Source organism: Canis lupus, chromosome 12 (genome assembly GCF_003254725.2).
Source record: "Canis lupus dingo isolate Sandy chromosome 12, ASM325472v2, whole genome shotgun sequence".
NCBI classification, from domain to species: Eukaryota; Metazoa; Chordata; class Mammalia; order Carnivora; family Canidae; genus Canis; species Canis lupus.
Window position 1 is genome coordinate 50,520,105 of NC_064254.1, and position 288,358 is coordinate 50,808,462.

Here is a 288,358-nt window from a genome sequence, read left to right on the forward strand (position 1 = left end):
AATCACACACAGTTTATTTAGTGGTGGAGACAGTTTAGACTTAGATTCCCTGTTCCTAATCATCGTGCTACACCATCTTAAATGACTGTATGTTTGACATGAGTCCTATGGGATTGAACCTAGATAGGACACTAGCAAAAATAAGAATATGAATTGATAAATTGGGAGAAAAGAGAGCAAAGCATTTCATGATGAATAGTAAGTCTAATAGAATCAACAGAATGGGAGCAAAGGTAGATAATCCAAGTTCTAGGAAGAACAATGGCTCTGAGTGATGCTGAGATCCAGGGTGTGTTGTACTAGTAGATGAGCTTAAATGAGTGGAAATGGAGGTCACTAATCACTTGATTATCTTAAGACTTTATGAGACCAGGGTGTCCAAAATATAAGTGAGCAGAGCTTCAGGAAACAAATCTAGGAAGACCTCTTTTCCAGGCATGGTATCTCAGAGTTATTGGTGATATGCATGTTACATTATCAATGATGGGGTCTGATCCTCTTGGAGTTTAACTATGGAATATGTTAAATCCCATGTTTTGCTTCTTCTAATTCTACAGCTGTGAGCTAAAAGAAGTTCTAGATGTGAATTCATGGGATTTCCTTTTGAAAAAATCTGCAGAACTTGGTCCCAAACCTTGCATGTGGTCAACATTCGGTTTATATAGGGATAATGGAGATTGTGACTAAAGCAAAGACTCTTTTCTCTCCTGAGGAAAATATTATATCAGGTACCGTCCATTCATTCATACTTTCTTAAGGGATGCTGATGAATAGTTTTCCTAAGGGAAGTCATTTGAGGGACATATTTTCAGTTGAGATGTAATGGATTTGGTTTGAAATTTAACTGTTAATGTTGAAGATCTCAGGGGTAACAGTAGACATCATATGTTCTGGTATTTTATTCAAATGGGACTCCCCTAGAACTTATCATCATGTTGCAGCACTACTTAAAGGCCTGAGCTAGAAAAACCAGAAGTCCTTTCTACTGATCTGAAGTTTCTTTCAATGTTTTCTTGATGAAACAACTGCATTTACCTATAAGTATGGCCTCTGGATTTTGAACAGTGATTAAAGAATGTAGTAAGGATTGGTAAGAGCTATCGTTGAAAAGACATAGCCCTACTGCATTTGAGATTCATTATTCTTTCAAGCTGGGGATGTTCCACTTCAGATACACACATGCACCCACATACCTTCTCCTTGATGAAATTTCTCCTTAAAAACTGACATTTTTCAAAGGCAGACTGCACATCAGGGTACAGATAGGATCCACTGAGATATAAAACATAATTCCTCTCTAAACAGGAGACATTTCTTTAGGTTCTGATTCATTACTGGTTCAGTAAGTTAGGGAAAGAGAAATAAAAAGCAAAAAATGAGCCATATTTTCACATAACAGATAGTCAACTTCCATAGACTTTTGTGTCCTTCCTCAGAGATTTTTTTTTTCCTCTTTGAAACTTTTGCAGATACAGTTTTTAACTGTGCTGTATTAGCCTCGGTGATAACCCAGTGAGGGTCAGTCTACAACTGCCTCTTGGATTACAAGAGAACAGAAGTTAGAGTTGTACGAATAGCATGCAGGGAGTTCAGTGCTTTTGGCTTTGAAGCCTATCTGTCAATTTTTCTTAAAATACACACGTCCATACACTGCCTTCGGTCCTTTCGCTGCCTGATTAATGTGGCTGTGTTCCTCTAAGGCTGACACATGCTGCACTCGCCTTGTTTCTAGCAGCAAAGCCCCTCTGGTGTTGCCCGAATTATACCTGGTTCTTTCCGACAAATTATTGTGATGATTAAGAAAGTTTGATGATATATCATTTTTCGGATTCCAGACCTCCTGTCAGATAATAGAGTCAGAAGTGTGGGGCTGCTACAGTTATCCCATATCAATGCTCTGAGTTCAAATAAAGTGTCAGGATGACTAAGTACAAGGGATTTGTGGAATGCTTTAATGTTGCCTCATTTCAAATCACTTCATAAGCAGCCTAGTAATGAGCTCAATAAATTCTGTTGGAGGAGAGAGAAAAAAAAAAGCCCTGTATTCACTACAGAAAAAGTAGGTTGCTATTTTATAATTAGGCCTCTGGGCTGGTGGGAAGGAGTCTTATTTCCTGTTTGAAATCCACTTTGTTAGCTCTGTGATGTGGAGATGGCTAAATGAGTATGAAATATTATAATTAAGGACATCACAAGCTGTTTATCTTATCAGCAGTGTTTTTCCTTAAAGGCTGCCTCATTGACCACTTGTGTATTATAACCACTTTTTTTCTGTGCTTTGCCAGTTGTAACCAACAGAGGTTTATCTGGCACTGAGGGGAAAAGAGGAGATATGAGCAGCAGCTCAGCAACCAGAAGTTATACGAGAGACCTAAATTGCTTTCATTTTGCCTGGATCGGGCATTCTTTTCATTAGTTGCAATAAGCTGTTTGTTTATGAAAACTTGACTAAACCTGGTGACAAGCATGTTGGCCGGGGCCATGCTATGAGGTGCTATCTTGGATATCCTGCTAAGCGGCATGTTTTTGTTTTGAGGCTAACATAGAAAACCAACCCCATTTTGGAAGATGAGAACTGGTTTTATTACTGATTGGGTGGAAAGCAAGTGGCCAGATCTGTAATCTCCACTGTGATTTGAAAGGCTGTATATTATGATAATCTTTTGACCTGCCAACTTTCTTGTTTTCATTCAATAGTGGGAGGGTGAGTCCTGCTCCCCTGTAATAGACTAAAATGACAATTCTCCCTAGGTTCTGCTGCAAAGGTCTGGAGAGCAGTTATTTGCCTGAGAAGCCATTTGGCTGAGCTGAAAGATCAATTCATATATTCACAATACCTTGCCCTAGTGTTGATTTCTGCAAGGTCCTAGTTCTCAAAAAATACAGTACAAGTCTAGGGTGTTCCTAAGAATGGGCTTAGTATATCTGGACATTCAGTGTTGATTGGCCCTTGGCAAAATGGTGGGCAAGTTGTTGGGTCACAAGATTTCCTTCTGAATTTCATCCACAAACCTGCCTCGATCCTGGAATCTGAAAGTCCTTTCCATATTCATGCTGTCTCTGCAAATTCTCCATCAAAATCCTTGAAAGAAAATACATAACCGACAAGTCTACAAAAGAGTGGCAACTTAGTCACACTAGAAGCATTAAGACAGTCTGATACGGTTTTACATGATACCCAAAGCCACCGCTTATCTTTGTGCTCTTTGTGTCCTGTCCCCAAACATCAATCTAAGGGGTGAATGGAGAATGAAATCCCAGCATCACTCCATTTACCCAGCCCTGCATCTTGGACAGGTTTGGATTTTCCTGGAAGCATGGGTTGCTTTCTATAATTTATTGCCCATGGAGGGTGCCTGTGGCAAATTTGCACAAAAATGTCTCAAAAGGGCAGCCCGGTGGCTCAGCGGTTTAGCGCCGCCTTCAGCCCAGGCAGGGCCTGATCCTGGAGACCCGGGATCGAGTCCCACGTCAGGCTCTTGACATGGAGCCTGCTTCTCCCTCTGCCTCTCTCTCTCTCTCTCATGAATAAATAAATAAAATCTTTTTTTTAGAAAGTCTCAAAAAAGTTAGAGCTGGACGCCATATTATTTCTCCCAAAGAAAAAAGAAATAAATGTGTCATTACAGGATTTCTGTTATCATAGATGTTATTTGAATACTAGGGCTCCTAAAATAATCTCAGATTAATCTCCTGTTTAGGAGCTGACTTTGTGCATTTAATTATTAAACAAATATTTGCATGGATTGTGTGAAATGCCAACACTGAACTATAGCTGTGGTTTTAGAATGGGAATTGATAAACTTTTTTTTTTTTTTTTTTTTTTTTTTTACAAAGTGTCAGACGTTAAACATTTTAGGACTTGTAGGCCACAAGGTGCCTATCACAACTACAATTCATAGTAGCAACCATAAACAATATGTAAGTGAATAGGTATGGCTTTGTTCCAATAGAACTTTATTTATGGATGCTGAAGTTTAAATTTCATGTAATAGTCATATGGCACCATTTAAAAATGTAAAAACGTAATTCTTAGGTCAAGGGCCATATAAAAATCGACTGTGTGGGCTGGATTTGGCCTATGGCCTCTAGTTAGCCAAGTTCTATCTCCCTATTCTAGGGTAGATTTCAAGTAAGGCCTCTTCCATTCCTGGGGCTGGGGCTGGGCTGGGGCTGGGCTGGGGTCAGGGCTCCCATGGTATGAACATTATAACCCCAGTGACATACTTCTAATACTGCTAGGTGATCAAAGAAGAGAATAATAAAGAGATGACATTTCTAAAAGCCTAATTTCTGTTAAGTTTTAAAAATATTGAGCTGTTTTTAGGTATTAAAGCACATTAAATATTACCATTGAAATGCAAGAAGAGATGACTACGAATTGAGAGCTACCCACTCAGGAATCATACTAAGTGCAATACAACTGCTGATTTTTCTTTGGTATCAGCAGAACTCTTTCACTCACTTATTTACTAATTGCTTGAGCAAATACATATTGAGTGCCTACTGTGTGGAGGGTCCATGAGGATGTCAAAATGGAGGAAAGTGCAAATCATGGGGGGGGCATGGATGAACTAAATCTTGAGAGTTTGCAGAAGCAAAGCATTCCAGAGGCGGAGTGGAACAGCTACAGAAGGCTGGGAAACAGCTGCCAACAGATGACCTGGCTTCTGAGTCTGCCCTGTGAGCAAATGTGGCATGTACCCTAGGAGGGGAAGAGGCGGAGCCCCGAGTGACAGCAGAATGTGAAGAGCAGCTCATAGCCACCCACCAAAGCATAGCTTTCAAGTGTGCACATGGGGCTTTTAGCCACAGAAAGCGAGATCTTAGCAGATCGATCTTCTAGGATGAAGGACAGTTATACTTTATATGCATATTTGGCGGTGAACATAGACTCAAATCTTTCTCTCTATCCTCCTGAGATTTCTATATTTTTAACAAATACCTCTTCCCATCTGTAGTTGATTCATTGCTTTTTCCGCTATGCTTGATGCATTCCTTCATTATTTCCAGGACAGCTACTTTGAAGTAACACCCTATCAACACCCCCACGCCATCATTACCACCACCTCACACATAGATAGAATTCCCCGAAAGAGAAATTATAATTGCATCTTGATTTTTGCAATGGCAACATTAATTGAACTGAAAAAGATAAGAATTAATGTGACTTATTAGAGTCATGCGGAATTCTGGCACAATTTCCTCGCAGAAATGAAATGCATCGGGAAGAAAAAATTATGCTGGTTCCAAAGTGCCTAAATATCTGGATGGAACCTGAAACATGAAAAATGAAGTCAACTTCCAGATATTTTGTCTTCTGAATGACAAGCATGTTATATTTACTGATTTAGCTGCCTTAAAACCAACATGAAAATCTATCTAGAATAAGGTAGTGACACAAATGTATTAACTCTGACATTTGTGGAGGTGTTCATATTTCCAAGGTTTTTTTTTTTTTTTCCACATGCTGTATTTTACTAAAACTTCATAACTACCCAGAGCAGTATTACCATCAATTCTGTTTTATAGGTGTAGTGACTTAGGGCTAAGGTGTGAAGGGACCTGCTCCAATATAGGCAGGGGCTTTGATTTCAGTCCATCCAAATCAGACACTCTTCCGGTCATACTGCATTATCTTTATGCCTGAAGAAATTGCACTAAGCTCCCTACGTGAGGGTGGTTAAAGAAACAAAGCAGCATAAGCCACAGTCTTTGATGGATTGCTGTTATTTGCAGTCTTTTGTCGAGAACCTCGCCTCAGTACCCTCACAAACTCTCTGCAACCCTCCACCCCAACATGTGAAAAGCAGGCCAAGATTTTCTACTTTTGCTGCTATCTCCCCTCTGCCAAGAACTTCAGTGATACTCATGCCGTTTCAAGTTTTTGAATATCAGAATGTTCAGCAAAGCCAGTGTCTCCTATAGTATTAGGCAGACCGATCCTTCGCATTTGATGTAATAATTTATCATTATGGGCAGATGTATAATTATTATCATTCTTAATGAGACAGAGATACAAATTTCATGTTTGATGTAGTCCTGCCAAATAATTTAACGCGGTGCGGTTTAAAAAGTGGCATGGGTCATATATTTGGTTAGTGGTCTGTGAGGGAAACTGAAGTCAATCTGGTTGCAGCCCCGGCAGGATGGGGTATCCTACAGCCTTGTGTGAGAGTGTTTATTTTTTCAAAATGGGAAAACATGTTCATGAGAATGTGGTGATGCTTAACTGCTTTCCAAATCTAGAATAAATATTTACCTAGAGAAAATTCTCCAAACATTGAGGTGACTGTCTCCCTCCTGAGCCAAAAAAACACATCACACCATGGGCTGTAGGCTGTTGGGGAAACTCAGCTAACCAGAGTTGGCCCTTTTATGCACCTTCTTGTATCTCTGCTGATACCTCCATATTGACATCCTGCAGGCTCTCTTCCCTCCCTTTCACAGGCTTAGACAAAGAAGATAAAAATCTTCATCAAAACAGGGGCAAATCAGGTCCAGGGAAGATGCAATGTAGGTTTTTTCCCCCCAGTCTTCTCCATTCCCAAATCCTGAATTCCACTCTCTCCTCTGAGAAGTCCAAAAGCTCATGGCTGGTAAAGACATGGAATTAGGTGGCCTACCTTCCTGTGTAAGTGGAGATGTTTTCTGGAACAAGTTGGGCTTTTGTTTGTTAAGTCATCGATTCACTCAACAAGCATCTGTCTACTATAGAGTGGCAGGTGTGCTAAGCACAGGTGTCTCCAGGTAGCACCCCTAACTTGAACAAGCAAAGTTAAACAATGGAGATATGTTAAACAATTAAGATAGAGTATGATGAGAGATGTTCTTGGCACTATTAAACAATATGGGAGGCAAATCCAACCCAGAGGAAGGAGAGTGGGCAAGGATCCTTGGACGAGGCAAAGGCATGCAGTATTAATGAGGGACTTCTGACTGCTGGTCCGCAAAGCCCCTGAACTGTCACTGCCCAAGTCGGTAGAGGGAGCTGTCACTATGGCTGTGCCTCCAGCGCTAGTGCTTTTACGTCTGGGACCCACAGAAGCCACCATCTCTCTCTGATCTAGAAGCTCACGGACACTGGGGTATTGAGTGAGCCTTGGCACCGAATAAAGGCTGCTCTGTGGAACCGGATTGCTGCTCCCACCAATCCTACCACTTTATTCTGTGCTCGCACCTGCTGCAAAGCTGATTTGCTGATTCTGAATGATGACTTCCCACCCCTGCTCACGCTGCCATCTGCTGCCTGTGCCACCATCAGAGAAGCTGTGTGCTGGGATTTCTCCCCAAGGAAAATCACTCTCTGAGTTTTCCAGTAGCTGTTTTCTATTTGGAATCTAGCAGTGTCTGGCCAGTGGAATCTCCTCCTGCTTGAAATCAGGAGAAAACCCAAGGGGTGTGGGAGGGAGGAAGCCTGACTTCTGATCCTGAAGCATTGTCTTTGGACATCATTTGTGTGGTTTGATGCTCCCTTTCCAAGGATAAATTTGTTCTCAACACTGTGTCTTGGTCTTTCATAGAGATGAAACTCTAACAGCTCTGTGAGCCAGTCCTCCAGATCGGTACAGACACAGTGGGAATCTTGTAAAGAACACACTCCAGAATGAAGGTGTCAGAGAAGAAAAAAAACGAGAAAAAATGCAGGACCACAGGGCACAAAATGTTAGCAGGGGAACAGGATCATCCCTCCCTAACTTAACCCTCCCATACCCTAACATTCCAGCTTCCCTGACTCAGTTTCTAGACAACGCTTTGCCCAAAGAGTTGGGAATGGAAACAAAGTGGAATGTCTGGAGGAAACCCATTTCACTCCTTGAGTCACTGTGGAAACTGATGAGAGGCTGCTTTTAGCCATATGAACAGAAAGAAGGGTGCACAAGATTCGGCAAACCGTGCACCTTTCGGGGTAATAAGAAAGAACAAACATGGCTAGCTAAGGGGATTTTTTCCTCAGGAGATTTATTTTTTTTGCTAGGAGAATCTCTGGTCCCCAGTGAAAGTTCAAAATAGTGTGGCATTTAGAAAATTTCTACATTTATCAATAATTTTTAATTTAATGCTAAAAGATGGCTTGTAATTAAAAATCAATGAATGCTTTTTAATAAAATATTTATATATTTTTGTTCCTGATGGTTCCTATTTCCAAATATCTGGAAGCCCTGGCTTGGGTGACTCCTCTCGTTTTAGAATTGATCTCTTTTAGATTCCTCTGAATATTTTAATTCCTCTGGCACATTTTAGATGCACGATAGGTATTTGTCGAATTATATTGAATAAAATTTGGAATTATATCCGTTAACAGCTTAAACCCCTGGACATTTAAGGAAGAGATCATAGTATCTCAGTGATGTTTCAGCTGCTAAATAGGAGCATCCAGCCTGGACACAATTGCTGTCTTTTTATTATTTCTCATTTTGATGCTTTTTATATGCTGTTGGCTATCTAATTAGTACCTCCTGTTGGGAAATATTTTTCTTTAGCATAGTATCTTAATAACCATCGACGTGGCTTACTCAGGGTTTCCTAATGCTCAGCATGACCAGGAATTGTAATGTGGTAAATATCATGTGAGTGAAGTGACTACATTAAAAAAAAAAAAAATCTATCATTGACTGAATTTTTTTTTACCTGTTATTTAGACACATTGATTATATATAGTCTGTCTCCCTTGAGAAATATGATTTCTGATAGATGGTGACATCTTTTCTTTTTTTTTAAGATTACATTTATTTATTCATGAGAGACACAGAGAGAGAAAGGCAGAGACACAGGCAGAGGGAGAAGCAGGCTCCATGCAGGGAGCCCGATGCAGGACTCGATCCTGGGACTCCAGCATCGCACCCTGGGCCGAAGGCAGGCACTAAACCACTGAGCCATCCAGGGAATCTCCTCTTTTCTTAAAGATTAAAATTTGAAACAAAAATAAGACCCTTTAAAAAAATCCATATCTAAATTTGGAAGGCAGGGGTTTTTTCATTTTAAGCCCATTAGTCCATTTTCAGCAGTGCCTTGTTTGATTAAGTTCATTAGCCTAGGTATGCGGGTGAAAGTCATTGTAACTGAATTAATATTGTATAAAACAATTATTGTTTCTTATCAGTTTCTCTTTCAATTTGTTCACCTAGCTGAATATTTCACTATTAAAGAACAAATCCAAACACAGGTTTCATCTTCTTGGGCAGTGTTTAACATGAGAGACTATATATTTTTGGTGTATTTCAAGTTATGGGTTTTTCTTTATTTTTTTACAATATAATTTTTATTTATACAGCCATTATTTGAACAATGTATTGTTATATTTATTTGTTTTATCACCTTCCCTTCACCGTTTGAAGACTTAAAAGCTTCAAAGCAGCTCATAATAGCACACACAATGTTATGTGATGCATACTTCATCACTTGGCAAAGTCATTAAGAATCTGCCAAATTAATTCAATGCTGATAAATTCTGGAAAGATAGTGAATGGCTTTTATATTTGGAAATTTCTGCCATTCGTAATTTTGAGCTTTTGGGTCACCATGCCATTTTTTCCCAGTAGGATAAGAAATCATAGTGGCAGGTAAGAGTTTGCAAATGGCTGATTATAGTCAATTCCTGATTATACTTGGGGGAGTCATTGCTGATTATCTTCTGCAAATCTTGCTTTCAAATTCTATTGACATTCAAACAGAATGGGCTATAAAGTCATTTGTGGTTATTACTCAATACCTTTTGTCTAATTTCCCTTCCCCATGTAGCCTATCACCCAGCAGGAGATCTTTTATGCCAAAACACTTAATTACTTCCCCCAAATCAGTGAAGGTTAAAAACAAGACAAACAAAAACAAAACCGACAGAAAAAAAACAAATATAGCATATTTATAGCCTTTTACCCTGATTCATGATTTATTTTTATCTGTTTGACTTTAGGCTACTTGCAGAACAGAAAGGACTCTGCAGCTGTTTTGAAGGTACAACAAAAATTTAAGATATTACCTCCTATCCTATTCTTAGGGCCCCACCATATTGGGGGTGGCTGGGGGGTGGTTTCTAAGACCACAATTTGAGGAAGAGAGATACTGTGCCTACCACACATGCTCCTAAGCCTTGACGTGTGTGAAGGTGCTGCTGTGTATGTGTGTGTATGTAAAGCTGTGATGCTACAAGGAAGCAAACATTTCTGTGTGTCTGTATGTGTATGAATATGCGAAGTTATATGCATATGTGAAAATAAATAAAAGACAAATAAAATAATGCAATTAAATGCAATCCATGCCCTCTGTGTGCAAATGATGAGGACCCATAACCTTCTATATTCTTACCCACTATCGAATGCTTGTTTTTTTGTAGATCTAGAGTAGATAAAGCCCACTGGATAAATGTAAATCTTTATTTTCCCGTACCAGAATATTTTTCCTCAAATGAATTCTATTTTTTTTCTTTGCAGCTGTGAAGCTTTTCTGGATAAAGTTCTGGGACATCCTCCTGACTCAAAGGTAAGCCTTTTATTTTTAAATGAAACTTTGTACCACCAGCCCCGCTCATTACAAAACCAAAGTGTTCTGTGTTTCTCTCCTTTGCGGTATTACACATCATGAATATCCCATGAATCTTCCTATGAGAGGGGGGAATTTCCCCACTTCTTTGTCACGGCTTTTGCTTGTGGAATTCATTGTTGGTTCGGATGCAGTTATTGCTGCTGACCTCCCCCGCTCCCTGTTTTTAGAAGCCCTGTGCCACCCGTAGAAGGCAATGCTTTAAGTGTGTTTCTACTTCACCTATGAGAAGATCTAATATATTTCATCATTAGACTCCTGTGGAAATATACAATGAAAGTAGGGGATCTGGTTAGTGCTGGAGGCAAAGTACTACTAACTCATCCCAAAAGATTGCTTTTTGATTAAGGGGCTCTTGCTGTAAGGTGCTCAGTCTTTCTTGCAGCTGATATGAGCTGCTATTCTTGGCTATATAACCTAAGTTGAACATTTGATTTTTTTTTTTTAAAGAAACAGCAATTATATTAAGGAGTCCTCATGTGAGATATAATTCCTTGAAAATTTCAAATAGAATTCAATAAGCAGACTCAACATTGTGCCGTAGAGTCAGGCAGAAATTCATAAGAGAGAGAGGGTAGTGGAGAAAGGCAGGGGTGGTGCTGCCCAAAATATTTTGTGGGTGAATGGGATCATGTCAAATTCAATTCAGACTAGAAATCGTCCTTGCTGTAAGAAAATGAAAGGTAGTCAAATGAATAGCTGAGCTTAGAAAACAGGGTAACTTTTTTCTTCCCCTTTCACATAACCTGAAGAGTTAAAATAGCTTGCCCTTAGTCTTATTTTTTAATTTTTAATTTTTTTTTTTTTTTTTTGAGAAGGAGAAGGAAGTGAAAGGGAGTACGGGTAAGCCTAGGACAACTATATAATTTATTGTCCAAAGTGGGACACTTGGAGTTAAAGGAGTTAAAGGTACTCTATTAATAATTACACTGGATAAAAGGTATAAATCGGGGCTCTTGCAGGCAAACAGAGATGTTTGGTGACCCCTGGGAAGTACAATTAATAGGGCTTTATGTCCCTGGTCTTGTAGCCTTGCTGTGACCATGAGCTCACAGTAGAAACATTATTTCTATTGATGGCTTTTTTCCCCAAGGTTTCTGATCATAAACTGTCTGTGGTGTAGGCAATCTCAATTACACTGTGTAGGGGAGGTTTTCTGTTCTTGACATTCTGTTATTAGATTAACACGCATTTTATTGTTTCTTTTGTATATGGGCTTTTCATATTTGGTACAACTGGAATGCGCAAAAAGAGGAAGTATTTAATAGGAGAGCTAAAAAAGAACATCAAAGCCCACTGTTTGAATTATCTCTAACTGTTAGCTATCTTTTGTTCTTCAGAGCCAGTCTATCTATGAATCCTGCCTCTTGTCTTCCTCTAATGATACTGTTTCTCATTTTCACTGAGGGAGAAAGAAGGCAGGAGGAAATTTATTGTGATTGTTTTATAAAAATCCTACCGCTTTTTCCTCTCATAGTAGGGCTTTTTAAAGAATGGAATACACAATTAGTACAAAATCTTGGCCTAACATGATAGCCTTTGATACTTCTCAGGCAAAGTTTGAAACTGAAGGGAACAATTTTAAGCAAGAGCAATTATGTACTAACATTAGGAAAATGTCCTCTTTTTGTTCCATTCATCAGCTCTAAGAGCTTTAGGTGGCAGCTTCCTCTTTGCATTTATTAGAAATAAATTTGCCATGTAAATGACAAGAAAGTTTACTCGAGGAAACTGGAAATCAAACTAAGTTTACTGATTTAAAATATTGTACAGTCAGATTTCTTGCAGGCATTTTAGACACATTATGTTTTCCATAGAACAAGCAGACCAGCCAATAAACCGAAAGTTAGTCATGCCCACCAATTATTAAGAGCTCATTAAATGCTAGACCTTGTATGAAGGCTTTTGCATACTTTACCTCATTTAATCCTTACAGAAATCCTATTATAGGTATAATTTTCACGTAAGAGAAAAAAAGGGATCCCTGGGTGGCTCAGCAGTTTAGTGCCTGCCTTTGGCCCAGGGCGCGATCCTGGAGACCCGGGATCGAGTCCCACATGTCCGGCTCCCTGCATGGAGCCTGCTTCTCCCTCTGCCTGTGTCTCTGCCTCTCTCTCTCTCTCTCTCTGTGTGTGTGACTATCATAAATAAATAAAATTTTAAAAAAAGACTTATTAAAAAATAAGTAAAAAAAAAAGAGAGAGAGATGGAAAAAAAATCAAAACTCAAAGAGGGTAAATTACAGGACCAAATTCACTAAAGCTAGAAAGTAAGAAAATGACTTTCAGATTGAGGTTGTACAAACCTAGTGTAGGTATTTACTACTTATGAGTGAGAGAATTTAGGCAAAACTGTAAAAAAAAAAAAAGCTGAATTTAGCCAAAGTGTGCCTTTTGTAGTTAATTTTCTATTTGTATTCTTGAACACTGAATATATATTTGACACACCAGCATTTTTATACTTTAAAAAATCATTACAGAAGCAAAAGGTACGAGCAATGTTAGCATGCGCCTACATATTTCACTTTCTGCTCCTCCTTCAAACCTTGCTTGGACGTCTTCCTTACACATCATGTCTCCCTGAGAGAAAAAGAATGATATCCCAAGACAAGATGTAGCAGCTCTTAACACTTCTCAGTTCATTCTCTGCTCCTATATGACAATTCACTATTCATCTTTCCAGTCATCTTTTTCCATAAAGATCCTGAGAACACCTCCTCCTTCAAAGACCCATCAGTTGGGTAACTCCCATCAATAAGTGAGTGTTGAATTAAGTTGACTAAACTGAATCACCTCTCTCCAGACCCTAGTCTAGCAATAGGACTTCACCATGTCCTATATTTAATGTCTGTTCTGACTGAAAGGAAACTGGATATCAGAAAGAAAAGAAAATGTCTAATAAATTCCTACATCCCGTTCTAGAAAATAATACAAATGTATTGATGGCACTTGGGGCAATGGCTTTTAAGATGGTGACTTAGTGTGTATTGCAAAAAGGTGTCCCCTCTGATCAGGCTAAATGCAAAATGGTGCTTCCTCAGACGGGATGGGGCTCCAGGGTGTTTTGACCCCTCCCTTCACTCCACGGAAGGGCCAGGACTGAGTCACAGATGCCTTGATGAGCGCTCTCAAGGCCATGGTGTCTTGGAGTGCACTTTTGGGTTTTGTATATTTAGTAGGGAGAAAACAGAAGAAGCCATTTCGTTGGAGATCAAGGGATGTTAATTTGTAAGCCACGTTTCACATTACTTATATTTTGGAGAAAGATAGTGAACAGAATTAATTATAGCATTGCTAATGCTAACAGGATTAACCAATAAAATTTGGCTTCAGTCACATCTGTGGTCAAATCCTGCCTGTGACACTATTTGCTATGTGACTGGAATGTGTTACTTAATTCCTTGGTCTCATTTTACTTGTCTGGATATGGGACGATAAAGTTCAAGCCCCTGTGTTGGAGGGGAGGATCAGATGCATGAAGGTAAGCTTCTGGTGTGAAGAATGCATTCAGGTTCTGTTTGTTGGTGTAGAATCTAATTATGCCTGCTTCTGATTCTTAAAGATGTGCTTATGTCCTTAGCATATCAGCACAATTGAAATAAGTGAAGGAATGAAAAAAGTAGTACTGTATAATAAGATGGCCAAGAAAAAAAAAAAAACGGGCTAAATTGCAGCTTGATAGTGGTAGTCTATGTCACTTTCTGATTTGTATTTTTTTTTTTTGTCTCACAGAAATTGAAGAATGTGAGTACTAATATTTCTTGATGATGAATGTGGTTCATTGCCCTTCATCATGTTGAAGTAGAGATATGTAGGTGGGACGGTATTTCATGTATCAGAATTGAATCAGCATGTCAGTTATACTTAGTCAATAAAAAGAACACTTCTAATAAATAATTTTAATAGGCGTTGCACTTTAAAGCATAAAGTTATTAGAACGTTTGCCAGGCAATCTGTTTTTTATTTGTACAAGTTAAACATATTCATTTGTGATGAGCACTTTATTTGGTTTATGTCACATCTTTCTTACAGAAAAGCCTTGCTTGTGGAGCTAATGACACAACTGAATTACGCGCAGAGTTAAGTGATAGGAAATATTTCTAAAATACTGCCCTATGGAACTGCTAATAAGTTGATGCCTGTTTTCCATTAATACCTGAAAAACAAGTGTAGCCTGTGGCATTTCAAACCAAATTGTATTGATTACAGTATTTCTTCTATTTTATGCAGAAGAGAATTTTTTTTTTCAGTTGTCACACATCTCTGATTAAAAACTGTGCAGACCCATTTCGAGGTGTACAAAATATTGTTAGAAATATCTTCTGGGCATTCTTTTGAAACTAAGAAACGGGGTAATGTAGTGAAACTATTTAAGGCAGATTGTGAAGAATGTGGAATATAAATGGAGATATTCCTAGCTCTGGTGCCTCACTCACACTAGCAGTGCCATCCTTTTTATTAAAATAATGGGGATAAATTTTATGGTCTTGTCCTGTAAGTTTATTAGCATCATTTGCTTATTGCACTGTGATTCTAGTATTTTTCTATAAATACTGTATTACTGTTCCGCATTTGACACTAGAGAAAATGTGGGTTGGATTTTTAATATCAGTGACATTTCTCACCTTCTACACATACATTTTCCTACCTTCGTGGTTCTGATATAACTGGTATGTGAACGCAAGAATAAAAGACAATGTCGGGTTTGCAGGAGATGGAATTAGACTTGCCTGGATGACTGGCCTGCGGATGCAGCGGCGGCTCTGCAGAGCTCGGCTTGCCACTCAGGGAAGCTCCATCATGGGATTACAGTGCTTTTTCAAGCTGTCTGATGAGGGACTTTTAACTCACAACATCTAGGTATTGCAATGCCTTCTTTTCGTCACGGTTGCTAGAAACACATAGCCTTTTGTCAGGCTACAGAATGTTTTAATTCCCAATGCAAATCTGGGTGACATGTTTGTTACGCTAGCGGATATACCTGACAGATCCTATTCTGAGTTTTCCAGGAAAAAACACACGGCAGCACGTTTGTGGGATATCAATCCTTTTATGTGAGCGTAGCATGCCTTTTAGTGATTGAGGAAACCATGTCAAACTGGAGTTGATTTGATATAAAAATAACTTGCAAGTCGTGTTTGTATAATTCCTAGGGTAAGATCATTTTAACAGATCTCGTTGTTAGTTGTAAGAATGGTTTTATGGTTTGGGCGAAGCAGTAAATAATAGCAAAGGCAAATAAAAATAAAGCTTTCATCACACCTTTGTTAACCTAGAGAAATATATTCATTGAGTTTTTGAGTTACTCACACATATGTATACAGACTGTGTAAAGAATTATGGTGTATGCATTCAAATAACCTATAAAACAGAACAATTACATGCACATGTTTCTAAAACCGTAAGTCATGGTTGTTCATAAAAGTATGCTAAGTGTATTTAATATTCAGTGCAAAAATAGATATTAAGAAATCCTTCCTTGAGATTTAAACCCCGTTCTTTACTTATAGTGAAATATGTTGCCTTTAGCCACCCAAACACAGGTTCAAATTCTGGTCACTTGGATGTGAGGAAACTCCTTGAAATGAATTGTTGGTCACAGTGTTTAATAATATTAGAGGGTTGACTCTGGACACAAAGTCTCCAGGTAATAAAGTTCCTCGGGCCCAAAAGCACATTACATTTTAGAGCACATTGCACTATGTCCCAAGAATAGCCATTTCTGTTTTTAGAATTAAAGGAAGGGAAAATATGAGTTAATCTGGTTTTGAAACTTACTATTTTCCCTAGAACTACTACAAAGATTTAAAAATATGTTGTTTCAATTATAAAGTGTTAGTATTTGCGAGGTTTCAGCAGTGCCCCTCCTTTCCTTTTCTATCTGTTACACCCTTCGGTATACTTTTGCTTCATTCTTAGGTAAGGATCTCTGATTGATTGATTGATTGATCGATTGATCTATTTGAGAAAGAGAGAGGGAGCATGTGTGTGGTGGGGGAGGGGTGGAGGGAGAGGGAGAGAAAGAATCCTAAGCAGGCTCCCAGTCCAGAGTGAGGCCAATATGGAGCTCCGTCTCAGGATCCTTAGATGGTGACCTGAGCTGAAAAATAAGTTGGATCCTTCACCGACTGAGCCCCTTAGGCACCTCAAGGGTTTTTATTTTGAGTGTATCATTCTCAATTTGATGCTTATTATATCAAAGTAGGTGGGAATAGATCAGAATTGAGTATCCTTTTAATCTTTTTCATCAAAAATGCAAGAAGTATATTTGGAGCATTTTCATCTTATTTAAATTAATTGTTGTGCTAGTTCAATTAATATGCTTGAATTTCTTTACTCAGCAAAAGTGTGATAAAACATTTAAATTTTTAGGTGCATCCCTGACTGTGTGGCATGTAAAATGGACTTTATCTTGTTTCAATCTATAGGCTACCTGAATTTATTTCTCTCTTAATAAAGGTTTCAGAAAGACTAAGCACCTTGCCTTATTGCTATAGGAGAGAATATTCTTAGAATCTACAACCTTATTGAAAGAGGATGGTGAATTGGCTGGGGATGTTCTGCTTTATTTTGAATATTTTCACTACCTTGTAAGATATTAAAGTCTATTGTATTATTCTATTGAATTATTTGCTATTGTGAAGATTTGGGGAGTCATTGAAGAAATGCCTTTTGAGTTTTTATTTTTTTCTTTCATATTATAAAGTGCCTGCTGGAGGGCTCAGGTATATCTAGGTTAATGTGTTTCTATTTCAGTACCCAAAAAACAAATGTGAGATCTTGGAAGGGTCATATTCACATCCCGGTTGACAATAATTACTTAGGAGTGAGCACCTGCTTAAGAGGTGTAGGCTCTGCGGTAGAGCAAGGGGAATGGGGGGTGGGGGAGGCTTTAAACAAAAACTTTAACTGTAAAAGAAACAAGTTTTCCTCTGGGAAATTATTCAGAGTGCAATACAAGCATATTTTTCTAATTAAATAGATTAGTTTATGCCTTTGGCATTTAAAAGAAAGTCCTTAGATTCATAGCCTCCTGAGTTATAAGTATTTCCCAGGTTAATTCTCTGGAAATTAAATCTGGCCCTATTTCTTGCCATTTTGTTCCTTTTTTTTTTCTTTTTTTCTATTCCCATTTCTCTTTTTCACCTCCAGATAATTTCTTCCTCTCTCTTTTTGATCTGTCCACCTTCTCCTTCCCTTCCTGAACTCTTCCACCTATGGAAACGGGACAAGCACTGACATGCCCCCTCCATCTTTGTCCTCTAATCAGAATGAACTACCACGAGCCTGTGATCCCATTGGGCTCATTTTAGCCCATTTTTATGTATATCCCGTAACAGTCTTCTTCAAATAACAGCTGGTTGCTCACATATCCATCCTTGTGACTGCACTTTGAGAATCTTGAAGGCGAGAGTGCCATTTGCTTTCTTCTATCCTCCAAAGTCACATGTTCTTGAACAGAGTAGACACTCAAGAGAGGTCGAACTGAATGTTTGTGGTTAATCCTTACCAATAAAGAAAGCCCTTATAAAATCTGTGAAGAATCATCTTTTTCTTGATTCATATCCTTCTTCGCTTACTTTATCTTTTTACACCCACCTCCTTGTCTCTTGTTCACTCACCGAGATATCCCTAAGTACTACTGCAGAGAGGAGTAGAGAGACCCACACATTTGGAGTGTGTCTGCTGTGTGTGCGCTGCAGGCGCAGGGGGATTCACTGGGCCCCACAAGAGAGCTGAAGAGGGACCAGGACTGAGAAAGAAATTGTATTGTACTAACAAGCAATCATTGGGAAATCATTTTAAGACTTTGACAATAATTTCCCAGCGGTTGGTTGTCTAGAAAAGGGAAGGAAAAGAGAGAGAAAGAGAAAGTGTTTTATACTGAATACCAAATAATTCCATATGACAATGCAAATCAAGTTTGAATGCCAGAAGCGTAGAAATTAAAGCCCACTCAGCCATTAGGTTGTCTGTCTTGATCAAGAAGGCGTGGAGAGTCGTTCCGTCGGAAAAGCAAAGCAAAGGAAATGTAGAAAAGGAATTTGAAGGTGAGAGGCTTAAAATAAGAACATTTTGCCGTTTGTTCCGAATGAAAGCCCCAGCAAGTCCACAACACGGTGCTAATGTATCACTAAAATGGGATAAAGTAAACAAAATGTTAAATCAAGTCTTGCCATTCAACACAGGGGAAATTATCTTATAAAAAGATTAAAAGAAAAAAGGCATTAGGATCCTAAGTAGCATGGCTTTATGAAATGGATCACTTAGAAGTACGGGTTGTGGCTTCATTCTATCTGACACATTGGCATACATACATAAAACAAATTGCTCTGAGTATTGTAACATGCAATTCCAAGGTCTCCTGCTTTGGGTTTGTGTTTTACATAAGTGGTTTCTATGTTTGTGCCTGTACTGATGGAAATTCATTTATAACCTGCTACGCCGGACTTTTTGACTGTCCTTTTTGATGAACGGCTTTTCAGTTTGTAACTTTTGTTTTTCTGAGGTTTCCATGTCATGAAATGCTTCTTCTAGTGCCGCATATTTTAACAGAAAATTGCATCAAATAAGACAACTGGAGTTGAGTTTAGATTAAAAAAAAACCCAAATCTTTCTATCCCTCCTCCTGTACTTCTTAAACCTTTGGGGGCACTGCCTTAATGGGCACTGGTTTATTTCGCAATATTGCAAAATCTAGGGCCAAAGGAAAATTTACTGAGAAAAATAAATGGAAATTTTCAGCTTTGAAAAAAATAACACAGTTTACTAAGAGATAACCACTGACTAGAGGTGAGAGATTGGCAAGGTGTCAAGGCCAGGGTCAGAGAACCATGTCCAATATTAACTGTCAGACACATTTCAGGAGTGAGGTGGCCAAAAGGAGTCCTTTCCTGGTGTCCTGGTCTTACCACAAGAGGCATGAGACTATGTGGAAAAAAAGAGTCCGAACCCTTTCCTTCTCCACATTGGACATGACAGGTGGAAATTCTAGCTTTTGCAAATGACCTAAACACGTTTTTTCTTCATAGCTGGTTTTATTTATACTTCTCTTCAGTTTATCTCTGAGTGAACTTTGTGGCCTGCCTCTCAGTAAATCTGAAAGACTCAGCTGAAGTCAAAAAGGGTTACCATCAATAGTTCATTTTTGCTTTTGTTTCTTTTGCCTTTGTAGATGTATCTTGTAAGAAGTTACTGTGGCTGAGTTCAAAAAGGGTGTTGCCTGTGTTCTCCTCTAGGATTTTGATGGAATCTTGTCTCACATTTAGATCTTTCACCCATTTTGAGTTTATCTTTGCGTATGGTGCAAGAGAGTTTCATTCTTCTGCATGTGGATGAAGCTTTTGCACAGAAAAGGATACAGTCAACAAAACTAAAAGACAACCTACAGAATGGGAGAAGATATTTGCAAATGACGTATCAGATAAAGGGCTAGTATCCAAGATCTATAAAGAACTTATTAAACCCAACACCATAGAAACAAACAATCCAATCATGAAATGGGCAAAAGACATGAAGAGAAATCTCACAGAGGAAGACATAGACATGGCCAACACGCACATGAGAAAATGCTCTGCATCACTTGCCATCAGGGAAATACAAATCAAAACCACAATGAGATACCACCTCACACCAGTGAGAATGGGGAAAATTAACAAGGCAGGAAACCAAAAATGTTGGAGAGGATATGGAGAAAAGGGAACCCTCTTACACTGTTGGTGGGAATGTGAACTTGTGCAGCCACTCTGGAAAACCGTGTGGAGGTTCCTCAAAGAGTTAAAAATAGACCTGCCCTACGACCCAGCAATTGCACTGTTGGGGATTTACCCCAAAGATACAGATGCAATGAAATGCCGGGACACCTGCCCCCCGATGTTTATAGCAGCAATGTCCACAATAGCCAAAGTGTGGAAGGAGCCTCGGTGCCCATCGAAAGATGAATGGATAAAGAAGATGTGGTTTATGTATACAATGGAATATTACTCAGCTATTAGAAATGACAAATACCCACCATTTGCTTCAACGTGGATGGAACTGGAGGGTATTACGCTGAGTGAAATGAGTCAATCGGAGAAGGACAAACATTATATGGTCTCATTCATTTGGGGAATATAAATAATAGTGAAAGGGAATAGAAGGGAAGGGAGAAGAAATGGGTAGGAAATATCAGAAAGGGAGACAGAACATGAAGACTCCTAACTCTGGGAAACGAACTAGGGGTGGTGGAAGGGGAGGAGGGCGGGGGGGTGGGGGTGAATGGGTGACGGGCACTGGGGGGGGGGCACTTGACGGGATGAGCACTGGGTGTTATTCTGTATGTTGGCAAATTGAACACCAATAAAAAATAAATTTATTATTAAAAAAAAGTGTTACCATCATGGTGGACACTTTTTAAATAGAATGACAAGGCAGCATAACCTCTTCAAAGAGATACATCACTATTTACTTTGCATAAACTTTACTGACAAGCCATTTGCCACCAGTGCAGCACCAGATATCTGTGTACATCAACTGAAGTCGGGTGGGGACAATTCATGCTTCGCTTCTTTCCTACAGCCTTCCCTGGTGGCTGCCCTGTTACATGAGACTTTTTTCTATACTGAGAATCACTGTGATGTATTCTTTTTCTGTAGCACACAATTAATTATAAACAACCATGTACTCTTCATCCAGAGGTTTGCCTTGAAACACTAAGGCAAACCTCTCAGCGCTCATTTATTTGATTCCAGAGGAGAGGTACATATTTGTGTAAAAATCAAGATGGCATTTAATAGGTGAGCAGACATTTGTTGAGCACCTACTATATACCACACCACAAGGTAAGCACTAGGCATGCAAAATCTTCAAAGATGTTGCAGTTTTAGTAGAGAGAACAGATTTATAAATAAAGAAACCACCTGCCACTCTATGTAGTATAGCTAAAAAATACACCCAGTGCTAGAGTTGCCCAGAAATAAGTCAGATGACTTATTACCCTGGACTCAGGAAATGGTACCAGGAAGCGCCCCCTGGAAAATCATATTTCTAAGTTTGCGCTCAAAGAATAATAAGGATATTTGCTCTTGCTGTTTTTTACTTTTTTTTTTTAAGGAGACAGGTAAAGGAAAGACATTCAAGGCATAACCATAGAAGTGTGAAACAGTATATATTTATGTTTAGGAACTAAATGGACTTCTGAATTGCTAAAATATAATTATAGAGAATGGTGTTAATAAGAAGGAAAAAACCCTAGGAGATAAAGCTAAATAAACAAGGCAGAGATGCAGTCACAAAAGGCCTTACATGTCATGCTTGGCACTAGCAGATTAGAATGAAGAAAATCAGTGAAAGCAAGGAGTGACATATGACAGGGAGAAAGAATACAGAAGTAGAAAAATTTTGGAGGTCCTAAAGCCTGGGGCCACTTGGTATCCAAGCAGGTGGCTTTCTAGGACTCAGTGGCTCCTGTAGGCACCACGCTTCCACACCACAGTACAGTGATTGAAATGCAGAGTTACAATCCCAAGTCATCAAGGAAAAGAAAAATTACGTGCAATAAGCTATGTTTATGAAGTCAGGGAAGTGTGTAATAGAGTTTAGAATGCTATCAAACACTGAGTATTAGAAACAGTGTTTTTTTTGGTGCTTAAAGATGTGTTAGTTTATAAATGTATGAATCTTCTTATTCTCTGACAAGACCAACTATATTAGGCATTATTATAATCTATGCTATTTTTTTCATATCCATGTTAGGCTAGTTTTACCTTCTAGAATTTAAGTTCTTTGTTGACAGATAACTCATCTCATACTCCCCTACATCTCTGAAGCCAGTGCTGCAGGTCTCCAATAAATCTTTTAGGGTTATTTCTAGACCATGGCCCAGCACTTTGTCCTACCTTCTGGTTCTTTGCTGACTCATTTATGGCACATCTGAGGATAGTCACTGAAACCTTCTGTGGTTTCTCCTCTAAGAAATAAATCCATTAACTTAAAATGCATATCTTATTTTGCAGAATAATTCGTTTCCCTAAGACATTAACTGGTGGTGGGGAGGATGATATGATATAGGGGAAAAGATTGTCAATTTAGGATCTGGAGAAGCTTGGGTTTGAATACCAGCCACCATTCATTAGTGGAGTGGCCTTAGCCAAGATACAATCTTGATGAGCCTAAGTTTCTCCTTTGTGTAAGCAGACAACAGATAACAAAGACTGTAGAACATTTACAAATAAGAGAAATTATTTCTGTAAAGCACACACACAGTATACTATTTAGCCCAAAGCAGACATTCAATAAATAGTAGTTACTAGTGCTTTAAAGTCATACTTAAAAACATTATGTTTTTAATAACGCATTTAAAAGGTACATTAAATAATTTAGAGAAAGACGAGTGATAAGGAAAGTAATTCACCAAATATAAACCAAAGTAACCCTTTATTATTTTCCTTTTTGCCACTGGAATTTAATGCCATTGGCACTTCACCTTGCCCTTGGTCAATAGTTCCTACAATAACCTGAAACCAGATAATATATACCTTTGGTTTCTTCTTTTTTGTTTGTTGTTTTTTTTTTTTTGCAAAATTTAGATGTTTGAATATGGCAAGCCCGATACAAAGTGAAAGAAGAAAGATGCAGCACTAATAGACCAGCAATTTGAAATATAACACTGGAAAGCAATGGAAAAGTAGGTTTCTTAGAACATGGAAGAGTTGACAGGGGCTTAACGTCCTGCAAGGAAAGACAATGACTGAAAAATCAGTTCTCAGAATATAGATGTTATAACAGCAAACTTATTCTAAACATGTTCCTTGTATTTTTCAATTATACCTGTCACAAATTCAAAATTTCACAATTGCAAACCTTCTCTTTTGTCCCCAAAAGAGATCACAGGACACTTTGTGAGCAAGATTTGTCTCTTTTCTTCTGGTCTCTTCAGCAGAAATGCATGTTTGTGCCTGCATTTCCAGAAGGCTATCGGTGTTTTGTTTTGTTTCGACATTGATGATTAAGAAATGGCAATGACACCTAGGCTCCTTTTTCCTGGTCAAAAAGAGCAAAGTACATATTAGTAGTGACTGCCTATTTTAAATCCCCTTTTTCTTTGTCTGTCGACCTGTCTATAATCATCAGAGTGGAAAATAACTTTGAAAGCTCAAGCTCAGGGGAAAAAAGGAGCTTTCGTGCCTCAGTACGGCAGAAGGACTGGTAGTCAGGAGAGTTGCCTTTTTGAAACCTAAGTTTTACCCAGTGTCTGCAGAGTTCTACAAAATGCACAACCACATGTGTAAATCCCAGATTGGTCTGCTTGACCTGCAGCTTTTCCTGTGAATTTTGTCACATGGATAGCTAGGGAGAGAAGAGGTGGTTGGTCAGTCATTAGTAGAGAGAAGGAGAGGAGAAGAGGGGAGGGCATCAAAGGAGAGGGGTGGGGAGGGAAGGGGAGGAGAAATGTGCTCCAGCCCCAAACGTCTAAAACTGACTTCTGGCCACGTTGGACTTCAGTTTCATTAATGATCTCGATCTGTTTGCCTCCCTCAGCAAATCCACTGTGTATATTTTGGGCATGAGAAATGGTGCTTTCCGTTTGCCCTGGTTTGCTTCTCTTTGGTTTCCCTTCCATGCTGTTCATTCTGTCGGCCGTGCCAGACACTGTGAAAATACCTTAACATTCTTTTCAGGCTTTGAAGACTTTTTTTCTTTTCTTTTCTTTTTTTTTTTTAATGTGTTGAGCTTAATCTTTTCCAGCTTCTTTTCTATTAAGGGTGTAGGAGGGTTCAGTTATTTTTCTTTCTATTTCTTTTCTCCTGCTGCTGCATTTGTAGACACGCTGTCTCGTCGGTCTCCACGATGTGATGTATTATGCATGCCCTTTCTAGTGGGATTGGGGTGGGAAGAGAAACAAAGAGATGGCGAGCTCTGAGAGGTCACATACCCTGAGGAACGCCCACTGATGACAATGCTGGCCGACCGCGCTGGATGATCTCGAGGACCAAGCGGGGGTGGGAGTCAGAAAAAGAACATTTGTTTTCTTTCATCCAGGAGCCTGAATGAAGAGCAATCTTTCTGTTTGTTACAGTGATGGGTAATTTGGAGCACTTCCCTTTGCATGAAGAAATTTGCTATTCTAATCAAAATCTCGTCCCTTTCTACAAACCATTATAAGATACTTATGAAAATAGGCAGATTCAGATTTCCTGTTTGAATCTTTGTCAGCTTTCACTTTTATGCTCATTTGCAGAATCACATAACTATGAAAGGCCAATTAGTTCTAAGTCCCCAGAAAGTGACAGGATAAATTGCTTTCTTCCTAGCAAATCAAGAATAATATTGCGGGTGCAGTGCAAAAGTGTCCACCCAGAGATTTCAGTTCATTTTATCAATCTAATAGAGTGCTTTTGGCCTGTCTTCTGTGACTGGTGCTTCCACTGTATGCTTTTCCGTCCGAGTTCTTAGAGCATACTCCTCTATACTTCCAAAGGTAGGATCAATCCATACATTTGAGCCGTGCCTCGGTCGAGATGCTTAGTGTGGTATACAGCGCTGCCTCTAGTCAATGCTTATTTGAGTTAAATCAAAGAATTCGTAGAATTCTCTTTAGTAATGTTGGCTATCACCAGCTTGATACCCCTTCATGCAGTGTAGCGGGCATTTAATTTTTTTTTTCCACAGAGGGTGGCTGTGATAATGTGACTGTCAATTGCAATCGCTATGCAAATATGATTGGAGACCATAGCATAATTGTAATTTTCAAAATCAAGCTGTCTCAAAAGAGATTCAGCCGATTATGGCTTTTCTGAGATACTGCGCCTCCTGAACGCACATATGTGAAAATTGCTTCCTTTCCCTATATTTCTCTCTGTGGCTTTTCTCCACTTTTTGAACACTTTTATTCCAGGTTGCCCTGAGCCAACTCCACCATGCTGGGGAAGCTCAGGGCACCCAGGGGACAGGGCACAATTTTTCAAGTTGTAAGGGAATTGCTGTTATAGCAGCCATGGATGGTCATGCCCTCTCAGTAACACGTCTGGGAGTCAAGGTAAGTTTGATCCCTGAAGGAGCAGGGCATCTCTCTTGTTTCACACTCTCAGGATTTTCACTGAGAGGACCTTTGCTATTTATTCATTATTGCCGGAAGTAGTATTCTTGGTGCCTTATAAATGAGGGCATAATAGCAAGGGACTTAGAATTAATGTTGAATCATTTTGTTTTCTTAAGTGGCATTTGCTCTTACTGAAAAACAGTGAATTACTAACAGTTTCTTGTTCACATGTGGCACGTATTTTGATATAAATGGATTGTATTCAATCAGTGATGTTATAGTGAGCAGCATATTTATTCACAATAACCAGATAGCTAGGCCACAGCCCATTTATTGTTGTTGTTTTTCAGGGGAATGGATGCAGGATATTTGAGTTTTGTTCTGGATTCCTGTGGAGTTATATACAACATTTATATTAATACCCAATGAGTTTGACATGATTAGTGTCATTACAATGAATTCCAAAGGGATTAATGGTGATTTGCTACTTGTCCGGAACTGTTGCGGTGTGGAGACTGTCATTGTACAATACCAGGGTGGCCCCATTTTGTCAGAACTTTTGGATTAGAGATATTCCATAAAAAACATCTGTAAACTGTTATAAGATTTACATTCTTCCCCCTGTTAGAGATGACATTGCTAACTCTACTGCACTACTGGGGCTCATTTAATCTAGCAGTCATTTCAGCAAGCACTTCATAAAAAACAATTATTGAATTAATTGTGATGTTTCCAGTCCAGTGTTCATTTATGATATCCTCTCCACCTGTAAACTTCTCTCCCAGTTGCCTTGTAGAGGTAAAACTGGATAATTTCACAGCCTATAAAATATGTGTTCTTTTTGTTAATATAAAATCTATGACAAGAACTCTACTGGTAGAGAACGTACAGTTCTAGTGTCATTTTGTCCTGCTCTAGGGAAATAAAACCTTGTCAATTTACCAGGAGAGAAGTTCATTCAAACTCTGTGCCTACCTTTCAGCTGTCCTTCCTTGAAAGGGCTCCTTCACATACCCTCCCACAAAAATTCAAAAATTCACTGAATGTTTTCTTCCTTGAGTTATTTTTAACTACATCAGAAAAGAAAAAAAAAAGAATACTCTGAAGCTTGAACATATTTATAAAAAGGAAAAAAGTGTTTAATCTTCCCCAAATCTCACACATCTTATTTTTTGACTGGAGGTTCTAAGTTGTGTTTTTGTTTGCTTCATTGGTGTTGTTTCCCCAAGCTTCACAAGGTTGAGCTGGGCACCTTCATTTCTAAAGTTTATATTTAAGCAACTTTCTAAGGTGTGTGCTATATAGGGTGATGAAAAGAGCCATGAGGATGGACCAGTCTGGTAAAGAGTTGGAATGTCTGAGGCTGGAACACAATAAGTTGGGGGGGCACAAATAAGGATCTTAAGCCACGAAAGCACCACATTGAGCAACTCAGTATTTTCATATCTGAGTTTTTCTCTTCTGCTGGCAAACCACAGAGCAATCACATGTCAGTGTTGTAGCTACAGTTTCAGATGCCACTTACCCGACTTACCTGATGACTTAAGGTGTGTATTAAGCATCTATTCATCCTAAAGGAACGTGGTGCCTTTATTTAATAGCATGGATTGGGTCTAAATAAATTTTTCCAACGTAGAGACTGTTTCTGAAGTCAAATGATACATATTTAAGGAGGTCTGATGGGAGAAGGTCTGTGCAAACGAATGTGGGAGTTATAAGAACTCCACAGTATGTTCCACTTGAATAGAATTGCATTTGTATTTCACAAAAGTCAGTGGAAATCAATACTCTGAGTAATTTTTTGAAAAAATTCAGTTCACATTACCTTTGAAAAACTAATGACCTAATGGACAGCAACCCTCAGATAATGGGACCCACTGCAACAAAGGAGTAGTGATCACATGAATCTTGGCCAACAACAGTTATGGGATTCTAGTTGGAATCCACAGCCAGTATTCCTACATTGCAGAGGGATAGAAGGAGCAACAAGGGGATGATTCCTGGTGATGTTCGGCTAAAAATAATCACTGCATGATGATTTGGGGAGCAATATTCTGTATCTTCATTGTGGTCATGGTTGTACCAATTTCTATATGTGCTAAAACTCACAGAATTGTCAACTGAAAGCCATCAGTTTTACTATATGCAAAGTTTAAAGTAGGAATAGAAAGAGTTATAGTTAAGTGACAGTTTAGACTAGTTCTGTTACATGTCATAGAAGAGTAAGAAGAGGGACTTGATTGATGGATTAACGCATTAATATAAAAGCTAAAAAAAATCACGTAATAAGATATAGTAGAAACAACAATTATATTTTCAAAAAAAGACATTTAAAATGACTAAAAAAATTCAATGTGTGAAGTTATTTGTAAGGATGCCTTATCAGCTTCTCATGAAAGTTGACTCCCGAGCTAGGCATTCAAACCTCTTATAATATACTCCCAACCAACTTTTCAGGCTGCATCTCCCTCTTCAGACCCCAGTCCACAATTTACCCACAATACGGAAATTTCAAAATTTCTAAACACTGAATGTTCTTCTATTACTCATTGTGTGCGAAGCCTGGTCTGAACTGATGCAAGGCTATTTATGTCTTACGTATGTCACTTCACGTGTTTTATTGTAGAAATACTACTTTGTTTGATTACTAGGTGTTGCCCAGAGCCTATAGGGCATGTTTTAATATATAGTATGTGAAACTGCAGTCTCCTTTTATAATCTGAAAAAATCTGAATTCCAAAACATATGTGACCCCAAGGGTTTCTGATAAAGGATATGGGCTGTGTTTTCAAAAGAAATAATCAGAAGACTATTTCTGAACAAAACAGATGGTACCACCTACTACTTCGGAATGTTTCATGTGTTTATGCTTTAGCCCCTTTGCTAATATTATTACTACCTGCATTCTGGATGTACAGTTTTCTTAACTCTGCGTGTGAAAGTCAAGTTTAAATGCCATTGCCTCTGAGCAGACCACCCCAAGCTGAGCTTGCCAACTATTTCTTTTCTGATTGTAACTGTCTTTCATCTTCTTCTAGATTATAATTTTCATGAGGGCACAGACGACTCTGATTAGACATGAAAGACTAGGATGGTTATTACTGCAGCAAGGCTTTCACAAAAGATGTGGAATTATAACAGAGATTGGGATCAGAAAATCTCTGGAGGAGTGGTTAAGATCATGACCATCTAGACAAGGATAGAGGGCAAAGCTCCTGGTTCAAGGCTACAAATACAATGTTGATTGAAGTTGAGGAATTATCATGGGGCTTGGCAGGAATAGGTTGGCATAAACATGGTAGAGGCACCTATACTAAGAAGACTAGCTGCCATGTATTAACCACTAAGTAAGTACCAGAGCCTGTCAACATATTTTAGAGTCTATTTTATTTTATTTTTTATTTTTATTATTTTTAGAGAGGGAGAAGGGGGGCAGAGGGAGAGGGAAAGAAAGAATCTCAAGTAGGCTTCCACACCCAGTGCAGGACCAGACACAGGGCTCAGTCTCATGACCCTGACTCAGAGATCATGACCTGAGCTGAAATCAAGAGTCAGAAGCTCAACCAGCTGAGCCCTGCAGGGACTGTAAAGTCATCATTTTTTTAATCCTCGAAATTTTGAATAGTTGCTATTATCTCCATTTCCCAGATGAGGGACTAAAGTTTAGCAAGGGTAAGGCCTTGACCAGTATCACTTAACTAGTAAGAAGCAAAGCTACAGTTTGAACTCTGTATCTCTAACACCCTAGTCTTTATTTATAGCCAACTCTGTGACACAGCCTCTTCAATTGGGGCCAATAGAGGTGGTTGGAAATGAGATTTAGATGAGATGAGATAGATACTGGAGTTGGGAACTTGGGACAGGGTTTGGCATGATTTTCAGTGCATGCCATTTTAGCAGTGATGTCTAGTGGCTAATTTTGATCCTACATTTAGGAACACTCAGATTTTCCCTATTAAGCTCTGAAGCATCACCTCTTTCTATATCTTACAGCCTCTTGTCTCTTAGGATGGGTTCTATACCCCTAACTGAGGCAGTAAATACACCCAAGGCTACTCTCTGTATGAAACCATAGAAGAGAAATGAGAAAAGAGGTTAAACCACATATCAAATGGAGACAGAATGCTTCAAAGTCTTGTGATTTTCTCTATGTGTTCTCAGAATATTACCTCTTTTTGAATTCTTGAACTTGACCAGAACCATATCATATTTATTCTTGTTCCCAGTATTGAATAATACAGTGTCTTGATTATGTATAAGGAAATTAATAATTGTTTATGGAATGAATTCCTGCTAATTAGCTGGGACATCTTGATAAGAGCATAGTGTTGTTGACACCTATTTCATGATATCAGGTGGTTTCCTTATGTTCTAGGTTTGGAAGATTTCAGACTAAAGTTTAGCTCTTTATAAATGTTCAAAGAAGAACTAATAAATTTCATATTTCTTTAGTTGGACAAAATGTTGGAAACCACATTAATTTCCCTCAGTATTATTTTATGGTTTCTGTAGCCTGAAGGATTTTTGATGCATTGAATCCAATGGGAGAGCATCCTAATTGTGTCAACAAAAAGCTGCCATTCCATATTCTGTTCAGTTCAGCCTTTCATTCTGAATCCTATCTGTGCAATCAGTAACTTTCACTCGAGGAAAGGAGATTGTAGATGAATTAATGAGAACGGACTTAGCATAGGTCCCCCTCAACAATTTATAGCAAGTAAATTAAAATCACCTGTTGGTCCAGTGTATTAGCATTGCTGGCTCTTTGCTCAAACCCTTCAGGATTAGTTTAAGCTCAGAGGGATAAATAGGCATAAATAAAAATTTATTTTTCCATCTCTTATTCCACAAAGTTATAAAAATAGTTGAGAATTTTTTTTCCTATTATAATAGGAAATTGGCTTTTACTGTTCTTGAGAAGCAGGGAAAAGAAAAACATAAAAGGGTATGAAACTCCTATTACTTCTCCTCTGTAATATGTAGACATATACAAAAATGGGCTGTTCATTATTAATCAGTAAACATTGACAATGGAAATATTTTATTAAGTAACCATATATTTTTTACTCAGTGTTTAGGAGGTTGACTTTGGATGTTATCAGACTTCTACTCCAGGAGCCAGCTAGAGAAAAACCTTGGTTCTCCTCACAGATACACCAACAACTGAGTGAAGATACTTTGGTGATCTCTGAGAAGGGACTTGGGCAGTTGATTCTCCCAGTCTGTTTTTGGAGCACTGAGGACTCTCAGTGCTGCCTGTGGTGATATAATTTATGGTCAGAGCATAGATTTCAAGAATAGAAAATTCTTGAATTGTACCTGTTCCCAGTACAATTTATATGTCAGAAATAGTTTGGAATGTTTGTTAAAAGTACAAATGTTGGCACTTCAATCCACACCTAAACCATCAGAGTCTCCATGATTGAGGCCAGTGAACCTATTTTTAATAAGTTTTATAGGTAATTCTGATGAGTAGCCAAGTTTAAGAGTCAATTGCTAGTCTAGGGCATGATCTATTTATTCTGCAAATAGTTATTAAGTTTCTATGTCTAATGGTCAACTGGAGTATGGTTAGTCAACCAATTTGCATATAACCAAAGGATCATTTGCCTGAGTCTCTAATCTGCCCAAGGATCCTGAGTATTTAATATTTAAATAGAATATACTCAAACCCACAGCTTTCCCATCTTGATAAACCTAATATCCCTTATAGTGTCTTTGAGGATTATGGAGGGAAACATTGCCAGTTTCATTTTCGGTGTGTTGTATGCTTGAGGTGTGCAAAATACACACCAGATTTGGTGATTTGGGGGGAACAAAAATGTAAAGTATCTCATTAATAATGCTTTGTATTAATTATATGTTGAAATGCATATTTTAGATTTGTTGGGTTCAGTAAATAAAATGATTTCATCTGTTTCTTTTTTTAATGTGGCCACTAGAAAATTTAAAATTATATGTGTGCCTAGCATTTTATTTCTGCTGGGTAGCACTGCTCTGTACTTTAGAGGACTGAAGCCACAGGAAATCAGATAGAGCATTCAATTTCTTTTAGTCACTATTTAGAATCTTCCTTCCTCCATCTTCAAAGGATTATTTTTTTTAACCATTTTTTGAGTATCACCTATTTGCCAGGGTACTTTATAAATGCTATTTCTAATTGTCATAACAAGCCTCACACAGATGTTATACTGATTTTCTAGAGGAAAAAATGATTGCTTGCAAAGAGTAACTATACTGCTTAAGAGCTACTAATTATGGTGTATTTACTACATGCCAGGCATTATATGTATTATATGAAAGTATGTACTATGCCAATTTTGCTCATGAGCAGAATGAAGTTTAAAGAGGTCAGGCAGGGACACCTCGGTGGCTCAGCGATTGAGCATCTGCCTTTGGCCCAGGGTGTGATCCTGGAGTCCCAAGATCGAGTCCCACATCAGGCTCCCTGCATGAGGCCTGCTTCTCTCTCTGCCTGTGTCTCTGCCTCTCTGTGTGTCTCTCATGAATAAATAAATAAAATCTTAAAAAAAAAAAAGAGGTCAGGCAATTTGTCCAAGCCCTGTACTAGGCTCCAACTGGGGCTGATTCCAGAGTCCTTACTCCTTCCACCACCTACATTAATAAGCAAGTCTATATTGTTTTCTGAACAGTATTATTGAATAAGCTGCGATACAAGGAGATAAAGTGACTGGCTTTTATTTTATCAAATATGTGGTTATCCTTGGTTAGGCAGTGCTTGAGGTGGAATCATATGCCCCACTTTCACTACTCATCACGTAGCATGTGCCATTGGAGACCCCAAACAACTTTTTTTGCCTTAGCATTCCCCTTGTCTGAAGTAAATTCAGATGAAAGGCTTATTCTGGCCTCACCCTCATCCTTCACCCCAGGGCAGCTGTTGCAGGTGTTCAGCCATTCTGGAACATGGTACCGTTCTGTGCTGGCAATAGCAGCCATAGGGAAAACTGCACCTATTCGTAAACTAGCATGACTAACTAGCATCCTTTAGATGATGAGTAATCCAGAGCCAATTACTTGCACGAGTTATCTACCCTGGGGGCCTCTGGGTAATGGTGGTTTGTGCACCTGTGCTTGAGCTTGCAGAAGGTGAAGACAACAGGAAAGTGGCCTGCCAGCTGATCTGGATAGGCCAGTCAAGGAATCATAAAATTGATCAGTAAAAAAAAAAAAAAAAAAAAAAAAAAAGAAAAAAAAAAAGCCTCTTCAGTGTGGAACCAAGTGTGTGCAGCCTATCATTCCAAAAAAATGTACAGAATACGAAGAGAATGAGTAATAGCACATGTTACATGAATATCTGCCATTAGCTAGCCTTTGTGCCAAATGCTTTACAGGTCTTACCTCTATTCCTCACCGAACCTGAAAACCTAAGTGCTACTATCTGTAGGTGAGGAAAGTAGGATTTGTAGACTGAAGACACCAGAGAGCCTCAGAATGGAGTTTGCAGCCTATTTTGGCCTTGTGGAACTGTTTTTGTTTTTACAATGCAATTGACTTTACCAAAAAGGGAAACTTTGGAGAAGTAGCAATTTTAATGGATGTTTATTGTTTCTATCTTTGCTTTTGGAAGCATAATTCCATGGTTACAATTATCTAAAAGTCAGAGAGCAAGCTACCTGAGTTGCTTTGTGGCTATGAAACAAGCTTCAAAGAAAATCTAGTTTATTTCCCCTTCTGTATTAAATTGTGATATTTATATTTCATGCATCTTAAATGTATAACAAGTGAAAAAATTAAATCTCCGTCCCCCATTCCCACCCACTTTAGTTTTTTTATGCAAGTATATATCCTACTAAAAGGATATTGACTTTTACTAAATTTTTGAGTTTTTAAGTAGGAGGAAATTGGCAAGTCAAAGAAAAACTTGGGGGACACTGTTTAGAATAAAATGCATATAAGGAGTTAAATAATAACATTCCTAAAATAGCATTGATAAGTAGCCACAAGATAAATTGAAGACAGATTGTTACATTTTAAAATAGGAGGCTATTCCACAGATAGCATCAAACTAAGCAACTTTAAAAAATATGAAACTCACAAATGTTGAAATACTGCAGTAAAATTACATTTGGGAATTCAAAATAAATCCTTTGGCAGATAACTAAACCCCAAAAGTGGCAATTACAACATATGAAGAACAAATGTGGGCCTTACTATGTTTTTAATACACCATAAATTAAATTATTTCTAATGTGAGTTGTTTAATACTATAAAATTTGCTTTTCCTAAGGGTTGGAAAATGTAGTTAGCATTGTACACATGTAAATATTATTTACTATAAAGGAGGAGACTTCAGAGCCAAGTTGCTGAGGTTTCTAGAAGGGTTATGTTATATCAGCAGAAATAAAATCTCCATTTATCTGCCACTGCAGAGGCCTGGTTTTGAACCCTTACTCTTATACTTTCTGGCTGAATCATCAGTGACACATCACTTAACCTCTCCGTACCTTAATTTTTTGAAATGAAAAATGGGTATAGTACAACAACCTTATCATCAGTAGGATTAAGTGAAATAACGTAAATGAAACTCCCAACAAACAGTAGAAATGGGAAAATAGGAATATTAGTTTTTCTTTGTTTTTGATCAATTTACGTAGGAAAGTAAATTAATAAGGAAGTTAAATTTTCTAAAATGATCTTCTTATATTTCCTGTTATGAATAAATTCCTGGAGTAATTTAAGATATACAGTCTGATTGGGAATATTCACTATTTAAAAGACTTCTAGAATTTTTCTCCTAAAAGTAATATCTAGGGACATTTAATGTTCTTGCCAACTGATTGTCAAATCAATTATATAGTGGTCTGTATCTGTATAAAAACGCTTCATGGTTTTAACTCGTATTCTTTAATCAATCATGTATTTATAGCTTATTCCATAACTAAATTATAAGCTGCTCAAGGTCAGGGATTTCTCCTGCTATTCTCTTATAAGTGCTTGGTTTACAAGCAAACTCATTAATTATTTCTGCTGGGAGAATAAAAGTAAAGATATGTGTCTTGGACACATGTTTAAAACCCTTTTCTAAAGAAAATCTTTAAATGTTTACTTCTCTTTAATAAATCTCCACTGCTCATGAAATCGAGTACCAGCCTGATTGAAGACCATCTGGAATATGGATCCATAGTGGCCTTTCACACACTCTGTTTCGCAATTCCTATAAACAAGTTCCTATTTGCTTACAGAGAAAACCTCATACTGTTCAAATACTATGTTCCACTACTTCATTCCATTCTTTGCTCAGACTCCTCCTTTTCAGGAAGTATCCTATCCTATTGCTTGCTACCTATTGAAATCCTGTCTCTTTCTTCCAAGCACATCCCAAATTTGGATATTGTCTTCTCTATTTCTATTCTCTGAAACCTTTACCCATTTTGGCTCTATCTTTCCTACAGAACTCATAGATCACAGAAGTCTGTAACAGACCTTAGAGATAATTATTATGCAATTTGCATCCTTAGCTGTCTGCAAACATCTCTGTCATAATGCTTATCAGATGGTATTGAACCTCTTTTCTGGCTTTCCAGTACATCCACTAGTTGAAGGGTTCCTGGATGTCTTCCATTCCTGTATACACATAGCCTCTCAAAGTGCCTGGCAAATAGAAGATACTCAATAAATGACTATGGAGTCAATGAATGTCTCATCTGATTATTGAATAACTCAAAATCAACTTCTTGTAAACATGCCTCACTTAAATAGAATTAAATGTAAAATGTCTCACTCTAGGTGTGTGTGTTTTGTAAAACTGCAAAAAATTCTTTTGTTGTTATTTTTTTTTTGATTCTCTTAAAAAATCAAAGACATTGTAGCTAATTACCCCATAAGCCTACCTTTTTCCCTTAGCAATTTTTGCCCTTGCATCTATCAGTGGGTGCCCCCAAAAAATGTATGTGGGTGAATGGGTGGGAGGAAGCTTACACTTGGAAGAACATCATCAGAAGTAATATAACCAGTCAAAAATCACTACTTATACATGCCTAGGAAAGTAAAATGAAAAGAAGAAAATTCTCTTCTACAGAAACATAAAAAGTATCAGTCCATATACTCTCAATTTTCTAACAATAAAGAGATTCTACTTTGTCATAAGAAAATTGCAAGGCTTTTGTTTTGTTTTAAGAGGCGATTAGCAAGAAGAATCTAGAATACCTGATAGTTGACTGAATATTAGGAGACAATACAGTATACAGAAGAATCTAGAATGAATCTCAGTAATCATCAGTTAACAGATATGTAGATTCCTATTTAATTATGTTTTCAGTTTTAGGTCAGATCTGATAAATAATAGTGAAAGGGAATAGAGGGGAAGGGAGAAGAAATGGGTAGGAAATATCAGAAAGGGAGACAGAACATGGAAGACTCCTAACTCTGGGAAATGAACTAGGGGTGGTGGAAGGGGAGGAGGGCAAGGGGGTGGGGGTGACTAGGTGGCGGGCACTGAGCACTTGACAGGATGAGCACTGGGTGTTATTCTGTATGTTGGCAAATTGAATACCAATAAAAAATAAATTTATTAAATAATAATAAATGATATTCAAATTTGCGGTATTTTATCTGTTTAAGAAGGATTTCATTTTGAATTTCTGTGCAATATTTTATTGATGTGAATTATATTCTTTAGTGATAAGTATTAAAGCAAATTTAATGTTATACAATAGGTATATTTCTGTGTTAAAATATTTTTACAAATAAAATCACTTTAATGTGAATAAGAAAACTAATTCTGGGAAAGAAAACTTATGAAGTATTTTGTAATATTAATAGTGAACACTTTTACTTATCTGTAAAGCAAATTTAGGTTTTCAATTATTGTAATTTACTCCAAAATGAGACTCTAAGTGTGGTAAAATTAGATTCTATTTGAAATTATTTTATTTTGCTGATATAATTCATTATGAAAAGAGGGAGAACATTTCTTACATAATCAACACAATTTCTAAAAGCTGAATTTTCAGTACTGTGGTTAATTTTTTATTCTGTCTTCTGGTAAGTTCTCTGCCTACTACTACCTACTATTGCAATTTCTTGGTTCCTCTTCCCAATATCCACTCTTCTGAACTGTGGTCTAAAATGAAAAGGTATAAATTGTCAATTTCATCATAGAACTTCCATCAACGTTTTTTGAAGAATATAGCTATTGTCATTGTGTCACACAATTGACATGGAAACTAGAAATTAAGGAAAAAAAGACATAGTCCTTGCTTCTTGAAGGAATAAATAAAAATAGACATGATATGTCAGATGGTAAAAATAAGTGCTGCAGTGAAATCAAAAATAGGATGAAAGGTATGAGGCTTGCTGGTGTGGTTGAGGATTGTTTTTTGTGTAGGGAGGGCAAAAAAGCCTCACTGAAAAGGTGACATTTGAGCAGAAACCTGGAAGAAATTAAGGAACAAGCCATGTAGGCATCTGGAGAAAAGAGTTTCACATGAGGGATTAACAAGAGCTCTTGATGCAAGAGCATATTTGGAGGTTCTTGTTCACAGATTTGGAATCAGGGTGTACAGCTGGAGTGGACTGAGTAGAAGAGTGGGAGATGAGATTAGAAAAAGTGAGCCATGTGACCAGAACATGCAGGGTCTGGTTGGCTTATTTAATGACTGACTTTTTGTCATGGTCTCTGAGTATGAGCAGAGAAGGGCCATGATCTGACCCACATTTTACACGAGTTTCTCTGCCTGCTTCTTTCAGAATGGATTGTTTGGGGGAGCAAATATGGAAATAGGGAAAGCAATTAAGAAGCTATTTCAATAATCCTGCTGAGTGAGAGATAATGATGGCTCAGATCAAGGTGATGGAAATAGCAGTAGTAAGAAATATCTGCATACATTTTGAGAGTAGGATCAATAAGATTTGATAAACTAAAGATGAGGAAAATCAGACTCCTCTTTGGCCTGAGAAATTGAAAGAATGGACTTTCCATTTGCTGAGAAGATTAGGAAAGAGGAAAGGCTTGTTTGATGGTGGGGGACAATGATAAGAATTGAGCATTCATTTTTGGATATGTTTAGCTTGAGATTCCAATTAGATTTCCAGCTAGAAATGTCAAGTAAGCAATTAAATATATGGATTGGAGTCTAGAGGGGAGGTCTGAGCTGGAAACATATATTTGAGAGATACCAGTATGAAGATGGACTTAAAGTCATAAAACTAGAACAGATTATTGAGTGACCAGTTGATCAAGAAGTGATAAAAGAATGAAAATTTCAACTGGCTTTCTAATGCTTAGAGGGCAGCCAGGGAGGATGATGTTCTGGCAACCAAGTAAAGAAAGTGTTTCCAAAAAAGGCAACAGTAAGAGAGTGTGCCAAGTGCTGTTGAGTAAGATAAGAATAGAGTATTGATTATTGATTATAGCAGTGGGGATTAATTTTTGACCTTGACAACAGCTACTTTTGTGGAGTGGTAAGAATGATTGGAATGAATTTCAAATCGAAAGGAAGGAGTGTGTTAGAGATGGAGAGTATAAGCAACTCTTTTGAGGAAACTCCTAAAGTGAAGCAGAAAAATGAGAAAGTTAAATGGATATTTTTAGTGGGAGAGATTATTATATGTTTGTTGATGAAAATGATCCTACAGAAAGAGGACCATTGATGAATCTGGAGTGAAAAGAGAATTGTTGGAGTAATGTACTTGAGTAGGCAAGAAGTGAGGTTGTACCATAAAGGAGGAACCAGAGGGTTTGCCTTTGACAAGGTTGTGAGGAGATCATCAACAATAACAAGAGAGAAGACTGAGTGTATGGGTATAAACGCTGATTGTTTGGCAGACATGACAATGGAAAGTTATGAGATTGGAAACAAGGCTATCAGCACAAAGTAAGACCTGAGAGGGAAGTGTTGTAGATTAAGGAGAGAGCTGAACCTCTGTCATCTAGGAGGAAATGAGGTGGAATAGACTAGGGAAATGATTTAGGATTTCTAGGCAGCATTGTGGGCCTGATAATTTGCATCAATAACAGCTTTCTTTTTACCAAAATCCATGTTCTCTTCTCCAGGTTACACAAAGGACATTTTCCAACCTCCTTTAAAATTAAGGGTGGCTTGATGGCTGGAATGTGAGTGAAAGTGAAGAATTCCACTTCCAGGCCCAGCTTCAACAGGCCTCCCATGAGCATTCCATTTTTCCCCCCTTCTGGCTACCAGAATGGAGATAAACCCCAGGATGATCTTAGAAGGCCACAGATTGAAGAGAGCAAAACCTTTATAAGCCTGGAACCCTAAATGGAGAGTAGGCTTGTACCACTGACCTGTTCCCTTGACTAGTATTGATACATGAATGAAAAACCAACTTCTGCTGTGCTTGTGACATTATATATTTGGGGGGTGGGGTAGAGTGGGAAGTAAGTGGTAAGAAGGTTCGTGTCCTAGAGCAGCTAACTAATTGACCTTTATTATGTTTGATTCTTTCACTGTTTCTATGTTTTATTCGATTTTTAAAATTCTTTTCTTTAGCTTCCTTACTGACTAATTTCTAAAACTGCATCAAAAATTTACTGAAAGACTAAATAACTGAAAATGTTGTTGGGATGCCTAGGTGGTTCAGTGGTTGAGTGTCTGCCTTCGGCTCAGGGCATGATCCCGGAATTCTGGGATTGAGTCTCATATCCAGCTCCCTGCAGGGAGCCTGCTTCTCCCTCTGCCTGTGTCTCTGCCTTTCTTGGAGTGTCTCTCATGAATAAATAAGTAAAATCTTTTTGAAAAAATGAAAGAAAATGTTGTAAAAGTGTTTATAAATAAGAACAATGCAAAGAACATATTGCATTTTATTATTTTATATTTTATATGTACTTATATTTTATATATTTGTTTGTTTATATTTATGTTAGTTACCATAATAAAATACTACAAACTGAATGGTTTAAATAGCAGTTTTATTATCTTATAGTTTCAGAGGCTAGAAGTCTGAGATGAGGGTCTCAACAGAGTTGGTTCCTTCTGAGGGCCATGGAAAGAATCTGTTGCATTTCTCTCTGCTTCCAGGGTTTCCTGGCAATCTTTGGCATTCTTTGGCTTACAGACACATCACTCTAATCTCTACTTTTATCTTCACATAGTGTTTTTGTGTTTGTCTCTATATTCAAACTTGTCCATTTTATAAGGATAACAGTCATACTGGATTAGGGCCTATGCTAATGATTTCATCCTAAATTGATTACCTCTCTAAAGATCCTGTCTTCAGATAAGATTGCACTCTAATGTGCTTAGAGTTCCTTTCCAAAGTATACTTTTGGGGGAAACACAATTCAACCCATAATAATGAGAGCCCCATATACAAGGAGATCCAATAGCAGAAGGGAGGGAGCATGGGCTCTTGAATCTCACGGAATTAGGTTGGAATCCCAGCCCTACAACTCCCTCTCCATGTTACTGAATCTCAGGTATTTCAACTCTCTGAGCCACAGCATCTATTTTTGTAAAAGCAGGGTAGGGACAACAACTTTATTAGGTTTTTATAAGGGTTAAACAAAATATTAGGCACTTATTAAGCACTCAGTGGCTATTACTCAGATAATTATTACTCAAATAATTATGATACATCTCACAACAAATAATTGTTATGATCCAAATATGCATTACAACACTCTGCTGTTGCTATGGAAATATTATAAGGTTAAGGAACGATCTTAGTATATCCTCAAAAGAAAATCCAGATAACCTAAGCTATCTTAATTTAATTACTATTAATGTCATTGTTTCAATGTAATCTTGACTATGGGATTCACAATCTCAATGCATCCTTTATTAATTGACACCTGTACTTGAATGCTTGTCCTTAGCTGAGTTTTATTTGATACGAAATGATAGATATACCATGGGATTAGCTACTTACTTCAAAGTCATGTTCTTTCGTGATTTGGGTGTTGAAATGAATCAGTTGTTTGCAGTTGAAAAGCTAATGAACTACTCACAGGACTGAAAAGCTCCCCAAAAGTTTAGGTTTCTGAAAGTGCCTGTGCATCAGAGGGACACACAACCAGTTCTCTTTCAGCTGTCACATTGTCCTTGAAATAGAGTGCTACCAGATTTCACTGTATAAACGCATGATTCTTTGATACTCAACCATTCTCTATTCAATCTCTTCCCAGAACAGTAGCTTTAAAAGCATGTACATTCTTCTCTTTTTTCCTTTTTTTTTTTTTTTTTTTTAATAACTTGTAAGGTTTATTAGTTTTCCCACCAGGATGAACTGAGCAGGAGACAGCTGCTGGCCTAATAGCAGGAACAGCTGGTTGTATTATTTCTTCAGTTACTGCATATACCTGTGTCTGTTCACCTACAACCCAACAAGTTTGATCCTTAGCCACAAATGCTAAATCAGAAACTGAATCAATGGAAAAGCAAAAGAAATGAAAGGAAAAATGAAGTCTCTCAACTTGGAAATGGATGTGGGTAAGAGGAAATGGTGAAGTTTAGAAAGCAATTGTAATATCAAATGAACCAGGATATGATCATCAAGAGAAGCAAACAGAAAAGTGCCAGACAGTTAAAGGCAAACGAGAGTGTTGTCAGACATCTTACACTGCCTTTTGTCCAAGTGGATTAACGCATTGGCATACTATAGCCCCTGGCAGAATTTTTTCCACTTAAATTTTTCACCTGTCACTATACAATTTGTTTCAGAGCTAGCCTTTGGAATTAACTTAAAATGGATTCTGGGGCTTCCAGTAAGGGACAAAAGAGGAAAAAAAAAACCCCAGCTGACATGAAAGTCATCACAAATCATTCACGGCTGTAACTGTACTGCCTATGTCCCTCTTTTCTATTTACCAAGCTGAGTGCTAAGTACATCCATGTCCACTCTACACATTTTCTTTATAAGGACCATAAAACCCTTGTTGAGCTATTAGCACCTGCTACAACTAGGCTTTCATTAAGGAAAATAGATACAGTATCTGGAGATGTCAGTCATAAAACTCCATTCAGAGTACAAACAGTGCTTAAAAACAGCAGAAGGACAGCAAAAAGAGAAGATGGGGTATGGCCATTAGGCTGGAGTTGGAGGGGGAGAAGCAGAAGGGAACTGAAGCAGAAAATTAAATGGTCTGATACTGACTTTGAATAATAGCTCTTGGGTGACCCTGAATCTTACAACTGGAAGTGTGCACATATTAAAATTCTCCAGTTGTGATCAGTTTTCAGTGTGCAAGATATTTCCCCCTCTAAATGTGCTGTTAGGTGAGTGGGAAGAAGCCAGTCATTTAAAAAACTCTTGGACGCTCTGCATCCATTTTACATCCGTGTGAAATCTAGTGATTTCCTCTCCTTTCATTAAGTCCTCCAGAAACATTGGCCCTCATGTGGGTCCTTCACTCATCAGAATCTAATTATTGCCATCCATTTGGGTACTGCTGCCCAGCTCTAGCACTCAGAGATCACCACAGGGGAAATCAGGCCTGTGGAGATATTTGTTAGCACCACCAGATACATCTCCACATAGAGGCTATTGCCCCCCACCCTCCCATCCCCATTTTTATTAACTCTTCTTTTCTTTCAAAACTGCCCACCCTTTTCCATCTTCAGTTATTTTTACCAATGATATGCCACAAAGCAAACTCCATCTTAATTGCTGAACCTTAGTATTTAGGCTTTGATGTCTTACAGTTACCTAATTCCACTAATGGTAGCATTAAGATAAAAGCCCACAGTGACTCTGACTTTTCTAATATTTTAGATGTAGGTATCTTTTGGTTATTATTTTTCTATCTAGAGAAAGACTTTTTTTTCCTGAAATCTGAGGAGAGAAAATATACCTTCATAGAGAAATACAGGTAGAAGGACCCTGAGGTGGATTTTTGCTTTTACCTTTTTGGGGGCAATACAGTCAACACTGTACTATTAACATCTAGTCCAAGTTATTTCTTTATTTTTCTTTATTTTTTAGTACGTTATTTCTTAGGAACTAGAGATGCTATGTGTAAAACAACCAGCTTGAAAAATTGCTTTATTTTAGCAATTTTCAAATATTTATCTCTTCCTGTTTGATTATGCAGAATGCAAAGAAAGTGATATTTTCTGTCTATTGAGGTTTCGATATAAATAAGAAAAGACTAAACAATTCAATTATAATATCCAAAAGAAAAATATATATCTTTTTAACTTCCAAGAAGCCCAACTTATGCCTTTCTACTTCTCCTGTCTTCTTTCCTATGTTAGGTCCAGAACCACTTACCTATATGCCATTCTGTCCTTCACAGACAGAATTCTAGGTCATGGAAATAGTGAATAGGTCTCATAGCCCCTTTACAAGCCCTGGTTCTTTTGTCCCTGAGTGGGTTTAATTAATACCCACGGTATTGGTTTTCTACTGCTGCTGTAACAAATTACCACAAAACTTTAGAAGCTTAAAACAACAAAAATTTATTATCTTACAGATCTGGAGGTTAAAAGTCCAGCATGGGTCTCTCTGGGCTAGAATCCAAGTGTCAGCAGGGTTTGCATTCATTTTTGGAGGCTCTAGGGGAGAATCTGTTTCATTCTTTTTTTTTTTTTTTAACTTCTAGAGACTGTTCACATTCCTTGGTTCATGAACCCCTTTCATTTTCAAAGCCAGCAATGGTCAATCAAGTCTTTATCTGATTCTGACATTTCTGCCTCAGTCTTCCCTAATTAAAGCTGCTTGTGATTACATTGTGTACGCTCAGATAATTCAGTAAAATCTCTATCTGGCCAGCTGATTAGCAAACATAACGCCATCTGCAAACTTATTTTTTCCTTGTCATATTGCATAACATATTTACAAATCCCAAGGATTAAGATGTGGATATTTGGAAGGCCATTGTTCAGCCTACCACACCCACCCTCTTAGAGAGATGAGATTAACTCTTGAGATTATCCTAGAAATTTCCACTTACATGAACCTGAGGACTACTTGAAGTTAACTATTTTTTAAAAAATTATTTTATTTGTTTTATAGAGAAAGAGAGCATGAGCAGGGGAGGGCCAGAGGGAGAAGGAGAGAGAGTAGACCTTCCATTGAAGCCGAGGCTGAATCTCAGGACCCTGAGATCATGACTTGAGTCAAAATCAAGAGTTGGATGCTTAATCGATTGAGCCACCCAGGTGCCCCAAGAAGTTAACTGTTATTCAAAATTTATCTTCAGTGCAATATAAATTTATAAGTAACTCCTGCTTTAGTTTCCTGTTTTTAATGATGTGTCATAATTTTGGATTGGAGAGACTCACTGCAGTATAAAGAAAGGAATATGACCATTGGGATCAAAAAGGCCAGTATTTAAATCCCAACTTCATAACTCATTGACTCTCTGTTTCCTCATTTTTACAATGGGGACAAAGAGGTCTATCTTGAGTGCTGTGAAGAGGATATAATTGATGCAAGCAAAAATATGCGAAGTGTAATATTTGTACAAATAGTGATAGACTGTATAACTCCCATGAGAAGACCTGACCCATGGTAGCTTTGCTCTCCTTAGTGCTCTGTATAAAGAGTGACACTGAAGCATCACCACTTCTGGAGGTCAAATCTGATCAGGGACTCTCTGGACTCATGAAACACAAATTTTGGGTCTGGATTCCTACAAAATCCTAGGGCCAGTTCCAGTCTATGGTCTCAATTGGTCTTGGTGAGATTGTCATGGAGCTCAGATTTGGCTAGTATGGTAAAGTTGTGATTTGCCCCATATTGCATGACAGCTGGTTCAATCCCCAGCAGTGATTTCAGTCAGGGAGCGTTCAGCCCTTTGAAATTGATAATTTGCTGCTCCTACTGATTTCTTTTTCTCTTATCCTCATTTATATTCCACTGTTAAATGTGGCATGGGGACAAATTATTTTGGCTGTGATACCTAGAAGAAGGGCACATATAATGTTGTATTATTCAAATTAATATAGATTATATCATAAAGCATGGAATATATAATTCTATACATGATATGTTATTTAACCCATATTTTAGATACACAAACTGTATACTAGACCAAGGATGATAATAATAATAATAATAATAAGCTATCATATTCTGCTAAAAATAATTGCATACCATGGTAAACAGAATAATGCTCACCAAAAGATGTCCATATCTTAATCTTTGGAACCTACAAATGTCACTTTATGTGGCAAAAGAGAACTAGGTTGCTGATTCAATTGAGGTGTTGGTCAGCTGACCTTGATATGGGGACATATCTTGTGTTAGCTGAGTTATCTTAGGTTAGCTGATTGGGCCCAGTCTGATCCCATAACCCCTTAAACGTGGGAAAAAATGAAATAAGCTGGAAAAAAGGATTCAAATAGATGGTCATGTGAGAGGGACTGGGCCTGTTTTGTTGACTTTCAGAATGATCTTTCATGAGCCCAAGAATAGAGATTCTAGAAGCTGGAAAGGACAATAAAATAGATTATCTCCTAGAGGCTCCAGAAAGGAACAATTCTGACAGTACCTTGATCTTTGCCCAGTGAGATCTGTTTTGGACTTCTAACCTACAGAACTATAAAATAAATCATTTGCATTATTTTAAGCCACTAAATTTGTGACTATTTGTTATAGGAACTATGGAAAACCAATACAGATACTTCATAGATAATTTGTCGTTAAGTAACCTAACCAACTTATTACGTGGTAATAACTTTAAAAATATGTTCCATGTTAATGTCTTATTACATGCTATGCACCCTTTATTTTCTTTAATAATTTTCTTCCAAAATTATATGCTTCATAGATAAGGTTCTCATAAAATCAAACATAACAGATTGAGTGAGGTATGATAGAGGATTTTAAAGGAGATTTCAAAGCAAGTGTATGAAAGTACAGGGCATTGCCATTACATAATCGTTTGCAAAGAATTTTCTTTCAGATGCTATAACAACTGAAACATGACAAACCCATTTGACCAGGACAAATGATGTTCATGTTTTTTAGATGGGGAGGAAAAAAAAATACCAATTTACTTTTACTTATTTTTTTAAAAAGATTTTATTTATTTATTCATGAGAGACACACAGAGAGAGAGGCAGAGATATAGGCGGAGGGAGAAGCAGGCCCCATGCAGGGAGCCCAACGTGGGACTCGATCCCAGGTCTCCAGGATCACACCCTGGGCTGAAGGCAGTACTAAACCGCTGAGCCACCGAGACTGCCCCCAATTTACCTTTAAAAGCCATTTACTGTTTGAATCTACAGCAAACACCTAGAGTGTAAGCTATTAAAATTTTTAAGTTTTAGAACTCTACAAGCTTTCCTGAAAGCCCAGAATACTGCCTCATATGTCCTCCTGTCATTCTGAGGTAGGAAGGTAGTGTTTTCTGATGATTACATCATTTCACTAATCATTCTGACGACTCTGCCAAGTAGACGGAAACTATTTTGGAAAAGTCACGAATCTTTCTCCCACTGAAAAGGCAACGGTGGCAGAACCAGGACTGTATGTATCATTTCAGATGATTGTGGAGGGCTGCCTAGGGTGGAAGGGGAGCGAGTGTCTGCAAGCTCTGAGGCTCACATTTCCTGCTTTCCCTAACTGCAGCATTTCTTCTGTGAAACGCATTCTTTCTCCAAGCCCTCATGTAACAGTCAGATGGTTGTCCCCTTCCCTTTTACTTTCCACTTCAAAAAAGACAAATAAGGACATGGAAGAAACGTAAGTGAGAAATACTTCAAAGTCAGTTTTCTGCTTGTCATGGCCTAAACTCGTCTCTCCACTCCTGAGACAGACTTGCTGGAAGACTGAGGTTTGACTTAACACTTAAGAATGTTCCAGAAGTGTGCTTTGTAGCAATGCCCCTGAAGAAAATGAATGCTTACTCCGTGAGCTGCTGTGAAGCAAGGCAATGCACACAGAGAGGCATCGTTCATCTTCTTCTGGCTCCAGGGGCCTCTCCCACCAGCCTGTTTGACATATAAAATTTCCACCTCACTTGGTGGTAAAGTTGCCTGCTGCTGTCTCCATATAGGGAAAAGTGCCAGAGTTCTGTAAAGGTGACGAAGCTGTTACTTCTGTAAAAGATAGGTGCAGAGAATGGTGTAGGAAGAGGAGACAAAAGGTAAAGTTGGAATGAGTGCAAGATGGGCAAAGAACTGAAATCTTATCTCAAGAGAAGTCATCGTGTAATCTTGTAGATTTTAGGGACAATGCTTTAAAATATTCAATAATTGAGTTACCCCATAACAACCCACTTCCTACAAAAAGACTGTGCTATAATTTCTGTTTGTACACAGACAATATATACAGCTTGCTCTCTGCCTGAGGTGCCCTTCCTCATGTATATACATGTATGAACATTTTTATTCGGTACAATTATTTTTTATCATTATGATCGTTGAACACAGGTTCAGGTGAAAGGCACTTACTGCCCCTGAAATACTGAATGCATAATTTAAAATCCCTCTTTCACAGGATCTTGAAATCTTCAAAGCCCTGTCACCTCTCTGACCACCGTCTGTGAACTAGGGCTACCCATATGGCTGCAGGACAATGCTAGTTTACACCATTAAGACTTGTGTTCGTTTCCTGGATCTGTCACCTCAAGGATATCCCTTTCTCTTCTCTAAATCTTGATTTTTCCCATCTGTAAAAATGGTGGTTATAATTGGCAGGGTTCCTATGAGAATTAAATCAGGTGACACATAGCAAAATGCCTAGCATAATCCCAGGATTTAGATGCTCTCTGCTATGTGAGTTTTACACCTTTCTGCTTTGCTGACATTCTCCTTCTTTGTTACAATTATCTTGTTCTTCCCTTTGTCATCTCTTCTTCATTATCAACCCCACCCTCCCCCAGCCAACAGCATTTCACCTTGTAGCTTGATTTCTGAAGGCCTTGCCAAGCTTAAGCTGGCAGGCTTCTGTGTGACCGGGTAAAGAGCTGTTCCATCTATCGATTGTTCACTTGGGAATAGCTCACATGATGGACACTGCTGTAGTTCTAAATGTGGGTTACCACAGAATCACTTTAGTCTTTGCTTGCCTGTCATTATTTGTGCATAATTGCCTAAAATAGAGAAGCAGCAATAAATAACCAGAAATTTTTACCACTGTGTTTCTGAAAGGACTTGATAGTATCAATGAAAGCACATGATATAAGTCTCAAGAGGATCATATGGAGACCTATTCAGTTATCAAGTTAAATCATGAGTATTTATTGACTGCCTAATGTGTGCTAAAACTCAGAGATAAGGTGACGAGTAAAATGGACACAATCTTAAAATTTAGAGAAGCCTAAAGAGTTTATACCAAAAGATAATGTTGATATATATCTTTCTGTGCTTCAAAAAATTTTTAATTAAAAGATTATTTTTAACTGTAGAATACACATAATATTTACCATTTTAACCAATTTAAGTGTACAATTCAGGGGAAATAAGTACATTTATATTATTGTACAACCATCACTGACATCCATCCCCAGTATTCTCTTCCATCTTGCAAAATTCAAACTTTATACACGTTAAACAATAAATCCCCATCTCCCTCTCCCCTCAGCTGCTGGAAAACACTGTTCTACTTCTTGTCTGTATGAATTTGGCCACTCTAGGTACCCCACATAAGTGGAATCATATAATATTTGCCCTTTGGTAACTTGTTTATTTTGTTTAGCATGATGTCTTTAGGGTTCATCCATGTTGTAACATGTATCACAATTTCTTTACTTTTTAAAGTTGAATAATATTTCACTGTGTGTGTGTGTGTATATATATATATATACATATATATATATAAGAAGAGGAGAGAAAATGTGTATATATACACACACATATTTCACTATGTGTGTGTGTATACACACACACACACACATACATATATTCACATTTTGTTTATTCATTTCCCCATTGATGAAAAGTTGGGTTGCTGCCACTTTTAGCTACGGTGAATGATTTTTCTATGAACATGAATGTGCAAATATCTCTTACACACTCTGCTTTCGGTACCTTTGGGTATACACCTAGAAGTAGGAATGCATATTTATTCTTCATTTAAGTTTTTAAAAGCTGACAAACTCTTTACCGTAGCTGTAGCCCTATCTTACATTCCTTTCAACCTTGCACAAGGATTCCAATTTCTCCATATCCTTGCCAACATTTATTTTATTTTATTTTATTTTATTTTATTTTATTTTATTTTATTTTATTTTATTTATTTTATTTTATTTTATTTATTTTATCTTATTTTCTTATTTTTTTAATAGTAGCCACCCTAATAAGTGTGAGAGGATGTCCAATTGTCATTTTGGTTTCCATTTGCATCATAATTAGTGACATTGAACATCTTTTCATGTGCTCATTGACCATTTGTACATCTTCTTTAGGGAAATATGCATTCAAGTCCTCTGTTTTTTTTTAAATTTTTTATTTATTTATGATAGTCACAGAGAGAGAGAGAGAGACAGAGACACAGGCAGAGAAGGAAGCAGGCTTCATGCACCGGGAGCCAGATGTGGGATTCCATCCCGGATCTCCAGGATCGCGCCCTGGGCCAAAGGCAGGCGCCAAACCGCTGCGCCACCCAGGGATCCCAGTCCTCTGTTTTTTAAAATAGGGTTGGGATTTTGTTGTTGTTGAGTTGTGCTGTTGATATATTTTTAAGATGAAGAGGACAGAATATGATCATTATGAGAATGCCTTTTATATGCTGCTGTTTTAAAAGTTCTAATAATTACAAAAATATTATGGTCCAGATAAATACCACCTAATTCTTTTTTATTTTATCTTTAGTAATATGATTTTAATAGCTAAGTCAAAACTAGGCCATCAGTGGGATTTGCCTCATATTACATACATTATCTGGTCCCAAAAGTTATGGTTTGTCAGAAAGAAGCCATCTGTACCATTCCGTATTCACTCTCTTAGCTTTTTGTAAAGAAGTAAATCCTCTGGAGATAAAATTTCACATGCTTACTCATTGCATTAATGAAAAATAAAGTTCTGAAATGTTTGAGGGTGGATTTAAACTTTTTTTTCTTTCTTTTCTTTCTTTCTTTTTTTTTTTTATTATTTATTGGAAGACTTTAAAATGATGCCAAGGAATAAATTACAGACACAAGATCCTTCAGGCCACTGGGCTACTTTTAACAAATAACACTGTTTAGATGTATTAGTAAACATTATTTTTAATCTTCTATTTTGTGATATGTCAACATAAATTAAACCAAGTTTTCAATGTATCCCAAAGCATATGTCAGACATGTAGATAACATATATTCTAAGACACCATTCTACCTTATATAAATATATTTGATGCTATTTTCTTGCTCACAGTAGAATAAAATGTTAATAATTTGACAAGTCCCGGCAATTTTACTATCCATTTCTTCCTGGTTCTATATAACATTTAGTGAGCACTAAACCCTAAAAGATTCAGGCAATTCAGTTTGAATAACCACTTAAAAGTACATATGCTTACTCAAAATAACTGAGCTACTTGATTCTGCAAAATGAAGTTGAAAAATCCCTGAAGAACAGACTCTTATGAAATAGGAGGTTGCAAACTGACTTTCATTTATATCCCTGGATATTTATTCCAAGAAAATTACATTCACCTGCATATTTCTTTACATAAATATTTTCTATTTTTAAGAAATGGCTAGAAACTCACTCGGGGTAATTCGAGTGCCAATTCGCCTAGATTCTAAGAGATTAACTTTTAGATTCTATTCCATCATTTGGTTAAATTCCATCATTTGTCTGAATTCCTCTCTCAGTTCATATACACATTGTAAAATTAGTTTAAAAATCTTATAGTAAATACTTAATATAAAATAATTTATTTGGATGTACTTAGTATACAATAAAACAATCTATGATAATATATAATGATCAAGTATCCTACTTTCTAAATGCACTGAAACATATTTATTGAATGAATGATATTTTGAACATTGTCTGAGGTGCAGCATAAGCTCTGGTCAACAAGACATAAATGGACCATGTCCTCATGAAGACTGCAGTGGAAAGGAAAGACCATAAGTGAACGAAACGGCAAACAAGCAAAGTACTACACAAATATATTTTGGTAAGTGTCACAAACAATATGCAGAGATGGGGAATAGTGTTGGTGGAGCAAAAATTAGAAAGGACATCTCTGGTTTTCAGCTGAGATGTGAAGAACAAGATAAGAAGGCATCAGACATATGAAACCGTGTGTGTGTGTGTGTGTGTGTGTGTGTGTGTGTGTGTGTGTTGAAGGCAAAAGTTTAGGTAGTTGGTTGTAGTTTTTCAGAGAAAAAGCAAGGAATCAATAGAGAGTCAGATAGGAAAGATACCAAGATAATTCAAACACAGAAGGAAAGGGTAGAAGAAAAGTAATGAAAGGGGAGTTTGAGATGTGGATCATGAAAAGATGAGGCAAATTCATAAGGATTTCACATCTTATCTACTGTTCAGTAGGAAACTACCGACAAATTTAAAGCAGTGCACAGGCGTGATCTGATTTATGTTTTAAAAATGATTATTCTGATTACTGTTTGCAGGCTAGAATAGAAACTAAGTAAGAGTGGGAATTGCAGACAAATATGGATGCCATTTTCCTGGCTTGGCTCAAGGATTTCAGTGGAATTACAGAGAAGAAGAAGAAAAGTCTATTATTCTACTTTCACCTCATCTGGTCGAGTTACATTTTGTTAGTGTTCCTCCAAAACCTAAGTACAAGTTTGACTTTTATTTAGGATATGGAAGGCCACAGAGAATTCCACTTTCTCTCCAATGATGATAAAAAGCCATGTGCAAAATTATTATTTGAACTCATCATAGAGTCAAGGTTGCAAGAGTACCAGGTAACTGGCATTTCATAAAGTCCCTGGGGGAGCAAATCAATCAGCATGATACATCACACCAGTTGTGTGTATGATCATTTCAATAGATGCAGAAAAAGAATTTTACAAAGTACAACATCCATTCATGATAAAAACCCTCAACAAAGTAGGCTTGGAGGGAACATACCTCAACATAATAAAGATCATATATGAAAAACTCATATCTAATATCACCATTATTGGGGAAAAACTAAGAGCTTCTCCCATCAGGTCAGGAATAAGACATGAATGTCCACTCTCAATATTTATATTCAACGTAGTACTGAGAGCCCCAGCCACAGCAATCAGACAATAAAAAGAAACAAAATATATCTGAATAAGTAAGGCAGAAGTACAGCTTTCACTATTTGTAGAAGACATGATACTATATAGGGATCCCTGGGTGGCGCAGCAGTTTGGCGCCTGCCTTTGGCCCAGGGCGTGATCCTGGAGACCCGGGATCGAGTCCCGCGTCGGGCTCCCGGTGCATGGAGCCTGCTTCTCCCTCTGCCTGTGTCTCTGCCTCTCTCTCTCTCTCTCTGTGACTATCATAAATAAATAAATTAAAAAAAAAAAGACATGATACTATATAAAGAAAATGCAAAGACTCCACCAAAAAACTGTGAGAACTTATAAATGGATTCAGTAAAGTCACAGATTACAAAAATCAATGTACACAAATGTGTTGCATTTCTCTACACCAATAATTAAGAAGCAGAAAGAGGAAATAAGGAAAACAATACCATTTACAATTGCACCAAAAATAATAAGATACCTAGGTATAAACCTGAACAGAGAGGTGAAAGACCTATACTCCAAGAACTGTAAAACACTGATGAAAGAAATTGAAGGTAATACAAAGAAATGGAAAAAACATTCCATGTTCATGGATTAGAAGAGCAACTATTGTTAAAATGTCTATACTGTCCAAAGGAATTACATATTTAATATAATCACTATCAAAATGCCAACAGCATTTTTCACAGAAATTGAACAACCAATTCTAAAATTTGTATAGAACCACAAAAAATCTTTGAGGAGAGTAGGACACTCAAGCTTTAGCCTTTGGCAGACCACAGGAGAAAGAGGTGGCAGCCATCCAAGTATGAAGGTCAGAGAAAATAACTGAAATTTAAATGAATTTTAAATGGCTGGGTGTGGGGTCGCATAATAGCTTAACTCTGTGGGAGCTCCAGACATAGGAGAATCTTACTTCTTTACCATTCTTTTCCATGGACCTTCCCCAGATACACATGAGAAGAGCTGAAAACAGAGCAAAGGACATCAGAGAGGACCCTTTGGTAGTACACGTGGTAATACTACCTACTGGTGGTCCAGCACAGGTGCACAGGTGTGAAATCCAACTGTATTCTGGACATTTCTCCTTTAATGAGGAAAAAGCTGTCTGCTGCTGGGTGCAGGATGGGAAACTCTTCTGCTTCCCCTAGTAACACACAAAAAAGGCTGGGTGCTGCTAAGGGAAAGATAAAAGTAGAAGCATCTGCCACTGAAGGTGAAGAAGGAGACCCACTCATGCCCAGGAAATTATAGTTCCACTGCCTGTGGGAGAGAAGGAAAGTTGCTCATGCCAAAGATCCTCATCTACTAAAAGCATTTCAGCATACAGAAGGAGGGCCAAGAATGCTGAAAAGCTTTTTTCCCTGTAGCTCAGGTATACCTGACATGCTTCTGACTGGGGCAAAAGCAGTAGAATTGAAAAGCACCCTCTGGCCATATCATGGCATTTGAACTGAAAAAAAGAGGAAAAGCAGTCTTTGGCTAGAGAAGAGGAGAGAACATGAACAGACACCTTCTTTGTTGTGCAGATATGCAGGGACTGCAGCAAGTAGAGGAACTTCTCTGTCTTAGTCTAACTCCAAGGCCACAACAGTCCATGAGTGGAGGAATTTGACATCTGAGCTGCACTAAACATAGCTATGGTATTAATAAAATCCAGGCTTAATGCCACTATTTACTAGTTTGATTCAAGAACTTGCCCCTTTGTACTCCCTACCTCCTCACCCCAAAATTTACAACCTGAGAGAAGGAAGACATGCACATTTCTGGATGTAAACATTACCCACTTTAGTCTATAGTGTTCTTTTATACAGCATCCAATCAAAAATTCTGAGGCACATCAAAAAGCAAAAAAAAAAAAAAAAAAAAAGAATCAAGCCATTGTCAAGAAACAAAGCAATCAATAGAACCAGACTAAAAGATAGCTCAGATATTATAATATTCAGACAAACTCTAAGATTGTTATAATTAATATTTTAAAGTATATATTGGAAAATATATGCATGAAGAGATGGGAGAATTTTGCAGATAGATGCAAACTATAATTGCCAAATAGAAATGCTAGAAATGAAAAAAATGCAATCTCAGGGATGAGGAATTCTTCCCATGAGTTTAGCTGACTGAACATATGAGAGGGAATAATCAGTAAATTTTAAGATGAAAAAAAGAGTAAAAAAAGGGCATCCAAAAGCCATGGGAAAACAGAAAATTGTATAGTAAAAAGGAAATTGGAGTCACAGAAGGAGAAAAGAGAGAAATCAAGACAAAAGAAATATTAGAAAGAGACAATAGTCAATAATTCACCCAAGTTAATGAAAGACAAAGACTCACAGATCCAAAAAGCTTTGAGGAAAAAAAACATACTCCAGCGAATCCTAGTCAAAATATGTGTGCCCCCCTCCCCCCCCAAAATTATATGTTGAAGTCCTAAACTTCAGTACCCTGGAATGTGACCCTATTTCGTGACAGGGTCTTTGCAGAGGTAATTAGGTTAAAATGAGATATTAGAATGGACACTAATCCAATATGACTCATGTCCTTTTAGAAAGAGAAAATTTGGACACGGGAATGTACAGAGGGAAGTCAATGTGAAAACACAGGGGAAGGCAGCCATCTACAAGCCAAGAAGAAAGGTCTGAAAAAGATCCTTCTCTCAAGGCCCTCAGAACAAACCAACCCTGCTAACATCTTGATCTTGTGCTTCAAGCCTCCAGGACTGTGAGACAACAAATCTCTGCTGTTTAAGCCACCTAGTCTATGTTTCTTTGCTGTGGTAGCCCTAACATACTAATACAGTGTTGAAAACTAAAGATAGAGGTAATCTTGAAGGCAGCTGCTGGAAACGAGATACATCACATAAAAGGAATAAAGAAAAGAATGAGAGTAGATTTCTCATGGATCTTTGCGTGACAGAAAGCAATGGTGTGATATCTGTAAAATTCTAAACAAATAAACAAAACCCTTTCTTTCCAGAATTCTGTATTCAGCAAAAATGTTTCAAAAAGAGAAAGCAGACATTTTCGAAAAAAAAAAAAAAAAAAACATAAGCTGAGAGAATTCATTATCAGCAAACATGTATTACAAGGTATGTTAAAGGAACCTCTTCAGGCAGAAGAAAAATGATGGAGAAAAAAATTTAGATCTGTACAAAAAATAAAGAGCACCTGGAATGGTAAAAGTACATAGAAAAATGAAATTTTTAATTATTTTAAATCTATTTAAAAGGCTTAAAAGGCTGACTAAATAAAAATAGCAGAATTTCAACATCTATAGAAAGAAAATATATGAGATTAAGGATGAAAGGATCAAAATGGAAAGATACTGTTTTAGAATTATTATTTACAGTAACATAATGTTAGTTGAAGGGAAACTAGAATCAATTAGATACATGCTCCTTTCCAGTCTGCTAATATTTGCCCAGTCTATTTTATCTTTATCATTTTATCTTAACAGAATGGCATCTGAAACATAATAGGTGATCAATAAATATTTGTAAAATTAATAAATGAATAATAAAGAAAGCATTTGTATTTACACATCTTCCATTTCCTATTAATTTTATCCAAATAATGCATTTTAAAATAACAGTTTTATTAACATATTTTGTAAGAAAAAAAGACACAGATTGAGACTAAATGTACTTGAAGACCAATTTAAAAACAAGTGTGTGACTCCAGGTTATATACATGAAAAAGAAAAAGGATACTGTTTTATAAATTGGGAAAATACATTAGTTATCAATTTATCACAAAATGGAGCTATAATTAAAAATTCACTTATTAGGAGTGCCTGGGTGGCTCAGTCAGTTAAGCATCTGCTTTTGGCTCAGGTCATGGTCCCAGAGTCCTGGGATGGAGCCCCACATGGAGCTTCACACCGGGCTCCTGGCTCAGCAGGGAGCCTGTTTTTCCCTCTTCCTCTGCCTTTCTCCCTGCATCTGCTTTCTCGCTCATTCTCTCTCTCTCTCTCAAATAAATAAATAAATAAAATCTTTACAAAATTTCCTTATTGGAAACTTTTGGAATATTTGATTCAATTCAACAAATATTTGTGGGCATCTATCTTGGACCTGGAATTGTTCCAGGAATTTGAGATACATCAGTGAAGGAAACAAAGATGCCAGTCTGTTGGAAGCCTATATTCTATCAGGAAAGAGAGAAAAATAACAATAATTAAAGCACACGCTCATGTGCACATATAGCTAGGTGTATATATGTAAGTGTATATATCTACACAAACACATACATGTTAGAAGATAATAAATACTATGAAAAAAATTGGAGGAGAGTTAGGGGAACATGTGTGTAGAGGAGTGCTGGGAGCACTGGTTATGGAACATTGTATTGAAAAGGTACAGGAAGTGGCCATGCCTATGTCTTTTGTTTTGTTTTGTTGTTAAGATTCTATTCATTTATTCATGAGAGACAGAGAGAGAGAGAGAGAGAGAGAGGCAGAGACACAGGCAGAGGGAGAAGCAAGCTCCATGCAAGAAGCCTGACGTGGGACTCGATCCCAAGTCCTCAGGATCACGCCCTGGGCGTGAAGGCAGGCGCTGAACCGCTGAGCTACCCAGGGATGCCCTGGCCATGCCTATGTCTTGTGGAAGAGTGAGCGGTCCCAGTAGAGTGAAATGATCCAGGTATGGCAAAGAGCTGTGCAAATGTCTAAGGCAGCATGTGCCTAAGTCTCGGGGGTGTTTGTGGATTAGGCCAGTCTGGCTGGAGCATTATGAGCAAAGGCAAAAGTAGTAAAAACTGAAGTGGAGAAGAGGAACACAAGTCAGGGGGAGAAAGGAGGAGGAGAGGAGTTGATCATGTGGGACTTTTTAGACTGTTGAAGATCTATAGCTTTTACTTTGATAAAATGGGAGACAATAATTCTTCCCTCTTGTATTCAAGAGGATCACCTAGGGAAGGGCTTCTCCCTGACTGAACACCCAGCAAAGTCATCTGCCCAAACTTTTTTCGGAAGCCTCTGTGATCACCCCAATTCTCTGGACTCAGTATTTCCTCTGGGTATCAGGTATCTCTGGGTTTGCCAGGCACTCACAGGATTCCCACTACATCTTTGCTTTATATATTTATCCAGTATTTTCTTCAATCTCTACATACATCATATATTTCTTTACATATATTATATATTTCTTGAAACATTATATATATATATTATATATATTACATATATATATTATATATATAATGAGTTTGTTATCCTTCTCAGTATAGCTGCCTTGCAGGAAGAACTCAGTGAATGTTTTGTAACTGAATAGAGTCTCTTGACTTTATGGAGATGTCAATCTCCACATTACAAGAGGTAACTCCCCTAGAACAAACAACAAATGTTCCACCTTCTTGAAATATATGCCCACCAAAAAGTGATACTGCACTTCCAGTTTTTGTTTTCTTTTCTGGTATAAGCAAATGTCTTTTGTGTTTTTTTCTGATTATTGAAATTGGAGGGGAAAGGATGAAATATTTTGCCAACCAGGTTCCTTTTAATCACATTGGTTCATGGGCTGCTAAGTCTCACATTCTATATTGGCCTTAGTTCTTCCTTCAGATAAAATACTTGTCTTAAGTAGTTATGCTTTTAGTTAAGATATAATGTAATATTCTGATCCTATGTCTACTATATCTTTCATGTGGAGTTTTAGACGTTTGACTAGTCCACTTTTCCTAATCATATATCTTTTCACAGAGTTTAATATTTTTGTTCTAATGAAAAACTGGTGAAAATCAAGTTACCAACATGATTTGTTGTTCTACTATGGGTACACTGTGTTAGGGAATTCAATTATATGTCAATTCTATGTCTTCATCATAGTTTTTCTTACACAACATCCTATATTTGGAGAGTCATTCATGGCCCATTGGGAAAGGTTAGAACTATAATTAGACCTTTTCTCTAGACACTTGAGCAATGGAATGCATGAAGGTTAGTAACAGCTTCCCATTAATTGCTCCCCGGTGGCTTTACAGTAAAGCCGTTAACTTATGTACTGGAGCTGCTACCCACGGCATCCTTGCACTGACATTTGAAGCAGTGATTAGAATGTCATTGCTTTCCAATACTTCATTGCTATTCAGGGAAGACATTCGATGTCTTTCCCCTCATACTGCAGGGATCACAAATTCAGACACAAAAAAATATCATCTGTTTCTTTATCATCGGAATAGGGCTTTTGAAAGTGGGTTTGTTCTGAATACAGTGTTCACACTGGACTCTGTTCTGCACAGTGTCACTGTCTTGTCTTTCAAACTAATGGGAACAAAGCAGAATCATTCTTTATGTGCAAAGCAGTGCACCCCAAGGGCAAAACATCTATCAGTATGAAAAATAGTCAAGTAACAACCAAGAAATTGTGTTTTGTGGAAGCTCATGGGTTTGATTGTATGTTTGAGCCAGCACACTGCCATGTTAGTTTTCTCAAATCTTTGAACTTAATAGTTTCTTATTCAAATGTCTTTCTTATCATTTATACTGCCTGAATTCAACTATTCAGTTTGTCCTGTCGGTACTTGCCTGTAACTCAACTAAGACTGAGATTTACTGAACTAGAGAGCACAATTATCCTTCTGTCTCAGAAATAAATTACAACTCCAAAGCCCTGCTCTTTCTTCATCCCACTCATTCATTTAAAAAAAAAGAAAAAGAAAGAAAAGAAAATTCTTCACCATGGATAGCAGGAGGATATATTATGTTTTAGTGAAGAATGCAATCTAGCTTCCCTTTTTCTTGCCTTACTCCCTCTTAATGTATGTGCATTAGTGTGTGTGTTTGTGTGTGTATGTAGTACATATATGTGTATGATTTGACTCACTTTATTTAATGCTCTTTGTATTTAAGATTCTATAAAGTGAGATGATCTGATATCATTTCTGTTCTTATCATCAAGGCCATCCTAGACATTTTCTTTATAAAAAAAGAAAAAGACAAAAAAGAGACTTTTTTATACGTGCTGCACCTTAATGTAGATATCTGCTATATTGTATTCTTGTAAAAAAAATTACTTTTCTGCCAGCAGAAGTGGCTGAAGAGTAGCTGCAAAATTGAAATGATCATGATGAAACTCTGTAGAGCAGGGTCAAGGGAAGTTAGAAGGATTATTAAACAGCTGAAAAACCAGACTGAAGGGGAAAGGTCCCAGAAGTGAGATTATTGAGGGCATAGAAGAGAAGTTGGAATGGAGATGATATTTGAGTGTCTGAAAAGTTAGAATTCAAGAATTTTTTTTAAAGTTCACAGTCTTCACTGGCTATAGACATGGAAAATGGGCATGGAGTTCTTAGACTTATATAAAATTTTGCCTATAGGTCAAGATTTAAGGCATTGAAATTTTAAATGTAACTGATGACATTTTGAAGAAAATGTCCCTGTTTAAATTATTTTAGAAACTTGCATCAAAAAAAAAAAAAAAAAAGAAACTTGCATCATGGTTGTTAAAATGAACAAAATTAATTCCTTTAGTCATGAAAGGGTTTTTTTGTTTTGTTTTGTTATGTTTTGGGTGTTTTGTTTTGTTTTGTTTTGTTTTGGCTGTCAGTGTTAGGGATCATGGAAGATAATTGATTTTAGAGCTCCTGGGGACAAAAAAGAGTTGTGGATGGCTCTTACTGGCCTGGAAATTAGGAGATATATGTTGCAAACTACTCCCTTATGAAATAAAGGATGAAGAGGCCTCTCAAAGGGGGGTAAATAGTTGGGTGAAGGGGTCAAGCCTGTCATCTAGGTGTAGATCAAAGGGGATTGATTACTGGGGAAGGCTGGACTATCAGGAAACTAAGGTAAAGGTGAGGGTTCTGAAAATTTTAAAAGATGTGAAATTAAAATGGGCAGAGAATCTAAGGGTCTTAGGAGTCTTGGGGCATTACATTAATCTCTGATCAATGCTCAGAATCTCTGAAAGTGATACATTAGAAAGATGGAGGCTTATGTACAAAAGCACTTTCTTTTTTTTTTTTTTTTTAAGATTTATTTATTTATTCAAGGGGAGGGCAGAGGGAGCAAGAGAGAGAAACTCCTAGCAGAAGAGAGAGAGAGAGAGAAAAAAAAAAACTCCTAGCATCATGCTCCATCTCACAACCCTGAGATCAGGACCTGAGAAGAAACTAAGAGTTGGACGTTCAACTGACTGAGCCACTGAGGCATCCTGCAAAAGTACTTTCTTAAGGAAGAATTCAAAGTGTATTAGATTGACTACAAACTCTTAGAATGAATGTTCCAAAATAAGGACTCAGTGCATGTGTGAAAGCAACGGTCTAGAGATTAGGATACTTCCTGAACTCTTCAGACCCCTTTGATCTTTAGAACTTGAGAGAACAGCTCTTATTTCTTACATGAAAGGATTTATTCTGAAGATAAAAAGATATATAAGAAGTATTTGAGGTTGGATATGAAATGTTAACATTCTTTCATTCATTGTGTATTTATTGAGCACCTTCTCTGAGTGCTGTTCTAGGTGCTTGGGATTTATCAATGAATAAAGAAGACAAAGATCTCTGCCCACCTGGAGCTCATGTTCGAGTATGGGGAGCATAGAGTAATGGATAGGTAAATTGCATAGTATTTAGAACGTTATGAGTGGTATTGAAAACAGAAAAGTCGAGCATGGTGAGAGGGATCAGCAATACCAGGTGGTGGGTCAGTCTGCTGTGTTAAACAGGGTGAGAGTAGGCTTCATGGACAAGGTGCTATCTGAGCAAAGACTTACAGGAGGTGCAGGAGGTTAGTTATATTTATATTTTGGGGAAGAGCATTCCAGACAAAAGAAACAGCTAGCACAGAGGCTTTAAGACAGAAGTCTCTTATTTTATTTTATTTATTTTTATTTTTATTTTATTTTATTTTATTTTATTTTATTTTTTTATTTTATTTTTATTTTATTTTATTATTTTATTTTATTTATTTTTTGGCAGGAATCTGTTTAAAGAATCTCAAGGTAAATGTGGCTGTTGCAAAATGAGCTAAAGAAAAAGAATTGGGAGACAATCCTAGTAATATGGGTACTTTCTCAAATGTTTTGACCCATGCCAATCTTACAGCTATTGAAGCCACATCTCTCTTGGGATTTAGATTTTATTTTCCATCCCACCACCATCCTATGGATATCCTGTGTTTTGATGTGTCTGGGGTTTCAAGTCCCAGAAGGAGCAGTAGGATGAGGCCATATATTCACATCACAAGTCGCAACCCATTCAGTTCCTTCTTTCTCCACCACCTTCTTTTTCCTTCCTTTTTTCCCCCATCACTTTCTTATGCTAGTTTTCCCCCCAATCCAACCCAGAAAGGATATTTTACCTCGTTATGGGACAGATGAAGCTGTAAGTACTTTCTATCTAGTACCTTCTTTAATTTATATTGTTAGAAAGTCTTTGTTTGGTTGGGGTGCCAGCCTCTGGTTCTTGATATTTAAGAGGGAAGTGTCTGGAGTTTATCTCTCTTAAATTTGGCACAGGTAAATAAATGCTTTGGCTCTCACAACCATTGAAACTGAAAATTATTTCAGTTTTTTAATGCTCATTTTGCAATTCAACTTTGAAGTTATAGTCACTCAGCCACGGAATGCTTCAACCTCAATGGGTAGAGGCTTATGAAGCAGCAGGGCAAAACTTAACCAGTTTTCCATAAAACACATTTTTAGCTAAATGTTTTGTTTACTGTCAGTGCTTAACAATTAATATTTGTTGTATTGGAATATATTTCTGAATGCTGCAAGGCAAATTATTTTACATTTAATTTAAGAAAATTGAATATTCCTGCAAAAATAGGAAGTTAAATTGTCATTTTGCTTCCCCACATCATGGTGAGATGGAAAATTTGCAAGGATATAATTCTCTACCCGAGTATAAATGTTTAATAAGTACAAATAATATAGTTTTAAGCTTCTTTTGGTTAAACTACCAATGGTCTATACGTGAGAATATGAGTTGCAAAACAAGTTATTTCTTTCAACCCAATGAAGTGAGGAAAAGAGTATGAGCTGGGGAGAGGGACAGAAAACTGGTTTAAAATTAAACTGGTTTCTCATTAAAATCTATAGATTTCTAGAAAATTGTTACACTAAGTTTCAATTTTATCATTTTTTAAATGAGGCTATAGTATCAATCTTATGTACTATTTGTAGGATTACCTAAGATAATATATTTCAAGGTTCTTTGTGAACATTTTATAATACACTATGCAACAATAGGTTGCCATTATTAATAACAAAAATAATGACCAGGAAGGGTAAAATGTTTTTTAAAAATCTGGTTGGGAATTATGTCATTTTAATGTGAGCTACATGACCTTAGAAATTGTCCCTTTTGAAAGGACTTCAATCCATATTAATTGAGGATCTATTTACTATGTCCTTAGACTCTGAGTTACTTGCCAGCCACACAAAAAATTGTTTTCCCTCTACAGACAAATAGTATTTTTATGCCATAATGACTAAAAGGGAAAGAATGAACAATGTACAATATCCTTGTCTGGAAAAAAATGTTGCTTTATTTGTACTTGAGTTATAGAAATTGTATATCAATAAATAGGAAATAGTAATATAAATTTTTAAAAAATCCTTTATGAAAATCTGATGGCTTTAGTAAAATACATTTGTCTTATTTATTGAATATATAAAGTATTTATAAAATTTATTGAGAATAAGTTGGAACAAGTACTATAAAATAATTGTATTATATATTTCTTGGTTCAAGTTGAGTAACAGTATCATATTGACTTCATGAGTTAAAAAAGAGAAGGGTGTGATGATTAAACTCTGACCTTTGCTTTCAAAAGAAAAGATTGATATAATATTGTGCCTGACTTTACATCCTTTTCCCTACTTTATGTTACAGAATTTCTTTATGACCTTTAATTGTAAAGTTAGATACCAGCTTTGAGAAATATTGTTTTAATAAAATAATTTTAAATGTCATATATAAACCTATTTAATAATGATTATACCTCACCAAATGTGCAAAATTAAAGGCAAAAGTTTACCTCCATCCCATCCCTTGCCAGGATCATTTTCCAGGAGTGGCCATGTTTTTATTATGTGTTTGGCTCTTCTGTTGAATACAGACATAATTCCAAAGTGTTTATGCCTCTATTTCTTTTTTTTAATTGACATATATCATTGTATTCATTTTGTACAGTATGATGTAATGATTTGATATATGCATATATTGGGAAATAGTTCACACAATACATTTAGTTCACATCTATCACCTGACAGTTATAGATTCTTTTTCTTTTGATGAAAACTTTTAAGATATACTCACTGAGCAACTTTCAATATACAGTACATTATTGTTAGTTATAGTTACCATGCTGTATATTATATCCCCAGAATATATTTATCTTATAACTGGAAGTTTGTTCCTTTTAACCACATTCACTCATTTCACCCATCCCCCAGCCCTGCTTCTGGAAACACCAATTTGCTCTCTGTATCTATGAGATCATTGTTTTTGTTTATTTAGTTTCCACATATAAGTGAAATCACACAGTATTTGTCTTTCTCTGTGTGACTTATTTCACTTAGAATAATGCTTCATGTTCCTTTCATGTTGTCAAAAAATAGCAGGATTTCCTTCGTATAGCAGAATAATACCACATGGGGGGGCGGGTATGTGTGCATCATTTTCTTTTTCTGTTCATCCATTAGTGGCTGCTTAACTTGTTTCCATGTCTTGGCTACTGTAAATAACGCCACAATGAACATGGAGGTACAGATATCTTAACTTTATTCTTGATTAATCAAATTTAGATTCTTTGTCTATCTCCCACATCCTTTACTAACTTATCACTAAGATAGTTCCTTAATTAGCCCATTGCTGTTTTTTAAATGGTTCTGGTGGTTATCTTCATAACCCTAACTATGTATTTCAACTTCTATTTCTATATCTACATTAAATAGACATCCCTGGCTCTTGCTGTGTTGAGTACACTGCTGAACTTACCCTCTGTCCATCATTTATCTCTGCCCTGCTTCTGCACCTTTGTCAGCTGCTCTATTCTTTTCTTTTACCTTTACATTTCATTCTCTATAATTAAGCGTCCTATGCTATTGTTGCAATAGTTCTTAATTCTGGCTGCATATTAATCATCTATGGATGTTAAAACAAGTGTTGGTGCCAAGCCTCACCACAGACCAATTAAATCAGGATCTCTGGTGTTAAGCCTATGAATTACTATTTTTCATAAGATACTTAAGCAATTTTAATGTGGCACAAACATTAAGTACTGCATATATATTGGTTAGTCTAAAAATTGAAAACCAATAAACAGCATTTATCATATTACAATTATACAAATATTAAATAGAATACCAAATGTATGTGTGTGATTATACTTTAGAATAGGAAACATATTCCTATTTTATTAATCTTACATGGCACAAATCCTATGTGGCACAGATAGGATTTGTGTCAAGTTAAAATTCAAATGGATTTTGTTCTGCTAAATTTCATCAGTTATATAAAATCTAGTCACAGTATATTATGAGTTATATTTATTTCAAGGTTTATTTTTCACTTGCAGAGTCTCTAATTTTTTCTTTTTCTTATTTATTTATTTATTTATTTATTTATTTATTTATTTATTTATTTATTTATTTTAGAGAGAGAGCATGAACAGGGGGAGGGGCAAAGGGAGAGGGAGAGAGAAAAAGAGAATCTCAAGCAAACTCTGCACTGAGCATAGTGCCCAGCATGGGACTCAATTTCATGACCCTGAGATCATGACCCACGTGGAAACCAAGAATTGAATACTCAACCAACTGAGGCTACACCTACACCCAGGTACTCCTCCTCTAATTCTTTTTCTGTTGATAAAAGAGATACATAATTTGTTACAGTATGAACATTTTCCAAGTTCTAGTCCTACAAACTCTTGAATGTAAATCCACCTACCTGGATTATTTGTGCAATTTTTGTTTTCAGAAAGGATAAATGTGATGTGAACTTTTACTTTTTTCTTTTTCTTTCAGAAATACTTAGAGATTTCTATAGTTTTCTTTATTCAAATGATTTTTCTTTAGAACTTCCTGGAAATTTAATTTTAATAAAATATCCCCACTTAGTCTGTTTCACCCCCCCAACTGGTCTAACACCAACTATATATACTGCAATTCATTTCTAGCATTAACTACCTGGAGTTAGCACAGATTCCATAGGTTAAGGACAGAGTCTTCCACCCTTTTTTTTTTTTTTTATTTTAGACACCAGCCACAACTCTCAGGGTATCCCTATGTCATCCACACATCTGAATAATGGGCTGAGGATTGAGGAGTCTCATGACCCCTTCAAGTTACATAATTTGCCAGCGTGACCCACAGAACTCAGGAAATTGCTGAATTTAGGACTGCAGTTTAGTTGTAAAGGATGCAAATAGTTCAAGGCCTGGAAAGGATCACAGAATTTCTGCACCTTCTTCTTGTGGAATCAGGGCATGTCTCCCCTACTCCCCACCTCCACTGCACAGTGATGTGTTCACCAAAACCAGGAAGCTACACCAAAGCTCTTCATCCAGATTTTATTCTTTTTAAAAGATTTTATTTATTTATTCATAAGAGACACAGAGAGAGAGGCAGAGACATAGGCAGAGGGAGAAGCAACTCCATCTAAGCAGGGAGCCCGAAGTGGGACTCCATCCCAGTTCCCTGGGATCATGCCCTAGGCGGAAGGCAGGCGCTAAACCGCTGAGCCACCCCAGCGTCCGATCGAAGATTTTATTATGTAAGCATGATTGAATCGATCTCCAGCCCTTCTCACCTTCCTACAGATTAGGTAGCTGAGTATCCAGGCCCTCTAAGGAAGTTTTTGGTCTTTCTGGTGGCCACCTCCCATTCTGAAGCTAACTAGACTTAACAGTGAGTCATCTCATTAGCATAACATGTACACTCATCATTTAAGAAATTTCAAGGTCTTTTGATGCACCCTCCCACAACTCAGGACAAAGACCAGACAAATTATTGATTATATCACCTCATTTGCCATGGGGATGAGTGTGAACAGGAGGTAACATGTCTAGAAACAGGAGTGCTGCCTGATTCTGAATAGACAATTCTATTCTACTGTAGCATAATTTATCAGCAGTAAGGAATATAGAGTAAGAAGCTTATTGTCTAATATTTTAACCTCTTATTATTCATTTAAAATTTTCCTAGTGGTCTCTGTAGGCCTAGAGCCCAGATCTACTTCAAAGAGAGGCTCCCTTTTCTTTGCCAAGACTAGGCTTTGAAAATTAGCTGCACAGTTCTGACTTTAGTAGGGAAATTTTTCTGCTAGTTTAACATACACAATTTCTAACAAAAGGGATATAATTTATATATACCTCAACCAGCTAATTATGTTCTTATATTCTATGATATATTGGCAGAATTTTTCTTTGGTATTTGGGCAAAGTGAGGACTATAGATAATAATGCATCCTCAAGACATTTAGATGAATGTATAATCAGATTGTTTTTTCAGACTATTTCAAGGGATGGCACCATTCTATCAGTCTTAAAACAACCTCAACATATAATTATTGTTAGATATTTGGTCTCTTAATTAATTAATTAATTAATTTATTTATTTATTTATTTTTGAGAGAGAGCAAGAGAGTGCACAAGCAAGGGGGGAGAGAAAGAGGGAGAGGGAGAGAAATCCCCAAGCAGACTCTCCCTGAGTGCAGAGCCCGAGGATGCAGGCTCAATCCCAGGACCCTGAGATAGTGACCTGAGCCAAAACCAAGTGAGAGTCAGACACTTAACTGACTGAGCCATCAGGCACCCCATTCTCTTATTTTAAAAAAGAATAAATATGTCCATCATTTTTATGCCTGTGCTGTAGGCTTTCTTTGATGACACCTTCAATGGTGACTTTGGGGACATTTAGTAGTTGTTATGTTTATTATCTAGAGTCCACATATCCTACATTTTTAAAAAGTCAGTTGTGAGGATACAGCAAGTGTGCAGCTAGTCAGAACAATTATTCAGTGCTGCAGGCAATTTGTATATATCTAACTGGAGAGCTGTTATCATAAAACACCTTACTGAATTTGAAAAGGTTAGGGAGTTTTGGGGGGTTATCACACACAGCTTCTTCGTCTTGCCTGAGGTCATGTAATTTGTGTCTATATAGAACAAGGGATAGAATGTAGAGAAAATGGTTCCATGCGCTTGCTGGTTCACAATGGTGGGCATTTGATTTATTTAATCTTTGTACTTTTATTCAGTGGGGAGACATCTTATCAGAGTACTGCCAACCATCTGTGTTTTAGAGGTGTTACAGTATCAGCCTGGGTCGCATTTTCTATATCTCTTTTATAATCTGCCCAGCTTCTGAGAAATTATTGCCATTTCCTTCTTCCTACAATCAAAATGTCAGTGCCTCCCACCAAATAGATTTTGCTCCTTGACTATGAACACGTAGACCTATAAAAAAGCTCATGTGAATCAAGTTTATGGTGACAGAGCATGGCCTAATTTTACATAGAAATACAAAAACCATTTTTTAAATAAATAAAACCAATCTTCTTCATGAGGAAGAGCAGAATGCTTTACTTCATCAACAGATCACTTACTACAACTTTGAGGTAGATATAGAACAATTGCTTTGTACAAAGTAGGAAAATTTCATAAGGAATATCAAACTCTGAACAATGGTGTATGGTTCCTTCAGAGCACTGGTGAATTTCTAAATACTATTTTATTAATTCATTTAGACACATCTCTGCTGCCATTGTTTTCAATATTGTTTCTCTTTATTCTGAATGAAACTTCACCCAGTTCAGAGAAACAGGGCACAGCTTCATGGTTCTCCTGTGCCTCTGCTCAGCCAGCATAGAGCCCTCCCATTGTGGTGAGGCTTGGGAATACCTCCACCATCTTGAAAGAAGATGATTGTGAGAAACTGGCAGTCAATATTCAAACACATTTAGGGCACTTGGAATCCAGTTAGAGTAATTGAAGCTAGGCAATTTAATGAAAAGATTGGATTCAGTCTGTTTGCTTTTTCAGTTATTAAATTTTAGTGAGCCTGATCCTAAGATTCTTTTTTTTTTTTTTTGGAGGAGATGAACGACTGCTTCTTCTTCTGTCATTACCCACAAGGTATTCAAAATGCCAGACATAAAGTCATTCCTGCACTTGATAAGAAGGCATGGATGTGCCTGGCCAGAAGGAAGACGTGATATTCTTATCAAAGTTCTTGACATCACTGTGTCCTTGTAAAACAGGTAAAATGCTTTTATATTTTCAAGTCGGAAACTCACATATAGAAAAAGTTTAAAAGTAGTCATAATCAATGCATATTTCTTTCATTTACTGTAAATTTTTAACTTGAAAACAGTATTTTTAAGTTCTGAGCATAGTGTTATTCTTACTTCTTAATTTTATCTATTAATCTCCAGGTACCTTATGTTGTAAATGTTAATTTTTATGCATAATGTGAATTTAATACCCTGATGTGTGAATTTTTAATGATGTAAGTTAAAGAGTGGCATATTCAGGAGCTGACAAATGTGCACAACTTGTACAGGATAGTACAATGGTACTTCTGAGAATGAGAATCTGATTATGAAAATGAACAAAGAACTCAGAAATAAAAAGAGCAAATTCCCAGGAGCTTACCTCCTATGTAATAAATGTTTTTCATTGGGTGGTGGTTAATCTAGGCATCTTTCTCTTGATCCTGAGCTATGTAGCTACTTTACCCCTGACTTCTAGAGGTGGTTGAGTGTGAAGCAAATCTCTAATCTCAAACCTGTATTTACTCAGGTCCCCAGTACTCCCTTATCCCCACTTAATATATAAACACAGTCAGAGACAATGTAGACTGGTCAAAACTAACTAAACAATTTACAAATTAATGAATTAGTCCATGTTTAAATGTCTAACAAAGTAATTCAAAGAAGTAGGGATCGGTAAAACAAAGGTACACCACTGAACTGGTCACCACTGTGGGCAAATGAGATTCCATCCCACTGGGAAACTCTGAGGAGTCATATAGAGAACATCCTTGAGAGTTGGCAGAGGAGAGAATTTAATATATTCTTTATTGTTCCCATCAGTTAAGAGTTGTCCCAAGAAGTGTCAATGCCCTTACACTTCCAATTTGGTCATGCATCAGAATGGCCAAATGAGTCCACAGCTTCCCATGGTAAAGTAAAAAAAAAGTGGGCCGTAGAATCTTGCTACTCAATGTGTGGTCCACAGCCCTATAGCCTTTGTGTCACTCAGAAGCCTGTTACAATACAGAAACTCAGCCCCACCCCCAGGAATAGTGGACCAGAATTTACTTTTTAACAAGATCTCCAGGTGATTTAATATGCATATAAAAGTTTGAGAGACACTGGCCCCATGCATGTGAGCTGGGGCTCTAGAGGTGTCTGATATTTACAGCCTACAAGGCCACCTATGATCTTATGATCTGTCTCCTCCCTTCCCTGGGCTCTTTGCTTGTAGCTTCTCATGGCAGTAACTGTGCCCCAGCCTTACTAGTCTTTTTCTGGCCTTACAACCTGTCAAGTTCTTCCTTGCTCAAGGGATATATATATATATGAGTAAATATATATATAGTGTATCCTTGTCTACCAGACCTCCCTCTGCCCTTCACAGGCCAACTCTTTTTTTATCCTTTGTCTCAGTTTAAATAACTTTATAGAGGCCTTTTCTGTATAGTCCATGTAAATTAGAGTCTGTACTGTTATTTCCTACCTTAGCAATTGGTTTTAAGTTTTCTCTTCACAGCACAATTTGTAATTTACATTTCTTACCTATTTATTATATAGACCTCACACTAGATTATAAATATTCCCTAAGGGTAGGAACTGTGAATGTGGGTTCTCTATTGCATCCTCAGAGTCCACCCATGTTTTACACATGGAGAACAATGTGTACATTTATTAAATGAATGACCAAAAATTGGAAAAGAAGATAGGCTTTGAACTGAACAGACGCATGTTGAAATTTTGGTATTATTACTAACTCAATGACTAATGAGTAATCTGTACTAGTCCCTTATTATCTTAGGTTTTTCCACCTATAGAATGGAGAAACTATTACACAGACTATATGGAATGACTGTAAATATGAATACCTTTTAGAATTCTGACCCCTCGAGTTGTCTTTGGTGTAGATGATCTTAGAATGTTTTAGTCTGTAGAATGTTTGCCAGCAACATAGGACTAAGCAATTTGATGTTTTGGGCAAACTTCAAATGAGTAATCATGACAAAAAAATTTATCGGTTAAAACCTTTTTTTTTCCAATGACCCATTTTCCAAAATCCATTTCCATATCAATCTTCTACTACCATGGCAACCTATACTCCATTACAGAAACTAGAATATTATGGTTGGAAATAGAAGTGAGTGTGTAAGTAGAAAAATTCCATCCAGTTTGAAGGCCTAATCTGGTGATCTTGTCTTTGTATGAACTCTTGATGTATTTTGGTATATCACAGACATTCCCCCTGGGAGACTCTTCAGTCACATGTCCTGGTCTCTTGGCATCAAGGACATTTGCTAGAGCCATGTATCCTCCCTAATGTTTAACATCAAAAAATTAGACTCCTATCTAAGAAAGGTGAGCTGTGCTTGCTATAATAATTTAACACAACTTGAATCCCAGAAGAAGGGGTTTTGGTTTTTAGAAGACACTGTTCAGGCCCTGCACTGTCCACGCAGACCAAAAACACTGTGTGTGTATATATATATACACACACAGAAAAGAGCATGGAAGATATATATATATATATATATATATATATATATATATATATATATAGTTTAAGGTAGATTTTGTTTTCACTCTGATTTCAGGACTCTGTTATATAAAGTTTCCTTTATAGCCCACTTATACTCTGATTAGGTGTTTCTTTTTCATATTTCATTAATTATACATAATAGCATAGTGACTGGCTCATGAAACATGCTGAAAAAATTTAAAATTATTTACATACACTAAGAGAAATAGTAGTGGAGATAAGGAGAAAGCACAACATGTGCATAGAGAAGTGAGTAGGGATCAGGTCTGCCCTAAGTGAGCAAGAGTTTTGAGAAAGTTTCATGGAAGAGAGGGTATAGAAGTTGGCCATAAGAAACATCTAAGAGTTTGCAGTTGGGAAGAAAACTAAAACTATTTCAGGCTGAGGGAGCAGCAAAGAGCATGTGAGACCACGGCACATTTAGGGATGACTTCAATTCAACCTTCAGTCAGCACTAGAATAAGACAAAGAATGATTAACAAAATCCTTGCCCTTGCCTTGGCAGGGCTCATGGCCCAAGCGATGGCTGCAAAGGGCATTTGCTCTGTGTACATGTTTGGATGTCTTCCTGCAATCAATGCCTAAGTATAGGAGGTGGTGGATACTGGGGGGAGGAAGGATGGATACTTGCATGGACATAGGAAGTAAATGCATCACTTGAGAGGCTATTGTGGTCCAGCTAAGAGAAGTTGGGCTTGCAGTAGAGAACATCTTTTTAAGACATTATCCGTTACTCTCCGCTTTTGATCTTTCTTTTTTCCAAAATAAAAAATAAATTGACCTATATCTTCCTACTTGTTTTTTTTTTTTTTTTTCATGGAAAAGGAGTGGGGGTAAAATATGCATACACTTACACAGCCATAAGATATAATCAGTGCCAAGATTTTCACACTTTACACATGAAATTAATAATTTTATGTCAATTGTCAAAATGATAATATTTGAATACAAATTAAAATGTTTGGAGGATCCCTGGGTGGCTTGGCAGTTTAGCACCTGCCTTCAGCCCAGGGCGTGGTCCTGGGGCCTGGGATTAGGTCCCACATTGGGCTCCCTGCATGGACCCTGCTTCTCCCTCTGCCTATGTCTCTGCCTCTCTCTCTCTCTCTTTCTCTCTCTCTGTGTCTCCCACGAATAAATAAATAAAATCTTTAAAAATAGATAAAATAATTTTAAAAAAATGTTTGCAAATTAACTTGAGACTAGTATTGCCCAGAAATCCTGCTGATTAAAAGTGATTAAAAACATAAAAGCTACTGGACCACACTTTTCATGCTTCATTTCCCCCTGGTTACTAGAGAGTTATAGCTATCTAAGCTAGATTCCTTGCCAGATGAGAGCTTAATATAAATGTGAAGCACTCTCTGAAACAATAGTTAACATGGAGTTACATTTTGATTTGTGTTTACTATATTTATCATAAACTTTTTAAATTAAAAATTTATCACAGTTTCAATAGAGAAGGGGGGATGGACCAGGAGAGATGTTTTCCAAGTTGTCCACATATTATTAACATATTACTCCTTAGGACAGAAAACTCAAACCTCTGACTACATTCACTTACAGTGGCTAATACCTTAACTATGTTGGCTTATCTTCAAATTCAGTGACTCTCTCTGATGCAGCCAGGGCTTTTTGAGTACTTAGACTGTATCCTGCGGAGCAACTCTATGAACTAGCTACTGTCTCCTATTTTGCAGAGAAGAAGACTAACTGACAGATTTAAAACTTGCTTGTAATAATACAAATGATGTTGGAGTGCGAATATGAAAGTCCAGCCCTCTTCCTCTATATTGTTCTGACCTTCAAATCAAGGTCATTAATCACTACCATTTTCTCTGTAAATTGAGCATGCCCAGAAATATTAGGTTGGAGGGAAAAAATGGATAAGTAATCAATGGATAGTTAAAACATTTTGAAATAGTTTTCTGTAAGAGCTTCCACCTTATGTTAAAAGTAAATAATAAATCCATAGATAAAACTACTTGTTTTTACTAATTTGTAGCTGTGAGTTTATACAGGAATTATTTTACTGTAGATTTAACCTCTTAGTGTTATTTAGGGAACATTTCATCTGTTTAACCTTAAGTCATCTGCTGGGATAAAGTTGATAGTAAAGTTTTGAGTCTGATGGTGAGGAAACAGATATTAGTAAAGTATACATTGCATGAAGAAGCAGGATTTTAACCTGAGTCCTGGCCTTGAGAATGTGCTACCTCATGAAATGTGACTTGTTTTTGTGTAAATTACTTCAGTCTTCACTTCTGTCCATCTGGAGTCTTTCATGAATAATATATCTAATTAGATGACATGAAATACAAATAAAATTCTTCTCACTTGTCATGAAAGTTATGTTTGTTATTTGTAATTTTTATTTAAGTAATTTATCAGTGACTGTAAAGCTAATTTTAACATATATTTCTTTTTCTATGGTGGTCCCATTGATAGTTTTACTCATTTAAAAACTGGTACAGCATGGAATTACATTTATCTATTAAAACTGATATAGTCCCTCTGTGTGGAAAAAAATATATATACACACACACACACACACACACACACACACAAATATGTATGCATATGTGTGTATATATTTTTCCTGATGCATGTTCTTTCATTTAATCACTTTTTAAAAAATGTTTTATTTATTTGAGAGCATGCATGCATGAGAGGAGGGAGGAGAAATGGGAGAGGAAGAGGAGGAGGAAGAGAATCTCAAGTAGATCCCCACTGAGCAGGGAGCCCAAGGCAGGGTTCAATCCCAAGATCTCAAGATCATAATCTGAGCTGAAGGCAGATGCTTAACCTACTGAGCTACCCAGGTGTCCCTCCTCAATCACTTTAATGAGAAATGTTTGGTTCCCTCTACATGCTACCACTAGTAACTTCCTGAATATGTTTCTTGTAGTAAGGAGAAGTAGACTTAGAGCTTTCTTGTTTCAATATTTCTCTGTCTTCACAAACTGTTTGTATTTTATGTCCAGAAGAAAGTATAGCTCTTTCCTCTTTGATTTACTTCCTTTCACTACCTCGTTATTGGTATAAGCATAGTTTCCACATTCTCATTTATTAGCATTATAATATCTAAGAGCAAAAGCCCAGTAAAGCTTTGTAGATAGGTAGCTTTTTGTTTTCATATTTATTGAATGTCGCTAGCCCAGTCCCTGAGTCAGCAGGATAGACAGTAGGATTTGTAAAGATGTTAAGCTGTATTTTTTTATTTCAATAAATATCTAGTGAATTTTTACCCTTATGATTAATATACACTATTTTTTGAAGTTTCAAGAAAGTTAAAGTCAGCCTATCAGAGCCTGTTATTTATTGTTTTAGAAATCACTCAGATGCTCAACTGTGCAATGGAGCAGAATTAATTCAGCTAGAAACAGAAAGAAACTGAGCAGTGTTGCAGATAATCTTATGATTTCCATAGGCATAGACTGTTAAACATGACCCTGAAGAGATTTACACTGAGTCTCATTATGGTTCAGGAAGATGTTTGCATTCATACAGATGAGACCTTTAGGGATGCAGTAATAACACCCTGCAGATAGATTCACTATCCATAATTTTTTAGTTTATGTCTTGGTTAGTTTTCAGTTCATAACCAGAAACTCCTGCATAGATGTATAGCTATTTGGACTCACTATTTTCCTCTTAAATTAGGAGATTGAAGTTATCAAATAGTTTGTAAACAAAGGCACCTAATAAAAAAGATGTCATTAGAAATAAATTTGATTGTTTTGCTACCTGAGGTGATGCTAACTTTGAAATAAATTTGAAAAATGATTATTTCTTGTGATTATAAATTACTTAAAATGCAAAATTATTTTAAATGGAAAGATGTTTTAAACTTTTCTGAAAAATATCTGAACTATCAGTGCCATAAAATAACTTTTGAATGATTTATTGGTTCATGATAAAAATGAATAGCCCTTCAATTCTTAAAAACTAATTCACAGTGCTCTAGGTCGAGAGTTAAACTCCAATAGCTATGTCATACTACCTATAAGTGAATATATAAATGAAGATAGCCTTGAGTTTTAAATGCAAGTGGACTGGCTTAGTGTGGTAATAGAACAAAATATACAGGCACAGGAATCCCTCTACGTGGAGAGAGCATTTGAATTGGTGAATGTGAAGAGATATATTTTTCCCCTATGAATAGAAAAGTTCATAGCGTCACAATAGTATAATATTCACTTCTGGTTTTTTATTACATATAGATAGCATATTCCAAAATTAAGAGTTCCTGGAGATCCTTTTTTCAAAGGCAAGTCACATAAGAATATGCTCGATAAAGATTCTTTGAATAAGTGAATGAGCTAACCAGGAAAAAAAATCACTAGATATTAATTCAAATGTATTGACCATATTGAGTAAAGAGTTCTCCTTGTTTACATTATCCATAGTTGTCCCAAAGCCAAGATATCAATGTGGAAATAATATACCCATAATTTCACCAAAACTGTAAATTTTTATATCATAATTATAAGATGCTTTAATGGGACACCTTTGTGGCTCAGTTGGTTAAATGTCTGCCTTCAGTTCCAGTCATGATTCCAGGATCTTGGGATCCAGCCCAACATCGGGCTCCCTGCTGAGCAGGGAACCAGCTTCTCCCTCTCCCTCTGCTGTTCCCCCTGTTTGTGCTCTCTCATAAATAAATAAATAAATAAATAAATAAAATATTTTTTTAGATGCCTTAAAATTTCTGTGTTTGGTGATGTTACTTTTACTCTGAATTCTATTAAGCAGCTTAAAACTTAACTGAATTATACTTTTTTTAGGATACAGCCATTTACTTTATCTTAATACAAAGTGATTTCCCCATGAATATACATAAATATATATTTTTGTTAACATTATAATTATATGTGCAACTTGAGACGTGATTATAGGTTTTTGTTATTTTTTTATCATTGGTCTGTAAGCATTCAAACTCATAATTCAATCATCTTTCCCACTTTTGACTTTCTTTACTCTTTGACAAGTTCACCATAACCAAAATGACCTGTATGACTGCCTTATGCATCTACTTAGGTGTGAATGGTAGTTCTTATCTTCTGCATAGTGGCTCTTCCTTCTTGCTTCATTTTATTTTTCCTTTTCTGGCCATGGTGGCAGAATTTTTTTTTTTTTTTTTTTTGATGTCAACTTAGCAGCTCCATGGGAATTATGTAATTATGTTCTCTTTTTCCACTCTTCCTTCACTCCTCTTCCACTTCTTATATAGGCAGCTTTGGTTTTCCTAGATCCAGGCTCTCTATCTGCTTACACTGCCATTAGGTGTACTCTCTCTCTGAGCGGCTTCACTCTTACCACCTTCTCTAACTGTCTCCTTAATGGACAGTTAAAGCTACTGACTTTCTTTCTCAGTAGGTTGAAGATGCAGCTGAGATGTCACACCATGAAGATGGCATGCAACTGCTTATGTGGAAACCTGGCAAAGTACACAGGCATAAAGAAAATGTGTGAGTTGTTCTTAAACACACAGGATACCACCAACTGTGTGGCAATCTCCTAATATTAAGGATGAGTCAGGTGAACTGGGGTCACAACCTAACTTGGACTTTTTTCCTGGTGGTATGACTCTAGACAAATTACTTAACCTTTCTGAGATTCAATTTCTTACCTATAAACAAGACTAATATTTCCTACCTTTAAAAGTTGTTGTAAGGGTTAAGAGATATCTTAGTGCCTGACACATAGTTAAGTGAAGGGAAATAGACTTCCTGAATAAAATTATATTCTTCATCCAGACAAAACTATTTCCAAATGAGAACAATTAATTATTTTGTTTGAAATGGAAAAAATAATGAGTCGTAGCATGACCCATTCGAGGGTCCTTGTAAAAACAGCTATAATTGAAGTCAGCGGATAGCTGCTTATTTGTCATGTCAAGACTTTTCCAAATAGGAGTAATATTTTCATCTGAAGAGTGACTGCACATTTAAAACACACAATCAGAAAACCAATGCCTGCTTGCAAATCACCTAACGTTAATTTGTCCTTTTTGCATGTGAAAAAGATATTCAAACCTCCGTGCCCTCCCTCCTGTGGTGGGTGCAGTAGATTCACTCCCCAGCTTCATTCCCACTCTTTGCAGCATAATTTTGTGCAGGCCAAAGGCTAAAGTAAGACTCTTTTACAGCTTAGCTTCTGAACACAATCGAGCTTTCACTCAACAGAGGAGCCATGGTGACACGTGAAAGGGAGGTATCAGTGTCAAGAGGCAGAGGCCACACTTCTGTTGCTTCTGCTATTTCTGCTGACAAGTGTTTCTGTGGAGGTTTTTGGTACCAGCCACAGCAGAGGTCTGAAATGCCCATCCTCTAAATCCATGGGTGTCAAGTGGTGGAGACTATGGCGATCACTTGCCTGGCTCTGAGCACACAGAGGGGTGTTGTCTTGGAAGCAGCAGCTATGGTGGCCTTTATGAACCCATCCATGTGAGAATCATGGCAGAGGCAACAGTTCTCTGGCAGGCCCTCTATGATTGTTCTGGGAGTTGTTTCTTGAAGCTTAGTATAGAACCTGTTCCCCTAACACATCCAGTTAGTTTGTAATTGAACCCTGACTAATATGTCACTGAAAGTCAAAAATCATACTACAATACTTTATCCCTAAAGACTTTGTAAATGCTTGAATATATTAGAAATTATAGTCAAGCTTTTTGTTTTTTAATACAGATGCAATTGGCTTTATTTTGATTGGCAAATTATTATGTTCAGAATAATGTTTTCCATTTTGCATGTTTCTCTTTCAATAATAAATTTTAAGATATATTCCGTGGATAGTAAATAATTTGAAGAAAGAATTTTCCCTTTTGAAAAAAAGGTTTACTTTTCACAGTGATTGTTCCTATATCCCTTCAAAGGTAATCAGTATACATATGCATAGGTACTGCGTATATACATAGGAAATAAATACTGTAGCTATATACATATATACATATATAAGAATATGCATTTCTTTTATTTATATAATTGATGTCAAAATTTAAAAGAAAAATTAGCTAAAAAAGAGAAAGGTAATATCATAAAATGTCAATATTGAGGGGGGGTAGTCAAAAGGTAGTTTATCATAAGATCCTGAAAAATTGACTTTCAATTTCAACTTCTCTTTGTATTCTTTGTTTTAATTGCTTAAAATAACTCAAATAACCTCTCTGAGCCTCATTCTTATGTCAAAGAATTGTTGTAAGAATAAATGAGATGACAGATATAAAGTTTATGGCATAGAATGGGTACTTATTAAATGAGTAATAGAAAGTTATAGAGATACACTTTGTCTCTGTTTCTACTGAGACTCAAAATGCTGAGAAAAACAACAATATGGGTACAAGTATCTCTATTTCCCAACATGATAGACACAGCCACTCTTCCTGACATGCTGTATGGTGCTATGAAATGATTTCTCCCAATTTTAATGGCTGTTTCTCTCCCAGGGTATGTAAGGAAGGAAAAGGCAAAAGACTCATGGGGAGCTTAGTGTTCCTTGAGATTGTTGCAAATATCATCAACTGTAAAGTGAAATCTGTTCTTTCCTACCATAGAGAGAGCAATAGGTGGGCATGTGGCTGCAGTGTGTTTCTCAGGCTCTCATGCAAGCTGGTATGACCAATGGAATGGGAACAGAAGAGGTGTGTGATACTTCTAGGCTAGGGCTTTCTAGAGACAGATGTGTACGTACTCTTCCTTTCTCAATATGGATACAGATGATGACGAGGCCTTAGGAACTCATGTGGCTGAAGATGGAAAGAGTCCCTGAATGATCACCTGAAGAGAGCCAGCCACTTTCTAAAGTCCCACCCAGGACTAATATGGGAAAGCTAGATAAACTTCTTTCTTAAGATCCTAAAATTTGGTGTTCCATTTTTTATCATTTTCTAAACTATCCTAATACAGAGTCTAAATTATCTTGGAAAGAGTTGTTATAGTACTATGGCATTTCTTCTTTCCAGCTACTCATGACGGAGGTTAAGGCAATGTACACCACCATCTCAAGCCAAAATAAGGGCTGTGTGAAACAAGTCATTTGGAACATTTGCTTTATGTTCCCTGGAATCTGGACACCTAGAGACACTGGTAACTCCCTAAAACCTAGGGCAGACTACATGGTGACAGAGGAAAGAAGCTGGGAGAGAGGAGAGAGAAATGTGTCAAGTTTCCCGGAAACAAATGTGCACTCCACCAAAGGGAAGCAGCCTGCAGCCATCTTGATAGGGAATCATACCAAAAAGGGATGAAGAGGTGAACAGACCCAGCACTGGGCTGTCTGCTGGAAGCACACAGGCTTTAGAGATAGTGGTCAACGAGATGCTATGTCTCCTGCCTCACAAGGGCTATGTTTAGAGGTCTACACCAGAATGATCTCAGAGGCATTGAACAAAGGCCCAGAGAGAAAAACCAGTTACTTATCTGCTGCCCACAGAGCCCTGAAGCCATGTGCTAACTATACAAGTCAGGTGGTATTTGAGAGTTTTTCTCCCTGGCACTTCCCTCTTCTCTGCAGCTTTGGAAGGGACAAAAGCAGCAGTGGGGAGGGGAGAGTTGAAGAATTCAGACACCAAGTGTGCTTTTCTTGCTCTTTGCAGGATGCACAGCTGAGGCAGGCCCCAGCTGGGGAAAGATAATTTGAATTGTATAATAGATTAAACTGTAATGTTAGATTTGATGAGATTTTTAAATTTTTGAAATTAGATTGTTATTCTTTCTGAAAGAGACCAGAAACCTTTGGGAACTGCTTGAGATTTCATCAGAGGTGGGAAAGAGCAATTCCAAAGAACACTTTTGGAAGGACATACTGTGGAGGAGGATGCCTGCTTTCAACGATCATACAATAGTGTCCAACAAGTTTAATGAACTGATTAAGTAGCTTTTGTCATTGGTTACAGAAAAAAATAATTGTCATTTCAAACTACAATTGCCTGCACTCATTTTTGGCTCTAAAGTAGTGGCACAAAAATTTTCCTGAGGTAGATTACCTTCCTACCTACTCCAGGAATGTTTAGCAAAAATTGTTAACACAATTTTTTTGCTAATGATACAAAGGCAAGGTCCTTACCCTTCACCTAGAGCAAGCCACAAGTGAGCTACACTTATCACTTAAAATTTGTAGTGGCCACATTAATTGGGTCAAATTATCTTAGGAATGTATTTTATTCTATGGAATAATATCAAAAATACTATTATCTCAAAATGTAGCCCACGTAAGAAATTGTTTATGAGCTATTTCGCATCGTTAATACAAAGTCTTTAAAATTTAGTTATGTACTTTGTATTTAAGGCAATCTCACTTTGAACTAGCCACATTTCAAGTGCTCAGTAGCTATTATATTAAAACAGCACAGAATTGGACTCAATTATCTTGTTTTTAAATTTTATCTTTTTTTTTTTTTTTTTTTGAGAGAGAGAGACAGAGCATGCAAGATTTGGGAGGAGGGGCAGAGGGAGAAGGAGAGAGAATCTCACACAGGCTTCTTGCCCAGTGCAGAGTCCAAGGTAGGCCCTTCCCACAACCCTGAGATCATGACCTGAGCCGAAATCAAGAGTCAGATGCTTAACTGACTGAGCCACCCAGGTGTCCCTGGAGTTAATTATCTTTAAATCTGCCTAAGAAATGGGCAGAAATACTGCATGACAAAGAAAGTAGAAAAGAGAGAGGGGAAGGAGAAAGAGTGAGAGTGACAGCAGGAAAATGTTGGCCAAGGTGAAGAGAACAAATAATGTGTAAAAGCAGAAGGATTCAGACCAGTGGCTAGCCCATAGAAAGTGCCTCATAAATGTCTGCCCATGTTACCTGAAACCTCCTTTTGTTGTGACATCAATAAATAAATCAATTGATAGAAAGATAGTTACATGGATCGATGACAGATGGATTTACCATGTAACCATTTTACATCCAACCTGTCTTTTGCTACCTTTGCTCAAAGATCTTCATCTAGTCATACCAGACCCATCATATGTCTGAGAATGTATTGTCTACTAATGTTGGCAAAGAAAATAAATACATTTGATCTGATATAACTTTTGATTAATGAACCCATGCTGTTTTTCAGTGATCATTATTTTGTGTCTAAAAGCTTACATCTTTATAGTAACCAAATACACTAAGTTCATTCAAAATATTTTACACTAGTATCAGGATAAAATATCCTTAAAATCATAAACCTCATAGCTGCTGTAATTTAATTTCTATATTTTATAAATTGTCTTAAATATGAAAGTATAAACTTGACATATAGATGAAACATTGACCATCCACTATTACAGCACTGTGGAATGTCCTTCGCCACAGCTACAGTCAAATGTTCTATTCTTAAAAATATGACAGGTATTCATAGATATTATGTTAGCTGAATATATAATGTATTTGTTTCCTATGACTAATGTAACAAATCGCCACAAACTTGATGGGTTAAGACAAAAGAAATTTATTGTCTAACAGTCCTGGAGTCTGGAAGTCTAAAATGGGTATCCCTGGGCAAAATCAAGATGTTGACAGAGCTGTTCTTCCAAAGGCTCTAGGGAGAATATCTTTCTTGCCTTTTCCAGCTGTAGATTGCTGCCTGCGTTCCTTGACTTGTGACCACATCATTCTAGTCTCTGTCTCTATAGTCACATTGCCTCCTCTTCCTCTGTATATGCTTTGTCATGTTCTGTGTCTGTGTGAAGTCTCCCTATGCCTGTCTTATAAAAACACATATGATTGCAGTAAGTGTCCACCTGGATAATCCAGGAAAATCTCTCTGTATTAATTTCCTAAGGCTGCAGTAATAACTAAATACCATAATGTGGGTGATTTAAACAAAAATTTATTGTCTTTCAGTCCTAGTGGTTAAAACTCTGAGATCAAGGTTCAACAGAGTTTGTTCATTCTGAAGGCTGTGTAGGAGAATCTATCTCATGCCTGTCTCCCCAGCTTCTGGAGGTTTGATGGCAATCCTTGGCATTTGTTGGCTTGTAGTCTCATCACCTTGATCTCTGCCTTCATCTTCTCATGATGTTCCCCTTTTGTACGTGTGTGTCTGTCTCAAACCTTCCCCTTTTATAAGGACACCAGTCCTATTAGATTAGGGGCTTACCCTACTCCAATATGACCTCATTTTAACTAATAGCATGTGCAAAAATCCTATTTCCAAATGAAGTTATATTCTGAGATACCAGGATTAGCACTTCAACATATGAATTTTGATGGGACACAATCCTGTGTAACACTACTTATCCAAAGAGTCTTAATCATATCTGTAAATATCTTTTCTTTCAAATAAGGTAATAGCCACAGGTTTCACAATTAGAATCTGCTATCTTTGTGTGCCCATTATCCTGCCTACTGCAAATAAGTATGGAAGTTTCTTGGGCCAATTTAAAAAAGAAAGGGGAGAAAGAGGAAGACAGAAGAGAAAGGGAATCTGAGTTTTAACAACTTCTTTATCAAGTACTGATTCTCTCTTAAGCACATGATTCACCAAACCATCTCAAATTGCTGCCTCCACTACTTGCCTTAAAGAAGCACAGTATTAGATGCCCCACATTATACCTGGAGCCATGACCACTGTAATGGGGTCAGTTTTCAAGCAAGAGAATCCCACTCAAACCTGATGCTGATCCTGACTCAATTCTGATTATTTCTGAAAGCTTAGCTCTGGGCCAGGTTCTAAGAAGTTTGAGAAGGGTTTCATTCCTTTACATCTATCACATTTTCATCAGAAGGAATCAGGGGGAAGGAAGTGCCCCTTCATGTTTCGTCTGATTCCAGATGTCTTGGGATGGCCTCTGTTTTGTGGCTACCATTCTTATTTCACAAACCAGCTTCTGGGAGAAATCTCTAAGTCCTTGGAATATCCTGCCTGTGAAGAGTATATTTATATGCCTAGGGTCTTCAGCCTTGTGAGGTCATTTATACTTATGATGTGACTTATGGTGAACGTCTCTTTCTGCTTACCTAGGATCTTCGGCCATGCTGTATGATTTTGACCTCCAGGGGGCTAGAGCCTGAGTAGCCAAGGTCAGTGATGTGGGTGCTCTGTGTCTGCATAACTAAACTGAAAAAAAAAAAAAAAAAAAAAAACCTACGGATGCAAGGTTTAGGCAATCTTTCCTCATTGATAATAATTGAAACACATCACACATTATTGTTGGCAGGATTAAGAGCTGTCCATGTGACCCCACTGGGAGGTAGCAACTGGAAGCTCAAGCCTGGTTTCTCCTGGACTCCAAACTATGCACCTTTTTTCTCTGTTGATTTTTTAACTGTATCCTTTCTCTGTAATAAACCATAACCATGAGTCCAAGAGTTTTTCTGAGTTCTGTGAGTACTTCTAGCAACTCACCAAACCTGAAGTGACCTTGGAGACCTTTGAAACATCATTACAAACTGTTTACCATAGTAATACCTTATTATCTTAATACTGCAGGGAATACCTTATTTATTTATTTTAGCTCTCTAAGAATGGGAGAAGCTCATAGAGGTTAGTTAACTTGTGTAGACTCACATAGCAAATGGCAGAGTTGCAAAGCAAATTGGAGGCTAGACTGACTCCAAAGCCATGTTCTCAAGCACTGTTTTATACTCATATGGACCAAATGATGTGCTGACCTACCTTTAATAAAATACATATTCATCTAGATGATCTAAGAATGTTTCCCAATATAAAATAACAACTTCAGGGTAAGTTCAGGGGGTTAAGAAGTAGTATGTGAGCCATTCAAGTTTATATAATAGGAGATAAATAAGTACCCTTTTGATAAGATCCAAATGAGAACTATATCCTTCTTTGTCTCTTCCCTCTGCCTATGAGACTCTAAGATACTCAAGAAATGCTCTGGGAGGATTTTTATTTCCACAGTCATAATTGGGTCTGCTGTTCTAGTATGCATTTTTCTGCATTACATTATCTCTTGTTTTCATGGGCTTGCATGAATTTACTGGAAACTAATTTAGATGGATGTGTATAGTTCATAGAAAGCTGAAGCTATTCATGTTTTTAAAATTGGTGCAAAAAATCACAAAGTTTGACTTCTAATTTCTTATAACCATTTCATTGTCTCCATTTTGTTGCAGTTTCCATGGGTAGGGTTTTAGTAACTCCATTTTCCCCACTACATAATTCAGTAACTTTAATAAACTCATCTACTGGCTGAACACCATGTTAAAAATCCATGCACAATTTCTTCAGAGAAGCACTTTATTACCAGTTTTACTGTAATGCAATATTAATATAAAATTATGACACTTGGACTATGGAGGCACTATTGTGCATTTACAATAATATTTATACAAATAATTAAACTTTCATTTTATTGGATAGAGCATTCTCTACAACAGGATCTTTTGCACAAATTAACTGAAAAAAATTAAAAGAACATATTGGCAATCGTGGTTTCTATCTGGATTTTCTCTGATGGGACTGCAGGAAAATCTAGTTTAAAATATTGCATCTGTCATCTGTACTTCATATCAAGAAATTAATCAAACTGACGGTGGAGAGAGTTTTTTGAATGTTCATTATTTCAGCTATTAATTTTTAAAAGCAGCAAATGTTGCAAGTCAATAGCATCCATAAAAATTGATTTATTGTGCAATTTCCTTCATACTCCTAGAAGCCAAGAGCAGATTCTGTGTATCTAATGCTTTCTATTTCTAAGCCACTCTCTTCACATCCATTTTTTTAAGATAAATTATTTAGATGAAAGAAATGTAATCCTGTTTGAATTCCACTGATTTGAATTCATAGGAACTGACCACATCAAGGAAATGTGAAATTTAGCATGAAAAAGAACTACACACAGAGCAATTACATTGTGAAAAATCACAGAAATGTAATTTATATTAAAAAGTGCAAAAGATGCTTGATCAATTACATTACTTCTGTGATATAGGTAACCTCAGACTATGCTCTGATGGAGTTCTAGAACAGCCAGTACCACTGATCTCATTTATACCACTGATGTCTGAGTTAAGACATAAAATTTCCTTTAGACACAGACCTCACATGTCATCCTGGAATTGTTTACCACTAAATACATTTGCACTTCAATTTCAGAACTGAATCTAGAGTGGGCCAATCTCTGTTTAAATTCTGATCCTGGTTCTGCTCAATATTTATACCTATCTTTTCTTGGACAACAATCCTCTGAGTTGCAGTTATCTTCTCTTCTGTAATACATAGATTACAAAGTTTATTCAATAGGTTTTTTGAAACAATTAAACAAGAATGAATAAGATCATATTTGTAAAAGCATTTATCACAGTACTGTTCATTAAATGTGATTATTTTTCTATCCAGCAATATCCAGGTCTCAAATAATATAATTGGATTATGAAAAATAAATATTCCATAAAATGCCATTTCTGCTAACTGGTATTATTTCCTCTTTAACCAACAATGATTATTATGCTCATAGCTCTGAAAACCCAAAGGAAAATTCATGGCTCTTTAAATAGTCCTTTGTGGTATAAAGTGGTGATATAAAACCTTGATACCAGTCAAACTCAGGGTCCCTTCTGCTTCTCCCATACATTGCCTGCCTCTTATTGCAAAGAATGCTATTCTCCATATCTAAAATCCCCTCCCCTCAGAGTCTGCAAATCAAAATGGTAGCGAGGAATTGAGTGGCAGGGATAGACCCAGCTAAGTCCTGTCATATTGTGTCTGGAGAGAGCTTGCATGTCCAACTGGCTTTACTCTGCTAAGAGACACAAAAGAATAAGCTGGTTTTAAACAAGGGTGAAGTTCCAAACCCCTTCAGACACCACCTGCTGCTTACAACTCCATCTTTATCATGTAGGAAATGTCAGTTACTATCTAGGCAAGGAAAAATCCAATGCATCTTAAACATTTGTTCTCATTTTTTTCATGTATTTTAGATACCAAAAATAATCATTATATCTACTTCTATAAGGATGATCAAGCAGAAAAAAATAACCAAGCATATTAAAAATATATAGCTGCTCAAAAGAGGGAAACCATTTGAGCATTCAGAACATATGTTCACCAATATATCACAACTATTACAGGAAATTAGAGATAATTTTTTAGAGCTAATAGAGATTCTAAATGATGCTCAAGAAAATTTTGTAGTCACAAAAGATGTTGATATGGTGGTACAGTTTTAGAAATTTAGAACAATAATTGCTGAACTAAAAATCTTAATTGTTCTAAGGAGGGAATTTTCAATATCAGTAAAACAAAATTATTACATTAGAAGACTGGAACTTGGATGAAGACAAATAATGATGAAATGGAATTAGAGAAATAGAAGTAATGAAGGATATATCTATATGATCCAATATATGTATAATTTGAATTTTAGGAGGAAGAAATAGAATTTACAGAAGAAAAGCAGTAATAAAATAATAATACAATAAATAATATAATAATATAATACAATAAATTTTTTGAGCTGACCAAAGTCCTGTGTATTAATTTTCTATCTTTTCTAAGACAAAATACTACAAACTTTATGGGTAAAAAACAACAAAAATTCATTACCTTACAGCTCAGTATATTAGTCTGACATAGGTCTCCCTGGGATGAATCAAAATGTCAGCAGGGTTGCATTTCTTTCTAGAGACTCGAGGGGAGCATCTACTTCCTTGTCTTCTCCCATTGTCGAAACTACCACATTCCTTGGCTCATGGTCTCTTCCTTCCCCTTCAATGCTCCAACTATGCACCTCTTTGGCCCAGCATCTCTTGTGATATTTCTTCTGACCACAACTGGGAAAATTAATCTGCTATTAAGGCCCTTTGTGATTAGCTTGGACCCCCTTGGGAAATCCAGAATGATCTCCCCATCTCAAGGTTCTTAATTTAATTCCAGCTCAAAGTCTCTTTTGCCATAAGAGGGTTTATATTCACGGGCTTCAGGAATTAAGATGTGAACATTTTCGGAGGGCCATTGTTCTGCCAGCCACAACCCGTGCATCCATAAGGAAGGAGTTCAGTGAGTGCAGGGCAAAACTAATGAAAAGACACTCATACTTACATGTAACATAAATTACAAGGACAAAGAGAATATTTAACAAGCATCAGATTTTAAGAGCTGGTTATCAATAAAGGAGAGAATAACATTAGCATAAAACCTGTGAAACACTATGATCCAGAAAACTGTCTTAGATTGGTTATGGTGAATAATACAAGATACTATTTCAACGCCCCATATCTCAGTGGCTTAACACAGTGAAATTACTTCTTGCTTATATAAAACTCGACAAGTATTTCTGAGCAAGTGGCTTTCCTTGTACTCATTCAGAAATCTGGGTTCCTCTTTGGGGTTCCACCCTTTTCCAAGTTTTCAGAGACCTCTCCTTTCAGTCAGTATATGGGAAAAGAGAGAGTGGAGAAGCTTGTGAAGTTTTTATGGGACAAACATAAATGTGACGTCTGTTGCTTCCACCTAATGTCCCATTGCACTAATAGCCATGGTTAACTTCCCAGAAAGCTTGTAAAACAATGCCCAGGAGGAACCAAAGTGGGTTTGGATAAAACACAGCTCTGTCAGTGACAGGTGGTACAACTTGCTTTCTTAGGATAAAAAACTGATTTCCCATAATTCTATTTACTGCCCAATTAGCATTCATTTAACTCAAACTCATGCACATATGTTGTTAGATATACAAAAAAATTATTTGTCGTACTATTCATGAACTTTTCCTGAAAAATGACCTCAGGAATCAAATAGTTGAATATAAGAATGTATAACCTATAATCAGAAATCATATATATGATTTAAAAAAAATTCAAATATTTCCTCAGTGTAGGAACTGATAACAAAACATAAATTACTTGGTAATTACAAAATGACCTATGGTAGTGTGACCATCTTCAGAGGGTCATTACACTATGAGGAGTCTGTATGAAAACCTGATTTTATTTCTTAATAGCTGTGTGAACCTGGGCAAGTCACTTAGCCTCCAGGTATCTTTCTCCTTCAAGTAAAAAGAAATAATATTAATTCCTATTTTATAAGATTGCTGTAAGGACTATATTAGGTAAATCATGTAAATAATGACAGCAAACGTTAACAAAGCACAGTCGATGTGTTAAGCACTTTCTACATATCATCTAAGTACTTGGTACATTGCACTATTTTTATCAATTAATATATCAAAGATGAAGTGAATGAAAAATCACAGAGTATCTAGAAATCAAATGTAATGAGAAAATATAGTCATAAGGATATAGCTGAAAAATATATTTATAGATTATATATACCTTAAAATATGTTAATTTATACACTAATTTTTCTCTTCAGAAATGAGTTTTCTGGTATTTAACCAATGCACTGAGCTTTTAGAGTCAATAACCATTCTTTCCATTTTGCAGAAATTGTGTATGGCTATTTTATAAATATTTTCTTAGTAATGTCCTGTTTTTCATAATAGTTTCAATTCTTCTTTTATTTTTTTAATCTTATCATAATTAGTTTTTAGTATCTTTTGGCTTTTCTGTAATCTGAAGTTTGCCCTGTGCTAACTATTCTGTTGGTGGTATGTGCTGATTCTACCTTATAATTTGTTTCTTATATAATTTGCAGCATTTCTCTGTGAGCTCATGATCTTTAGATCTTTACTTTGATGTTGATTTAGTTTTACTGTGGGCACTGAGGTGTGAAAGGATGCTTCAGAGCAGTGTGGAGCTTGTACCACTCCATGAGGGTTTAACGATCCTGCACTAGCTTAAAATCTTAATTTATTTACTTGCAGCCAAATTACAAAAGTGTCCTACATTTAGGCCTTGCAGATGAATTTGATGAAGCTGAAGTTTTGACTTTTTTAAATTTCACCCAAGGCTGTAGACACAGGCAAACTTCCTCATCCTTTCCTTGGCTTCCGAACAGAAGGGAACCTCTTGAACACTCCTGGCTCATACAAATGGATTGGTTTTAGATTCCTGTCTCTCTTCCGATTGGACCGAGGCCACATATTCTGATTCTGTGGATCAGTAGGACCCAGCCTCCAGTCTCTTGGGCATCTATCTATAATTAAAAGCCCTGGATTGGCCAGGTAAGCTGTTTTCAGGCTTATTACACTGACTTTAGCTTTTCTTATTCATGGAACCAGAGACATTCCTTCCTTCGTTCTTTGTTTTTGTTTTTGTTTGTTTTGTTTTGTTTTTAAGATTTTATTTATTTATTCATGACAGAGAGAGAGAGAGGCAGAGACACAGGCAGAGGGAGAAGCAGGCTCCACACAGGGAGCCCGAGGTGGAAATCGATCCCGGGACTCCAGGATCACGCCCTGGGCTGAAGGCAGGCACTAAACCACTGAGCCACCCAGGGTTCCCCTTGTTTTTGTTTTTAACGAAATTTTTTTCCAATCATGTCTTATTTATCATTTAAAAAAATATTTATAGCAGAGAGAAGGGGAGAAGGATCATCTATGTCATTTTAACTTGCCATATTCAGATTCATAGCTCCTGCACTAGAATGAGATAGTTTGACAGTGACAGCAAATTTTAAAAAGGGAAATATTATTTACAGATATATAGGCATCTATTCATTAATAATAATTTAGTTAATGTTACAAGTTATAGAAAATTGTAGTAGAGATACGGTGGAGGATCTTAGTTCTCATGGAGCTAATATGCTAAGAAAAATCCCAAAAAATATAGCAAATTGAAGCCAGTAGGGTATTAAACAAATAATGCATTATAGACACTTGGATTTATTTCTGAAATTTAAAGCTATTAAGATATATCTTAATGAAATAAAAATAATCAATGTATTGGTTGATAGTATGATCATTTTATAATCCTTTCAAATGATGAGACTTTTAATACACATGTATGATAAAAATTCCATGTATACTAAGGTTTTATAGTTATTTAACATAAAACAAGTTTCATTAAGAAACCAAAAGTTTCTGTTATTTTTAAAACTGAAATATAAGAAATATTACTGATGAAATAACACAGCAAAGATATCTGCTATCTCAACATTATTCAGGAAATTCTAGTCTTGCAGTTAGAAAATAATATATCAGTTTTAGAAATTAATATAAAATACCCATATTTATAAATAATTGCCTAATTGAAAAAGGATTTAGTTGAAAAAAGTTTTAAAATATAGAAAATCTTAGTAAGGTGACTATTAAAATATAATTTTAAAAATAAAAAACAGATAATTATCCCAATTACAGTAGCAATTTATAACTTTCCATGGGCTTGAGAGAAGACAACTCTACTAAGGAAGAAAATACAAGATGACTTGAGTTAGTTAAGTGACATCCATCTACCTTGACAAGAAATCTCAATATTTAAAGATGTCAATTCTCTTAATTAACTTATAAATAGTGTGAGAAGTCATCCTCTTAATGAATTTTGGAAAGAACTTGACAAAAATAATTATTAAGTTAATTTCTAAGAGTGAATGGATAAGATTGGCCAATATAATAATGAAAAACCAAAGTAATGATAGTCATGGTGAGAAGGTCTGGCTTTACAAGATATAAAAATGTATATAAATTTCCAGTCATTAAGATGTAGTGTACCTGGAATACAGATAAATGGAATAGAACACCAAATCTAGAAATGAACTCAAGTGTAGATACAGAATATTATAATGATAACCTTTCATATCAGTGGGGGTAGAAAAAATTAATAAATGATGTTTGATAACTGAATAACTAAGTTAGTATTCTGTTTCTTCACCAGGCTATCTCCCAGAAGAATTGAAGACAAATGCCTTTTTTAAATGACTACAAAATTTGAGATGCCTGGTTGGCAGTCAGTTAAGTGTCTAACTCTTCATTTTCTCTGAGTTTGTGATCTCAGGATCCTGAAATCAAGTCCTTGGTTGGGTTTCCCGCCTAGCAGAGTCAGCTTGGATTCTCTCTCCCTCTCCCTCTGGCTCTCCTGCTTGTACTCTCTCTCTCTCTGTCTCTCTAAAATAAATAAATAAGTCTTTTTTTAAAATGACTACAAAATTTTAGGGGTAATGTGTAACTTTTATATAAACTTGGACAGTGAGGTAAAATTTGCCTATTCTACTCTGCTGTCTTTCTCTCATGCATGCATACACATGAAATGGAAAAAATGGAGAGACTGAGTGACATAAAAATAAAACATTGTTCTAGGATACAATATCTGTAAAAAAATTTGACAACAAAATAGAACCAGCATTTGTTATGAAAAACCATTTTGTGTGTGTATGCATATACATATGTATTTCATATACAAATGTATATTATGTCAATTTAAAAATCATATAATAAATTGAGCAAAGATAAGACATGTATTAATCAGGATAGGTAGGCTAGGTCATGTTGAGACAACAAATATAAAACAAGCTGATTGGCTTACAACCATAAAGATTTACTCCTCACTTATGCTTCATGTCCATCATGAGCTAGCTAGAGCTGTTCTCCATCTTGTCTTCCTGATGGGATCCAGGCTAATGGAGCAAACTTTTTCTGGAATCTATTGTTGTAGCAAAGGAAAAGAGTTTCTGAACCACGATCTTACTGTTAAAGCTTCCATTTGGAAGTAACACGTATTATTTCCATTCATATTTCATTGGTCAAAGCAAGTCATATGGCCATCCCTAAATTTCAGAGGATAAGAGTTTATAATCTGCCTATGGGGAGTTACCATATGGAGGGGTACCAAATATGAGTGAACAGTAGTAATTTAATCTGCCACTCCCATTGAGGGAGAAAACCCAATACTCATCCAATTTTAACAATGACCTTAAAATTCAGATCTCTGAGAGCTGCCACACTGTCCCTGTACCAAGTGTGAATTAAGGTGCCTCTTAAACTGGAAACTTGTAAACTAAATACAAATTATATTTCCTGTGTCCTATCATCCCAACATGCACACACTGTTGGAGCAGGAATGGATCACCCCACAGTACAATTCTCTTTGAGAAATGAAACAAAATGGAGGGATATATCAGTCTCCGGTCTGCAGCAAAGCTGAAACTCCACAAGATAGATGTAATTTCCCCTCGTTTGTAGATGAGGAATATTCTTGTATAAACTTTCATCATCTTCCTTAGGAGTACCTACCCACACCATTTTTTCCTATGGTCCTTGTCCCTTTTCTCTGGGAATTTCTTCCTTTTCCCTTTTCCTCCTCTACTATTTCTGAAATGACAACAGAGATTACAGAGAACACTTTTTATTATTATTAATTATTATTATTATTATTATTATTATTATTATTTTATTGTGGCAAGAACTCTTAACATGAAAGCCTTCACCTTAGCAAAAGTTAAGTGTACAAAAGTTAAGTACATTATTATTAATTATTGGTACAATATTGCACAGCAGATGTATAGTACTGTTTCATCTTACTTAACTGAAACTTTTTACCATTTTCTCTATTAAAAATTCCTGATTTCCCTCTCTACTCCCCCAGGCTGTGGTAACCATTATTCCAGTCTTTGATTTTATTTATTTGACTATTTTAGATATCTCATATAAGTGAACTGATTCAGTACTTGTCTTTCTGTCTCTGGCTTATCGTACTTACTTAGCATAATGTCCCTGAAGTCAATGCACGTCAGCACATATTTTAGAGCTACTTCCCTTTTTATAGGCTGAATAGTATTCCCTTGTATGTGTATATCACATTTTCCTTATCCATTCATCTGTTGATGGACATTTGTTTCCACTTCTTAGCTATTGTAAACAGTGCGGCAAAGAACATGGGAGTGCAGATATCTCTTTGAGATCCTGATTTAAATTCCTTTATACCCAGAAGTTGGATTGCTGGATCATATGGTAGCTCTATTTTTAATCTGTTAAGGAGCCTCTACTGTTTTCCTCTACTTGCATTCCCACCAATGGTGTGAAAGGGTTCCAATTTCTCCACATACTTGTCTTAGGTTTGTTTGTTTGTTTTTGTTTAGGTTTTTTGTTAATAGCTATCTTGATAAGCTTGAGGCACTAAATTACTGTGGTTCCAGTTTGAAGTTTCCCGATGCTTAGTGACAATGAGCATTTCTTCATAATGCTCATTGACTATTTCTGTTGACTATTCGTATGTCATCTTCGGAGAAATGTCTATTCAAGTCCTAACAAACCTTACTGGGTTATTAGTTCTTTTGTTATTGTATGAGTTCCTCATATATTTTAGAGATTAGCCCCTTATCAAATATATGGTTTACAAATATTTTCTCCCATTTTATGGGTTCTTTTCATTCTGGTGATTGATTCCTTTGCTGTGCCATACATATTTTCCTTAAGCTTTCTTAATTATTATGTGCAGTAGGGTTATTTTAATTCCCAAACAGGCATAGTCTCATTGAGGGCAGGTCACTGGCAATTTTGATCATTCAGTTCAAAAACATATTCAGCTTCTCATTTATTTTCTTTCAATTAGCATCATGTATAGGATTCACATCCACAATGTTTTCAGTTCTTGACTATATACTTAATCATGGGGAACTTGAATTTACCAGGCTGGGATTTGGGAAAGTCATCCCTCTAGCCTCTTCTACGTGAATTTCCTGGGTGTTAACAACCAATTTAGTTTCAACAATTTTGATTTGCACCTTGCTATGAAGCTGAATTTTAATTATCCTTTGTCACTCAAAGGCTTTCTCAGCTTTTCTTTCCCTAGTTGGTGATGAAAACTAGTTGCATCTAACAACACTGTGATCTCAGTATTTCTAGACCATCTTTTCTCTGTGGCAAGCTGGTAAATTCTTTTAAAAATTCATTTCCTTCTTAAAGTTTCTTGCTAGATGAATCAAATAGTAACCAAGGCATGCTAGTACCATTCTGTTTCCAGGTTCTTCACTAAGTAATGCACTCCCTGGATTCAAAATCTGACTTCCAAGTTAGGAATGTTTCACCATTGCATGACATGGATCGCCATCCATTAGGCTCTGATAATAATTTATTTGCTGACCATTTGCCAGCCCTGAACTAAGTGTCACTTATTTTGTTGTCGTTGTTATTGCTCACTTTTGGGTCAAGTTTTTAAATTATTCACAAAAGTCTAGGTTATGCTAAGAAAACAAGTCACCCAAACTATCACTGACTCACAGCAATAAAATTTTACTTCTCACCACATTACATGATCATTTTATAGTGACAAAGGTTGTTGTTCTCAGGAATAGCTTCTCCCCCAGAACACTTCTCCCCAGGCACAGCTTTTCTTTAAGATATCAGTCTCACGGCAGAAGAAAAGATAAAATCTAAATGAAGAGCTAATTCTTAATATTTCAGTTAAGAGGCATGTTACTTTCACTCCAGTTTCTTTGGCCGAGCAATTTGTGTGGCTACACCTGAGTCCACTGGTGGGGGGATGTATCCCTCTCCAGGGGAGAAGCACCTTAGGGAGGAGAAGCACTGAATATGGGGAAACTATAATCCAAGCTCCCAAAATGGGCAAATCACATGCAAATGCAAATGACTCAAAACATGCAAATGAAAATGACCCAAAATGACCCAAATATAACTTTGAAAGGAACAAAGCCTTACTAGAAATAAAATGTAGTTAAGAACAATATTAGGAACACCTGGGTGACTCAGTGGTTGAGTGTCTGCCTTCGGCTGAGGCCATGATCCCCAGGTCCTGGGATCTTGTCCTGCAACAGGCTCCCTCCAAGGAACCTGCTTCTCCCTCTGCTTATGTCTCTGCGTCTGTATCTCTCATGAAAAAATAATTTTTTTAAAAGAACGATATCAAATGCCACTTTTCATCCGAAAGTTGGGAGATAGCTTTGAAAAATGGTAGTGCCCAGTGTTTAAAAGGTTGTGGGAAAATAGGCACTGTAACATCCTTCTGGGGAATTTATAATGAATAAATTTATACAATTCTCAGGAAAGCATTTGGACAATACTGAAGAATAACCTTTAAAGTGGGCATATTTGTGCCAAAGTTTCCCCGTTTCAGTGATTATCTGAAACAACTATGAGGAGATGCAAAAATATATGCTCATATATAAAAAAGTATTTCATAATAGGATAGTCACAGAAGCATTATTAATATTAATGAAAAATTGGAGACATTTACAATTTTTAACAATAAGATAATTGTTAATTAGAGTATGATTTATTACTAGAATGGACTATAATGCAACCATTAAAATAATATTATATTAATCCCTGGTAGGAATAGATGTGTTTGTTATATGTTAAGTAAAACACTATATTATTCAACAGTATGCATTATGGAAATAGTAAATTATAAAGGCCCAAATACTTTGATTCTGTCTTGATTAAAATTATAGTTGAAACCATATGCCGTAATTTTCAAATGGTGCTTAGTGGAAAATTTTGGCTTTAATAATCTGTTTACATTGTGAGTCTCTGAGAATGCAAAGCAGAGACTTGGCTATTACCCTTTGTTTAGAAAGATAAGGAAGAAGGTTAAAGAATATTTGCATTCCATTACCATAAATATTAAGTTAAATCTATACTTTTCTTGTATCTTGTCATCATAAAGTTGAGTTTCTTTCTGTTTACTAAAAAGGACAAAGGCTTTGTGTAAAATTCATAATTCTACTTTAATAGTTTTTTTCCCCCCCTCCGGAATTGTTGGCTTATAACCTTGAGACAACATGTTTGTTCTATGAAACCACAGTTATAAGACTGTTTATTGTAGAAGACTTCCGTTCACTTGAAGTTGTAAACCAGGTTTGTCCTAAGTGTTCAATTTGCTCACCAACTTTGTGGTAATGAAGCAGATATTATCTTATTGATTTTTATTTAACTAACCAGGGCATAAAAACTGTTAAGTATTTTATTAAGTTAGAAATGTTTTTTAAAGCCCTTTTCCAAAAAAAAAAAAAAAAAAGAAAGAAAGAAAGAAAGAAAGAAAGAAAGAAAGAAAGAAGAAAGAAAGAAAGAAAGAAAGATGAAGGGAGAAGAAATGTAGTTAATTTTAAAATCTAACAGATCTGAGGTGCCTGGGTGACACAGTCATTTAAGTGCCGGACTCCTGATTTCAGCTCTGGTCAAGATCTCAGGGTTGTGAGATCAAGCCGCACTTCTGGCCCCATGCTCAGTGTGGAGTCTGCTCCTTCAGATTCTGTCTCCTTCTGCCCCTCCTTCTGGTGCTCTCTCTCTCTTCAATAAATAAATCTTTTTAAAAATTTATGTAAAATATAATACAAATCTTATTTTACCACAGCATGTATGATTCAATTTATATATTTATATGCATGTATGTGTAAATAACCAATCTTCACTTAACAATAGATCATGAACATATCTCCATGTCAATCATATCCATTCTATCAGTTCTAATAGTAGAATGTTTTAAGTTACATGTGTTAACTAAATTTTAACGCTGTAACTAAGTTATTCTGAGCATGTACACCAAAATGTCAACACAGGTTATATTTGAGGGTTAGAGTATTTGTTTTCTTCTTTTTGCTTATTTATATTCTCTAAAGTTCCTCCCATGAATGTATATTTTGTGCTGTTGATATGAGAAACTAAAAACACACACACAAACAAAACTTTGTACCACTTGTGCTTTCATATCCAGATCAAATACCATTTCTTCCATTCATTAGGCTTTTCTTGATCTCTTCAGTCACAGCAGACGACTCTTCTTCAAACTCTTTTGTTTTGTATCATAGTTATATCTAACTTTTGCTTTTTTTCAAGAAATTCTAATTCATCAGTTCCTTGGGGACAGGCGCTACATTTTGTTTTTCCTTATGATATGCACGACCTTTAGCACAGTCCAGCCCCATCATGGCACTTTTGAATGCATGTCTCACTGGACCAAAAGTGTGCAATCAGATCCTTGCCCAGGTCACCTCCAATTTGTATCAACTGCTTTGCCCAGGACTCCCTGTGACTCCCTGTGGATAAGCAGGGCAGTGTCTCAGCTATTATTATAAAGCAAGCCATATCTCAAACAGCATAAATATTTTACTTGGAAATTAAAAAGCTTTGTCTTGTAAAAAGGTGATTTTTGAAACCTCCTTCCTATAGTCATCTGGAAATGGAATTTAAATGGGGAGAGCATTTGTTTTTCAACTCTCAGTTGATTAAATTTTTCGCTTTGTGATTGCTATCTTAAACCCTCCTTGGCATCAGTTTGGAAGAACAGGGGGCTTGCAGCATCTTTGTTAGACTCTCTCACCTCTTTGTTTTGATCTTAAAACCTATCTGCCTATCTGATATATATTTTTTCTTAAACGAAAGCAGATCTGGCAAGTTTGTATGATATTATAAGAAAGGGATTTTACGTGACTCTGCAGCTTAGAGACACTAAGTGCCGATAAGAATATAAATGCTCTGCTCTCATGTACATGTGTGTTCTCAGCATCTTTTTGCTGAGGGTGATGTTCAAGCCCTTTGGCCCATTGTGCCTGGCATGCAGTCCTCATTATAGCTTGAATAGCGCTCAGCTTGACTTGCAGAATTTATGATGTCTGGAGACAGTCCTTCTTTTAAAAACTCTTTCACTGTCCTTATCTAAACATTTCGTTAAACGGCAATTTGAAGTATTTTCCTTGGTTCTCAGCTGAAATAAGAAAAATATTTTAGGAAGAGTTTTCAAAATACTTAGAAGGGGCACTTAGTGGTGTGCACTTTTTTTTTCTCAAATACTTGGTTACTTTGGGCTTCTTGTTAGTAAGATCACAATATCTCTAAAGCAAAAGCTTATGTTGTATAATGAGACCTTTTAAAAACTATTTATGTACTTTAGACTTAGGCTTTTTGTACAGCCCTTGGGTGGGCATTTGAAGACACCAAAATATACCTGCAGGGGGTTTGTAGATTAAGTAATAAGTGGTAAGCCTCCAACTGAGGCTTTGTGTTTATCATTATCATCTTGGTACAGAAAATATTCAGACTGGTAATGATTCCAGGCTACCTGCTGTGGGGAATTTCAGCCTCAATGTAACATTTAATAAAACATTATCACTAGACTTCAGTGAGACTATGTTGATAAGAACTGCCTTTAGAAGATCTCAGAAGAGTAGGCTATTGAGGTAGAGAATGTAAACCCTAGAAATAATAAAATAAAAACAGGAGTCATAAAAGTAGAGATAAAATTTTACTCAAACTAATAAAAAAACACAGTAAATGAAAAAAAAAAAAAAGAAAAGAAAAAAGAAAAACACATAACATCCCGTCTGAAACCCAAGACTTAAATAGATAAAGGGAGTACATAAATTAAAATCACACACTGCAAGCAAAGCAAGAAATGAATGGGGAGACTATATTAATAGCACAGAACAAACCGAAATCCAATAGCCAGGGGACTGAAATATTGGCTCAGCTACATAATGGTCTAGGTCCTTGGTCTTGGGAAGTTTAGAACGGCATAACTTTTCATTGTGTCAAGTTTCCCACGCTTGGACTTCACTGACTCTGTACTCTATGGTTTTGCCAGCATCAGTCACCTTTACATGATATATATTTCTAGGCTTTTTATTTGGATTCTGTACACGTTGAAAGTTTGGAGTAATTATTACACTGAGGTCTTTGCCCTTAGATTATCCTGAAGTCTCTTCCAGTTGTTGGTTAGTATAATTCAGAGTACTGACCCTAGCTCATAAATCCTGTTGTGAAGAATCATAACTGCCTGAGAAATGCTCTTCTGGGCTGAGTATTTCAGCAGGAAGTTGTTTTGTGGTCTCAATTATGTGTTGGCATTGTTTAGGAATCTTATGCTAATTCAGTGCTTAATACTGTTTTTAAAGGAAAGCTTCCTTCTCCTAGTGCAAATACATCCCCTCTTAATTAACCTTTAGTGCTTCAAGTAAGACACATATCTTTACAATGTTTATGCTCTGCTAGCTATACATTATTAGGGTTGTTTCTAACACTAACAGTGATCTAAGGGGCTTGCTTAGGAAATGCATTAATTCCTATGGGTCATCAAGATATCATTTAGAACATCATTTTTTCTAGGGGACTAAAAGCTGTGCTCTTGACCTTTAAGCCTAAATGTCTGCTAGAGACCTAACCGGCTAACAATGTATCAACAACAAACAATTATTGAATTAATATATTATTTCTTTTAATTCCAAAGTTGACCATTAAATAAAAAGCCCATGGGTCAGCTAATATCCGTTTTCATTTTGTAAGTAGCTTGAATTTCTAAGTCACATTTTATAGAATAAAAGCAAATACCCCCCCCCATACTTGTAAGTGCTAATTACAATTTATAGTCTTAATAAAACAAAAAATCAACCTGTCTAGCACAGGTATAAGCAGAAACAAGAACAATCCGTTTTTCTTCATGTATGATAGCTATTCAGTGCCCCTGGGGTGCTGATGACCATTAGGTATACTTCTATCTGATGTGTTTTTCAAAGGGAGAATGTATTTCTTTCTTACTTGTAGCCTTTACAAAAATTTTAGACATTATTATTTTAAGAATATCTTTTAAAAGAATTTTTTTTTTTTTAGATAAGCCTGAGCATGTCCATGGACCATATTACAATCTGTGCTGAGTTCCTCATATGAATTTTGAGGAGGGAATTTAACTCTCTGAATGTCGTTGGCATACTTACTACATTTTTTCTTGTTTATATAATGAATAAATATTTGTTGAAATACTAGTATGAGTATGAGCCTTTCCTAGCTGATTTGATGATGTCAAATGAGGAAGAAGCAGATTTGAGGGTTAAGGTACAAGAGAAAATATCAATACTCTAACTTGAGTACGAATGAAAATTTAAGTAAAAGTAGAAAGACATCATATTAAATAGAAGACATGAGCAAAGGCAAGAATTGTCTTGATGGATAGACATCATTTTAACCAATCCTAAGGCAGGCATGGGAGGGGATACACACCAGACAGAACAGTTCAAGCAATGAATAGGATGGGTGAATGATGAACAGATAATAGGTGATAACTAGCTAAAAGTAGAGTTAAGAATATTTTGATTAATGTCAATCATTTCATGTATTTTATAATTTTTATAATCACCAGGTCATTAAAAAAGATTTATAAAATATTTGTATACAACTTGTTCAAAGTCATAAAGCTATGATTTGAACCCAGTTCTGAAGGAATCAAAATAAATTTTTTTTCCATTATACTGTCTCTTTTGCACTTCAGTTTCTCTTTGACACTATTTATTTCATCATATCAAGTATTATTTTCCTAAGTTAATAACATGGAAACATAATAGGATCAAGCAATGTTGTTCTCTCTGTGTTGTCTTTTTAAATTACAGTATTTACTCCGTTTCTTTCTTTCTTGCCTCTTTCTTTCTCTCTTTCCTCTCTCTGGAGCTTCTTTTTCCTCCTCCCTCTTTCCCTCTCTCCTTTCCTTCCTTCCTTTCTTCCTCCCTTCCTTCCTTTGTTCTTTTGCTTTTTTCCTTTCTTTCATTAAGCACCAGTTAGGTTTCAGGAACTGTATACATGTAGAAGGAGAATGAGCTGGTAAAGGAAACATTGGAATAATCTGTAGTTTTCAAGCTTAAAAGCTTAGGAGGGAAAATTAAAACTACAAAAAAAAAACTTGAGTTTCCCTTATCGTTCTTTTGCATATTTTAGCTAATCTTAGGCTTAACCCTTTAGTTTAGTTTTATGTCTCTTTATTGTGTGATCCTCTTCTTGTCCTAATGCAAATTATGGTTTATAAAAATAATTTCATCACAGTTCTTTGTGAGCCTACTTTGTTCCTATCTTAATTGAATATATTTTATTCTTAATTGGGATTGTTCCTATTCTTGGCTTTCAGAAAAAAAGAATATATCTATTGTTTTTATGTATCAAAAAATACTATTTAAAATATCTGGTGGAAGATGATATTTTTTCCTTGTTTTCATACCTTCTACTTCAGCAAGCTGTTACCTTTTTTTAAAATATATTCAGAAATAAGCTAAGTTTAGCAGTTCCCTCATATTGTTTTATTCATCTCCTGAGAAATAAAATTTTCAACCAAGTAGATAAAAAATATATATACATGCTCTACTTTTTTTCAGAATTAACCTTTGTCTTAGCTTCGTCTGCCTGGAAATACACTCTGAAGGGAGAATTGCATTGGGAAGTACTCTCTGGAGATATTCTCTTAAGCAAGTGAGTAAAGTAGAACTGCCTCTCTACAATTTGATTGCATCTGAGATTCAGACAATATTCCAGAGGAAATTCCAGAATTTGGATGGCCTTAAAAATGGTCCTGACTAGACAGAAGGCCAGGCCTTTGTCTCCCAGCATCTAATAGTCATAACCCCTGGCTGCACAGGGCAGGGCTTATAGCCCTGGATGAGGAAGTTCCTACCTGCAGAGGGTAAGTGTTAGTGAAGGTTCAACTGTGCACCAGTGGCAGTCGATCTTTCCAGCAGCTGGGAGATGGGTGCAAAGGCCTTGAAGGACTTGGGAGGAGGACCACTGTATGCACTGCAACCTTCAATAGGTCTCCTAAGTGTTTAAGTCACACACACACACACACACACACGCATAATATCTGCATTAAGTTTTCTAATTGATTTTACGTTCATTAGCTTATTGGCCAAGTCCTTTCTAAATGAAAAAAAAAAATCTATGGACTCTCTAACTTACTATGATTTATTTCTTCAAATCTGAATGTTTCAGAAATACTTTCTAAAAACTTTTTCTTACACACAGTGTCTTTTGACCATTGTGGTCTAAATGGCTACTGGGTATGCAACCTAGAGTGTCTGCTAAATGGGCTGAGAACAGGCATCCAGAAACACAGAATAGTCAACTAGCACCAAAAAAGTAGTGACCACTAGCTTGGGAAGAGCAGGGTTAGAAATGTAAGAGCAGCCTCCAGTGGAGGCCTAGAGTTGAGCAAGGGTGAGAAGAGCAAGGATGGAAAGATATTCGATATAGCCAGTGTACAGACTGGGGGAATGGGCTCAACCAACTCCTGCAGAAGCCTTGTAAAGCCTGTGAAAGAAGGAGGACATAAGTCTAAGGAAATGGAAGGCCATTGAAGAAACACACACAGAGTGTGTGTATGCACTGTAATCAGAGTATTTTCTCGAGCTAAGAAGCAGTACTCGTTATTGTTGTTATTCTTATTTTGTCATTTATTTACAATGAAGTATAGGTTGGAAAGGGGAAGATGAGTACTAGATGACAAGTGTTTATACCATAAATCGGGTAACAAACTATATCCCACAAGCCAAATCCAGCCCTCTGCCTGTTTTTGGATGACCCCTAATCTAAGAATAGTTTTTGCATTTTTCAAATTTCAAAAAGAATCCAAAGAAGAAGAGTATTTTGTGATATGAAAATAATGTGAAATTCAAATTTCAGCATTCTTAAATAATGTTCTGTTGGAACACAGCTATGCTTGTTTGCTTACGTATTAGTTCTGACTGCTCTCGCCCTCTAGGCAGAGCTGAGTGGTTGCTACAGAGACTCCATAGCCAGCAAAGCTTCAAATATTTACTATCTGGCCCTTTACAGAAAACATTTGACTTAGATGATGAATTTTCCAGATATTGCTAAGCTTCCCCACATAAAAATCCCTGGATAAAACTTAGAAGCACCTACTCCTGTACTCATAAGATCTGCTCTTAGGCTGAATAGTGAGTTTATTTATTTATTTATTTTTTTAGATACTGAAGTAAAAAGTACAGGGTCGTTCTTACACTCTAGTGGGAGAGGCAGACATTCAACAACGATCTCCACACAAAAATATATATTCTCAAAGAGTTGTAATAGAAGTAGAGGGTGCTGTGATATAGCATAATTTATTTTCTAGTCAAAAGGAAGGCCTCTTTGAGGATGTAACATTTCAGTTAAAGAATGGCATATGAAAGTCTAGGCCAAACTTTTGGGCAGAGGGAAGACCACGTGCAGGCAAACTGGACTGGTCGCTGGGTGTGTTCTAGGAACGTAAAGAAGGTCCATGTGGTGAAAACATAGTGGGTGAGCGAGAGTGGGTAGGGGCTGGATCAGGCAATACTTTGTAGATCAAATGTTAAAGATGTTGAGAATACAACGGCAAGCCTTGGAGGGTTTTGAAAGAGAGACATGATGGGATGTATTTTTTAAAGAACTCTTTGATCTCTTCTTCCTAAAGAGTAGAGAGGCATGGCAATAGCCAGAGGGGATGTGGGGACATGGCAGATGGAAAATGACACAGTGGGCTTTGGCTGCTGAAAGGAAGGGTCTGGTAGACGGGGAGTTGAAGGTGCAGGAAATGGACAACACCTGGTGGATTGAGAACCTGGAGAAGGAATGGAAAAGGCCTTCCTAGAAGTTGGATGTGTGTGATTTCTCTTTGCCACTAGAAGAAAGGGGGGAGAAGGATTGCAGAAGTACGACTCTTAACTGCAAAGTGTATCCCTTGTTCCCGAGTCAGTGCTGCTCAAAAAACTCTCTCTGGCTTTTTTCTAATTAGATCAAAGATCTAAGGAGGACAGTGAGCCACCCATTATTTTCTCATTAATTTTAAGATTTAGCATAGGATCTCTTAAACTTCATCATACATTTTTTTTTTCTCTTCCTCCTTACTCCTCTTTGTCTTTCTTCTCATCTTTGTATTTCCTTCTTTCTTTTTCCTTCCTCCAAAGGACTTCTCTTTATCTTTTGCCTTTACATTCCCTTGCCTTGTTTCAGTCTTCTCCTTGTTCATTCACTGCTCCTCTGTTTCTCCTTTTTCCCATCTTATCTCTCTTTGCCGTCTTCTTCTTCTTCTTCTTCTTCTTCTTCTTCTTCTTCTTCTTCTTCTTCTTTTTAAGATTTTATTTATTTATTCATGAGAGAACAGAGAGAGAGAGAGGCAGAGACATGGGCAGAGGAAGAAGCAGGCCCCATGTAGGGAGCCCAACGTGGGACTCAATCCCAGGACTCCAGGATCACACTCTGGGCTGAAGGCAGGCACTTTAACTGCTGAGCCACCCAGGTGTCCCTCTTTGTCTCCTTCTTTTGGTGACACCGGCCATTCTCATCTCCCATTCTACTTACAGTTCTAGCTCTGAGGCCCCAGAAGAAAACCAAATCCATGTTATAGATGTATATTCTGTATTTATATATGAAAATAGGAAATAGATATATTTACCACCAGTGTCACTGATATAAATGTCTTGATTGTAGGTGGAATTTTGATAACCTCCATTTTAATAAAAACTTCTTTTATATATTTTCATATTTTGTGTTTTTCATCCCTCCTGTCTATTCTCCTCACAAGACATTCAAGGGGTTCTGGATTTCTCATTCCATTTTCATAATGTAATAATAAATTGTTCTTCAATATGTTTATATTCTTTGTGTTTTACATTTGTGACTTCCATGATATAACTTTCCACATGGGAAGAGTGGAGGGCAGCATTAGGCTGAATTTTAAGTTTTCAAATCTACTTAAATCAGCCAAATGGTATTTCCTTTTCAAGTGATGACAAGTTCGAGTTTATTAACTCTGTTGGGATTATCTTTTGTCTCTGAGATTTCCAGAAAGAACTCTTACTACCCTCTTACACCCTAGGTGTTCCTAGGGTTAATGGCAAGTTGTGGTTAGATCTCTGCAAGGGAACCAGGTAGAACTCAAAGCCAGGGTTTACTTTGTGGCCAAATTCAGATAGAAAAGTGGAGATTGGGTGCCTGAGTGGCTCAGTCAGTTAAGGGTCAGGTCACGATCCCAGAGTCCTGGGACTGAGTCCTGTATCTGGCTCCCTGCTCCTTGGGAAGTGTGCTTCTCCCTCTACCTCTCTCTCAGTCTCTCATGAGTAAATAAAATCATTCATATGATTCATAATTCATACAATTCACTCTTCCATTCGTATAATTACTCAATTCTCCCCAGAAGAAGACACACATTTAGAGGGTTGTTGCATCTAGATAAATTTTTATATTAGCTCTGTAATGGCATTTAGATGTAGCAACTTGCCTACACTGAACTAGAGTCTCCAGAATTCCATTTCTAGCATGTTTCTGGGTAGGATGCAGTGTAAGTTGGAGGGCAGTGGTGGCCATGCTTTGGCATAACATAACCCCTTAGTTATTCAGTCAAGCTCTATTCTAAGTGTTCCTCTGAAGGGATTCTGTAGATGTAGTTATAGTCATGCATCAACTATTTTAAGTGAATCAATAGAGAGATTTTCCTTGGTGGGTCTGATTCGTTAGTAGGAAGGCCTTCCCTGAGCCCAGCGACTCCAAACAGCGTTTGAGTCTGTAATGGCTCTTCCTTCCCCTTGGATCTTTCCTCTTTATGGACACCTGTGGTTGACAAGCTTCAGCTTGTGTTCCTCCAGTTTTGGCCTGCTTGAGATTGTTCTTTCCTAATTGCTACCTTGTGGACTTTAGGCTTTGATTAGCCAGTCCCAAATTGCTCATCATTTGTATAAATTGAGATGTATCCTACCAGTTCTCCTTTGCAGGATGAACTGTGACTATACCAGCTCCTACAAACTTTTCTCTTTGGTCCTGGGGCTGAGTATGGCTCCAATGCCAAAATGCTTCTGTAATGGTGAGTACTTTCTCAGGGGTTACCATTTCCCTTCCTGTGTAATTTCCCTAGACTAGATCTCTGCTTGGCCACGTCAGTCTATCGATCATCTAAATCCTGATGCTAAACAGTGTTCTGATGACTTCTCAAAATATACCTCACTCCAACATAAATAGACATACTGTGGGGAGATGTTGCTTAATACCACCAGCAACAAACATGTCTTGGGGGGAATTTCACAGAGCTTCACACATCACAGGGAAATTTCTTTTTTATGATTTGATTATGAAGCAAAATGAGAAAATGATTTCTGCTTTCACAGATTTGGTATCCAAATGGATAATAAATGTTAACATGGAGGTTCCATAAATAGCTGCTTTGGAAGAAACCAAGAGATCTGGTTCAATGGTTAGAAGGTTAAACGTATTTTTCATGTGGCCAAATGGCATTTAAGGAAAATGAATGTAAATAGAGTTTGTCACTTGAAAATAGCTAACCTTTGTTATTTTCCCAAATTCCATTGAATCCCAACCAGATTGACATGTGGGTCATTACTGTTAACCCAAACTGTGCCAAAAGCAATACCATCAAGGCGTATTAAAATTATTCACTTGTTTTTGTGTAACCCTGACTTCATCAAAATGAATCCCGTGCCCTATTCAATTAATATCCTCGTTACCATCCTCAGAAGTGAAGAGTTAAACTCACTGGGGAGCAGTAACGGTAATATGTCCAGAGAGAGATTCATTTGGCCCCAGCTGTCCATTTTATTCTAAGTGCTAAATGCGTTAATATACATAGACTATCATTTACATAGCAAGTGACTATGCCAGATGAATTATTTATTGTGTGACAACTACCTAATACCCAGTGTACTATCAAATGCAGAGCCATTTCTTATTTGACCCTGTATATAAATTTGCATTATAGAATTCATTACCTTCATATATAAGTCACATTGAAGTTTTGTGCAGCTATCTCTCTGAGAAGCTGTAGGTTACCTCTGCTTTGATTTAATTGCCGCTCTCCTTGTATGGCAAGGCAGCCTGCTTTTGGAATGTAAGAATTGCAGGGACCCCAGCCAGGCAGCATGCGAAAAGCCTCTCCTTTGATGCAGAGTAAGGTGAGAGAGAAAGACAAGCCCAAATTTAATTAAAATGTTATGAGAGCTGGAAACCAGCACATGAGACAAAGTAAAGGGGAACAGGGTGTGTGCCTCCTGAAGTGTGTATGCTGCCAGGGATCACCAAGGTAATAAAATTCAAGCTGCTTTCCCCAGGCAGTGGGTGACCCCATCCTCTGCAGAGAGCCGCCTGTTTACATTTGGAAAGAACTGAGAGGAAGTCTTCTTGAATAAAAAATTGCCTCATTTCCAATTTATTCTTTAGTCTCTGGAATGTAATTTAATTCATCTTTGCAGTTTTCATGTGGCTTTGCACACTATTTGTCTCTGGATTATCTTTGCAACCTTTAATAATATGGTTCATCAGGGAGGTTTATGCCTCTGAACATAATAGTGTTAAGATGAGTTCCCTGACCAGGCAGATAGTAAGCTAATTACCCAACTTGTTGGAGAACCGGAAGTGTACGGACTGGAAACTTCTGTATCGAAATGAATGATGGGGAGCCTTACGAGGCCTGAACCGTTAGGTGTCCTCCCCATTAGATTCTTAGTCAGTCACTCAGGGCTCTGCCAAATTGGATGGCCTCAAGATTTGCTTTGCTCGTGAGATTTTCTGTTACTTCCCAATTCCAGCTGGACTGCAAATACTGCAAGAAAATCCTTTCTTATTATTGGCATTTTGGTCCTTCTATTTCCCATCTCACCTGGAAACAGGCAGGGCAGAGGAGTGAGAAAATGAAAAGAACAATGGGAAAGGTAATAGAATTGCACTGAACCCTCCAAGAGATTTGCTTTGAATTCCACATGAAGGTTGAGGCACCTACAGACTTCAACTAAGTCAATTCAGGCATACCTGTCCCTCCAAATGTAATTTCAGACCTGCTTTTTCTGGTGGAAAGCTTTTTGGATATGAGATCCTTTGGAATATCCCTAAGATTACAAAGCTTCATTTGTCTCTTTCATTTGATACCCATGCACCCGCACTGGAAATATTTTTCTTCAGTAAATGAAAATTTGGACTTAAAGATTCATGTTGTAATCTAGTCCCTTCCTCTACAGAGCATGATCTGGGGACAGGCAATATCAGCATCATCTAGGAACTTCTTAGAAATGCCCCATCCCAGACCTATTGCATCAGAATCTGAAATTCAACAAGATCCTCAGTTGTTTGTAAGCACATTAAAGCTCGAACTCTCTGATCTAGCCTGCTGACATTCCAACCATTTACATTTTTTTCCTCCACTGGATCCTTTCTTCAAATGACTCAAGTGAGGTTCAGACAAGGTGGGGGAAGCTGGGCTGATATAGATGTTGAGGGCTCTCGGGCTGTCAAAGTCTCCTACTCCTGCTGCTGGTCTATGGTACCCCAGGGCATCATGGTGCACAGCACCAAAACACCAAGCCAATTTCTGCATTTACTGTGCACTAAGACCGAAGCTATGAGAGGTTAGCTAGCTTCCTTTAGGTCACAGAGCTTGTTAGTGCTAATGCTGGGTCTATAAGCCAGGTGGTCAAACTCCCAGTTCTGTTCTTTCCATACATACCGCCTGGTTCTGACACCCAGGATTTGCAATAAGCCTTTGAACAAAAAAAAAAAAAAAATAAGCTGTGTCTGAGACTGAAGTTATTACCCAGGCTTTGCCACTCCCCGGACAGTGAAAAGCATTTAAACACCTGTCCTTGTTGAAGAGTGAATTAGTGCATTATGTGTTTATAGCTCTGGTAATTGCACCCCATGCATTCAGTTGTCTTTCTAGAACAAATCTGAGGTTGAATGCAAACTTCTAGTTTTGATTATAAATGTTTACTTAAAAGATGGCTCCAAGTCGATGCTGTGGAGCCAATTTGAAGCCACTAAAGACCTCATATGCAGGCTTTTTATCCTCTGGGACTGAAGGATGGAAAGCTTTGAATGGTGTTAAGGACTGAATGTTTGTGCACAACCTCCCACCCCCACCCCAATCCCTATGTTGAAGTCCTAGCCTCCATTGTGATGGGATTCGGAGATGAGGCCTTTGGTAGGTAATTAGGGTTAGATGAGTTTGTGAGGGTGGGGCCCTCAAGATGCGATTAGTGTCCTTATAAGAAGAGAGCCCCAAGATGGCTTCTTTCTTTCCACATCCATACCCAAAGAAGAGTTCATGTGATGATGCAGTGAGATAGCAGTTTCCTACAAGCCAAGAATAGACACCTCAAAATGAAACCTGCCTTGCTGGCACCTTGACTTTGGACATCTCAGCCTCCTGACCTATGACCTATAAACAATAAATTTCCATTGTTTAAACCATCCAGTCTATGGTATTTTGTTAATGACAGCCCAAGCAGACTAATACAGACAACATAGCTTCCATACCCATTTATAAGTGAAATTTGGCCATTCTTGTGAAAATTAGATAATAATGATTGCTCATGATTATTGAGCTCTTACTACATGCCACGTACTACCAGTCACTATACTAGATATTTCTTATATATTATCTATTTTGTCCTCACACTAGTTCTTTAAGATAAATATTACACTGATTTTATGAACTACTTTCTTTAGGGGAGGGAGCAGGTCTCAGACTCTCTTGGTATCTCTAGACTTTAGCATAGCGTTTGGCACATAAATAGGCCTTGAAATGCTGTTATGTACTGAAGGTTATGAGATTTGCCCAAGGTCATGCATTTACAATTTTTCAGATCCAAGGCCATCTTCCCCAAACTTATTGTAGTAGATACAAGAAATGGCCACAGATTCCTCCCATCACTTATGCATGTTCCTTTTCTATTCCTCACATCCAGAGGTGGCATCTATTTTGCCACTCTTGAATTTGGGCTGTCCTGAGACTTGCTCTGACAAACAGAAAGTAGCAGAAGCAACACTTGGGAGTTTTGAGCCTAGGCCTCAACACATAGGCCTCCTGAGAATTCCATGCTTAGGAGTCTGGGCTAATTTCCCCGAAGGTGCAGCAGCTATAATCATCAGTATCAACCAACACCCATGGGAACGAGCCTTTGCTGGACCATGCAACCTACTGGGCCAAGTGCTGCCACACAATTGAGCTCAAATGAGACCAGCAGAAGAATTGCCCAAATGAGCTCAGCCAAAATTTATGACCCATATGATTATAAAACAGGAAATGATTATGTTTTAAGCCATTATTTTCTGTTTGTATGCAATAGAAAACTGATATACCCATATTCCTTCTACTACCTAGATGGTGATAAAGATGATAATGATAACAAGGATAATAATAATACTATATGGTGGTGGTGTAAAATTGTATGCGTAAAACAACATTTTAAGAACTTCACATGTATAATATAATTTAATCAGTTAACCATCCTATGAGGTGGAACTACATTATCTCTACTTTATTGGTGAGAAACCTAAATTCAGCCACTTTTCTGGGTCACATAGGTAGTAGGTGTTGAGGAGGTTACACTCTAGAACCAACACTCTCAACCACTAAGCAATAGCATTTAAAAGGAAGAGCCATGGTGCAATGTGTTATGTAAAAATGGTTGGAATGTATTTATGGAACTGATGGGTTAAAGGAGTGCGATAGGCAGAATAATGATCCCACAAAGTTGTCCATGTCCTAATCTTCAAAACCTGGGACCATGTTATATCACATGACAAAAGAGAATTGAGGTTGCAGGGCGAGTTACGGTTGCAGTATAAGTTTCTTATTGCTGCTATAATAAGTTACCATAAACTTGGTGGCTTCAAACAACAGAAATTAATTATCACACATATCTGAAGGCCAGAGCTCTAAAATCAGTTTCACTGGGTTAAAGCCCAGATGAGGACAGTCTTGAACTTCCGTCAAAGCTTTAAGGGAGAATCTGTTCCTTGCCTCTCCCAGATTCTGGTGGTTGTTAATATTCCTTGGCTTGTGTCTACATCATTAAAATCTCTGCCTCTGTAGTCACCTTGCCTTCTCCTCTATGCATTTTATTTCCTTCCGCTTCTTTTTTAGAAGTACTCATATGAGCCTGTTTTAGAGGCTACTCTGATAATACAGGATAATCTTTCCTTTCATGACAGTTAATTGAATTGTATCCATAAAGTCCTTTTTTTTGTCAAAGATGGTTAACATTTATAAGTTCCAAGGATTAGGATGTGGAAATCTTTTAGGGGGCATTATTTAACCCACCACAGGTGCTAACTGTGAGGTGGGATGAGTTGAGATGGAGAGAGTGTCCTGAATTATCAAGGAGGGCCTAATGCTATCACAGAGGTCCTTAAAAATGAAAGAGGAAGGCAGAAGAGAGTAAGAAGGAGATGTGACTATGGAAGAAAGACACAGAGTTGGAACATTACTGGCTTTGAAGATGGAGGCAAAGAAGTGGATTCCCCTAGAGCCTTCAGAAAAGAATGCAGCCCTGCAGACACCTTGATTTTAGACCAGCGAGACCTATCGAACTGTAAGGTAGTAAATTTGGGTTGTTCTAAGTCACTAAGTTTGTGTAATTTGCTAGAAGGAAGAAGCCAAAATGCTCTGTTTTAAAACTAACCTCTGTTGAGGATTTCCTTTCCATCAGTTACTATGCTAATTTATTTATGAAGATTATTTCATACGATTTTCAGGGAAACAATGAAACAACAAACTTTTGAAGCAATGTCTCTGTTTAATACCTATGAATAGAGTAGCCCCCCACCACTTATCTGAGTTTTCAGTTGTGGCTGTCAACCGCAACACAGAAGCAAAGGATTCCTCTTTCTGACAAATAGTTAGAAGGTCAATAGTAGCCTACCGCTATCACAATGCCAATGTCATTCACCTCATTTCATCTCATCATGTAAGCATTGTATCATCTCACACTATCACAAGAAGAAAGGTAAGTACAGTACAATAAGATATTTTGAGAGAGAGACCACAGTCACATAATCTTTCTTATAGTATATAATGGTCCTGTTTTAATTTTTTTTAATTTTTTTTTTATTTATTTATGATAGTCACAGAGAGAGAGAGAGAGAAAGAGAGAGAGAGAGGCAGAGACATAGGCAGAGGGAGAAGCAGGCTCCATGCACCAGGAGCCCGACATGGGATTCGATCCCGGGTCTCCAGGATCGCGCCCTGGGCCAAAGGCAGGCGCTAAACTGCTGCGCCACCCAGGGCTCCTGGTCCTGTTTTATTATTAATCTCTTACTGGAACTAACTTATAAATTAAACTTTATCATATATATGTGTGTATAGGAAAAAGCATAGTATACATAGTCTTTATTACTATCTGTGGTTTCAGGCATCCACAGGGGGTCTTGGAACGCATCCCCCACAGACATGGGGGGACTACTGTATTAAGGCTTACTTTCTTAAGATACACAGCTCCACAGTAGTGGATCAGGGATTAAACCCATGGGATTCTGACCTGTAAGCCTCATACTCTGTACCTCCATCAGTCACCAGTGATATGTATGTACTTGCAGGTGTGATTCAGGAGTACTTACCAGCATGTTCTTCTCAAGCAAGCATCAGAGAAGCCTGAATGGAGATATCTTTATTTATGGATGAGATTCAATCATAGCTAAGAAGTAAGAATTCTTATAGTCTTAAAGTTAAAGATGACCCAACTTATTTTTTTTTCTCCTATAATTCCTTCTTTTGGCCAGAAGCATGGAAGAGAAAAAGAGTAGAATGGAAGAAAGAAAGAAAAAGGCTAGATACAGAGGAAGGGAGTTTATATTTAAGCTTTTGTTAATTCAAGTTAACTTCAAGCTCCTTTTGAAATATTCCAACTATTCTTTGGAGATGAATTCAAGCATCCAGTTTTCTTGATTCTAATCTCTGCTTTCTTATCAATGCATAGCTGATGTTCATCAAATGGCTATATGCCTACATAAATAAGCTCTAGGAAATTAATTTAATTTTCAGCAGAGAGCCACTTATTTGTCCTTTCAGTTATGGATCTACCTGCATTATTCTGCACCATGACTGAGTTTTGTCCAGATCACTTTTAATTTCGAGACCTGGCTTGAGTACTTTTTTGATAGAAGTTTCCAGACCCAGGCTCTGGGCCTCATTTTTCTGTGCTCTGGCTTCAACATCAGAAACCCCTGAGGCCTGATGTTGCTTGGACACTGACTCCAATTATTTTCTGTGCAAATTGCTTGACCCTTCAGCTTTGATTCTCTCTTTCACAAACTGGGGATATAATCACTTCTTCTCTTATCTCACAAGATTCCTAAGGGAAGCATTAAAGAGCTTTGAATATGAAAAGCACTATATACCTGTGAGGGAGTGTTATGTGTCGGTCATTTTCCATCCAGTTCCCAGATAATATCGGGCACTAAGTTCCCCAGGGAAGCCAGTTAAGATGCAACAATCCTTGGCCAGGTCTGTGGTTTCCTTTGCTGCTTCTGAGATGCCCTGTAGCAGACAGCAAGCATCAGCCATTCCCTCCTGCGTAATTTTTTTTCATGGCTGTTTGCAAGTGAGATCCTAGCAGAATTGCTGAGCCTCTGTGTTAAACTTTTCCCTTCACTTAATCTACTTGAAAAAACCTTGCTGCATACATTTGTCCACATGACTACCCAGAGGACCACTGTGAAAATGCACTCCTGTTCATCTGGCCTGCTCAGGGAAAAAAGAAAAGCAAGTCGTTTTCAGTGCAGTCTGAGTTTGGATGGAGAAGCGATATTTTCAAGATTAAAGTAAACTAGTGTTATAATTACAGTAGTTAAGACATCCTTAAACTGAACATCACTTTTACTCTTCCTGCTGTAGATAAGGACATCATCAGACTTGACAGCTCCTCTCCTAATGCACTTGGTTGAAGCCAATTCATGGTAAAGTGACAACGAAGCATTTAATGGACCTGGGCCTTTTCCTCTCTATCCCAGGATGGGAGAAGCTGAGTATAAATGAGTGAGCACTTATTTCTTTTCCTAGATTCTGAATCCCATTCTGTATCAGTTGACTTGAATTATCTTTAGGTAGTTCCTGTTCCTTGGTTCCTGCCCTCACCCACTCTTTCTACACTGATACGCTTCTTATTTTCAGGACAGAAGAGGACTTTAGTGGCATTTCTTTTACTTTAGGAAGGGGTTGAGCTTATGTCATGGACTCAGTAGACCCTTGGAGTAAGAAAAGAACTTCAGTTTACAAAAGAGAGTTGAGCCCAGGCCCATTCCATAATGTACTCCATAAAGTCACGCATCCAAATAGAGACAGATCTCTGACCAGAGCCTGGGTATCCTGACTTCCATCCCAAGGTTCTGTCCATTGCATACCCAGTAATAAAGTTAGAAGCCAAAAGACCATCAAGGAAGCTAATATGTGTAGTCTAGATCAGACATGCTGGAGGGACAAGTGGTAGCAGTAGACGTGGAGTGGATATGGGATATATTTCGAGGATTAAAACTCTGAGGATTTGCTGATGGACAGAATATGGAATGTGACAAGAAGAGGAATCAAGGGTGACTAAGATTTTTGGTATGAACAACTTGAAGAACAAAGTTGCTATTCAGAAAAGGAAAAAAGTACGGAAGGAGGGGACTTAGGAAGATCAAAATCTGCTTTTGGGTATGGTAAGTTTGAAATACCTATTAGATATCCAAATGGAAAGAGCAAACAGCTGTTTGGATAAACAAATCACGAGATCTAGGGAGAAATCTAAGTTGGATGTATAAATGTGATCATCAGTGGGGTATGGCAAGACTCTGGCTATGAACAAAATGGTATCACCTATGAAATGAGTATGGATAGATAAGAGAAGAGCTCTTGAAGACTAAACATCCTCTTGCATGTTGATGTTTAGAAACTGAAGCATGGAGAAGGATTGATGAAAACTGAGAAGGGGTGGCCAGAAGAGTTCCACCATTTTCTTTCGCTTTAGCTCTGTCTCACTAAATGATGTGTCCTATCACTGCTGATCCCCAAACTGTAGCTCATTGCCAAAATCTCAAAGGCATCACTGTTACTGCAGGAAGGACTGGGACACTTCCAAGGCTGATGTTGCTGCCACTGTTCTTGCCAGTTCCGAGCTGGCACCAAGCTACGGAAGCTTCAGCTCTTTGATGTCCAACAGGCACTAGAGAAACCTCTCTTTGGTTTTAATGTTGCTTATTGGAGATTCCTTAAGAAGGGATTTGGGCAGGTATCTGGAAGCCAGTCAGTGTAAATGGATAGCCTAGCTCATTGTCCTTGACCTGAATGCATATATTTCAAATACTTTTCAGTTCTAAATCCTATAGTGATCACAGCTTAGATGCAAGCAGAAATACCAGCCAAATTTTAAAGCGATTTTTTTTTTTTAACACTGAGAGGCAGCTCTTGCAATCATGAAAAATCTGAGCTTTAGCACTATAGAAGCTTGGTTTCAGATTCCATCCTAGCAAGAGCTAGAAAGCTCACAGAGGGAGACAGTATAGTGTTCATACCCTTTCCAGTTACTCTCTGCAAGTGTAGGGAAAGCTTCTGTTATGTACCTTTTGAGGTGTTGCAGTAAAGGAAACAATTTAGTCCAAAAACAGCTTATTGCATTTGTGTAACTGATTATTGAAAGACATGCTATGGTAATGTGCAGTGCACACATATACAACTTGTTAAAGAAGGACTGCTTCTCTAATTTTCTTCATTCTGGATATCAGAACTTTGATTTTAATAGTCCAGTAGGATACAACCAAGTGTGGAATCTCAAACTAACAAAACCTGGAAAGATTCTTTCGTTGAGAACTTTCTAAAGACTTTCTTGACTACAGTGTGAATAAGGCCTCATTCCATGATATCAAGGGCTCTGATAGACACTGCCAGGTTTGTTTCTGGCTTTGGTGCCCTTACTCTTAATCTCTGGTAAGTCTAAAGCTTTTCTTGTCAACTCCAGGAGGGATATAATGTTGTACTTAACTTGAATACTCTTAACTTGATTATTCTTTGAAGTCTCTCCAGTAGCCATGCTCTCCCCGAGGAATCAGATCTCTTTTGGGTTCTCTAGAAACTTTGAGGAAAGGAAGAGGTACTCAGTTATTCTGATTAGAAAAATCTTTTCTAACTTGTCACAAGAATTAAATGTGGCTTTTCAGGCTATTTCAGGGGTCAGAGCATTAAACGTCTCTGAGGCAATAGTAGCTCTTGCTATTTCTGTTTAATCCCTCCATTTCTAATATCACAATGGCTCACATTATGACCATTGCTAGCCAGAAATGGCAGATGGGTTGAGAGAAACTGACAATATAGGCTATTCAAATAGCATGCTCATGTTCTGCATTGGAATGGGCAAACATTCATTTTCTACTTCCCCTTCGTATTTCTTATCTTGATGAATAATAGCACAATGGTCCATCTAACAATTGCAGCCAGACTCCATGTCTCTCTCCTGACTTCATTTTCTACATCACACTAGGTTCAGATAGTCCTAATATCTCTTGAATTCACCCTCTCTTATCTCCAGCCCAAAGTACCCAATTTCAGGCTCTTATTATTTCCTATCTGAACAATTGCTGCAGCTTTGTATTGGTTTTAAATTACTTCCAGTTACACCCTGTGAAATTCATGCTAAGTGTTTCTAGAAGGGAGCTATTAAAAAACAAAACAAAATAAACTTGGAATATCCTTCACCCATTCCAAACTTTCTTAGGTTTCCTCAAAATACAACAGTACGTTTCTAAATGTGAGCTTTGGGCCTCCTACAGCAGAATCATTGTTAAAGACGTACATCCTACAATTTGGAATCTGTTCTTATAACAAGCTTCCCAGGTGATTCATATGCACTCAAATCACTTCAGAAATACTGATTTAAATGATAAAGTCCTCCATGTCTATAAAATCATGTAAAATCTTGCTTATGTCTGCAGCATTTTGTCATCCCATGCAACAACACCTGTGTTACCCTCTCCTCATATTGAGCTACTCGTAGGTCTGAGAACGTGGTCATTGGTTAGGAAAAGTCTTCATTTAGATCCAGTAAAGGACTGGCATTTTGGAGCGATTCAAACTTCTTGGTAGTTTACCAGTTTCAGCTAGTTAGAACAGGTTACTTTTTCAACACAACTACTGACAATTTTACATTATGTTCATGGTTTGCATCATATTTATTTTCAATAGCACAATTCTAGCATATACTAAAGTTGAACATAGGCATATGTTATGCCCAGCAATTCCATTCCTTGGTGTATATGCAATAGGGCCTACATATATTCAACCAAAGGCATATCCTAAAATGTTCATAGCAGCACTATCCTAAATAGTAAAGAACCAGGCCTGTGATTTCTTGGGATCTCTATCATCTACAGAGGTCAAAACCATACAATTAGTCTTTTTTGAATGCATAACTGAATAGCTGTTGCCAGTCTATCTCTGTGGATTGTCATGGTGGAGATGGGGGATGGACCTTAAAGTAGGGGTATTTTTGTACTATGGGAAGATATTCCAGTAGCTATGTCCTTTAGAGTCAGGAAATAAATGCTTATAATGGCAACAATGCATTAAACAGACTCCCTACCCAAAATGTCCCTTTCTTTTTCCCAAATTATTTTTTTTTACTATAATTACATCCTTGCATATGTATTTTGACCTACTTTTCTAGTGTCTCTTCCTAGTAAATTCCTAGGATTGGGATAATAGAGAATGCACGTTTTATATTTTGGTATCTGTTTGCAATCAGAGACATGCCTTTGAGCTTACAGCAGCTTCTGTAAAGCACACAAGGCACTAACACTACCTCTCCAGGGAATCCCCAGTCTCTTGGCAATGTGCTACGTAGCAGCTCAGCACTTCACCAGGCCCAACCAGCTTCCCAGCATTCATATCCTATGTCCTAGGGGTGAGAAGACCAGCCAGAAAATGCACAGTGCTTGTGTCTGGGAAAGCCCCAAGTTTCTGAATTGCTAATAAAATAATAATACCTTGTCATGAAGAGACTTTGCAAAATCTGGACATAAGGATAGAGAATACTTAGGATAACTTATTACAAAGTTGTATTAAACCTGCTCAGACTGAGACGACAGAGTGAGGCTGGCCAGAGCAGTATTTTCCTAGAGCTAGACAGTCCCATGGTTCCCATTATCCCCCACTGAGCTCCCTTTTGCAGCCCAAGGGAAAGACCAATCCCATATTCCTAAACACTTGCTACCCATTAAGAGATTCTTTTCAGACTATAGAGATTTATTGTTTTATTCTGGCACCTTCTGTCTTCTGGGGAACTCCTTCAAACCTTGTGATCCTAGTTGGATCTGTCATTCCCCTGGATTCAGGGATACATTTGTGACTCATGGTGGTGATGGTGTCAGTAATGGACTTGAGACCCAAACTAAGCCAAGTAGAATTCCTCTAAATGCCCCTCTCAGAGCACAATAGACTGGAGGGACAGGATGAATTGGATGCAGACGATGCTGAAACAAGTTGTGAGGAGACAGACAGAGACAGACAGAAAGACTCTTGGTGTCTTGAGCCCTGGTTTCCAAGCATTTCTGAGTTGAGCTCTTCATGCTCTTTTTATAAACTAGCATGCAGTACTGATATCAGCTAGCTGCTTAACCTCTCAATGTCTCAGTGGCTTATGAGGTCCAATATGAACTGGCCTTTCCTAAATCCTCAGTCGGCCTCATTTTGTGCTACTTGCCTTCTTATCCACTTCTCTGTAGTGTTAGCCTTCTTTCAGCTTCCTAAAATCACCGACTCAGGCCCAACCTAGTGTCTTTGCACCAACTATTCCCACTGCCTTTTTCTCCATTGTCACCTGAGCCTTGCATGGATGGTCTTCCTTCCTTCTTTCCTTCCTTCCCTCCTTTATTTCTTTTTGCAGAATTGAGTGACTTCCCTAAAGACCACTCAATTTAAAATAGCTACCCCATCATTTTGTATCATATCACCTTTAAAAATTGATTGCATAGTGCTTAACAACATCTAATAGTATTTACTTATTGTTTAGTTTGTATATAGTCTCATGTTTCCCCACTTGACCATGAGCTCCATGAATATAGTTTCCAGCACAGAATGAGCACCCAGTGGATACTTGTTGAATGAAAGAGCAGTAATAATAATGGAACCACTCACTATTTACTTTAGCTTATTATTTGCCAGATGCTGCTCTAGACATATTATGGGTTAATACATTAAATCTTTGCAACAGTCCTATATGAGATTAATACTTTTACTATCCCCACTTTACAGATGATGAAACTATACTCCAGAGAATTTGAAACCCTCCCAGAACAATGCTTTGAGCAAAACACACATTTTGGAAGTATTTTTAATATTTTGTGTGTTGATCAATGGAGGGGAAGATAAGTGAATAAACAGGAGAAAGAAAAGTGAAGAAAACCTAGAGTTTCTCTGATGCTTTGAATATTCGAAAAACAATGATGAGCTCTAATAGGAATATAAAGGAGAAGAAAGATGGACACAGAAAATTAGTTTCCTAAAGCCATCATCACAGAATACCACAAACTGGGTAGCTTAAATAATTGACTTTTTTTTTTTTTTTTTTTTTCTTACAGCTCTGGAGGTTGAAGTCTGAGACTAGGGCATTGGTGTGTTTGGTGTCTTCTGAGGCCTCTCTCTTTGGCTTGCAGATGGCCACCTTCTAGCTATGTCTTCACATGGTCATCCTTCAATCTGTGTGGTCAGTGTGCTAATCTCCTATCTGTAGAGGACACCCATCATAGTGGATTGTGCTGCCCATAAATCACCTCATTTTACTTTGATTGCTTCTTTAAATATCCTATCTCCAAATATAGTCACATTCTGAGTTACTGGGGTTTGGGACTTCAACATATGAATTTTGAAACAACACAATTCAGTCCAGAATAGAGAAAAAAAAAAAGAGGAAATAAGTAAAGTGTGAAAATGAGTAAAGGTAAATGGAATCAAAGAGAGGCTGAAGGCTAGGGCATAGAGGTTAAGGTATAAAAGAAATTCCTGCATAGCTAGAACATATTATATAGGAAACAAAAGCTAAGAAAAAGAAGCCAACAAAGAAATAATAAAATGTATCAATGTGTTCAGTAAGCAAAATAAAAGAAGTTGAATAGTTTCCTTTTTTTTTTTAAGATTTTACTTTAAAAATATTGAATAAATATTCATGAGAGACAGATTTTACTTATTTATTCATAAGAGACATGTATTTATTTGTGTCTTTATTAAAAGAGACACAGGAAGAGGGAGAAGCAAGCTCCATGCAGGGAGCCCAACGTGGGACTTGATCCCGGGTCTCTGGGATCATGCCCTGGGCGGAAGGCAGGCGCTAAACCGCTGAGCCACCCAGGAATCCCTGAATAGTTTCCAAAGATGAAATAGAACACATAAAAGGTTAACACAGAAAAAATAAAGCACATGAGGGATAGTGATGTAAAAATGGTTTAAGAGAAGGAAAAGAACGAAAAACAAAACAAAACAAATAGGAATCCAGCTCTACAACACACTGGATTTACCATGGATTTTTTTTTTCTGTTTTGTCAAATGACCTGTCAGTTTGAAAGCTTGAATAGTGCAATGCATGATTTCTATGACTAAAGACTTTACTGATTTGAAATATTATAAGAAGACAGTGCTGATATTGGAAATATGGAGATAGAGTAAGGAATACTTTCCTATATGACAGTACTGATCTGTGTCATAAGAGAAAGTATATCAGCGGCATTTTATAAAGCTTCGGGGGGCTTTAAAAAGCAAAGAAATTGAGATTGAGTTAGCCGGAATCCGACAGCAGGTTTAACAGGAGATACTGTTCTGCTGCTACTCTCACCAAGGGAGTTCAATTTCAACAGTGCTAATCTTTCCACAGTGGTGTAAGTTTAAATTTTGTGCCCCTAAGGAAAAATTTCCAAAGTAATTCCCATTGAACTTGCCTCCCAGAAATCCTTACTTTGTGCACTATCCAGGTACCACACATGCCTCTTCAGCAGCAACTGAACCTCTCTCTCCACTCCCTGACATCCGTTTGACATTTCAGATGCTGCATTCTCTTTTTTCCAATAGGGTTAAGTAAAGGTTCTATTGTTTTATAAAGCTTCTGGCATGGGATTTTTAAGGGCAAATTATTATTATTTTTTTTCATTCTTATGTCAATGTAATTTTGCCTTCCTTATTTTCTAGCTCCTGATATTGCAAATTAATATAATGCTTTCAAATATAACTCTGGGTTTTCTTTATTTTAACTATACTGAAACACATCAATATAAACATTTTTATTTTGTGTTTTCTTCCATAATTAACTTTCTTTCTTGGCTAGCCATGTAAAAATAGTGTAACAAATTAACAGTCCTTGAATAAAAGAATAATAATTTACAATATAATTTTTTCATTTATTTAAAAGTGAGACTAGATTTGTTCTAGTTCCAAATTAGGTTGGGAATTTGGAATGTCATGTATTTATTGTATATACTACTGTTTCTTTAATTTGGAGCTTCTGGATTACCTGTATCAGGATCACTTGGGGTGCTCTGATAAATGGAGATTTCGGGTAATGACTCCATTTCTATTGAACCAAGATCTCAGAGGTGGGTCCTATGAAACCACAATAAAATAATTTTCCCAGGTGACCCTCATTTTTATTAAATTTTGAGAACTACTGGCATATACTTTAAATACAAGAACTAAAATTCAGTCCCAATAAATCACCCTACTCAGGTATCAAACACTGTATTATCATTTGTTGTACATGCTAATTTCATATATATTTAAAAAATTTGTTTCCTTAAAATTCCCTTGAAATGATTTTCAACTTAACATTTATCTCATGAACATTTGGAAAACTTTTTATTTTTCCTTTTCACTTTACAGACTTTACTATAACAAGTTACCTAATGAACTGAAGTTCAAAGTTTGCTTGAACACAGAGAAGCAAAAAGCACTTTGTGTCTGACTGTGGTCTTGACTGAAACAGAGGTTGATTAAGGCAGAGAACCTTGGTGTATTAGATGGGAGGACTCAGGTCATTGTTCCATTACACATAGCCTCCAAAGTCCATATAAATCTTTTCCTCAAAACTTTGCAATGTTAGGGAAACATAATTAAAAATAATATCTCCCTTGAGGCGCTTGAGTGGTTCAGTCTTTTAAGGGTCTGACTCTTGATTTTGGCTCAAGTCATGATCTTAGAGGTCAGGATGAGTTAGGGACAAACAGCTAGGCAGGGCTAGGTAGGGGGCTGCAGAAGTAGGCTCCCCAAAATCCCAAAAATGCTGAGTGTAAGGAAACTAGAGATAAGGGAAGAAGCCTGACCACCCCACCCTAAGGTGTGGGTGTGGAGGGTGTCTTGTTATAACAGCTACTTGTAACCAACAAAAAAAATCATCAGACTCTGTAAAGGAAATATGCCATTAAAGATGTTATCACTAGTCCTTACTCAATGGTGATATCAATGATTATGTTAAAAGGATTTAGATTCTCTGATTAGGCGCTCCATAAAAGACCAACCCTACAAGACCTTAGTGGCAACACTGTCGGGACCCCTTTCATCATCAGTTTCATCATCTGAGAGCTTTCTCTGTATCTTTACTTAATAAACTTCTATCCCTTTACTCACTCTCTAATGTTGGCGAGTTTGATTCTTCGACTCAGTGAAACAAGAACCAAGCTCTCGCATATCAATGAGATGGAGCCCCGCATCAGGCTCCACGCCCAGCCAGGAATCTGTTTGAGAGTCTCTCCCACTCTTTCTCCCTGTGTCCCTCTCCTCTCTCTCATTCTCTAAAATAAATAAATAAATCTTTAAAAAAAAATCTTCCTTCAACTTTGAAATCGTCTTTACAAAAGTATTAGACAAAAATTACAAAATGACATGAATTTTTATTTTTAAAAATTACTTTTCTGGGATCCCTGGGTGGAGCAGTGGTTTGGCGCCTGCCTTTGGCCCAGGGTGCGATTCTGGAGACCCGGGATCCAGTCCCGCGTCTGGATCCAGGGGCATGGAGCCTGCTTCTCCTTCTGCCTGTGTCTCTGCCTCTCTCTCATCTCTCTCTGTGTGACTATCATAAATAAGTAAATTTAAAAAATTTTTTAAAAATTACTTTTCATTATCATTTTAGTTATGATATTTTAAATTCACTTTCATTATTGAGTAAGCTTTAAATCAGAATGTGATGCAAATCACAGGCAATCACTAAGAGATTGCCAAGACAGAAAGAAATCTCATCCTCTTATTCAGACAGAGTAATTTCTTTGTCCATTTTTTTAACAGGGAGAATTTTTGTTTTTAATTTGTATTTGTCCTTGCGTTAACAATTGCTTTTAGGTGTCAATTCTTAATTAAGTTGATGAAACTGACACACTATCAGACAAAAGCTTTTTGAGCTGCCTTTGCACATGTATCATTAAGTTTACTATTTCCAAATGTTTTCCCTTATTTCCCCCAGGAACAAAAGTCTATGTTTACAGGACAAGTAGGTGGGGTCATTGACAGTCACTTAGTAGTGATAAACCCGGCACTCAAGGGAACAATTAAATTCATAAACTTGCTTCCAAATTCTACATGTCATTTAGAAATAGAAATACATATTATTGACGTTCAGTTATATGTAGAAATGCACATTATGGAAGTTCTGTTGGTTCATGACTCTTAGTCACTGGTTTTGAACTCAAAACTGGATCAAGGAAATTCATTTTAAGAATGCGTGTTCAATACTGAGACAGCTATAAGCATTTGCTAGGAGATTCTGTTCAGGAAAGGGCACTCACAAACTTGGCACTTTATTTGAACGGCGCTCCTGTGGACATACCTGGGGCCATCTGGAGCATCTTTCATGGTGATGCTTGAATCCTTCGCCTTCTAAGGAAGCAGTTACTAGTACAAGTGATATTCCCACTGCATTCCTTTGGTTTTCTGATAAATATGCATCACATTATTTTCTCACTCCACTCCAATTTCTATCTCTTTGAAAAATGAGCAATATGAACTGGTTGGGGCCAGAGGGGAATGCTCCCAATTTAGCAAATAGCAGTGGGATAAGATGGGGCCCCATTTGACTCAAGATGTTTACTCTTAAAGGGTTGGTTCCCAAGGAGTTGGAGAGATAGTTCTTGGGCTTCAGTCAAAGAAAAGAATAACACAGCTGCCCTCAGCAAGGGGGAATTCCAGCATAATGGATTGGCAATGGAAACAGTTTAAACCAATATAAATATAATAGCCACCCACTGAGAGGCAATTTACACGCACCAGGCCTGCCTTGCAGTGGTGTGCTTGGCCAGTTAATTCATCCAGGAGTATTTTATGAGGCTTGATACATGGACAATGGGTGGGAGGAAATAGTAGAGGGAAGAGGCCTCACCAAATGGCACACTAAACCCACAAACTCCTGCTTCAGAGGCACTCCTACTTTTTGCTCCACAAAAGGAATAGCATTTCTCCTGGCTCCTTTCAGAAGTGATTTTTTTTAAAGTGACAAGCTGGCGCGGCTTTTAGTCCTGATTGTGCTCCTAAATGCCTAAGTGGCTCTAGATATACTACTTCCCTACTCCGAAGCAGTGAAGATAAGGGGTTAAATTAGTCATTTAAGAAGAGCTATAAGACCTGGACTCTGAAACTAGGTTCTCCGGCTGCCCTTCCAAGAACTTCTCCTGGGGGGCTGTGTGACCCTGGGCAAGTTTCTTAACCTCTCAGCCTTACTGTGATCATCCATAAAAAAGGAATGATAATACTTTTCTCACATGCTTCTTACAAGTGTTAAAGGAGATATCTATGTAAAAGTACCTTCATCATGCCAAGCCCAAGATGAGTGCTCATTAACTCTAAACCCTCATCATCAGAGACTTCTAGATCTCCTCCTACTCTTAACATCTATGATTTTTATAATGTTTTGTCATTTCTATTTATAGTCAAGTTTTAATGCCTAAGGGAAATTCTCTTTAGGAAGGCTATTAATAATTATATTTTTTGACTTTATATTTCCAGGAAAAAAAAATTTATTTCATGCCTTTGATTCTAAGTCACTTACCATTGATTTAGAAGATCTCCTTTTTTCCCATTATGAATTCCATCCAATTTGCCCTGGATTTGTTTACACCTCTGCTTATCTTTCAGAGACTTCCTGAGCAGTAGTCCTGTTCCACTCAAGAGTGATGGTGCAAGTTTCTAAACGTTTGGGGAGGGGATCCCTGGGTGGCGCAGCGGTTTGGCACCTGCCTTTGGCCCAGGGCACGGTCCGGGAGACCCTGGATCGAATCCCACGTCAGGCTCCCGGTGCATGGAGCCTGCTTGTGTCTCTGCCTCTCTCTCTCTCTGTGTGACTATAATAAATAAATAAATAATTAAAAAAAAAAAAAAAGTGTTTGGGGAGTATTCTCCAGGACAGTTCTGTGAGTGGATCTACATGAATCAGGCACTTGAAAAGAAATATGTCTCATTAGACTTAAAAATTTCTCTACCTAAACTACTGCTTAATCAGTTAATAAGTAAAGAGAAATGAGCATAAAGCATTTTTACAATTGTCATCTGCATCACAATGTATGGGGGAAAATGAGAAAGTAGATGCAGGAAACTTGATCTCACATATGTAAGAGGAACATACACATGATTTCTTTTGCTTCACAGAATCAAATGAGATAGGTGCATTACTGTCTGTGGCATGGGACATGCTGCAAAACTGAAAAGGGTATACATTTTTATAAGTGATATAAACTCGTTAATGTAGGAATGGCTTAGGGGCAGATGGGGCTTGGCAGGGAAAGATAAGGGCTTCCAGGAGTCTATGGGCTCCCATAAACCCTCTGAGTCAGGCTCCTACCCATCCAAGAAAACAGAGCTAAGACAGTAAAAACAGAAAAAATAAAAAAAATAATAAACCTGGCTCCCTAGCTCCAAAATGTTAGGGAGTATTTCCCTTTAATGCCTACTAAGTAATTACAGAAATCCCAGATGCAGAGAAATGTTATGGAGGAGATATTAACCAGAGAGGAGGGAACACCTTGTTTGTGCTCATGGTATTTACAAAGAAACATGTTGTTTGTTACAAGTCCACCATGTTTGTTCTACATATAGACATGATATTTACCAATCTGCCCTGATATTGATAAGAAATTTACCAAGTTCCCTGGTCAGTTTCCTATAAAAGACAGACCATAAATGCCCTCAGTGGCAACCCTGTCCAGACCCCTCTCACTTTTGAGAGCTTTCTCTTTATCTCTGCTTAATAAATTTCTATCGCTTTTCTCACTGTTGTCCAAGAGATATGTTTTTCAACCCCATGAGACAAAAACCAAGCTCTCCCATATCGTCGCCGTATATTCCAGTAGTTCATTTTTTAAGTTTTCAATAATGAAAAAAAAGTTTACTTCATTTTTATTTATAAAATAAGAAAAAAGTAAACTTTGTAAAACTGTTCTAAATTACTATGTTCATAAGAAAATATTACTAGCATGAAATCCTGACAGCACATATTTCTAGTGTCCCTTATTACAGATTTTCACTTTTGTAAACATAGTGATGCTAGGTTAGGCTTAGTGAAACCTAATTTCTTTTTTTTAAAAAGGCCATTTTGGTTGTGGTGTTAGCCATTTAGTAATCAGAGCATAAAGAATGCTATTTATTTACCTGTGTTAAACATTTTTGTGGAGTCTAATGATTACCTCAGAGCTCTGATCATCTTTTTGGAGAGTGACTGGTTAAGTTTAAATAAACTTCCACCATGTAATTTATTCTTTATGTTTGCATGAAAGTGGCATGCAATGAGAGAAATTATAATGTATGTTAAACACCACTTTTACAGATGTAGATTTTCAGTTAATGAGAATTTGCAACTAAATAGCATTCTTGACTCTGTGATTGGTAATAACTGCCTGTTATTCAGGGACAGCCCCTCATCCATCTGCAAATAATATACCTGATATTTCTAGAGATGAGCAGAAAACATGAAGGTACTCCAAGACTTTGTTTATGAGTCATAGTCTGATTCTCCACAATGTTCACATCCGTATTTGTTAGGGGGCACTGGGCCAAATTTTCGTTTCAGCACGGTGAGCAGAGGAAGGATTCCTCTCTGAAAACATGTATGCTTGTGTGTATGTTTCTGTGGGGAGATGGACAGGAGTCACATACCCTGAAATTTAGAGCTTTTTGTCCTGTTAAGCCAATGAATTCCTGAAGCTTAAAAAGATTTTAGTTTCCTTTGGCTTTACAATTTAAAAACAAGAAAAGCAATACTTTTTTTATGTTGAATTCAGACAAATTATGTCAAATGTTTATAGGATGTATTTGAACAGTAAAGTGTTTTCAAGTGACCCAGTTGAGACGATCATAACCTTTCAAAAATTTTGTAATATTTTAAGGACTGACCAATTAAAATGATTGGTTACTAAAGAAATTTCTGACCAAGTAGCCAAATTATTAATTAGAATAACACTGTCATGAATTTGGAGAGAATATGAGCAGATTCATTTATATAGTTTTAGCTTATGCAAGATAAATTTAAGTGTAATTTTTCACATTTTCTGGTTTCCACTTTATCCACTAAATTCCATGCTCTTCTACTCACTAAAATTTTTGCTTGTTTAGGCTAACAGTCTGTAAAGCTGTATTCATCCTGTGTCAATACATTATTATGGAGATCTAGGTTTGGACACTATTACTCAGTGGACACTGTTACTCAGAATCGTCTCATAGACATTTGGAGAGAAACATAATCCTCTCTTTAAAGCCAGGCTAATCTGGGTAATAGAAATAAAGAGGTTAAAAGTGGTCTAGATGTGACATGACTACACTATTTACCATCATCTTGGTAACTGACAAATGATTGACAGCAACACTTGACAATGACATGATTTCCCTAATCTGTTGATAAGAGATGAAAGGGGTAATTTTGAATAAAAAAGGCTTTCTGGGTTTCCAAAACCTGCATTCTAGGACTAGTCAGAAAATCCTGTTATTTGCAACTTTTATTAAAAGAAAATTTACAAGATACTGAGGTGAGAAATTATTAAGTCTTGGGAGGTGTTTTAAATAATTTTATCTTCATTTTTTCACTTTGCATTCTTTATAATTTACTCTTTAAAAAATAATTTTAATTCTAAAAAAAAATAATGCAAATAAAAATGTAAAATGATCAGAAATTTTCCAAAAGGAGCAAGAAAATCAAACAGATGTCAAGAGGCCCTTGGTATTAGTGAATTACTATAGTTGGACCCTCAAAATGGCTATAAGTTTTCTAGCAGGAAAGGCAAAAAGATAAACACATTGGTTTACACATTTTCTTTTCTCTTTTCTGACAGAAGAAAATAAACATTTGTCTGTGGAAACGAACTTTTTCCTGGGACTAAATTTTAGGAGAATTTATCATGTGGTTCCTTGTAGAAGAGGTGCTGAATAGCATAATAGACAATGTCTTCAAGAAACAAAAATACTGTTCAAATGGACAGTTCTGGTATTGATTCACTTTGCAGGCTGAAACATAACATTAAATTGTACTCAGTGAAAGCCTTTCTGTGGGGGATAAGAGGAAATGGCCAAGGTATTCCACTTTCTGATGATTAAACTTGATAGTGAGGATAGCACTTGGAGACTGGGAGAAGGGGTAGTTAACATACCCATTATACTGCCTCCAACATCATACGTCTTATGAGAGCCTTTGGTCTGTGTTGGGTGACAGTTAACTCATGACTAAATTCTCAGAGTGCAGATAGTCTGTGTTGTGTGCTAAAGTTAAAAACTTACAGTTAAGAAGGAAAAGTGGTTACTGAATTGAGAAAGTTTAAGAGAGAAACTTATATTCTTGTCCAGACAGAAGGTCACCTCGATTCATCTTCGGTTGTAGGAATAGGGTTACCTAAAAGTGGTGCCAATCTTTCAGAAAGAAGAGTGTTTTATCTTGTAAAGCATTTCAAAGCAGTTTTGACTGAACCTCTGTGTTCAGTGCTGCATTGCAAAGACAAGATGAGTTTGAGATAAAACGTATTTATGGCAAATGTTATTAAAAACTCTAGTCCATTGGGGGGTGAAAAGTCTTTCCATGGTCCTTGCATGATGTCTGATTTTAAGCAAATTATTCACATAAATGATGGAGGGTATTAATCCAACTTTAGAATTTATGCTACTGATACTGAGCATCAAAGCAACATGGACAAGGAGATGATGTCTTTGGAGTCAGAGAAACTGTGAATCCTGAATCTATTTCTTGTTTTTTTTCTGAATGTATGCAATTTCATCTCTCTAAATGTGAGCTTTTTTTAATTTAAGATTTATTTATTTATTCATGAGAGAGAGAGAGAGAGAGAAAGAGAGAGAGAGAAGTAGAGACACCGGCAGAGGGAGAAGCAGGCTCCATGCAGGGAGCCCGATGTGGGACTTGATCCTGGGACTCGATCCTGGGAATCCAGGACCATGCCCTGGGCCAAAAGCAGGAGCTAAACTGATGAGCCACCCAGGGATCCCCCTAAATGTAAGCTTTTTTAAAACGAAAAATGCACACAGAGTAGGTTTGAAGTATAAAATGTAGAAAGATGTATAGAGTTTGCGCATATTCAATAATGTCTATTTCCCACATCCCACATCTCATTTGGCAAGTACCAGTTAACTAACTGGCTTCTAAAGACTAAGATAGTAAGGCTGAGAAAATAAGACATCAGCACAGCTTGTTATACTGCTTGCCATTCAACATAGCCATTTCCTCTCCCCACTCTACCCCTCCAATATGCTAGTTGTGGATTGGAAAGACTCACTCAAAAGTCTTATTTTTATCATAAGGTATGTGCTGAAATCATGGAAAAAACCAGTGTTTCTCAAAATGTGGATCCTAAATCAACTACCTAAGAATCACTGATATGTTTATCATATACCTTGTCGCTAAGTCCATCCTAGGGATTTTAAATCTCTGGTTACCAGGAACCTGCATCTTTAAGCAAATGCTCTAGCGTTTGAGAATATCTGAAGTTAGCTGTGAAATGTCTAAATCCCAACTCCAGGGAGTAAACTGTACAGAGCAACATCTTTAATAATCCTAATCTCTTCCCTGCCATTATAACAACTCACATCCCATAATATACAGTGGAGAACATTATCAAGAAATAGATTATATCTGCAGATATCCTCTTCAAGCTTGATGTAGAAGATTGTGTTTTCCAGACTTTGCTTTGCAATATACCTCATCCACATACTCTTAACAATACAGTATCATTAGAGATAGGGTCTATGTGCCTTCCCCCTTGAATCTGAGTGGGACTGTTACTACAGCAGAAATAATTCTGTGTGACTTCTGAGGCTATCAAAAAGGTATTATTGTTTCCACCACTTCCTCTTGGAATGGCTGTCCTTGGAACCTAGCCACTACATTATGAGGAAGCGCTTAGAAAAGCCATCTATAGGTACCCTCACCACAGCCCCAGGTAAAGTTCCAGTTGACTAGCCATGAAGATGAATGGGCCTTCATTTGCTTCCAGCCCCTAGGTCTTCAAGCCAACTGAGATGACACTAAGTAAAGTATGTGAAGAAAATAAGTTCCAGATCTATGAACAAAATAAATGCTGCCATTGTTTGAAGCCAATGCTAAGATTTGAGATAGTTTGTTATGCATTGATGGATAAAAGGGATAGCAAAATTGTGGGTTTTTGTTTTTAGGAGTTCCCACTGGTGATGCTCCTTTCCTTTTGTGGACATGGGTATATTCTGATCTTCAGTCAGTTTATCAAATTGGTATGTGAAATTTCAACTGTAAGTTTGAGATTTTGTAAGGATTGAATTGGGCAAATGACATTACATGGCTCCACTACAGTCAATATATAAAGGTGGCTAACTATATACCTCATTCATCAAAGGAAATTGTTAAATTATGTAAAATAAAAGGGAGTATGGGATTGAATCCCACTAGCCAAAGGTTAGGGAACTAGGTCAAAGACTTGAAAAAAAGTAATATCTGAATAAATGTAAGAGGAATGAAAGATAAATTGGTGAGAACAGATCAAGAAAAGCTGAATCCAGTTCCAGTTGAGAGGCTCTCTTTTTAAACCTTCCCCTCATCCCCCCAAAAAGCAAAGCATTTGTCTAAGGCCTGGAGAAATCCATAACTGGATCCAATATTCTCTGCTCTTCAGGATCTTACATTCCAGTGGAAGAGATATATAGGCATAAGCATACATACATCTAAGAGAGTTCATATATATGGAGGTCATAATATAGGCATGAGCATGGGGAAGAAAGATTCATGCCAACAATACAGATCAGTATTACAAAGTTTAGGTGAGATCTGACAAGGAGATATTTTGTGAAGAGGGAAGAATATGCCATTGAAAGTATTTCCAAGTTGATAAATAGAGGAAAGGCAAAAGGATGCAGGTCATTCTTAATGAATATTTATCAATTGTAATCTAGAATGGGTTGGCCAATTAGTCAAAGAACTGTAGGAAAAGTTCAAGGTGTCAACTGACTTAAATGTTTTTTTGTTTTTTGTTTTTTGTTTTTGATGGGGAAGTCAAAAATTTAGAAGGTAGATGAAGGGAATATAATTTGCTTTAATGATAATAACCAAGCTTGGATTAGAAAGTATTGAACTGTGGATTAGAAAGTATTGAAGCAGAAAAACCTGTTAAGAAACTCTTGCAATAGTTAAGTCAATAAGAACTTAATTAGAGCAGTGGCCAGCAAAGGAAATGCAAGTAATAAACTAGATGCAAAAGATATTAAGAAGGGAGATCTAATGGGGTATGATGATTGATGGCTAGTCAGGGTTCAGTTTGTGGGAAAAGAAGGAATAGATAGATGATAATGGCACCATTAACAGAAAAGATCTATTTGTTGAGTGTCCTTCTTTGTGTATGTGGGTGGATGGCCTGTGTGTTATCTCCCACTCTATCTTTCCAGCTGCTTGAGGGTAGCATCCCTCAGTGCCTAGTACATTATGATAGGAATTGCTCAGTAAATCGTTGTTGAATTTGATTTAAATGGTGAAGAAGTGGGGGGCAGGGCGCCTGGGTGGCTCAGTCAGTTGAGCAACTGACTCTTGATTTTGGCTAGGGTCCTGATCTCAGGATCCTGAGATTAAGTGCAGGAGGGCTCTGAACTCAGTGGGGAGCCTGCCTGAGATATTCTTTCTCTGCTCCTCCCCATCTCCCAACCCCCCACTCCCCCTCTTAAAAAAAAAAAAAGAAGAAAGAAAGAAAGAAAGAAAGAAAGAAAGAAAAGAAAGAAAGAAAGAACGAAAGAAAGAAAGAAAGAAAGAAAGAAAGAAAGAAAGAAAGAAAGAAAGAAAGAAAGAAAAAGAAAGAAAGTTTAAGTGGTGAAGAAGAAGAAGGAAGAAGGACACTAACACTTATGGAAAAACTGAGTGATATACCTGAAGTTTATGTGCTAGGAGCTTTACACATATATGAAAAGTAATCTTTCCAACAATGCTATGAAGTAAGAATGATTATCCCTGCCTTATAGGTGCTGAAACTAAAGTACAAGCAGATTATGTATATTAATGTATCTATTAAGTAGTTAATAATTGGCAGAGTTGGCAATGGCATCCCTATTTATCTGACTGCATAGATTATGTTTTTTCTTCCCTCGTGCTAAGACTCTTCTGCAAAATGATCCATTGCTGGTCATTTTCCAACATCTGTTCCGTGCAGGGCCACACACATACAAATTGAATGTTAAAGATTAAGAGTAACTTGGATTTAACATCATCACTATCTCTCTAATCATTAAGATACCTATTGTGTTCCCTCTTGGTGGGTGGCACTAGGGCAGACAGAGCATTTCATAGATTTCAGATCACTTCCATGTGCATTTGATTTTCAACCAGGCCTATAAAAGATTTCACTGTCACTCTGAAAATTGATACACAGTGGAATACATACCAAATCTTACAAAATATATTAACCTAATATTTGAGAAAGTTAGAGACTCTCCAAAAGAATTTACATCCAAAACAAGTTACTTAATACAGTAAATGAACTTTTCCACAACAAAGGGGCAGCATTGCATTTGCTTAAATTTGTGTAAATAATAGAAAAATATATATTACTTTATAAATATCAAAAGGAAAAGTATAACACTAAAATCACATAACTTGGGTGTTTAGAATTATAAATATATCTGTTCTGTCATAAAATGTCATGTCTCAAAATATGCTGGGTATATACTATGTGGACAAAATATTGGAAGACAGGTTTAGAAGGAAGTAGAGAAAACAAAATAAAATTCAAACAAACTACCAAACGATAGTGCTACTGATTGTGGAAGATCATCCCACACTTGATCTCTTTCAAAAGACATTTAGATGATTTTTTATATGTAGATTTTGTATAAAACAGTGCATGTCTCATGTTTCTGGAATCCCTCTGTGTCTTGGACTAGCAGAAAGTATTATCTTTATGATTTTCTCAGGTCAAAAAAATTACAGAAAGCATTATAGACAGTTTACTTATTTAGTTAAAGCCATAGTGTGTCTGGAAGGTGTACCTTCAGCATATTCTAAATGGACTTAGAATCCCAGATATGTAATACCCTCTGGGTAAAATCAGATGACCTATATGCTGAGAAATGGAGCATAACAATTCAATATTGCTTTCTCATATCAGTCTTTACATTTCTTTATTGAAGCTTTGACATTATTTTTTATAATCCAGTCAGTGATGACAATACATCAAAAATATTTCCCCTGAGGTATATGTTTTATATGTATACAACCTTATTTTTGACCTGAAAGTCCAAAATCTTCCACACTAGTCCATAAAAGATGCCTTATTTATGGATGGATTTATACAGGTCTATAAAAACATAACCATTGTTTCTACAGTAATAACCAACTTAACACATTTTAGAACACACCATAACAAATATTACTCGGAAATATTTATTAGGCACATGAACATTTAGAGATGCTTCAGTGTAATGTGGTCGTAAATTGTTAGGTTTGTAGTGTTTCACATCTATTATTCTTTCCAAGTTTGATTCTTCAGATTTAAGGAATAAAAAATAGTCTCATTTTAGTTATTATTATTATTATTATTACTAATTTGAGAGAGAGAGAGCAGGTGCATGCAAACAGAGAGGTGGGGAGAGAGAGAGAGAGAGAGAGAGAGAGAGAGAACCCCAAACAGGCTCCTTGCCCAGCATGGAGTCCAACAGTCTCGCCACCCAGAGATCATGATCTGAGCCAAAATCAAGAGCCAGATGCTCAACTGACTGAGCCACCCAGGCACCTCATAATTTTATTGTTTTTATTTTTTTTTAATTTTAAAAAAGATTTTATTTATTTATTCATGAGAGAGAGAGGCAGAGACATAGACAGAGACAGAAGCAGGCTCCACACAGGGAGCTGGATGTAGGACTTGATCTGGGGACTCCAGGATCACACCCTGGGCCGAAGGCAGGCGCTAAACTGCTGAGCCACCCAGGGATCCCAATTTTATTGTTTTTAAAGAGTAACTTTGTCATGACACAACAAATAGGAAGATCTATGTAAAAGCCTAAGACAAAGGGAAGACTATGAATGTGTTAATGCTTCTTTACAGGAAAGGTTGTTTTTGGTTTGAACAATCAATCCTTATCATCTGGAGGAAAATATGAGATATTATTAGCATTTGTTTGGAAATACAAAAATATAAGATTGTATTTTAATTAACATAGTAATTGACTTATTGGGCTCTTTGTATGTTGCAGGAAGTTAGCGTTAATTACTTCACAGTGACCTGCCAGACTAGGCAGGTCTCTGGAGAAGAGACTGTTACCTGGACATGTCCACTATCGGGCCTGACGTCCGAGAAGTAGAGTTGAAATGGGAATCTCCAGGATGTCAACTCTCACTCTTCCAGTTTGCTTTACACAGTGTTGAAATGTTTTGTTTGTTTGTTTTGAAATATTGGATCTTTCTAGAGGATAATGCAATTCTGTTGGCTTTAAGTCTATAATTATTTTGGGAAGGCTGATGCATCACAGCACTTTTATGGTATGTTTTCATATTTCAGGCATTTTAATTATAGATCACATTACCTTTGTATCCAAAGTGGATTTACATGAGAGGAAATATAAACTATGTTACCCTATCTTCTTTTGAGAACATGAAGCTTGCATTATTCAAACACTGTATTTTATTGCTTTAGGAAATATTAAAATTCTTTTTTTTTGTATATTTTTTTATTGGAGTTTGATTTGCCAACATATAGTATAACACCCAGGGCTCATCTAGTCAAGTGCCCCTCTCAGTGCCCATCACCCAGTCACCCCATACCCCCACCCACCTCCCCTTCCACTACCCCTTGTTCGTTTCCTAGTTAGATGTCTCTCATGTTTTGTCACCCTCTCTGATTTTCCCCACTCATTCTCTCTCTTTTACTCTATTTTCACTGACTTTGGAATACATATGAAAATTAGTGTCATATGCAAGCCTAAAAATTATTAGTGATATCTAATTATTATTTACTAAAAAGTGAAAGTTGATAGCCTCTCCAATTTTACTGGATTTAGTCATTTGGGGACTCTAGGTCTTCTTTAAAAAGATCAAAAAACAAAAGTATATACTTTAATACTCCAGGATATTTAATACTCCAGGAAGATAAATTGATATAATGTGAAAGTATTTGTAATTTTTCTATCAGTTGTTTTTCTTTTAGGTGATCTAAATGGAAATTGTGATTTCTTTAACATGTCTTTACTAAAAACTATGAGGTACTTTATTTTCCAGTGTTTTACGATCTTATGAAATTAGTCATAAGATACACACTCGTAAATTTTAAATGTTGGTGAAAAAAGGTTGAAAATCAGAAAAGTAAAAAGAAAGATAGTATATGTACATACATATATATTCACAAATAATATACAGCATATAATATATAGGACATGTTACATCATAAAATACAGAAGAGAGGAGAGGGTCTGCTTCTCAAGGATGGGCTGTCAAAAAGAAGTGAAAAAACAAACAAACAAACAAAAAACTGAAGAAAACCGTGATGGGCCAAAATAAGCAAGCTCACTTTCTTCACCCAGATTTATCTATCACATAAATGAGTGCAAGGTGATGACAAAGAATTTAGAGTTCCCCCTCATTGAAATAGTAGGAAAGTAGAAAGATCTTTATGGTATACTAAAAATAAAATCCAGGAATGAATTGAATTTTAGTGCTATTTTTATATATAATAATGATCTATAAGGGCCTATTTTTATAATATCTTTATGATAAAGAGATTTCCCTAGTTTTCTTACAATTTCTCTTTCCATTCCATTTTATATCAAACAGCCATTTATAGCCATAATTCAAATTCTGCAAATAATAAAACTATTTACTTTTTTCTCTTCTTTGCATCTGAGAAGATTTGGCTTGCTCCCATCTTTTGCTCCTCATTGACAAACTGTCATATTCCTTTTGCTTTCTCTGCAAAGGCCTCATCTTAAAACCTGATCTTAGAGCTTTTTCTACAACTTTTTCTCTTACGAGATTTATCAAAACTTTCTTAAAATGTAACTTGGTACCTGAAGAACTCAGTAAAGTCCTCAGGGCAGCATTTGTGGCAGAAAAACTATATGTCCTATCTTATTATTTTCATTAAGATTATATTCAAAATAAATTTTACATAGTGAGATGAAAGGCAAAATAAATCAGTTTAAATATACTTAATGATAAGAAATGAAATACAATGCTATGGAAGCTCGCTAATTTGTAATAATGAGGTGATCTACTGCAAGTTATTGTATTTTATGGATTAGTAAGAATATGAAAAGTACAGGATGTGAAATTAGAGATATCAAATGTTCTGCATTTATTTTGAAGGGCTATTTCACTATTTCTAATACTTCATAATGCATTGGCAAATGTATATAAAACTCTTGCTTAAATTTGGGGAATTTTCTCAATAGCATTATCTATTGGGTATTTCATTTTTGCTGACAACTGGGTAAGCTGCCAAGATCTTCCTGTGAAAATTTTGAAGATTACCAGATTACTAGAGTTATTGAAGTTCCATGGCGGGTGTTATTTCTTCTTGATAAATTTCACATTGGAGGCTGCTATTTCTCATGTAATGTTTAGAGATTACAAGCAAATCAGCACTCTTCCCTGACTGCCCTATTTATATTCAGCACCCCATAATAAAAGCAATGAATGTATTAATCCAAAATGAAAAAAAAAAATCCCTTTTTTTCACATATGGGACCACAACTTGAGTGAATAGTGTTGACTGTAACTGAGCATGCCTGGAAGGAATGGCTCTGTTTGAGTTAAATAATCAATCTATATAAGCTTTGTATTTTAAAAAGCAATTGACCCTCACTCCCAAACATTGCTGCTCCCTATCACATGGCTTTGTTGATTTTCTCCATCACACATCTCCCTGTCTCTGATTCGAGGCCACACGGGCATGAAACTTTCAGGTTTGATCTATTGCCCTAGACCCTGAGTGGTGCAAGTGTCTCACTGAGATGTACAAGCACTTAATGACCATCTGTCAAATTAAAGGACAGAGTCAGGCCAGCAAACTCAGCATACACACAGTTCACTATAAAACTGCACCTTTCCTTTGCATGTATTATTAGGATTGGGTCTCCACATGACTGAGAGTTTGCTCTCTGTGAGATTGTGTCGGGAAAGTCCTAAACCCCTTTGCCAGCACACAGCAGGCCGTGAAATTATCCTTGTGAATGTACAAGTCTCTGTGCATGCAACTGTTAGGTTAAAAAAAAAAAAAGAAAAAGAAAAAGAAGAATTGATTAGGAAAGGTTTCATTTTTATTACCTCTTAAACATTTCCTCCTCCACACAACCAAGTTAAAAGTATCAGCAAGGGGTGCCTGGGTGGTGCAGTCAGTTAAGCATGAGACTCTTGATTTTGACTCTAGGGCATGATCTCAGGGTTGTGAGATCAAGCCCTTCATTGGGCTCCACTCTGAGTCCTCAGTCTGTTTGAGATTCTTTCTCTGCCCCTCCCCCTGCTCTGTCTCTCTCTTTAAATTAAAAAAAAAAAAAAAAAAGCAAATGGTCTGGAGCTTTGTCTGTGGATGCCAACCTAGAAGAGGAGAGCAGAATTTGGCAAACTATCAGCCACTGGTCAGATGCAGACCATGAACTAAGGATGTTTTTAAAATATCCTTTGAAAAAAAGACCAGACGTGACCCACAAAACCTAAGATATATATTATATTGCCTTTTATAGAAAAAGATTCTGGCCCCTGGGCCAGAGGATAGCTACTTTTATAATATGCACCATCTGATTAAATGATGCCATTTAACATCCAAAGTAAAATGACTGTCAGTAATAATGCATTTTAGTATGTCATAAATAGTTACATACTGTGTAATTAATTATAATCCTAAATTTATTTTATACATGTTGTTCACTGAGTTTTACTTTTTTAGTTTGGATTGGTCTTGGATTCTTAATTTTGACAGTAAGAATAAGAGTCATGAACCAGTATGAAAACCATGACATATTTCATTCTCATTTAAATCAATATTAGAAACAATGTATCTCTCCAGCTTAACATTGTAAACAAGAAAAATGTTATTGTATGTATCATTTATTTAACTTGATTTTTCTTTCCTTAAAAATCAATGTTTATCACAGAAAGATGTATTAGACAAATATTCTAAATGCCATTAAAAACAAGAGGATATTAATAAAACAAATAAATGAGAGAACAAGAGAAAGGGAGATGACAACATGTGATTGGTATTTTTAGTTTAATTTATAACTCATCTTATAATATGAGACTTTCGTAGAGCATAAATTTAAACTAGTTTCCTATAGATTTCCAGAAATGCTGACCAAATGTCTTTGAGCCCTGGAAAACTTCCATTTCAAGAATATATACTTGTCATCTTATGAACTTGAAGGGTTGATTCTACTGTGCCAACAATATATCTTGCTCTAGGTATTTCCAATGAAAAGAAATAGTAGGTCTATATCTTCCAGGCCTAGTTTAGACAAGATTTAAAAGATTGTTTAGATGCTCAAGAATCACTTAATATATAGTGATCAGAGTATATGAAAAGTGGGGAGTTTGAATACACAGTGTACAGTGTTTCTTTATTGCAGAACCTTTGTCAGAAGCTATAGATGTTTAGCTCTACAGGGGTTGGCAGATCTGGCCGTTTATATAAAAAAATGGAGAACAGCCAAGCCAGAAAAGAGTTCTGGAAGCAAGCTAGCCTCATGAGAATTGTTGTTTAGTTAAGCAGGCTTTTCTCAATCCTGAGGACCTCATATTTGCATTACTAATGGCCCTATTTTTAAGGGCATTGGCATTTTAGGTGGATTAAATGACAATTAATGTTTTTCCCTATTTCAGCTGTACAAATTGACCCAGACTAAGTAAAGACCACACCTGTTTTTTCCACATATCAATTTCAAAGTGTTTATATGTGACTGATATTTAAAAGGCAAATGTGTGCCTGGAATAGGAATCTTATACAAGTGATCTTAGCCTTGGATTTCTATCTCTGGCACTTACCAGCTACATACTCTAGCAAGGTACTTGACCATTTTTAGCCTAGTTTCCTAATCTTCAAAATCATTATCATAATACTTACTTCATGGTGTATTAATCAAGTGGGGTAAACATTTACTGAGGGCACATACTGTAAGTCAGGAACTGTTCCAGCCAGTGGATATGGTGGGAAACAAGACAAATCCCTGACTATGTGCAGCTGAGGTCATAGTGCTCGACCACTAATAAACAGATGTGAGATATGAGCAACAGAGCAAGCCTTCCTTTCCTCTGAGACTTGGTATGCTCTTTCTCCTACCTGCCTGTCTCCTATCCTAGTTGGGTTATCTCTGTGATGGCAGGGTCTCTTATTTCATTTATCTCACCCTCATCTTCAGTAAGTAACTACTAAATAGGTAGATTTTTGTTTTTCAATCTACATGGTGACATGATGAATCATCATTCTTGATTTCAGTCAATTCTATGCACACACACACACACACACACACACACACACTCCCAATCTTTGGGAAGGGTCTAGAATTATTGTACCAGTTCCTGAGTCCTAAAGTGCAGAGGACAATGTGACAACCTGAAGACCACAAGTCAATTTTCAGTGACATGAATAGTCACTGCTGCCTTCATGTCTCTTGAGATTATTGTTGATTACTCTAACAATCCCAAAAGGAAGTACTTCCTTCCTCTTTCAAGAAGTGATGAAAGCCCATGTTCTGTCTCTCCCTCTCACACAGCCCTCCCACCACCCCAGGCCTGCTCTACAGAGACTTGGCAACTGACTTTTAAGAGTTTTTCCAGATCTCCCCATCACCACAAAAACTGAATCAAGCTAAACTCAACCTCATTCTCAAATCTAATGTCCCTTCTGCTGTCTATCTGAGTTAATTTCAAAACTGTTTCTACCAAGTTACCTATTCTGGAAAGAAAACTAGAAAACATCCAATGCGTCCTTTTCCTTTACTACCACATTTATTCAGTTTCCTCCCTCAGGGGAATGCTTGAAGTAAGCTTTAGAATGGTTCAGCAACAACACCCCCCTAAGATGGTATATGTTGTCTCTTCACTACTTAAAAAATACCCTCTGCATTCCTGCTGCTTACAAGGTAAAAATAAATAAATAAATAAATAAATAAATAAATAAATAAATAAATAAACAAACAAACAAATAAATAAGAATCAAACTCCCTACTGAGGATTACATAGACATCACAATGAGACTTCAATTTTTTTCTGTAGAGTCTTATGTCAGCTCACCTTCTACCAGTGATTGAGCCACATTTAATCCTCAGGCTCACCATACATGGTTATTTAGTCCAGATCTGTTCTCTCTTTCTCTCTCTCTCTTTTTAAAGATTTTATTTATTTATTCATGAGAGACAGAGAGAGAGGCAGAGACACAGGCAGAGGGAGAAGCAGGCTCCGTGCAGGGAACCTGACATGGGACCCGATCCCGGGTCTCCAGTATCAGGCCCTGGGCTCAAGGCGGCGCTAAAGCACTGAGCCACCCGGGCTGCCCCAGATCCGATCTCTTTGTAGCTCTTTCTAGTTGGTCTTCTTTCACTCTTCCTTTAAAACCCACCTCAGTATTTTCTTCAACTCTCATATTTGCCTACAATAGTCCTGCTCTGAATCTTTTTACTTTTTTTCTGCATCCGTAGCTCTTTATCCATCAGTTTTGTACTGCATTTATATTTATTTTTTATTTTTTTAAAATATTTTTAAGACTTATTTATTTATTCATGATAGATATATAGAGAGAGAGGCAGGGACACAGGAGGAGGGAGAAGCAGGCTCCAGCACCGGGAGCCCGACGTGGGACTCAATCCCGGGTCTCCAGGATCGTGCCCTGGGCCAAAGGCAGGTGCTAAACCGCTGAGCCACCTAGGAATCCCTGCATTTATATTTATTTTGCTCATGTTTGCCTCCCTAGCCAGGTTCAGGTGTCAAACTGAACTTTACTGAGAAAAAGTAAAAAGATCCAGAGCAGGACTATTGTAGGCAAATATGAGAGTTGAAGAAAATACTGAGGTGGGTTTTAAAGGAAGAGTGAAAGAAGACCAACTAGAAAGAGCTACAAAGAGAACAAATCTGGACTAAATAACCATGTATGGTGAGCCTGAGGGCTATTAATTCTGCTCATGTTTCCTTCCTAGCCAGGTTCAGTTAGAGACCTGATAGTGGGTCTTCATCAGTGTACTGCTGACTACTCTACAGCCTGATACATTTTCTTTTTTTTTTGTTTAAGACTTTATTTATTCATAGAGACACACACACACACACAGAGGCAAAGACACAGGCAGAGGAAGATGAAGCCTGACATGGGACTCAGTCTAGGGTCTCCAGGATCACGCCCTGGGCTGCAGATGGCACTAAACCACTGAGCCACCGGGGCTGCCCGAGCCTCATACATTTTCAATCATTTTTGGGGGTATTCTACAATGTATCAGGAAAATCTATGTGGAGTAGGATATTATACTTGAAATATATATTCAACACATCATATGTTCACTTTACATTCTCATTTTCAAACTGTACTCAGGCATTTTACTTTAATTACCCCAAATCCTGAGTGCTTACAGATTCTATTCTACTGGAAGAGAGAGATGTTTTCCAAGATTAGTCCAAGAGATGTTGCAAAATATGAAGGTGTACTACACAGTCTGCTTTAATTAATTTTTCAAAAAGAGTATTTGGATTTGAGTCTAACTTTAAGTCACCTACTATTTCATTCAACACTTATGAGTTTATTCCCAGCTCAGTTTTTGGATATATTTTTGCATGAAGTACAAAACAGATACATCTTCCCAACTTCTTACAACCAATGGCATAGAGAAAGTAGTTAAATTATACTGATTTTTTTAAAAAGTATAATTATTTATTATATATTTTTTCAACTTCTCTAAATTACGGAGAATGATCTTCATCACCAAGGGCAACACAAATATGGCAGAGATATTAAGGACCAATAAACAGAAAAAAAATAGTAAAAGAGTGCTTACAGACTTCCTCTGAATTATCTCCAATTCAGATAAATTAGATTCTACTTGGTTCACCAGATATTTAATAATCACGCTACACCAGACACTGAAACTAGATACAGAAATTTAAAAACATAATACATGATATTTTTAAATAATGCATGATACTTTTAAAAAATTAACCTAGTCCAGAATCCAGGCCTCCTGGAGTCTAACCAAGAACTTTCCAATTCTTCTGAATTCTGTGATGGCTAATCCACACCTTATGAGTTATTTATTCCTTTGCACTGAGTTCTGAACAATCTCTTGAATGGTAAATCTCTGAGGTTTTCTACAACAATTTGGAGATATCATAGCTTGTAGCTACCACCAATAGTTTTGGAGAAATCAGAGGAAAAGGAGGGTTCCTTAGAGATGAAAAGTGATTAAAAATAATCTCATTAAACGAAAATGGATTGAAATATGAATTCTAGGGACACCTGGGTGGCTCAGCCAGCCGTTGAGCTCTGCCTTTGGCTCAGTGCGTGATCTTGGGGTCTGGGATTGAGTCCCAAGTCAGGCTCCTTGTGGGGGGCCTGCTTCTCCCTCTGCCTGTGTCTCTGCCTCTCTCTCACTCTCTGTCTCTCTCATGAATGAATAAATAAAATCTTAAAAAAAAAAAAAAAGAATACGAATTCTAGAGAATGCAGGCTATAAAAATTAGTATTGATTTTTGTTGACATTCTAGAGCAGAGGATGAATTTTTAGGTCTGTGAGGCCTTAGAACACCACATGTGATTGGTAGAAATAGGCACAGATACATTAAGAACAAGTGATGCCTTCCTAAGCCCATTCCCTTTTTTGATTGTATCTTATAGATGTTCGTATTTGGAAATGGATAATTAATGGAGTGGTGCTTACTTGGAGAAAACTTACTGATGAATCAGATAGCCTGGCTATTCTATTCAATAACTGAAAAAAATATGTATGAGAGGAGTGTTTTTTACAGAGTCCTGAAATGTTCAAGAGTTATTTGGAGACTTTCTCAAGTGAGAATAAATAAAATTTAGGACTTTAAAATTACTGAATGAGTGAATAGCATGTTTTTCACATTTTTAGATGACACAAAAGTGGGAAATGTGTCAAATACAATTGATGATAAAATAAAGATGTAAACTGATACCAGTAGACTAAAGTGAGACCTTATAGATAATTGTAAAGCTATGCATTTGGGTTAAGAAACCAATCCCATGAGTTTCTAATAAGAGAAATTTGACAAAACATCTGTTAAAGTGAAAATGACTTACATTTTTCATGGATCCCATAAAATGATGCAGCTGCTAAGGACTTTAATATGATAATATGGGGTGGGGAGGAGCTTTTCCTTTCTTCCCTTCTAGGTTCTTTGGCTGGTCTAATAATTAAATTGACATAAAACAGATTAACAGGAAAAAAACAAATTTAATTTTGTATATATAGGAACTTATAGAAATATGAGACTCAAAGACCAAAGCAGGCAGCTTTTATACCTTTTAGACAAAGAAAACAGAATTTGTGAAGAATTGACAAGACAAAGGGTTTTGGGCTTGGGGTAATAAATTAGCAAAGAAGCAACAAGCTTTGTTTATACAGGCTTTTGGCTCCAGGTCCCCTAATTTTGGTGATAGGGATGTCTTTCTTTTTCCCAGTACAGTGAGGATACCTTTCATATAAGAGATTTATCTCCTGCTTTTATGGGGACTAAGGAAGTAAGCGTGTCCTTGCATTGGCTGCTTCTTAACTTTAATTCAAAACAATCCATACACCAAAATAGCATATTTGGGGCAGGCCACCCTTAGCCCAATCAGTGAACAATGGGATCAAGGTCCCATGCAGGAGTAGTTCGAGCAACTCTTGGAGACTCAATGAAAATTCCAAATACTGTGTGCAGTTGTAACAATATTGCAGAAGAGGCATTATCAAATTGTAGTTGAGGAACTAGAAAGGAAAGAGATTAATCTGTTTCCTGGTATAGAATCAGTATTCAAAAAAAATAATTGCATTTTTAAACTATATAATCATGTGGTTATTTAAAACACATAGTGTTATAAAAGGGAAAAATACTCCATATATTAATTTAAAAGTAATGTTCAAGGTAAACATTGAACACGAGATCTGAAATATGGAATTACAAGATGAATGAATGATTCAGTTTTAAGAGTTTTTAAAAATCTGTTAATACTGTTATTAAAAGGCATTTCCTTCAATAAAGGAAATCCCCAAAGTAATATACTTTTTTCCTATTTATTTGTTTGCTTACTTCTCTTTGTTTACTTTTTGGTTTTGGTTTTGGTTTTGGTTTTATTTATTTTTTAAAAGATTTTATTTATTTGAGACAGAGAGAGAGAGAGAGAGAGAGAGCGCGCACACAGAAGCACGGGAGGGGGTGCAGTGAGTGCAGAAGGACAAACAGGCTCTCTGTTCAGCAAGGAGTCAAACACAGGGCTGATCCCAGGACTCTGAGATCATGACCAGAGCTGAAGGCAGGCACTTAATGACTGAGCCACCCAGGAGCCCCTGTTTTTACTTTTAAGATGGACAGTTTTTCCCTCATGCATTTCCAACTTAACCACAACAGAAAATAGGTGTTTGCAACATTATTACTATTCTTAGAAAACAGAATTTGCTTCCACAATTGCTACAGATTAATCAAGCAATAAGTAGTCAAATAAACCTTTTATTGTCCTTATTATTTTGTTGCCATAGGCACTGAATGCTATCATGTAACAGTCACAATGTAAGCACATAAAAAAAAAAAAAAAGATTTCCCTTTGAATGTAGTGTATATAAAACTTTCAAGGGTAATTTTGCTTACCTTTATACACAAATATAAAAAGTTTATGTATATATATATATATATTTTAAATCATATAATAACTTTGAGTTGATCTTAAAAATATTAAAGTTTCAGGAAAAAATAAAATTTCAAATAATTAAGATAACTAATATAAAATAGATATGAACTGCCCAATGAGGAGAAAGATAGAGATACAGCCGAGAGGCTGAATTTTAATGAGTGTAGTTTTTTATTTAAGAGACTAGATTTCAGGAATTTTAAGCTTTTATGGTTCTGAAAGACTTGTGAAGATAGTTCTAAACCCTACAAATGTAAATAAGTTGAATATTAACACAACTTATATTTTCTATTGAAATTGAAATAGCAACATTTTTAAGAAAAAACAAGGGAAAATCAATCTGCTCAGAATTAAGAGAAACAATCTGAAGGGTTTTTGAGGCGTTACTTTGTCTTCCTGACACCAACAATTTATGATGCCAATTGGATGTCATATAAGTCAATTCAGTTCCAACCCTAACTAGTCTGATTCCACAGGGTTAAGGGCTTCCAATAAGATAACCCTCATATCAGATGCTAGTTGCAAGTATCAGGTCCCCTGGTTTACCCACACTTTTGTCTGAGTTGGCTACAAAGTTGGGGTTTCTACAACCTTCTCCCTTCAGGCTTGATAATTAGTGAAATGGCTCAAAAAGTTTAGGAAAACACTTAACATTTATCCATTTATTATAAAGGATACAGATGAATAGGCAGATGAAGGGGTATAGAAGTGAGGTCTGGAAAGGTTGCAAGTGCAGGAGCTTCTGTCTTTTCTGAGTTGGGGTTTACCACTCTTCTGCCATGTGGAGGCATTCACCTATCCAAAAATTCCCTGAAGCCAGTAATTTAAGGGTTTTTATGGAGGTTTCATTGTGTAGGCAGGATTGATGAAATCATTGGCCATTGAAGATTATTTTAGCCAATCTGTGCTGCTATAACAAATTACCGTAGACTGGATGGCTTCAACAATAAACATCTACTGCTCACAGTTCTAAGGGCTGAGAAGTCTAAGATAAAGGTGTCACCAGATCTGGTGTCTTGCTTCCTGGTTTGCAGTTGGCAATCTTCTTGCTGTGTCCTCACATGATAGAGAGTAAGAGAGAGAAAGCAATTTCCTTAATGTCTCTTTTTATAAGAATACTAATTCCATTCATGAGGGCTCCACCCTCATAACCTAGTTACTCCCAAAGGCCCACCTCCTAATATATCACACTGAGGATTTTGATACATGAATTTGAGTGGGACATGACCACTCAGTCTGTTACTCTGATTAACTCAATCTCTAGCCCCTCTCCCCTCCCAAGAGGTTGAGGTTTAGGGCTGAAAGTTCCAAGCTTCTAATCAAAGCTTTGTTTTTCTGGTGACTAGTCTACATCTTAAAGTTATCTAAGGACTGCCAAGAATCTCTTCATTGAAACAAAAAGTATCTTATCACCCTTATCACTCAGGAAATTCCAAGGGTTCTGGGAGCTCTGTGCCAGGACCAAGGACAAAGATAAAATATCTTTATATGAAATCACAGTTTAGTTTCTTTAAGAAAATGTTATTTTTTAAAAAATTAAGTATCTGTGCATTATTTAAGGATGGAGAAACAAATCAGCATTATTTATTCATTGAATGACAATATATTTTATTCCTCAACTTCTAAAAGATTTTTAAACAATTATGGAAAGTAAAAGAGTCCAAGAGTTTATTTGGAATCATCGTTTAGGTAAAAAATGAAATTTAATATTTTCAATAATGTCAACACCACCAGATATGTGACAGTAGAATCTTTTTTTTTTTTTAATATGACAGTAGAATCTTAAATTTATTTATCTAGAAACCTAATAATAGCAGTTTCTTTAATAGCAATTTCTCCCAAGTCTGCAAGATGGCAGTGTTCTTTTTTTGGAAAATCATTATTTCGGAGATAAATTCTAATAATAACTACAATATGAAATCTTAGTATATGTTAGTTACTGTGTTAACTGCCTCACATGGATTATCTCACTTAATTGTTGTGACACTTCTATGAGAATCTTACTGGGTGAACTGATAATTAGAATCCAATTAATTTGCTTGTGGTCATAGATAGTAAAGTGGTAAAACCAGAAAAAAATGAGTCCACATGAGTAATTTTAATGCGTTGTTCTTAAAAATGCACTTTATTGTCCACTATAATAACACTGTTCCCTCATAAAATTTTAGTACAAGGTGCCAATAATGACATAACTGGTAACAAAATAATAAAGAATAGATCAAATTCTTGGGAAGTTGGATCATTTTCTTAAACACATTACACTGATCGAAGAAAAGAAGATCCTGCCTTACTAGAAGAATGCTGCTTCAACCCTTTACTTACATATTTTGCAGAGCTATAGTATATTCCCGGAAAGATATATATATTCTCATTTACTCTGAATAATGGCACTAACTACACTACATTCTAGCCAAAGTAACCCAGAAAGTAATTTTTAGGAAATGCCATGGGCCCAATACTGATTCAACAGAATGTACAATGGTATGTATGTACCCAAGAATAAGTTGGTCCTTCTTTCTATAGCAGATATGTATAATGCATAGTCCATTGAGTTTATGTATTTATACAGAATTATTAGAGTTTTTTTGGTTGAGTGATCCATAGTGAATAGAGGTGATTTTGGCTAATACGACTACTTTTTTACACAGGAGGTGAGGCTCTGAAGAAATCCAACTGAGCAGAAATCTGTCCAAACAGCCTGGCACATAGATCTTGACTGCCATTGTCTCATTTTTTTTTTTTTTACATTATTTCAGTTGCTAATGATTATTCTCTTCAGAAATATTATAAGAAGAGTAAGAATTAATTTTCTCTTTGGTATCTTGGGAAGCATGATGAACATTCATTTGTTTAGGTGTGGAGTAAGAATGTTGCATTATCAATGCTTTTCACATTATTTGTGTCACCCAGTTTCCAAAGATACATAGCTACTTGAAAGAGTGTCATTCTGAATCCAGAATGTTTTATTGTCTTTAGTTGGAAGCGGCCTCCCTGAAATTTCACTTTGAAGTAAAGACATTTCTAGCTGATACATTCAGAAGATACTATTGCTTTACACATTTTTTAAATGAAAGCTATAGATGTAATATATAGAATTTTTGTGTTTTAATAATATAAATTCTACATATTGAGTAAGATTTTGTCAGTGATGAGAGGAAATGTGGAATTTTGGGGAACAACTTTAATGTCTCAGGAAGTGACAGCATCCTATATTCTGCCAAAAATGTTAATAGCTTTTTCCTTTTTCTAATCATAAGACTAGTACAAACATTGCAAAAACTCAAATAAGAAAGATAGTTTATTTAAAAATCACCCATAATCTTATCACACAGAGAAAGCTGTTGCACTCAGTTCTGTTAAAACATGACATGCACTCTTAAAACTCACAATGCTATAATAAGCTAATTAAGAGTAAATATTGGGGCATCTGGGTGGCTTAGTCAGTTGGGCATCTGTCTTCGATTTGGGGCATGATCCCAGAGTCCTGGGATCAAGCCCCACATTAAGTTCTCTGCTCAGTGGGGAGTCTGCTTCTCTTTCTACCTGCTTTTGCTCTCTCTCTCATTCTCTGTCAAATAAATAAATAAAATCTTTTTAAAAAAGTAAATATATACATTTATAGAAATGGGTCTCAAATACCAACTTCCAGGTACCCTTGCCTCTCCAGGTTCATGTGAGATTGACTTTTGTCCCCCCATTCTTGACTTCTTTGTATCTTTGCTTGCAGTGTGCTGAGGGTTACAGATGGATGTAGAATCAACATGATATACCATCTGAGTGGAACAATTGTATTTCAAAGATTTGGAGAAAGTTTATTTATGTCTAAAACAAAGCATATACTGTATGCTTTGGGTAAAATAGATAAGGTAAATTTACCTTATTTTAAAAAAGATAGATAAAATAGATAAGGTAAATTTACCTTATTTTAAAAAAGAAAACCTTACTTTTCAGAAATATTTTGCCCTTCATGAAGGTTACCATTCATTTTTCCAGATTTTTTGGTGAAATAAATTGGAGAATGAGAGAATACAGCCTTAGGAGTGCTAAATTTCTAGGGCTACTTTATAAGTATTTTTAAGATATTATGCAATTTCTGATCTAAGACTTTGTACCAATTTACTATCCCCCCAGGAGTATGTAGGTATACTCGTTTTTCAAGTCAGGCTGTAATCATGTGAGGATCTTTGGCTGTGGGATTATGTAGCAGAAGAGGTCCAATTCTGTTGGCTTTATAAGGGAAGCTCATTGGAGCTGTTAATTTGATTGGGCATTTAAACCACATTCTCATAGACCTCTTCCGTGTGCAAGTTTGAGCATGCACACACTCTTGCATGCTTTGTGTACATGTTTTTATTTAAAGCAGGTGGTATTGAATCCTACGCATTTACAAATATCAAGTAATTCAAATAAGCTTAGTTAAAAAAAAACTTTCTCTCGGCATTATGTTTTCCCTTTAGCAAAGACAACAGTGAATTTTTGTCCTTCATTTTTATTTATTTTTTTAGTATGTGTTACTTTTAAATGCACATATTTTTATCTGATTCAAAAAACATTTTTCGGTGACATAAGCATTCCTCAGAACGTTCTTTTTAGTAACATCTATGGACGTCATATAGTTCATTTTTGTGAGCCTACAAAAATATCCCATGGCACTGAACTGTATTGGCATTTTCCTTTGCTCTATTCAGCTTGGCTCTGTAACATTTACTTTGTCAATTATAGTCATCTTAGTATTCACAGTCAATTCTATCACTGTGTGACTTTAATTGTATTTCGCTAAATTAAAGAGGCATTATAAAGTTGTTACCCTTTGATTTTTCAGTTTAATTTCATTTTTCTTTAATCTTTGGAGCACACTAGATTATCAATTAGCATAATAAAACAGTCAGTGTGGAATTTAGTAACTATATTGAATATTCTATAAAGTAGACTAGTTTGTACAACGTGAATGTATGCAAGGAGCAGTAAAATGCTTATTATTCTATTACTACACCTTAACAGTATCCCCATATGTGTCTTAAGCTGATAGTATATTGGACAATTACATAGGAAAACATTGTTAATGGGTGAATAATATTAATGCTGTGCACTTTAGTCATATATTTTATCCAAAGACCTTAACGTGCTCCACACATGATAATTAATCAAGTCTTACCACACTACTCCAAGCGAGGTATTATTATCTGCTATTATAATTTAGATAAACTGTAGTTATAGTTAAGAAAGATGAAAGATTAAGTGACTTGTCAAAGATCACATATTAGTTCAGTACCAGAGCAATATAACTCAGATTTCTGACTGCTGCTATTAACATGAAGCACAGCCAGTGTACATATTATCCAATGAGTGTGGCACCGTTCTTTGGAAATCATTTACTATCTGCTAACCTATTAAGAAGTTTGAGGGAACATGAATATAATGGCATCAGATCATGTATTCACACCCGATGCCAAAATTGGAGGCATGTATCTGTAATTTTCTGAAACACAGGGGAAAGGTTAAACATATAAGTTGACACCATTTTTTTTTTCATTAGAAAATGTTGCATTGCCTTTAAAATGGTGTTGCACTCTCTCCTAGTTCTTTGAGACGTAAATGTGAGAACAACGGGAAAGTGAAAGAGGCTTCACTGAGAAACCAATGAGAGTGGAAACAGGGGTATTACCAAAGAAAAGGTTCTAGGATGAGGTCTTTTCACAAGGCAATGGCTCAGATTTCATGATTGCACAGAGGCATTTGCAACAAAGGACACTGTTGATTTCTTTTATGGTCTATCTTTGTAATGAGGGAATGGCAGGACTGATAAGTCTTTTGCTTGCTTTCTCTTTCTTTTTATTTCTCTATATCTATGTTAAACGATTTAAAAAAATTTTTTCTGGCAAAAGTAGTTTTATTTAGTTGTGGTCTTCTGATACTACCTCTTCTTTCCAGGCCAAAGATCCGTTCCAATGTCTGTTTAGCGAGAATCACAGAGAATGATTTGTGCAATTGATTGGTGACATTGAACACAGAATTGATGCTTCATTGTTTCGGGAGCCCTTCCTAGATGAGAGAGAATTGTCAAACAAAATGCAGCATAGTATTTCATCGAGGTGACATTGAATATTGCAGTTGCTAGAACTCAGCTTCTGAAAATCCTGCTTATTTTCTGTTTTTTGACACCAAGCAGTGCCTAACTCCCCCGAATACTATAGAGTGTTTTATATTTGTATTCATGGTAGATGTGCACTAAAACTACCGCAGATAATTTAGGTAATTGGCAAACCACAGGGGCACTTAGTCTGCTCACCTGCCTATTTTAGGTTGGCTCATCATCACTCTAATTGGCAGTGGGTAGTTACTGGTCCATTTGCCATGTATTATGACAAAAGATGCTAATGGGCCCCGGCAGTGGGTGTGTTGTACCTTTGCCCCGCTTCTGGCATGCAGAAAGCAATCCCACTGTTTTTGCATAACAAATAGCGTGGCTGGACATTTTTCCTATATCAAAAAGAGTTTTTTTTTTTCTTTTTTAAAATGACAACTTACCCTGGCAAAGGCCTAATCTCAGAATTGATATGTATCCTTTCTCACAGCCACCATATAGTACATTGTCCCTAAAAACAAGAGTACATCAGTCAAGGTAGGTTTTCATCATTTTCACCACATTTTTATTATCAGAACTCCTCTGAAGCTTGAAATTGAAATCTGTTTCTTTCTTGACATTTTTCTCTATATTGGGCATGTAATTATGGGCCCAAACGAAGTTCAAGAGGAATGGATCAACAAAGCCCACAGCTAAGTACACTAAACTTTGATCTTGAAGGAAAATATGAATTCCAAGGTAGATTTGGACAGCTGTGCTATGAATGCCACAGTGAGCAAATGTGGAATCAGAAGAAATATCCCATGGTTAACTGACATTTTTTTTTTTTTTTACATAAATGCAAGGAACATAAAAACAGAAATTCAGCTCTTCTAGCATAGGGTAGTAGTTCTTAACATTTTGAAGAGAAGAACTTGTTTTAAAAATAATGAAAAAGTGCTCAGTGGATAACAATTATAATTCTACCCCCCTTATTGACCAAAAATACATTATTATCAATTAAATAATTGGAAGAAAATGTTTATTTTATTAATTTCACCAGCAACCATGTATGGAAAAAAATAGTGTAAAGGGAGATGCATTATTCCAAAGACTGTGCTTTGTGTAAATATACAGATTGGCAGACCCATTACAGTAGTCTCATGCCGTATGGTTTGAAAATCACTGATGTAGGCCTTACAGAGAAAGACCTAGCTTATTTAGTTTAGGGTTGTAGTCAAATTGTGGTGATAAACATTCATCAGGCTAAGAAAATGGGTTAATGATATTATGACATTGTGTGGGATGTTTTTGTAGGTGTGTTTACATTAATTTACTAAAAATTAACCTAGAACTAAGGAAAATAATTAATGTTTATTGATTGGGATGCTGTTAGATCATCTTTTATTTCCAACTGTTTGTCAGCTTGAATTAAAGTTACCTGTAGTTATTAACATGAGTTGGTATGCTAAATTTTTAAATAATGTGTTCAAATTTTAGACAACATCATGGAATGGATTCAGAACAAAGACCGCTCTGGCAACATTATCATGCAATGACATTAGTAATTAGATAGAGGATTTTTTAAAAGCCTACACGTTAGGAATGCATGAATTATGCTCTCGTCTACAATTCTATTTTAATCAATTTCCCCGGACATTGTTTTCTGCTTGATTATTCTCTGGGATATACTCAAGCACACTCGTATTTATCTTTTGCTGCTGATGGGGATCATAGTCCATTAGTGTTTGAGAAATAAATAAGGGATGTGGCCCACAGCTTTTTCTTCTCGGTCATGGTTACTTTTATTCATGTCTAGAGTCCAAGCTTCAGGAAGGTTTAATACTTCAGTTGGAAATGGTCCATGAATCTCTATCAAAGATCACTGGTAATAGTCATGTCTTGAGGCTTGTCTGTCATGTGGCTTTCCATCTATATGAATATGGATGGAATATCACATTATAAGCTATACTGTTCCTTGGGGTCTTAAGTATTTCATCAAAGCACTTTGGTAATGGTTATCTCACATCAGGCTGTCTGTGGCTTCTTACCAGCCATCTCTTGTGTGTTCCCTCACAATTGGTATATGTATACTGTTGAACTCTATTCCAGGACTTCAGGATGAGTGGTCCTGGACCATGGTTTCTCAACCTTGCCATTCTTGCACTTGGGATAGAAAATTCTTTGTTGGGGAGGACTGCCCTGAGCAAGACAGGACCTGTGGCCTCTGCCCACTAGATGTCAGTAACACCTTCCTCCCTGGGTTTTGACAACCCAAAATGTTTTATGATGATAAAACTGTCTCTAGTTGAGAACCACTGCCCTAGACTGTCATTTGACATTCAATATGGCCTATGGATAATAACAAAGAAGATATAAGGAAGGTGCATATGTTACTGATAATAGGCCTAAATCATTTAATCAGAGATCAAATAGGACAATACTGTGCCATCAGTGAAATAACCTTGCGGGTTCTGGATGTAGCCACTTCTGCTCAGAGTGCCATGTCAAAAAAAAATAACAAACTTTGATAACTTTTATGTCCCTCTAACTACTCTGCTTGACCAGAAATGCAATATATTCAGTCAGCTAATCCTCAAACACCAAGATAACTGGGCCTTTTCACCCTTAACAAGGTTAACTATGTGATCCCAGCCAATCAGGTATTTCTTACTTTTCTCTCCATTGCTCTTTATTCTTTATACTATAAAAGCTTCCTGCCTTCCATCTCATTTTGCAGTCCTTCTAAAAGATATCATTTGCTCCATGAAATGTTAAATACATTTTTTTTTTACCTAAATTGTCTTTAATCATTTTTTAAGACCACTTTGTAGACCTGAAGTGTGGGGAGGACCACAGTGTCACCTTGTCTCTCTACACATTATCATTCTTTGAAAGGAATAAAAAATGGATAAATAATAAGATATGTATGAGAGAGAGAGAGACTTTCTCGGTATGGTCCCTCTGTAAGTAAATGTGCATAAGCCAAGTTTGGAAATGTTTGGTGCTAATCTGTAAAGTCATGTAGGAACAAATTGCCTGTTCTATGAACTTGAAATTGAAAGAGGTTTGTAAATGTTATCACATTGATTTTTTTTGGCAGAGTTTGACCTTAGTAGGTGTATAGGAATATAGAAATAAACTGTATTTTTTTTTTTTTTTTTTTTTGTCTTTTGAGAAAAAAGAAAAAAAGCTTGGCCTAGTTGAAATAGAAAACTTATTGTTACATGAGTATAATGGGTTTCTCATAGACCTTAGGAAGAAATTGGAATCAGGAGCTGAAAAGCTGTTTGAAGTCCTTGCATATTTGTTTGGGTACTCATTTAACAGATATTTATTGAGCATTTCTGTGCCAGGACTATACCAGTCTCTAAGAATGCAGTAATAGGTAAGACATAAAACGTCTGCCTCCCTACTTCCTGCATTCCTCTTCAGTCTTCTCTTTGTATTGCTGAAAATCAGTTTTATGTGCTTCTCAGTGCATATGCAGAAAAGATGTTCTACCCATATACACATTTTATTTGTCTTCTATATTAGAAACCACTCCCAACTGAGAATATAGTATCCTCTTGCCAACCATAGGATTAAGATGAAGGGCTAGCCAAGTTGGGTTGACTGCTTACACTAGACCTATCAAGTATGCCCAGGGGATAAGTCCCAGGGGACAGATATGTCTAATTAGAGCTTTGCCCCTATGACCACAGGAATGAGGAAGTAAGTTTCCCAGGGAAGGGGGTTGTGAAGATCACCCTCAAAATATCTTGTACCCCAATTAGGAGTGAACTGCTGAGTAATAAAATGCAAATGTGCTCAGTGTAGGAAAATAAGAGGAAATGGGTTCCAGATCATAGGCGGACTGCCCAGTGATCACTCATCCTCATTGACCTAGAAAGTTAAAGAGAGCATATAGAGGTGGGACCAGTATGAATAGATAAGAGTCACAAGAGTTATTTAGTCACTGCCTTACTAGTCCTTTGGAGATTCAGGGACCATTTGGGCCTAAAGCCAGGAGTAAGTATAGATAGTGGCAGCTTTTCATAGTAAATGACCCTGAGGGGGGGAAAAAAAAAGCACAGAAGCCTTTATTATAATGTTCATACAGATCAATCAGCTCTACAGCAGGAGATTATCAAACTATTAAACTATAGATATCACAGGTTGTTCTGGATGCCCATGTGTTAGAGGGTAATGAGAGAGGAAGAGGCTGGGGACACTTCCTCTATGGCCACACAAGCTGCACTTCAGGTCTTAGGGGTCTTTTACCACCACTAGAAACATCTAGTGCAGCCCTGGGACCCCTTGCATTTTGTGACTCTACAATGCATCTTGGGGCCAGTTGACTCTTCCTAGACCTCTCATCTCTGCAACCCGAGGACATGACCAAACTTTAGAGGGGAGGGTTATTAGAATCTTTAAAAGGATAACACATAGTTGAAAACAGTTGATCTTAAGAGTTTTGTATTTAATAGGACCAGGAGTCTCCTACTTCCACCATAATTCATAAGTTCTTGCATTTGGTAGGAATTGTGCCTTGGCCTGGCTTATAATGAAGTGTTGCATTTTCCCCTTTTTCTTATGTATAGATCTTCTCCAGGAACCCAGAGAAAAGAGTGCTTTGCAGAGCATGGCTTGGGTAATCTAAAATTCTACAGTCAAACAATACCAAATGCTATCAAATTCTCATCCAATTCCCAATCCCACTTTGTGTGTGTGTGTGTGTGTGTGTGTGTGTGTGTGTGTGTAATTATGTATTTACTTATGCAGTACAAACTTGAAAAGAAAAGACAACCATGATCTTAGTTTCCTAGGGAAAGAGTAAGAATGATTTCAGAGAAAGACCAACAACTCACCTCCTGTAAATGGCTACCAGAGATGTGTAGTATATGTTCTTTGTTCATAGTATAATGATACTCTTGGGTTTATTTCACATCCAAACATGATTAGTGTTTTCAACTTTATTTTTATGTTTTTAGTGTTTCAACTTTAAAATGATTATGTAGGGATCCCTGGGTGGCGCAGTGGTTTAGCGCCTGCCTTTGGCCCAGGGCGCGATCCTGGAGACCCGGGATCGAATCCCACGTCAGGCTCCCGGTGCATGGAGCCTGCTTCTCCCTCTGCCTGTGTCTCTGCCTCTCTCTCTCTCTCTCTGTGACTATCATAAATAAATAAAAATTAAAAAAAAAATAAAATAAAATGATTATGTAGAACACAATGTTCATCAAAGAACAAGTGATAAAAGTAAGGTAGTTTAAATCTCAACTGTAATTGTAGCAATTGTTTAGGACTTAGATATATTTTTTAGAACATTTTTTTTTTTCTGGAAAGAATATCTTATGACCATAGTGCATGTTCATAATAGAAAAGTAGACTGGCTTTTAGTTGTTTTTACTATTGTTCTCGAATCTCTATGTGCAATGCAGCCCCTTATTTTTTTCTCTCTCTCTACCTCTATACACAATGCAACCTCCCATATATATATCATATGCATGTGTGGGGGTTTTTGTTTATATTTACCAATATACAATATATACAATGTACTTCAGTACATTTTGAATTATATCTGTGCTATATATTATAGTACACCTTTTGTGTGCTCCTCAGTATTTCCTACACAAAATACTACTTCTCATATAATTGTTTTATATGTTGTGATGGTAAATAACATGTGTCTACCACATAGACACATGAACTCAAATTATTGTTACTTAAATCATTCAAAAAGAAAATTGGGATATTTTTAGTATCTCATTCTTTTTCATCACTATACAGTTACAGATCTCAATTAGATTGATTAAAAACTTGCTAAAAAATGCTGAGTTCCAACACTTAAAAAAATGCCATGTAGTGAATCAGACTACAATTTTAATTTTCTTGGCAGAAATGGAGGAAAGCCCTTATTACAAAAATGTTTGGCACTATTGACAAAGCTTGGATCTACTTACACTTAAACACATTTTGTTGATCTGAAAAGTTTGCCTGGGTGCTAAGGTTCTTCATTATGGTAGAACTAAGCATGTGAACATTGTTACATTCTTTGTTGTCTTGTTACACTAGGGATTAAATGACATTTTTAAGCGACTCTAGTTTTCTTTAGTTTATATTACCATATAAGAAAAATCTACAGTGCAAATTGGAAGCTGATATCTGAATACATTTTAATCCTCTCAGATACGTATTGCTTTCTATACCATGGAGACACACACACACACACACACACACACACACACACACATTGCTAAGGACCAAATATTAATACTAGACAAGGCTGAAAAAATGTAAGTTTTCCTAAGGAGAAGAATTCTGAACTATTCAGGATTGAGGTACTTGTGTTGAAATTCCTTTTAAGGTCTATTGAGATATAATTGGTTTAATATGGAAAAGTTAATACATGCAGGTCTAGTAAATGTGGGTTGTACTTATAAAAGGAATATCAGCATGAAGATACTGATCTCCTGTATATATGTGTGTGTGTGTACAATATAGTATAGTATGGTATAAAGTGAATTTGCTATTGATTGACAGAAAGAAGGATTTCATAAACTTTCAGACCGTTAAAATTAATTACTGCTTCAGAGGCCCCTGTGGTTAAACAATGATGGGTGAAACCACAGTCAACATACATCCTGGGGCATTCTAACTGAGTATTATAAAATATTTGTCAAAGGTGAGGTGAGTTAAATTATACTGAGTAAGAATAATCTGTACTTAGTTCTGAGGAAACTGGCTACAGATGCATTTATATCAACACTGTTTTGAAGGCATTGCTTAGAGAGTATATGCAAAGTTGATTGGGAAACAAGGACAGGGTAGGGAAAGGACACACTTAACTATCATTATTTGTCAATTGTTTGTTCACATAATATTGCAGTGTATGGATTTTGCTGAGGATGCAGCTACATTTTAGGTCTGCTCCATCAGCATTTCCTATATACACTTTACCAAGGAGCAATTGAAAATGCATACTCAACTGCGCTGATAGAATACCAGAAGGAGATTTGTATAGTGGACTAGAGCAGACTGTGAAAACTATACAGCAGTAACTCAGTTGCGACAAAAATGGTGAAAACTTGAATGGCATATATATTTAAACATTAGAGCAGAATAGAAGAAAACCCATTAGAAAAAATAAATTCTTATTAAAAAGGGAATGATAACAAGGGAACAGTGAAACCAGTTGGACCAAGATAACCTTCACATATTCTTTAAAAGAGCACAGAATTGGGGTGTCTGGGTGGCTCAATTGATTAAGCATCAGACTCTTGGTTTTGGCTCAGCTCATGATCTCAGGGTAGTGGAATTGAGCCCCCCATCAGGCTCTGTACCGGGCATGGAGTCTTCTTGAGATTCTCTCTTTCTCTCCCTCTGAACTTCCATTCACTTCTATCTAAAAACAAAAAACAAAAACCACAGCATTTCTTAAATTCAGATTATCATGTAATAACAAAAATATTTGAAGCTGCATATCTTAGTTTGTTAGGATGTCCATGACAAAGTACTATAGACCAGGTGCCTTAAACACGATTTATTTTCTCACAGTTCTGTAGGCCAGAAGTCCAAGATCACAAGTCTGAGGTTTGATTTGTGCTGAGACCTCCATTTTGACTTGCAGATATTCTCCTTGTGTCCCTTGCATGGCCTTTTCTCAGTGTCTACATTCCTGGTGTCTCTTCTTCTTTTTATAAGGACATCAGATGCATTGGATTAGGGTCTTAGCCTATGATTTTGTTTCACCTTAACCATCTTCTTAAAAACCCCATCCCCCAATACAGTAACATTCTAAGGTGTTGGAGATTATGGCTTCAACATATGAATGGGTCGGGGTCGGGGGGGGGGGGGGGCACAATTCAGTCTACAACACTGCAATTTTGTTTCATGTATACAGTTTTAAAATAAGAATTAAAAAATCTGCCATTTTCACCTTTTTATCTCTCTCACAATTTGAGAAATTTTGGCATGAATCAATTAACTGATGTTGATATGCTCTATGTTCTCCTATGTCGGGAAAAATTACTACCTTTTTTTTTTTAATAATGGACTAAGTCACAAGTCTTTCTTTCTTTCTTTCTTTCTTTCTTTCTTTCTTTCTTTCTTTCTTTCTTCTTTCTTTTGCTTTTCAAATACGATAATTTCAGTTGCTGTCAATATCTTATCTCTAGCCAGCAGATTTAATGAAAGTAATGTTATCATGCATTTAGAAACATATTTTCTTGCAGAATTAAAAAAAATATTTTAAATACCTGAAAGTATGCCCATTTATTTATGCAAATATGTCATAAGTAAATTATCTTCAGAGCAAAAATAAAATCTTTTACATATTCTGAACTTTGATTTTGATAATAAAAACAATATCAAAATTAAAATTAAAATAAGAAGTTTTGGGGTTATTTAAAAAATACTTTTATGGTATATCACATGATTAGCTTAGCTTAATATTTTTTCTATATGCTCTATATTTATAGTCCTGCATTTTTTTTTCTTTGATAAGAATTAAGACCCTGAATAATTACAAGATGATTCTCAGGAATAATAATAAACTGGAAAAAATTGTCATTCTTTAACCATCTTTTATAAATCTTGGGACAATATCACTGCATATGTCCTGTTTGTTAATTGTTGATTAAAGACATAATATTTAATTAACCACTGAAACCTACTTCTTAGTCTTCTTGGATAAACAGAATTGTTATTGTTAAGGAATTAGTCCTTTTTAAAAAAATATTGCATTCTTTTACCTAAACTACATATTTTAAATATAAGGAGTTCTCTTATGGTAATTTTAAATATCATATCTAATAAAGGATATAATTAAAATTGAATTGCAGAGATAATATAAGTGATGTTTACCTTCATGAACATTATTTCATAAGATAAAGTATTAAAGATCAAATACATTATACTTTTGGGGGACTGAAATTCAGCTGAAAGAATTTGGGACATGAACGTAAGTTGTCATTTTCTGGAATTATTAAGTATAGACATATAACTTTGAATTTCAAATAATATAAATATGCTCTTCTTTCCTTTCTAGTTTTGTTCATGTATTTTCTGGACCTAATATGGAAGTTCATACCAGGATTGAATCTTGAGCAAATTGATTACAAAAATCTGTAAACTCTTTACCCTTTACCTTGCTCTCAGAAACTGCCAAGTAAGAGAAATTAAAAAGATTCTATGAAGTAGTAACCGAATTAGGCCTAAAAGAGGGAAAAAAAGAAAAAAAAAAAAAGAACTGAGGTGTTTACATTTAGGATAATTCTATTCTTAATTTAAGAATATTCCTACAAGGCCTATTTTCTGAAAGGAGAGTAGTAGAATCTAGTGGAATGCACAAAACTCAGAGTTTTAAGGAATAGAATTTATTTTCGAGTTATTATTGACATATCAAAAAACTATGCAAATGCTTTAAATCACCATGGCCTATAGTTTCTGTAACTGTTGGAACAAGAAACAGCTGCCAACAAGTTCAGCCAAGATGGGACTTGTAGTTTAATACATCTATATACTATATTAAACTAGTAGGGTATTCTTATTTTAAAATAATGACTGTACAGCTTTAAGAAGAGCTACAGCTTCCTTTCATCAAAGTGAAGAGAAATGTATTAAAGCCTCCCTTTCTTTCCATTCAAAGAAGGATCTAAAATCACAGAAATGTTTTCAATTCCTATGGGTAAAGCTGACTTTCATAGATTAAAAAAAAATCTTTGGCCAGTTTTAGTGATTTGTAAAAAATTATGCCTTTTCAATTTGACATGTAATAGTATCAAATGCTTCCTGAATAAAAACTTTTTAGGTTAGTAATATAGTATGTTTGGGAATTGTTGATATGGTAGCTCATATGGCATTAACTGCTTTCTAATAGTAATAATAAGGACAAAAATAGTCAATATTTACTTAGTGCTTGCTAGGTATGATGTTAGAAGGCAAAACTCCACGAATTTCTCAGGTTTCTGTACATCTTGTGAGTGAGGCACCAGTTGCCCTGTGTTCTCAACCCTCTTTTCAGGATGATTAATTGTGAACAGCCCCGGAAAGTAGATGGCTTTTCCTCCAGAGGAAAGGACAGCCATATTTACTGCTCATTATATAATATTTGTGTTTTCTAAATTCAGGGTTGCTGTCTTATAAAGCATCCCACTGCAGGTGTCATTCCACACTATTATCTTTGCCCTGTGGGAATTGGGGCTCAAGGAACTGGCACCAAAAATGCTGGTATTATGGCCACTATTATTGCTATGAGTAATGAATGGTCTTTCATCACTAACCTAAGAGTCTTGTCTCTTCTACCAGCATCCACACAAGTATGCCAAACTAACTTGGAAGGGGGGTAAAATATTGGACCCTTGACAGGTTTTGGCTGGAGACACTATATTAAGCACTTAGAAATGTTCTTCTCATTTAACTTTTTAAATAATCCACAAATTTTAGAGATGCAAAAAAGTTCTATTTCTATAGGTCACCTTAGCTTCTATCTCATTTATGTATTTATTTATGTATTTATTTATGTATGTATGTATTTATTATTTATTTATTTATTTATTTATTTATTTATTTATTTATTTGGCATGGAGCTCAACATGAGGCTTGATTTCAAGACCATGAGATCTAGAGTCTGATGCTTAACCACCTGAGCCACCCAGGAGCCTCTACCTTAGCTTCTTTTTTAGTCGCCCACCTCAAATATACCTCAAGAAACAAAGATTAATATCTTGTAGGTTTTCGCAGTTACTTCAGGATTAAATTCATTCATTTAGTGACTTTTCTTTTTCCTCTCACATGATATTTAAGTTTCTGGAAATTTAATGTAACATTATGCTTTGAGGAATGTTGACAGGAGCTGAGGAATGTGGTTACCGAAACTTGACTTCAGTTGTTTATATTTGTCCTTATTGATATCCCCTGAGTGTCCACATTTCCATTTAATTCCAGTGTCTAGTGCATGCCAAATTCCTCTGTGGCATCCCCTTGTCAATCCCCCAGGATACCTTCAGGTCTTTTGATACACACTCTCACTCTCAACTTTTGTTCCCTCCTTGAGTGCACAGAAAACATTGGCTGTTCTCCAAAGCTGTTTTGTGTAGGAGGAGACACTGAGAATACTGCCTCAGGCTCTCTCTACACCTGGCATGTCATGTAGTGTCTTTGTTGTTACTCTAATTTTCTGACTATGGTGACTTGGAGAATTTCTGAGAAAGCATTATCTTTACCTTCCAGTGTTCCAGATGGGAAGCAAGATCTGGTCCAAATCAACGCTTTCATTCTAACATTCTCTAAACCTAGATGGTGGTTGTATCAGCTCTTACAACCTCCTGTTAAGAAAAATGAATCCTTTGTTGAGATGTTGGAGGGTGTTCATAACTCCTTGTCAGGCATTCCAGTTGGTTACAACTGTCTTGTTTTCTTTAGAATATTCATTTTACATTTTAGGTCATGGAAGTTGTATCAAATCTAGGATGAAAAACAAACAAAGAAAAGACTCACCCAAACAAAACCAAACCTGACTCATATCATCATTAATTGCTTCTAAATTCATTATTCATCCCATGAACTTGGATTTTGGTGATCCTTGACCAAAATGTTTTTGACTCTAAACTCTTTCCTTGTCACCTTCATTCTCTGGTGATGTGGGAAGGGAAAGCCCTAACAACCCGCATATGGTATTATAAGGTGGGGAAAGGGTTACCAGGAAAAGGAAATTACTAGATTTGAAAAGAAAGCGTTGATTGTTGGTTGTTATCAATGAGTCACCCTGCTACACTAATGAATGTATTCATACCATTCAGCATCATGTTTTATACTTCTACTACAGTGTGAGCTTTCTGTGGACAGGGGGACATACTAAGCTCTTTATTACCTGACAAGTGGTAACTTGTTTGATAAGGGAGGAGTAATTATTGTTTAATAAGTGAGGAGTAATTATTGCTAAATAATTTTTCATTGACAAATTGATCTTGTCTATTAAGTTCAGATTGTATGTTTATAGTTTGTAGGTCTTTGAAATTTTAACAAGAATGTATTCATGGAAGGCAATAGTAATTTGGTTCCATAAGATGATGGAAATCTCAGGTACTGAATATGCTGGTTTTTTTTTTTTTTTTTTTGAAGATTTTATTTATTTATTCACGAGAGACACAGAGAGAGAGAGGCAGAGACATAGGCAGAGGGAGAAGCAGGCCCCATGCAGGGAGCATGATGTGGGACTCAATCCCAGGACCCCGGGATCACACCCTGAGCCAAAGGCAGACGTTCAACTGCTGAGTCACCCATGCATCCCGGTACTGAATATGCTTATTGAAGGTCCACTTGATAATCAATGTAGATCTTTTTTTTTTTTTAAGAAAGTAATATTTGCTATATGTAATTTGATTATGTTTCAAATTTGTACAGTCATTTGAGGTGCTCGGTATGGGAGAAGCGAAGACATAGATTCTTAAGGCATAAAAATCAAATGCTTGAGTACAATAGATTTTAAACTAAATCTTGTACTTATTTAACTCATAGTCTGATTAAGACAAGATCATTTTTTTTTTTTTTGGCAAGATCATTTATTTTTTAAAGTTTCCAAATAAACATGTCAAGAAATACTGAAGTGGAAAAAATTGTATATTTTCTCACGTGTCTTTATGTAACAAAACACACATAGAAATAAACCTCAGAAACATTTTTCTACTAAAACTTTGTGAGGTAAAGAGTAGTCTTCCTATTTGGACCAAATTCTTTTTTCTTTCATTTGATCCTAAACGGCATCAGGAGAAATAGTTTTTGTATGCTTTGATTTTTCTGAGTATTGGAGAGAGAAGCTACTATATTACAAATTGCCACTATTGTTCAAAGCCATCAGACCAAGCATATAGAAACCTTGATAAGAGCTCTTGAAAGATTCTTTTATAGTGATAACTACAGTGGAGAAGGATGTAGTCCTTGGAAATGAATATAAGGTGTTACAATGGAGTGTTTTGGACTATTTGAAACTCTCTATGACAGTTATGATATTGGACTTAACTCTTTGAGAATCCATCTCTTTGTCATGGTTCACATATGTATTGATTATCTTGGGACATGACACCACACTAATATTGTATTGATTAATATAATCAATAACATTGATTATATTCTAAAACAAAGAAAATACACATAACATTTTTTAAAGAGCTGTTTATAAGCTCCTTAAAACTGTGGAAAGATAGTCTTTCCTTGATTTATTTCCCATCTTAAATGAATATTTATCAGGCTTTTCTATTCTGGAAAGAAACAATAGTTTAAAGAAATAAAATCATCATGAATCTAAGTGTATCTAACAATATATCCTTTCATATAAAATAGATAAAATAGATAAACAATAGACAAAAATATAGATAAAGGAACAAAGAGTAATGTAAGAAGAGGTAGCTAAATTAAAAAAAATTGTATTTGAAGATTTTTAATGCAACTATAACATTTGAAAGATCAAGCAGATAAAAAAGGAGATTTGATTAATATAGTTAGATTTACACATATATCTCTACCAGCATCCTTACTAATAGAAATAACTTTATACATAGCAGAAAATATATTTTATTTTTGAAGTAATGTTGAATCAAGCATTTCTTAGGCCACAAAGAAAGTTGCAATCAGAAAGAAGCACACCTTATAGTCTATGCTTTTTGGCCATAATTTAATAACATTAGAAAATAAATAACACAGAAGTGACAAAATAAAAAAAAATCATTATGTCAAAGAACTATAACTGAGCATTTTGGTAAAAAAGAAAATTATAAAGGAAACAATGGGATAATTGATACTTGAATACCAATGAGAGTATTCTTTTTCAGAATTCGTGAGGCACAACTAAAGCAGTACTTAGAGATAAACATAGCTTTAAATACACAATGGAGAAGAACTAAAACTAATGAGCTAAAATTCAACACAAGACTCTAGAAAAAGAGCAACAGAACAAACTCAAAGAAACAGGAAGTAAGAGAATAAAAATAAGAGTAGAATGCAATGGAAGAAAGAATAAAAATAGCAGCACCTAAATTATACATATTGAAAAAAAAAGGGAATAAAAACTAGGATATAAGAGATAGAAAAAAATATTATGCTTAGCTTTATGAGTTTTAAGCTAAGACAAAGTAGATAAAGTTTTGCAGGGAGAAAGATAACAGTTGATTTTAGTAATAACCCTTAAAGAATATTGAAATATCAAACTGAGCTCCTAAACAACAAAATCTAAAAACAAATAGAAACAAACAAAATCCCCCAAAACCAAGGCATGTGTACTCACAACCCATGCATTTATACAACTGTGCTCTACCAAACTGAAGGAGACAAATAGGTTGCTCCACAAAAAAGCAAGCAAACAAGCAATCTTACTCATTTTCAAGGCTAGTAGGACTTTAGTTTGTAGAGCAAGTGACAGTCCATAAAAAGAAAATTATAGGTCTACTTCACTTTAAACATAGATGCAAAAATCTATGTTAAATATTAGCTAAGTGAATCCAGGAGGCTACATAAAAAATATGTTGTCAAGAAGCACTATTCCACAAATATGAGAACACTCACGATAGAACTATAATTTATCACATTAATATCTTACCAAAGAAATTCAAATGGTTATCTCAATACATACAGCAAAAGCACTTAAAAATATTCAGTACCTCTTAAGGTGCCTAGCCAGCTCAATCTGTAGAGACTTCAACCCTTGATTTTGGGTTGGTGAGTTTGAGGCCCACGTTGGGCATAGAGAGTACTTAAAAAAAAAATCAATATCTCTTTATGATAAATCTACTGGAAAGGAACAGGAGAAAATATCCCGAAATTACCAATTCTAACAAAAAACTAAATTAACATTATACTTAGCAGAAAATTTCACTTTATATCATTCCATTGGAGACCACCAATAATACAGTATTGGGAAAAAAAAATTGGTCATGGGTTTTCTTATACATCATACTGAGTGTGCCAGAACTGCAAGGCCTCGACTGTGTTTTCACTTGGGCTATTTCTCAGGATTGTTGCAGGCTGAAATTCTAACAAGTGAGATAATGCCTTTTGGGAATATATCACAAAGTCCTGCAATGCATCTGGTGTCCCTTCAGACAAAGTGCAGTGCCCTTAACTGTTATAAAAGTGGCAGATTACTAGAAGCAGAGTTCCTTTCCTGTGGAGTGCCCTATTGTATATGGAGGCTGCACCTGGCACCCAATGGGTTCTGGGGCTTGGGGAACTACATGATTATGCTAATACTCTGACTACCGCTATTGTTAGGGATAATAAATTCCTTTGTCTTTGACCCAACAGCTTTGTACCTTTTGTCAGCATCCATGAAACTGTGGCAAGCTAGTTTGTTATCTTGTGTAGCTATTTTGCGTAGCTATTTTGCTGGCAGTTATCTTACTTCTAGCTCTCTGTACTGCAAACTTGGGTAGGGTAAGATTTAGATGCACAAGAATGCCATTGACTAGAATGGCTGTTACTGAACCTAGTATTGGAGATACTGGCAGGAGATGAAAAATGGAAAAGAAATAATAGCTATAAAAGTTAAAAGGTGGGGCAATCCCTGTGGCCCAGAGGTTTAGCGCTGCCTTCGGCCAGGGTGTGATCCTGGAGTCCCAGGATCGAGTCCCACATCAGGCTTCCTGCACAGAGCCTGCTTCTCCCTCTGCCTGTGTCTCTGCCTCTCTCTCTCTCTCTCTCTCTCTTTCTGTGTCTGTCATGAATAAATAAATAAAATCTTTTAAAAAAAAGTTAAAAGGTGTAAAAACAAAAGGGTTATTACTTACAGATGCAAACTATCTACATAGAAAATTCATCAGAATTGATAGTCAACAATTAGGCCCAATAAAATACAGCAAAACTGATAGATTCAAGGTAAACATACAAAAATTAAGAATGCTCTTTTAAACCAAGAATAGACAGCAAGAAAATAAGATAATTAATAAATACATTTATGAAAGAATCAAACTATAAAGTGTTTAAGAAATAACCTAATAAAATAATGCATGCAAACTTTACAGAAAGACTTAACTACTTTAAAGGAAATAAAAAACTAAATACTAAAGGAAACAAATAGGTAATAATTAAATATTAAACAAAATAAAGAAAAAAGAAAGTAAGTAAAAAATACCCAATTATATAAAGACTTAAATTATGTTTATAGATGATATAAATTAAAAATATTTAAAGAAAAAAATTTCTTTCTTTTCTTAGAGAGAGAAGGGGGTGGGGAGAGAGAGAGAGAATCTTAAGTAGGCTCCATGCCCAGATACATGGTTTAATCTCACGACTCTGAGATCATGGCCCCAGGCAAAATCAAGAGTCAGATGCTTAACCTACTGAGCCACCCACATGCTCCATAAAGGTGATTTTTAAAAATTAATCTATAAATGTGATGCCATTTTAATCAACGTTGCAGTAGATATTTTGAGGAAATTAACAAACTGATTTTAAGATTAGTAAAGAAAAATGCATGTTCTTGATTAGTTAAGCACAGGCTACCTAATATTAAGACATAATGGGACGCCTGGGTGGCTTAGTGGTTGAGCGTCTGCCTTCGGCTCAGGGCGTGCTCCAGGAGTTCCAGAATTGAGTCCCACATCCCTGCAGGGAGCCTGCTTCTCCTTCTGCCTATGTCTGCCTCTCTCTCAGTGTCTCTCATGAATAAATAAATAAACTCTTAAAAAAAACAACAACAAAAACAAATATTAAGACATACTACCTAGGCCATTGGGACAAAAAACCCCTTATTTTTAAATGGTAATATTGTTTCAGATCATGGTGACACCAGTAATCATAGAGGAAAAGGTGAACTGTGTTAGATGATGCTGGAGAAACTGACAAATTGTATGGAGAAAAATAAAGTATAATCCCTGCCTGAGACAATAATCAAAAATTTCCATCATTAGTCTTCAAATTAAATACCTAAATGGGAAAAATGATAATATTAACAAAATCGGAGGAAATATACAAGAAAAATCTTTGGTCAAGGGACAGGAAAGAACATGTTAAGCATGACTCTAAAAGCACATATGTAGAAAACGCTAAATAAATCTATTAAAATTAATTGTTCTATTTCTCTAACAAAGGGTATGTACAAAGAATAGATGGATGACAAAAATAGCATCTCATCTCATCTCTAACATTGGTCTAAGCAACCAAAACACCTAAATATCGTACATAATGATTTGTCCAGAGGTAAGCGTCTCTAGATCGGTACAGAAATTCAGCAATGCCACCAAGGCCTCTTTTTTTCCTACAGGTTTCTCATTTGTTTGGCTTTACATCTTTGAGTAGTTACCTGGAGGAGTGAAGGTTGTTGCTGGTATTCTAGACATCACATCATTAGATGGCAAAATTCAGAAAAAAAAAAAAAATATGATGAAGTTGCTCAAACAGGGTCTCATTGCATGCTTCTCTCTCTTCAGGATAATGAAGTATTTCCTAGAAGAGTTTCTTTTGCATCTCATTGATCCCAAGTTTGTCACATGGCCTTTGCTTCAAGGTTACAGGAAAGGTATGTATCTAGCAAAGAGAAATGCGCTTAGGACAATTTACCCCCAGAGTTGAGCTCATTGTCAATTGAAACAAAATTATCAAAGAAAAAAGATGGATGGAGAACTTTGGAGAAGGCAGTTATAACTTCTGCTATGTTGACTGTTGCGAGGATGTGGAGAACTGACACTTATGTGCTAACAGTGAGCAGTAGGCAGCCTGGTACTGACTTTTTAGTACTTAGTGAAATTAAGTCAATATATAACATGTGAGACAGCAATGGACATAAAACTGAAAAACCCTTAGAGGCTTTCATATGTATCAGACCTGACATAGGAAAAACAAAACAAAACAAAACCCAAGGTGGACTAGCAGGTGGAGACTTTGGTTCTAGATAGCTTTTCTGATAGCAGCATGTCATTGAGTGCACTGTTCACCTCTCTGGGCTTTGTTCACTTCATTTGTAAAATGCAACACGTGAGTTATACACACAGTTCTCAGACTACACCCTTAGGGAACATCAAAGTTTCATAAATTGGTTCAGATTTTCTTCTGGTAAAATCTAATTTTGGTGGTTTTTACCTGACAGTTAAATATCTGAACTTTGTTTTCCTCCAATAATTTTAATCTTGGTGACTGCTACTATTTTTCAACTACTGTATGCTGGCAGATGACAAAACAAATACACTATACAAATAATGAAAAAAAATTTGATATAACCTAAAGCAGCTTATTATTTTAATGGAAACATGTGGCCTTGGTTTGTGATATTCATATTCTGGCATGCAATATGGACATAATTTTTTGCTGCTAAAATTATTCCACATTTATGGGAGGCCATTAAACATTTAAGTCTTCTTTGACATTTCATAAAGAACATCCCAAGCATCAAGTGTCTCCCTCTCAACAAGTTGGAGGAATCACTATGGGACTCTTAATAGTTATCTTTACATTCATACATTCATTTGTCTCTATTTTAAATACTATCCTGTGAGAGTGATAATAACATATTTATAGAGTTTCTGACAAGATTGAATAAATAATGAGCACTTACGTTTTGGGTGGAGACATGCTAAAAGTAAATTATTAGTATAGCATCTCAGCTATACTCCTTGATAAAATTATAATTGTTGAAAATTCCTTTTTGAAAATTATAACAAGCCTTTATTACATTTTTAAAAAGCAACCTTTTTAAAATATAAGTGCATGTAACTTTTACAGCTTATCCTAAATAATGTAGAAGTCCAACTTAGAAGATAGTGGAAGGAAATACCATTTTTCTGACAACTCCCCCTCAGAAATAGAATGGCCCACTTTACGCTCTACCACGGTAGTGCTAAGGTTTCAACATTGGGATCTCTTTTCTCTTCTCCCAGGGAACAAGAATACATTACATAGGCAATTTTGGCAACAATTTTATTCTGAAATTCCATGTAGAAGAGCTAATATGTTTGTTTTATCAACTGGGGAATATTTTCTTAAAGTGAAATAGTTATAAAACACACACAAACAAAGGAATGTGGAGCTGCTGCTGGGGTCCTATGAAGTGAATGCAGAGAAAGCAGCTCCACCCCCTTCCCCTTCCACTGCTTTGCCCCTGGACCCTCCCACTGTAAGGAAAGAAATCAAATATAGACAATGTAAGAATTGAGAAAAATCACATCTCTTCCCAAAGAAGTGTTCTCTGAAACAGCTTTTGGGTGGAGGCTATGAAGATGCCTCCCTCCTTTCAAGGCAGGGGCTGACATTGTGGAGGCTGCTGAGTATGAATGTGGGGACATATTGCTCTTTACAGAAAGCCCCGAGCTTAGATACGGAATGGCTCCTGAGATGGTTTCCCCACCACACACATAAAGACAACCACAGACTGGTTTTGCTTAAGCCAATTAGTTGGAAAGCTAAGAGCCCCAATTTCTACCATTTTGAGGATAAAGGAGAAAGAAGGGAAGTTGGGGATACATTGTAGGGGCTCTCTTTTTCATACATTAGAAAAGAAAGGTACATTTTTTCTATAAGAGCCAAAAAACTCTAAGAGAAATTATTTTATTACCTCCAAGATGGAATATTGTAAGGGAGCCTGTGGAATCTTTTTATTGGCTTGGAGTTTATGTTCAAACTTACTCATGAGATGTGATAATAGTCTTTAAAATTCCCCTGGATCATTTGGACTTAAATGTTATAACTATAAAACATTGTTTACTTTTTAATATAGAAAAGAATCATAAAAGGATTCCAATAAATTGCCACATGTAGTTATAGTAGGGAGAGAGGGGAAACTTCATAATGAGAAACACATTAGTCTTTCTTAATTGTAGACTAAATAATTCTGTTGATCTCTCATTTTAATGAATTGATACATTGATAATAACTGACATTAGAGACTTAATGTCAGTTTCAGTGGATGATGAGGAAGTTTCAATGGATGATGCTACTATGCCTTCACTCTCCTGAATTTGAAATTTGAAGATACCGATATGATCCTAAATCCATCATAATAGACTCTGGTTACCCTTTAAACCATAAATAAATTCTCTACTATGCAAAAATGAGGTTTACATCTTAGGCAAGTAACTCCTCAAACAACGAGTGAAGAGCATACACAATATGTCTTTAAAATTACAACTGAGGCTGGGATGCATGGGTGGCTCAGTGGTTAAACATCTGCGTTTGGCTCAGGTTTGATCTCAAGTCATGGGATTGAGTCCCGCATCAGGCTCCTTTCTGGGAGCCTGCTTCTCCCTCTATCTGTGTCTCTGCCTCTCTCTCTCTATGTCTCTCGTGAATAAATAAATTAAATCTTTAAAATAAAATAGTAAAATAAAATAAAATAAAATAAAATACAACTGCCTCATGATTATTAAGAAAAGAAGAATGCTTGTCTATGGGATGTATCTTGTTTGCCCACATAATTATGAATGGTAATGATTAGTAACTCCCTTGTCCTTTGGCACAACTGCATGATCAGAACCTGAAGTCCCAACATGTTGGTGACCAGGTAGGAGCTCACAGCTGGTAGATGGAGGTGTACGTAGTATGCTGGTAGTGCGTAGACCTGGGAGATGGAGGCTTCCCTTCTGCTTGCCTGCCAGGTGGAGAGCCTGTACTCCTCTGACTTCCAGAACACACAGTCCTGTAGAATTGCAGAAGGAAGGGTGTTTGGCAAACAAGCACAGAATGGAGATGAATTTCTGCTAGCGTCTGAGCTTTGTTTTCTGATTCATTTTCCATCTCACAAAAGTAGCTATCTTAATTTGACAAGTGATAAAATCTCTCCTGCAAAACTCTATATTAAATTCTTTCCTCTTCACCATCTCGGGAGACTCCAGTTAGAAAGAAATTGTTTACCTAATCTGAAGATACTGTACCAAAGACAAAACTCCCCTTCTCCTGGATAATACCCTGACAATGTGTTGTTATGTAGCAAATCATGCACCCACCTAGGTGTTTTTAGCAAGTGAGTTAAATTTGAAAAAAAAAATCATTTGTTGCTGTTGCCAAATTAATGTAATGCATTTCTTCTGCTTGTGTTATGATGAAGATTAGTCCTTCTACCAAAGGTCAAAAAAGATGATTATTTGCTTTAAAATATTTTTGACAAACTTAAAATTAAACAATTACCTGTAATATACGAATGTCACTCATTTATTGAGTAGAGATCACTTCATATATGGTTGAACTTTAGTTCTTTTAATTATGAATATGTGCTTCTTGGAGAGGTGGGAATGACCTTTTCCTAACACTTCTAATTTATCCTCTGCCTGGAGGAAAGAAAAATACTTTAGATAAACCATCTGGAAAACTTCTAATTTGTTCTATGAAAAAAATAAACATTCTGCTCAGCAGAAATAACCCAACTGGCAAGAGTCTTCTCTCCATTTGGATTATTTCTTATTTAGCCTTTATTATTGCTGTAAATGGAATGCTTACATCTGAACTCAGCACCACATATAATAAAGAAGACAGCTTCCACTCTGCCCTTTGTAATTTTTAGAGATGGTATAAAGCGAAATGGATATCTGTATGTATGTTACCCAACGTGAAACTAACGACAAATATATGAATTATGTCACTGTTTACTCTTTTGTACTCACAGATTTATTATTTATTTATTTATTTATTTATTTATTTATTTATTTATTTTTAAAGATTTTATTTATTTATTCATGAGAGACAGAGAAAGAGAGAGAGAGAGGCAGAGATACAGGCAGAGGGAGAAGCAGTCTCCATGCAGGGAGCCTGATGTGGGACTCGATCCCAGGTCTCCAGGATCAGCCCTGGGTTGAAGATGGCACTAAACCACTGAGACACCTAGGCTGCCCTGTGCTCACAGATTTTAATATGAAAGTCACCCTGTTTGAGTATATATTAGCGTAAGACAGATTTTTGATGAGGAAACTTCTTGGTGCTAAATGCAATTTAAATTTTAAAAACATTTAAGGAATGTCAAATTTGGCACACAATCAACTATTGGCATTTACTGTATATCTTCTTTGTTACTGGTTCTGTGTAAATGCCTTAAATGGACTAATAGAGTTAATATAGTACCATCCCCGTTTTATAAGTAATAATACATGAGTACAGAGAAATAAACCAATTTGCTAAAGATCATGGGACTAACAAATTTTAGAGGTGATAAATAGCAAAATTCAACCAAGTTAATTAAAAAATCTAATTGGCTTTATTAAATGATGATTCATGAATTGTTCAGCATCCCATCTAACAGTTGAGACCCACTGCAAGGAGTTGTACAAAATGAAAGGTTTGCATAGAAGGAGGGTGGGGCAAAAAAGCTCTTAGTGAAAGAAAAAGATTGTTCCAGTGACAACAGTTTTCTAGGGGGGAAAGTGAGGTATCCTATCATGCAGATTACTTCCTCTTTCTTTGGGGAGTGGAGAAGACCCAGGTGGCAGACTCATTGGCTCAGACTAAAAGGAGGTTGAAACTGCAATTCGTTTATATATTAAACACTGGTTTGGAAATTCTGTCTAAATGACACCATTTGGGGCCTTTTTTTTTTTTGTTATTAAATAGAGCTAGATTTGTACCACAGAACTCTGTTCAGAGACTATTTAACTCATGCAGTACTCTGCCAGAAGCTTTTGTAGAAACAAGATAGCTTTAGGAATAGAAGGGTACGCTTCAGTCAACCAACTCTGTTTTAAATTATACAATTTCAATTTGCAAATACTCTATTTCCGACTTTAGCTACGGTATATGGTCAATGGATATAATGTAAGTGCATGTAAAATGGCATGTATATGTGTGAGTGGTAACTTAGCACCTTTTAAGAAGTAGAAGTAAAATAAATTAAAATGTGATAGCAAGTGGGCAAGAGTCCAGGGGCTGTCGGACCAATACTGGAGTATAAACTGGTTTAAATGGTGGTGGTTTACTGGTGGCATTGTAGTAAAAATCTTGCCCTAACAACCAAACTGTTGGGGTTGAATGGACAGAGCTGCGAGGGAAGACTTCTGTCATTTAAAGACTAGCAGATGAATCCCTTGCTTTCCATCTCCACTGTCACAGCTTATTCTTGTGCTCTGTTATTTCTTTCTGTTTTTAGGTCAAAAGTCTCTTGCTGGGCTTTCTTCCTCTGCTTTCTACATCTCCATTCCTTAATTCATCAATCCCTTCCACACTGCTGCTACAATGAGTTCTATAAAATTCAGATCTGCTTCTCTCATTTTTCTATTTAAAATTCTTCAATTGCTTCCCATTGCCTTCAGGGCAAAACTCAAACTCCTTAGTCTGACATATAAGGCCTTTCATGTGTGATAGCCATAAATATCTAAGTTACAAACTCTGATGAGCAAAAATGTAACTTTCTTTATTTCAAAAACTCAGTTTGATTTTCTGACTCTTGGAACTCAGTCTGCATACTGACAGACAGCTTGATCTAGACATTTTTCCAGGTTGTTCTGTCCAAATCACCCATTTTTCAGCCCATTCAGGTTTGAAATACAATCATAATCAGGTTGTCTGCTATATGTTTTTTTTTTTTTCCCTGACCACTTCTCTTAATGGTATATTTGAGGGTTACAAGGGTGAACTTGGTGGAGGGGACCCCATGTATCAGTTCTAATCTCAATGGGCTCTAGGCTAGTTTCCTTAGGGATACTGATGACATTTCCACCTTGGGTCCCTGGAACTGGTGGCCAAACCTCTTTAGGTCCCAGTTGAAAACCATCTACCCCATGATCTGCTGTGCCACTGTTTTATTCCAGCTGCAGTGACCTATGACAAGTCCCAGAGAATCTTTTTTTTTTTTTCCATAAACTTGGTCGTACTCGGGATATTGAGAAGTTCAATATCCCTGCCCATGTGATTTGAGAGGAGTAGAGACTTTGGCAGGAGTCCCTATTTTTCCTGGACTCATCACCCCACCTCCTACCTTCCCTCATCAAGCCCTCCTGCGAAGGAGTGCATCAGCCTGATAGAGTTCAGGGAGTAAAGAAATACCACTCCCTGCACTCAGCTCCTGCCAAATTATCATATATGAAAAACTAGTAAATAATTTCATCATGTGCCCGCATGGCCCTAAGTTACCTTGGAGTGGAGCAAAGAGGATCCTATAATACATCTAATCCCCCACCCCGCCCCCCACAGCCGCCAACTCTTGAAACATGCTCTCCTCTCAGGTGATAAGACATTCCTGCTCTTGGTGTGTGAACCAGAAAATAATTCTATTTGATGGCAACTTCTTTCAAACCTGTTCCCATTTTATACCCTTGTCGCAATTATTTGAGCTGAGAGGCTAAGAATTTGCTGCATTTGTTCTCTGGGTTGAGCCTAATAATTCCTGTTTGGGTGACTCAGTGTTCATGTTTTGAGTGGGAAATGCTGCTTGGACAGAGCTTAGAGAAGAATTGGTGAAAATCCATGAATGAATATCCTAAATTATTATTCGGTCACACATATTCACCTCCTGCTTACTTTTTCCTGCTGGATCTGTTTCTATTATTCATCTTGTAACACACATACACATACATGTACTTCACCTGTCTAACTTTTATTATATTTTTTAAAAGTATTTTATTTATCTATTTGAGAGAAACCAAGAGAGAGAGAAACAGAGAGAGAGAGAGAGAGAGAGAGTACAAGCCCAGGGGTGGAGGTGGGGGGCAGAGGGAGAAGCAGGCTCCTGAGCCCTGGGGTCATGACCCAAGTGGAAGGCAGATATTTAACAGACTGAGGCACCTAGAGCCCCCTGGCTAACTTTTAACAAACTGCTAATATTCAGCAAAGGGATCATCATACAACCTATGAAATCTGGATGTCTTCTCTGACTGCCCACCTCACAACAGCCTGAGTTTGGTGTCCTTCCTACTGTTTCCTAGCAGTGTGTTTATTTTCACCATGACTCTAAAGCGTTAATATCATTTCTAGTTATTTCTTCACCAGACTATAAAATTTTGCTTTTAAGAACCCTTCTTTCATCTCTAGGTAACCCCACTCCCAAGCCCTAACATTTAACTCAATTACTGGCATTTACTAATTCTTTTTATATGTTGATTGAATGTAAGGACAAATGTCCAGCAAATTAGAATCTAAATAATTCAGAATGCTGTAGGGAAGAGGTCCTCAAATAATTTTTTGTTTGTATACTCACTCTCTAAAAGAATGTTGAAAGTTAACTCCTTGCTGATTTTTAAAGTTGATATTTAAAAATTTTTAGGCTTAGATAATTTCAAAGGGTATATTTGTCAGATTGCACTAAATATTGAGGTTTTTAAATATAACTTGTATTATTTTAGGTGCATGATATGGATACAGATATCATAGTGATCTGATATATTCCACTATTCATTTAACAACACATGAAGAAGTGCTTCTTAAATAATTAGAATTTTTCTATCTTTTCCTTTTTCCTTAAACTTATATTTTAATTCCAAATTCATTCACAGACTTTTATCCTAAAGTAATATCTTTTTATGGTTGCAAATTTTTATGGATCACTTATCATTTGCCTGTGCGTCAAAAAAAAAATGTGATCTGAAAATTGCTTTTATTAGCTTCCTGTGACTATTAACTCTAAGTTTTTTTTAACTCTTATTTGTATTATAACCATTATTAGTGATATATACTTGATCAAAGCAAAATAAATAAGAAATTTTGATAATAAAAGTAAAAAGTAAATTTATTGATAATGCATCTCTTAATGAAAACTATTGGGGCATGGTTTTATGGCACTTCTATTAAAGGAGCTGCAAAATTATTCCTTTGTTTGGCAATCTAGAGGTTTTTGCATCATAGTAAAATGCCAGTTGAGTGAGGGATACACCTTTTATTGAAAACAGGGAGAAATGTGATGTTAAAGAGGAAGTAAGGAAGGAGAACTTGAGGACTGGTCCTTTCTCAAGCAGCCCAGTTTTTGAAAAGAGAGCATATTAAATTTGAGAATCTGGAAATGGGTTTTCTTAAATTAGTTTTGAAGCACCCAATAGAAAATCTTTGGTATATGTGTGCCCGAGTTAAAGTCAAAACACTGATCTAGAAGATACTGGTATTATTCAGTAAATAACAATCTATAGGAGAAGTTTTAATTTATGAAATGTGTTGACTTTTAAATAATGCTAAATAAGTAATTAGGGAACACTTCCCTGTAGATGTTTTGAATAACAGAGTTAATGAATCAAAAGGGATTATTTCATATCAATACATTGATGGATTCCATGCAAAAATGTAACCATATTGTGTAGTGACATAATAATACTTTATTCTCTTGGGTAAGGACATTTTTAGATAACCTATAGTTATTTCTTGCTTGGCAATTTCCTTTGAAAAGATCATTCTGAGATATACTTAAATCTAATTAAATAATAAAGACCTCAGAGCTAGTGGAATTTAATAAATAAGATGCCTAGATTGTGGTTCAAGTTACATATATATGCAAATATTGCATATTAAATAACTTTTTCATTAGAATCTTTTAAATAAGTTGAAAGGAGTTTCTTCTATTTTCAACATTTTTCCTACCCTAAGCAACATGATATTATATGTATATTTATTATTTATTTCCACTAGCTATCACAAATAGGTGAACATGTCATTGCAATACCAGGTTGACTCTTAAGTCTGTGATTGTAAAAATTTAACAAAATATACTCACGTAATGTTACGCATATACTTTATTTATAAAACTTACATATTCCTATGACAGTAATTTAAAAGCTTTTCCAGTCATAGTTGAATGCTTTCTTGCATTATTACTGTTGCTACCTCATTCTCATTCCCTTCCCTACTTGCCCACTTAAGTCACCTCAGGTTTTTTGTTGTTATTTTTGTTCTTTTTTTTTTAATGCCAAGTCTTATGGTGAAATGTCTAGAATCTCCTAGTGCAATATTTTTACAAGGCATGTAGACTTCTCTCAATCTATTATGTATCTTCAGACCCTACCAGAACAACACTGGACCTGGGATTTAGCCTTTGAAAGTAAACGAGAAAGTCAAAGGCCAAAGGCATAAGAAAATTTCATTCCTCATTTTTTTTCTGTAGTTTTTCCTCTAAAGGGCCATCTTATAAGTATTGTGACTCTTGAATGCGTTCATCTATAGGATAGAGCAGACCAACACTTTTGCTACAAACAATACATGTATCAAATTTAAAGGAGATACAAATCCCTGAGGATCTCAGGAGAGATAAGGTGTGAATGAAAAATTTCCCCACAATATTATCTTATCAGGAAATCCTGATGCACAAGAGTGAATCTGCAATCCCCACCCCTCTACAGTGCACAGTAGAGGTGGATCCCTAGCTAAAGCCAAGATCACCCCAGTAGCTTAGAATTGGCCCCTGTTCTCACAGTTGACAGGTAAGAGTTTAGTCAGAGTAGTAAGCATTCCCAAATTCACATTTTGGGGAGTGGGAAGGATGTAAGGAAGGGCACATTTTAAAAATCTCCAGTTGAAGTCCATAAAAAAATATATTTAGTTATAGTATTTCATGTGATTGTCTTCACAAATACTAATGCTATGGCCCCATATTAGTTTATTAGACATTAAGAATGCTTTTGCATGATAGTCTAGTAATTTTTCCTCTATTTTAAATAATTTTTTTCCTAAGAAATATTATATACAAAAAAAGAAATATTATATACATTTTAAAGAGTAGATTTTAAGATTAATTGTAGCGAGAAAATTTATATATTGGTTACTACCTATACATGTACGTATGTACGTATGTGTAATTATGCACATATACATGTATACACATGTATACACACTACATTCATAAATTTAAATTGAAGATGATTTATGAACAGAATGAGGGACATTTGTATTCTCTTAGCAGTGGTACTCAGGCTTCTAATTTGACACTTATTTTCTTTTATACTTTATAGACAACATTTTGCATCTCTGTGTTATTGAGAGCTCTGCCTCTGCCATTAATCACATGATGACTTGGAATCACAGAAAGGATATTCATAAATAATTAAGTTGTAGAAAATTGCTGATTAAGATACAGTCATGCTTCAATTTGTCTGAGAAGAGAGGAGAGTATATAATCTTAATGGGTGGGAGGGGAGACTTCTAGAAAGAACATCAGTGGGAAGGGGTGGCATTGATTGCTGATTGTCCAGTCAAATCTCTCTCTTGTTTCTTTCTGGACATTTAGCTGCCTAGACTCCTTTAAGGCAAATTGTGGTCACTGAAGGTGAGGGAAAGTGAGTTGTGACTTTCGGGTCACTTGCCTAAAAGGAAATCTTTTTCCTTGAACTTTTTCTATTTTCTTTTCTCTTGATTTAGAACAGGGAGGTGCTCACATCCAGCTTCAGCTATGCAAGATGAGGATAGGCCCATAGGGATGCTGGGGCCACAAGGTTAAAGGAACTTGTGTTCCTGAATGATTTTATGGCCTGAAATTCCTACAGATATTCAAGTAAGAGAAAAATATATAATAATAATAATAATTATTATTATTATTATTATTTAAAGTAAGACAACTGGTTTTTTTTGGGGGGGGTTTGTTGGTGTCATTACATTATTTCTATAAAGGGGTTCTGGATGAATCTGTAGTGGAGAATAAAGTCTCAGGTAATGTGACTCAATGTGGCAGATATACCAAAAAGTGGGATATTTCAGAAAGAATATAGATTTAGGAAAAGATAAATAAAAATAGCCCATTAAAGGGTGAAAATTTTTAGAGAAATGTTGAGAGATAGAAGAGTTTGTGGGGATCTTATAAGCAACTTTGTGCCCAAAGTGGAACAAATTAATTTGAGGCCCTAGAGCAGTGCTTCTCAAACTTGAGTGTGTGTCAGTATCATAGGGAGGCTCTGTGAAGACACAGATGGTTGGACCCTAGCTCCAGAGTCTCTGGTTCCATAGGTCTAGGTAGAACCTGAGAATTTGCATTATTAACAAGATCTCTGGTGATGCTGATGCTGTTGGTTGGTTGCGCCACGCCACACTTTCAGAATCATTGCTAGAAAGTCTAAGGAGACCCGGGACGTTGTCCAACTTGACTTGTAGGTAGTTTTTCAGAGAATAATTGACCTACCACTTAATTAACAAAGGAGTTGGCAATCAGACTGGGAAGACTACTCTGATCATGCATTGGATGCTATACATGGGGATGAAAGGAGGTTCATGAGTCTGTGAAAGCCAAGTCTTCAGTAACCTATGCCAAAATGAATTGAAATATGTGAGAGACGATGCATCTGTTATCTATTAATTCTGTTTAGAATTTGACCTTAAATATCCTTTGTATTTATAATAAAAGACTCTTCTTTTCACATAAATGCTAAACAAATGGATGAGCATTCTTAGAGTAAAATCTGTAAAAGAAAAGGGAAATGCCTCTCCATATGGGTCTTTGGAGGAGAAATGACTCTACAAAATTAATTTAAGAACAAAAGGTCTGGAGAGATTGAAGCAGGATGCCTTTTTACCTTTTTAGTTCATGACTTTTATGAACTTTATTATCTATCAAATATAGATTATTTAGGACCTTCTCATAACTAAAAACTGAAAATCATTACTCATGCAGATTCTGAGCTACTGACTTGTTTCATGGGCTGTTTCTGCCAACAAGTCTTAAATTCATATTTCAGCATTCAAAAGATGCCTTTCACTATGCCTTCTTGCTCTAATAATCACATTGCACATGTTGGTCCCTAGAGTATGACATTGCTGCTCTTTGCTACTGTAACAATATTTTTTTAAAGATTATAATAGTAATAATAATAATAATAAATAACCTTTTTTAATGATTCCTGAACATATACCCATGTGGAATATTGGAGGTACTTATTTATAAAATGCTTTCCAAATTCTATTAATTAATTAAAATTCATTAGTACTATAATTCAATGTAAAAAGTAAAAGTTATAATGATGACAGGGACATTTTGATGCCATTAGCTAGTTGCTGTTTTCCTTTATTAGCTTGTGTAGAATATGCTCTTAGACTCAGGCTCAGGAATGTCTAAACTTGCTATAACTCATCTAGGGATTGCTGCCATAAATGCCTTACTTTTTTTGGCAAACATGAAAACTCCAAACATTTTTTTGCACTTATCTTCCATTTAAATTACCCGAAAACTTCTTGCTATGTAAATATTGTCCACTACCCCTGATAGACTGCTCAGAACTGAAAATTAGGCATCATGTATGTTGCATTCATCATGGTATCCCCAGTGCCTTATACCGTACCTAACTCATAGGAGGTCAAACATTTACTGAATGGAAGAAGAATAATTGAATAAAGGTGCTATGAATTGACTAATCTTATGCTATTTACTTAGGCACATACATATTTTTGAGTGTGATTTATGTATGTGTATAAACATACACACATGCTTTCTTGGATAGTGCTATTTCATCCTATGAATCTTGCAGTGTTTTTTTGTTTTTTTTTTTTTTTAAGGATTTTTATTTATTTATTTTGTGTGTGTGAGAGAGAGAGAGAATGTGCGAGCATGAGTTGGGGGAGGGGCAGAGAGACAGGGAGAAGCAGACTTCCACTGAGCAGGGAGCCTGGTACGGGGCTCCATTCCAGGAAACTGGGATCATGACCTGAGCTGAAGGCAGATGCTTAGCCAACTGAGCCATCCAGGCACCCTAAATGTTGCTGTGTTTTAATTGAAATTAGGTATTTCCTTTCCTATTAACATATATACAAGAATCATGATAGTCTTTTAACAGTTCATACCTTCTCTGATGATTTGCCATTGCTAAGTCGTGTTACTTCTTTATATTCAGTGATATATTTAAAAGTTTATATAACCATTAGCTCTTTTAGACACATACACTTGGGACACTTTCTTTTATTTGCAGTGTTTTGCCCCTGCTGAAAGGCTTTTCTGTTTTTCTGTTGGTTTTTGTCCTTGGATGGAACTATTTGGAATATGTCCTTTTGCTTTTTAGTTTTGGTTAAGCAAGAATCTATTCTTTTGTAGTTATTTTCCCCCTTTTTTATTATTTTTTGGTTATAACAATGTTTCAGAAGCTTCTGTTCTTTTTCAAAAACCATTTGATCATGAGGGAATTGGAATGTTACATTTCAAAAAATTGAACACCTCATCCTGAGAAATGAAAAGCTTTGAAATGGAGGTATCCGATGTCCTTGCATTTAGACCAGAGCTCAGTCTGGACTGACATGAAAGCTGAGACATCAAAAGTATACAATTTAGCTGAGTTTTCTCAACCTCATCTTTAAGACACCTAAAATGCAAGCTTTGCTCATCTGCCTCTTTTCAGGTCCAATATCTTGTTCAGTTTCTGAAACATAAGGATCAAGATTGTATGGGAAATTATCAGTTAATTGAGCCATGGTTATTTTAAGATTGGAGGGACAGAGACATAGTAATAAAAATCAGAATACTTTGAATATTTTCAGCTAATTTCCATCTTCAATTAATTTAATTAATCTATATTCCATATACTTTTTTCTCTGAATTATCACATAATCAGTATTTAATATTTTTTTACCCAACATATACCAGACAGTCTCATGGCCTTCTCTTATAGTGTCTAAGGAGCTATTTACGCATCCAACCATTATTACTTTAATTGATAGCAGAAAGTGTATAAAGTTTTATTCAAAAAGTCTAATATACAATGTTTTTACAACTCAGATATTTTTCTTTTGTTTTTGTTATAAGGGTTTTCTAGTATCTACACATGGCTGTATGATCTTCTTTAAAAGTTTTTTTTTTCATTATGTAAGTGATATGCATTCATTGTAAAAATGTGCCTGGTAAACAATATTAATATATTTCAACAAAAATATATTTACATCAATAATCATGTTTTGGGGATGCCTGGGTGGCTCAGTGGTTAAGTGTCTACCTTCAGCTCAGGGCATGATCCTGGAGTTCCGGGATCAAGTCCCACAGCAGGCACCCTGAATGGAGCCTGCTTCTCCCTCTGCCTATGTCTCTCTCTCTCTCTCTCTCTCTATGTCTCTCATGAATAAATAAATAAAATCTTTAAAAAAAAATCATGTTTGTTTTTTTCTCTTTTCCAATCAGAATGGTCACCTTCATGGGTTTTTAAAATCACCTTTTCAGATTTTACCTGTGAATCTTTCTTGATTCTTTTCTGAATATCAGAAATGCTTATTTTTTTTCCCATCACACTAAAGTTAAATCATGCCTGGAAATGACACTTAAGTCCCTGCTTTTATGGGGAGCATCTTTAACCAACCACTTCTTTTGATTTCAAATTGAACATATTATTTATACCACACTTTCTCCACGTTTTAAACAGCAGATATTTTAAAGCAATTACTATCTTCCAAAATTATAAACACTCTCAGGTGATTCCTGTGACTTGCAAGCAAAATAGATACACATAAAACTGCAAAAGCATAGGGTTTATAAAAAATAAGGCCTTTGAATCACATAAAAAATAAAGCATTAGAATCACACAAATGAATTACTTTTGGTGACCTAGAGGTAGAGAATAATACAGATTGATATACTTCAGTAATATTCATTGTATTTGGTGAGTAATTTTGGTGTAATGAGGTGGACTCCAAGCAGAGTGACGATTTTACTGATATGTAAGTGGCAGATATTGTAATTTAGGGTTGCAGGAATACACAAGGGAGTAAAAGCTTTGTGTAGGGTAAGGAGGAGGTACATATGTATATTGATTGTTCCTTAGCTCACTATAGCTTTCCACCCAACCATCAGGCTACACAGAAACAGGAGAAGCTTCCTAGACCTTAGCAGAGAGAGGCTCAGGGATGAGGGCTTAACAGAGCTACCCAAGGCTGTTCAGTGCTGGGAGGTGCTGTTGTTCTGGCATGAACAGCTGAAGTAAAGAAACTTCACTGAAGACTCAGTCCGGTTGGGACTTCAAGAGGGCCAAACCTCAGGGGCAAGGATCATTCCTACAGTATGAAAAGCCATATAGCCTAAGAGGAAGAACCGAACTGAGCTAAAACTTTCCCAAACAAACAATAAAACCAAATCATCTGGGGACCCAGGCTTCTTCCATCCTGTGTCCATTTTGTCTTTAACACTTGGCTTTCAAGGTCTTCACGTTTGTTTGGATTAAGCAGCTGGAAGAAGAAAAATATGAGGATTACACAAGGGAGATCTTTAAGGAATTATGAAATAAATCCACATTATTTGTATTCATATCGTATTACCTAGAACTCAGGCTCATGTTCATGCAAAACACCAAGAGAAACTGGGAAGGGTGATCTGACTATGAGCCAGTAAGAAATGGATTTAAGTTTAGTATGGAATTAGACAATCTCTGACAATCTCTGAGACAACGACTATGCATATTGAAGAGTGGAGCACCCGTTGGCAGTTGGGAAAGAGAGAGAGAGAGAGAGAGAGAGGCTGGAAGGTGTCCATGGCTATGAAAATGAAATTGCCTCTGGATGATCCATCTGACCTCATTCTAGGAGCAAGCACATCCTGCTCAAGCAGAGCTGCTCACCTCTTTCCCTATCACCCTCAGAAAAAGTTACTTCCAAAATTGTATGAAATTCTATTAAGTGATCTCTGGGCGCCAATTTGCTGGCTCCATAAAGTTCATTTGCTCTGAGCCAACATATCAGCTGCTTTGACTTAAGTTTGCCATAGGTACAGATAGATGGAGCTAGAAGTACCTTTGTAGGCCTTCAGTCCCTGCTATAAACAGGAATAGGCCCCACATCTAGAACATTGCCTTTTCTGTAACTACAAGTATGTGCCTAAAGCCCTTACCCATCCAAACACATAATCATTTCTATACAGTTACTCTAGGTACTTAGTGGTCAGATACTTATGGTCAGTTGAGAATGTAGGCTGTTAACTTATGTAAATGATTCAAAATAAATAATTTGCACATCTATGGCAGGTGAATGCAAAGACAACTATTCCAGAAGGCATCCGTGCACAATGGGCTCCTTTGACAGTATCAGTTAAGTTCGTTGCCAAAGAATCTGACACACCTTCTCTCTCTGCTGTACTCTTCCTGGCACAGGAGTGAGGTAGGGGGACGGTAAGCAAGGGGAAGAAAGAATGAAAAATGATCAAGCAGGTGGAAATTAAAACAGTAGAGCAGGCAGGTACAGGGTGCGAACGGCCATTCCAGGTAAACTCAGGAAAATCCTCCTTTGTCTTTTGTTGATGGCAATGATCCCATTTGTGTGGAACACTGGAGTTCATTTAGATTAAGTGTCCTCCAGCTTGGTTCCTAAGCTCTTGAAGATCCTCAGAGCAGAGAACTGAATGATGCCAGGGAGCTTATCCTGAGCTTTGAAGAGATTATCCACCAAGTTCGCTGGCAGGCCTGCAGAAGGTGACCTGCCTGTTATCTCAGAACACTCCACACCGCGGAGATCATCAACACCATTATGGCCCTTACCGCCCGTAAATGCCTTTAAGCAGCTTTAGATAGAAGATATATGGCATGGGCCCGGAGCAGAAAATTTCATCACCACAATTTCTCTGCTGGGCCCTTGTTTAGAAACATTGCTCACATCTTTTGGTTTGACAGGAAAACAGCAGCTGTTTTCTGCTCATGCGGCCATCTGTTCTTTATTGCTTATATTATTAACATTTACAAGGGCTAATTGGTATTTTGAAGTGACTAAGATGATTGATCAAGAAATACCCAACTATGTTTATCATAATGCCTGTTCTAAAACCGCCAAAGGTAGCAGCAGTTACTTAATATCATCTCAACTTAAACTATTACATCGTATGCCTAACCAAATTCTCTCAGTTTTAATAATCAGGGAGTAACATGAAAATACTGACTTTTTTTGTGTGTTTTTTTTTAAAGTTAAATATACTTATCCAAATCATATCAACACCTGTATATCTGCACCATGTTGTTTGCTTACTAGTTTGCTCCCCTGTTATGATTTAAACTCTGGAGCTTAAGAGCCCTGCTTACTTCTCTCTCTTTCTAGAGTAACCACCAATTGTGGCATTTAGTAGTTTTTCAGGAAATGTTTGGTGAAGACTTTCAAATAAGACATGACAGAAACCACATTTTTCATGGCTAATCCTTTTCTGGCACTTACAACATAAGTATAAAGTGCTTATCACAGACTGTATCATTCAATCTTTATAATAACCCTTCTAGGTAGGAGCAGCTATTTTGTTTCTATATACTCCAGTTTATGCTTGGACCAAAGACGTATCTCAATAAATATTTGTTGAATAAACTTTCATAAGAATCCTCTAATGTGGGGCAGCCTGGGTGGCTCAGCGGTTTCGCACCGCCTTCAGCCCAGGGTGTGATCCTGGAGTCCTAGGATCAATTCCCACGTCGGGCTCCCTGCATGGAGCCTGCTTCTCCCTCTGCCTGTGTCTCTGCCTCTCTCTCTCTGTGTCTCTCATGAATAAATAAATAACATCTTTTTTTAAAAAAAAAGAATCCTCTAATATAAAGCACTATGAACATACCCATTCCACTAAGATCACATTGGGCATAGGAAAAATAATTTGTTTGGGGCACCTGAACAGCTCAGTCAGTTAAGCATCTGCCTTCACTGCAGGTTGTGATCTTAAGATCCTGGGATGCAGCCCCCCATTGGACTCCCTGCTCAGTGGGGTGCCTGCTTCTCCCTTTCCCTCTGCTGCTTGCCCTGCTTGTTCTCTCTCTCTCTGTCAAATAAATACATAAAATATTTAAAAAAAGAAAAAGAAAAAGAATTTGTTCAGGATCTGATGCTCCTAAATAGTAGATTCAAGATTTGGACCAAAGTTTATCTGATTACATAGCCCATATGCTTTACTACTTTGATGTGCTGCACCTCGTAGATGGGAAAAAAATACTAGATTTGGAGAGAAAGAAAGACAGAAATGTTAGGGCAAAACAATAATTTTTCTAAAGCATTTATAATCTATATTATAAGAGAATAATGGAATTCATAATCAAGTAAAAAGTAAACAAAGGGTGGTCAGTTGGCAGTGAAATGCATCATAATTACACTCTAGGATATAAGGGAGAACTAATGGAGAAGAAGGTATTAAATTGAACCTTGACTAGAATCAGAGATGTGTAGATATAGGGATAGCCATGCTCAGCTTTGGGTTCACATAGGAAATGTCACAGATGCACAGATTTTTCCTGGTATGATCAGAATAGAGAGAGAGCAGTGAGAGTGGACCTGATGGGAGAATGAAGAAGTTAGCATCAGGTGGATCCACAGAACTGAGGAAATGCCTCAGTTTCTAAGCTAAAAACTTGTTCATTCTATAAACAATTAAAAGATTTTGCAAAGAAAAGAGCAAAAGACATCTGATCTCTGATTTACTAATTCTGTGCGGGCTACCTTGAAGGAAAAGAATTGAGAAGTAGAGTCCATTAAGGAACCACTGCAGAGTGTAAGTAAGAAATGACAAAGATTCAACTAAATGAATAGCTTGAGGATGGAAGTAATGGGATAGTAGAAGCTCTACTGCAGATTATGCGTCAATAGGATTTTAGCAGCAGATGAGTATGGTGCTCAGGGTGAGGAAGTGGGAGGAGAGGAAGAAGTCAGAATGAATTCTGCAGTGTGTTGTGTACTATAAAGCCTTGAGCTATTTCACCAGAATTGATTTAGGACATAATTTCTCATCAGAGGACCATATTGCAACCATAGTAACAATATTTATTTATTATGAAATGCATTTATATTATTATACCTGATTCCAAAGGTTATACGATAACCCATACTAATAAGAATAGGCTTTGTGTTTTCAAAAAGTAAGACAATTATTATTTTCTTGTCAGAAAGGGCAGGCTCAATTTATGTATCTCTTTCTTTTTAAGGAAATTGCATTTTCTTTTTGCTTCTTTACTAATACCAGTTGCCTGATAGCTAGCAAATAAAAATCTGGCATTCCATAATCTGAAAACTATCAATATCCAATGGATAGACTGGGGAAACAATGCAGTTGTAAAGGAGGTGAAAGTCAGTTGTTTCTGGTCAGATAATAAAAAAAGGAATCAAAGGAGAGATACAAGTGTGCTCTGGCATAATGTTTATGAAACTCAGGGTTATGTAATTTTCATAAGTTTTCAATTGTCCGCAGTCTTTCTCTAGGTAGCCCACAAGGAGTGGAAAGCATAGCTTAAAAATTACCCTTCCTAAGGAAAAATAGGATGTAGCCCTAAATTCCTTGATTCCTCTGTTTTAATTTTAAACTAAATTTATGCACTTTAAACTAAATAGTGTGCTAATTATTTACTCATTTGAGCAGAATTTATAAGACAAGTGATTTCTTTTCCTAAAATAAAACTATTTATTCTGATTTTAATAGGTCAACATATTTTAGGTTATCTTCTGCTGAATAAAAACTATTGTCTCTTTCTTTTTTAAAAAAATTAATTTAATTTATTTTTATTTTTTTAAAGATTTTATATATCCATTCATAAGAAACACAGAGAGGAGAGAGAGAGAATGGCAGAGACACAGGCAGAAGGAGAAGCAGGCTCCATGCAGGGAGCCCTATGCGGACCCCATCCCCAGTCTCTAGGATCACGCCCTGGGCTGAAGGTGGCACTAAACCGCTGAGCCACCTGAGCTGCCCTATTGTCTGTTTCTTATTTTGACATTGCAGTTTTAATTTTTATTGTTATTATTATACTATATGTTATGCCCTTTCATCATATGCATATGTATACATACAAATATAATGTAGAACATATATAACACAACACTTACACATGTAACTATACATACATATATAAAATATAATGTGCATGTAGTATATATACACACTCAATGAAATTCATGATTAGAATACTACATCCCAGAAATTTGGCCTAATAGTGGAGGCTCAACCATAGTTTCTTTTCAGATCACTTAAAGCACTTAAGTGAATTTGGGTGAAGAATGGTACAAAATTTATGCTTTTATTAATTTTATCTGGCTGTGGCTTATACTCCGATTCCTATTTTTAAATGTGTATATCTTTAAAACAATATATTTATGTGAAGAGTGGGAAAATTTTTTCCCCAAATTAAAAAAGTACCAAATAAATCTCCACTTCAATCTTAACATGGTTTATTTTGTGCATTTGTTAAAATTTTATCAACCTAGTATATTAACTGCTTGTTTGTTGGTGTCAAAGAGTTATTATACTTACGATAATATCTATAAACCTCCAACCCCAGAACTTAGACTAGTGTGAAAATTGCACTAGAATTAGGATACAAAGTCAACTTAGGAGCTGTCAAAAGTCATATATGGAATATTATCTCACAACAAAGGGATGAGATTCTTTATTGTTTCTGTGAAGCCAATGTACATGTGTGCTCACACAAAAACATTCATTTCTTCATCTTTCCCACACAAAGAAGAATAGTTCATTGGGAGTTGACTACTCACTGGAGAAGAGTTATTTGTTGAAAGTTTTGAGAGTTTTACCTATGAGAAGAATTTATGTAAAGATACATTCACAGTTCTAAGGTTGGTTTTTTTTTGAGTATTGTGTTTACTACACTTTGCAAAAAAATTTTTTTAAAGATATAAAAATAGCTCAAAAGTTAGGGATAATAATTTGTGTGCATTTTTTGCATAAATATTATAATAGTAACCATTATGTACCTTTGGTCATTTCACATAGGATTGAGGGAGTGAAATAAGGGGAATACAACAGTAATATTTTAGTCCTTGGACTTATTTGAAAAGCATTCTTCAGAACCCATATTTTTATTCTAATCATTTACACAGGGTTATGAATTTTTTATTTGCTGAAAATATATGTTCCAAGGGTAGCATTTAAATGGAGACAGTATGAAAACAGAAAATATATCAGTAACTCTAAATTGAGGATGCTTTATGATGTAAAATGTAGAGATGAGATTGCTCATGTTCAGTTAAGCAAAGACAATGAGTGTAATCAGCAACATGTGCTGTGCTGAGCTACCTCTCAAAATAAACTAGAAGCATTTTTTCCATGTGTAATTACTGCTGATAATTAAGTTACATTCAAAGATTCTTCCTGAATTTTATATGGTTTTCAGTAAATAGTAGCCATTCTAAAATTTAAATAAAATTATATGTAATTGAGTTTTTCTTAGATATTAGAGCAAAAAATATGTTGAATTTTAATTTCCAAAAGCTGAGGATTATATCTGGAAAATCTACTCACTCTGTATTTATAACTAATTGTAATGTTGAAATGAAAGATAAAATGGAACTGGAAGCCATCCTTACTATATATTTTTTAAAATATTTTATCTCTTTATTCATGACAGACACAGAGAGAAGGGCAGAGACATAGGCAGAAGGAGAAGCAGGCTCCCCACCAGGAACCTGATGCTGGACTTGATCCCAGGACTCTGGGATCACACCCTGAGCTGAAGGCAGATGCTGGACCACTGAGCCACCCAGGCCTCCCAGAAGCCATCCTTAATATAAACAAATATAAGAAACAGAAAAAAAACCAAAATCCCATTTAACGAGTGGAAAAAGTTAACTAAGTGGCTGCCCAGCAAGAATTGTTTCTTTGCTCTCTTGTCCTCCTTATTTTTGTAGGAAAAGCTTTTATTAAGCACACACAGAAATAGAAATATTAAAACTCTTTTTACATTTCTCATCTGCAGTGTATTTTGACTTTTTTTTTTTTCCTTGTCATGAGGAGAGAACATCCAGTGGAGTAGAAGGATCAACAGATCTGAGAATAGAATTTCTGAGTTTGGATAATGGCTTTGTTCCTTGAAAGTTGTATATTCCTGAAAAAGACATTAATTATTGGATCTCTTTCCTCAGATGTAGGTAGATTAGATAATTTTTAATACTCCTACTAATTGTAAAATTCATTGACATTATAGAGTAATTGTTCTGGAGAACTTAAAGCAAAGAGAAAATACCTGACTTATGAAAGATTTGTAATGCAGGACAGTTTTTTTTTTTAATTTAAATTCAATTAATTAACATAGTGTATTATTAGTTTCAGAGGGAGAATCATTGATTCATCAGTCTTATGTAACACCCAGTGCTTATTACCTCATATGCCCTCCTTAATGTCCATCATCCAGTTACCCCAACCCCCTCCACCCTGCAACCCTCAGTTTGTTTCCTATGATTTTAAGAGTCTCTTATGGTTTGTCTCCCTCTCTGATTTTGTCTGATTTTATTTTTTCCTCTCATCCCCTATGCTCCTCTGTTTTGCTTCTTAAATTCCACAGATGAGTGAAATCATATGATAATTATCTTCCCTTGATTGACTTATTTCGCTTAGCATAATACCCTCTAGTTCCATCCATACCCTCTAGTTGCCATCCAAATGGCAATATTTCTTTTTTCTTTTTCTTTTTTTTTTTTGGTGTTTGAGTAATACTCCATTGTATATGTATATACCACATCTTTTTTATCCATTCATCTGTTGACGGTCATCTGGGCTCTTTCCATAGTTTAGCTACTGGGGACAATGTTGCTCTAAATGTTGGGGTGCAGGTGTCCCTTTAGATCGCTACATTGGTATCTTTGGGGTAAATACCTAGTGTGCAATTACTAGGTCCTAGGATAGCCCTTTTTTCAACTTTCTGAGAAAATTCCATACTGTTTTTCAGACTGGTTTTACCAGTTTGCTTTCCCATCAATAGCGTGAAAGGGTTCTCCTTTCTCCGCAACCCTTGCCAGTATCTGTCCTTTCCTGATTTGTTAATTTTAGCCATTCTGATCAGTGTGAGGTGGTATCTCATTGTAGTTTTGATTTGTATTTTCCTGATGCCAAATGATGTTGAGCATTTTTTTCATGTGTCTGTTGGCCATTTGTATGTCTTCTTTGAAGAAATGTTTATTCATGTCTTCTGCCCATTTCTTGGATTATTTGTTCTTTGGGTGTTGAATTTGATAAATTCTTTATAGATCTTGGATATTAGCCCTTTATCTGATATGTCATTTGCAAATATTTTCTCCCATTCTGTAGGTTGCTTTTTAGTTTTGTTGACTGTTTCCTTTGCTGTGCAAAAGCTTTTTATCTTGTTGAAGTCCCAATAGTTCATTTTTGCTTTTGTTTCCCTTGCCTTTGGAGACAAGTGTCTAGCAAGAAGTTGCTAGAGCCAAGATCAAAGAGGTTCCTGTTTGTGTTCTCCTCTAGGGTTTTGACAGATTTCTGTCTCACATTTAGGTCTTCCATCCATTTTGAGTCTATTTTTGTGTATGGTGTAAAAAAATGGTCCAGCTTCATTCTTTTGGATCAGACTGTCCAATTTTCCCAAAACCATTTGTTGAAGAGACTTTTTTTCCATTGGATTTTCTTTCCTGCTTTACTGAAGATTACTTGACTATAGAGTTGAGGGTCCATTTCTGGGTTTTCTATTCTGTTCCATAGATCTCTGTCTTTTTTGTGCCAAGTACCATACTATTTTGATTATTACAGCTTTGTAAAATAACTTGAAGTCTGGAATTGTGATGCTACCAGCTTTGGTTTTCTTTTTCAACATTCCTTTGGCTATTTGGTGTCTTTTCTGGTTCCATACAAATTTTAGGATTATTTTTTCCAGCTCTGTGAAAATGTTGATAGTATTTTGATAGGGATTGCATTGAATGTATAGATTGCTCCAGGTAGCATAGACATTTCAACAATATTTGTTTTTCCAATCTGTGCACATGGAACATTTTTCCATTTCTTTGTCGTCTTCCTCAATTTCCCTCACGAGTGTTCTATAGTTTTCAGAGTACAGATTCTTTGCCCTTTTAGTTAGGTTTATTCCTAGGTATCTTATGTTTTTTGGTGCAATTGTAAATGGGATCAATTCCTTAATTTCTCTTTCTTTTGTCTCCTTGTTAGTACATAGAAATGCAAGTAATTTCTGTGAACTGATTTTATATCCAACACAGGACTGTTTAAGGGTAAGAAAAACACGTCAAAATTGGCTGCCTAACCACAGGCATGATACAGAATGTGCCAGGAACTTTAAACCAGCCTTCCTGTATTCCCATGTACCCCTTACCACCATGGAGGAAAGTTCAAATGGTATAAAAAAAGACCTCTTCCATCTATAGCCAATTATTTTCAACTAAAATATTTTTCTCAATAAAAATGACTTTACTTCTCTTTTTCTCCTGATTATATAAATCAGTATTTTAACCCAGTCGGATGTAATAAACACTTTGTATAAAAATATTATAATAACCCATTTATTATCCTTAATGAAAGATAACAGCCTACCTACAAACATATATTTAAAAAATAGATATAATATTTTAATGTAATATTCTAAAGTTATGAATATTCTAATATTCTAAATAGAGAAGGAGAAATAAAAGGAAAATATATTAAAATATTCATAAGTAAGAGTTTCTATTTTTTGTCCTTTTTGTAATCCCAAAAGGGATTACAGCTTCAAATATGCACTGTTGTCTGATTGAGAATAGTTTAAATAACATATCTTTTATTTAAATATTATTTAAAAGTTTGGAATTTAACATATGTCTTAAAAGCTAGAAGTCAACTGTGAAACTCTTGGATCCAATGGTCTTTTTCAATGATAGGTTTTAATTACTTTCCCAACTTCTCAAGTAGCTGACCTATTTAAATGGTCTATTTCTTTGATTAATTGTGGTCTTTTGAGCTAGTAAATAACTTTCTCTATTTTTCAAATTATTGGCTATAAAGTTTCATGTTTTATAATGTTTTGCCTCAGTCATCTTTAATCACGTGTCTTTTCATCCTTAATTAAGTTCTGTATATTTTTGCTTTAACTTGTTTTATTCCTTAATCAGACCAGTGCGTTTTACACATTTAATTACTCATTTTAAAGAATGAGCTTTTGTATTATTAATTATTATTATTATCAGTAGTATTTATTTGTTTAAGATTTTTTTTATTCATGAGAGACACACAGGCAAAGACACAGGAAGAGGGAGAAGCAGGTTCCATGTGGGATTCGATCCCAGGACCCCAGAATTACAACCTGAGCCAAAGGCAGACGCTCAACAACTGAGCTACTCAGGCGCCCAGTAGTAGTATTTTTAAAGTGAGTTTAGTTATTACAGACTTTAGAATTGGAGTACCAGGTTTGAATCTTGACTGTTCCACCTCTTGTGCAATTATAGGGAAGATATCATCACTCTGTGTCCAAGTTTTTCTGCTCTCTTCACTTCAAAAGCTTTCTTCCTAAAAGTTTCATGTATCACAAATTATATGAAGTGATTTTTAACACAGGCTAATGCAATTTGCAATGGTGTTTTTTGTTTGTTTGTTTTGTTTTGTTTTTTTACACTTGTTTCAAGATCCTGATAAATCTTGGAATTGTTCCAGGAATGACTCACCTGTAAAAATAATTGTGCTCTTAGGTCTCTTTCATCTACAAAGTCAATAAAAATAAAATAAAAATGCTAGGAAATGTGACCTGATCCAAGAGATACTTTTTATCTTCTGGAAAGCTGCTGTGGACATGCTTTTCCAAGTTGTGCCTGCCTTAATATAAAGGCAATCCTCCATGACTTTGTACATTGCACGGAGGCCTCTGGTGATGATGGTCTTGTGTGGTGCATGTCAAAAGAGACTTCGTGAAAAATTATACAGAATATAACATTTTTATTATTCCTGCAATTGCAGAAAGTTCTATTGGATATTTCTGGTTTTAATATTATGAAATGTCATAATAAGTTGGTCATAATTATTATATATGTTATATAATGTTACATTGCATATACTATTTTTTGCATATACTATTTTATTTAAAATTGTATATATCTACCCTTAAGAGTACTTTATTATCTTGTAATAATGATGACAGGATGTAAAAATGATGACATAATAACAATGACAGGATGATATCATTTAAAACTTTCCAAGAATCAGACCAGTCATTTAGCTTTTTCATAAACTATTTTGTTATAAGGGTAGACCTTATAACCTAAATAAATAAATGGTTAGTGAATTAGAATTTAAGTAATGTTTTAAAAATCATTATGTTAACTCTGCTCTTGGCAGAAGCTGTATGGCAGCTTAGCAGGTCATATGGAGTAGATCTCGTCTGAAGTGTAGTGCTTGTTTTTAAGTAACAGGTGCACATATGAGTTACGGAGGATAAAGATCTTGACTTGTATTCTCCATGGAAGGCTATAGAATGTCTGCATAAATAGAAGAGTAAAACAGCCCAAGAACAAAATCAGGAGTATTTATGTAACACACTGCTGATTTTGTGCTGTATTTTGAAAAGTATTTAATAGAAGGGCCAACAGTTTTAGAAAAGTTTCAGGAAGACAACAAGGATCATCACTGCCAAAAAAAACCTAACTTGACTTGAAAAATTTAGTACCTTTGAGGAGAGTTGCATTCTGATTCGTCTTTCTAATTTAAATATTTTTCAAAATGCACTTCTGGATAAATAAATGAACTCCTGACCTGAGATTTTGTATTGAAAGGCAATATTTTGATAATTTTGACAAAGTTGATGTACAGTTAATATTTATGACAATATTTGGTCAACAGAATAGGAGAGGACATTAATCTTCCTGTTTGCTAAGGCAGTGTTTGGAGAAACTAAATAAGAATATAGAATGATTAGGGCATAGCATGATTTTATGTCTCTTTAAGTGAAAATATTGTCACTATCCACTGTCTATTCAGTGACTTTTAGTCGTAATGCTTAAAGGGTCTCAACGCGTTAGAGCTCTGGGATCTATGGAAAGGCCATACATCTTCTGTCAAGATCAGAGATGCTCAGCATTGGTTTCATATTAGAATTACCCGTGGAGCTTTTAAAACTGCTGTTGCACAGGTCTTACCCACACATATTAAATCAGAAGCTCTAGGGATGAAGCCCATAAAGTGGTAGTTTTACAAAGCTCCCCAGGTGATTCTAATGGGCAGCTAGATTTGAGAACTTCTGACTTAGATTAAAGGGTTTAAAATTTTCTTTTTAGTTTTCAATTTTTTATTAGATATCACACCTCATTCACCAAAAGAGAGACTTTTAAATTTTTAAAATACTTTTAATGTTGCATCTAGTTAGTGGTAAATGTACTTTAAAACAATATATATTAATGTACATTATTTAAAGAAATATAAACTATAATCTAATGTTTATAATCAATGAGAAGCATTTCCTTCTAGACTCAATTATCTGATTTTTCATAGCAATTAATAACAGCTTATGAGCTTCAGTACATCAGACATTTCAGAAAAATCACTGTATTCTGGATTTCATGTCACTACTTTTAGAGAAAGCTTCACCTTGCCCCTAAGCAAGGAATCACAGCTTAAATTTGTCTTTTAACTAATTGCTACTTAAGCCATCTGAATTGAGTTGTCCTTACCCAATTATAATTCAGGTAATGAGAATTGTTGACTCCACAATCCTCTTTTTCCTCACACTCCCCCTTTCCTTAGCATTCCATCTAACTTGGGAGACTATAGGAAATACCTGTCTTTAGCTTCCTGTTACTTCAAGGACTACCGAATCACAAATTTGGGATAAAAATAAATCTAGATCTAGCTACAGATCCAAACCTCCGTGGTTCTCAAATCATAGCTGGTTCTTAGTTTCAGTCAGGTTTTTCTATTTCTTGATTTAATTAACACTTGTTTTAGGGGCACCTGAGTAGCTCAGCTGGCTAAGCATCTGCCTTTGGCTCAGGTCATGATCTCAGGGTCCTGGGATCGAACCCTGCATTGCCCGCCCCCCCACACACACACACACTCAGCAGAATCTGCTTCTCCCTCTCCTTCTGCTGTCCCTCCTGCTTGTGCTCTCTGGCTCCCCACCGCCTTTCTGTCAAATAAATAAATAAAAATATTTTTAAAAATTAATACTTATTTTAAATGGATATCTTTAGCTGAAATTTACATAGTATAATATTCTATGGTTTATACATTGCTTTTTATGTGGATGTTCATTTCATTATCAATGACAACTCTACAAATTAGGTACTATCTTCCATTTTTCAGTTAGAATGGAGTTTAGAGAGACTTTTTTTTTTTCCTTAAATTCTCACAGTTAATAAATGGCAGTGTTGGGAGTTGGATATGGTATTCTGAACCCAAGCCCAGTGATTTTTCTATAATGTCATGCGGTAGATTTTTTTTTTCTTTTGACATCCACAGATATATTCTACAACTTTCTGATTTTTTATGATCAGAAGTCAGAAATCATTCACTGTATATTTAGCTACACAATGGCACAATTTTTCCCCACTGTAAAGGAACCTACTTATCCTTCCTTATGTCTCAATGACTATTGTCTTATATCTTCTGTGTTTATGACACAGGGAATAATTACTACATGTGGAATACTCAAATATGTAAGGCACAATATAGAGAACAAATTAGGATTTGAATTTGGAATCTAAGTACCCATGAAATTCCCTTTGTAGATTAACAGAATTAAAGCAGGCTGAGAATTTCTAAGTTTAAAATCTATTTGCTAAATCCATTATTACTAACTTTAAAAGAATATCAACTGTTTGGGAGGATTTTCTGTTTCATGGAGGGAGTTTTCCCTGCAGCTTTAGATGGGGATGATTTCTTTAGAGAATTCTCATCTTAGAATGACAAAATTCTGTATGACAGTGCTTTCTGATTTATGCTTGGAAGATTTGGAGTTTGGGGAATAGGTGTTGAATTTATTCAAATAAATCCCAACAATCCCAAACATTTTCTGTATGACTTTCTTTCTTCATTATTCCTGAGTTTGAAATCTTTCTCTACTGAGCTTTAGATTTTTATTTCAATTATACACTGATACTGGGTATTTCGCAAGCACCACAAAATCAACTTGCCTCAAACTACAGTACTCTTCTGTCTCTCACTCACTCACCCTTCACCTTAAACAAATGCCACACCTGTACTTGAATTCCTTATCTTGCTGAATTACATCATCATTCACAGGGAATATCCCAACTATGAACCTATCATCCTAATTCCTTCAATGTTTCTACTTTTGAGAATTTCAATTTTCACTTGTTAAGTCTTAACATACCTACCATTGAAATCTCTCTTGAGAAGTATCTTCATTTTAGTGAAAGTCCTGCCCAGGTGTTCCTCTGTGTTCAACCGATGGACAATTGCATCACCTTCATCATTGTCACTCTGCCTCTAGGTCCTCTTCACCTGATTGCAGACTCTACATTACAACTACTGAAACTCTTTTGAGTCCCTTCCCTTGTTATGTCCACAAAAATATTTTCTATTCTTTCAGGATTAAATTCAATATAAAAGTCCCTAACTATCCATTTAATCAATCTGCTCTGATTTCTCCCATTACACAAATTCTATGAACTAGCTCTGAAAGTTTTCCCCTCATTCCTTTCCCTAATGCCCTGATGCAAACTTGTCATAAATGTCACTTTCTCAGTGGGGCTGTCCCTGACCAACTACATGAAAGTAGTCCCCTGATCACTTTCTATCATGTCCGCTTGCTTTAATTATAGGCACTACACTCATAACTAATTTTTCCTTTGTTTGTTCAGTATCTACCCCTTTCTGGAATGAAAACCCTAGACTTTGTATGGTTTGTTTACGACTGTTTCTAGACTATAAATCACTAGTTGAAATATAAATGTCAGTAAGTATTCATTGTGTGAATTTTGTTTTTCAGCTGGGGATACTCTTTCTTCTTTTCCTTGCGGGGACATCTTCCTAATCCTTTAAGACATATTCCAAATGTTACTTTTTTCTTGATAACCTTGCTAGGCAGTGTTAATTGGCCCTTTTTCTCTGCTCGCTTAGCCCTTGGCACATTCTTCTATTATAATTCTTATCAATTTCTATTATATTGTGTGTCTATCTTCCCTAGTAAACTCTGAACTTTACAAAAATCCAAGCTATGAGTTGTCCATTGACAGTGTCTGTTGGTGTCTATTTTGGTGAGTTTCTATGAGTGATGCAGTATGTTGATGAAATATTTTTTATATAGCTCAGTGAGAAAGTTCGGATCTTTTCATAATGATAATCTTAATAATACATTTCTTAATTGTGTTAATCATCATGAGATCATTATGTAGTAAATGTAAAAGAAAGCCATTGAGTATCAAACTAAAGCTTGCTACTATTTTAGAGAAGAGGTTAAAAAGAACACTGATCAATCACAGAGAATTACAAATGATATTCAACCAAATTAAAAAAAGAGGCTTTTTAAAATCAGTTGATAAAGTATTGTTGACTTTTGCCTCAAGACAAATAACTATCATGTGCATTGTTTTAAGAATGCATAGGTATTCATAAACATTTAAATCACAAAAGTTTTGGAATTATAGGATTTACATTTATTAGTATTTGTAAGCCTGGGTTCCCTTAAACAAACAAACAAACAAATATGAAGCAAGGCTTAAGTGCTAATACCTTATCAGATGATTTAAGGCCAGGGCAGATAAAGCAGAGAAAAAAGACAAATGAAGCAGGGAATAATGAGAAAGAAATACAATGTAATGTATTACCATGCTCACTATTGCTTTATGATGAGCTTTGGAGAAAAAACAACCAGTTGTTGGCATGTAAATCCACTAGGCTACCTGAGACATCTCCAGCAAGTTGGTTTTAAAAATATTTCCTCAGAATAGTCCATCAACATGAGGAAGGGAGAGGGGATATATCATATATCTGCTACTGTGTTCCAGCTCTCATCTTCCTTTGGTCTAATTTTCCATTAGAAGAGAGTTAACTCCCCCTCTTCTTCAGTTAACATTGGCCTTGAGGCTTTGGCAGTCTTTGGGGAGGATAGACTCCATGCCCTACAGTATGGCGCTTCATTCCTGCCTTGAAGTGGTAGGAGGAGTCATCCACTCCCAAAGCATAGGCTGAATGCCCTCTGCAAAAGCTTATGGCTCATATAAAGCTATTAGAGCCCCAAAGGTGACTGGTGTCACAAGTAGCCCAGGATGTAGATAGAGGATAGGAGAAAACAAAAGAATTTGAGGAGAGACATGTGGCCTATATAATTCACCCCTTGACTTATTCAGATCCATTCATGTCACCCCATTATCTGTCTTCCATAACACAATATGGAGTCTTCATTCTTTATGAAAATAAGATGTCTTCATTTCTTCTCCAAGGTAGAGTTACAATCCAATCAGCCCCAGAATCTCCTTGAGTTAGTATACAGTCATGATCTCATAGACTAAAGAAAGAAATATAAATAAAAAAAGTTATAGTTCTTGCTGCTGCTACTGCATCTTTAGGCTATCTATGACTATTTCATCTCACTTCTGGGACACCCAACTTAATATGCCTCTCTTCATAGTCCAGCACATTTCTGTCTTGGATTACTTCTGATGAGTGACCCAGAATTTCATCACTGATAGTATGAACTTCTGTTTGTTTGTTTGTTTTTAGGGTATGGTTGATGTAATTATCTATTGACAGTTATCAGTGGACAATAAAAAAGACCAAGAGAAGCCCCTGGGTTCCAGACATATGTACTCTGCTTCTTTTGTGTAGTAGTAACCCTAGGCCTTCATTAGAATCAGGATTAAATTACTCTGGCCAGTACAGTCAGTAGCTCCTTTCTTGGCCTGTTGATCCATTAGTGTGAAAAAGCCAGTGTGAGAAGATTATAGCTATAGTCTCATGATCTGTGAAACCCTTACTGTGCCCCATTCAGAATGTTCCATATCCTTAGGAACATGAATTCTAACCTGACTGAATCTTATGTTATGGAGATTGACATGAAGCACAAAATTTTCGAAAGGATCTCTAGCTATGACAGAGAGAGGGGCCACCATTACCATAATCAGTGTTACTTCTCACAAAACTAATGCTTGGTTATAGAAGTAAAAAAAATAACAATGGCAAATTCATTCATTCAGTCACTCATTTAACCTAATGCTTATTTAGTACATACCATATGGCAAGCAGTGATCTGGGGAGTGGGAGAAGCAGTAATCAGTAACACAGACTAAGTTCATGTCCTTATGGAGCTCACAGTTGAGAAGGAGGCATAGTCAAAAACTAAGAAATCTAACAACAAATAAATATATTCAGATAGGATATATGCTAAGAAGGAAGAAGAATGCAGAAGTAGCTGATAGGGCTGAGGTAAACCTCCATTTTTTGATACGGAAGGCCACTCTGAGTACAAGGTATTGACAAAGAATTAATTCCCAAAGGTCAAGAGGTCTAAAGTCCCCGAGTTAGGAAAGAGTTGGCCTTTTAGAGATGCTGAAAAAGTATGGTGATGCTTAAACATCGTGTAATAGAATTGAGGGGACAGGCAGGTACCAGTCAAAGGCCTGATGTTAGAAAGAGGTTCTTGAGAAAACAAATGAGATCCAGGGCTTAAGAGAAAGGAAAGTTTGGTACCTGGCAAATAGTAAACACTCACTCTTCTTATTTAAAGACTATAGAAAGAAATACAGAAGATAGGTTTTCAAGAAGATAGTTTTGTGTTGATCATGTGATAAAGAAGAGTAGGCACTTCCTCAGTTGTCACTTAATTTTTCAGTGCAGTATGTTACCAAGGGTGAAAAAAATAGGAGGGTGATTGTGAAAGATTTTGGAAAGAGGTTATAGAATGATCCTATTGGAGAATAGGAAAGCAGATATAGTTCACAAGTATATTAGGATTGCTGAGGCCATGTTGAATATCTATTTGGAATTTCTGACCATAAATTTCAAGCAGAACCAATCAATTTTACTAGATTGTTTGTGCTAAACTGTTCAGGTCCATGGGTGAAGGCACGAATAAATGGTTGAGTTTGTCTCAGGTAAGCAAAATCAAAGAAAAAAATGTCAAGAGAGGTAAGGCCTTATGTAAAGTGGTGAATATAAATGATGAGTTGTGGAATCTAAACTGGACAGAAAGGAGTGAAGCCAAGAGCTGATGTCAGTGAGAAATTAAGCAGATTCATGCCATGGGGATTTTGAAAAGATGAAGATTTGTACTAGTGAGTTAAAAATACTACAGATACTTAACAGAGAGAAAGAGAGAGAATAGCTGTATGTCTGTGGAAGTTTCAATTTCAGGTGATGACAAAATTGATTGCTTATGAGGGCAATGCATATTTGTGGTGACATGAAAGAGAATCTTAGTGGAGATGATGTCAAGCAAATGAGAGACTTCGTTATTAAATGACTAAGTTATGTAAATATTGAAGTCATTGACATATATGGTAAGAATTGGCTAGAAAACTGGGGAGAAACAAGGAGGGAAAACTAAGTCAACAGATGATAGTGATACGGGGCAAGAGGAGGAAAACCATGGCATAGTCAGATGGCATGAGCGTCAAACAAAACAATTGTCTTTATTCTGGAAGTTCACTGTAAAGAAGACCCACTCTATCTGTTCCTACATTACATGGAATCTGAGAGAAAATTCAAGGTATTTTAGAAACCTGCAGATGAAATGTTTCCTCAGAGGATGATTCTTTAGTTAACAATATTCTTCCTTATAAAAAATAACTGACATTTCTAAGGTGATTTTGAAACAGTGAATTCATTACTTTCTGTTATTAAATCTATTAACTTAATTTCATCATTTTATTAATATAATTTTCCCAAATGTCATTTTAATGGAAAGCTAATGTATTTTAGTGTCACAAATAAAGCACTCAAAATACATAGAATACTGTATTGGTTTAATTGTTATGCTGCAAACATAAATATTTTTTCTACCTCTGTGGCATTTTATAAATCAAAAGAATATGCCATTGAAGTCAAAGAACTTAGATCAAATCTTACTTATATTGATTACTATTTAACCTTGGGCAGGTAGCTTCCATGCCAGGATTTCCATCCCTGCAAAATAGCATAATACATGCTCTATTTAACCTTATGGACTTGTGATGTTGAGTTGGGAACGTAGTGATATGGGTTAAGTATCCTTTCGGTATGTTGACCATGAAATATGTTATTATGGAAATAACATACTCTGTTTTCTGTACCCAAAATACAAACTATAATATACCACATATGCTTCAATAGACTCATATGCTGTGGTTGAGGAACACATTCTGAGGATAATGTCTGGGAATTCTACATTCCATGGAATGGTGCTTTATCTGCATTCCTACGTGAAAAGGCCAATGGCTAAATCGTTAGCTCAGTAATGAAGCCATGTTGCTGCCCTTAGTAGAATTTCTTTATGGGATTTTAACATCCCCTATTCAGAAGACACAGCTTCCTCAGGGAATGATGCTGACATCACAATGGGGTTTATTTCAGTGATGCTAATGTGTTTTGGATTGTTGCCATGTTTGGATCTTATCTGGTTATTTCACATGTTTGTATTGTGTGAGCTGTGCATAGGAAAATGACCATGTGTTCTAATAGGATAGCCATATGTGGCTATTACTTCAAAGTAATGAAATGAAAGTTGAATACCAAGGCATAGCTATTAGTGCTTTGGCACTGACCTGGCCTTGACATTCTGTGAATGCTTTGTCTGCCACTGAAGGGCGACATGCTAACTTTCACTAAATTGTACTTTCTTCTCTTAATGTTATAAGAGTTAACAAAGATACTAATCACTTTCCATGGCAACTGCCATTGTCATTCCAACAGATAGTTGTTTTTTGGCCCTAAAAATCTCATGAAAATGAAGTAAAATATTAGTGAAATGGCCCATGCCCATGTACATTTTGGGGATTATAATTACACAGGTCATTTATATCTTTAGCTATTCTCTCCTTGTACTCTTTTTTTCCTTGAATCACCCAGATGAAACAGTGACTTACATTCATCTTAAATGAGACCTTTTATATCTCATCCACTAAACACCCTGGTTGAAACACCCCCATTGTCAACAGCCATTCCAGCTCTGGGCAGTTGCTCCAGACCTTTGGTTTACTTTCCTGCTTTACCCTTCTTGATCTGTAGGAAAAAAAGAAAAAGTACTATTTCTATTCTCTGTAATTTAGAAACTTCATGGCCCGGACTCTCTTTTTTAATCTTTTAGTCTTGGATTTGCTTTTCTTCTCCCTCCAGTATGCCTTCTACCCTGGTGTGTCCTGGGTTCTCAGATCTCCCCACTTCAATCCTGGCCTTATGGAAACTGCCTGTTGCCTGCAAGTGAGTAGAAGCAAAAAATTGGTGTTTGTCTAGAATCTTAAATTAACCTGGTTTTCCTACTTACCCTCCTTAGGTAGTGGATGAAGTTTTATATTCATGCTCATGCTGTACCATGATTCAACTAGGGGACATAAGAGTTGCTAAATCTGCATTTATTTGTTAAGAAAATGTATTGAATTTATTTAATTTTTTATTGAGGTATAATTGACACGTAACATTATATGTTTCAAGTGTACAACATGGTTATTTGCTATTTGTATACACTGAGAAATGATCACCACAGTTAGTCCAGTTACCATCTGTTATCATGAATTACAGAATTTTTTTCCTTTTGTGTTGGTGAGAACTTTTAAGATTTACTCTCTTAGCAACTTTCAAATATGCAATACAATATTATTGACTATAGTGACTGTTATACAATATGTGTCCATTACTTATTTAACTAGATGTTTATGCTTTTTAACCTACTTCATACATTTTGTCCACTTTCCACCCCTCTTTCTCTCTGACATCCACTAATCTGTTCTCTGTATCTATGGACTTGGTTTCTTTTTTCTTTTCTTTTTTTTAGATTCCATATATAAGTGAGATCATACAGTATTTGTCTTTCCCTGTCTGACTTATTTCATTTAGTATAGTGCCCTCCAAGTCTATCTTTGTTGTTGCAAATAGCAAAATTTCATTATTTTCTATGGATGAGTAGTATTCCATTGTAATATACACCGTATCTTCATTATCCATTCATCCATCGATGGATACTTAGGTTGTTTCTGTATCTTGGCTTTTGTAAATAATACTGCAATGAACATGGGGATGTGCATCTATTTTTTCAAATTAGTGTTTGTATTTTCTTCAGATAAATAGAAGTGGAATTCCTGGGTCATACATTCAAAAATAGAATGTAGTTCTATTTTTTTTTTTTTTGAGGAAAAATACTCCATACTGTTTTCTATAGTCACTGCACTTATTTACATTCCCACCAACAAAGCACGAGGGTTCCCTTTTCACCACATTCTCACCAACACCTGTTATTTCTTGTCTTTTTGATAACAGCTATTCTAACAGTTGTGATGTGATATTGTGGCTTTGATTCGCATTTCCCTGATGATGAGTGATGTTGAGCATCTTTTCATATGACAGTTGTCCATCTGTATGTCTTCTTTGGAAAAATGTCTATTCAGACTCTGCCTATTTTTTACTTGGGTTGTTGTTTTGCTATTGAGTTCTATGAGTTTTTTAAATATATTTTGGATATAGCCTATTACCAGATATTTATAAATATTTTCTCCCAGTCAATAGGTTGCTTTTTCATTTTGTTGATGATTTTCTTTGCTTTGCAGACATTTTTTAGTTTGATGTAATTCCACTTGTTTATTTTTGCTTTTGTTGCTTCTGCATTTGAAGTCAGATGCAAAAAGTTATTGCCATGTCCAACGTCAGGGAGTTTAGTGCCTATGTTTTCTTCTAGAACTTTTATAATTTCAGGTCTTATATTCAAGTCTTTAATCCACTTTGATTTAGTTATTGCCTATGGTATAAGATAGTAGTCTAGATTTACTCTTTGCATATGGCTGGTTTTCAGTTTTTCAACATTCTTTGTTGAAAAAACTATTTTTCCTCATTATATATTCTTGCCTCTTTTGTCATAAATTAATTGACCACATATGTGTGGGCTTATTTCTGGGTTCCCTATTCTGTCCTGTTGATCTCTGTGTCTTTTTTAATGCCAATACCATATTGTTTTGATTACTATAGTTTTGTAATAGCTTGAAATCAGGGCTTGTGATGCCTGCAGGTTTGTTCTTTCTAAAGATTGCTGTGGCTATTCAGGGTCTTTTGTGGTTCCATACAAATTTTAGGACTGTTTGTTTTACTTCTGTGAAAAACACCACTGGGATTTTGATAGAGATTGCACTGAAACTGCAGATTGTTTTGGGTAATATAGACATTTTTATGATATTAATTCTTCCAATCCATGAACACAAAATATCTTTCCAATTATTTGCTTCATCTTTAACTTCTTTCATCAATGTCTGTAGTTTTCTGAGTACAGGTCTTTCACTTCCTTGGTTTGATTTATTTCTTGGTATTTTATTCTTCTTGATTCAATTGAATCTGGGGTTGCTTTCTTTATTTCCCTTTCTGATTGTTAGTGTGTAGAAAGCAACACATTTTTGTATATTGATCTCGTACCTCATAACTTTACTGAATTTATTTATTGGTTCTAATAGTTTTTTGGTGAAATCTTTAGGGTTTTCTGTATACATATCTAAACATATCTGCATGATGATCTACAAATAGTAACAGTTTTACTTTTTCCTTTACAATTTGGATTACTTTTATATATTTTTTCTTGCCTAATTGATTTGGCTAGGACTGCCAATGCTATATTGAATAGAATTAGTGAAGTGGGTATCTTTGTCTTGTTTATGCTCTTAGAGGAAAAGTTTTCAGCTTTTAGTTGAGTCAATGATGTTGGTTTAACATATATGGCCTTTATTATGTTGAGGTATGTCCCCTCTACACCCACTTTATTGAGAGTTTCTATCATAAATGGATGTTGAATTCTGTTAAATGCTTTTTGTCATCTATTGAGATGATCAAATGATTTTCATCCTTTATTTTATTAATGTGGTATATCACACTGATTAATTTGCGGACGTTGAAACTTCTTTGCATCACTAGAATAAATCCCACTTGATCATGGTGTCTGATCCTCTTAATGTATTGTTGAATTTGGTTTGCTAGTATTTTGACGACTTATCCACTTTTTCATTTACGTTCATCAAAGATATGGGCCTGTAACTGTCTTTTCTTGTGGTCTCCTTGTCTGGTTTCAGTATCAGGGTAATGCTGACTTTGTAAAATGAATTTGGAAGTGTTTCCTCCTCTTTAGTTTTTGAGGAAAGTTTGACAAGGATTGGTATTAATTCTTTGGAAAGATATTTTAAATAAAAATAGAGTGTTATTTTAGGGTGTTTCTGTGTTTTCTTTTTACTTTGTGTTGGGGGACTGAGTAAGGAGGAAAGTATAGTTTCATTACCCAAAATGTTTTAATTTTAGTTTTCTGTTTTCTTCTGGTTTTATCTTTGTACAAATATTGCTTATGGTTATTTGTTTTGTTTTGTATTTAAAAATAAAGTTTCCCAAGAAGCAGTAAGATAGGATTCTATGCTGGCAAGGGACTGGATTTTGATGAACTTACTGAGTTCTTGCTTTAAGAAATTCTTTAAGAAATTCTCTTCCCTTGGTTCATTGGATCTCAATGTCTTTTATAAATGGTGGTTTTGCTTTGTTTTAAGGAAAGTGTTAGTGTGTCTTTGGTTTTGTAATCTTCCTTTGTTTCTCCAGAACATTTAATTTTAAGCACTTGGTATCCTCCTTTTTGTTCACCAAATCTTCTCCAAAATATCCTCCCTTTTATATCACCTCCTTGTCCCTCAGAAGTTGTGCCTTGCCCAAAATGTTAACTTCTGGTCTCACAACTTTTAAGCCCTCTCCTTTTGATTTCCCTGTAGTCAATGTTCTGTCTTCCAGGTTCTCAAGCTTTTCTTTCTGTCTTGAGATTCTCTTTTTCAAGGATTATTTATTTAATCTTTAGGGATTCCACTGTCTTGATCAATTTTCTGCACAATTAGCCTGATTCTTTTCTCTGACTTAGGTGCCAAATCTGACTCTGCTTATCTTAGGTGTTCATTTCCTTAAATACATAGAATTTAAAAATGGTAATGTTCTTTGTCAATCATTTATTCTGTAGAGTGGTTTACAGGTAGTTTCCTTTGTTCTTTGTATTTTTTATGTACTTTTTAAAAAGATTTTATTTACTTATTCATGAGAGACACAGAGAGAGAAAGAGAGAGAGAGAGAGAGGCAGAGACATAGGCAGAGAGAGAAGCAGGCTCCCAACAAGGAGCCCAGTGTGGGACTCGATCCCGGATCCTGGGATCACTCCGTGAGCAGAAGGCAGATGCTTAACCACTGAGCCACCCAGTTGTCCCTCCTTTGTTCTCCTTAATGATCTGTATCATTTTGGAAGGATATGGAGAAATTGGATTTTAGATAACTCCTATTATTTTAAAGATCTCTTTTTCATATGATTTGAAAATTCATGTCTGATGAATATGCTTTGTAGGTACTCTGGGTTTTATTTTCTTGAATAACATTTCTGATTTTGTAAAAAAAGATAGTACATATAATTGGAGAATCTGGAAAATATATTTCTCCAGAGAGAGTTACTTCTGCTTTTGGTTAATAGCTAGGGTAAGGATAATGGTATTTCTTGACCACCTTTTTTTTTCTTTTTTTTTTTTTAATTTTATTTATTTATTCATGAGAGACACAGAGAGATAGAGAGAGGCAGAGACATAGACAGAGGGAGAAGCAGGGTCCCTGCAAGGAGCCCGATGTGGGACTTGATCCTGGGACTCCGGGATCACACCCCGAGCCAAAGGCAGGTGCTTAACCGCTGAGCCACCCAGGTGTCCCCTCTTGACCACTTTAAGATGTTATTGAAAGGATTGGAAATGGGCTTCAGACCCTGTGAGAAACCATCTTACATTCTTCTGATTCATACAGCACAGTACTTTAGGGTCCCCACCTAAAGTCTGTTTATGAATCTGTCTTTCTTGTCTATCCCTGAATTTCCATCCCCCCCCCCGCTACATAGATCTGCAGAAAGACTATGTTCAGTTTCTTAACACTCAGTTCATCCGTTTTGTAATCTTTAATTACTTTGAGTGGAAAATGCCTCCAAAAGCCATTCTTAGTTCTACTTAGCTCTCTAGATTTCTCTTTGTCTTAAGATTATGTACCTGCAAATAATTTCTTCCTTGAAAACTATGCAATGAATATAAATAGATTTTTAAGTGTGCTTTTCTATTAGATTATGTCTACTATATGTATATAGGTATTGGAGGGTTGGTCTGAAAAGCATAGTCCACCTTTATCAGAAAATCTTAAATACTTTATCTCATTTCTGTTTGTGATCAAGGGCTATTGATTAGTATTTCAGCTTTATTTTGATTTGTTTAATATCACAAATTAAATATTATTATTACTGACTTGTACAAACAATGCTTATATAGATTACCTGACATGTTTTCCATTTTCTTTACTTGGTGTTCCCTATTTCTCAGTTATTTTTAGGATCATTTTTCATCTCCCAGAATACTAAGCTCTCTCCTTTCTTTTGCTGAGTTTCTAGCTTAAAACTTTGTTTCTTTTTGTTGGAACATATCTTTGGTTTACTCTCATTCATGAATGATAATTTTCATTGGTGCTTTATATTTTTACTACTGTGTGGATTTCTTTTATTTATTCCATTTTTTCTGGTTTTTTATTTGTCCCATTTGGAATTTACTGTGACTCCTGAATGAACGGACTCAAATCTTTCATCCATTTCAGGAAATTCTCAAAAATTGTCTATTTGAACATGACTTTTCTGCATTTTCTCTAGTCTCTTATTATGGAAATCTAATTAGATATATGTTAAGCCATCTTACTCTATTCTGTTTCTCATCTCTCTTTCATATTTTTCTTCTCTTTGTTTCTAAATTCTGGTTAATTTATTCTGGATTGTCTCCCAGTTCTGGAACTCTATCTTCAGCTGTGCCTAATCAAGTTGGCAGACTATTTTACTGGAGAGTGGCCTTTGCAGACAGACTGCTGGGGTTTTAAAGTTAGTTGTGCTAGTAGTTATACAATTCAAGCAAATGTCTTAGTCTCTTGTCCTTATTTTCTTTATCTGTAAAATGATGATAATCCTAATACATGCTTTATGGGTATGTTATAGGATTAAATTAGTCAGTCACTCCAAAGTGATCAGAGGAGTATCTAGCACATAGTAAATTCTCATTAAGTGTTAGCTATGGTTATTGTCCACTAATCTACTATTTAACTTATCCATTTACTTTTAAATTTCAAAGATTATATTTTTATTTGTAAAATTTCTATGATTTTTTTTCAAATTCTCTATCCTTTATTATAGTTTCATTTTTCTCATGACTTTGTTTCTCACTTTTTTTTTTTAAAGATTTTATTTATTTATTCATGAGACAGAGAGAGAGAGAGAGGCAGAGACACAGGCAGAGGGAGAAGCAGGCTCCACGCAGGAAGCCGGGTGTGGAATTCGATCCCGGGTCTCCAGGATCAGGCCCTGGGCTGAAGGCAGCACTAAACTGCTGAGCCACCCAGGTGCCCCTATTTCTCACTTCTATTTAGCCAAATTTATTTTACTCTGATCTAGAAATTCTAATTGAATGGAGCCTCATCATTAAACTATAAGAAATGATAAAATTTTCTATTATGAAAAGTGTGGGGTTGGGGGCACCTTGGTGGTTCACTCAGTTAAGCATCGGCCTTTGGCTCAGGTCCTGGGATCCAGACCCTTGGCTGGCTCCCTGCTCAGTGAGGAGCCTGCCTTTCCCTCTTCCTTTGCCTCTCCTGCCCCTGCTCCTGCATCCTCTCTGTTTCTCTCTTTAATAAATAAATTTAAAAAAACAAATAGAAAAAGTGTGGGTTTTTGTTATTATAAAATTAATGAAATTATTGGGTTGGACCACTGTGACCAGCCCACTGTTTTATTGGGTTCTGCGATCCAATCACCAGTATTTTCAGGTCTGCATTGTTTGAGGGAAAATATTTTCAAGTCTGCAATTTTTGAGGAACTTTACTGCACTGAAGTTTTTGTGGTTCTGATTTTCATATTTGTTTTTTTTTCTATATATTTTTATTTATAAATTTGTTTCCTTGTGAGTTTTTTCTTTCTTGAAAAGTTATTTTCTTTCAGATCCTTTTTTCTCTGTAGGTCCAGGCATACGAGTGTATTCCCTGAGAGAGATTTTGCATTTATTTATATCAAGTATCTAAAGGTGCTACCTTATGTCTTGTCTTGAGTATTTTAAAGACCCTTGAATTAGATGAAGATCAGCTCATATGTATGAATTTTTGGAGATATATTTTATTTCTCTGTAGCAGGCTGACGATGGCCCCTAAAAGATATTCACATTTTAATCCCTGGAATTTGTGAGTGTTACCATATTAGAGAAAAAGGTCTTTGTAGATGTAATTCATTTAAGGCCTTTGAGATGGGGAGATTATCATGGATTATGTGGGCTGATCCTGAATGCAATTACTGTGCTTTGGGGTCCCCACCAAAAGTCTCAGTGTTTACCAGAGTCTGTCTTTCTTGTCTACCTCTGAATTTCCTTTTTTCCCTTCCCTGCTACATGGATCAGCTGAAAACCAGAGGGAGAGAGGGACTTATAAACAGTAAAGGAGAAGGCACTGTGACCACAGAGGCAGAGGTTGGAGTGATGCAGCCACAGGAAGCTGAAGGAAGCACAGAATGGATTCTCCCCCAGAGCCTCTAGAGGAGGCACAGTCCTGCTGATATCTTGATTTTTGGCCTCCATAAATAAGTGACCACTTGTTTCAGACTTAAGTCCTCCAAAACCGAGAAAGAACAAATTGCTGTGGTTTTTAGGTACCTAGTTTATGGCCATTTTTATAGCCACCAAAGGAAACTCAGATAACCTTCATTCAAAACTAAAGCTAAAACTAATTTATCTGCCATTTTTCTTTGTGGAATAGTAACAGATAATCAACATTTGTTGATTTAATTTATGTTAATCACTCCATTTGTAAAACATAGCCCATGGAATTAGGAGAGGGTCACATAGCTCCTAAACCTTCATATAGAGTTTCCTTACTTTATTCCAGTAACTTGGCTGACTTAATGTCACAGTTGGTCCTTAGTTGCCCAGAGGAATTACAGATTTCCAAAAGCACGTCTCTAAAATGTTTTATGTGGTGGGATCATACTAACGTTGATTTTCAAACAGATCACAATACCCTACTGCAACACATCACTAGGCTTTGAAAGCTAGCTGAAAAGTTGTGTTATTCATATTCCTAGACTTTGCTTTTGTTCAATACAAGTTTAGCTCCAAGCAACATCTAATTATTTGACTAGAGAAAAGTTTTTCCAACTATGCCAGTAGTGGGCTCTGCTGCCTTTGATTTGAAAAGGATCTTCTCAGAACCATTGAAAAAGAAAGGTTTATTTCGACTTCATACATTAGTCTTCTAAAGGCCTTTGATCTCTTTAAAGGTATTCATGGTCTAAATAACCACCACATTCTTCTAGAAATAAGTGAAATCTGGATTTAAAATAATTGACACCTAAGGGAAAACTTATTAAATGTAGTAATCTTTATCCACCATGTAAAAGTTTTTTAGATCAAACTTTAAGGGTAAAGAAATTCTTCCCCCCTTTTAAAAATCAACTATTTAAATATGAATAAGGATATGTGTTGATTATTAAATAAGAAAGCACCCTAAAAAAAACAAAGATAAGTAGAGCCGGTCTGTCAGAGTTAGCCACATTCAAAATATATCCCCCCCCCCAGCTTAATTCAAAACAGAAAAAAAAAAAAAAATAACCAGATGGTGCATACAAAGCAGTGACATATGATGACAAATTTAACTAACAAGCATTTGCATCTTTTAACATAACACGATTTTTCACTTAGGTGTAGATAGATGGTAAATTCTTGGAAAATCGGTAATTCCCACTTTGAGTTTAGGGATTTCTATGAGAGTTTACTTTATAGGGAATTTCTCATTACTTAAAAAAAAAAAAAAATTCTCGCAATTGCATTTACTTTCATCAGTTGAAGTTCAAATCTTATTATACCTTAAGTTTGAGAAGGAAACTGATCTTGAATATAAGGAATTTCACTCCTGGGATCTCATTTCAGTTACTAAAAGCCATATGGCTAAAGAATTACTATGTTCCATAGTTTAGAAGTGCAATAGATTGTGCTTTAGGAGTGACACCTAAGGGAAGCATAGGTTTTTTTGAGGAGTTGGAATTAAAAGAGCAAATATATAACAATGAAATAGAAAGAGGAGGCCTATGAAAAAAATTAGGGGAAATCACTCCTGTGGCTCTTGAAAGGAATAGCTGCACACATTTACATTTAACATTGTGGCTTTTGAGTGGGGCAGATTTTGCTTCATTCTAAGCCAAAGTAACTTTGTGTCTCTCTTGTTGGCCTTAAATAAAATGGTTTCCCTTTCTGATTTATACTGCATATGTTCTGTCATTGTGAATGGTCAATGCAAAGATGGGTAAGATATTATTTCATGGGCTTGGCATTCTTCCAAATTGTGACCATGAATTTCATATTTTATATGTATAAATGCTTTGCATGACAGATTGCATTGATTCCATGTGTATTCTTTTACTAAGGTAAGCATGGCATTGCTATACGTCAATTCAAACCACTGGCACATGCATTTTTTTTCCTCCCAGAAACCTGATCCATAAGAGTCCCTGTTTTAATGATTGCAGCTTTCCGGAGTGACACCAAAAAAGGTGCAATTGAATTGATGAAGAGTGCTATTTTAGCTAACAGTACTTAAAATGGAAGAATATAATTTAGGCTTCTTAGACTAAACTTCTTTGGTTGTAGACAATTTTTCAAATAAAAGAAAATATTTTCTTATTTTGCAAGAGTGAGGCCACAGGTTTCCATACTTATAGTGATCACAGGAAAGAGAAAAATGATAAAGGTTTAAAAAGTTGGGGGAAATGTTTTGTGTGTGTGTGAGGGGGAGATTTTTTGAGAGAAAATAACTCCGTGGTACTCTTTGAGCATATGGAGCATCATTATGAGTAACTGACTAGCTGCTTTTTATCTCAAAAGAAGAATGACGTGGAATGAAGAAGAAGAAAGTTATATAAGACATATAAATAAACTTCTGAAAGTCAGGTTGGAGAAGTCATAGACTTAGATTTTCAAAAGCTGATTTGAAGAAGTTGGTGGACAGTATGAGGGAGACCTGACTTTTTGACATCCATATGTGTTTTGTTGTCTTAGGACTTCTTTACTATTGTCTGTAAAATGAAATGGTACGGTTTTATTGCAAACGGCTGCCCGCCTTTGTCTAAAAACTTAAGTATCTTTGGAAATTAGACATTTAAAATAAAGATTATTTGCTGTAACATAAACCATATTTTGATCATTGGAATTTATAGCAGTTGTTTCAGGATATCATGGGATTTTTCTTTGTTTCCATATTTTCCCCTTAAATTATACACATTTCCTGACCCTTTGCCAAGCCCGTAGTAGTGAAACATTATTTAGGAGATCAAACACAAATCATATGAAAGAAACATCTGTTGCAGCTATTGTTTTTCAGAAGTTCAGGTGGCCCAAGAGGTCCACTAGGCAATATTTTCCAATCATTTTTATACAACTGGGGGATCTTCGTGGCAGCAAAGGATAAAAGGCTGTTAATTTAATGTTTGTGATGTGTGTGTGTCCTGAAGTTATTTGTACTGAAAATGTTTTGGAATTAAAAAAAAAAAAAGTCCATGGTGACTGTTTTAGTTTTTTCTGCTCCGTAGCCTACTAGGGCAAAACCGCATCGAGGGTGGAGAAGGAAAAGCCAAAGAGCGGAAGGGATGGGAAGCAGCTGTTGCTCTAATTGTTTCTTGATTTTCTAGTCCCATCCCCACCTATCACTTTAATCCCCAACATTTTCCTAAACCAATCCTCAAAGCAGAGCTCATTTTCAGGGAAGGAAAAGCTTCTTTGCAGGCCAACATTCTTCTCTACTCCCATTTCTTCTCTCTGCTGCCTCCTAGTCAGCCATGGATCCTGCGATTCTCTTTTAAAACAGATCAAAAAGGGAAGGTAATTTATATTTTAATGACAAGGCTTGGCTATGTGTTGGACACAGAGGGTTTATAGCCCTGGGAGGTAATTACTTGGGTTGAAAGGTGCTTCATCTGTTCAGATTGCAGCTTCCAACAGGGTGATGTTCTCAGTAAAACTGGTGATGGCAAAACCATCTGAGAAATCATGCAAGGAAATTTCATTAAAGGAACATTTCCCTTGTTCTCCAATTACTAAATTTAAAATTAATTACAAATTTTATTACTTTTATTAAAACAACCCAACTGAAACCTTTAATATGCTGTATAAAATTTCCTACGTGGGGACAACAAAGGATGGTCAAAAAAATCCCTGGAGTGGGGCTGCTCAGTAAACCAGAGCTCCGTGATCACTAGGACTGTGACCCTGGATCTGACCTTTAAATTCCATTCTGGTTTGTGCCACATAGGGTACTACAGAATATAGGAAACAGTATTTTGATAGAATCCCATGATTCTATATAAAGGACCATGTCATCTGGGGATGGGGAATCTATTTCTATCAGAAACATGGGAGAATCAAAGACAAATAGGAAAATTATTTACTTGCCTCTACTTTAGAAGATGTTTGCTTCAATCTCATTTTAACCTTAAAGGAGAATTGAGCTAATCAATTCTCTCACATAGAATCCTCCTCCTCATCATACTACCCATGACGACCACTTTCGAAATACTGTACTATCCCAAGGGAGAGAAAAATATTGTATTATCCAAAGGCTCAAGAATGAAGTCTGATAATTAGTGTTATATAGAATAACAGTATGATGCTAACTTTATAAGAAGAATTTAATAGGTACGTTTAAAAAGCTTTTGTTTTAAAATAATTTTGGGCTGACATCAGAGTTACAAAATTAACTCAGAAAGTTCCCATGTTACTTTGCCCAGCTTCCTAATGCCCTGCATAACTTAGTATAATTCTCACAATTGAGAAATTAAGTTTGGAACAACACTCTCAAATAAACTCTCAATTTTATTTGGATCTCACCAGTTTACCACTCATACACTTCTTCCATTCTGGGGATCCAATCCAGGGTGCCACAATGCATTTAGTTTCAGGTCTTTTTTTGTCTTTTCCAATCTGTGGAAATTCCTCAGTCTTTCATGCTTGTGATGCTTTTGAATAGTGCCTGATAGTTATTTCGTAGGATGCCATATAGTTTGCATTTGTCTCATCTTTGTTTCAATAATTAGTGAAGGGTATGCATTTTTAGCAAGAATGCCACATAAATGATGTGTTCTTGTAAATGTATTATATCATAAGGTACATATGATATTGATAATCTTGTTTAAACTTGATCACTTAATTAAAGTGGTTCTGCTATTCTTCACTGTAATGATATTATTTTGTCCTTTCAATTAATAAATATCTGGGGTAGATAATCTGAAACTGAAAAATACGCCTTCTCTTCCAACTTTGGCCTACTGCTTTCAGCATCCATCTCTAGATCTTGTTTGTGACAGTTATAACTGCAATTTTCTAACATTTTCCATTTCCTTTCTACATTTGTTAATTGAAAATATTATATATGGAAGAGTTACTACTCCTTCCTCATTTATTCATGCATGCCAACATTTATTTCTGTCAGTAAGGGATGCTTGGCATTTGTTTTATTCTATAGGTTATAACCTCATGCTATCTTTGCTAATTTTCTTCCTCAAAAATTTCCAGCTTTGGCCAACAGGTGCTCTTTGAGTTTGGCTTTTATGATCTTTCAATTTGAGTACTTCCTTATTTTATGCCATCACATGATATTCTGGGCTTATTTTGCATTTTCTTGCCCCAGCCCTAGAATCAATCATTTTGCTAAAGGTCCCTGATTCTTTTAATTAGAGAATGCTATTTAAAAATTGAGATCTGGGTATTCAGTGTGTTCACTACTACTAAATGTTATTGTATCTAAGTCCTCTCAGTGGATAAAACTTGGAAATGCATGTATGTATAGTACCCAGCCAAACACACACACACACACATACACACACACACACACACCTTAAGTTGCTTCTGTATCTATTGCTATGTGTGGCATAAAACCATGAATTCATATTGAGGCCTCTCCTTGTAATCCATCACCATAGGCTCTCTCCAGTCTTTCCATATTTTTTAATTGCAACTTCTTTTTCCAATAGTAAGAAACTTGACTCTCCTTATCTATGGTATACTTACTTATTCCTTCAAACCTAATATACACAAAAATTGGTTTCAGAATTGCTGACCCATACCCATGCAAGCAACAAATCTGCTACATACAGGACAAGTATTTTCTTATAGTTCTTTTTTCTTTGACTTATAGTATCCAAAGTATTGATTCCCAAAGTAACTTAGGTTAGTTCTTTTCTACCCACCTAAGTCTGTGTATTTTGTCCATTTGTAATATAGTTGAGTTTATTTGTTGCAGTTTGTATTTCAGCTTGTTTTCTCCTCTTATTCTGGTTGAATATTTTCCATCTAAAAACTCTACAAACTATATAAACACTCTTTGTCTAGCCTGAGATCACAAAGATTTTCTCCTATTATGGTTTTGTATTTTACATTTTGGTCTGTTACCATTATGAGCAAATAAAATGTGGGTCAAGATTCATTATTTACACTGGACATACAGATGTACATTTTTTTCTGGCACTATTTTTGAAAAGACTATGCTTCATTCACTGTAATGTCTTTATACCTTTTTAAAAAATCAGTAGATTATGATGCTGTGCATATTTTCTAGACTTTTTTCCCATTCATTTACGTATGCTTTTACCACTACCACAATATCTTGATTACTGGAGCTTCATATTAAATCTTGAATTGGGTAGTGTTAGTCTTCCTATTTTGTCTTAATTTTCAAAACTGTCTTCTAGTTTCTTTGTTTTTCCATAAGCAATTTAGAGTCAGGTTATAAATTATCTACCAGAAAAAAAAGCCTCCTGGGAACTTGATTTGGATTGTGTTGAATATATACATCAATTTAGAAACAATTTATACCTTAATGGCACTTAGGCTTCTAAATCCATGAACACTGTATACCTTGCCATTGATTAAATGTTCTTTGATTTATTTCATCTGTGTTTTATTTTTCAGCGCACTTATCCTATACATAATTTGTTAGATTTACACCTAAATACGTTTATCTCTGATGTTGCAAATTTTGTTGTATTTCTCCATTTCATTTCTCAGTTATTCATTGATAATACATAAAAATACAAGTGATTTTTGTATATAACTTGATATCTTATGAATTTTTCTTTTTTTTAATTATTTATTTATTCATGAGAGACACACAGAGAGAGAGGCAGAGACACAGGCAGAGGGAGAAGCAGGCTCCATGCAGGGAGCCCGACATGGGACTCGATCCCGGGTCTCCAGGATCACACCCTGGGCTGAAGGCAGGTGCTAAACTGCTGAGCCACCCAGGGATCCCTCTTATGAACTTTTCAAATTGACTTAGGAGACTTAGAAACCTTTTAAAGGTGCTTTGGGATTTTCTACATAGACATGTTGTTTGTGAATACAGATATTTTTCTAGAAATTGTGATAAAAGACATACTTTCCTTGTTTTCATTCTTATGGGAAAGCATTCAGTCTTCTGACATTAAGTATAAGGACAATGCTAAGTTTTAAATAAAATCCCTTTATCAGGTCAAGGAAACTTTATTCTTAGTTTCCTGAGAGTTTTTAATCATGAATAAATGTTGAGTTTTGTCAAAAGCTTTTTTTTCATGTCTGTTGATATGATCAGATGACTTTCTTCATTAGCCTGCTGATATAATGAATTTTAATTTTTTTTAAAGATTTTATTTATTTACCCATGAGAGACACACATAGAGAGGTAGAGACATAGGCAGAGGGGGAAGCAGGCTCCCTGTGGGGAGCCTGATGCAGAACTTGATTCCAGGACCCTTGGAATCATGCCCTGAGCTGAAGGCAGATGCTCAACCACTGAGCCATCCAGGTGCTCCTTAATTGTTTTTCTAATGCCAAACAGACTTGCATTCCTCAAATGAACCCCACTTGGATGCAGTCTATTATTCTTTTTATATATTCCTGGCTTTAGTTTGCTAATAGTTTATTGAGAATTTTTACATCTATGTTTATAGGGAATATTGGTCTTTAGTTTTCTAATATCTTTCTTTGGTTTGTTATTAAAGTAATGCTGAACTTCTAAAGGGATTTAGGAAATATTTCCTCTTCAATTTTCTAAAAGAGTTTGTATAGATTTAGTAGTATATCTTCCCCAAATATTTGTTGGAAATCACCTGTGATGGCATTGGGACCTGGAGTTTTCTTAGGTGAAATGTATTAAATTATTAATTTATTTCATAGCTACAAGGATATTCTGTGTCTTCCATCTTTTTTTAAAAAAGATTTATTTATTTATTAGAGAGTGAGAGAGAGAGCATGTAAGCTGGGGGGAGAGAGAGAGGATCTCAAGCAGACTCCCCCTGAGCATGGAGCCTGACATGGGGGGTCTATCCCAGGACTCTGAGATCATGACCTGAGCTGAAATGAAGGCTGATGATTAGCCAATAGGCTCCCCTGTTTCTTCCTTCTTGAATGAGTTGTATTGTTCATTCAAGTCATTGAATCTATGGGCATAGTTTTCAATGCAATCTATATTTTTGTAGAATCAGTTTAGTTTTCATTGCTTTTCTCTATTTTCATTTTTAAAAATTTTATTCATGTTTGCCCTTATTATGTCAGTTCTTTTGCTGTCTTCAGGTTTAATTTTTCCTTCTCTGTCTAGTTTCTGAAGCTGGAGGCTAAGATAAGAGATATTTGACTTTATTATTTATTTTTCAAAATGAGTGTTTAGGTCTATTAATTTTCCTCTAAGCATAGTTTTTGCTGTATCCTACAAATTTTGGTGGGCCATATTTTAATTTTAATTCAATTCAAAATATTTTTAAGTCCTTTGAGGCTTTCTTTTTGACCTATGAGTAATTTCAATGTGTATATTTAATTTCTAAACATTTGGAGATTTTCCAGATATTTTTTTATTTTGATCCTAGTTCAATGCCTTTATGAACTTCTATTTACATTATTTTTAGTTTATAGAATTTTTAAAGATTTTATCTATGGCCCAGAATATAGCTTGTGTTGATGAATGTTCCATGTGTACTTGCAAAAATGTACATTCTGCTATCTTCTGTCAATAAGATCAAGTATAGTAAAAGTGGTTGTTAGGTCTTTCTATCCCTACTGATTTTTTTGTTCTATGAATTCTAGAATGTGTGTGTGTGTGTGTGTGTGTGTGTGAAAGAGAGAGAGAGAGAGAGAGAGAGAGAGAGAGAGAGAGAGAGATGTTGAAATCTCCAACTATTATTGTAGATTTTCCTATTTCTCCCTTCAGTCTATTGGGTTTTAATTAACATATTTTGAAGCTTTGCTTTTAGATAGATTATATATGATAAGATAATAACTAAATATAGACTCACACATGGATTTATCTCAAGGTGATTAGACACAAGAAATTAAAAAAAATCCATTTATAATTCTTTGAACCTATGTTGAAAATTAAAGGCCTGTGTATTATATTTCACATTAAATCAAAAGACACTTCATGGACATAACAGAAATTAAATAGTTCTTGAAGGAAGACAAATTCTTTTTGGTGTTCTTTAATACTATCTGGTATTGTCAAACACTGAAGGCTTTTATTATTTAACAAGGTGTCAATTTTTTCTTTTTTTTTTTTTTTTAGTAAAACTCAGGAAGCTTGGTTATTTCATGCTTAGTTCTTAAAATGACACATTTCCCTTACTTTTAAATGTCTTTCCATATATACAGATACCTTTAGAGATGGTATGTGAAGGCTGTGGGAGGTAGGATCCCAGGAGAGCTCTCAAGATTCTCACAGACCCTCTAGTACTCATGCCTTTTACAATCCCTTTTCTTTTTGTATAGGCAAGAGATATGAATATGATGGAATATCATTTACAGGATTAGTTTACATCAAGTCAAAGGGACTTTCCAGATATAAAGATGTTTTCTAATTGGTAGACATTAAGTTAATCAAAGGAAGATTACACAGGTGAGCCTGACTTAATCAGGTGAACCCTTTAAAGGAGAATCTAAAGGTCAGAGAAAGAAAAATTCAGAGAGAAATAAAACAGCAGATATGCTCTTCTGTTGGCCTTGAACAGGTACCTTAAATATTTGAATTCCCATAAATGCCTTGGTATAGTACAGAGAAGGAATTTAAAACTTAGGGAGGGGAAAAAAAACAAAACACTAGATTGGGTTTGTCATAAAACCCCCCTAAGTATACTTCCGGAAAAGGCTTGGAATATATTTACTTCACTAAGGCATTGAGAGAATTTTATAGGTTAAGGAGCATTAGCATCTTGTAAAGTATTGCAGTAACTGTAATTGTGGTTGCCAGTAAATGTTGTTGCCCTTGAAAAGGTTTCTCATGTTTCATTGGTTATATCAAGCCCCTTAATGGCAGGATAAAGTAGCAACACTTGTCCCAAAGTAATAAAGTGAATATGCTTTCCATGATATTGAGAGCTAATGTGGTAAGCAGAGTGGTAAAGAGAGACTTCATGGAAATCCTAGAAGTCTCTCTTTATAACCCCAAAATTCTAAACCTAGAGATATACCAACATGATGACCATTGCCATCTCTCCAGTACCCAGGCTGGAGTCAGCTCATAGTTCTCAGCTAGGCTAGACAACAAAGTTTGGTTTGAGTTCAAGAGCTGGCAAGAATGGCTACAAATTGGGAGAAGGTTATTTTCTTTTCAAAAACTTAATGAAGGATTTTATTTAACCCAGTATACACAGAATATCATCATTTTAACCATTCAGTGGGGCCCAGTGGGAGCTGATATTACGCTGCCATGCAGAGGTAATGAGGCATTGTGAGTCAGCTTTCTACTTTTCTTAGGGTGGTGTGGGTGGGGGCCAGTGAGAAACTGAACATAAATACTCTGCCAGCCCTTTTGCTATGCCTCAAAAGTGGAATATTTGCTAACAGGAAAAAACAAAAAACAAACAAACAAAAAAACAGAAACTAAATAGAATCCACATTATTAGAATATCCAAAATGTCCAGGATACAATGAAAACAATCACTCATCATACCAAGAACAGGGAAATCACAACATGAATGAAAACAGACGGTGAAGTATAGATACCAACACCAAGATAACACAGATATTAGAATTATTTGAAAAAGGTTTTAAAGCAACTGTAGTAAAAATGCTTCCACATGATATGCCAGAGTGGCTCAGTTGGTTAAGTGGCAGACTCTTGATTTTAGCGTAGGTCATGATCTCAGTGTTGTGAGATCAAACCCCAGTCCCTCTCACAAACTGGGTGTGGAGCCTGCTTAAGATTCTTTTTCTGTTTTTCCCTTTCTCCCTCTTCCCCTCTCTTTCTCTATCTTAAAAAAAAAAAAGAAAAAGAAAAAGAAAAGTTCCACAAGGAAATAACTATTCTCTTGAAATAAATTAAAAATGTAGAAAATCTCAGCAAAGAAATGAAATTACAAAAAAGGAACCAAAGGGAAACAGAACTGAAAATACAGTAACCAAAATTAAAAACATAAAAAAATGTGCTTACTAGAAGAAGACAGAGAGAATTAGTGAACTTGAAGATTGAGCAATAGAATTGACACAATTTGAATAGAGAGAAAATGGACTAAAGGAATGAACGGTGTCTCAGGGACTTCTAGGAAATTAATGAAAAATTACCATTCCTCCACCCGCTCCCCCGGTGGTAGTCACCTCCAGAAGCATCCACCTGTACCATGGCAAGTTCCAAGGCCCTGGTGTGGGTGTGGCAGCTGCCAGAACACAACACCCTCTAATTCCTCTAGTCCCTCTTCTTGCAAAGCTGTGCTGCCTCTCTCCCCTCCATCCATTGCCAGCAGCGAGTGCTTCCCCCCAGGAAAACGAGAAGGAATGGCAATGAAGAAGACTGCTATGTTCCCATGCCCTTCCACCCCCAGACCAAAAGGAGTAGTAGAACCCTGTCTTTCATGATTCTTAGGGCACAGAGTTTGCAAGCAGTGATGGCGGTAGGAGCAGCAGCATCAGTCAGCATTGTTCCAGGGCTATTACTTCCAGTCAACTAGATCCTGAAGGAGGTCCCCTTTCATAGCCTACTGCACCAAGGACAGCCTCCATCTGACATGATGTGCTGGCAGTTTCTTACCTTCTGTGAAGGGGCAGCATTGTGCACATTTGATATTTCAACTTATGATGTTTTTAAAATTTGCACAAAAATATGCCCGTTGGCTTTTTAAGCTATATTTCAAATAATATGTTAACAGCCAGTTGTTTACTTGTGGTTTTGTTACACAATTGCAATTTCAAAGGGGCTTTGAAACAATCTTTTTCATAGGATTCTTTTGAGAGTGGGTATCAAGTCCATGTTGAGGTAATGGTATGAGGAAATGTCATCTGCATGTTGAACCCATAGTTTGTACTGTTAAGATTGATTTCCAAATCTATCAATTAGAAATTCTACTTTATGTAAAAAGTTCTTTTAAAAAATACAGGATCTTCATTTTTTAAAAAATTCAGTAAACTAGTAAAGGGTATCTAGTTTTCATGAGGAAAAAAGTTACCATTCTTATCATTAGAGTCCCAAAAGGAAAGGGGAAAGGCAATTATGTTGAAAAAGCTTTACTGAAAAAGCATTGATGAAATAAAGATTGGAAATTCCTATATATTTGGTGAAATACATAAATTTATAGTTAGGAAGCTTAGTGAACTTCAGATAGGTTAACTCAAAAAGTCAAATACAGATGCATCATAATTAAACTTCTGAAAACTATACAAAAAAGTCTGAAAACCAGTCTTGGAGAAATGATGTGCTAACTTTAGGGGAACACCAATTCAAATAACAGCTGATACCTCTTCTGAAACTATGGAGGCTGAAAGGAAGTGACACAATATTTTTCAAATAATGAAAGAGAAATGTCAACTGCAAATTCTATATCCAGTGAGACATCTTTCAGAGATGAAAAAGAAATCAAGATATTTTCAAATGAAGGAAAGCTAAGAGAATTTCTTGCTAGCAAACTTACCTTTAAGCAATGATTAGTGAAAGTTCTCCAAAGGGAGAAAAAATTGTATTAGAAGAAGACTTTAACTTCAGGAAGAAGAAAAAAAAAAAAGACATTAGAATGCATAAAAATTGGAGTAAAATAATAGCTACCTTATTTCTCATGAGTTTCCTAAATCATATTTGGTGGTTTAAACAAGATATTTTAGCACTGACTACTGTACTACTCAATATATATATAAAGGACATTCATAAGATAATTATATTTTAAAAAGAGAGGTTAATGGAACTTAAATGTAAATAAGTACACTCCACTGAATTTATTTATTTATTATTATTTTTAAGATTTTATTTATTTACTCATGAGAGACACAGAGAGAAGAGGCAGAGACACAGGCAGAGGGAGAAGCAGGCTCCATGCAGGGATCCCGACGTGGGACTTGATCTCGGGACTCCAGGATCATGCCCTGGGCTGAAGGCAGGTGCTAAACAGCTGAGCCCCCCAGGGATCCCCTCACTCCACTGAATTTAGCAAAATATGAATTGTAGTACACTATGACGCTATGTATATATATTGTAAGGCCTAAAGCAACCACTAAGAAAATTCAAAACACAATGATACTATAAAGAAACTGAGATAGAATTGTAAAGGAATGTTAAAATAAATCATGAAAAGGTAATAAGAGAGAACAGAGGACTCAGAAACAGAGGCAATATACATAAAACAAATTTAAAAATGCCAGACCTAACCTGTAACATATCAATGATTACCTTAACTATAAATGGTCTAAATATATAAATTAAAAGAGGTTGGCAGTGTGAGGTATAAAATTCAGCTATATGTTATCTATGAAATACTCCAAATACAAGGTATAGGTAAGTTGAAAGTAAAATGATGGAAAAGCTTTGGAATTTAGGACTAGATAAGGAATTCTTAGAATTGATACCAAAAGCATTATGCATTATATGAGAAATTGACAAATTGGATGTCATTAAATGTAAAAACTTTTGCTCAATAAAAAAATCTGTTAAAAGATGTAAAGATAAGCTGGGAGAAAGTATTTGTAAACTATATATTACACAAAGGACGAGTACCTAAAATATAAAAAGAATTCTGGGGATCCCTGGGTGGCGCAGCAGTTTAGCGCCTGCCTTTGGCCCAGGGCGCGATCCTGGAAACCCAGGATTGAATCCCACATCGGGCTCCCGGTGCATGGAGCCTGCTTTCCCTCTGCCTGTGTCTCTGCCTCTCTCTCTCTCTCTCTCTCTCTCTCTGTGACTATCATAAATAAATAAAAATTAAAAAGAATTCTGAATGCTCAGTAGTTAAGAAACAAGCTAATTAGAAAATGGGCAAAAAGCATGAATAGACTTGAATTTATTTCACCAAAGAGGATATGTAGATGACAAATAACACCTGGAAAGAGGTTCAAGATCATGAATTATTAGAGAAAACAAGTTAAAACCATAATAAAATATTACTATACACCCATCAGAATGCTAAAATAAAAAATACTGATGAAGTTACAGGAAAACTGGATCACTCATATATTGCTGATCGGAATATAAAATGGCATAGCCAATCTGGAAAACAATTTGGCAGTTTCTTATTAAACCTGAGATGCAACGGTCTCATTATTTAGCATTTTAACTCTTGGGTGTTTATTCCAGAAAAAGAAAAATATATTTTCATGCCAAAACCTATAAATAGAGATGTTTATAGAAGCAATATTAGTGGTATGCAAAAATGGAAAGAATCTAGTTGTCTATCAAAGGTTCAATGGTTAAATGATTAAACCAAGTGAAGTGCTTCCGTACCATGGAATACTACTCAGAAATGAAAAGGAACAAATATTTATACATATAACAACCTGGATGAATTCCCAGAGAATTATGCTGAATGAAGGAAAGCTAATTCCCAGAGGTTACATGCTGTATAATTCCATCCGTATAATATTGAAAGGATGAAATTCTAGAAATGGAGAACAGGTTATTAATTGCCAGGGGCTAGAGGCAAGAGATGGGGAATTATGGTGGATGTGGTAATGAAGGGATAAGGGATCTTTCTGGTAATGGAAATGTTCTGTTTTTTGACTATGTCAATGTCAATATCTTGATATTGATACTTTAATATAGTTTTGCAAGATGTTATCATTGAGGGAAAGTGGGTACATGGTGCACGCATCTCTCTGCATCATTTCTTGCAGCTGCATATAACTCAACAATTCTCTCAAAATCAAAGTTTAATATTAAAAATGATAGAGGATTCAAAATAAAATGAACACAGAAAAGGTGTTATTAATTACCATGCAACTTCATACCAGTATTCTTTAAAAAACTAAAAAGAAATCCAGATTTAGTGAAAAAAAAAAAATTCCAGGAAAACAACTTTCTCAGTACATTCTGAGCTTTGAGAGCTTCCAGTGTTACACTTCCAGACCTAGCATGGTTTATCTTTCAGCTCTTGAAGCTGTTGAAGTGTATGTGCTAATGTATTTTACACTCCTGAGTGTACAACATTGCAGTTATTTACCCTCTTCCCATCAAAGCAGTTGCTCAAGTGTTTGAACTCAGCCTTCCTTAAGTGGACACATTCTAAGAGATGGCCAGTCAGCTGTGGAGGTCATCATAGATCTCCTGTCGATGACTACAATCAAGATCACTGTCCACGGATCACTGCCAATAGGATCAACATGACCAACACAAAATTCCCTCTCTCACAATAGTGTCTGATCTCCTGGGTTGAAGTTTGCTAGAGGATTATACGCCTTTTGTAGCAAGTTTATAAGTACATGACTCATATCTTTGGTTTGTCTTTGCCACTCATTCTGTCTGCCAAATTCTCTGTAATTATCTCCACCTACTCTGACATCCTAATCTCAGACCAGTTCTTATATGGTAGACTATGCTACATAAACACATTTTTTTTTCTCTGGGTTGGAGCCTCTGGATCTTCCCATCATTTCAAATTTATTCAGGGACTAAGGCACAAAAGGAATGCTCTATTCTCCTTCTCTTACTCAAGGAGAACATCTTCATATGTACGTAAAACTACAATGAACTCCCTGTGATAATCCAGGTAGATCACCTTACTTCTCTTACACTGACGCTACCTTTTGTCTAATGAGGTAAAATACCTAAACCATCTTGGAGGAGATATGATGGTGAAATTAATTTCTACTTTTCCATGCTCTGATGTGAGGAAAATAGAACTTCCAGATATGTACGTTCCTATATCCAGATATCCTAATAATGGATATTTTGCAGGTGGAATGCCTCATCTAAGACCAACTCCTTTTTTTTTTTTTTAGCTTTATGTGAATATTTTCATTCTGTTTTCTGAATCACTAAATTTTAACAGTTGGTGGTGGTGCTTTGATTTAGTTGTAAATGGTTCACAACCATATATAGGCCTTCATCACCTCCCTATTAGTCCAGTAATTAGAAGGATAGTGCTACATTGATGGACCTGCTTGTTAAGTTTGCTTCACTAAATCTTGGTGAGTGACTTTATGAATTTGGGCAGATCATATTTTTTTGGTAATATCCAAAGGTGTTATGATGGTATGCTTTACAACCCTCCCAGGGAATAGAAATCTCCCAGTTGCTATCCAAAACTGGGGAAGGAGAAAACAGTATTTATGGAATTGTTTATCATAGAAATTCACCTAGAAGGGACGTCTGGGTGGCTCAGTGGTTGAGCATCTGCCTTCGACTCAGGGTGTGATCCCGGGGTTCTGGGATTGGGTCCCACATCGGGCTCCCTGTGTGGAGCCTGCTTCTCCCTCTGTGTGTGTGTGTGTGTGTGTGTGTGTGTGTGTGTGTGTCTCATTAATAAATAAATAAAATCTTTGAGAAAAAAAAAAGAAATTCACCTAGAAGCTGGACAATGTGATAATTCTATGGTCATATAACCAGTGCTGTAGTGGACACTGTTTTAAAATTTACGACTAACCACTCTAATTCCCTATCCTATTAAATAAAAAATAAGAAATATTAAATGGGAAACTGGGATTTACCAAATATATTCTCTTTCATAGTATTGATAGGCCTGTGATTTCTTCAACTTGGTAATAAAAAATATTGATGAGGTTTAATCAACCAAGAACTGTGGAGGCAAATCTAACATTTCCAGGGACCCATATTACCACCATGGTATGGATCTGTGTATGCATGTTGTGAACTGACACTACCCTTTAACTTCCTATTATGACTGCCCATAATACAGATGGCTGGGTTGCTAGTAATACTGACAACTGGCCCTATTTTATACCTTGATTTTTGCAGACTCAAGATGAGTTTTAATATAAAATCATTTTTTTATAGGAAAGAACTAATTTCAGAGGTATCAGAATCAACTAGAATGACATCCACCTGCCTTCCTTCCCCCAAATGACACAGAACCTCTCTTTTAAATCCTGACCCACTTTCCTCATATTCTGGCTTGCTATCCCTTGGTGGCACTGGGACACTACCCCAGTCATAGTGGCATTTATTTCAGTTATTTCATGACATATCCCCTTTACTTCTTGTGTTTTGCTAGGGCATTATAAGTTGATTTATGTATGTATTTGTGGTTTTCTTTCTGTTCTCTCTCTTTTTAAAATTCCTTCAGTATTTTTCCACTCTCTCTCATTAGATTATAAGTGCTTTTGTAATCCCCCACAGTTCTATGTATAGTCAACTCTTGATTATCTGAGCTAATGGAGGGGAGCATTAGCACGGATGATATCAGAGGACAAATAAATTTCCCAGGGGTTTGCATCAATTCTATGAAAGCATCTGAGTCCCGGAGGCAGGCAAACTGAAATCTAAGAGAAGCAGAGAGCAGAGAAGCATTCTGAATGAAAGAGTGAGATGTCACATTCTCACAGGGTCGTGACCTACTGCTGCAGCTGCTAGTGAAATTTTGTTCTACCCTGGCCAGACTGTTGGGAGATTCTCAAGAGAGGGGCTCCAAAGATCTTTGGGCACAAATCCCACTCTCCTGGCCCTCTCCCTTTTGGCATCAGTATTTGGCTTAACATAGTATCGGGCCAGGGCAATAGAAGTGCAATAAATGGATGAAGGAAGAGTAACAGGGAATTCTTGGCAGAAGTCAACAAAATAGAGGCTCTGTGAAGCAGGGAAGTGAAACGCTGTTAGTGAAGGGTCTTGCCTTAAGGGGAGCACACGTTAATTGGATAAAGGTTTTCCCCTTCCCTTCCACTCCAGCTTCCAGCTTAGGCCTTAAATGTAGCAGATGCTTTATCAGTGTTGGAGGAAGGTGAACAAACAAGCAGGCAGAAAGAGAAAAGAATGAAAAAAGTGAGAGAAATTTCCCAAGTGGTCTGGAAGCTACTATTCACAAAATCTACTTTCTGTGTGGTTAAACATTCTGTTTGCATACTATGGGCGTTCTAAGAATAACTATAGAAAGATTCTCTGGGTATCTGGTTAGAAATGCTTTTCATTTTTTTATCGTTGAAGAGCAAACCTATGCAAAAGTAGTTTTGTTTGGTTGCATGGCAGGGGGACTAAGATAATTAACATTCTTCAAGCAGCTACTATATTCCAGGTGAGCGTTTTTATTATTTCATATTGTTCATTACTTACAACCATCCTATGAAATATTATTATGCTTATTTGGCATGTAAAGCAACAGAGCGTCGTAGTTAAGTATTTTCCCTAGAGTTATCCAGCGAATAAATATCGAACTGGACTTCAAATCAGTTCCTTTCTTTTGAAACCACCTACTACATTGTGCTGCTTCTCAGTAATAACAGTAGTTACAATTTATTGAATGCCTGTTGTGTGAAGGCCTTATATTTATATAATTTTTAATCTTTCCATTAGCCTAGGCAGGTGGGTATTGGTATCTACATTTCTGAGATAAAGATGGAGCTACAGAAGCCAAGAATGATAACCAAAGTCACTGGTAAAGATTTAAACTAAGTCTCTTTTTGAGGTAAGTCCAGCATTTTCTCATTATATTCTGGCCTTCTTTTTCTAAGTATCATGTTCTTTCACTCGGGCTACATATTACTTGCTGTAATCAACCCTAAAATCTTGTTGTAGATGGTTCACCGCAATACCATCATTTCATTATTCTTGAGTAACTGTATGTTTCAGTTGCAGGATGACAATCTCTGTGTCTGTATTCAACCCCCAGTACACACCTACACATGTACACACATACATGGATATATACTTGTTATTTCACAAGTTTCCATATTTCTATCACAAAAAGAAATCCAGTTTCAGATAATGCTCGTAGAACTAGAACACATTTATAAGGAAAGTATAAGATATCACTAGCACTAACAAATCATTATTTTGTCTCAGTTAGTGCTAAATAGAAACTTGATTTAGAAATTTATTGTGATTCTTCCTCAATGTGAAGATCAGTCCCAGCTTTAAGGTGAAACAGCATACTATTAATGTCTAACAGACATAACCTGGCTCTTCTGATCCATTGATCTTTTAATTTACAGAAGTATGGGAGAAGCTAATGTTATGAGGGTTCTGAAAATCTATTTTGAATTTACTTGTAGACACTGTTGCATTTGTTTCTCACAGACGTCTATACCAGCAGGGAAAGGGCATATGGTTTGTCTCCTGAGAAAGCTGTCCCATCTGGCAAAAAAAGGCCTCTCCAGAGTCTCCTTGGGCATCAGAAGGAAGGTGGCCAGCTCTTCTAGGAAGAAGGCAGCCCAAGACCTGCGGTCATGGAGAGACACATAAGACAGGGCACCTCTCCTTGCCTATTGTAAGCAGCTGCTTGGAGTTCTTACCCAGCATCTTGCAACTCTTCTTCCTCTCCACTTGTCCTTAGAACAACAGCATCCCAAGCACCATCCATCTCCCAGTACCTCTACTGGTTGGATTTTCTAACAGCATGAGGAGAGAGAACCTCCAGTGGAACTCCTTCCCTTTCTAGATTCTCTTGGCATAGCCAATACTCCAGCCTCCTTCAAGGTCTAGGCTGTGACCCACAGAACTGGCCAGGGTAGCATCTTTCCATTACTCTACAGAGAAGGAGAAATAGGTCAGGTGAGGCACAACCTGTGGGACTCAGCATAGGGTTAACTAAGGGACACCTGGGAAAAAAAATCCAGCAGAAGCCTGGATTTTTTGTGTGATGGACCACTCCATAGTGATGCTTCCAGAGGCTCATCCTTCCATAAAAGAAAAGGGAAAGAAGGAAGGAAGGAAGGAAGGAAGGAAGGAAGGAAGGAAGGAAGGAAGAAAGAAAGAAAGAAAGAAAGAAAGAAAGAAAGAAAGAAAGAAAGAAAGAAAGAGAAAAAGGAGAAAAGGAGGAAGAGAGGAAGAGAGGAAGAGGAAGGGAGGAAGAAAACTAGACTTTAGGGTGACTGCTGCTGAAATCAACTTACTTATTCAACTTACTTATTCCATGATTTGACCACTGCTTAACCCTTGCCAACTGTGCAGTGTTAGCACTACACTGTTTTGGAAATGTATGGATCTCATATTTTAGTACTGTTCATACCTGCCAGGAGCCCCCGATGTTTCCAGGTTTGAATCCTCTTGACTGTCTCTGAATATAGAGGCTGGTTCTCTGACCTTCTTTCAAGGTCATTGGGTGTTCTTTGTACTTTTATGTCCTTTCAAAATTTTTCTGCTTTCTTTTTGATTTTACTCCTTTTCAATTTATTTATGTGTGACAGCCTCAATCATCCAGTTATCAATTCAGTAAAATCTGTCTTGCAGAATGTCCATTTTATCATTCAAGCCTGAAATCTGTTCTGCAATCCTTTTATTTCCCTCCTGAATTGCTTTCAAAGCCCTCTAGGGAGCTGGCCTGCAAAAAGAGAGAATTCTCACATTGTTTCGATGAAAGGTGCTATATAACCACACAGCAGGATTATTGTTCCCTTTTCTCTTTCATTTTGGTCGCCCTGACTGATCTGCTCTGCATTGCAAGCACAGTGGCCTTTTTTCATCTTAATTTTATTCACTGCTGTGGTTACTTTCTTTCGGGGAACATCAGATAGGTGTTAAGTAAAAGATGGGCATGGGTGTCATAAGGAAAGTCTAGGCACCTCCCTTCCCCTGTCACTGATTTCTAACACTTTGTCTGACCATTCAGCTAGCACAGCTGCCACTGCCATGATCTCTTCCCTGACTAGGCTCAATTTCCCTGGGAGTTTTTGCTTTGTGCATAGAACTAGCCTAACCCAATCAAGGCAAACTGCAAAATTAAATTAATTTAACTCGTTCATCTAGGTGTTTAATGTAATATTTTGACAGATCTGCATAAACTGAACTTCCTAAATTTGGCATAAGGGAATAAAATTGATGGATTCAAATTCATTTCTGTTGGTGAAATGCAGAGATTTGTAATCCATCAGCTGTTCTCCCTAATGCACAATCTAGACAGCTCACGCTGCCTGCGGTTGGCATGAAGTGCAAACACCTCTGCTTAAATAATAGTAGCTGCATCACAAAAATTAGCAAAGTCAGTTTTAAGTGAAGATTTGACATTAAATCAATATGCTTAAAAACAAACTGAAGCCAGGAATAGAAGGGGAGATTAAAAATTGTGCTATTTTTAACTCAAGAAGAGGAATTCAATATGGCTTAGAGAAAAACATTAACTATTAAAGACAAAGCAATACAAAACTCAATGAAGAAATCTTTGTGGTTGTGGAGGTGGCAGATAGAGATATGTCTAGAAAATCCTGTGCCTGGATGAATGTATATTTCCACCTTTTTTTTTTTTCTAGAGAGTTTCCTAGGATAATTACCTCAAACGACTGTGTGCAGAATGTTGAAACACAAAATAATTTAAAAAGAAATGATACAACTGTAGAAGGTCTCCCCAAAGCTTCTGAGCTGGGGGCAGGGCCCAATATATATAGTGTTTATTTATCAAGTAATATCCTAGTGGTTTGAATAAATACACGACACTAGATTCATAACAAAGAAAAATCTAGCATGGTGTGAAAAGATATGAAAAGTGGCAAACCATTTATTTCTAGGCTTCCGCAGTGTGTGTCCTGCTCATGCTGAGTAGGAAAATGAAGCTTCTTATTTGGAGAATTCTAGATTGAGGACTATTTCCTTAACCAGAATAGAATGTCTTCAGGTGAATATGTATGTTTGAGAGGCATTTCAGTTAGCCATGAGTGAAAACGTCCTGTAAAGATTTCTATGTCAGTTATGAACCTAAATACCCTGATCTACAAAATGATTAACAGGGATCGCATCAGTGACCCAGTGTTAAGAAACACTATTTTATAAATGTTTATCTTGTTTTAAAATTTAAAATGTTGCAAAATGGATAGTAAAAGAAATAACTTAGAATCACAGAATTTTATGGTTTAAAGTCCCTCTATTTCAGTGAATCTAAAATGCTTTGATATCAGTGCTTGCTTGATCCTCCCAGAGGTATCAAGAGATTTTAAGATTTGTTTTTGTCACTCACAACCATACTTGACAGGGAGGTAAAATGCCATTGATTGTAAGCTTCATCTTGATTTCAGAGAGGTTGAAATATGAGTGGAAAGTACTTTTTAAAATTGGCAAAATAAAGTCTTATAGAAATCAAACCCAGTTAAGTCATTCTACAAAGAATGAACTTAAGGTCTAGGGTGCCTGAAGGTTACACAGTTGCTTAATAATGAGGCATGGCTAGATCCCCTGGCCATCTGCTCAGCTTTTCCCATGACGCCCTACACCCTGCCCTATTGGCATTTCCCCCATACTATACTATACTTACTCAAAAGTTAGTAAACTTTGCAAATATAAATAAACCACCAAATAAGTTAAGCACATTCACCTATGTGTATGTGTGCACGTGCGTATGCATGTAAGTCCACATAATGTGTATAAACACACACACTACCCACTCATTCATCAATTCACTTGTTTTGTTCACAGAATTTTCAATGTCACTGTGAGGATTGTCATCTTATAAATGCAGAATCTGGGAATCAGTTGACATTAACAATAGTTTCTAGTCCTAAATTTTCCTATTCCATGTATCCAACAACCTTATTTCTTCAGGTATTACATTCATTACTTAGTATTTTTGTGCACCTGCTTTTTGTCAGTAACTATACTATATACCAGGGATGTGGAATGATTCTGTGCTTCAAGTATAATGACTCAAATGTATTACAATTATGTATTTACAATCATGGTAAATGCTGGAGGAAAGTGAGTGCTATGAGTGTATAAAACAGGGAGATGGTTTAATTTAGATCTCTGAGGAGGTGTTATTTAATCTGACATCTGATGGGTGAAGCTAGATGGAGACAGGGAAGGCAAGCTTTCCAGGCCAAATGAACTGCAAGTGTAATTGCCTGGAGTCAGGGAAAACTTGAGATCCTTAGTTGCTGGTGTCAATATAGAGATCCATGACAGAGTTTTTGGCTACAAGAATCCTACACTAGAAAAGAGAAGGGGAAGAAGATCAGGTATTGATTTTTTTAAACATCTGGCCAAAACAACTAACTGGGATACTGAGAAAAAATATTACTTTTGTGAACAAAGAAATTCGATGAGAATTGACTTGAGGTATTTTGTGTTGTGTATGTTTTTTTTTCTCCTTGTTTATCTACTGTCTTTATCTCGGTGGTCATGAATGTTTTACTCTTCACTTAAAGGAGTTAAGAGCAATGAGATCAAGAAAAGTAGTGAGATAGTAAAGCATTCAAGAACATTGAGATAAAGTTGGGGAAACATACTTTAAAACCTTCAGGGACAATGTGATAAAGGAGTGAAGAAAGTACTAAGACCTTCCTTAAACTGATAAAGCTATGGAACTAGTAGTTTCAGTTTTGCCACAGGGCTTTCCTTCAATTTAATTTGGCCTACCTGTGCTTAGACTGCTTCAGTTAAAATAATGACTAACATTTATGGAGCACTAACAATGAGTTGGATTCAACTGTCCAAAATGGTAGCCACTAACTACATGTGGTTATTGAGCACTTATCTGATTTGAGTTGTGTCTAAAGGTAAAATATGTACCGGATTTAAAAGACAGGTTTTTTTTTTTTTTTTTTAATAATATGAAGGAAAATATCTTCATATTTGTTAAATTGATTTATTGAAATAATATTTGGGGCACACTGGATTAGATAAAAATATTATTTAAATCAATTTTACCTACTCCTTTTTAACCCTTTTTCATGTGGCTGCTAGAAAATTTAAAATGACACATGTGCCTTGCATTGCATTTTATTGAACAGTGCTGGTCTAGTTATTGGGAATGAGGTATACATAAAACATACAAAGTCCCTGCTTTCATGTTGCTGACATTCCTCTAGTAAAGAAGAAAAACAATAAGGTAAAACCAAAGAAATAATAGATGCTATCAAGAATGATAAAGCACATTTAAAGGGCAGAAAGATTGTGGGTGACATTTTGGATAGTTGAATCAGGGTACATCTCTCTGATTGGAGAAGATTGGACATAAATACAGAGAGTGAGAGAACCAAGCGGATTTGGGAGAAGAACACTGGTCTTAGAGGAAGATCACACACAAAAAGATTCTAAGATGGGGGGATATAGCTGGAATGTGATGAAGAAAGAGAAAGAGAATAGATAAGGATGGAATAGTGGGGAGTACCCAGGATAGGCCTTTGTTGGTGACTTTTTGGACTTTATTCTGAATGAAATGGTGTGGTAGATTGAATGCAAAAAAGGTAGGAATCATTCCCCTCTATGTATGCACATGCCTTTGTAGGGTGATCTTGTAGTTCTTCCTCACAATGAATCTAGGTGGACTTTATGACTTATTTTAACAAATAGAGTGCATCAAACTTACATTGTACAATTTCGGATTTCCATGCCTAAACTGTAATAAGCCTTGCATGGTTCTGTTTTCTTGGAAGCTGGCCAGCTGCCAACACAAGCCCAGGCTAGCTTGCTAGAAGATGAGAAGTCACCAGGGGTTAGTCCACTCAGTTGCCCTAGCTGAGGCTCCAGAGATGTTGGTGAGTCCAGCTGAACTGTGTTCAGATTAGAACTTCTTCCTTGTTAACTGTAGATTTTTAAGTAATTATAAGTGACTTATTTTAAGCCACTAAGTTTTAATGTGTTTTCTTAAGTGGGTAAAGTGAACTAATACAGATACAGAGATTTTAAGTTTTAGGAGATAAATGACATGTTTAGAGGCAATAAAAAGTGATTTCGTTTGAGTATGTATTTGAGATCAAAGCCAAAAGCATTTCTAATGATATGGATGTGAGATGGGAAATAGAGAAAGTAAGAATGACTCTAGTATCTTAGCTATGGCAACTGAAAGAATGGCCCTGGAGAAATAGCCCTTTGGGCAGGGAAAGTTTTGCACATGTTAAATTAAAGATGCTTAGTAGTCATTCAAACTGAAGTGTCAAATAGACAATTTGTTAGAGTTTGGAAGTGAGATCTGGGCAGCATTCCTAAATGGAGGAATATGTAGCATTGATGAAGGATAGTTGGAAGAAAGCCAGGTAGGGACAAATTGCCCCATCTCCCCCACCCTCACCCATCCCCAAGAGGAAACTACCCTTGAAAAGGATTTTACACAACCCTGGAAGGAAACCTCCACCCTTTCCTATGTGAACAGTCCAGCCGACAAGCCCATAGAAACTCCTAGACTTAGAAACTATGGTGGCAACCCTCTCAGGTACCCTCCCACTTTGGGAACTTTGTACTTTCCTTCAATAAACATTACTATTGCTCAATACACTTTGCTTTGCTGCTCACCACTTTTCAAGTAGTCTACCTCTTCATTCTTCGAAGCAGTATGACCAAGAACTGAGCATTAAAGGAGAAGAAATCCTGTAACAGTATTATAAGTGCCATTTAAAGATATAGAACTAGATTAGATTGTTTAGGACATGGAGGGAGGAAGGCCAGGATTGGGCCTAGGGTATCCAATATTTGGAGCTTGGGAAGATGAGAAATATCTTGTATAGGAAGCGGAGAATGAGGGTTCAGTTAAATATGAAGACAACCCAGAGAGAAGCAAAATGAAAACAGAGTTTCCAGAGATACTATTCAACTATATCAACAGCCAATAGATCAAGAAAGCTGAGAAATTGGAATTGAGGATTCGATTTGGCAATAGAGATTTTGGGGGCTTTAATAGGAGCAACTTTTGTGGCAGGTTGATAAAAGCCTGGTTAAAGAGGTCTCGAGAAAAAAGAATGGACCATGGGGGAAGAGAAGATAAGAAAATAAAAAAGGAAAAAAGAAAAAAAAATTCAGAATGATTAATATAGAATTATTAGTTCTATAACTTATCCATTTAAGGCAGGTCTTATTGCTAAGTGGCACAGAAGTCCATATATTTTGCACTATGCCTGATTGAGTTAATAATGAGGTTATTTAAAATATATTTTAGGAAGAGAAAATACAGCTTATGCTATATCTTCAAAAAGCTAAAAATAAAAATAAAGTAACTTGGTAAAAACAAAAACAATACTGTAAATTAAAACAGAGAAGTGGGGCCCAAACTAGAGAAGTGGGATTAAGAGACTTTTGTTTGTTTAGAAAAAGACATGACTTTTTACAGTTTGTTTGAATCCTGATAAAAATGATACTATCTAGAGGTAAAAAATAATAATAAGCAGAATGTAGGAAGGGTACAGGAAACAAAATTCTTAAGTGGTGAGATTAGATGGACTCTAAAGCACTGACAGTTCTCAGGGGTGTCAGGAGGCCAAGAAAGCAGGACACCTCTTAGTAGGTGGGGAGATTCTCTGCTGGAGGAATGTTGAATTTCTTTTCTTATTTTTAAGATTTATTTATTTTAGGGGGAGGGCAGGGACAGAGGGAGAGGGAGAGAGAAACCCAAGTGGACTCCATCCTGAGTGTGAAGTCTGACACAGGGCTCAGTCTCATGACCCTGAGATCAGACTTGAGCTGGATATTTAACCAGGCACCGGACACCCCTATTTCCCTTCTTATTTCTTCTCTTGTCTCAATGAAACCAGAAGCAAAGCAGTCAAGCAAGTGTGAGGACTGAGATGCTGGATTAGTTGTTGGTAGAAAAGAAGGTAATGGTCTAGAAAAATAAGAATGAATAGACTACAAAAATTTAGTAGAACTACCAAAGAGCCTGAGGTTCTTCCTTAAGATTTACAAGCAAACATTTAAGCTGTGGCCATTCTGTCTGTGTGGAGAGATGGCTTTAACTAGGGAGTGTCACAGTAGAATTGAGAGGTTTCGATGGGTCACAGAATATAACTTGACAGACACAGAAGGAGAGCCATGAGAGGATGATAGAAAGAGGAAAGATGATGGGGTCAGAGGATTTGAGATCCCAATCTGAGGATTTTTTTTCCCTCCAAATTTAGAATACCAGAGGAGTAGCTCAGACCTATACAAGGTAGTATTGGAACATCCCTGTGCTTGAAAACAAAATGCCTATAGAAAGTATCATCTTTGGTAAATAGGTCTAGGGCATTGATTTTCAACAAAAATAATACCACACCCTAAAGTTTTTTTGAAAATCAGTGGGCAATTTTTATTGTCACAATAATTGAAGAATGATGCAGAAATTCAGAGGCAGCACTAGGAAGCCAGATGCTTCAATGCTTGAATAGTACATTGCATCTACATCATCGGCATGTAGCTGTTGCATTTACAGTAATTCTATATATACAGATGTATTCACTTAATTTACTTTAAAATATTAAATACCAGTTTGAAATTGGGTATTGCAGATTGGCCTGCAAATGAATACTTACCAGTGTGCACAAATAGGCACTCTACCCACACGTTATTTTCCAATGAAACAATCAGCCTGTTAAAATTATGTAAACATTTTATAAAGAAGGATATTGACAAAGTTAGCAGACATATTTATTTCCAATATTGACAGGACAGATTTTAAAAATCTTACACTGTCTCTGGAATGATTTTAAAATTTCTTCCATTAAAAGTATAAATTCGGGATCCCTGGGTGGCGCAGCGGTTTGGCGCCTGCCTTTGGCCCAGGGCGTGATCCTGGAGACCCGGGATTGAATCCCACATCGGGTTCCCGGTGCATGGAGCCTGCTTCTCCCTCTGCCTGTGTCTCTGCCTCTCTCTCTCTCTCTCTCTCTCTCTCTCTGTGACTATCATAAATAAATAAAAATTTAAAAAAAAGTATAAATTCCTCTTGCTTCATACATGATCACAAATGGTAACCTTTCCAGTATTGAGGAAACATTAATTTTACCAAGAATGCAAGATAGTTTTGGTATGCTGACCAAAGAAATCCAAGTGAAGTAATTTTTCTCTTCCATTGAGCAAAGATACTTTTGAAGAATAATCGATGAGATGGCAAAAGATGCCAAAAATTATCTGTGAAATGAACTGTAGTCAAAATGAATTTTTATTACAAGTGAATGAAACTTCCTTTGGATATTAAGGCTTTACTGCCTACATTTGAAAGGTTCATATGGAATGAAAAAGTCATAGAAGAAATGTTGTTTTGAAAATTACTGATTTTAAATATGAAGGACTTGTCAATATTTGAAACTCCTAAAATTATTTTAAGGAAAAATATATTCCCTTCTTTTGGGATCATTTCTTCTGCTACATATGGGAATGCCAGCTATGGGTTGTTGGCTCTGCCAGTTTATAGCTAACTTAAAAAATGCACCAGGTGTTTTAGCAATTCATTGCATTATTCATGAACTACATGCAGTCCCCAAGAATTTTTATGAAAAGCTCCACAAATCAATGACTGTTTTTAACAGTGTTAATAACAAAATTAATAATAAATCTTCAAGCGATTGATTTCACACAGAATTTACTCCAATAAGAGATTGAATATCTTATCCTAGACACAAAACATAAGATGGTTCTCAAAGAATATACTTGAAAACGGATTCTGTTTAGTACTTATTATTGCTTTATTTTGAAATTCTACCAACAGAAAAATAAACATCAAGATTGAGATATTATAAATGTATGTGACTTACTTTTTTTAAAAAGATTTTATTTATTTATTCATGAGAGAGAGAGAGAGAGAGAGAGAGAGAGGCAGAGACACAGGCAGAGGGAGAAGCAGGCTCCATGCAGGGAGCCTGACATGGGACTTGATCCCCAGTCTCCAGGATCACATCCTGGGTAGAAGGCGGGGCTAAACCGCTGAGCCACCCAGGCTGCCCATGACTTACTTTTCATATGTTTTTGGTTACCTTATGCTGCAACAGAACTAGATCAATTTTATTAAAATGATGTAGATAATCATGGGATTCATCAACAAATTTATACTATTTAAAAATGACCTTGCTATTGAGAATTTTCAAAGGGTCCACCTTGGCAAAACTTTAGATATTAAAGGTATTAATTGGGAATAGATGGCTCTCATTTTTACTAATAAATAAGATATGATGGTTAGATTTAAAGTTCCGAATGTATTATATAATACCTAATACCACATTGGATGATTAATCCATTTGAAATGATTGTGAAACATGTTAGTCAAGATATGCAAAAAGAGGTAATTGAGCGAAAAACACAACTTTTAGACCAAAGCACAATTTAATTAGTCTAATTATGAAAGGATTTGGATCTTGTTAAGACTTTCATACCTATGTCTTTGAAAATAAGTTAAATTACCAATAGCTTTTTCTTCTTTTTGGCAACACATGAATTTGAGGAGATTTTAGGTTAATAGTGTAATTTCAGCAAAAGCAGCAAAACTGTTTGTTAAAATATGAGATAAGATGTAAGGATCTTTTAAAAATATAGAACCAAATATTATGAAATGAATGGAGCCACACTGCTGAGAGTTATTTTAAAACTCCTTATATCTAAGAATGTTTTCGACACAAAGTTAAGAGACCTATGTCAGGAAAAGTATATCTTGAATTTATTTAGATATTTATAAAATTCTTTTCAATCTTACCCTAAATCGTGCCAGAGATTTACCTCACAATATTGGTACAGCCTCTTTTATTACTGTTTATATTTCTAGTCTGTCTTAACTACTCTGCCTAAGGAAGGATACTGTCTTCAAGAATTTTTGAGTAGCAGAGACTCCATGTATCCTTAGATGTGTGGTTGCTTCCATGATAACAAGTATATTAACAAGTATGTTTCCACTCCATCTTTTATGGCATAACACAGTGGATTGTTTTGAAAGTGCACTTATAAATAGCCCAGGTTATTCATAAAAAGATCATGCTTTCCTACTTTTTTCAACTTTAATAGACTATAATTTACCTTGGCACATTATATGTCGGTTAGTTTTTTTCTTGTTTATCTGTTACATTATCCCAATAAGATGGATCTGTTACTAGTTTAGAGTCCTTTGTCTTTGCTCTCCCATTTCCCTGAACTACTTGTTAAGGGATGACTTCATCTCGTTCTCCTTGATTCCAACTTACTCATTATAACTAGAGTGTGTCAGGAATATGGTATAGTTATGAGTGCACACCAACATATTTATTTCATTGTTCTATATTTATTTTATTACTTATTTAAAAGTTATAGTTGAAGATAGATTGTATTCCTTGGAAGATAAGGAGATTTGCAGAAGACTTGTTTTTAAAAATAAGTGTTGGGGGACCCCTGGGTGGCTCAGTGGTTTAGCGCTTGCCTTCGGCTGGGGGCGTGATGCTGGAGTCCCGGGATGGAGTCCTACATCGGGCTCCCTTCATGGAGCCTGCTTCTCCTTCTGCCTGTGTCTCTGCCTCTCTCTCTCTATGTCTCTCATGAATAAATAAATAAAATCTTAAAAAAAAAAAAGAAAAGTAAGTGTTGGGTCTGAAATGATGGGTATGGCCATAATTTAGCAACAAACGCTAGGAATTGGATTAATGTTTACTTTGCTAATTCTGATTGATGTCTTTCTTATAGATCTTTAATCCATTGTAGACTTTGTGTGTTAGGTGTAGTATTGACCACATTTCATGCACCACATGTTATATGCATATATATTAATTATTAATATAGTATTTAATTAATATAATAATATATATTATATATTGTGTATATACACAGAGTATGTATATTCCACAGTATGTGTGTGTATATGTATATACAATATATATAATGCTTTATTTATATATATATACTTAGATTATATATATTATATATATATTCCTTCTAAGTGAAAGGATAAAAGAGCTCTAGACGAGCAAATTATTAGTGATTTTTCCCACCCCCCCTTATCCTTCCACTAATTTGGTTGATGGTAGACCATACGGAAAATTCTTTAAGCATGTGGTTGAGGATAGAAACTCAATTCTTAACCATTACACATTTTCAGGACTCACTTTAAATTAAATTTCAGGCTATCATCAGCAATGTATGGCTATTCTCAGATTTCTTTTATAGTCTCTTGTTTTGATGACCTTTTAGTACTTCAGTCCTTTGCTTAATTTTATTCAGTTAGAAAATATGGTAATTTTGAACAACTTCTTGGTAATTCTGCAAATGAAAAGGAAGTTTAAAAAAGGCAGATTTAAAAAAAAATGAATCAATTTGATTCCAAAGCTGGTATTAACATATTTTAATGCAGAGGAAAGAGCAAGATGCATCTTGAGGTTATAAGGGGTCCGTCAAATTGACCTACACGAGCTCACAGAAGTTACATGTTTCCTAAGGCCAAGGAACCGTTCCGTGACCTTGAAGGGTATATTAGTATTTCTATTTAAGTCATTACATTTTCAAACATTGGAACTGCTCAGATTTGGTTCACTGCACAAACCAATCACTTAGAATGTTAAAGAGCATGACTTTGGTCTCCTGGAGACAGCTCTTCTGTAATTGAGCTCTCGTTTGCATGGCCTGTCTACCTTCCCTGTTAATTTTTTTTTCTTGGTTTTTCTTTTTTTTTTTCCTTGTCAGCCTACATTATGAATGCAACTGATAGAACAAACACCAACACCTAACATTGGAAATTGTCTCCCCAGAACTCATTTGAAACACATGCTGAGGTTCTCAAACGGCAAGTTTTATAAAATGTCAGAGCATTTTAGAGTTGGAAGTGATTGTTGGATGCATATTATAATCACATGAGGAGCTTAGGAAAATACTAATGCCTCAGCTCCACCTTTAGAAATTCTGATTTCACTTGTCTAGAGAAGACTGGGGCATCTATAGTTTGAAAAAACTTTCCAATGAATTTTAATGTCCAGCCATGTTTGAGAACCACTGGGGTAGTTCCATTCAACTAGGTAAAAAAAGAAATTCAGAAAGATGTGACATATCAAAGGTCACACAACTAGATACTGGTAAAGCTTAGACTAAAAGTTGTGTTTGCTGACCCTTAATACAGAATTTTTATACTGTTTTGAAATTGCTCGTTGAGAGATGATCCCCTGCAAAAACTTCAGACATAAATCTGGCATGTACTTCAATTGTAGAGCTATATCCAGCTAGATGTCCCTTCCCAAGGGACCAACTTCATCTGATATAATACATTGAAAGTCACTTTTAGAACACTCTAATACTATATTTCCCCCCCAAAAGGGTCGGGGACTGTATTTTGTGCTGATTTGTGAAGCACAAGTATGGTGATGCTCAAATAGTCTCCACCCTTGAGGAGAGTTTGTAGAAAAGTGGTATAATCTGCACTACAGTTCAATCCCTCTGAAGCCTGGGACATGACAAAAATATCTTGCTAAGAATTTACGAGAGAACAGTTTTCAACTGTATTATTCATAATACATCATTACTGTTGATTGTTTGGATGAAAATGGCCTCACAGTTGCAATGAATCATCTGCTTTTAGAGTGACAGAATTTACAACTGCAACAGAAAGACATACAAAAGAAATGGTTTAACAGTTGACATTTAGCCTTTGTTTACAGTATTCCTTTAATATTGATGTTGATCTTTCAGCATGCAGAGTTCAGATGGACAATCTCAAAACGGCAGTTGAAAATTACGCTTGTTTTTAAGTTTTGTTTTCTTGTTTGTGTTCATATTATTGCAAGAACGAGGTTGACACTGTTATGTGTACTTTCTATTTTCTTTAATGATGTTTTGGCCAAAGAAAGGGCATATTTACAATCTGAATGCATGTATCTGATATATAATTATACACGGAATTATTACACCTTGTTATGGCCTTCAGTTTTTTTTTTTTTCATGTAAAATAGTTCACTTAAGCCTGCTTTCCCTGATCATATGGAAAACAATGGGTTTTAACTATCTTGAAATTAGCAAATGTTTAGTTTTGCTGAAGCACAAGCGCATGCTCAGCTTGAATGTTTGTTTTATTATTATGGATTTCTAGAATCTGGCAAACTTGTAGAAAAGAGCAAAGTGGGAAAAAAAATGAAATTGCTTTATCTCCGGGTGATAAAACTTCATGAATAGCTGAAAGGAGAAGGACATGAGGATGAAAAGGGTAGAAAATCCCAGAAAATTGAAAACAATGATTAAATGATATGTAAATGACTATGCAGACATTTCTAAAGCTTGTGATTATTTTTTTAAGTGTGACTAGTATAAAGGATTTATTAAAAGTTCAGTTGAATACTGTGAGTTTGAATATCATACACATATACTTATAGCGAGGTATTGAAAATTAATGCAAAATTAAATATCATGAGACTTTAAACTGATTCCTTTTTAAGAGATCCTAGAGGACAGAAAGGAAAGAATGCTTTTATTTAAAGGCAGAGTTTGAAACCATAATCTTGGACGCTGGAAGAAGCATTCATAGATGAAAGAATTAAAGCTCAGAATTTTAAAAATATATATAATTCAGCAATGGTCATTTGTTATGGATTACTTGATTCAAAATAATACCACAAGGGGGAAAAAACTGTATACTTTTCACTAGGAGTGAAGGAAAAAAGATTTAACTTTTTGGAAATAGGTTGAGTATCTTGTCACAGGGGACTTGATGAAGAGTTTATTTGATTAGAAATAAGAAGAGGTTTGAAGGTCACTTTATCCAACCAGCCAACTAACCAACACTTGACATTAATGCTACTTAAACCGAAATTCTTTAATGCACTTTGAATAAATTATTTTGACATATTTTATAATTTATGATTAAAATAAATATAGACCAAATTATTTGAAATTGCAATTTTCTCTTCTGGGCTTTCTCTTACCAAAGTCCTCAGATTCTCCTGTCTTTCACATTAGAAATGTTTAGGAGAACAATCTAATATGCATACCTCTCTTGTAAACTGTAACTTTTTCAAGGGCCAGAATCGGGTTTTCTCTCTTCCTGTGTTCTCTACTGTGCTAAATGCTTAGCATGCGGTAGGTTCTCAATATACATTTGTTTAATGAATAAGAGGAAGAATGAGTAAATAAATGATTAATATTGCTTCTTCCCCAAGATTGTGTGCACAGATTGTGTTTGTACACTTTCACCATGTTTTTCATTTCTCCACTTCTTCGGCTGTCAAAACAGACTTAGTTCTGCCCAACATGAAATGATTGGTCTGGATCACTTCATGGCTGTTTTCTGCACTTTCAGACTGGGAAGAAGGAGAGAGAAGAGGCATGATTACTCACACAATTAGAAGGAAGTTGAGACCTTCTCTTCTTTTCACCACCCCCATCCTGGCCCCCAGTAGCCTTTTAGATATTCTTAGGCATGTTCTCTTCTCCAAAGCATAAGAATTGCACTGAGTAGGGAAGAATGTGAAATATAAAGTGAAAGTTTAGTGTCCCCGATAAGGGGAGACTAAACTTAAGGGGAGACTAAACTTATACATGATTGCCCATTTCATCCTTGTTATACATTTCATCCTTGAAACTATTCTCTTGGTAATCTCCATGCTTGCCTTGGGCAATTCTATTAAGTCCTAAAGTTGCCATTAATGCCTTATTGATGATGACACACACATTTCTGTGTTTAGTCCTACCTAGTTACTCAGCTGAGTCCTGGACTCATATCTTCTGGGATGCCTGGCATCTCAACCCCATAATTTTCAAACCTAAATTCCCAGTTCTGCTTTTGTTGCATAAGTTCTGGTATGTTGTGTTTTCATTTTTGTTTATCTTAAGATATTTTCTAATTGCTTTTTGATTTCTTCTTTGACTTAGTTTTTTTTTTATAGTCTATTGCTTAATTTTCATATACTTGTGAATTTTCTCATTTTCCTTACATTATTGATTTCTAGTTTCTTCAATTGCAGTTGAAAAAGATACTTGGGATCATTTCAATCTTCTTAAATTTGTTAAGACTTCTTTTGTGGCCTAACATGTGGTCTTTCTTGGAGAATGTTCTATGTACACTTGAGAAGAACATATATTTTGGGTTGGAATCTTCCATACATGTCTGTTAGGTCTGTTCGGTCTATAATATTTTTTCAAATTTGTTGTTTCCTTATTGACTTTCTATTTAAAACATCTCTCCATTATTGAAAGTAGGCTTTGGTTCACTTGATGTTATCCCAAAAATCCTGTAGTCTTTCCCCTCACTTATTTTCCCTATTTTTTTTTCTTTTCATTCCTAAATTGGATAATTTCAAATGATTTATCCTTGAGTTCTTTGATGCTTTCTTTTATTTGATCATGCCTATTGGTGATGCTCTCTATTGACTTTTTCAATTTAGTATTTTTTTCTGCTACAGAGTTCATTTGGATCTTTAAAAGAATAATTTCTGGGGTGCCTGGATGGCTCAGTCAGTGTCTGACTCTAGCTTTTGGCTCAGGTCATGATCTCAAGGTCATGAGATCAAGCTCTGTGTTGGGCTACCCACTCAGTGTGAAATATGTTTGAGGTTCTCTCTTTCTCTCTCTCTCTCTCTCTTCCTCTGCCCCTCCCTACACTTGTGCTCTCTAAATTAATGAATGAATGAATTAATTAAAAACAATTTCTATCTACTTGTTGAATTCATTTTGTTCATATGTTGTTTTTTTAAATTTAATTTAATTGTCTATCTGTGTTTCTTGTTGCTCACTGAGTTTCTTTAATACAATTATTTTGATTATTTTTCAGGCAGTGTGCACCTCTGCATTTATGTGGTCAGTTGTTATTTTGTTCCATTGGTGGATTTCATATTTCCCTGATTCTTCCTATACTTTTTAGCCTTGCATTGATGTCTGCACCCTTGAAGAAATAAGTCTTTTTGGACTGTGTTTAGGAGAGAAAGACCTTTACTAATCAGGCTGCCTAGATATTTTGGAGATCTTTCAAATCTTTTCTACAGATGTGCAGACTTCCCTCCTCTCACTCTATCTTGTGTGTGTGTGTGTGTGTGTGTGTGTGTGTGTGTTTGGGGTGGGGATTTAGGATTGTGTGTCTACTCTGAATCCTGCATAGTCACACCAGGTACTGAGATTCCTCCTGCGTTCTCTCCCTCGGAGAAAGGCATGAAATAGTGAGCTTCTCCCTCTCCCTTCTGAAAGGGATGTCTTAAGTTGTGCACCTTTCCACTACCCCACAGTGCTTGCCAAGTGCCACCTGCCTCTTTTCCCTAGGGCAGTGTGCAGAGATTCCAGGATGAGCGGGGAAAGCTCCTTAACTCTCTATTCCACGTGAAGAAGCCATCTCAGGGTTTGTACTTTTTCCAACTTCACAAAGCTGAGCTGATGGCTGTCATCATTGCCAGCTGCTGAGATCCATAGTTACAAGCACCATCTGAGGTGCTTCAGAGGTGTGTGTGGGCACCAACTGCAGGGACATACTCGGGCTTTCTGTGGGGTCCATGAATGGGCTGGTGGGGTCCATGATCTGTTGTAGAGATCTACGGATGTACCAGTTGCTATCTGCCTCTCCCCCTGTCCTTAGTGTCCCCAGAAGGCTCAGTCATGAAGATTCCCTCAGTGCTCTGGGTGATATGAGATAGAAGTGGGCCTCTCAGGCAGCATTCCAAAATTCTGGGGAAGCCAGATGCTCATTTTTTTCTTCCCTTTCTCTGTGGGAGAAGTCATGGAACAAGGGGGTCTCTCAACCTCTGAGTAATGCTGACTTTGGGTAGGGTAATGCAGATGAAGTGTAAGTCTTCTTTCTCTTTGGTGCGGCTTTCCTTGGATTTTGTGTTGTACTGGAATGCTGGAACCCCTCAGCAGGGCTCTGGAGCTCCAATAAAGGTATTTTCTTCCTGGACAGTTGTAAAATTGCTGTTTTAGTGGGGAACTATGAGTTGGGACTTTTCATTCCACCATATTGTAGATTGCACTGTCTCAAATTAATCTCTCACAACCTCAAATTCCTTGAGTTTTACACACCAGAGAAAGAGAAAACTATCAGTTGCTCTGGAATGTCACAAGGGCTGTCCTTGGCTCATTACATTTCTAAATGCCTCGTTTTCTTCCCCTACCTGCACTCACGCCAGAAATATCCTATGTATCTTTCAATATCTGACTTTGTATCTAGCACTTGGTAATATTAGTAGCAATTACCATAATCTTGGAAATGACATACCACTGTGGTACTAAATAATTTAAAAAGCCTTTTCACGTTAACTATCACATTTACATTACCATGGTACTTTGTGATAGGCAAGGCAGGTATCAAATGCTATGTATGCTTGAATAAAAGCTTCATAAGGGCAGGAACTTTTAGTCTACTATACATTGAATCTCTAGTGTCCAGGAGAATGCATAGCCTGTAGTCCATTTCAATGAATTTTTGTCAAATAAATGAAAAAACTGGTAGATTAGAAAGTTTAGTGATTGCTCTGTGATACATTCAGAAGATGGAGTTGTGTCTTAATCTAGTGAAGTCCCAGGAGAATTAATGGTAGTAAAACTACTCTAATTACTTAATACACACTACGTAATATGTATTAAATTTTCTTCATATGGTAGTTGAATTAGCCTTGAATCAGGACTTGTTAGTGTTCAGGTAGCTTATACTTTTATTTATTTTTAAAGTAAGCTCTACACCCAACATAGAGCTCGAACTCATGACCTAAGATCAACAGTCTCATGCTCTACTGACTATGCCAACCAGGCGGGCCATACTTTTTTTTTTGTTTGTTTTTTTAAGTATTAAATAGCAAGTTAGCAAGTGATTCTGAGATCAAGACCAAAGCCCTTCTGTGAGAAGCGACAAGTCCTTTTATTCTTATTTCACACCTAAGGAACAAAAAAGGAAAAGCTGGAAAAGGATAAAGATTTTTCAAAAAGAGAGAGAGAGAGAGAGAAGTAAGATTTTTCTGGATGCTACATAAATTATGTTAAGCAACATCTAGTTGTGATTAAATTCCTATGTAATTTCATAATTTGGGAAAGATTCTTGAAATAAATGATGCTAGTGGGGATCCCTGGGTGGCTCAGTGGTTTAGCAGGCGCCTGCCTTCTGCTCAGGGCGTGGTCCTGGAGTCCTAGGATCAAGTCCTGCATCAGGCTCCCTGCATGGAGCCTGCTTCTTCCTCTGCCTGTGTCTCTGCCTCTCTCTCTCTGTCTCTCACGAATAAATAAATAATAATTTATTTAAAAAAAAAGATTGTTTTAAAAAAAATAAATAAATGATGCTAGTTTCAAGTAAATGCTATTAGAATTTCAAAGGGAAAACGGTATAATGAACATATTCAAACAAGGTGTAGAAAAAAATATGTCAAAAAACATCACTTCTACTTCCGGTTGTTTACCATTAAGACCGTGCTATTACACAAAACACACACACACAAACTCATTTAACAAGGAGTACACCCATGGGACTGTGAATGAATGCCTTCCAGCTTCTGATTTCTGCCTGCTTGATTGGACTGTCCTTTTTAGAGTGCTCTGTGATGCCTGGATTGCTCTATGCATTTGATCACCTACCCATCAGTCCATAAAATCAATTCAAATAAACAAACTCTTTTAATGACGACCAGGAGCTTTGTGTACTTTACTATTTGACCTTAGTTGCTTCTGCCAGCACTTTGTTTAGCAGGAAAAATCTAGTGTTATATTAAACCATGGGGCTCTGTAACTGTATTATTATCAAGCATTTATGTAGCATTTTATGGCCTGCAAGGTATTTTACAGCCGCTGTACCAGTTTTTTTTCCTACTCAATTCCTTTGGGTGGTAACCACAATGTTGTCATTACCATTTTTATAAACTTCAGAAAGGAGGCTCTGCGAGGGTAAGTGACTAGCAGAAGGTCAGATGATAAGTTAATAGTCAAAAAGGTATTAGAGATCATGATCTTTGAATTGCCAGTCTATTTCCCAGCTCACATGGCTATACTGATTCTTTACTGGCCTGCTGCTGATGTGTCTGTGATAGATTTCTGAAGCTCAAAAAAAGAATGAGTTTGTTAAGTGACAGAGTACAACATATGTAAGAAAACAGCAATAATAGTATAATTTATTGTGAACAACTGTCACTGAACTTTCAAAGTAAATACATGGTTAGTGTAGAAAAAAATTATCATATCCAAAAATATTGAAACTGCTTCTGCACTGCTATATTTAAGTGGTCAAGATGAATTTATTTGGAATGGTTTTATTTTTTTTTATTTTATTTTATTTTTATTTTATTTTTTTTTTTTTTATTTGGAATGGTTTTAGTTTGAAAAGCCTAAGAGGCTTGTGTTGTCAAAGCTGTTAGATTGGCTTCTTGGTCAAAATCATAATATTCATTCTGGGGAAAAATAGATGAAATCAGAATATGATTCTGTGACTCCAAATTACATAAGCAAGAAAATGGAAAAAAAATGTTGAAAACAGATAAAGCCAATAAAAGAATTGGTGAAAGCTTAAGAAATGTGACTTTAGTATTTGTCAAATAGTGGTGTTAAGCTAGAAACTATTAAGTTCTCTAGAATGAAGTGTATAAGGAGATATTTGAAATCCTTCTTTTTAGTTGATATCTTAAAACATAGTCTGGTTAAAATCATAGTCTCTTAAATACTTTCGTGGTTCAGATGCTTTTTAAAGGCATTCACTCACAAAAGAAAGTGCTCACTTTTATTATCAGTTTGCTATTAAGTTGGAAGGCTTGTATTTGCATGAAGTTCTTTCTCAGGAAAATGTTAATAGGAACCAGAATGTAAATAAGAGGAGGAAGCTGCTCCAGATATTTTTCTGTGGTTCTCCTTGATAGGAAAATCTTATGTACATATTCAGTGGGTGAGTCTCACTTGCTCCTGGGCTCAATATTCAACTAATTAATGTCATTCAAGCATTATATGCCTTTGCATTGGCATTTGATCAAATTTCAAATCCTCTATTTGAATGAATAGCACCTTGAGAAGAATTCATTTTTGTATTTTATTTAGCCTAGACTGTGTCTACGTTTAATCTCTATTCGCTTTGAATATGTTTTTTACCATGCTTTGGAACAAGGCAAAGCTCTGGTTGTGGTGAATCTATCCTTTTCTTACCACTTACGCTACATATGTTTGTGTGTTTCTGTGTATGTTTGTGTATGCATGTGTGTGTGCATGTATGGCTTTTTTTTTTTTTTTTTTTAGATTTTATTTATTTTTTCATGAGAGACACAGAGAGAGGGGGAGAGGCAGAGACACCGGCAGAGGGAGAAGCAGGCTCCATGCTCTGGGATCCCGACATGGGACATGATTCCAGGCTTCCAGGATCACACCGCAGGCCAAAGGCAGCGCCAAATCGCTGGGCCACGGGGGCTGCCCGTATGTGTGGTTATTAATCAACATATGCACAGAAATTGATTGCAAAAGCTCTATTACCAAGGTGACTCTGAAATCTCTAAAAAATATTAACTTTGTTCACATTCAGGTCATGCTAATATATTAATAGAGTCGTAAGATACTGTTCGGGGTTGCATTCTTGCTGGTTACTTCCATTTTCTTTATAGTGCCATGTTTTCCAAATTTCCAAAAATAAGGGAGAGGTAATAAGAACTAAAATTCATCAAACATTTTTCTATATAATTTTATATGCATTGTCACATTTAATCCTTTCAAAAACTCTATTCATTACTATTGCCAATTTGCAGATAAGGATACCAAGTTGCAGAGAAAACAGAATACCTTGTCCAAGGTGACATAGATAGGAAGTGATCCAGGAGTCATTTAAACCTTTGGCAGAGTGATTAATTGATATCTTAATCCATATGCTATGTTAAATAAAAACGATTTTCTAAAGGGGGGGAAAAAGCAAACATATTTTTAAAAATGTATATCCATAAGTGTTTGGTGAAATATAATTACCCACAGAAAATGCCTTTTAATAGATTATTCTGTCTTTATGACTTTCCCTTATACAACCTTGGGGCTTGCCTCAGCAACATGAAATCATCATCTTTCTTTTGGGCTATAGGAATTATCTCCTAACAGCATTCTCTGATGTCACTACTGTTCTCCCACCATCTTGTCTCTATCTAGCAGCTTAGGTGATGACATTCCTCTCAGAACCGTCCAGTGGCATTGCACTTTGCACAAAATGAGACAAGGTGTCTAAAGGCCTTATATCATGCCCCTGTCTTCATCTACCACTAGTCTTCCCCTGATGGCCCTTGTCTCACCCACAGTGGCACCTCTCTTCCTTGAACACATCTATCATACTCCCCATTCAGGAAGGGCCCTGTTATTCTCCATTCTCTCTATTTTACTAGAAATTTGGGATTCCTCATTTCTTGCTTCCTTCATGCCTTTGCCTAAATGTCATTTTATAGAAAGGTCTTTGCAGACACTCTACGTACAATAGACACCCAACCACTCCTGTTTATTTTTCCCCAGAGCATCTACCACCACTTGAAATACTATGTATTTATTTAATATGTTAATATCTATCTCCTTCCCATGGGTTGGGGTCCTTTTGGATCATGTAGAGATCTCCCTCCTTGAGGAAATGTGTTTTATTCAGAGCAGCAATCCAGTGGTTAAACAATGACTGAGACAAAATGGGTATTCAATGAATATTTGTTGATGGAATGAATTTGAACTGCAAGAGTTATTTTAAAGAGTTATTTTCTATGTCCTGGGATAAGTTTTTGTCCTTAGGCATTATAGCAACAGGTGCAATTTTAATTTGACTCAGTGTCTAATTGTACTTTCAAACTTAGTCAGAGACAATGGAGATATAATGCACTTAGTAATTTTTTTAAGATTACATTTTACATCACATTTATAGAAAATTATGACAAGTGTTCACCAGATCATCAGGAGTAGTGTTTGTCAGGTTTTACAGGCAAATATGTTGGGCAAGAGCTGCGGGATTCAGATTTCTGAAAAAAGAGGAGAACTATGCTCACCTAGGGTGTCAAAATCTTAAATGAAGGCAAATGAAGTATCAGGTGTAGGTAGGAGTGGGACTTTGACCTCTGCAAGTTATTTAACTTCTTTGGGCTTCAGTTTTCTGGTATTAATAAAATGTGTTACAAGTGTAAAAGGGATAGCTTTTTGTCAGAAATCAGTTTTACTACTTAGGTTGTATTTTATTTCAGCTTTTCAGTTTTAAGTAGGAGACTGGTATTTTAGCCCTGAACACAATATGCTTCAGTCTCAGGCTTTCTGGAGAGAGATTTGCCATACTTCTTTATCAAAGTCCTCCTCTCACTCCTATGCTGCTGACCAAAGCTGAAAGGGACCTAGGTCAAAGTGTTCTACCAAAGTGTAGAGAAGATGGCTTTTTCTGTTTGCTTGTTTGCCTTTAGATTTTATTTATTTATTTGAAAGAGAAAGAGAGTGAGTGGGAAGGAGAAGGAGAGAGAATCTGAAGCAGATTCTGTGCTGAGCACAAAGTCTGACACAGGGCTGGATCCCATGACCTTGACATCATGACCTGAGCCAATACCAAGAGTCAGACGCTTGACCAACTGAGCCACCTAGGCACCCTGGCTTTTCTGCTTTCAATAAAAAAGCCATAGGTTTGCTGTTCTACAGTATAAAAAGTATATGATATGGGAAAGGTAAACTAGAAGTTCTCAGTCCTGAAGGATTATGGAAAGGAGGAAAAGAAGGAGAGGATAGAGACTGTAAAAGGATAAGAAAAGTCAAGTAATCTTAATTTCCTTTCTTTGGGCTTGGAGAGGACATGTGTTAAATCTATCATGGAAAGATCTCTCTCTTTCTGTTCTCTCCTTGGAATTCTATAAGGAATCTATAACATCACAGGGAACCCAATCTGGTTAAGAGTAGTGTATTATAATCAGGCTGGGAGAGGCTCTGGTTGGCCTTTCCCAGCCTCCTGGTTCATGAGTGGGGTGCATCCTGATTGGAAAGCCAGTGGATTTACCAGATACCTACAATTCATTCTAAAGTAGAGGTTGGGTGGACCAAGGAACATGGGGGTAAATGGAGGCCAATAAGCCTGTCATCAAATAGCTGAAGAGAGTTTAAGTTAGTTCAGAAGTGTCACCTAGTCCCAAATAAAGGACCATACATGCTCTAGTAGAGATAGAAGCCTCAATAGTCAACAGTGGAAAGGAAGCATTGCCCCAGAATCCAGTTGATAACAACTAATATAGACCCAGTGATGAGCACAAGGTCAAGACATTCCTCCACCCTCTCAAAGTGCAAGGTCAAGTCACCTACACATTCCTACTCTGGTACCTCATGTGAGAGAGAAGACAGGAGGAGAGAGGATCTCTGAAAGACTGAAAACTTTATCTCAGCTAACGACCAGGCCCTGCAGCAGCTGTTTATATGATCAGATGAAATTAAATTTAAATTGGGCATTTACTTAGTTTCTTATGCTAACCAGGTGGTGAGAGTTCACACAATTAATTATCAAAAATAAATTACATTTTCTCTTTATATCTGACTTTTTATGATTTTTCTTCCTCATTACAGAGGATTGTTCAGAGAATTTTAAATAATGTTTGTAGCACCTAGAATAGTGTTTAATATTTAATAGTTGCTAACAAAATGGTAGCTACTACTGTTTTTAAAAGGAGAGCAACATTTTTGTAGGGGGAGTTACTCAATAATGGCTAAAGGATTAAAGCTGTCTGCTCTCTTTTGGGAGACCTAAAATTCCTATGTGCATGCCCCACTCATTTCGCCTTCACTTGGTTGTGACTTTAAAACAATAAACACACTCCAATGAAAGTAGAGGATACTTGCTCACCTTCTATAATCTTGTGTTAATAATGTATTTATCATAGATAAATGTATGTGAGGTAGATAGAGTTTTTCTTTCTTTTTTTTTTTTTTAAAACCCTTTTTTTTTATACCAATGCTTCCAAATATGTAGTTAAGGGTAATGCTATGCAATGATAACGCTCCTAAAATTGGTGACTTGTTGCATTGCTGGAGTGATTCCATAAAAATATTTAAAACATATATACAGTACTAACCAGGGAAAACATATACTCATGACGACAAAGGGAAAGTTTTGAGCACTTATTCACCATAAACAATCCCAAATGTTTCACGTGTGTCATCTCATTAATTTCCACAACAATTCCATTGGTAAATGCAACTGTGTTCCCCATTTTATGGATGGAGAAACTGAGGCACAGAAACATTATCTAACTCTTAACAACTAATAATCAGCACTGGGTTTTGAGCTCAGGCAGTATAATGTTGTTGCAATCATTGTTCTTAATCACTATGCTATAGAGATCTGTTGCTCTGTTGAGGATGATCTGCTTTGCATCTTACATTTTGCAAGAGTCATTGCCTTTGGTACATTTTCACCAAAAAAAAAAAAAAAAAAAAAAAAAAAGCACCTTCTGCTTTTATCAAGAGAAAGGAATATTTTAAAATAACCCACAGATAAGATTTCAAAAGATAATCACTTTAATTCAGCATTTTGTAGATATCACACTAAAGTGCTTTGAGTATGGGCATTTGATATAGGATTTTCAAAAATTTTAACAAAGTTTTACCAGCAGGTTCTTTGCTTTAAAAACATCCACTCATCAGGAGATACTGTAGATATTGTTCTGTTAATGTGAATGGACCAAATTCCTTATAAAAAGAGTTGGAAGGTGCTTTTTTTTCTATGGTGTCAACATCTATAATTCCATTTCTCTATTAAAGGTGATTTGACACAATGAACAAAATTCAAAGCTGTTAGAGCATTAGAGCATAAGTGATACATTTCCCAAATGAGAGCACCCTTCTGCATGTTTGAGGGAGTTTGTAAAGAAAATGTATTGCTTCATGAGAAGAAGAGTTAATAAAGTTATTCTGCAGTAAGAATGTCAAATTCATGTGAAAAAATAGAATTTTTTTTCTTAAAGAATTCTGAAAGTAAGCAAAGTGAAATATTAATGTAAGTTATCAGTTTTATTTTTACAATGCTTCCACTATTCCTTTTATCATTAGAATACTTGGACATATAAAAAAGAATACTTGGACATATAAAAAATGAAAATGACCCCAAATTGGAGGTTTATCAAAATCTTACTGCATTTTAGGTACTCTAAAAGACCTTTATATTTGTTAAATTATTTAATCATCACAAAAGCCCCATTAATTTCCCATTCTATAGACAATGAAACCGAGGCAGAGAGATTAAGGAATTTATAGAGACTGTATTGTCTGGCTCTAGGATTATGCCACTTAACTGCTATGCTATTTTGTTTTAGCAATAGTAAAAAATACTGTTTCTGATATATATTCCAATTTCCACAATTTTCTCACTTATTGAATATTATTTTGTCATGAATAAAACCCATTTTTGAACATTTTTTATGGAAAATACAAAACACAACTCTCTCGGATATTTTGTCTATTATTTCTGAAGATATCCTGTGTTTGAAATCATAACTTTCCCCTACAGAGATGTAATTCATTTTAATTAGGTCACCTAAATGTCAATTATTTATGTTGACTACAGCAATTCCTAATTTTGGGATTTCACACGCCTTCACTCTTGCCTGGCACTCTGGGAATCTTCTCTGTTTTGCATAATCTTAATTATATTACTTTGTTGAAGAGATGCAAGAAAAATGACATTCTTCTAGAATGACTTCTCAATTAAATCAAAGAGATCTGATAAGATTAAAGAAAATGCTGGCAAAGCACTGAGTGGTAAGAAAGAGAGACTCTCCATGTTAAATGAGTTACCAGGAATAAAGTGCAGAATTATATCAGGACACTGTTCACTTAGCATAATTAGTAGTTTTTGTTATAACGTGCTAAATGATTTATTAGCTGTCAATGATAAGTTGATGTGCTACAATAATTATTCTAAAATACCATATCTTGATTCATGCAGCAACTGTATTTCCCAAACATTTTAACCCTACTTAGCCCTTAGCATATTTTGGGAAAGGAAACAAGAACAAGCATTAAAATTCTAAATTTAAAGATAGAGACTGAGTCACATAGATGCTAAGTGACCTGAGGAAAATCTCACAGCTACAACAGTGAGTCTGGAGTTCTTAAGGCTCTAAATTCCCAGCCATTGTTTTATGCCTACAATCATTGTCTCTGCATAGAAATGCTTTTTTGTTGAGGAGAAAAGAGAGAGGAAACTAAAAAAATCATATTATTTGTTTTATACAAACACTGAGAGATATAGCATCTTCTACAAAAATAGCACTGGCAATAGGTAAAAGAGCATAAAATGGCTTAATTGTTTTCTTTCATAAAAACTGAATTGTTTTCTTTCCCCAAGCTATGTGGGGATAAACCCTTACACACAACTTTTCTTTAAGGAATTTTGACATACAAAGACAACATTATAAATCCCAGAAATGTGGAAGCTCCTGCTTGCGAGGATTTTGACTGTCACAACATTAAACTAATGCAAACTATAAAAAGGACTGCTCCAGTTTCTCCAGGTCAAGCATGTTTGTTAGGAGTACAGAGGCCACGGAATACTGAAAAGCCGATCAGATTTATGGGCTAATGTCTGTGATGCTGCATGGTGCGTAAAAGAATTATGTAAGTGGTACATCTGCTCCTAGGAAGTCATCTGTGAATACTTCCTAATTTTTTAATGGCTGCGTGTGTGTTGTATGAATCACAATGAAGTAAATCTCTTTTCTAACTCTAGCTCTTTTGTATTTGGGGTGAGCACTTCTGTCATTCAACTGGATGCTCTGGGCTACAAAGTCAATGTGCACTCACTTCTTTACAGGTTTCTACAACATACAGAAGAAATGATGGGTATGAATTAGAATTAGACTGCATTTTCTTTAATATTAGGGACATCTGATTAAATGTAATATGATTATAGAAAGATTAGCCTGACTTTAATTTCTGCTATAGGTGTATGATAGTGATTGTTGCTAGGCGAAAGAATGTCTCCCCAAAGAAAAGCTGTTAAGAAATCTATAAGCTTTTAAACTGTGTCTTTTAAAACTAAACTCAAACTCAGTTTGAGAAGTTAGGGAAACAATTAAATGACAAATTCCTTCATTTCCTTGCTTTCTAAGAAAAGATAAGATTAAATATAATTATCGTTTTCTTAGGTTATTTATTCTGGATGGGGATTGAGTAAAGTCTGGTCTAATGATTGTCATGATTTCTTTCTCAGGATATTGAGTATTTTCATCTAGGCTTGTTACAAGGAAAATAATGCTTTCTGGATTTCTTGAGTAAAATGATATTTTTATTATTCTCATGAATCTGATAACTACCTGAAACATATTGCCTAATCAATGTCTGAATTCCAGTCATTCAAGGATAGCACTATTTTGGTTCATAGAAAATTTAGCCTGACAATAATAGCCTTTCACTAATATTTCCTGGGGCTGCCAGGTCTTTTAATTTTATGTGAATATCCTTAACAGTGCTGCAGAAAACAAAGAGAAGAGGTTGATTAGACATGTTATTAGTACAGTCTTATTTCATTTATTTCTATATAGCTATATTTAAGACAACAACATGGGACTAGGAAGTTGGAAATGTATGTTTGAACGAGTCCAAAACATTATGGCTTAAAAAGATTTAAGCATCATCAAAAATTAAGCATATGGAAATTATTGCATATGGGTGGAGTGGCTTTGGCACATACATAATGAAATTTATGCATTTCAAGATGGACATCTTTGTAGTTTTGATGCCACCTGTGAGCTTATGGTCAAGCTTATTGAAACTTGTAGTTCAGGGAAACTATTTCCAGCCTAAGATTTCCACAAGAAATCCAAATCAGCAAGCTGTTGGTTCATTCTGCCTCTTGGGTGGTCCACTGTGTGGAGAACACACGTGTAGAGACCACATGAACAAGGTTTTTTTTTTTTTTTTTTTCACATGAACAAGTTAAAAAGAGCAGTGCATCCTTGTAGAGGAAGATGGAATATGGCACCACACCACTATCAAGATCCAGGCCAAAAGAGTTATCTGTACCTTAATGAAATACATATTCTGCTTCTCCAAAGAATGTAAATTCTCAGGGTTGGAAGACACTTTAAGTATCTTCTAGTTCTGTTATATAAAACAAGGTCTTCAGACCAGGCTTTATATAAAGTTCTGGTAAGACACAAGGACCTATCCTAGGAAGCCAGCTATGATAAATAGGTAGCTGCATACACATGACTTAAAGCCACAATTATTCCTTAGATTTCATGAAAGTGAAAGTAATTTAGGAATTGTTTTTGGAGATTTTATTTTTTATTCATGAGGGACAGAGAGAGAGGCAGAGACACAGGCAGAGGGAGAAGCAGGCTCTCTGCAGGGAGAGGGACCCTGATTTGGGACTTGATCCCAGGACCCTAAAGGCAGATGCTCAACCACTGAGCCATGCATGCACCCCATAATTTAGGAATTAAAAAAAATTTTATTTTGTATTCACTAAAAAAATAAAAAGGCATCTGGAGCCATAATTGTACATAAATAAGTAGACTTTTTAAATATATATAGATATACGTGTATATATATATATCTATATATCCTTCATATAATAAAGGATTACCCTTCCTCCTACTGTGATCTATTAGCACTTTCATATAAAAATAATTTAATAAAGTTATTAAATAAATCTTTGATCTTGTACATTTCTCCTAAGTAAAAGTCTGATAGCTAAAAAAAAAAAAGTATCTATTTTTTTGTGTTAACTTTTTATCTCTCTTGATTAATTCCTCTTGATCACCCCATGGCTTTGCTGAAATGGATTCACTTTGATTTATGTTTTACTAGTTTCTCAAATATACATAATTTGGGAGAAAACAGTATACCCTAATACACAGAGACTGTCCAAAACTAATTAGTAGTTAATTCTTAATGTACAGGTTTCCAAAACAATGGGAAAATTTAAAGCAATGGAAACACCCAGCATGAAATCTGTGTTTAAATTACAAACAATAGGAATAGTCCTAAACTTTCATTTGTATTAACACAATACCATGGATGATGAAACACCATGTTCTTCCATATATTTCTTCTCTCATAAGAGGGCAGACAAAATTTACTAAATTTGGTAGGCATGGTGTTAAGATAGTACATATGGCACTTTAGGATTTGGGGCTGCTCATTTTATTATATTTTATTATATTCTAATTCCTAATATATTTATTTTTAGAATATTTTTTCTTTAGAAATAAGTCAACACATTAGCCCTTAGCTCATGTTTATAAAATTATTTGTGTGTAACTCGATGTAAAAAAAATTACAAAGCATAAGTATGAAACATAAAAAAAAAGGAAATTCCTCAAATGCACACTACCCAGAAGTACTACTATCAGCATTTTTGTGCAATCTTTTATTACTTATTTCTTTTTTTATGAAATGAGAATAGTAGAATACGTAATACCTTATGCTCGCTTTCTTAACAGCAAGGTATTATGAAAAATTATGTTGCTGAATATTGTTTAACGTCATTATTTTACTATCTATCTAGTCATTGACTTTAAGTACATATCATACTTTATGTGACCAAACTGCCATTGTTGGACACTTAAGCTGTTTTCAGGATTTGTTTTTGTTTTGCTAATAAGGCTGCAGCTAACTGCAATCTGTTTTGTTTTCATAATGTGTGTTTCTAGACACATTATCAAATAATTTCTCAATCTGAAATTTTGAGAAGTGAGATCGTGAAAGGAGATGTAAAAAATGAATGAGATGAGCATTTGTAGGACTTCTGATGCAATTGTCAACATTTGAGGTTGGCAGGTTAAATCAATTTATACTTCTACAAGCAATTTATGTTCCTGTAAAATGCACAAGGCAAGGATAAAACATTCCATTAATAAATATTAAAAAATCCTGGAAAATGCACAGTATATATAATCCATGTGTTACCTAGTAAGAAATGGAGGGATATCTCTAAATGTTGAAATCAAAATGGGAGTTGAAAGCCAGGGACAAAGTGATTGAGCTCGTGGCTAGGAGCTGCAAAAGGCATCTGACCAGTGGTCTTTGTTTCCATTTCTTTCTTTGTTTTCTGTTTATTAGTAAAGTATGAGGTGCTTAGTGTAGAGTACATAAATTGTATTTGTAGAGATTGGTAAGTTTTTACACAGCTAATATATTTAGAATGTCCAGATCAAGTTATAAAATTTATCAGCACTCCAGATATAGTCCTCATGTTCTTTTCTACTTTTTTTTTTCCATTTCAAAAGACAAGTACTTCAAAAACCATGCTTTCTTTTATTAAGACAGACATACATTTGCCTGTTTTTCAACTTTGAGAGTGGTTTTCTTTTTAAGGATTTTATTTATTTATTTGACACAGGGAGAGAGAAAGCATAAGCAGGGGGAGCAGCAGAGGGAGAGGGAGAAGCAGACTCCCCGGCCAAGCAGGGAGCCCAATGTGGGGCTTAATCTTAATCTGAGATCATGATCTGAGCCTAAGGCAGATGCTTAACCAACTGAGCCAAGCAGCCGCCCCTGTTTTTCAGCTTTAAATCAATGAAATATATATGTGCCTATCTTCTTATGAAATTTATGCATGTTATTGAATATCTAAATTGTGATTTTTTTCTGTGTTTTTGTGAGGTTTTTTATGGAGGAATAAACCATAATTAACTAACTGTTAAATTATTGTATCTCCAGAAATAGGATACAAGTATTCTGGTTGTTCCATATCCTTTTCAAAATTAGATGTTTTTTTTTTTTTTCCATTTCACTTGTTCTAATAGGTGTGTAGTCATATATCATAATGTTTTAATTTTTCTTATTCCAAACATATAATTAAATTGAGCACTTTTCCTTATGCTTATGAACCATTTAGATAACGTTTTTAATGCACTGCCTGTTTAAATATTTTGTCTACTTTTTAAATGGGTGGGCTTTCTTTTTCTTTTATATTTGTATATATTTTTACCATAAGTCCTTGTAATATATATGTACATATGTATTTATATGTGTGTATATATAATGTAGTATATATATATATATATATATATATATATATATATATATAGTGAAGTATTTTCCCACTTAATAGTTAGATTTACTTTTTAATTTTGATGAAGTTAAGTTTATGAAATTTTCCTTCATGGCCATGTTTTTGTGTTTTGTTTAAGAAATCTTTGCCCGCTATAAGGTTTCTTCTAGTTTTATTATTTCACCTTTTATATATATATTTGTTAAGATTTTTTTTTTTTATTTATTCATGGGAGACACAGACTGAGAAGCAGAGACACAAGCAGAAGGAGAAGCAGGCTCCATGCAGGAAGCCTGATGTGGGACTCAGTCCCAGGACTCTGGGATCATGCCCTGAGTCGAAGGCAGATGCTCAACTGCTTAGCCACCCCAAGCGACCCTACCTTTTATATCTGTATTTAAAATTCATCAGTAATTTATTTTTATGAATGCTGTGAGATAGGGGTCATGATTCTTTTTTTTTTTTCTTTTCTATATAGATCATCAGAGACTTCTGGTTCTAGTCATGATGAAATAACAAATATGGACTCTTAAAGGTTGGAATAAACCTTCCAACTGGACGGAATACAAGAAGTATCTGTTTTCAGACATTGGATAATAGATGGCCCAATAGATGGCCCAGAGCTTTAATTTTTGAAAGTAAGAAACATACAAGATGAACTCCATAATTACCCTGGATTTTTTGTGCAGAATACTTACACATTTTGAGACCAAGAAGTTAAGCCCAAATGGACAGCAGTGATCATGCCTAGGAGACCAAAATTTAGAGGCATATCAGCATGAAGGCAGGTGTGCAGAGAAGATATATCTCCTTGAGCCTTTGGCTAAACACTAGGCCACATATATACAGAATGAGATTCTATGAAGTTTTGGAAAGAACAACTCTTAGAAAAATAGGGGAATGCTGTGAGAAGTTAGACTCACAGCTAAGTAGAGTAGGGATGCATCCAACACCCAAGGTATTATGAAGATACTTCAGAAAGTCCATGTTTTAGATATAGGGCCTCAGAGTAAGGCTACTCTAGAGCAGTGGTTCTCAAGTAGGAGAAATTTTGTCTCTTAGGGGACATGCGTTGATGCATAAAGGTATTTTTGGTTGTTACAATTAGGGGGCAAGTACTACTGGCATGAAAGTGAGTAGAGTTCATGAAGACTACCAAACATCTTACAAAGTATAAGACAGTTCCTCACAACAAAGAATTATGTGGCCCAATGTGTCAACAGTGCCAAGTTCAGAAACCCTGATGTAGATCCAGCATAACAAAGATTAATATGAAACTTCTACAAGACTAAGTCATCAATCAATTAACTGCCCATCCAAACATACCATCTTTTAAAGTAAGGCAACTTAATCCAGATTCTGAGCAATGTAGTATTCACAATGTCCAAAATTCAATACTTAACTAGACATATGAAAAAGCAAGGATATTTGGGCCATAAACAGAAGAAAAAAAGAGTTGATATAAGTAGACCCTGAGATAAAACAACAAAAGGTAATATAGACTAAAAAAATCAATATAAAATGTAGCCATTTATTTAATGTTGATGTGGATATTCCTCTGTTCCAGAACTATTTATTGAAAAGATTATCCCTTCCTCCAGGCAACCACATATATGTGGGTTTATTTCTGAATATACAACTTGTCTATTTGTCTACTCTTGTGTGAATTCCACAGCATTTTAATTTGTACAGCATTATAATTCTTAATATCTGGAAGTATTTTTAAAAAGATTTTATTTATTTATTTATTTATTTATTTATTTATTTATTTATTTATGAGAGACACAGAAAGAGAGGCAAAGACACAGACAGAGGGAGAAGCAGGCTCCCTTTTGGGAGCCTGATGTGGCATTCAATCCCAGGACCCTGGGATCATGACCTGATCCAAAAGTTACTAAGCCACTGAGTGATCCAGGTGCCCCAGAAGTATTTTGTTAAGTTAAATCTATTAACATATTTAAATGTTAAATTCTTTAAAGTGTCATGTTTTAAATATTTATTTAGTTCTCCCTCAATTTGTATCATTATTATTTTCTCTTTTCTGTATAGAGGTTATATATATATATATATATATATATATATATATATAGCATTAAGATTTATATCTAAGTATTTTTTCGATGCTAGTTGGAAATAGTAACTTCTAAAATGTTTGCTTTTCTAATTGTCTGTAATTAATATATAGAGATGAATAGAAATTTGTATGTTGATTTTATCCGTGTTTGCTAAAACCACTTAAAAACTCTAGTAGTATGTATGTGAATATTTTAGCACAGTATATTTTAAATACACATGCAATTTGAGAATGATGGTTTTGTTTCTACTTTTGCAATTTATAAATTCTTTATTTATTTTTTATCCCTAAATGGACTGGCCAGAACTGCCAGTGTAGAATTGAATAGAACTGAGAGTTCACTCTGGTCTTAATTTGTTATCACATAAGGAAATCTTTTAATATTTCACCATATATGGCCTTTGCTATATTTATGGTTTTTTTTTTTTAGTGGCTGACATATTGATTGAAAAATATTTTATCTTTTTGTTAATATTTTTATAATGAATAGGGTTATTTTTGTGTTTCCTGTGCCTTTTGAGTGATTATATGATTTTTCACCTTTATTTGGTTACCACAGTAAATTACATTGATTAACTTACAAATTTTAAAGTGATGTTACATTCTGATTAAAACAATCTTCCTTGTGGTACATTATACTTTTATACATATCTAGCTTCATTATTATTTTGTTTAGGATTTTGCATTTCTGTTTGTGAAACTTTATTATATATTCTTATTTACCAAATTTTTTTTTTTAATTCACCAGGTTTTGATATTGAGATAATGTTTTTATCTTTCTATTTTCTGGTACTGTTTTTCTAATGGTATTGGTCTTCCTTAAATGTTTGAACAAGTTCACCTGTAAAGCCATTTAGCTATGAGGCTTACTTTGTGAGAAAGCTTTCAATAAGAAAGTTCAATTTCTTCACACACACAGGATTATTCATATTTCTATTCTTCATGTGGTTGTTTTCTTTTTTTTCAAAGAATATGTCCATTTCATCTAAATTTTCAAATATGTTGAAATAAAGTTATCCGTAGTATTCTCTTGCTATCTTTATAATGGTTGCTGGAATTAAGTAACATACTCTTTTTTCATTTATGATATTGTTACTCTGTGCCATCTCTATTTTTCTTTAATCAGTTTTGCCAGTATCTTAATTGGGATGCCCCAGAGGCAGATTTTGAGATTGGTATTCTTCCTTGAGTGTTTTGAAGGAGAACTCTTTAGAGAATGAAGAAATAAAACAGGGAATGAAAGAAGTTAAATGAAGATGAGTTTCAGGTGAAATCCAGCATGAGATTAACCATGTATGAAGCTCTGGAGCATAAATGAAAAAAAATGAAAAAAACAGAGTATATCAATCCCCTCTCATATGTCTTGAGGCAGGAGAATGGAGCTTTTGTGGGGCTTCTGTACCTCTTTGCAGCAATCAGGCATTGGCTACAATCTCTCTTAGGGGAAGGTAGGTTTTTTTCCTTCTAGGCACTTCTGGTGAGGCAATAAGCCTCCAGAGAAGTTTGCAGGTGTGAGCAGTTGGCATTGGTACCCACAGAAGCTGGGTATTGGGCTCATAAATCTGGTTAAAGGAATTTAAGAGTGTGTGGAAAAATCATCAGTGGTAACTTTGGTAGCCTAAATGTTGCATTGCCCGGATGCACTTGCTTCTCACATTAAATTCACTCTATTTTGTTGCAGTATCTCTAAAACTCTTGTTAGTCATGATTTCTGGAAATCCTTAAAAGGATTGTTGCATTTGGTCCCAAGGCCATAACTGATACACACTATCTCCCTTTGTTTCCATCCATTGTAGACTCTCTTTACTCTTTTTTTTTAAAGACTTTATTTATTTATGAGAGAGAGAGAGAGAGAGAGAGAGAGAGAGAGGCAGAGACACAGGCAGAGGGAAAATCAGGGAGAAGAAGGAGAAGCAGGCTCCATGCAGGGAGCCCAATGTGGGACTTGATCCCAGGACTCCAGGATCATGTTCTGGGCTGAAGGCAACACTAAACCGCTGAGCCACCTGGGCTGCCCAATTCTCTTTACTCTTAACCACACCTGTTGGTCTGGGTGGCTTATCTTATAGGGATGATACACTTAGGCATTTTGGTTGAACCTCCAAACACTGTCTAAATAAAATTTTCAAAAAGTTACAAACATGACTATCATCCAAATGTGAAGTGAGCACATATCAAAGATTTATTAAGATTCATGTTATGCATTAATGGTAAAGAATACCAAAGTTGGCTTCACCTTGATATTTTCTCATTTTCCTTTTAATTTACAAATCCTCCATTTCTCTATGTCTAATCTGTTATAAATTCATTTAAGTTTTAGTTTCAGTTAATTATGTTTCAGTTTTTAATTTTCTCCTTGATTCACTTTCTGTAGATTCTAGTGTTCTGGCAAAAAAATCTCCATATCTTCCTTTATTAAATTTCCTGTCTGATAAATGAGATGTTTGGATAGCCAATAGATGTTTTAAGGTCTGTTTTTCTTCTTCTTGGCTTTTGGCAATTTTCTTCTATTTTCTAGCATACATAGCTGCATTGTAGTGATTACTGGACAATAAGCTATCAAAATTGTAGAAGCTCTGGATGACATTATGTTCTTTCCTAGATAGTTCAATCTTTTTCTGGAAAGCAAACAAAAAATGAGTAGATCACCTTAATCTGTCAATTTCTGAAGTCTTCAGGGATATTTACTATGCCCACTCCTTTTTGACAGTCTCAAACTCAAATTTTGGTTTCTCTAATTCCATGGAAATATCAAAAATTCTACTAATCTTTTTGAGTTTCTTAGCAGCCACTTTTTAAATGGATTTTGCAGGGCCTTGCCTTGAATACTCATAATTTAGGGATCATTAAATGCCTTAAATGGAAATTGTGGGCTAAATGTTAGACTTGTTTCTGTGTGATTGCCTTTTCTCTGGCATTGCACATTTACAATCTTAGATATTGTGGTAGTACCACATTTTGTATTTGTTTTCCTGATCCAGTGTTACTCTCACAAGTTCTAAACTACACCTTTATATTGCCTTACATTCCTGCACTTCAAATGTCAAATATCTTAAAGTGACCTTGAATATAAGATTATCTCAGAGCATTTTCTTTTTCTCTAGTACCTTGGCCCTTTGTGTCATCGCTTCCTTTTTAGCTTTCCAGTCTTCAAATGAGTGTCTTGGTGTCTTCTCTTTCGCTTCTCTCTTTCTCTCCTTTTTTCCCCTTCTTCCACTTCTCTCCTCTCTTTCATTACCCAGCTACTATATGTAGTTAGCTATCACAGTTTTATTATCCAGATATCATAGTTCTGATACTAGATACTCCATCATAGCAAGAAGCTATTATTTGCTAGAATAAACATGAAATAAAGTAATAAAAATAAGGTCAAAAATAAATTTTAAAAATACAAAGGAAGTATTGAAAAGAAATATAGACAGAAGATATTTTATTTGAAAATGTAGTTAAAATAAGCAGTCATCTGGCATATGTTATCAAGAAGTTAAAAAAAAACAAACTACTGTTTTTTTTAATCATACAGAGAACTTTGAATACCTTTATGTATAATTAGAAAATCTTGATAAGACAGAAAATTTTATAAACTATAAATTACTTTAAAACTAGCTCCAAAAAAAAAAAAAAAAACTAGCTCCAAAAAGAAAGAACAGAAAACAGAAAAAGAAAAGTCATACTGAGAGAAAATATTTGTAAAAAATACATATTTTAAAGGATTGTTATCCAACATACAAAAAACAATTAAAACTCAACAATAAGAAAACAACCTGGTTGAAAAATAGGCCAAGGATCTGAGAGGCACCTCACCAAAGTAGATATACAGATAGCAAATAAGTATCTGAAAAGATGCTCTGTATCATCTGTCATCAGGGAAATGCAAATTACAGAGAGATATCCCTACACACCTATTAGAATGGCCAAAATCTGGAACACAGATAACATCTAATATGATTTTCTTTTCTTTTTTTCTTTTTTTAAAGATTTTATTTACTTATTTGACAGAGGGAGAAAGAGAGCACAAGTAGGCAGAGTGAGAGGGAGAGGGCAAAGAAGACCTTCCGCTGAGCAGATAGCTTGATGCAAGGCTTGATCCCAGGACACTGGGATGATGACCTGACCCGAAGGCAGATGCTTAACTGACTGAGCCACCCAGGTGCCCCTAAATGCTGATTTTCATTCATTGTTGGTGAGAACGTGAAATGGGACTGCCACTTTGGACAGCAGTTTGGCAGTTTCCTATAAAGCTAAACATATTCTTACCATATGATCCAGAAATCACACTCTTTGATATTTACCCAAAGAGACTGAAACTTATGCCCACTGAAAAGCCAGCACATAGATGTTTATAACAACTTTATTCATAATTGCCAAAACATTGAAGCAACTATGTAATGTCCTTCAGTAAGCAAATGAATAAACTGTAGAATTCCAAACAATACCATATTGTCAGCACCAAAAATAAATGAACTAGGTAAGAAGACATGAAAAGACATGGACATGTTATTAAGTGAAAGAAGTCAATCTTGAAAGGCTACATATTCCATGATTCTAAATATATGATATTTTGGAAAAGAAAAAACTATGGAGACAGTAAAAGAATCAGTGGTGGCCAGGAGTTGAGGGAAAAGGGATAAATAGGTGGAGTACAGGGGATTTTTGGGGCAGTAAAAATGTTCTGTATGAGACTATGATGGTAGATGCACACCATTATATATTTACCAAAACCCATAGAATGTACAACACCAGCAGTGAACTATTAATGTCTAAGATAAACTATGGACTTTGGGTGCTAATAATGTGTCAATGTAGGCTCATCAATTGTAACAAATATTTCAGGGAATGTTGATAATGGGAGAGGATGCTCAGGTCAGAGATGGGGGCAAGGCTATACAGGAAATTGCTGTGCCTCCTTTATAATTTAGCTGTAGAGAAAAAATGAATATTATCATTGTCAAAGAAACTGGTAGAAAATTCTGCCTTAGGAAAAGATGATTTTATAGTTGGAGATATAAGAAAAATATTTTTCTTTCTAACATACATCATTTGAAGAATAGAGATAAAGGGGAATGTCTCCAGGTTGTTTTGAGAGGCAATATAACTTTGAAGCCAATCCTAGATGAAGACAGCAAGACATAAAATTATAGATCAATCTTCCTTTATGCATCTAGAAACATTCTAAGTACTTCAAAGGTAAACTGAATCTGCCATGTATAACCAAAATTAAATGCAAGACAAACTAAAACAAGCATCATAACTATGAAAGATTTTCCCAGAAATGCAAAGACTGTTTGATATTAGAACTCTCTTCTTTCAGGCTGCCTGGGTGGCTCATTGGGTTGAGGGTCTGACTTGTGGTTTCCACTCAGGTCATGATAGCAGGGTCCTGAGATAGAGCCCCAAGTGGCGCTCCATGCTTAGTGCAGAGTCAGCTTGAAAATTCTCTCACTTTGCCCCTCCCTCCACTCACAACACACACACTCTCTCTGTCTCTCTCTCTCTCTCTCAAATAAATAAATAAATTTTTTTAAAAGGAAAGAACTCTCTTCTTTCAATTTATCATAATAATGTATTAAGGAGAAAATGACATAAGCATTCAAAGAGACACATAACAAATTTATAAAATTCATCTGTGATTTGTAGTTTTACAAAAAAAAAACTGTTTTCAAATTTGGAATAAAAGGGGATTTCTATAATATATAAATATTTACATTCAACATCAGGTGATATTAAAGGTATTTCTTTAAAATCTAGTTCTTACATAGGGTTCTTAAGAACTGTTGGTGTTTTAAACAGAAAATGAAATTTTAAAAAGATTATTACAAATAATATCTTTAAAAAAGAAAAAAAAGGGAGCTTGAGTAGCTCGGTGGATTGAGTGTCTGCCTTTGGCTCAAGTTATGATGCCAGGGTTTGGGAATTGAGCCCCACATTGGTGGGGAGAGGGGTGGTGTCTCAGCTCCACGGGGGCCCACTTCTCCCTCTACCCCTCCCCCTGCTTATCCTTTCTCTCCTTCTTCTAATAAATAAAATATTTTTTAAAAGGTTATTACAGAACTAATAAAATTATTATTAGGCCATTTTAAGACTAAGGCTCCAAGTAGGCCATAGAAAGTAGTGCCGGGCCACCACACTGCTCCACTGCCATGGTTAAGTGCCAAATGCTTCTAGTTTGCATAGCTTCCCATTGGGCTGCAGGAACTCAGTACAGTGGAGTCCCTGTTACCTGCTCCATTATCATTTCTACACTGCAAACTTTATTTTGCATCTAGTATCACTGCCATGACCACAGAAAGAGTGCCCTGATGTTCCTACTCCTGTTTGTTCTTAGTGGATTCCTTAAAATTTGCTTAGGTTATGTTCAGTTGAGGAATCTAAGCCATATGGACTCTGTTCTAGTGCAAAGGGCTGGAAAAGGAAACATCTCTCATTTTTAGCTGTTATTTTTGAAGGGATTCTTTATCTCCCATTAAGATTTTTCAGAGGAAGGGTGCTAGTAGGCAAAAGAATGACAAATATCCGTGACGAACAGCAACAAGAAAGAATGACCACTAGAATTTCTTCTACCCTACAATTACTAGATAAATATAGAAGGTCAGGAAAAGAAATAATCAAATGGATTGGGAAGGAAGAAACAAAGCTCTCCTAATACACAGATGTTACGATTGTCCAGACAAAATTTTAGACAATTTGTAGACAACTACTTGAATTAATAAAGTTTAGAAGCTTTGCTAGAAACAACCCAGTATTAAAAAATAAATCAAATTTTTTTATACCCAGAAACAATAAATCCAAAATGGAATTTTAATAAATATATCATTTATAATAGCAATAGAACCAATTAAGTGCCATATATAAGAATATATCTAGTAAATATTGCTTAAAAATTTTTAAAATATAACATCATCATAGGATCTAACAGAAGATCCAGAAAAGGAGGAGATTGTTCCAATTCATATTTAGGCATAATGAATATTGTAAAGATAACAATTCTTAAATCTATATATTCAATGCAATTCCATTTAAAATGTCTAATGTGATTTGAAGGATCTAAACACAAAAAAACTGAGACTGAAATTCACATGAAAGAGAAAGGGGCCAAGAGATGATTATAAAACAAAATTAAATCATTTGGTGATTGCATCCAAAGAATTGTGCTTATCCTTATACTTGTTATGCATATGAAGATGTAGCATTAAGAAGAAGAGTTGCTGTAGGCTTTTGATAACCTTTTTCAGATTAAAGAATCTCCATTCTATTCCTAGTTTGCTATTTTTTAATCATAAAAGGATGTTGAATTTTATCAAAATGTTGGGCATCCATTGAGATGATTACAAGCTTTTTATTTTTCTCTTTTATTAACGTGGTGAATAGTTTCATGTTATTAACCTTTCTTGCATTCCTTTGATAAACTCTGCTGGCTTGTAATTTAAAAAATAAATGATAGACGCAGTTTACTAATTTTATTATAGGATTGTTTTTTATCTAGTTTGGGAGATGAGATTTGTTACATTTTTCTTTGTGGTATGATATTCATATGTACTTTGGGGGGACTTCTTTTTTTTGGCTTCTTGGAATGCTGTTGGGTCCTTAAAAGATGAACAGAACTGGCATATAAAGCCTGGATCTGATTTATTACTGCTGTTTTGTGGGTGGATTTAAAGCTATTGATTCTATTTCTTTAATGGTTTTAGATTTCTTTAATGAATTAATAGTTTCATATAGTCTAGATTTAATTCCAATCTGACTCTTGACAATCCCTTTAGTAATCAAATATCCACCCTTTTGGGCTCCTAAAACAACCTCACTCAGAAAATCAGTTAATAATTAGCAAAATCCCCGAAATCTTCAGCTGTTTCTCTGAATATTCTCTTCACATTCTTCCATGCTAACACCTGGCTGACCTTGGAGACTGTGGGTCCCGTGCAACCCTTTCAAATCCTTTGAATACCTCCTCCATACTCCCAATACCTAAGATAGCCCACTATGCGCTCCTGAAGGAACAGTCAATAGTGCTTCAACTCTTTTTCCTGGCTGGCCCCTGGAACATTGCCTCTTTTGAAGCCCCCTCAAATGATCTCTCCTTTATATCTCATACTGTTGTGCCTAAGCATGACAGAGGTGGGTTTTTTTTTAATTTTTTAATTTTTTTTTTAATTTTTTAATTTTTATTTTTTTAGTTCTTATTGCTGCTTCTGGAAAATCTCCCTACCCTTAGGATCACTAAAACTAAAACAATCTCATATCATTAGTATATACTGCACACATTCTGAAATGTACCAAGGTAGTGGATATGCAGTATTCTCTAGGTCCAGGAAATTTGTTTACTGTAGACAATTTAAAATATAATAATAAAACCAATACAAAGGTTAGAATATATTTTTAAAATATTTTATTTATTTATTCATGATAGACATAGAGAGAGAGAGGCAGAGACACAGGCAGAGGGAGAAGCAGGATCCATGACGGGAGCCGGTCGTGGGACTCCATCCCGGGACTCCAGGATCGCACCCTGGGCCAAAGGCAGGTGCTAAACCACTGAGCCACCCAGAGATCCCCCTAGTATATTTTTTATTACCCTCATGCTCATGTAATCTTAAACAATGTTTGAGCCTTTGAGTGTATCATTGCATACTATCCTTTTGCTATAGGCATCTACCAATTCCTAGGGCACTCCCTTTAATTTACTTGAAGATTTTAGTTCCTGGCTTATGTCTTTCCAACATGCCATTTGTTAAATTTTTGAGATTTCATAATTCACATGGATAATCATTCAATACACTGGATTCTCAGTTTGACCTCTGTTTCAATCATCTGGTCTCACAGCCTGCTGTAGACTCCAATTCCATGGAAACTAGTCTAGTCCTTTTCCTTACTAGCAATGGCAACATGTCCATAATCTCAATTGCAAGCATCCACACTCTCATAACTATGTCATATGTTTCTAATTTCTTATAATATTTTCATCCAGTTGTACATTACTTTTTAACTGCCTCTTGTATCCCTTCCTTCCTCCACCTGAAATTCTAGCCCCTCTGTGTAACTCTGTGTAACCTAACTACTTCCATCAATCCAGGGTGTGCAGAAGAGAGTCAATTCTCAGAGGGGTAACAGTCAACCAACAGAGCATGGCAGGTCCCAGGTTTTCTTTCCTTGAGTGGTACATATTTGATGTCCATTCTCCATGGATCTTTAGAAGGTCCCTAGAGAGACTGAGCTCCAGTTTCTCAAATTGGTAATTGGGGTTAATAACACATTCTTTATTGGATTTTTAAAGAACCTTCCTTGTGTCAGTGTTCTTAATTCCTTACCTGTGCTTCCTAGGAGTCCCAACAAATAAACTACCTGCATGAAATTCTTGTCTCTGGCTCTGTCTTTAGGGGAACCCAAATTAATGAACTATGGATGAACTGTCTTTACTTCTAGCTAAGGTCAACCCCTCCACTCGGGTACTAGAATCCAGTCCCAGTCTACTCAGGCACAGGGCTTCAGCAATTCTCCCTTATTTCCTTTATTACCCTCTCTCTTTTCTTCTAGTAGATATTCCCTTTTCTTTCTAGCTACTATCTAATTTCTTTCCTTAGAGTCACACTCGGGGAGAGAGCTTTTTTTAAAAAAATAATTATTATTTAATATTTAAATATTATTAAATAATTATAATTTAATTCTCTCACTGCTCTTTCTTAAATATAATTCAATCAATTTTTATCTGCCTCTCCACCTCCATACCTTAGTTCTACCTTCATATCTCCCCAGTAACTACTTTTATGAAGATTACTTGTGATTACCTGTACTTCCTTGTTGCTAGATTCAGCGGTCTATTCCTAGTTGTCATTTTCTTGATTTACTCAGAGGGCAGCTAAATAATCATGACCTTGTTTCCTCAGTTCCCTGCTTTGGCAGAGCTCTGGTGCTACTCAGATTTCATTCTTCTGAGGCTGGCAGTTTGGGCTACTCCTTCTGGTCTCAATGATGAAAAGTGAACTGAGTTTGCCGCATTGCAGTGTGGGGAGAGGTAAGAGCTAAGTTTTCTTCCAAACTATATTCTCACTGCTTCTTGGCCATTCACAGCATGACATTTGAACCCTCTTCTTCCCACCACCCCTCAAACTCCCATATTTTAACTACTTTATGGTAACTTCATGGCCAAATTCAGATTCCCTAGGGATATTACCTTTTTGTTGTTGTCGTTCATTGTTATGTCCTATGATACTCTCTGGTTTCTATAATTCTCTTAAGTTTGATTTTGAAGAAGGAATCGGCAGCCCACACTAATTTTCAATCTTAGAATCTGTGAAGTGAAGGGTTAACTCAGCAGGCTTGAGTTCTTTAAACCCTGCACCTGCAAATAAAGGTCTGTCTTCAGCAGGACTAGCCCTTGACCTGCTGCTGGGGGGTATAATCCCTGAGCCCTTAGAGTATCCCGCCCGGTCTGAGGGCCTTAGCATGCTTCAAGCTTTGGGCAGTGTTTGACCAATAGCTCATGCTAACAAAGTGACTTTCGTGAATGCCTATTGCTGTATGTCTGAGGGACATATGCTGCACTATGTAGACTCAGTGGCTAAGGCCAGTTGTACTGCTGCTGCCTGTCGATGTAACTAATTTTCAGTCAAATCCCTGGATGCCAAGGCTTGAGTGAACTCCCTGGTTGATAATATTTTTCATGTGTTGTCATACCTCATTGCTGGGAGAATTGTGTCCCCTGCAACTTTACTGGGAGGGGACCCTTGGAGGCTTGTACTAGGTTTCCCCTGGTCTTTGTCTATGTTTTTTCACTTTGCTGATTTGGATCTGCATCCTTTTTCTGTAATAAACTGTAAGCATGAGTATAACAACTTGAAGGGAGTCCTTCAAGTGAATCACTGAGCCCAAAGGTCATCTTGGGGAGTATATAAAGATTGGGATTTTGGAGAGGAAGGAAAAGGATATGAGGAGGATTTGTTTGGGAAGAGGTGCGCTGTGACTTCCACTCACCTCAAGTCTTATGAGAAGACTTTACCAGGATTTCTTGGAGAACTTACACATGTCTTCAAAATGCAGCCATCCTAGTGGATCAGTATTTGACTCCCTCTCAGGAGATGTGACATGATTAATTAATTGTCCTGGAGGTAGGAGTCATGATAAAGGTTGCTGTTGTGCGGAGCTTGGTGTGCACTCCTTGAGTCTGTTTAAAGTAATAGTACATGTATACATCTGGTACATTATGAGCCATGCCATGCCAGACATACACCCACACCCACACCCACACCCCCACACACGCATACACACATGCATGCACATGCATGCACATACACATGGTGAGAGAGAGGCAGACAAAAAAGTATTTTTCTCAGTCTTTTCCAGGAATGCTGCCCGTAGGAACAATGAAACCTTAGCAAAAAGAGATAATTCTATGGAGTTCTATAGACCAAAATGAAGAGCCTGCCTTAACTGTATCAAAGGAACTTCACGTAAGAGAGCTCAAAAACAAACAAACAAACAAACAAACAAACAAACCCCAATGAAAATCACCCATCAAACATGCAGTCAGCTTAAAATACATGCCAGGTCTGGGGAGCACAAACTCAACTTAACAAAATACTCATCAAGTAAGATTTTGTTTTCTGCTTTCCCCTTTTCTCCCTCCCCATTCATACCAGATGAAATGTGATCAAACACCCTGATGAGTAAGATGAGGAAGAGGGATTGAGCATAAGGAAAAAAGAGGATCACAATCCTCTTCCCTGACCTACTGTTTGGTACAGGTTCAGATAGAGTATGGAAAAGATTTAACTTCAAACCAAGTTTTGAATTTTGATTAATTTTAAGAATTAGATATTTTTGATGACTATACTGTGATTGCATTATGATTAAACCATAAGATGTCTTTGTTGCCTAAGATTGTCGGGAAAAGTTATGGGACCATGGGAGTTTTCATCCAGGGGCAGGAGAGAAACTTTTCCCACTAAACACATTTTAAAAAGTTGTTGAGAAAAAACAAAACAAAACGCTGTTTTATTCTTAGACCCAGGAGGCTTGCTTCTTTAATATATCTGTAACACATACATTGTACATGTTTGTAAGAGTGTGGTTCAGGTTTTAACTTCCAACCTTTCTTCCCCTGTGGATTGATACACACTCTTCAACAGGAATAACTAAGGGAGAACATGGTCTTTTCTTTTTCTGAGTAATATTGTTATTTGTTTTCTTGTGGCTTTCATTTGCTGATCTTTGTTCCAGTGTATACAGCAGCATCGAGATCAGAGGAATGAACTGGTATGGGAAGTTTGTACCATATCCCTTCTGTTGTCTAACTGCCATATCTGCCCTGCATTTTCGCTGGATGCTTTTGGCATGGCCTGACCATCAAATTTGCAGAAGGGCTCTAGGCCTTGTCAGAGGAGAAATGGGTATGAGTGAGATTTCGGAGGCCTCTTCTCAAACTCCTTGTTTCTTCCCAGAAGTGTATACTCTTGGAGAGTAAAGCAGCCACCCCAAGTCAGAGAATTGAATAATGATGGTCCCTAGTATAATAAACAGGGAGAGGATGCTGAGAGATGAATTCGACAGTGTGGTACCACACTGAATCACAATAACTGAATTTTTCAGTGGACCTTTGCAGAATTAAGTAAAATTCTGGAAGATAGAAGCTGAATAGTTTGTTTTTGTTTTTGTTTTTTAACTGCCAGTGAACTTTAAGATTAGTTTAGTCTTCATCCCTTGGAAGAGATGAACAAGGCCTCAGTTAGCAGAGTGAATTCTAAGAATCTGCTGAGGTAGAAACATTTGGAAGTGAAAGACAGGAAGTGGCAAGGAAAGTTGTTATGAATCATAAATGGACTAGGTCCTTCACACAGAAAATGTTGACCCTGGTATTCTTTTTTGGCAAGTAGGGACTTGAGGTTTTTATACTTGGATACTCTTCTAAGTCAGGTGGGGTAAAGTGGAATTAAAGTCACGTGGACTTTGTGACCTCTAGTCAAATACCAATTCTCAAACATGATTTGCCAGTGGCAGATGGGGCCACATAAATAAAATCTGCTTTTAAGTTTAATTATATCAATAGAGCAACAAGTACTGTGTTTACATATTCAGCACTGATAGTTGATGGATTTTTCCTATATTAACCATTTAAGTAAGATAATTATTTGCCATTCTGTGACATTTAATTATAATGCTATGACTGATCTACATAGTTTGAAGGGAAAAATTGCTTTATATGTCATTTAAGATTTGTATGAACACATTTAAACTGCAGAAAAGATTGCTTGGAAAAATGCAGAGGTGGCTCCCAAGAGCTCTTGATTACCTTCTATATCAAGATCATTTTTTAAAAACCGGCTGTATTATCACAGCATAATTTCAAGGTGACCACCTGTCAAAGGGCTTCTGGGAAAAAAGGCAAAATGTCTCTCTCTCTTATTTGTGCACTTATTTTTATAAACATTTCTAATTTTCCAGAGGGTATTACAGACTAAAATTTTAATGAGATCGAAATAGTTAGCAATGAGTAAATAACATGAATTCTCAGTTGACATAAATTTTATGCCAGGTTTGAATGATGAAGGTAAAAGCTATCATGCAGCCTGGAAACAAATTTATTAGCAGATGTTTAGTTGTGCAGGAGAGATCTACATGAATAACAAAGCTCACCCTATTTGTAGTGAGAACTCTCAATTTCCTCTTTTCCCAGGAAGTGCATTGTACTCTGGACCGAGCTGAGTCATAATTAAGCTGTACCAAGAAAACATTCAAGTGACAATGATTCGCAAATGATCAGATTATTGTGGGCTTAGCTCAGGGCTTCACCAGCTGGAGTGATTTCTCTATTATACCCATATGTCTGTTAATAAATTTGATTCAAATGTAAAACGATTACAGATATTTTAGAGACGGGGCAAGACAATTAAAAACAAATACGGTTGTTCTTGTGACTTGGTCTTAAGATGAATGAAGAAACTAAAACAAGGGCTCTAAAAACTACTCGTTTAAGGATTATAAGATGAGAGAAAGCGCTTAGCATGTTTTGAATGTCATATAGTCTCAGATATGGCATGTCAGCCCATCGCATGGGATGGCTTCATGCAATGAAACTTAAAACAGGTTAGGTGCTATGCAGGCCTCAAAGGAATAGCACTCTTATCTTCCTGAGTTTACTTTATAAATATTTCTATGAAAGTGGAGGGGAAAGATCATTAGCAGGGTGAAATTAGGACTAAATCATTTAGAACAAAACACTGCTTATAAAAGAGGAAGTATCTTGGTAAAGACAAAGGTGGACACAGGGAATTTCTAGAGTTATTCTTTCAATTTGAACTAGCTCTCTGAAGGAGAGAAGGCTTCCTCTTTCCTGGAATTTGTCAATTTCCTTTCTTCTTAAATCTGCTCTTTGAGATTAAGATATATTATTTGCAATGTCCCACTGTCTCTTATTACGTACCCCAGTTTAAAAGATCTCAGAGAGTTGGCTACAGTTCTGTACCATCTTTATAAATTCATGATCTTACTAAAAAGGGTGTTACTGAAACTGCTGACCTCTCCCATCCTCACATCTTACAACAACGCTCTCCTGACAGCTGTATTAGCAAAATTGTAAATCTAGTAAAGAACACATTAATATGGAAAGGTCAGTACATGCCAGAAATGGTAAAGTGTAGATAACTGATAGAAAATTACAAATTGGGAAGTACTTTGAAAAAGGCAAAAGACACATTGGCTGGTTCAATGTATTTAAACTTTGGGAAATTTATTTAATGGCTTGAATCTCTGCGAATCTTTTGGAAATTGATCGCATTGTTTATTCTTCTGTGAGGGGGGTTACTTTTTCTACTCTTTGTTGTTTTTTCTCACAAACTGATGTGTTCCTTCCTCAGATTTCTTTTTCACAGTAAAGGTCTTATTTCCTCTCTGTAGAAAAATAACACAGTTTCTGGAAGAAGCAGTTATTGTTTACCCAAACGCTGGGATTTGTTGAGGGGTAAGTAAACGTAGGAGAGATGGCACAGTTTGCAAATCTTAAAAAAATACATTGCGTTCTATTTTTAAAAACAGCAGTATGCATAGGTGTATAAAACAATGTCAAAATTACTTGTCATCAGAGAGCAACCTGTGAACATAGTACTTAATATTTATTTTTTAAACAAATTAGTTTTGATTTTGGGAATGAAAGACAAGGATAAAGGGTACTTCCCTAGGTGAAATAAATGAACAATTGTGTATTCAAGACCAAATGCCCTGCTGCTCTTATGTTGCATTCTTAATGACCTGCAAGAAGGACAGTCTGGGGAAAGCTCCAAATTTCACATACAGATAATGTTCTCCAAGTAGTCTGCAGCTAGCCTTGGGACCAGTTTCTGGATTTGGGAAGGTGATTAGAACGTTACTATTACATTGAGACCATTGCATTCTCACCTTAATTTTCTCATTTGTTTGAAGTAACCAGTTTGACATTCAGTTGTATAGGCAGGACAGTTGTTGTTTCATTTTTACGGGCAAACAGGCTGAGGCTCTGAGAAGTAAAAGGATTTGCCAAGTTCACTCAACTAGCAGGTGAAAGGGTGGCCTGAAACAAAGGGTATTTGATGCTGCGAGTCTAAGGCTGCCTAATACAACAAAGGCATCCGAGGCCAAATAAATGTAGAAGTTCACAAAGAATCTAAATAAATCCTTAGATGTTAGACTCATAACAGATTAGTGAAGGTCACCAGGTGTTCTTAATATACATCTCCTGCTTCTTCAGGCTAATGTCATGGAGGGCGGCCATGCAATCCCCTATAAAACCCTTTGCCATCACTGTCAGCAATGGAGCCCTGGACTCCAGGCCCATTGGCCTGTCCTAGTGAGCCATTTCTCAAGTTCTTATCTTTTGGATACAGAAGCATATTACTAGGGAGTGTGAAGGGGAGGTTGACTTTAATCTTAATTGCCTGCATGCATAACTGTATTTTTAAAATGATCTCACTCTGTAAAATATAAAACCCTACCACCCCATAGAAGTCAGAAATCCTAGAGCGGAGCAAAGGTTATTAGAAAAGAAAAGCCAAGCTTGCAGTTACTCTGTCTTCTCTCCCTCTGAATTTGCCATCAAAATACAGATGCGGTTCCAAGCAGACCACAGATTACAGAAGGCACAGTCCATGCAGCTATTCTACTCCTGCTCAATTTGCAGGCCAGGCCAGGCCAGGTACTTATCTAAATGTTATTTCAATTTGTTTTCTTCCTCGCCGTTAGAAAGTTCCTCTGAAATCTTTGTTCAAATAACCTGTCTGTGAAAATAGCTCAGCGTGTTATGAGTGCAATGCACATGGCTTCGCATGCAATAGACGTTTTGTTAATCAACATTTAAATTTTGCTTTGATTTATACCACTACTAAACCACTTACTTGACCTCATTAGGGAGTTATCCAATCCTACTAAAAAAAACTATGGGGATCCCTGGGTGGCGCAGCGGTTTGGCGCCTGCCTTTGGCCCAGGGCGCGATCCTGGAGACCCGGGATCGATTCCCACGTCAGGCTCCCGGTGCATGGAGCCTGCTTCTCCCTCTGCCTGTGTCTCTGCCTCTCTCTCTCTCTCTGTGACTATCATAAATAAATAAAAATTAAAAAAAAAAAAAAAAACTATGGAGGCCAAACATGGCTTCAAACACTGGAACATATAATGTTTTTGTTAGTCAATATCAGGTCAACATAAACCAGCTTCCTTAGATGGTACCTGTATTCGGATATTTGTATACTGAAGTATTTTAAACTAAACACATGTTATACTTTCAATTGCTTGTGCAATAATTTATGACTTAACATCATAAAAGAAACAATGGACAAAAATGCATTTACTTCCTAACCTCTTGTGTAGATGGCAATGGGTGAATGTAATGGTTCTGACTTGGCTTCACATGCAGACAGCGAATCTGACTGAGAACATTACTGTGTCCAGTCCTGAACAGAATGTTGAGAACTCAAGTCTCTGAGGGAGTCGAAACTGAAGTTTCTAGAACCTCCGCCATTGTTGAGCTTGCAACATTTTCAACAACATTTCTGTGCTTGGTACAAGCTGTTTATCATGCACATAAAAATTTCTCATACATCTCCCACCAGCTGAGAAGAGTGATCAGGGTATAAAGCTCGTAACAGGTCAAATTTCTCCTCATATGTATATTTGGTACATGTGTGCTTTCGAGCCAGAAAATCTGGGTTTGAGCCTTGACTAGTCCTGTTGCTTACTTGCCCTGTCATTTTGGGCAAGTTATTTTAGGTTTCTGGTTCATCATTTCTCCATTTGTAAAGTGTAAAAATAAAATCTGCTTCGATTGACTTACACATGCTCTACTGCCAGCAAAATAATTGGCAATCAGAAAAATAATGATTACTAGTATTCTTATTGGTGTTTAATATGCTAACATATATAAAATATCTGAAAGCTCAAAAAGATGATATGAGCCACTTAATACTATAATTACTGTTTCATATCAATATGTTCTAAGCATATACACAGAATTTTAGATTATATATATAACATTGAAAAACAAAGTCTTAAGGCATCAAGTGAAAATATTTTTATGTATGCATGTACATTTATAAAAATATGCATGTGCATATATATATTTAATATCATTTTGCATATCACCATCAAAATTACTCATCTAGAAATACTATTGTGTGATCTTCGGCAAGTTACCTTTCTTTGCTGGCCTAAACAGTCTTTTTGTTTTTCTATTTTATCTATTAAGGGGAGATTAAAATAATCTGTGTCATAGGTTTGCAGGGAGAATTAAATGGAGCAAGAGTACTTAGAAATAGACCCTTGATGATTATTAGTTAACTATGGATTTGACAGGAATTAGCCACAGCTAATTTAACTTTAAAAACATCCCTTTCAGTTCCAATACCATATCTCTCTTTACAAATTTTTCTATATGTAAAAAATGATATGCATGTCAGAAAGAATAAATTGATGTGTCTTAGAGGCAGTAGTATATATGCTTTTTATTACAGAAGACCCTGAAATCCTTAATTTCCCACTAAACTGTGAGTGACTGTGACTCTTTGGGGTTTATAACCCTGTCCCTTCCCAGGAGTCCAACACATGGGAGCTTTTAGGTAGATGTGGTTTGATGGGTTCCTGAAAAATATAAATGATCAGAGTAACACTATCACAGAAGAAGCAGATGATGGAATTACCTGAGGGCATCCGTCGCTATTGGCATGTATTTTCCTAGACAGTTGCAGGGTGTAGGCTACTGTCAGTGCTTCCTTAAGGGGACAATGTACAGGTGCAGCAGCATGCAATGTGTGGAGAAAGCCTCCTTCTACATCTTCCTCCCTGCTCTGGGTCATACCCCCAACCAGACCAGTGAGTTTTGTTTATGTGGAGCACTGCTATGATACTATATTCTCAGGACATAGGAAATAGCACATATTCCTAAATGACCCGAATGGGGCATTCCTAAAAGATGTGATAATTGCTACATGCCTGGCATTTTTATCCACTGGAGGGTAAAGAAAATCTGTCATGAGGATACTGTTCATCTGGCTTTTCTAAATTAAATTCTCTCGATGATTCAAAGATGCCACATCAGGACACAGAGATACACTTGGATCTTTACATGTTTTCTTTGTTTTATTTTCCTTAAATCTGAGCAACATTTACAGGTCTCTTTTTCCTCAGAAAAACAGACTGAACATATGTCTATTTCATTTAGATCCTAAGTTAAAGGAGAACCATGTGCTCCAGCAATGATCTATGTTGCCTCAGGGCTTGGGAGAATTTAATCATTTATTTGGATCCACAGATAATTGCCTAGTCAATAAACTTTGATGTGGGAATGTAAATGATTGCATTTGAAGATTGCATTTGAAGTGTTTATAATTATGCCCAAATTTTAGGATTTCTGTGAATATTTTAAAATATATGCTGGAACAGAATGATTAAAAAAAAAAAAAACCTCGCAACTTTACTCTGCTAATTAGCTTTCCATTGGAAAAAATAGTGAATCCTAGATTACTTGAAACAGATTTTGCTTTTTCTCTAGTAAGGGGATTCTCTTAAGACTAGACATGGTGATTTAGATGGAACTGAAGCTCAAGAAACATACACAATAGACACTTTATGACCTAAGATACTAAAAATAATTGACAACTTAACTACAGCCTATGATGTTAAGGATCTAATCTGGGGATGATAATTAATGGAATGAGATCATTCTAAATGGAGGCCTCCAGTGGACAAGGTACAGGTCCATGATTACTTTTGTATCTATACTTAATGAGTCTATCTCTGGCATTTCCATCAAATTTGTGAATAATTGTAATAATAACTACCAGTACAACTGCCACCATGCATTCAGCAATTTTGTCTTGGGTTCTCTCATTTTATTTTCACAACCAAATGGTGAGTTAACTAGTATATCCTCAGTTCGCAGAGGTGATACTAGGTGAATTAATTTATTTCTCATCGTTCATTTTCAAAGTGGTAAAGTCAATACTTAAACCATGTCCATCTGATTTACAGCCTATAATATTGCCACTACTTTACAGTGCCTCTCCAATGACTTCCTCAAGATTTCTTTAAAAACTAATACTGATAGGTAATAGCGTGGGGCTATGTAGTAAACAATAAAGAGAGTAAATTAAATTAAAATAAATATGAAGCTTACATTTAGATTGAAAAATTCAACTGGAAAATTTAGACTAGACAGAGATTTGAGTTAGTAAAATTTCATGTGAAGTCGTGATGCAGCTTCCTAAAACTTTGACTATATTAACAGTATTTCTCCATGGACCATTTCGGGCAGGCAGGATAATTTTTCATCTCAGAGAATGGTCTGTTTGGGAAGAGAGTTAGTACCCACAGTCCCCGCCCACTAATGCCCTTAGTCCACCCAGGCAGTGAGAGAATGCCTCTAAATATAAACACACTCTCCACCTACACTGTGTAGAATGAGAATTGCTGCATTAGTAGACATGTACTGGTTAGAAAAGAGGAGTTAATGGATAAAATACTTTAATCTGGTCAGAAATTATTGAGGCTCTTTTCATCATATTTTAAAAAGAGTCTTTACTGTTAAAAGAATGTCCAGAGGATAATTGACTCAAAATTGTTGGATTTTGTGAAACACTCCAGTTCTTGTAGAATACATTTCCCTCTTTTTAAAATTTTATTTATTTATTTATTCCTGAGAGACACAGAGAGAGAGAGAGAGAGAGGCAGAAGGAGAGGCAGGCTCCCTGCGGAGAGCCTGATGCTGGACTTGATCCCAGAACCCTGGAATTGTGACCTGAGTCCAAGGCAGATACTAAACCACTGAGCCACCCAGGGGCCCCAATACATTTCCTTCTTTGCCTTTAATTTGTCTCCTTTGGATTTCAGTCACCTACAACCAAACCATCCTAACTAATAGGCTAGTGCAGAGTTTCTAAGACTCAAAACAATATAATATAGTATTTCATATAAAAAGTGCCGAAATAATTAGGACTATTTAGCCTGAAAAAAAAAATGTTGAAAGAGGACATGGTGTTTTCCAAAATCTGATGAACAATATGGCTGAGGAATTAGACTTGTGTTAATAGGCCCCAGATGGCAGAATTGAGACCAGTGGCTAGATGATGGAATAATTAGGAATGGCTGAAAATGAAAAGGCAGTCTTGACAAGCAGGCCCTCCTTTATCATTCTGTATGTTCAGGAGGAGGCTACCTCCTGAGATGTTGACTATGAATGAAATGGGAGGTTAGACTTTTGAGGTCTCATTCAATGATTTTAGACCCTATGACTGTGTATCTTGGGGCATAAGGTCATTGCAGATGCACTTACTTTTAACTTGTTTGATAAAATGCCCTCCTTTCCTTCTGAATACATAACAAGTGATGCTTTCTCTTGAAGACCTATTTTTAGATGCACAAAAACTGCATAGATTTAGACAGAGATCAAAATATTCAAGCAACCCATGAGGGTCCCCAGAGCTTTCTGCACCTGAAAAGAAGAAAAGAAAAATCCAAACACTTTATTAGCAACTGTACACTCTCCTTAGAACACATAGGCTTAGCCTGCTGTGTTCCCAACACTTAGTCTTCCCTCCTCCGGGGAGGCACTCAAAGCCAAGCTCATCAGGGCTGAAAAACATTCCGCCAAGGAACAAAGCATTTGTGGTTAATGAACTGGTCCAGCAGGACTAGCCTGCTAATGGGAAACTGGTCCCCTCTGACACTCAGGTGAACAATTTCCCCTGATTTCTCAGCCCCCTACTTTTTCTTTTTTAACAGAAGAAGGAAAACCTCTTTGATTACTATTAAGTTCTTATGAGGCTGTAAAAATCTCCTACCGGAATCACTCTAATTCTGTGACACACAGAATTGGCCCAATGTTCTGCAATCAGCAAGGATTACACAAGGTACAACCATTTTTTCCCCATCTCCTTTGGCTCAGGGTACATTTATTCCCTTAAAATGTTGTACCCCTGAAAGAGGAAATAGAAGAAGACATCATGAGGGTTTGGACATAGTGAGATTTTTAGTTTTTTAGAGTGAGGTCCCAGAGCGGAAGATCTTAGGGCTGACTGGCAATAATTATCTATAAAAACACACCAGACCTGCTTGCCTCTCCTGGAAGTGAGAGGATCATCCCTTTGTTCTGCTATGTAATTACTCTCTCCCTGCTCTTTTATTTCCATCTCTCCTTTTGGCTCTGACTCACTTTCCTAATGGAAGTCCCAGAGGCTCTGCTGTAGGCCCTCTGCTCTCCCCTCTATTACATGGTCCTCTAAGTTCCTTTGCCCTTTTATATTATTTCTATTATAATTTTACCATTATACTGAATATCTCCATTCTATGTCACCATTGTTGATCTTTATAAATCTCCATATTTCTTGCTTTCTTATTGACTCTTTCCTTGGAATGTCCTTCTACAGCTTCACAAAATGTAATATGCCATCAGGAAGCTTGCTGTCTTTCCAGGATAATTGCAGCTGAGTCTTTGTCAACATGGGAACTTCAGCCTTTGCTATTTCTGTACTTGAGCACCTCCAGTGTGCTGTGTCTCACCACAAACACTCTTACATTACAATGGTTTTAAACTATGGGCTTCACTATCCATTTCTTGGACACAAGCCTAGTCAATGGCTTGGTTTTCATTGTCACACGAGAAAACAAATTGTCTAAATATGTATCATAAATACTAAAAATAAGAGCATTAAAGGTTTGGTGGGAAACAGTTATCTGTCTTCTGAGGCTAAAAACCAAGTATGTCCATATCAAATATTCATTTTCCGATAGGTAGAATGTCAAATGTCCCATTCCAGGTCATCAGTATGGCCCTCACTTGTCAATAGGAATACTATTTCTTGTGTTTAGTGCTTCTTAGTCCTAGTAGCAACCTGATACTCAGGACTAATTCCTCAACCTGCACCCCTTTTCTGATGAACATGTGGCTAAGAGTGTTGCATGAGATTTAGGACCTAAGTAGAATACCAACTGAACTGGATCATAGGTACAATAATTCTCTGCCAAATCTTTTCTCATGTCAAGGGTATGCTAATCATGCTGGAAGCCAGCATTAGATCTCACTTTCAGTATCTTCTTTCCTTAGCCTGATTTCCTTTGAATTTTTATTTTTTTCCTTCATCAGCAATCCTTTCCAGTTTACATTTTGACCCACGTGGGAAGTTCAGATGTCTCACACAGAGAAATTGCACTTGATTCTGAATACTCGAAACTTCTAGATTGAAGAATAATTATGATATTCCATTTCTATTATGTCACAAAATGACTAAATTATATTTGAAATAATTACTAGCTGTGTTGAACATGTATAAAATATAAAAGGCCCAAGTAATAAACATTGCTATGATTTAAGAATCACAAGTAAGACACAGAGAAATGGAGGAGAATCAATGAAGAAAGCTATGGGGGAAAGATGACTAAAAATGTGAAAACATAAACATTCTATAATATTATTCAGAAAAAAGTTAGATCTGGTTTATTTTTTTTAAATTTTTATTTATTTATGATAGTCACAGAGAGAGAGAGAGAGAGGCAGAGACACAGGCAGAGGGAGAAGCAGGCTCCATGCACCGGGAGCCCGACGTGGGATTCGATCCCGGGTCTCCAGGATCGCGCCCTGGGCCAAAGGCAGGCACCAAACCGCTGCGCCACCCAGAGATCCCTAGATATGGTTTATATCAAATATAGTCACAAAACTCTAATATCTCTCTTGAAGCATTTGAAGTTTGGGGAAAACACTGCAACTTCTGGAATGAAATCCTCATAGAAACTCTGTTCCATCAGTAAATAACATGCCCTCAGGGATTTTTCTACAACTCTTAACCCTAGGAGCTATGTATAATGCTGTCTTTCCTTCAGCTGGCCTCTTGGATGTGTAAAAGTGCTTCAAGACCGATCAAGACAGTTTTGCCTATTATCAAACTCTCTTAAGTTTGGTAGCAGCTGGGTCAGCCAATCTGGCTGCCTCAATTCTGTCTGCTGGGGGGATTTTCTCTTCTCCATGATTTTGAAGGTCAGTCCTGAGAAGATTTTGAATTAGGATTTCATGTGCTATTTATGTGGTACATTCACGGTTACTAGCAATGATTGTGTGTGAACATTGCCTAGTGGCAGTACATTTTAGGTAAATGCCTACATTATTTCCCAATTATTGCTCTGGCTTCAGGGTATAATAGAACTGGAAAACACTGGGTTTCAGCAAGGCTTTTCATTAGTTAAATATCACTTAAACTTCATCAGAGCTTAGATCTTTGTCTATGGCAAAATAGCTTTTTTCTTAAGAAATATATACAGTTCTCCTATTCCATTTCAGTTTTTGTGAGTGCTAGCTTTGCTACAGTTTCTGTGGAAAATGCAAATATTCTCTACTGTTCTGCCAATTTTTTTTGAAGATTTATCCATTTCAGAGAGAAAGAGTGCACATGGGTGCAAGTGTTATAATGGGGGAGGGGCAGAGGGTGAGAGAGAAAGAGAGAGAACCCCAAGCAGTCTCCTTGCTGAGCATGGAGCCCGATGTGGGGCTTGATTGCACAACCCTGAGATCATGATCTGAGTCCAACCAAGAGTCAGTCAACTAACTCAGCCATCCAGGCACCCCAGGGAGAGAGAAAGAAAGAGGATCTTAAGCAGGCTCCTCGCTGAGTGCAGTGCCTGACTCAGGGCTGGGTCTCACAACTCTGAGATCATGTCCTGAGCCAAAACCAAGTGTGGGATGCTTAACCAACTGAGTCACCTAGGCACCCCTTTTCTACTAAATCTTCTATAGCATAGTTTAATTCCTAAGAAAATGATGAGGATAATTTAATAATTTAAATAGTATGTTCACTCTCATAAGAATGACTAGGCTCAGTTATGGATGCTTCCTATCTAATCTTACTTCAGCCAGTTTCATATTTTAGGTCTTGTCAATTACAATCCCCACTCCTACAAATAATTTCTCTATTGATTAATTTCAAGCAACAGGAAGACAATTAAAATATTTTCATTACTTTGTAAGCAAAAGGGGAAATCTATTTTAAGGATATGATGTTGGTTCACAGACTCTCGGGTTATTCATGTATGTATGCTTGCAGTTAGTTTCCAAGAACAAATAAACAAATTCTCTCAGAAAAAAATAACCTCTCTTTCTCTCTCGGGTGCTCATAGTAAAAGTTATAAAAGGACAGTCAGAGAATCCCTAGAAGAAGAAGTGAATGTTTGAATTTTCCTGATAATCTTTCCACTGTTTACTCCTCTCCGTCATGAAGGTTTTGTGTGGAAGAAAGACTCAAATGGTCAGAGAAGAATTGGGAAGTTGTTATAATTTTGGAGGTTATACAAGTTTTGAAAAAGCCAAATTTTATATACAGGTTGGGATGGGGCATTGCTTGATTCCCAGGCATTAATTGTATTATGAGACATGAAAAATTTTCAAAGATTCTTCAAGCTAAACATGTGTCTCAATTTGTATTTCCCAAGAACCTTAAAAATTATAATTATAGATGCTGAAGAATGAGACACAGTTGGTCGCACATGTTTGTTGATAAAGAAGTCTATAACCTAAGTCTTTATTTTATATTCAGATGGATATTTAAGTCAAGACTTAGTCCTTTTTATTTGGGTTTATTCACAGAGATCACTCACTGGAACCTAAAGAAAAATGCCATAGTTTTCAACATTAAAATGATTGACTACCCTTATATTATTGTATTACTAAATTAGCTATTGTTTCTCAGAAACATTCCTTTTTTCTCCCTTAATGTGGACACACTATCTGTATGAATCTGCTCTTACTGAAATAATACTGCATAATTTTGAAAGAGCAAAAAATTCAGTGATTTATATCATTAAGCATTCATTTTTCTTAGTCTTAGACTGAGGATCAACATATGGAACGTTGCTTTGGGATGCTGGTCATCTCGCATCCATGCTGAAGTTGAGTCAGGTCTACTCCACATACTTTTTTATTCTTCATGGACTAGCAGCTACTCAAGATCTGTTCTCAGCACAGTGAATTCCTAAAGTGAATGAAGATATCTTGGGTAATGTAAACGGATGTAGAAACCTCACATAAACATCAGTGTGTAAATATAGGTAGAAAATTAAAGTATAAGTCTACTTTTTTTTTTTTTTAAGATTTCATTTATTCATTCATGAGAGACACAGAGAGAGAGGGAGAGGCAGAGACACAGGGAGAGGGAGAAGCAGGCTCCATGCAGGAAGCCTGATGTGGGACTCAATCCCAGGACTCCAGGATTGCGCCCTGGGCAGAAGGTAGGCATCAAACTGCTGAGCCACCCAGGAATCCCATAAAGTATAAGTCTACTTTTAAAAAGTCATCTTAAAAATCTTAACAAATG

General features: G+C 36.2%; 3 long non-coding RNA genes across 5 annotated transcripts; all 3 read left to right on the plus strand.

The window, feature by feature from the left end:
• The first annotated feature begins 299 nt into the window (after positions 1 to 299).
• LOC118350468 (uncharacterized) lies at positions 300 to 51,655 on the plus strand. Its single transcript, XR_007401506.1, has 6 exons — positions 300 to 440; positions 558 to 728; positions 9,914 to 9,954; positions 10,431 to 10,479; positions 50,420 to 50,538; positions 50,996 to 51,655. It is a non-coding gene; the product is annotated as an uncharacterized LOC118350468 (long non-coding RNA).
• A 24,072-nt stretch (positions 51,656 to 75,727) lies between these two features.
• LOC112658658 (uncharacterized) lies at positions 75,728 to 91,519 on the plus strand. 2 transcript variants are annotated; one of them, XR_007401507.1, is made up of 4 exons: positions 76,594 to 76,797; positions 82,299 to 82,357; positions 88,194 to 88,359; positions 90,008 to 91,519. It is a non-coding gene; the product is annotated as an uncharacterized LOC112658658 (long non-coding RNA). The 2 variants fall into 2 exon arrangements; XR_004804302.2 differs by lacking the exons at positions 76,594 to 76,797; positions 88,194 to 88,359; positions 90,008 to 91,519 and adding exons at positions 75,728 to 75,819; positions 82,495 to 82,758.
• Positions 91,520 to 95,382: 3,863 nt separating this feature from the next.
• Positions 95,383 to 189,363, plus strand: LOC112658657 (uncharacterized). Of its 2 annotated transcripts, XR_007401306.1 has the most exons (5): positions 95,383 to 100,308; positions 111,190 to 111,294; positions 112,487 to 112,627; positions 167,356 to 167,444; positions 189,070 to 189,363. It is a non-coding gene; the product is annotated as an uncharacterized LOC112658657 (long non-coding RNA). The 2 variants fall into 2 exon arrangements; XR_003135868.3 differs by lacking the exons at positions 167,356 to 167,444; positions 189,070 to 189,363 and adding an exon at positions 118,198 to 118,782 and having other exon boundaries at positions 95,391 to 100,308.
• Positions 189,364 to 288,358: the final 98,995 nt, after the last annotated feature.